At 41.7% G+C, this 288358-nt stretch overlaps 1 protein-coding gene and 1 long non-coding RNA gene across 2 annotated transcripts; both read right to left on the reverse strand.

Moving 5' to 3' along the window:
- Positions 1 to 55684: 55684 nt before the first annotated feature.
- Positions 55685 to 173503, reverse strand: LOC128471984 (uncharacterized). Its single transcript, XR_008346138.1, has 3 exons — positions 173428 to 173503; positions 172724 to 172856; positions 55685 to 55898 (listed from the first exon to the last, which is right to left on the reverse strand). It is a non-coding gene; the product is annotated as an uncharacterized LOC128471984 (long non-coding RNA).
- A 79384-nt stretch (positions 173504 to 252887) lies between these two features.
- Positions 252888 to 254699, reverse strand: MAFB (MAF bZIP transcription factor B). The gene has a single exon (XM_053453378.1). It carries the CDS (start codon positions 254266 to 254268, stop codon positions 253321 to 253323), a length of 948 nt encoding a protein of 315 aa, XP_053309353.1. The 5' UTR covers positions 254269 to 254699; the 3' UTR covers positions 252888 to 253320.
- Between the last annotated feature and the right edge of the window lie 33659 nt (positions 254700 to 288358).

Raw genomic sequence — 288358 nt, forward strand, 5'->3', positions numbered from 1 at the left:
ACGTTGTGTCGTAACTCTTTGGCACTGCTTACTCGCTTTGCTTGTTAAAATTAAGGTTTAAAAGAGTTTTTTTTATGGGTGCCAAGCAGCATCCGTTATCAGATATACCAGGAACGGACTGGCGATGTCGAGGCAGTCCCGGTATCTTAAGTCCTATGTTTTTATGCTTGTGTAGCGCGTGGCCGGGCGGCATTTTAGGGGTATGGGGTGACGGATGGGCATATGCCCGGTGTGCCAGATGGCCAGCCCAGACCTGATACATACTATAATCCTAAATGTATAATGTCGCTGACATCCAGGCTGTAGAACATTGTAATGCGCTGTCTACTCCCAGGGCATGGTACCCAAGAAAACATAGACAAGAAGTAGAATAACAATATGTTTGCGATCAAACCAAAGCTTCCAAAGGAAAGAGGCCGTTCAGGAATTTACCGATTCGAGGGTGGAGAGGCTAATGTTTAGGAACGTGCTGTCCAATGTGAGAGGGAGGAATAAAAGATAAATACTTACGAAGAGAAGTTAAAAAGCTATTTATGGTCAAAGGGAGAGAGAGAGGGAGAGAGAGAGGGGGAGAGGGAGAGAGAGAGGGGGAGAGAGAGGGGGAGAGAGAGGGGGAGAGAGAGGGGGAGAGGGAGAGAGAGAGGGGGAGAGAGAGGGGGAGAGGGAGAGAGAGAGGGGGAGAGAGAGGGGGAGAGAGAGGGGGAGAGAGAGGGGGAGAGAGAGGGTGAGAGAGAGGGGGAGAGAGAGGGGGAGAGAGTGAAAGGAAAAACGATAAAGATATTACGAGAGATAGGGAGATAGCGAGAGGGAGAGGGGGAGAGAGAGAGAGGGGTGGAGATAGAGAGTAAAAGGAAAAAGGAGAAAGATTGAGCGATAGAGAGATGTGAGAGGGAAAGGGAGAGAGAGAAAGAGAGAAGTAGGAGAGAGAGAAGAGAAAAGAGAGAAGCGCTAGGGATCGAAAAGTGAAAAACAGAGAGGAGAAAAATGGTGGGAGAAACATGTTTAGTAGATTTTGTTGAAGAGACCCTCAGGCTGCTGCTAGATGTGAGAATGAGGTCTCAAACCTAATGTTGTTAAATCAAAAGGCCAGCTACTGTTTCCTAATAGAGCTCTAATCCTAAATACAGAGAAGGCTCCTAAAGCTGAAGGCAGGGCAGTTATTAATAACCAAAACGTACTTTTTATCTGAGAAAAAGAGTGAAACGCTCTGTAGGTTACACGGCTCACCTGTTTCTGTTACGGGCCCGTTGGCGTTGCATGGGCTCCTCCAGAACATTATACAGAAGAGCTGATTTAACGTAGCGAGCAGGAGAGAGTCGCGTCCATTAATCACGGCTCTTTAATTAACAGCTCTGAGCTCGCCGGGAACCCGGTGCAGGGGCATTGGAAGAATCTAAACTCTGCCACGGCTGGCGGGGTAAGCAGCCTGGCAGGGCAGAGGGGAGCGGAGCAGCAGATGGCACGGTGGAAGCCTTAAGAAAACAGGGAAATAATTGACCTATAGACAAAATAACAAAATACCCCGCTTCACACTGCACCGCTAACTCCAAAGTATTCCATAGCTACACAGAGTCAGCAGACTTTAATTATACAGGTACATATAGCACTGCTATATTGTGTATACTGCACACAGTGCTATATATTGTGTATACACACAGTACTATATATTGTGTATACACACAGTGCTATATATTGTGTATACTGCACACAGTGCTATACATTGTGTATACTGCACACAGTGCTATACATTGTGTATACTGCACACAGTGCTATACATTGTGTATACTGCACACAGTGCTATACATTGTGTATACACACAGTGCTATATATTGTGTATACTGCACACAGTGCTATACATTGTGTATACTGCACACAGTGCTATACATTGTGTATACTGCACACAGTGCTATATATTGTGTATACTGCACACAGTGCTATATATTGTGTATACTGCACACAGTGCTATATATTGTGTATACTGCACACAGTGCTATACATTGTGTATACTGCACACAGTGCTATACATTGTGTATACTGCACACAGTGCTATACATTGTGTATACTGCACACAGTGCTATACATTGTGTATACTGCACACAGTGCTATACATTGTGTATACTGCACACAGTGCTATATATTGTGTATACACACAGTGCTATATATTGTGTAGTATTGGAACACAATACTCTAAATATCAGTACAGATACACAATACTCTGCATGCCCCTGTTCATTACATCGGTATCAGAAGTTTAAATAGTCAGAAGCCGGTCTCCAGTATTCTATAATTTTGGGTCCCAACCATTGCTCACTGTAAGGGGCTTGAATTTTCTAAGTGACTTGCTTTCTGTAAGTGACCAGTTTGTGCACCACAGCAGTTAGTGCAACACAAGAGTGCAAGAGCAAGGAGGGTAAGTGACATAAAGCAATTGTTTAAATTCTATACTCGAGTCCCTTTATAAAGAATGAGCAAGCTTGGAGATTTCACTCAGTGCACATCATGCCATATGTATGCATGCTTGGAACAGCAGTTCCTGGGTCCATATCGCTGTGGTAAGTGTGATCAATTGGTCTCTCTGGAAGCTGAGGTTGGTGCTCTGAAGAGGCACATTGAAACACTGAGAGAGATTGACAACCTTGAGAGGAGTCTGTTGCTCACTGAGCAAAGTTTAGATGGGGCCCCTAGCAATGAGGGAGGAGATCAGTCAGAAGGGAGTCAGGCACATAGCTGGGTGACAGTAAGACGTGGTTGCAGTGAGGAAGGGAAGAGGAAGAGGCAAGCCAGCCCAGAGTCTCTCCCTCCCAACAAATTTGCCCTTTTAAGTGAGCATGTTGGGGAGGCAGACTCAGAGGTAGGCTTTGCGGAAAAAGCTGTTCTCCCTAACAGCCGGGAGAGCAGCTCATCCAATGTGCAGGGGATCCGAAAGGAAGGAAAGCCCAGGCAGGTTGTGGTGGTAGGGGATTCAATAATCAGGAAAACAGACAGGGTAATCTGTAGCTCTGATCGCAGCAACCGAATGGTTTGCTGTCTCCCGGGTGCCCGGGTTCGGCATGTTGCGGACAGAGTGGATAGATTATTGGGAGGGGCTGGTGAGGATCCAGCTGTCTTGGTGCACATTGGCACCAATGACATAGTAAGAGGAAGATGGAGTGTCCTAAAAGATAATTTTAGGGACTTGGGTAGTAAGATTAAGAAAAGGACCTCCAAGGTAGTATTCTCAGAGATACTACCTGTGCCATGCGCTACACCAGAAAGGCAGCGGGAGATTAGGCAGCTAAATGCGTGGCTGAAGTCTTGGTGTAAGAAGGAGGGCTTTGGGTTCTTAGAGCACTGGGCTGATTTTGCTTTGGGGTACAATCTCTATAGTCGTGATGGATTGCACCTAAATGCAAGAGGGTCCAATGTGCTTGGGGAGAGAATGGTTAGACGGTTAGAGGAGATTTTAAACTAGGAATGGGGGGGGAGGGAATAAATACCGGGTTAGACAGTATAGAAAGGGAAGGCGATTTACTTAGTAACCAGGTGGGTGGATCTGGGGGCTTGGTCTATAAAGATAATAGGGAGAAGCATATGTTTTGCCCCCCAAAGCAAGGACAGAAAGTGATTGCAGCATCGGTGTTAAATGACGCGCTAAAGGTCATGTCTACAAATGCTCGCAGTTTAGGGAATAAGATCCATGAACTTGTAACAGTTGTGGCAACTGAGAATGTTGATATAGTGGCTGTTACTGAGACATGGTATAATGAGAAAAATGACTGGGACATATCAATACCGGGGTACTCTTTATATAGAAAAGACAGAAAGGGCAGGAAAGGGGGAGGGGTGGCCCTATATGTGAAAAATAACATCAAATCTAACTTAATACAAGTTGGTGAAGAGAACTTAGAGTCGGTTTGGGTTACAGTACAATTTGGCAAAAGTAAAGTAACTCGCATAGGTGTGATTTATAGACCCCCAGGACAAGTAGAAGAACTCGATAATCTACTAATGGAGGAAATAGCTAAAATGACAGTGAAGGGGGATGTTATAATCATGGGTGACTTTAATCTCCCTGATGTGAACTGGAAAACGAAAGTAGCTGGTTGTACCAGGAGTGCGGATATTCTAAACTCCTTATTGGGATTATCTTTAAAACAGGTGGTTGAGGAACCAACTCGTAAGGAGGCCACATTGGATTTAGTGTTCACAAATGGAGATTTGTTAACAGATATTTCTGTAGGTGAAAGTTTGGGATCTAGTGATCATCAGTCTGTGTGGTTTAATATACGAACAGTGACTGAGTCACACCACACAAAAACAAAAGTTTTAGATTTTAGAAAAGCTGACTTTTCTAAAATGAGAAAATGTATAGAGGAGTCATTGACAGACTGGCACAATTTAAATGGTGTTCAGGAGAAATGGGATTTTGTAAAAGCTGTTTTATCGAAGATAACAGAAAACTGTATTAGGTTGGTCAGTAAGAGTAAAAAATTAAGGAAACCGCTGTGGTACTCTGCAGAAGTGGCCAAAATCGTGAAAGACAAGAAGTTAGCCTTTAGTAGATACAAAAATACCCAAAGTGAGGAAGATAGACGGATCTATAAAATTAGGCAGAAAGAGGCAAAGAAAGTGATAAAAACTGCCAAATCACAGGCAGAAGAGCGAATTGCCCTATCAGTAAAAAATGGAGATAAAACATTTTTTAGATATATAAATGAGAAAAGGAAAGTTAAACAAGGATTAGTTAGACTAAAAACAAAAGGCATATATGTAGAAGAGGATAAAGGTTTAGCTGACTGCCTCAATGAATATTTCTGTTCAGTTTTTACAGATGAGAATGATGGAATGGGACCTCAGTTGGGAAAAAAGACTGATAAAAAAAAAAAGACAAATAAGTCGATGGGGCCTGATGGGATACACCCCAAGTTATTAAAAGAGCTTGGGGGTGTACTAGCAAAACCGTTAACTGATATATGTAACGAATCATTGGTAACGGGAGTTGTCCCTGGGGATTGGAAAGTAGCGAATGTTGTGCCTATACACAAAAAAGGCAGTAGGGAGGAGTCGGGCAACTACAGGCCAGTTAGTCTTACATCTGTAGTGGGAAAATTAATGGAAACCATGTTAAAGGAAAGGATTGTTGAACATCTGAAGTCACATGGCTTTCAAGATCAAAAACAACATGGGTTTTCCTCAGGAAGATCTTGCCAAACAAATCTTCTTGATTTTTTTGATTGGGTGACTAAAGTAATTGATCGCGGTGGTGCAGTAGACATTGCGTGTATCTGGATTTCAGTAAGGCCTTTGACTCTGTCCCACATAGAAGACTTATAAATAAACTGCAATCTCTGGGTTTAGATCCCAATGTTGTTGAATGGATTAAGGAGTGGCTGAGTGACAGAAAACAGAGGGTTGTAGTCAATGGCGTATATTCAGAACAAGGTCTTGTTACCAGTGGTATACCTCAGGGATCTGTACTTGGACCCATTCTCTTTAATATTTTATTAGTGATATTGCAGATGGTGTTGATGGAAAGGTATGTTTATTTGCCGACGACACAAAAATTTGCAACAGGGTTGATGTTCCTGGAGGAAGAAGCCAAATGGCAAACGATCTAGGTAAGCTGGAAAAATGGTCAGAGCTGTGGCAATTGGCATTTAACGTGGATAAATGCAAAGTAATGCACCTGGGGCATAAAAACCCAAGGGCAGAGTATAGACTATTTGGTACTGTCCTAACCTCAACGTGTGAGGAAAGGGATTTAGGGGTAATTATTTCTGAGGATTTAAAGGTAGGTAGACAATGCAGTAGAGCAGCAGGTAATGCTAGCAGAATGCTTGGTTGTATAGCGAGAGGTATTAGCAGTAGGAAGAGGGAAGTGCTCATGCCGCTGTACAGATCACTGGTGAGACCTCACTTGGAGTATTGTGTACAGCACTGTAGACCGGATCTCCAGAAGGATATAGATATGTTGGAGAAAGTGCAGAGAAGGGCTACTAAAATGGTTTATGGATTACAAAATAAACCTTACCAGGACAGGTTAAAGGATCTTAACCTCTATAGCCTGGAAAAAAGACGGGACAGGGGGGATATGATAGAAACATTTAAATACTTAAAGGGAATCAACAAAGTAAAGGAAGAGAGTTTATTTAAAAGAAGAAATAAAACCGCAACAAGAGGACACAAGCATAAACTAGAGGGGCAAAGGTTTAATGGTAACATCAGAAAATATTACTTTACGGAAAGGGTAGTGGACGCATGGAATAGCCTCCCAGTGGAAGTGGTAGATGTTAATACAGTAAAGTCATTTAAGCAAGCATGGGATAGGCATAATGCCAAGCTAGATATAGGATAAGGGCAAGTACTAAAGGAGAGTACTCAGAGGTTGGGCAGACTGGATGGGCCTTCTGGCTCTTATCTGCCGTCACTTTCTATGTTTCTATGTTTCTATCTGCCCCCCTACCTTCTACCTAACTGGGGTCGCTCTTAACTACCTCTTTCTCCAAATAGTCCATGAGCAATGCGACTTAAGGTGCTGACGTATGACATCATAGCTCACTGCTCTCAATCTGTACATGTGAAGCAGGAATAAACAAAAGTAGAGGTGTACCCTTTGCACCCTAGTAGTTAGAGACTCATTTACAGCAACGTGTCTATCACTGGGACATCTATTCTTCGGCTAATGAATTAAAGCGGGTTAAGTGTCCAGAAATTACAGATCTCAACCCGTCCATTCAAATTGCTGCTTAAAAACACATGGTTTTACATTATTCTAAAGCCATACAATAAATATCTGTACGTTAAGGTCCTCCATGATGTCACACTGGGACCCCAAAACTCAAGCAGCCAAAACCACTTCATGTTGGGTGAAGTTGGGTGAAGCACTGGCCCCCGCACAGGGTAAGGTTGGCTTCTCAGGGGCCACTGCTAGTGTGCAGAAAATGGAATGAATAGACCGTTAGGTGCGAATCATCGTTACAGCCGTAGAACTCATTTGCCGTACACTTCACATGATGATTTGCGCGGGGAAAGGACATCTACTGATCACGTGTAGTGCTTGAGGACCACAAACAAGTCGGGATTTTTTGATTCCTAGAAAATCATTCAAAATGGTTGAACTTGATTATAATTTGTTGTGACAAAACACAGATAGAGAGAATTCCCAGTCTGTTTCTGGCCATCGAGGACAGGCTTTTAAAACCTCCTAAAACCACAATACTAAGCCCAGGAAGGTCAGTAGCCAAAGAAAAGTCTCTCTTAGTCGTAGCGGGCCCACAGGTCACTTGTTGGACAGCTCTAATATATTCCTCTAAAATATGTCACAAGGTCACCCCGTGGCTTCTCTCTGTCAGTTAATAAACACTCCTCTCCGGCTAAAAGCTTCACCATACCCATAAACCGCTACTTACGATGAGTGTGTGACACCTGTCCTCGTGTCATCTCACACCCAATCCAGTAATGGGCTATAAATCCTGCGAACTACTTTAACCCCAGAGGTTAATATGTATAAATAACGGCTCTGAACAGTACAGGGAACGCGAGCGCTCAATGCCGAGCCTGTCCCGATAATGTACATCGACAGACCCAATCGATTGGCGCAGAGGAACGCGTTCTGGAGCCCTATGTAAAGCAGATCATCCGTCCATGGGAGTCCTTCTCAACCCCTGACTGTCTAAATACTGGTGAACTACAAACCCCATAATCCTCAGTCAAACCCATGAACCTGGACAGCAAGCAGGTAACCTCAGGACCCTTAAAGGTCATATTTAAGACGACTGATTGGTTATTGCCCTCACCGATAATATTGGGTTATGTATCAAACATGATGAATGAATAACATATTAAACCTGGTCATTATCACCATTGCAACTAGTGGAATGTTCCTCCTAACTGGAACATTCTATCATATCTCCCGGGCGTCTCGTCTTTTATAGGACAGTCCCAATTTGTGGGCATCAGAAGTGGATTAAGGGCCATCGCCCATGAAGCAAGTGAGCTGGAAACCAACTAGAAACTTTGTGCATTGGGATGAGGCGTGGATTAATGGGGATCTTAGTACTTTATGAACCTGTATTCAAGCAGGGATTTCAACTTATATATGTTGGTGAGCACTAATATCATTAAATCACAGTAGCGTATCAAGGAGTCGGCTCTGATTTATACGCAGTTATTATTATTTTTACTATTACATTTTTTTTTTATGTGGTTTATGCAACACTTTCTATATATTATTTTCAAATTGCTCTTGATTTTCATTTTAAAAGAAAAGGGTTTTTCTTCTATTTCAAGTAACTGTCTGGATAACTTCTCATCCACTAATAAAGTATAAAGAATGTTCTTAATTTTATATAAATCTAGAAATAAAAGGGGATTCCGGTCCTTTTAATTCTATAGCCGTGTTTGAGACACTTAGCATTATTTGTAGTATTTTATGCTCCTTTTGATTATAATTTCTTTCCAAGAAATGTTTTCATTTTGTTTTTTTGTTTAATATCCTTTTATGATTCCAGATTCTATTTTTGTTTTTTTTTAAACTTCTAGCTATTAGTCTTAATAATGTATTTGATCAAGAGAATGTATTTGATCAAGAGAATTATTCCAGAATATCTGTATGCTGCCTTTATTTATTTATTTATTAAAAACCTACATCTTGCCCATACCCTCTCCAAAAGGAGTACGAGGGGGTCCTGTTGGGGAGATTCTCAGAAGATTCCAGGTATAATGAGCGGATCTGGTAACTTCTCACTGCTGGCTGTCTGGAAGGGTCTGAGGGCATGGCTGGCCCCAGTTAGACACTGAAGGGCCAGGAAGTGGGCAGTAAATGTACAGAGTATGGGTTGGGAGTGGGTGTCATTGAGGGTACTCGCCTATTTGACTTGTAAACTCCAGATGGAACCCAGTCCATCCCCATTTCTTTTAAAGATTGACCATGAGAACGTGCCCATTCACCCAAGGCACATGATGGCCTTATGGATTTAGTGATGTCATCAAACATATAATTTATGTGTTAAGCCCAGTGGGCCAATTGGTCTAGAACAGTTTTAATTGTTCTATACATTGACCTATACATTATTAAGTGTGGCTTGGAACTTTAAATACCTGGGCCTATTTGTTGCCCCAATTAGACCCAGCAATAGCATAACTTCAATGCCGGAGCCGGTCCTCATAATCTGTAGAAAGGAGGTCCCTGTTTATTAGATACAAACCCAGCGCTGTCTGAGCCGGTCCTGATAATCTGCAGTCAGGGGGTCTCTGTACATTACATACAAACCCCGCGCTGTCTGAGCCGGTCCTGATAATCAGCAGAAAGGGGATCCCTGTTCATTAGGTTCAAGCCCTGCCCTGTCTGAGCCGGTCCTGATAATCTGAATCAGGGGGTCCGTGTTCATTAGGTTCAAGCCCTGCCCTGTCTGAGCCGGTCCTGATACCCTGCATTCAGGAATTTAATTCTCTCTTCTCTTACAGAAAACCAGACAGTCTTAAAATTAATGGGGAAAGTAGCAATTAGTAAATTAGGTTAGCACAGTGTTGCAGCGGAAGTCAGTGCTGCCAGGTGCGTGAGAATCCATGGCAGAATATATATTATTTGCTGTCAGTAAAGTGACATTTTGATAAATGGTTTGGAGCAGTAGAAACGAGATCTGACTACTTCTCCGACTAGAGACACAGAACGTGCTAAACCACATAAAGGAGCCAAATCTCGCCTGCACGGAACCTGCTAACCCCCTTCTGAATACTTCTGAGCCTGCAAGCAGCCAAAATCGCTTGCCTAATTAATCCCAATTACTCTAAATAAAGAGAAAGCGCTCACCCCTCAACCCATCCGAATAAAAAAGATTTTCTGTACTGCTGCTCGTATGGATAAAAGCTGCAATGATGTCCATGTGTTATATGAAATAATTTAAGCTACGAATGTGAAACTATATGATGCCCACTTTCGCTTTAAAACTTTACGTCTGAAGTGTGTGAGCCTCTATGTACACCCTTCTAACACGTGTGTGTCCAGAGAAGACCTAACGTTCTCATATCTCAGACCTCTAAGGTTTTGACCCAAGTCTCAGAGTTTCCAAACTGTTCTCAGGGTGAATGGGCAGATAGGGTCATTCACATTCTACTCTGATGTAATAATCATTCATATTCTGCTCTGACGTCATGGTCAGTCATATTCTGCTAGGACATCACGGTCATTCATATTCTGCTATGATGTCATGGTCATTCATATTCTGCTATGATGTCACGGTCATTCATATTCTGCTCTGACGTCATGGTCATTCAATATATTCTGCTCTGACGTCATGGGCATTCATATTCTGCTCTGATGTCATGGCCATTCATATTCTGCTCTGATGTCATGGCCATTCATATTCTGCTATGACATCATGGTCATTCATATTCTGCTCTGATGTCATGGTCATTCATATTCTGCTATGACATCATGGCCATTCATATTCTGCTCTGATGTCATGGCCATTCATATTCTGCTATGACATCATGGTCATTCATATTCTGCTATGACATCATGGTCATTCATATTCTGCTCTGATGTCATGGTATGTGGGCATCCCCAGTTTGTACTAGAACTCCCGACATGCCCTGTTAAAAAACAGAAGACCGCAATACTCTTCTGTTCTAGATCTAACATGTAAGGAGGCCATTGCAGGAGGTACCCATCAATGGCTGTCATTTAAAGACAAATCAGGGGAAATTATCTCTCAATGTAAGCCAAAAAAATATACTAAACAACTAGGTTGAATAAATGTGGTATAACAGGGCCATATCCCCTACATCACGAGTCAGGTACCTCTGCTTTGCTTTATCGTCGCATTCCTTTAGGTAAGAACATAACACGCGCTTGGGTGTCATTCTTTTTTTTCCAAAACTAAAATTCAACTCCTTTACATTTGTACTCATTAAGAAGTGTAATTTTTCTGTTTTTTTTCAAAGAGATTTTAAAAAAATTATTTGGCAAGCCTAAAAAAAATAAGAGAACATTTCCAAATCAGACAATACCCTACAAATCCATGTTTTGATCTTGAATGGTCAGCTATGTCCCGCTGTTTGCCGAGACGTGTATATACTACGTCTGTGTGTACAGAGCCATCGTGTACACCTGTTTGTCTATAGGTTTGTATGTAAGCTGCAGCCGAGGGACAAACCCCGCTCCCGGGGCAGCGACTGAGAGCATGTTTAAGAACCGGGCAGGACTCCCTCGGCATGCCGACTCCAGAAGCCTAATTACTGCTGCCGCAGACAGGCAGAGGCATCTTATTTCTTGCCAAACACGCATTCTGGCCGGCTAATTGTGATCCAGAAGCACCTGCCGGCTCCCTTCGCACGCGGCCTGAGAGACCAGGACAGGATCGGTAACTCTCAGAGTGCCAGAAATCTGAGTCAACAGAATTTGAGTTTCTATCTATCTAGGAATGGGCAAATCTATGTGGAATTTAGGAGTTTGGCAGGACGGGATTAATCGATCTATCAATCAATCACGGATCATTAGCGGTATAAACTAATTATTACTTATGTCGCATAATAACGTGAGAAGAAAGTACATGCATCACATCGAGCTATAAACACTATCCTCGCCTTTGGGATTTGGGTCCCGCATGGCCCGAGCTGACAAAACACATTCTAAGAGTGAACGCTCCTCGATGAATAATGATCCGGCGAACGCACAGAAGAAGGTGGAATTTATTTAGCGCAAGATGTTTGATGAGCAGAATTTTTAATTGTTAGACTAGTAATAGATATACCGATAGCGCGCACAAGAAGCGTATACCACTGTCCTCTGCTGGTGTCTCTCGCTACAACCACACTAGGGCCGAGTCTAGAGTCACTGCCTGGGTCACTGCCTGGGTGTAAGAATTTTTTTGGCACCCCCCCAGGTGAGTGTGACTACATTGCTTCTCTAACAAACATAACACTTTTAACCACACATATTTTCTATGGCAACCACTCCAACTCATTGGGCCCCCAACGTCAATAAGTTACATGTCACCCACTTCCCACAGTCCCATATTTTCCACCAAACAGCTTGTCAGTGCCATAATTGCGCCCAAACAGCTTGTCAGAGCCATCTTTGACTCCAATCAGCTTGTCGTTGCCACTTGTGCCTTCAAATAGCGCTTCAGAGCCATTTGTGCCTGCAGCTTGTCAGTGCCACCTTTGTCCCCAAACAGCTCATCAACTCCATCTTTGTGCCCAAACAGGTTGCTAGTGCCACCCCTCAGGCTGTGCTCCCCACCCGGTGCACCCCTGGTTTTCAGAACTCCTGGGTGCTGTGCACCCTCTGACCAACATCTTACATGAGCGCAATCATAGAACATGTGGAGTGCGGAACGTAACTACAATGTCTGTGAAGACATTTACTCTGCAGCAGTGTCAGGCACCGTTATCAACACATGCGCCTGATATGTGTTTCACCATGCACAATGTTGTGTCCCGACACTACAATGCAACAGAGGGGGCTGCCTCCCCCCGGAACTGCCACCCGGGCACTGGTCAGCCCGGACCAGAATACGCGATTTAATCTAACTATGAATTATGCAGAGTCTTCATGAAGACTTGTTTATATGTCGCAATATATGTACAATATTCAAGAACAGCGACGGCCGACGGAGTATATAAGGTATGGGATGGTTCTGCTGTTATAAAAAAAATTGTAAAAGTAGTAATTTTGCTTCTGTTTTCATAATATTTTGAAACTATGTATACTTTTATCACGTCAGGGTTTATTCATCATACACTGAATATTACGCGAGTTAATATCAAACATTTCATCTCATTGACTGAACTATGACATTTCTAATAGGCCAATTCGGCATTATGCATAGTTAGATGTTTCATTTCATTTCACAGACTTACTTATGCATTACTAAGGCGTCATTTGGCAATTTGTGTAGCAAAAGCTCCCCCTAGTAAACGCTTTCATATTCTACAATGATTCTAAAATGGGTTTTATAAGAAAAATAAGGAAAAACTGGAAGAATCAGAAAAATCCTCTGTAACCCAAGAGCGACAAACATTCATACTCGTTATATAAAGTATCAGAAAGAACTATCCAAAAGTACGAGTGTCCACGTTATAGCGACACCATTCCTTGTAGGAAATGACCCACTTTCAAAGGTATTCATGATAAGATATTTAAAGTAATGGTGGACACGTCAATGTCCTTCTCTTTCCTGCACCAGTTAGAAGACATGTTAGAGAACACAAAATATACAAAAACCACTTACTTCAGCCGCCGGTAAGGAAGGGAGAGGCCAGCGGCATGCTGGAATATGTCTTCTTCTCAGCAGAAGAGCTAGAAAGCGTATGTGTAGATCAAACAATTAAAATATGGTGTTTACCCACAACAAATGGAATTTCTTGTTCTTTTTTAAGGGGGAAAAAATCACTTACCGGTACCGAGTGGACCTTTAGAATGTAGCTCGGTTGGTGTTTATATGATGAAGAATTTACGTGTAGAACAGATACCGTTTGGATTTATAAAACACAGAAGTGATTGCGTCCTCGGCTCTCTCAAACAACTTGTTCTTGGCACTAGAAGCTCCAATAAAATCTACAAAAACAATGAATACAATATTTTTGCATATAAATATATATATAAATATATATATATACTGTTAGGGTATTTCGTTATTCTATAAATAAGCATACATCTGAATAACACAATGAATGATCACATGATGTTTACACGCATACATTTATACATAGAATTTAGGCATAAAAAATTCACTTAATTTTTAAAAAGCGAAATTAAATTAAATGGCTAAAAATCTATCTATCTATCTATCTATCTCGGGGTACTGAACACCATTCTCATTCCTCTTCATAAATCAAACACCATAGCTAAACCCACAGCCCCTCGGGCGTCTGTATCTTCTCATAACAACTTCCAAAGGGACCCCGTTCCATCACCCCACACGTCAGAGGTTCTCTGTGTATGATTAATATTTACCCTCTCACCCTCCTCCTTTATCATCCATCCATCTTCATTGCGGACCCTGCACTTCTGACAAGGAAAGGGGGGGGTTGTGGATCGTGAGTTCTGGGGAAGCGTCTCCCACCATCTGCAAAGAAAATATTGTATATTCACACTCAGGGTAAGATCCGGAAACATATACACTGAGATCACAATCAGAAATCATTGAAAACAAAAGTGCTGAGAAAGGAAATTAAAAGTGTGCCAAGGGGTTAATCAAAAATTAGGTTATGTCACCATTTTTAATAAGTAAAAATAATTCGATTCATAACAAAAATTGGAGAAAACAGGTACACACAATAATTAAATTAGCCGAAAGTGCCCGAGTACTTTCATTCTGGCTAATTAAACATGAAGGGAATTAATGTAGGAGCATTCGCAGGTTTTATGTAGTGAATTATAATTTACTTTACATAAATATATATATATATATATACACACACACACAGTATATATATACATATATATTTAACTATAACATAGAAAAATATTTTTAAAACATGAGAAAAAAAATACACAGAGATTACATGCAAGGGCCACAAACAGGCATCTCAGTTAAAAAAATAAAATGCTAAATTACTTGTTTTTGGGAAAGGTTACACAGAGTTCCTGGCCTGTTTGTGGCCCCTTAGGCTCATTGTGTGAACTATTATATTTAAAAAATATATATATATAGATATATTGTAATTTTGATGTAATGTAAGGACATTTTACTTGAATGAGAGGTTGGTAGATAAATAGTAGAACAGCTTCCCGGCATAAGTGGTAAAGGGAAATACAGTGAGGGTATTAAACATGCATGGGATAGACATACGGCTCCTGAATCTAAGGCGAGACCAATGTCTGATTAAGGTTTGAGTCTTTACAGAAGGAGAACCAGGCAGACTAGACGGGGGCCGAATGGGGCCGATCTGCCGTCAAATTCTGTGTCTAAAGACACGAACAGCTGTGATGGTTTACCTTTAATGTTTGCATCTATTTTAAGAATTTAGCTGCCAAACAATGTATTAAGCACTTGAGGATTGTGATCAGAATAGTCAGCAATTTAATAACTAATTAACATATGCCCATAATTCAATAAAAAATACATTCATCAAGTTTCTGGTAAATGTTTCTATTTAAATGTGGAAGGTTACTGGTGTGATTAGTAGCTGCATGTTACATTCATGTTACTTATATGGCTCAATAAATGCCTTTATAGAACATTTTGACACCTAATGTATTGGTTTTATGTATATTACATGCATTAAGGAACCAAACACTGAACACAGCTCATGATCTAATTATATTAAATGATGGTTATCCGAGGCAAGACGTTTTTCCCCCCAGTAGAGGGAGCTGTCATTCTGCTGTCTAAAGTAGAGCACCGTGCGGAGCTGTGCAGGATCGTCGGAACTGGGACAGGGCAGGCTGCGTTAGTCACTAATCTTCAGTGACCCTTTGTATGCAGATTATCAGGACAGGCTCAGATAATGTTGTGTTTTTGTCTCTGATGTTCACCGACCCTCTGACTGCAGATTATCAGGACAGGCTCACATAGGGTTTGTGTCTCATGTACAGGCACCCCCTGACTGCAGGTTATCAGGACAGGGTAAGACCCCCAAATTCAGATTATCAGGACAGGCTCAGACAGCACTGGAGCTGTATGTGATGGACAATGATCTATAATAACATGCTGGGTTAGAGTGTATGAATGAACGGATGCGTAGTATTCTGCACTACCGATGGTTTACCATCTACCGGCCAGAGCTCTGCTTGTTTCAGGCTGTTGTCTGCTTTCTATGTGTGTTTTTTTTCCATGCAGACGACGGACGTCCCTTTCTGCCCCCACTTCAAAGGCCCCTCACCTCTGCAAGTGCTTCTAATTTATAAGTAATTGTGCAATTAGGTTTTGATATAGTGTTCCTAATAAAGAAGCTGAAGTGCTTTTATCAAGTCATGGTCTTAAGAGAAAATAATTACTTGATTCAAGCGTTATTGACTAAATTGGAGAGCTGCTGATGCATCAGGAAGTAGTGGAGTGAGGAGAGGAATTAGTCTCTCGAGTGTGTGCGTTTCTTTGTCACCCCACAGTGCATGACAGGCTCCAAAGTTACACAGATCCCTCGTGCCTGATACCCAGCAGAGAAATAACAATACAGATGTCCCCCGCCTGTCTGCATCACTCTGTAACCCTTCCAAGGGAGGATAGGCTTTACCTGTCATAGCCCTCGTTCTCTGTGTCAGCAATCAGAATGAGATGCATACTGACTGTCTCATGCTTCTGTCTTGGGTGTCTCAACCATTTGGATGTCATTACATTCTCCTGTCTGTGCCAAGGATGAAGAAGAGGTCTCCTGACCCTAGTGGCCATCAAGGTTTGAAACACGCTCAACATCTCGTAGCTACTTTGTGACTTTTTCCCAGGGTTCTTAGAGCCCTGAACAGACTATGTCAAGTGTGTCCCCCGCCAGCTGAAGTCATCTATATGGCAGGGCCAGCCTTGTTGCCACAGAGTATGGTGAGGAGCCAAATTTCCATGCCATAGCTGCTTGGGTCTCCTGACAACAACAGACAGAATGTAAACCTAGCAACACAACGGACATTCAAAAAACTAAATCAACAGTCACTTTCTGAATTGGGACACGGCATGGTGATGAACCGAGTTCTCATGTTAGAGCTTCCCACCTTCCTATGTGACCCTGATGGCCTCTCCTACTTTGGTTACTTTGTAGAGGTGAGGATGCGCATCTACGGCAGCTAAGCCTTCTGCCTGTATAAAGATAATGGGAGACTGGAGAACCCCAGCAAACCATATAAACGTATCTACTTCTAGCCAAAGGTGAAGCCCGAGGGCGTAGCTGAGTTGCCAATTTGCTGTATGGGAGATGAGGTTAAGAGGAACAAATGGACCCTATATAAGGTGGTCCTGTCCTAGAGGCACAAAAGAGAATGTCTGGAAACAACACAAACCAAAACCAAATGAGGGTTTAGTAACAATCCATGTGCGGTTCAATCAACAGGAGTCAGAGAATCCAAAATTCTAAACAAAAAAACCCTACAATTCTAAGCAAAAGAAACCCAACCACAAAATTACTTACAAGAGAGACAAAACACTCGCTATATGGCATCACAGGACGCTATAGAAAAATACTTTGTCCATCAGCTGTGCATGCACCTAATTCAAGAATCTGCACACAATTTATTAAGTGTAATGGATCTGCGACCTTCGAAATGTGTCACACAACGGATCCCAGAATTCATAATCCTATACGTGAGAAGCTTACGTATCTACAACCCCTGAGCATTTATGTCATGGGTCAATCTGTAGGGAGGATCATCTCTGCGACGATTTATCGCCACCTATTTATGCCTATGGAACACCAAACTCCACAAACGCTTGCGCAAACCTACAGACATGGGAAAGATTCCATACTGTATGATGGCTCCGTCATCATTCCTGCACATTTCCAAAGGATTCCAAAAGTCACGAATCCCATTATTCTATCAATGCAGCGACGGCAGATGCCCTTGAAGCGGAGCTGTCACGGTATCCTTATTCCTATTATGACTAGATACAACAAAGTGAGGATTTTTTCCCCTTTTCCCCGTTATTTTCTGTGGCTGTAGTATATGCGATAAACACGTTATAAATCACCGCTCTGCCATCGCCGGGTCATTAGAGTACAAGGGATCTGAATGCTGGCAAAACTTTATGTGATAGAAGTTTTTTTTTCCTTCTAATTCAAGCTATATAATGTATAATCTGTTTATTTACATTAAAACTTTATTTTCATTATGAACACCATCCATGTTAATGTTTGCGGACCGAGACGAACAGATTCTTCATCATATAGGTTTCATTCTTATATATATATTTATGTATATATTTTTATCTCCGTTATCTACTTGTGCGTTTTTAATACATATATATATATATAAGTATATTTATAAGGATATATTTTGATATATTTTGATTTGATTTGATTTAAGTTAGAACCATGGAAACAAGTCTCATCTACGGTCAGATTTGTCTTTTAAGAAATATCTCTATATTTCAAGATATTAATAATTGAATTGCACGGCTTTTCGACATCTTTTTGAAAGCTTTCATATTTTTAACATACATATGGATTAGACGGAGAAAGAAAACATACATAAACATTCAATCAATAAACATGTAGGGCTTTAATTATTTAACGACATGCGATAGATACATGATAGGCGTTGTGTGTGTTCATTTACATACGAAATACTCAGCTGTGATCTCTGAAGCCCCCTTTCTGCACATCCTATAGGTATTAAGATCAAAGTACCCCCCTGCATTCTGCATGTACACACTGGGACGTATACCCCATACGCCTGCTTCATGTACACAAAGGCAAGTGGTTGACGGCAAAGGGACTCATCCTACAACTAGAGAAGAAAGAACATAAGGAAGCCTTTTGTTTGTATAGTACTTAATGTTTGGGAATGGCCACCCAGCCCAAATATCGAGGAGGACAATGCTTCTCTTGGGATCCAATCATGGAATCTATGTTTAAGTTAACCCATTCCTTGAACACCCGTTCCATAGCCTAACATTTCCTTCTACGTACTCCAGAAACATCCGAAGAAAGGCGTTTGACTCCTTTACAAACCTACGACAGCGACGGCAGCGGTGAGCTGGGAAGGGACATTGCTGGTGAAGCGGCGAGGCGATTGGAGGAAGTAAACTCACGCTTTCCTGCACAGCTCAGCGCTCCAGGTCACTGTAAAGGAAAAGGCTGGTTGGAAACCTTGCGGACCTATTATCCTGTCCCCGTCAAAAGCCAGCAGATTAATGGCGCAGAGCGCAGCCACAGCCAAGTCTCTGTTTATCCTGAAAATTGCTGGGGGACTTGGTTCTCAAGATCCCTGTCTGCTGAGCACCCCTCTGTTATACTTGGGGGGGGCACATATCCTATATACATTAACTCCGCTCTCAATGTATTTATTTCTATTTTATAAAGGCAAAGCTACAGTAAAGTCTCCTAAAACTTTAAATACAAGTCAACCAGCAGGTGAATGGACTTTTATACCCCCTATAATGCGAGAGACAAGAGTTGTCCGAGTATTACAGCAACATGATATATATATAGATATATAGATATATATATATATCGTTGCACGTGAATCACTTTTTTTATATAGATAACTGTGTTATATCTGTCTCCATAATCCCCGCAGGCTGCGGAATGCATATTTGCACACAGATACATACAGACACGGCGCATTACTTCGCACGGCCTGATGATCCATGCTTCCCTTGCACACACAGGATGAGACATATACTGATGTCAAAATATACATTGTATAATAATAGATAGGAACGCCATTAGTTTACTAACTGCATGAGTATTTTACTCCTTAGTACATGTTATCCATGCATCGCTGCGCTGCATCACTACAGGTGAACGTCATCTTACTGCAAGAACGTCCGTACATCACAGCATGTACCTCGCAGAAGGATCCATGCATTACTGCGTATCAATCACTGCAGGGAAACGGATTTACCGAATGCATGGGAGCAGACGTGTCTCCATGCATTACTACACAGCTATCGCTTCTCTTACTGCAAGACAATCATGGCAGAACGTATAGAATGTATGCATCAAAGCAAACGGATAACCACAGGGAGATCCATGCATCGCTGCACACTCCTCTGTGATTATCCATGCATCGCTGCACATTCCTCTATGAATATCCATGCATCGCTGCACATTCCTCTATGAATATCCATGCATCGCTGCACATTCCTCTATGAATATCCATGCATCGCCGCACACTCCTCTATGAATATCCATGCATCGCCGCACATTCCTCTATGAATATCCATGCATCACTGCGCATTCCTCTATGAATATCCATGCATCACTGCGCATTCCTCTATGAATATCCATGCATCACTGCGCATTCCTCTATGAATATCCATGCATCACTGCGCATTCCTCTATGAATATCCATGCATCACTGCACATTCCTTTATGAATATCCATGCATCGCCGCACACTCCTCTATGACTATCCATGCATCGCTGTGCATTCCTCTATGAATATCCATGCATCGCCGCACACTCCTCTATGACTATCCATGCATCACTGCGCATTCCTCTATGAATATCCATGCATCGCCGCACACTCCTCTATGAATATCCATGCATCACTGCGCATTCCTCTATGAATATCCATGCATCACTGCGCATTCCTCTATGAATATCCATGCATCACTGCACATTCCTTTATGAATATCCATGCATCGCCGCACACTCCTCTATGACTATCCATGCATCGCTGTGCATTCCTCTATGACTATCCATGCATCACTGCGCATTCCTCTATGAATATCCATGCATCACTGCACACTCCTCTATGAATATCCATGCATCACTGCGCATTCCTCTGTGAATATCCATGCATCACTGCGCATTCCTCTATGAATATCCATGCATCGCTGCACACTCCTCTATGAATATCCATGCATCGCTGCACATTCCTCTATGAATATCCATGCATCGCTGCGCATTCCTCTATGAATATCCATGCATCGCCGCACACTCCTCTATGAATATCCATGCATCGCCGCACACTCCTCTATGAATATCCATGCATCGCTGCGCATTCCTCTATGAATATCCATGCATCGCCGCACACTCCTCTATGAATATCCATGCATCGCTGCACATTCCTCTATGAATATCCATGCATCGCTGCACATTCCTCTATGAATATCCATGCATCGCTGCACATTCCTCTATGAATATCCATGCATCACTGCACATTCCTCTGTGATTATCCATGCATCGCCGCACAGTCCTCTATGATTATCCATGCATCGCCGCACAGTCCTCTATGAATATCCATGCATCGCTGCACATTCCTCTATGAATATCCAAGCAGCCGCGAGTGGTGATGCAGGATCTTCATGCAGTAATAAGGGCAGCAGATTGTTATATGAAGATACACGTGTCGATGTTTGCCTCTCCCGACAGGGAAACATCTTTTTTATTTCAACGACAGCATAATCGCACTGTGTAAGAACAATGATTGAGAACCGTGCCGCTTCGTGCTGTATAACAAAAAGTCTAAACTCACTGCAGGCAACTTGCACGCTCTTCCTACGCAAGACTCACCGCACATCACTTACTACAGGAAAATCGCAATATCCACATAAAAATAATGAATTAAAATACTCTAATTACTGCAATAAAGCACAGACCTGATCTAAGTGCTTGTTTATTCTGCTGCATTAAATGCAGAAGCCACTACATGCCACTCACTGCGTCTGGATCGTGACCCTGCTGCGTTTAGACGCTACTCCAAGCCCTTCTCTTTAAAATATAGGGACATCACAGCATGCGCTACAGAAGGGAAAAATTTTCTCAATGACGGACATCACCGCCCGCCTCACGCTTCTTAGATATATAGAGAACGGCCTCACGGCATGCAGGGAAGGTCTGTGACGTGGCTGGCGCACCGGGCAAATGATCAGCGGCCAATAGGACCAAATACTTACTGCCCCAGCAGAAGATCAGATCCCACAGCCGCATGCTCCACAAGTATAAAAACGTAACGTGTGGCCATGCGTATCCAGCCAGCGGCTACATGTACGCCATCTGGCAGCTGCTGGCCTTAAAGTGCCAAGGTCGCTTATACACCTCCTACCTTCCTCTTATATCCCTAGATACAATATGGAGCCTCATCATATTGCATGGAAATACCCCATGTTATGCACTATAGGGAAATCTTCGTAGGACATTAAGAAGCCATCTTTAGTGACTGGCTGCACATAATTACAGCTGAGAACTTCTTATTCTAAGAACACACCTGCAGCACTCCCCTTGTTAAGTTTATTAATCTAAACTACAGTCTAATTCTCTCTTAAATTCCAGCAGGGCATGAGTTAAGGGTCCTGTCTGGCTGATAATAGAAGCCCCCCCATTGTTCTCTGCTTATTTTCTCCTGATCACTATATAATGCTCCCCCGGTGGGGGGTAAATTTCTCTCCAATTTACACGCCGCTTCCACACTGAGCCCCATCTCGTTGATGAGCTAGTGAGATGGTGTCTCCCGCAGCGAGCCGTAAATCAGACCCATTAGGAATTTAATGGGCACTTCGTTAATCAGCTTCACCCGTTCTTCGCCGTCGTGTCTGTGATGCCAAATCTTGTATCGGAGAAAACCGAAGGCGTTAATTTTGCTTTAAGAACGCCATGCTGTTGGGTGAGAGTATTTGTATAATATGTAGAGTGCGGATTCTAAATGATGTCCTTATATTAATACCTAAATCCAGACTGCACACCTCCCAACATTACAAACTAGCCAATGAGGGGCACTTTTGGTTAAGGGGGCGTGGTTAGAGGTGTGCCTGGGGTGGGGTTTAAGTAACTTTGTGACCTCTTCATAGATATTAATGTAACTCAGTAAAGCTTTTAGAAAAGGATGTATTTTATTTACCCACTTCAGTTTATAAATACATTTGATTGTATTTATAAACAAAAAAACTATGAATTTTAGGGCTGTAGAGCCCTGTGTTACCTCATACCCGGAAAACATTCTGAGCTCCTAGAAAGAAAGGGCATCAGGGGAGGGAAGCGGAGCAGGGGGGTCTGGGTCCCAAAGTGGGACTGTCTCTCAAAAAGACAGACACTTGGAAGGTATAATACTGCAAATTTTCTATGCACAATAATTGAAATTTTAGAGCAACAAAACAAATCGTTAAATAGAATAAATCAGTAGTGTTCTTTATGTAAAGACGTCCACATTTTCTTGTTTCTAAGCATTGAGCAGAAAAATGACATCATAGCCGGGTACTTCCTGTGTCACCGGTTACTGGAGGTTCACGTGCAGCTGTACCTTAGGCTATAGCCTAACTACACTCATACCCACCAATTATTCTGAACTTCTAGAAAAGAAGGACAGAGGGGACTGTCCCCTGTAAGCAGTGAGAATCGGCAAGTATTGTTAAAAAGCCTGGTTAACATGAATCAGAATATCTCCTTTTAGTGTGTAAATATGCATTAATATTTGAATACATGGAACGGGGGACCTTGTGACTGTATTGCCCCAAGGATCCCCTCTAATCTTAAACCCCCCTCGGGTAAAGCAGGTGGTTAGGAGGCTCATAGCGAAACTGCCTAAAAGCAGCAATTAAAAAAAAAAAGTGAGGCCGGAGGTAAAGCAATCCCAAGGGCCCATCTTCAAAATAAATATTTAAATATTATAAAAGCCAAGAGAAGACTTTTAGATGTAAATCACTGTTGTTTTGGTATTAATATAGGTTTACAGTGGGGGAACCCAATGGTAGGAGGTGATAATACACACATCATAGCTAATAACCCACATCAATTAGGGCTACATTATCTCCTAATGTACAACCTACACAGTATATACCTCCCAAGTGTCCCAGTTTTCACAAGACAATCTTGTCAACCAGCCCATGTTTTGAGCATGGGCTGGTTGGGGAGATTCTTCGATCCGCCATGACTGGCCAAAGAAGCCGGGAAATGAAAGTCAATACAAATCCATTGGGGCTTCCACATGGCCAACTTGCGACGCTCTATGTTGAACTTTTGGGTAAAGTGGGTGGACCTACTTCCAGTCCTGCCCACTTCTGGCTTCAGCCACGCCCCTGCCAGCCTCTCACCACACCTCCCAACACAGGTGTCCTGATAAATTGGGGGGGTATGAGAATGCTAGAATATTATGATTGGAGGAAAGACCGGGACACTTGGCAGGTATGCGTAACCTAATCAGAAGCGCCGGACCCCATGACGAAAAATATATTTCGTTTTCGGTAAATTCTGTATATTATGGGTGATACTCTTGTGAGGTGTAACAGGAGACGTTCCTGAGGATATATAATAACTGGGGAAGATGGACATCTGTTTTATAGATTAAGAAAAAGCCCCATTAACATATACACAAAATTTAATAATAATATATAATCCCTATAACAAAGATCGTGCCCGTTTCACATACTTTCAAGGAGTATATTTCGCTCTCAGGTTCTCAGACCCCAGATTAATGGTTTCCTTTTCCCAATGAATCATAATCAAATAATCCACTGTTCGGGTAAAATATTATTGCCGACATATTTACAATGTCCGAGAGGTTTGATGTATCAGACAAGCAGTGTATTAATGTGCCTGCATTTATCAATTATTCGGTTACTTCCACAATCCCGTCAGATAAATGGACGGGGCTAAATTATGTATAGAAAATTCCCTGCCTGCATTGTATTCTGGTCCAGAGAAGTAAGGAGGTAAGAAAAGAAGAAGAAGGATCAAGGAAAGAGGATAGAGTGGGAGAAGTTAAACGAAGAAATACTGAAAATTAGGGATAAATCGAAAACTATTCTTCATTTCCCCCAAGCTTGTTGGAATCTTATTTAATGAAGTATTAAAAATTTTAAAAAAATCTAGTTAACAAACGTTGCTGTTGGTTTATTTTAAATACATACCTAATAACAACCACATTTTGGGTCATTAAGCCTAGCCCGTCCTCTTAGGACATATGTGATCCTATATAGCAGCAACCTATGGGCATTTAAATGAAAATTTAAATCATTGGAAAGGAGGTAAATAAATGGGGAGGGTGTAATAATTTGTCATAACGAAAGAGTGGAAGAAGGAAAATGAACGATCTTCAATGGCTTAAGGAAAACTATGAGGAGTGAAGGAATGAAGAAGAGTAAGATTAGTGTGTAAAGGAGTGAAAGAATGACACGTTTACAGGGACCATATGCAAACAAATGAAGTGGCCCTTTGCTTAAAAAGTTAATCTTTATAAGTAAAACGGGGCATGTGAGACACATATTCGATATTTTTTAATATCCAGTCTAATCATTGCATATAAAAGTGAAACATAAGGAAGATAAAAAGAAAATAGAGCTCACAGAGACAGATGCGGAAGGAACAGTTGTAGAAAGAAGGTGTGAAGACAGGGTTAGAATGTGTGAGGATATTAAATGGAATGGGGGGTGGGTAATAAAATGAAGGGGAGAATGAGGGGGCTAATATAGAGAAGGCAACGGGAGAAAGTGACATAGGAAGAATGGTGTAGACAGGACGAGTGAATGGGAGTAGGAGGAAAGGAAGGGGAAATGAGAATTTTGAGGCAGTAGGAACAGGGAAGGTAGGTAGCGGGTCAGGAAATAAAGCAGGAGAGGGATTAAGACACAGAATGAAGCTTTATCGGCTGGGAAAGCGAAAGTGGAACCAGTCCACCTGCTAACAATAATCAATGCATTTGGGAGGCATATGATTTAAAGCAGGTTACATAGAACACGCAGGCTATACCGAAGGAAAGAGCAACGGCTTCAAAATACAAGATTTTTAGGGACCCTGTGACTGACGGGTAATCAGCCTCACTAGGAGCAGACGGCGCTATATTACCCCGCCACTGACATGTTTACAAGAATGAACTTTCCAGCTCTGTCACTAGAGGGACAATCAACTATCATCCTGCCCTAGGACATGTCTCCCCTCCACAGGCCCATTAACTGATAAATAGAGCCTTAAACGTCCAATTCCCAGCCCCCCTAAACTGACGTACCTAGAATAAAAGAGCTTTCAATCTACCGAAGTACTGGACTTTTAGAAAATAATACCCTTTAACTCATTCATGGCCAGCCACAGAAGCCCGCTGACACGTCTTTCCATGGATACACAAACAGTTGGCTGTTCCTTGTTCATCTAATTACTTTCTTCCGTGTACATTATGCAAACTATACAATCGCTCATTTCCAGGAATGCTTACTTTATTGGGTTCCAATAATTGATTGCTTTACGTCTTCGCTTTAGGTATCTGTGTTGAATTAAGTCCTGCCTGTGCGAGAGTCGCGTACATAAGGCACAGTAAGTGAAGGGTTAAGCAGCATGGTACCCGTAGAAAATATCCATAAAATCATCCAATTCTTCTTCCCACCAAAAAAATCCCCGTGCGCCAATCATCCTGTCCCCTCCTTCCGTATAAATGATTCTTTAGAATGTGAGAATGGGGTGTTAGTTGCTGAGTATTTCTTTTCTGTAGCGGGGTCTATGTCATTGCCCCCCACCCAACGTTTCACGTGTCCAGGTTGGGAGTGTGGCTTATGGGCCATAAATGGGGGTAGGTTGGTTTAATGGATAACTACCACTACCTGCAAAAGCTAGACAGTGGGGCAGCTATCCAGGATAGTGCTTAAAAATCAGGACTGTCCCACGAAAACCAGGACTATTGGGAGGTATGCATTGACATAATGCCCAAAATAAGACACTGGCACCCTTTGGCGTAAATATGGCGGGGTAGTCCGGATAATGACGGTCAAGAATGATGCACAGGATCCTGGATCTATTTCTCTGCCTATGATTTAATTCAGCGCCCGAGAAACTATTTTTTAAGTATTATAACAGGAGCTTTTGTAAAAGTTCTACAGACAGCTAATAAGAATCGAGCCTCACGCTGTTTGTTCAGTGAATCCCATCTACACTTTGGGAGGCCTCATCATGTTTTGAAAGTGACAAGAAAATATATAAGTTCCTGACCTGGTGCTGGCATAGTCTGTGGCTTTGTACAAAGGCGAGGGGGAGATGATAACAGAGGGAGCACTAGGAAGGTGGCTGAGATTTTTGCCGTCTCCCTGTCCCTTTTCCTGTTTTCTTTCCCTGAATGCGAGCGGCTCAGACAATCCACTTCTATTGTTCAGCTCCTTATTGCAAAGCAATTAACCCAATGATGAACCCGCTGAGATTCCTCCACAGAATGAGTCCAACCACAGCGTAATCTGTGAATGGTGTGATTTATTGATTGTGGGTGAGAATGAGAAGAAGGGAGTGGTATATTATACGCAGAGTGGCGTGTGTCTGTATTATACGCAGAGTGGCGTGTGTCTGTATTATACGCAGAGTGGCGTGTCTGTATTATACACAGAGCGGCGTGTGTCTATTATACGCAGAGCGGCGTGTGTATGTATTATACACAGAGCGGTGTATCTGTATTATACGCGGAGCAGCGTGTATCTGTATTATACGCGGAGCGGCGTGTATCTGTATTATACGCGGAGCGGCGTGTATCTGTATTATACGCGGAGCGGTGTATCTGTATTATACGCAGAGCGGTGTATCTGTATTATACGCAGAGCGGCGTGTATCTGTATTATACGCGGAGCGGCGTGTATCTGTATTATACGTGGAGCGGCGTGTCTGTATTATACACAGAGCGGTGTATCTGTATTATACGCAGAGCGGCGTGTATCTGTATTATACGCAGAGCGGTGTATCTGTATTATACGCAGAGCGGTGTATCTGTATTATACGCAGAGCGGCGTCTATCTGTATTATACGCAGAGCGGCGTGTAAATCTATTATATGCAGAGCAGCGTGTATCTGTATTATACGCAGAGCGGCGTGTATCTGTATTATACACGGAGCGGCGTGTATCTCTATTATATGTAGAGCGGTGTATATGTGTATTATACGCGGAGCGGTGTATCTGTATTATACGCGGAGCAGCGTGTATCTGTATTATATGCAGAGCGGCGTGTATCTGTATTATACGCAGAACGGCGTGTATCTGTATTATACGCAGAGCGGAGTGTATCTGTATTATACACGGAGCGGCGTGTATCTCTATTATATGTAGAGTGGCGTGTATCTGTATTATACGCAGAGCGGCGTGTATCTGTATAATACGCAGAGTGGCGCGTATCTGTATTATACGCTGAGCGCTATGTGCTGGTCACAGATGTATAACAGCCAATTAAAGTCAGCACCAAGGACAGTGACATCATGGAGTCAGGGTCGCCCCCACACTGATTTGATCCATAACGTATCCGTTAAACATATTCTTTTTTTCCCTTCTGGTCGGGTGTAACAGTGAACACCTTTCATTCATACACATTCATTTCATTCATTGAGGTTCCTTGAATATACACGTGAAATAATCGGAAATGAATAGCAGAATCCCTTGAAATTAAATGGTTAACACCCTGTTTAAGCTGCTATTGCTGCAAACGCAAGGATTACCCTCAAACAGTGACCCCCCCAATATGTTATTCACACAAAAGTTAAATACCCAAAGCAGAGTTAGATTGTCCATATGGAATATTATTTTAACACCAAAAGCCGAAAATGGCCACTGCTTCAAGCTACCCCTGGCTGGTAAGATGCTGAGTGATACATTGTTGGTGGGAACCCAACTCCCCCTGCCCATGAGACACTTAACTCAAAACCAGGATCCTGCAGGTGGAATGAGAATTAGCATTAGTAACCACCTCTCCGAGTCACCAGCAACATCTCAAAATGAGTATGAGTGAAGCCACAGAAATGATCTGGTGCCCTCACATATGTGCTCATACGTATCCATGTTCATGTGCAACATAAATACACACATTGAGATACCCTACATAGTATCAGAATGAGAACGTCTGGCTGGTCAACACAAGGATAGGTGTTGCGTGACCTTACAGAATGTGATAAAACGGGATGTGTCAGGCAGGTAATACCTTACACAGCATCTAATTATACCCCGAAAAATGAACATAATGGGAAATAATCTAGTTCTATTCCTTTTATTATTCCTCGAGACCAAATTACAAAAATATAGGATCACAACGGCCAAGCTATTACTTATAGGACATATATCACAGCAAAAACACATTAAAAGGAGTATTAAAGCATTTTAGTATCCTTTCCTGTGAGCACAAACTTCCACTTTTATGTTCCTTACACCAGATTCAGTGATTCCTGGGCATCACTGGTGGTCAGAGGACAACAGCTTGAGAGTGACTACCTTAAAACAGTGTGTATTCCTCCTCACATTTGGGGTTCACAGTCTAGATTTGGATACACTATGGTTACTTCCAAATAATTGCTGCTGTTGTACCTACAGCAGACGTGGCCCTGAAGACATCTTCTCAGCGTATCAAAGCGCGTGACACAAATATTGGAATCCAAATCCTGAGACAGTTGCGGAAATTATACAATGTTTACTTAACTCAAAACTTTAGTCTTCCCAACTCTGCGGTGTAGGAACCCTGAAGAGCTTTGGAAACTCCCAGATCTACCACCCCCTAGGGCTACCCATAAGATCTCATTTAAAAAAATCTATGCGGCAAGGGTAAAGCATACCCAGGAATGGGAAAAGCTTTTGAACTTGGTTGTTTCTGGGGGCGATCCTCGTAGCTCTGCTTTGGGCATCCTCATCAAATCGTTAATCAAGCTAACGAAGGAGAATGGCAACATTTTAACAGGAAAAACAACATAAAGAAGAATCCTTCAGAGATTCTCCATCAGAAGAATGCGATATTTCAGAAATTACATCTGTGGACTAATGGCTGCTTATTAACAACACAAAGTACAGAGCCCCCCCCCCCCGACTGCAGATTATCAGGACCGGCTCAGACAGGGCTTAGTCTGTATCTAATGTACAGAGACCCCCCCAACTGCTGATTATCAGGACCGGCTCAGACAGCGCTGGGTTTGTGTCTAATGTACAGAGACCCCCCAACTGCAGATTATCAGGACCGGCTCGCACTGCGTTGGGTTTGTATCTAATGTACAGAGACCCCCCCCCCCGACTGCTAATTATCAGGACCGGCTCAAGAAGAAATACACAGATATCCTATTTTGTTCTCTGATGTTGAAAAGGTTAAACATAAGTCTTTAATTCCTAGGGGCCTCTGTGTCTTATCATCCACAGGCTCAGGGGTGAAATTTGGGTAAAGTGAATTGTAAATGGCCTATTGATATTAAATGATGTTTTCCCAACATTGCAATAACGTTTGCTTTCTTTGTGGGAGAGTTTATTGCTTTTTGGGATCAATAAGCGCGGTAGATTTGTAGAGGGAATTAGCATACTGAATAACAATTAGGACAAAAATCAATGACATTCAGACAAATAAGTGACTTCAGGTAATCCCAGAGGCACATTTATTTTTAAAATGTAATACAAGTCATTTAAAATTCCTGGGAGGGGTGGTGAGGGGGGGGGGGTCGGAGTAAAAAAATAAAAATAAAAAAAGGGAGGTAAAACGTACGAGGCTGGCAGGGAAAGTTATTGGGTCGGTGCTGAAGCAATAAAGAAGCCCGTAAAAAATCTGTTTGAGGAATAACATTTGGGAAAATAAAAACACACGAGCAAGATTTTTTTTGTAGGAAAATTGAAGTCTGTAAATTAGGCATAATTAAATGCACCTGTTGGAGAAACCACAATATTATTGAAAATTTGAGTAAAAGCATTCACAAGATTATTACCAAAAATCCTGTTTCATACGTTATTCCTGCCCTTGCCATAGGGGGCAGCATTGCTTGTTAGATCTCACACATGTTAAAAATGAGAACGTTTAGTCGGCCTCGTTGTTGGATGATGGGACGTGTAGTCCAACAGGGTGGCTGACCCACGCTAAAGTATTGGATGGGCAAAAACGATACTCCTAAAGCCGACTGGAATGGTTATACCATGGTATGCAGATAGAAATCCACATTCTCTATAAACAGGCAATAAAAGGATAAAGAGAATAAAGCAATAAAAGTAAAGGAACTACTTTATATTATTGGATATTATTGGAAGTGGGTGAACCAAAATGACTGGAACTCAACAATTGCCAGGGATCGTAAAGAGTGAACAAGTCTGAGTCCTTCTGGTACAAACAATGACTCTTCCTGCACACCGGGTGCGCCTGGCACGGCTTGTTGTGGCTTAATAAGGAACGCAGGAGCCTGGCTTGACCCCATTTTGGCTCGCACGGCCAGCTTTCCCACCTCTGCATATACAAGATCCAAGTTTTCATAAAGGGTTGTAGGTTCTGACATGCAAACAAGTAAATAGTACATGGTAGGTGCACCATGGGGTTACCCAACACCTTGGTGGCTTGAAAAGCATCAAGGAGGACACCTGCAGATGACCATCCAAGAGGCTCGCTTCTGGAGGACATGGATTGTGCTACAGTAATGCATCTCTGAATAACAGTATTGGACGCTGCTTGCTATTACATACTGGTTGTTTATTGACATTAAAATTTGCATCTCCATGTATATTAATCCCCTGATGTTTCGACGAGAACACTCTGGTTTCCATATCGGCTTAACTAAAGCTTATTCCGTTGTATTGACATTTCTCTCGCTAACTGATTAATCAGTAATAAGATACATAATGTTTCTTTTTACCCTCATTGCCACTGTATTCAGATGCCAATGCACATTATGAATGTAATAGCACTTTATTGCATCCACATGTTCCCCATGTAATTTCTGCCCAGGGATTAAACCCAGTGGGTCAGAGTCCATCCCACCGCCAAGGCAAGAGGCGCGTATCTCTGGAGGCCACAGGGAGGCTGAGGGGACCAAAAGATATATATTCAAATGTCACAACTGTTAGTTTAATTAGTGTAACAGAGTTAATGATCATTACGTACTGGTGTATGGTGTTCAATTTCCAGTCTATTATGTTACAAAGTTAGCTTGTAGTGAGTGATATTCCAAGGAAGTTGGGCTGCGTGCCATGACCTTAGGCTAACAGGATAATCCCGGAGAAGGTTGTAACAAAATCCTATAGGGAAAGAGATCTTGAGAGGCTTTTTGATTTTGCTCCCTGGGGTCATCCAGGCACAGAAGCCAAAATACCAGAGAGTCTCCTCCACAAATCCCACAGAGACTTCTCTCATTAACTAAAAGGCAACCAAGCCTTCTGAGCAGCCCCTGCCAAATGTAGGACACAGTCGGGAGCAACAGAGGGCAATCAAGCACCCAATCATACTGTAGCCCCCTATTCTGCCAAACTTAAGGACAGAAGTGCCCTTAAGAGATGTGTGCCCAGGAGACCTATGGAGACCCAAGAGACCATTATCATACTTAGGTATTACCTAGTGAGCAGGAGCTCTACTTCTCCATAAAAGAAGCAGGGGTTGTGTGTCTACAAGAATAAGTGGGGCTAACCTCAATAAACCTAGAAGAAGAGGAGGAGGAGGATTTTGGAGAACCTGGGGGTGAGTTTTGGAGACACTGTGTGGAATCTCTAGAGTTCGAAGGCTTTGTCATGATTCGGACAGAACAATAGGTTTCCAGAACCAAATGTCTGTCCTTGGTTTGCCTGACATACATACATTGTTTCTATACATTACGTTTGATCCAGGAGGAGTTCCAGATGAGTACTCAACAGTTTCAACAGGTGGTACAAGTATCTTAAAACCATCTTTTTCTTGTGTGACTGTCACTGCCACCTGCATACTACATACATCATAATGCCACATCGATGACAGGTGCCATCTCCTTCCTACCAGTAATAACTCTGTGGGCACCACTTTCAGTTAGGATGGTCTTCTGTAATAGAAATGGCCCTGTAAGCATTTAAATAAAGCCGCCTATTAATTAGCAGAGTGTTAATCTTATTGAGTGTGTCTGGTTTCCTGAAAGGCTTTTAACAAATTGGTCCTTCCTTCCTTCCTATAAGTGGAACTCACTTTGAGTAAGCCAGGCTTAATCATTAATGCCCAAGTCTTTCTTTCTTTCTTTCTTAACGTCATATGGACATCCACAGGAGTTTTTCCAAGGTAGGGTATTAGCCTTGTCCAAGGGGGGCAGACCAGGAGGCAGGGAAGTTCTAAGGGTGCGCTAGTCCCCCCTTTTGCCCCTTCCTGTGGCCACCGATGAATGGTAACACACTTTTAAGGACCAAGATAAGCCGGGTATTAATATTTTGGGGTCAGGTCACCTCGCCATGAGTGCTAATATTAATATATATTGACACTACAAATATGGCAACCTCTTGGGCTCCATTGTTTTTATATTTAGTGCCCTCAAAGTAGCCCCTGTTCTAGCCACGTGGGTGACTCTATAGCCCCGTGTTTATACCCTGGTAAGTGCCGCACTCACACCACAGGGCACGCTTGCCCTCCAGTGCAATTTCTTCTATCTGTAGTACAAGCCGCCTGCTTCTTTGACTGCCAGAAATCAATGTTCAACATAATGTCTATGTTTTCCTCTGTGTTGAGCTAGTTAATAACCATTGCTGGGGGAATCAATCAATTCTATGATATCTTATTACTTACGCTAATTTAATCACAAGGAACGCATCATTTCCTCAGTTCACAGGGTTATTTTGGAAGGGGAGGGGAAGAGGGCTGCTTCTTCTAGGCTGGGATTTCAGAGCAAATGTGCAACTTTTCTATTATGTCAGCTAAAGCAGCCACAGCTCTATAATATTTCAGCGTTAACTACTTTGCTGCCATCAGACATTTGAAATAGTAGACAAAATATTGAAACCCAGCGCTGTCTGAGCCGGTCCTGATAATCTGCAGTCGGGGGGTCCCTGTACATTACATACAAACCCAGCGCTGTCTGAGCCGGTCCTGATAATCAGCAGTCAGGGGGTCCCTGTACATTACATACAAACCCAGCGCTGTCTGAGCCGGTCCTGATAATCTGCAGTCAGGGGGTCTCTGTACATTAAAACACTGTTTTAGCCTGTCTCTATAATCTGCAGTCGGGGGTCCCTGTACATTAGATAAAAACCCAGCGCTGTCTGAGCCGGTCCTGATAATCTGCAGTCAGGCCAGGTCTATGGTTTATAGTTATATTAAACAACCAATATGTGTTTAATAAGTGCAGTTTGAGTGAATTTGGCGTGTGGGATAATGCTGTAAAGATGTCTCGGTCGGTCACTGTCATGACTCCCAGGAGATCTTGGTTTTCACAAAATCTTTTGGCTCTTTGGCTGCTTTTACCCATCCAACCACTTCCTTGTTTTTTTGTTTCTCTCACAATTTAGATGCGACCGTTTCCTCTGCATTTATCACAAATTACCAATGACCTAACACAGAGGTGTAACTAGAAACCCCTGTGTTAGGTAATTGGCAGCAGCCCCAGTAGCCCCTTTTCAGCTGTCCCGGCATATGGCCTCATATCCCGACGCTCTGTCTCTCAATGACAGCACAGGGTACAGCACGCTATGGCACAGTTCTCCATGGTGGAAACGATCAACAATCTCCCTCGTAAACCAACCCATTGAACAGAGGTACACCAAGGAGCCTGACCTCCCAAAATCTGCCACGTTTAACGACAAAGGTGCTGCTGTCTCCTCGACCTACACCACAATATGCCACCGACTGAGCTCAGCAAGTAGCCCCAGATAAATGCTATAACGCAATTAAGGTGCCCTTTTACAGATAAACACCAACGGATAATATTACATAAAGAATTTCAAGTATCGTCAGCGAGAGATCCTGGAAAAAAGCGTGAAGTTATAAATGCACAAAATTAAAAATGAGTCTTCATACCGGCGGTGTTCTTACTCTCTACCGATGAACGCGCCTTCCCAGTATATCAAGTAATGTCTAATACAGACAGCGTCATGCTGTCAGACTCCAAACTCCAGCAGCCGCTACATGTCAGCGTGCGGAAAAGTACTGAATAGTACTTGACAGTCAGGGATTTATAGCAGGTCTGTGGGAGCCCCTGTCACACTCAGAACGCACTATATCTCAGGCCCCCTTTAACAAGACAGGCCTCCATCATTCATATCAGAGAATACTGAAAGTGGCCTTCAATCCATCAGGAGCGGACCATGTGTGAATGATCGGCTGCTGATACATTAAGGTTTAGAAAACCAGCATGGGGTGCAGAGAAGGGGGATTTTGTTTCTTGTACCCACCATGGATGTGATGAGCATATAGAGGTATTTCAGTGCTTGGGGTGAATGGACAGATTTTTAGCATCATGCAGTCTAGAGCTGAATTCTTCATATTCTACTCCTGAACGTACGATATCTCCACGGTCTGGAGATGACTTCTTCATATTCCCCTCCAATCTAATGAGATGTGAGCACTCAGTAGATATATCACAGTTGAAGTCTCTCTTTGAATACAGGTGAATTAATTCAGAATAATTCTGACAAGTGATGGTTTTCATGAGGACCATTTGGGGCCATTAGGCTGCCATCACTAGTGAGTCTTTGTGATGGGTTTCATAGTCTTGTTATTTGGGAGTTAGAGCTTGTACTGTAAGAAACATTTGACCTCTTTGGCCAGTGCACTGGGTCCTAGTGGTGATGGTAAATCAGCAGATTGCCTCTGACACACTTCTGTCTCACAACAGTTGTGGATTATCTAAGTTCCCGCAGCTCCATTCCCAGAGTAGTAACTGCCCTTAACAAATGAAAATGTGTTATTCAGCAAAGCAATTGTGTGCAATCCAGACGAGAGCCGAGTGACAGGTGGAAACGCTGCCATTGACTGAACTTTAGCCCCAGGCACTGCAGTCAAACCAGGAGATGGACAATCCAACAAACCTTCTCCTCTACTCATTCCACCCACCTCTCTGCCATCTCCCTACCGACTGTAAAATCCCCAAATCACCTGAATAATGTATGTTCTTCTAAAATTTTGACATATATAACTTCCAAACCAGCACAGAAAAAAATAAATAAAGTCACATAACTTTCGGGACCTCAAACATCATTTCCATCAGAAGAAGAGACCTCTGATGACCCGAAAACTTATGTAACTTTTTCCATGTTGGCCCAATAAAAGGCATCAATCTCAACTAAAGACTCTTTCTCTACAAAGTTATCCCCTAATGTAAAGGTAGCAAGAGCAGCAACTGCTACTGTTGGATAACAACTCCCATGGTTGTCAGGTAGCCCTGAACAAGCCTAAACATGACTGAGAATCAACAGCAGCTACCTGATGACTGGTGAAGCACTACTGTTAAAGCTCTGCTCTTTGCCAAGACTCAAAGTAGTTCTTCATCCATAACTTTGACATTCTTATTATTCGATGTGTTAATCTTGTGCGCGAGAACAACAAGAAAAAGTGGTGAGGTGGAGGAGGACAGAGGATACGTGAGAGAATGAGATAAGAGGTGAAGACGGGGCCAAGAGCGGGGTTAATGAGAAGAAAGGATGATGGTACGATAACAAAACAAAAGGGCATAGCTAACAAGAAGCGATAGATAGAAGGGGGAGATATCAGGACAACGAGGACAACAGTTGAGGGATGCAGAAAGAAAGCAAATGGAAGTCACGGCGCAGAGGACATGGAATGTCAAGAACAAGAAAAGAGTTAAAAAAAGTGAGTGAAGCTGAGGTAGGCGCAACAAGAAAGAAGGGCTCATTCACTAAAAAGAGAGTTGATAGGAGAGTTGTGTTTCAGCTCCTTCAGTTTGCTACACATCATGAAGGTCCAACCCCAGTGAGCTTCTGCTGCAGGAAGAGCTGTATAATGTATAATGCTGTATAATTATGCATAATACAGGGCTAAAGAAGCTCTTCACATTACTAGTGGATGCCCTTCATAATGAGCAGTGAAGTAAATGTTTAGACCACAACAAAATGGATAAAACCTAAAGAATATGCAGAAAAGAAGAAGGACCAAGACAAACCATCCTACATTTCTAATGGACAAAGAGGGACACCTTTGCTTTAGAAGGTGTGTTTAAAGTTCAAAATTTTGACCGATTAATGTGACTTTGTGACCAATTGATGGCTTTGTTTGTAACAAAGAAGAAAAGAGTGAATTTCATAAACCCTATTTAATTTATAAAAACACTTCCGGTTGTTTCTTTTAACGTTATTGTGATTTTTAGGGCTGTGGAACCCTGTGAGACCCTCATACCCAGCAAACATTCTGAGCTCCTAGAAAAAGAGGGACATCAGGGGACAGAGGGATTTGGGTCCCAAAAGGGACTGTTCCTCGTAACAATGGACACATGGGAGGTATGCCAAGAGGAAAAAGGACAGTGAAAGGGAAGGACAGCATGTAACTAAAAGGAACTGAATGCTATGAAGAATGGGAAAATAAATTAGATCTGAGCCCTATAATCAATCCAGCCCCTTTGACCTCACAATAGCCTATTGATTCTTTCTACTATAATAAAAGGGACGAGCGATTAACGATAATATTACCTTTCGATTGCCTCCCTCAGGGTAGGAGGGGGGCTTTGTGAAAGTGGACATTTATGGATTCTAGCCAGTCCCTATCCTCTACCATTCACTAGTAGTATCTGTGTCAGGGGCATCATGCCAAGCTCTCCTAACACAGTGTTTAAAAAGGCGATGTGTTGCCAAAAAACGGCTGCATGTTGTGTTGACAATTTCAATAAGCGATGTGGACATGTTTGAGATATATGTAATAAAATATTTTGGTATACGTGAAAGTCATTATGTTTTGGGCATTTTGGGTATTCCTTCTAGAACCTCTAGAAATGAAGACGTTGCATCAGGATCAGCCAATAAGGAGAGGGAAGGTGAACTGCATGCTGGCATACATCTTATTCTCCGCAGAAGGGACACAAGGGGTAAGCGCAGTTATCTTATTACGGATGTATTCAGGTGTTTTAAATACGTGAACACAACATATTGTACAGTTTTATGCATTACACATTTTATACATTATGATTAATGTAAAGAATCACAGAGACTCTTTAATGAAGGACCCTCTTACTCCATACAGACAGGCACATTTCTCCGGCACATACAAGGATTTATGTGGTTGAAAGAAAAAATATCCAAAAAAAAGCCCGTGCGAAATCCACAATGTGCACCCCAATTCCACCTCCTACGCAAATCCCTCCCACCAATTTGTTTAGTTTTTCGGGTTAAATGGGGTGGAAGAAGATTATGCCACAAAGCACCTTTGTGTTCCGTAAACCCGACTTGCAGAAAAAATTAACCCATTCCCCACAGATCAGCAGGAAGGCAGCTTGGTAAAAGAACAGACGATCCAAACCCCTTATAACCCCCCGGATTAATATAGGTATGTTTTATAGATGAGTCATTAAACAAATATACACAATTCTGGGTTCTTGACCGTAAACTCTTCAGGGCTAAAATGTATTAATCCTCTGGGGATTTATTCACTAACCCAGGAGAGTTGACTCACAGACTATATATTATAAAGCTCCAACCCCAAAGCACTTCTCCTGCATGGCAGGCTGACCCCGTATAGTCAGTTAAAATCAGTGACATATATTTAATGTCGTCTCAGAGACTACCCTATACATTACAAAGAACCAACTCAGTAGGAGAAGCTTACGGCAGCTGACCATTCGTACTGCATAGTAAAGTTCAGGCCTGGACTGGCCCCCCGGCAAGCTGGGCAAATGCCGACATTGCTCCGGCCCTGCTGAAGCTGGTGAGTCAAGCTTGGTATTCGTCCGCAAAGTCCCACTTAGTGAATACACCCCTCTGTGCACTAAAGAAACGCAGGAAACATTGGATGACGTTGTCCTAAACAACTCCAACAAGACCCACCGTAGCTTTACTGACCATGTGATAGACGCAGAATAAAAAGAAATCGAGACAGCGTGATTATAGTGCAATGGATTAATGGTAACGTCTAATGATAAAAAACATAACCCTTTCATCTCCAGAGGAGACAGAGTTCCGCCAGGATACATCCCTATTATACAAAGAGGAGTATACAGAAAGTATGCAGCTTGAGGAACATGTCCATCATGTCCTTCTCCAGATGTAAAAGCTATGGGACTATACACAGAATGATTCTGGTACAAAGCGTTGCTGCTAATTGGACCATTTCGTTGGTTACTACGGCGATAAAACCACTTTTCAAACTTTGCACCACAAATCGTTCTCATGTGTAATCACACAATGATTTTTTTGGGATGGCTCATCATCTTGTGCCTTAGAGATGGCGTCCTGCAACAGCAAACACGATGGCTAACACAGTACCCAGTTACGGGTCTTCTTAACAGACAGAAATGTATGTTACGCTGGAAAGGCGCTGACAAAAACCCCCAAAATCATTAGCAAGATGAAAGCCCAGGTGACAAACAAGTCATCTGACTACACAGGGGTTAATATGATTGTTTTTGCGTTTCTTTTTGCTACTTAAATAAACCCTCTTCATGCTGTGACTGTCACACGCTGTCACCTCGAGCAGGAGTAGCCTCCTCTGGGTCGGGTGAGCTGTCATTAGGACGGATTAGCATCACAAAAGAGCATCACCCCTTGTTTCGGAAAACGCCACGCAAAAGTGACAGCCACTACAAACACAGACGAGAGCGCCCTGTCACGCGGGGAAGTGACACCAAGGTGACTCCAGCACTGTCACGCTCTGACATCTCTCCAACCCCTCAACCCACGCTGCCGGTTCTTCTCTCGTTCCTCTATTATCACCATTACAATATGTCAATAGGCACTTGTCAGGCCTGGGACGAGGTGTAGTGGGTGATTACGACCAGGGAGGGAGCGAACGTTCAGACACACAATGGGTCTATTGATAGAGGTACAATTACACTTGACGAGTTTGCGGGGAAAAAGCAAAACTTTACAGCCATTTTCCGTGCGCGCAAAACGATCCGCTCGCTCTTCAATCCCTGTCTACGCTCGTAAAGCCGGGTTTTATTTAGTAGCGGAGCAAATTTTTTTAAATTTTTTTTCTTTATTAAAAAAACCCAATTTTTTTTAATATTTATTGATAAAATATTCTTTTTTTTTTGTACACCAGAGAGACCTTAAAACCCCGGACCCACTTAATTTTTGTACCATGATAAAATGGATCAATTTTTTTTCCCAGTGCCATTAATGAATTAACTGTTTATATGTCACATGACTGTTAAGTGTGAAAGAATTAACATTTTGCATGATTAAAGAATTCATTCGCAGAAGAGTCTGGGCACTTAATAGCAAGTTTCTAATGCGCCCTAAAGGAGGGACATCAGAGGAGGAACGAGGGTCCCAAAATATGGACTTGTTCCTTCTTAAGGGGCACATAAGCCAGGTATGCGGCCATACTGGAGTTGCAGATCCAGGACCAAGTCTTCCTGTAGGAGAAACGCCTGGTTCCTCAATCTGCTTGCGTTCAGCCAGGGGAAAACCAAGTTAAAACAAGCAAGTGTTTGCCAACATGGGAGGGCTATAATGTGGCTGCCACATAGACATGTCTCTGGCAGGGCAACATCCAACAAGCAGACTATTAAAAACCTATAAGGGAAAACTGCTGTTCCCCCTTATTCCAGGAATCACTCCATCCACCCACATAATCCCATAACCCACATCAGCAGCTAAGGTTACATAACTGTCTGAAGGGGCCGGCCGCATGTCAAACCATAGAAACCTGGAAATGAACGAGTTAACGGAGTGTTTTAACCCCTAGTGGCTCATTATAAATCAGTTCATTTGAGTGTATCATGCTCACCCTTGTCGGAAGGTCGATTCACGTACACAGAATCCAAACTTTAGCCTGTTAAATCGGATTCGGATAACTGTGCAGATCCATTGGCACCAAGCGGTATATTAAGCAAAGAATACATAGTAACATGCATTACTGAAACCTAAGCGCTTCTACTAGTTGAAGCTGCAGCTCCAGTACTGCAGAATGCCTCCCCCATGCACCTACATTCATCAAGAAATCAATTCTGATTTCTTCATCATTCATTAATCGGAATACTCAGATTGAAATCAACAGGAGTGCTTTATGCCCACGGGGGCCAGCCCCAGAGCGTTGGAGATGAAAGGGGCCAAAGCATTTGATGACCAAAGTGTCCCTTTAAACACATCGCTTGTGTGATTTTATTTATATAGTTTAGTTTACAAAACACATTTTCTGATGTTTACATGATAAGTATATAGAACCCTGTGATACCCTCATACCCAGAAAACATTCTGAGCTCCTAGATGGAAAGAGAAGAGTTTTGGGGTTGGAAAGAAGGACTGTCCCTCCTATAGGGGACACTTGGGATGTATGCATGTGCATGTCTCTCTGATCCATCAAGCATGTCGCCGCTAATACACACGGCGTATATTTTAACCCATTAAACACACTGCGGTCATGGAGGATATTAAGTTGATAAACAGGATTTTTCGCAAAATGAGTACTTTGAAAGGAACTGTGTATTTAACAGCAGAATCAGATATAGTGACATATTGACTCCGGTCTCCCATGACCTCCACTCACCCTGTGGACTTTTGATGAGTTTCCAGCTTGAGGAGAGAAAAAAAATTCCCAGTCATAAAAATAATAAGTTGAAAACCCCAGTAGAATAATACATGGCACGGCCAGGGACCAGGAGAAATGTCTCTTCCCACTGGCCTTATGAGCCCTCACTTCCTCTGAGGTCTCTTTGAGTTATTTCAAACCACGCTGGCCCACACACAGCTAGGCCGCAGCCCAGGTCTGGATTACTGACAGCTCCCAAACCGAGAGGCCTTGCCCTGCATGGGAGTGGGGGCACTTGGCAGACCCTCTAACGCAACCGACAGGACTCATACCTGCTTTACGAAACCTCTAGCAGCTTCATCTATTCATCTCAAAGGGCATGTCAATATTTCTTGTGATGCCAACTCCCAGAAATAAGCCAGATTCGGGTAAATTAACCAGACTTTCTGTTTAAGGAAAAAAAAAACATAATTCTGGAGAGCGCTGACTCCGGCGCGCTACAAACCAGGCAAATTCTGGCAACGCAGGCATTGTGGATTACCATACTTATGACCTTCAGTCAGCCACAGAGTGTGCTTTTACCGATAATTATCAATTAACATTGACAATTATTATTAATAATTATAATAATATGTTGCAATACGATTCCACTAATAGTAACAAACAGCCTCTGGAACGAGGTTATTCCTTTCTCTAAGTTAATAAAGAAAAACCAGGAGGAAGGCATAAGTCCAAGTCTAACTCATACCCCAGACGGGAGGCATCCCCTACCCTGGTAGACCCTTATATGTGTGATGTCATATCATATATCAGCAATTATTGGACCACTACAACCGCAATATTACTCTCCTAGCGTTAAGTTGGAACGTGTCGTCTACTCTCAGCCCTTATTATATTGATGTGGAAGAATTATAAAACAAAGTTGAAAAAGTCCATGAAGTTCAAAATCCTTTATGTCTTCATGGACCATCACAGTTTATGAGGTCACAGCTCATAGACCGTACAATCTAAAGTTTTATTGCCCTAACCGTAGAGACTGATGTTCTTCAAACAGCTGCCCCTTTGAATTGTAACATGAAGATCCTGGCTGTATTTCTGGGAGGTGATGATGTTCACCGCTGATGTCAATATTTGGAGACCTAGAACATATTGGGAAGAAAGTGGTATAGACTGCGTTCTCGTGGTTCTTCCATGTCGATTTGTTGGCAGATGTTGGTCATACACATGGGAACCAAGAACAAATATATACAGACCTCACAAATGTTTGTTGAATTGGTTAAGATTCGCTGCATGCGTGTGTTTGAGTGAGCGAATTAATTCAGGGTGGGGGGCAGTGAGAAAAGAGGAGTGTGGACAAAAAAAACCAAAGGATGTGTGTTGAGGGCAGAAATGGGAAGTGTGGTAAGGGGACACGATTTCTCTTCCCATATACAAGAGGTTATGATGGGGACACCAGACAAGCCACCTGCAGGACATCTCATGGGAAGTGGTCACACTGAGAGTGATGCCCCCCTCTTAGGTCACTGATGCAATAAAGGATAAACATCCTTTGCCAAATGCTGGCCGGACCCAAAGTGACATGCGATTCCCCTCTTGTCTCGCCATAAAATTATGGTGACATCACAACTGTCTGTTCACCGAAAATTATAAAATTTTTTTGCAAATTCAACTGTTCTGTTATCTTCAGAGAGCATTTGATTATGTCGCAAAACTCTGATGCTCATACATGGCCTTGGCTGGGTCTCATCTGTCAATGGGCGCCATCAAGTTTGGTTGAGGAACCTGTTACTGAATACTAGAGGTGTTAATGCTCAAAGGCTCTTAGGGCCGTCTCGGGACTTTGGTTAATCGAGATCTTTACGTACAGCAGTGCCGTAAAGTGTTCCTTGCTGTAGATGAACACACAAAAAGCTGGAGAGAGGAGGCGCAGAAACTTCCCAGCATGGACAATAATACTACAACCAAAAGGTGAAATATACAGTGTTTTACGCACACTGTTTTTATGTAGGTCCATTTTTTTGCCGAAATTAGACAATAGTTTGAATTTAAAAGCACCTAAGGCAAAAATTAATGTGGCTGCTCTGTTATTTATCACCAATGATAACAATAATCGTTAGTGCATTAAAAATCACTTATACACAGCACAGTCATTTAGCAGGACGCATCATTACCATTCATATTAAGTACTAATTTAATATCAAATAATCTTATCATTAGACTTTCTTTGAGGAAAAAAAAGTCAAATGGCTACTGATTATTTTTTGGATATTTATACTGCCTTTTGAAAATGTTTTAATCAATTATTTTTTATTATTAACCATCCCTGGGGACTCATAGTTTTGCCCCCTGACTATTTTTTAACCCCTCTGGGTAAGGGGCAGATTCTGAAGGTCACACAGGCTTCTGCATAATGCCCCCATATGTATTTAACCCTTTGAACACCCGGCAGCTACTAGCCCTGCAGGGGTTCAGCTGGACATCTCCTTGCCCATGGTAGACATACCAACAAAGTATACATTCACTGTTCAGGGGGCTCCCTGGGACACTGAAGTCTCCCCTTAAAATATACTCTTTTAATCTGTACTGTACAAAACCACAGATATTACATGTACATGGCATGTACTATATTAAATATTTCACTGCCACAGCCCATGACAGAAGAGCACGGAGCAGAGCCCAGGAGCGACATCCCACGACTCCCCCGGTGAGGACTTGTTCCCACCGCCTCTCCGCCTGGCATGGAAATCTTGACTTTGTGCAGGACAAGCATGCAGACAGCTACTTATTTTTTTTAGGTCTTGCAGTCCGAAGCTGTGCCAAACACAGCTCTTGGGACTTCAAAAGGGCCAAGGATAACAATTCTCGGCTGAGGGTGTACGGTGCCAGGCAGTACCGGGCTAACCTTCACTATATATAGGAGAAAGGGCGGTCAGACATGTTCAATCGGCTTGTTATTCATGTAGCGGTGACAATATCTGCTCTGCACATGTCTCTAATTCAAGGGACACAGATAAAAACATTACATGTATTGTAGCGACATATTATATATAAATATATATAAATATTTAAATATAAATATTTTATTTTTGTTGGTAACTCTTAAGAACATTTTGTTATTGTTACATTTTCCTAAATAAAATAAAAAATCTGACAACCTACTTAGATCCTGATTTACCATCTCCGCTGGAAGTCTATCCTATTTAATAACTATGTCTTATATGTCTTTGTTAGATTACTATTTAAATTGTGCATGGTTTGGGGGAAAAAAATAAAAAAAGATGCCTGGGGCATAGTTGTTTTTAATGGGTAGACTTAGATTTTTTTTGTGCGACTGAAAATGGAGAAAATATGTCATTTCTTACTGAACTATTTATAGGGGCACCCAGGGGACACGGGACAAGAGAATACAACCTCTTTGTTATGTTAAAAAATTAAATGACAGTGTCAGCAACCGACAGATCGTGTGACGGCTGTCTGTAATTCTTAATTTCTACCTTATTTCGGTTTAAATGAGACGTTTCATGACAAATTGAGGATTTTGCTAAATAAGTCCCTATATTCCCATAGACCTTAATTAGCGAGGGGTCCCTGTGGGTGATTAAGACTGAGCCATTCTACTCTTTACCACAACACACGGGTGTCTATAGACCAAAGGAGAATTTGCATTAGAGTTGTGTTTCATCTTCTTGACTTAAAAGGTCTAACCCTATATTAGGTATATTGTGGGCCATCTTGGTCCTACCAAAGCATTAGAAAATTATGTTTTTATATGTACATAATTGGACCGATATGGATTTGGGTGCCAAAGTAAAAAATTAGAGGGTCAGAGGTTTAGATGTACGGTAATTCTTCACTGATCGGGTGCTGAAGTAGTAGAGGATATTGCACTAAAGGAATTTGAGGCAATAGGTCAAGGGTGTCCAACCTGTGGCCCTCCAGCTGCTGCAGGACTACATCTCCCATACTCCTCTGCCAGCCATTGAGCTGAATGGGAGATATAGTCCTGCAGCAGCTGGAGGGCCAGAGGTTGGACACCCCTGCAATAGGTTGTCCTAAAATTAAGAACAAGAACTTACAGCAGGTAAAAGAAAGCTGCACAAGCTGATCCTAAAGAGGTCTCATTGGGCATCAAATACTTTTTTCTTCTGTTTTAAAATGTTACAGTTGACTGTCTCTTTAAGCCAATAGATGTTTGTAAAGCCATTACAAAAACAACGCGCCGGACAAAATAGAACTGGATTCCCGCTTATGTTTCCATATGGGGGGCTGACCAAAGCTCCGTTGGCTTCTCGGCGTTCCCAGGAGCCCACATCGGGTATTCCAGGAAAGCTATAAATTGCAAGTCAGACAGGCAGCCACAGTGAGCGCAGAGGTGAGCAGCTGCCACATGTTGAGGAAACGAGGTAGGAGTCCAGCTGCGTATGAACAAACGTAGGTATGGAGGAAGGGAAGGAGACAGCGGCTACGCTAAGATCATACGGCCGACCTCATGAAGGATGCAAAATCCACTTGGGATTCCGAAGAACTCTAATAAAGTGTATGGAACACGGATGGGGAAATAAGTGACCTTGTTTCCATATCAGTAACTCAAAGAGTCCTATGTATCCAGCGGTATTAAAGGGGAATTATCACCTAATTACAAGTTATGTTCCTTAAATGCAGCGTTGGTTAAGACACATCACATTTTATGTACCAAGGATGGAAGTGACGGCTTCTCTGGTTAAACCGTTCTTTCATATGCACCTGTTTATATATTATGGGGGATTTATAAAACTAGTTGTTGGGTTTTTTTTTTTTTTATGTCTGCTTCGAAATTCTAATAAATCTTATGGTATTAATAAAATGTAATTTTACGTTAAGTTGGAGGCAAGTGTATTTCCAGAACACAGGATTCTCATGAAAGGTCACTTTGTAAGATTCAAAAGCATAAGGAAAAAATGTTTGAAGGAACTAACTAAGAAATTAACAGTTGTGAATCCAAAGTTTTGGGGGTTTATTCACTAAAGGGAGAGTTGTCAAGAGCGTTATGTTTCCACTCCTTGGGTTCCTACACATTACGAAGGACTAAGTTTCTCCAACAATAAGGGCCGAGCTGGCCCTGTATAAAAAAGTTCATATATATATATACACACACACACACAACACACAAAATACCATAGTATTATGTTTACTACTAGAGTATACTACTAGCATGTACATCTAATTTTGATTCCCAGAAGACTGGGAGATCCAGCTACTTGCTCGAAAGTCTTAAGGAGGTGACATGGAAGTCACACCAGGCTTCCCTGTGTCAGGATTAGTGTCACAGACCATTGTCATCAGCTGATTAATAGTTGGGCAAACGCGTATAAGGGAAATGTTCCTTGGTGAAGAATTGTGGATTCGTCTTTACAGACCTCGCAGGTCCCTTCCTGTCACGTAGAGAGCTTCCCGAAGGTCGGGGGTCAGCGATATTGCGTAACAATCATCCTGAACAGAAATGAGCCAGAAATGCCTGAAATTCGGAAACGCATTCAGGGACATAATAAATAAAGTGAGAACCCACCGACGCATAATTAACAGTGTGTTAATTTCCATTCTTAAGGGCACGAAAGGTGACATACGTGACATCTGCTTCACACCTTGTAATAACGAGACGCCGCTACAGGAGATGAGCTAGATGAACGGCCTTCAATCTGTGCAGAGAAGAATAGAAGGCGCAAACATCTCGGTCCTCCCCGTGTAACAGTATTTAAACTTTTTAAATGTGATCGTTGTTGGCCTTATTTACTTATAACTACCCAGAATCCCTTGCAGTGGTGGTAGCGCTACAAGGCTCATGTGTGAAAGCCAGGTCTTTTGGCGTGCCTGGAGGATGTGGATGAGTGTTTAATACCGTATTTGCTCGATTATAAGACGAGGTTTTTTCCAGAGCAAATGCTCTGAAAAATACCCCTCGTCTTATAATCGGGGTCGTCTTCTAATCAGACCCCAAAAAAATGCTGGCGCCATGCTGCTTACCGGTCGCGAGCAGCGTCTCTTCTGTTAGAAGCAGGGCAGGAAGCTTGCAGCGTCCTCACAGAACTCTATCTCCCCCCTCCCTCCTCTGAGGGCGGGGCCAGAGAAGTTGCTACAGCCGGTCCCCTGCAGAAGTCTGCGAGTGGGAGATCTGCAGTTCAGGTGAGGGGGTGGGGGAGGGTTTTTGAGTATGTGTGAAGTGTGTGTGATTAAGGGAATGAATGAGTATTTAAATGTTTGTGAATGAGTGTGAGTGTGTGTGTGATAGCATGGATGTGTAAGGGGGGTGGGGGTTGTAGCATGGCATATGGAGGCTGTAATCCCACTGCTATCATCCCCAGGTTCCAGCATGTACTGGCTGCCTTGGCTTGATAGGAGTGTGATTGCTGTTAGCAGTTTGATATATATATATATATATATATATCAAACTGCTAACAGCAATCACACTCCTATCAAGCCAAGGCAGCCAGTACATGCTGGGTTAAAAGGCATATCATGGGGCTGAGTGGCATATAGGGGGTTAAAATGCATTTCTGGACCTCCAGAAATGCATTTTAACCCCCTATATGCCACTCAGCCCCATGATATGCCTATATACCTCCAGAAATGCTTTATACCCCCCTATATGCCACTCAGCCCCATGATATGCCTTTTAACCCCCTATATGCCAGAGTGGCATACACGGGTATAAGGCATATCATGGGGCAGAGTGGCAAATAGGGGAGTATAAAGCATTTCTGGGGGCAGAGTGGCATAACTGGGGGGGGCAGGTTGGCAAATAAAAGGAAATTTAAAAAATATATTTTTCTCAATCATAGCTTTTATTAAACATGAAAATAATTTACATTAATTAATATTTACTGGTAAAACTTTTTCCCTATAGGGTAGTCTTATATTCAGGCTTTTTGTTTTTTTCCTAAATTAATATTTTGATTTTGGGGGGTCGTCTTATAATCGGGGTCGTCTTATAATCGAGCAAATACGGTAATTCCTCTGCTACCCCCTGTATGTCACAGATAAAAAAGACTCAATATCCTATAGAAAATATCTTTATATAGGTGAGGCCTGGGACCTTCTGGCCTGTGGGCCAAGTGAAGCAAAGTGGTCTCATCGGACCCCCGGTATTTCACATATGCACGGCACACATGTTTACACACACTCACATTTACACAAATTTACACACTCATGTTAACACATATAAAAAACAAAAGCTTACACATACTTACACCAAGACCAACTTCCACACTCATTCTAACACACACTCCTACTCATACACATTCATGCTCACACAAATGACATACATACATACATGAAGCCATGCTTCACAGACCAACAACAATGCTGTGTAATACATGAATATTGGATAATTATTACTCTTGACTCAGTATCATAGATTTGTTTTTACGATCTCCCTTTAAGTCACGTTAGGCCATATTATTACTACGGCAGACGCAGTAATACACAGATAGCGTATCTGCACGGTACCGCTAGCACGGCCCCTGCTGTTTGGTCTGGCGATTCATTTGAGGAACACTCTGTGTAGACGAGAAGAACAAATAGACGGGACCTGGGACCAAGTTTATAAATGATCAATGAATTATTGTGAACATCAGAGCGCTCTTTAGGTTTAATTGCCACGTTAATATTTCATACCGAGTTCCTGCCAGAGGCATAAAATATCAAGCAATACTATTATAAAAAACAAAACAGAGGCTCCCAGTGTGGCATGGGAGGTATAATCCCCACTGTCTGCCGGCCTGTGATGAGAGGTATAATCCCTACTGTCTGCCGGCCTGTGATGGGAGGTATAATCCCTACTGTCTGCCGGCCTGTGATGGGAGGTATAATCCCTACTGTCTGCCGGCCTGTGATGGGAGGTATAATCCCTACTGTCTGCCGGCCTGTGATGGGAGGTATAATCCCTGATGTCTGCCGGACTGTGATGGGACGTATAATCCCTACTGTCTGTCGGCCAGTAATGGGAGGTATAATCCCTACTGTCCGTTAGCCAGTAATGGGAGGTATAATTCCTACTGTCTGCCGGGCTGTGATGGGAGGTATAATCCCTACTGTCTGCCGGACTGTGATGGGAGGTATAATCCCTACTGTCTGTCGGCCAGTAATGGGAGGTATAATTCCTACTGTCTGACGGGCTGTGATGGGAGGTATAATCCCTACTGTCTGCCGGCCTGGGAGGTATAATCCCTACTGTCTGCCGGCCTGGGAGGTATAATCCCTACTGTCCGCCGGCCTGGGAGGTATAATTCATACTGTCTGCCGGGCTGTGATGGGAGGTATAATCCCTACTGTCTGCCGGCCTGGGATGGGAGGTATAATCCCTACTGTCTGCCGGCCTGGGATGGGAGGTATAATCCCTACTGTCTTGCTGGCCTGTGATGGTCCCTACCAATTGCCAGCCTGTTATAGGAGGTGTAGTTCCAACTGTCTGGCGGCCTGTGGCTGGAGATATAGTCCCTACTGCCTGCCGTCCTGCAATGGGAGGTATAATTCCTACTGTCTGCCGGACTGTGATGGGAGGTATAATCCCTACTGTCTGCCGGACTGTGATGGGAGGTATAATCCCTACTGTCTGCCGGACTGTGATGAGAGGTATAAACCCTAATAATTAATAGTTATACAAGTCACTGAGCAATAACACTGATACTCAGCAACCATTACTCTTCCAGCATCTGCAAAATATGGCAATGATAAGTATTCCTTGCAATGGCCAACTGATTAGCACATTTCAAATATTCCCCATATGTCACTAGATTGCAAGCTTGCAAGTCGAGCCCTCTTTCCCTAATGTATCGGTTTGTCTTAGCCTGTCAGTTCTAGTTTTGTCAGACCCTTTGAATGTATGGACTGTGAGAAGCGCTGCATTGTTGACGCCATATAAATAAATTATAATAATAATAATGTGTTTGTCAGACCATTCACCCCTCCATAATGAGAGGCAGGACCTGTCTGGCCACCAAAGGGTTACCAAACCATAGAACTGGTGTAAAATGTTAATGTGTTTTTGGGGTATGTGTACTGAAGGTAAAAGGAGTCCTTCCCTGTTAAATATTAATCCCGCATTCTGTCCTGCAAACTTTTTTATGCTTTTCAGTTTAGTTAATTTTTCATTCCACCTGCACTTAAAGAGCCCATTTCCATCTTCCGACGCGTGTTAATAAATCATTTCTCTGCTTTTCAATTTGTGTAATATTTACTTATTTATTTAAGGTTTCCGTGATTTCACACACACAGATTTAAAAAAAATATTTGTGTGCATAAATATATGGATATGCATAGTGCTATTTTTGTTATTTATTTATATATATATATATATATATATATATACACATATTCTGTTTATATAAATATATATATATAAAAAATATATATATATAAATATATATATATATATATAATGATTTGTCTATGAAATTATTTTTGTTTACAGTTTTGAGACTAATTTATAATAAAAAAAATAAAATAAAAATGAATGTTTCAATAATTACTATGTTCTCCAAATAAAAAAGACTAAAAATGAGAAAGCATTTTTTTCACGTTATTTAAATAACTGACTTGCATATATTAAACACACGCGGAATGTCGGTATATCTGGGTAAATACAATATTTTAAGAGTGTGTAAATGTGTGTCTTTGTTAAAATCGGAGTATGAATAAATATTTGACTTGTATTGATGTTGTTGCGAGGTTTTTTTTATGATTGCTTAAGGGTGCAGTTGTGGAGCATGAACGTTTCGCATGCTTTTAGTCTCGGGGGGAGATCTGTTACCCTTACACATGGCTTTATTGACGTGGTGGGGGTATGAAGGGAAGCAGAGGGAGCTTGTAAATAGGGGGTTTATTGGTTCCCAGCTTTGTGATACGAGTCTGTAAACCCACAATATGGGGGCAAATAAAGGAACCGGACGGCGTATTATCTGCCTGCTTTCTCCAGACACCATCACGCGTTCCGTAGAAAAGTCTTTTCCTGGCACGTTTATTGATATCCCTCAAATTTGAATTGGGTCACAGCTTCTATACCACTACAGTAAGGTCTGCCGGGCCCTGAGGGGGCATTTATTGCACACTATGCTGGTGCAGCTGTGAATAGTAGATGCCGATTAAACCCCTCGCAGGGCCTGAGATGCTGGGTACTGGTGCACAGATGATGGATGAGGTCCAAGGTGTGGAGGAAGCAGAGGGCAGCAGAGGTGACTCCCCGAAGATTAAGGGCAGCGAAGCCTTAAGTAGGCCTGAGCCAGGGACCCAGAGTATCCGCAGTCCCAATTACTTTGACTCACTCAGCTGTAGGTGGAAAGGAGAAGAACAGGAGGGGGGTGTTGGGAGCTGCAGAGCGAGCTTGAAAGGTGCAGCTTTAATGGTGCTGGGTTTGTACACGGAGCATGGAAGACGGTATAGAACGGAAGAGTATAATAAAAAGAAGTGGAAACAATGTGATTAAGGAAAAAAAAGTATAGAAAATAAAAATGCATCGTGGTAGTGTTTCTATGGAAATGTAGCACAAATTGGGGAGTTAGTATCCTTCTTTAGAGGGATGGTTCCTCTTTGCTACCCAAATCCTCACGTTCCTCTATTCTAGGAGCTCGGAATGTTTGCTGGGTATGGGGGTTCTACAGCCATAAAAGTAACAATAATTTGTATAGAAACAGCCATACCTCTAACCACACCACTTAAACAAACAGGGCACACGTTTGGAAATATTGAGAGCGATCTATACCCATAATACCCTGACCTAGTGGTGGCCAAATCTATGTAGGAACCTAGGAGTCCTGCTATCCAGAGTCAGTCTTAACACCAGGTAACTGTCCACAATGTCTTACATGGGAGAGCGCTCCGTAGTGGTGGTAGCCCCTACAGTACCAAGGGCAGGTTGACGTACTAAGACCAAAATCCCTGTGCCCACACTTTCCTCCTCTGATAACGCTCTTTTGTAGGAGCGTAGACTGTTAACTGAGTATGACTGTATCACAGCTTTCTACAGCCCTAAAAGTAACAATGTTTTTTTTAAAATAAAAAGTAAGGCAAAGCAGAAAACAGTTTCTAAAACTGTGTAAAAACAATTCTACCTAAAATAGCCAAAAACCGGGCAAGGAGCCGCTAAAAAATAGGGTGCAATTTGGTCTAGGACCAGCTCTGTCCATTTCCTACATCTACCGCCATTTCCCCAAGAGGAACACAAATATATTCAGCCAAAAAAATGAGCTGGTCAGTTAATGCCCTTTAATTTAGGCCGTAGCCACCTGGTTTCCTAGATTTTATCTTATTATAATTTATTTACATGGAATTTAAAAATTATACATAGACGACCCCTTGAAGACAACGCCAATTGCCAGAGGATGTAAGAGGTACATTTGAGCATCGACGGCCTTAAAGCATATGTGCGTAGCCTAAAATGACCATATTTTTAAAGCCTAATCCGGTATTTTGTAGGAAATTATACTTTCCAAAATTGCCAACATTCTATCCTGGAACACCGGCTAGATTGTGAATGCGGTGTAATTGTGTCACACTGCAGGCATAATATTTAACCTAACATTGCTTAAAAGGGTCATTTTTCTAATATTCATTATTATTAAAACATTATTTAAATGGGTAATATTCATTAAATTAAATGGTCTGATGAGGTTTTTTTATGACGCTATTATAATGATGCTGACTGTAGTAGATATACGGTATTTTAAATCATTTAAATATTATATTTTAGATACTCTTATATTATATTTAAACTTCATATTTAAATTGTCTTCAGCGGACAATCCTGGGGACAAATAGTTACTGGGGACCGAATCCTCAATCCATGGACCATACATTAAAAAACCGAGGTACCTCCTCGCCTTACTTTAACCTACATCCCACTGCCAATAGCCAGACAGATAAATTAGGAAGCATGACCTAATACTTATCACTGACTACTTATGATGTTATTAATTGATAGCAAAAATAAATAATTAATAGATCGTAAGATCTATCGTCAATGGGCTGCTGACCAGGCACGGAAGGCACTAAAATCAACGTAGCTCCACTCCAGGCCCCCTAGTAAACCCAATGATGGGTTGTAGAGTCGTTCCATGCCAATTATAATACTGAACGTCACCAGATGTTGCCCACTCCCATTATACACAATACAACCAAGAGCTGTCCAGTCTCCTAGTCTTCTAACTACTGCATGACCCGAGGGCGAGACTCACATCCCAAGAAATATAAAATGGACCAGGTGGTGTCAACTCCTTGGAAGTCATCTACTGTTGGTGACCAACGAACCCTTTGAATCGGTGTAAGGCACCTACCTGCAGTAGTAGTAGGTGGCATAGAACTGCTCCATGGCTTCTTACGACTCTTGGAGATCAGAGGCTTCTGAAGGACATCTTTGGAGAAAAAAAATAAGATTATTAAAATAGAAATAAATGTTTTTAACCCTAGCCATTAATATTCCATGAACAGCGGTCATTTGGATCGCTCCACTTTTCTGTACTTGACATACTAAAAAAAAACGACAGTGATTCTAAATAACCTGCGAATAGCAGCGATCTCTCCCCAGCTGTGTTACTCTGCAATTACAATAAGTGTGCTCATTTATAAAGATTGATTAGCAATCCCAAGTTGTTCTTACTAATTGTGCTAATTATTTGAGTGGAAGGCCTTGGAACGGCTGTCATTTTTAACATGTGCAAACAGCAAGTCAATTGTAAAGGCGTCAGGAGGAATGGGAATTTGCAGAAGCCAGAGAAGACATCATTAGTTTGAACGCATTTTCATCTAAGCCAGTGGAGGTGGCAGCAAGGAGGAGAAAGGTTAGATCATAATCTAAAACCAGTGGGTCGGAGGCTTAAATGTAACTTTACCAGCTGGGTGGTAGATCAGTGGAACAGTCTCCCAGCAGGAGTGGTAGAGGTTAACGTAGTGAGGGAATTTAAACAGGTACGGGATAGGCATACGGCTCCTGAATCTTAGACGAGGCGAACGACTGATTACAGCAGACAGACTAGATGGGCCAAATGGGTCTGATCTGCTGTAAAATTCTAGATTTCTATTTTTCTTTAATTAGATGTTTTTTGTTTTAAGGGGGCGGCTCCTGATTGAAATTTCTGTCAACGGCAATTACCCTAAACCTTCTAACGGATAAAGGAAAGTTATATTTCAAAAAGTACTGTTTTTTTCTGAATGCCGTTAGAAGGTATTTCCAATAATTAACAGGATTATTAAAATCCCAGCCAACGCTATCCTTAAAAATAACAGCGATATCGAATGTGAAAAAATATTTATGTTTATACATCAATAAAACACTTTTATTTCTCGCTACACGTCCTTTATTATTCTAAGCAGCATGTACTTGTGTGTAACTTGTTACATCATATGTGTATTTGCAAACATAACACTGATTTAACCCTTTCAACAGAGGAGCATATCTCTAGCCCGGGTGGTTATAATTTGTCCATTACATTCATGCCCAGATGTTAAGCTATAGGTCCCATGATCTCCAGCGTGCTGCTGAGCGGACACAGGCTGGAAGAGGATCTTGGGAGTTGTAGTTTTCCTGCATTGTGACAGCTACCTGTCGGCTACCTATATCTTTGCCCCATTAAACTATCTCTTACAGACACCTAGCACAAAAGGACGTATGCCAAGATACATCAAACAATAGGGTACAAGGATTGAGTTCCTGCTTTCACCGCCTTTACTGGGAAGCTGGTTCCTCTTACTACTACTCTTTTCCTCCTCTCTGTTTTTTTTCCTCTCTAAAGTATATCAGAACTTTTTCACAGATGGCTTAGACCACCTCCTGTTCTCCGGTCAGAGAAGAGTTATTAATAAGCATGGGGTACTCTATTTGGATATTCTGTGGGTTTTCTAGAATTTTTGGATAAACTTATCAAAGGACCCCCCCCCCTTTTAACCTTTCAAACCCACACCTGCCTCCGCACCGCAGGGTATGCAGCACTGATTGCAGCTTGGGGGGGGGGGGCGGACTTTTGCAAGACCTGATAGGAACTGAGTCAACATTTCCGAATGGTTATTAATAGCTTGTGAAACAGGGTTCAGAAACGCCTCCCCTGGAGAATTTTAGCATTTCTGGGATTTTTCCATTCCCGCTGTCCTTGATGTACCTTTATATCAACGGGCTGAGAGTTTTACTTTACACTCTGATTTCTCTCCTAAGGGCATGCCCTGGAATGGAAAGCTGGAGTCTAATAATAAAGGGTAACTGATAAAGTAGCAGAAGAATCGAAATTAAAAGAAAACAAAACAGGTCTATTTTGTAAAGTAATTAAAACTAATAAAATCCTTTAAAAATTAGTAAAGCTTAGATGGGTTAACTTGTCCTAAAACGACCACTTTGTGTTAATTGGAAACTAGTACAATGTGATAATCTGCAGTCAGGGGGTCTCTGTACATTAAATACAAACCCAGCGCTGTCTGAGCCGGTCCTGATAATCTGCAGTCAGAGGGTCTCTGTACATTAAGTACAAACCCAGCGCTGTCTGAGCCGGTCCTGATAATCTGCAGTCAGGGGGTCTCTGTACATTAGATACAGACCCAGCGCTGTCTGAGCCGGTCCCTGATAATCTGTAGTCAGGGGGTCCCTGATCAGGACCACCTATACTCTCCATACTGAACCCGTTTATATTTGCAATTACGTTTTATACACTTGACTCATTTTACAGCAACGACTATGAATATACATCAGAAGTAATTGTTAATACTATTAAGATCCTAAACGGAATGGTTATTCTTAAATGTTTCCAGCTAAACGAGTTACTCACTTGTTTCCTTAAAGAATTCTTCATATTTGTGAAAAGAAGTAGAGTTCTACTCCTAAATTCAAGGTGATGCCCACTATTCACTCTCAAGGCCCTTACATGGATGACAGGTGATGAGAGACGGCTCTTTATCATTGATGGATTCCACTTATGTTGGCTTGAAGATTGATTATTACTTCACTTTGTCTTTAGTGTCTGGAGAGCAAGGATCTTCACAATCTTATAACAAATTGCGGGTCACCAACTTAGGGTTCTTCTTCTCATTTCACGCCATTCTTCAAGTATTCAGCCATCTAAAAAAAAGATAAAATTAAACCATATTAAGACTTTTTATTTACCCTCGGAATCTTAGTTTTATACAAGCGGCTGGTCTCATGCCTGGGATTTTAGTTGAGATCAGGTTGGACGTCTAGCTTGGAACTCAAAGTTATGAGCATGAATATGTTTATTTGGGCCAAATTAGTTAATATATATAACATCTTCAGAATGTTTTTGAGGGTCAAACCATTTCACGTTCCTCCGAATATAAGTATGGAAGGTCACCAAATAATTACCTTTCACCAACTAAAAATGGGAACAGGTGCCCTCCCAGAAACAGAACTGAGCAAACTGGTATACAGAGCACATGCTAGGAACGCCCCGACTATTAAAACAGAAGTCGAATTAATCTTGGCTGAACTCATCTTTCCATATTGATTGTATTTAGTTAAGTTTTATTTCTCTATTTGAGCTGCTACTGGACTCCTAGACAAGAATTAGGCTAACGATTTTCCCCATCAGCCGGTATCACCGCAGTTACAGTGTCACAGACCCCAAATGTACCACTTTTGGTAAATTTGACCCCATTGTGTGTCGTTGGTTCCCTTTTAGGAGAAACTCAACCACTAAGGCCAGGACCCTCGATCTTCACTTTTGCCATTTCTTTTCCGTTTATTCAATCCAAGGCCAAGATCCATGGCGGCTCGGTGATAAACTAGCTCGTCAAATGTTGAATTAGATGTTAAATCTTTTGCCAGCACTGAGGGGTAGGGGGGAGAGGTGGCTCGGGGAGAAAGAGGGAGTGGGAGAGAGAAGGAGATGAGAGAGGATCTATTTCTTCAGGATTTATAATGTGTCATTTCCTCTCCAGATAAACCCAAAGGGGAAGATTTGTTATACTCCTTGCTTGAAACTGCTGTTTCAGACTTGCAGAGGCTGCCAAAATATGATGGATTTGGGCACTTTTTATTAACAATTTCTTTACTCTCAGCTCTGGGCACAAGCTTGGACCAAGAAGGAATTTAGAACTAGTTGGTGTCGATACACATCTTCCTAAAATGCAAAAAATCAGGGCAAGGATCAAATAGAGATTATGGCCCATTACAGGTAGAATAAACGACGGCATGCGGCTTGATACTTTCTTCCAAATAGATTGCTTAAGATTAGCAAACAAGTGATTTTTATTATTTAGTTATATATGTAAACATTTATAGCGCTAAAAAAGTTAGGCTGGTGTGTATAAGCTAGACGGGGGAAGCTATTTGAAGAAGCACCCACAGGAAGTGTCACAGAGACAGTTGATCGTTGGTGGCTGTGTCGTCAAGAAGAGCGGTGGGATGCAGGAAGTAATCCGTTAAGGTGTCTTGTGAGATGGATGAGGGAGATTTGATGGCACCACCTCTATACGTCCTCTTTGCATACTACTAGACGGAGGGTGCAATATTACAGAACTTCACACAGATAAAGCAATGACGTTTGAAAAAATCCTAAACTCCAGTTTAAGGTGATAAACCGTAGCGGGTCTACCATTTTAATATTTCCTCTGAAGGTTTAATCCGTTTAAGTTTGAGCCGCTTTTTCCGTTTTTACGGCTACAAACTAAACCTGCCTGCTTTTGTGTCACATGGCAATAATGTGTTTCTGACAAAAATGATAAATAACATTTGACGTTATTAAAGGATCGATTTCTGAGAAGGGTTTAGGCATTTTCAGTACAAGGAGTTATCTTTTTGTAACGTAACATTTAGTTATAATTGTGAAATTCTGCAGAGTTGGTGGAACTGCACCTTTAAAAAGAGAACTGATGCTGGTTTTAGTATTTTTGGAACATCACATTTTGTTTTTGTATCATGCAGAGATTTGTGGCAAAAGGTGTCCAAGCGAACATTTCTAATTAAGCCCATAATCTTGCGTTTTCACTCCACCAGCAATTTAACAAATTGGGACAGAAGCTTCAGAATTTGGATGACAGAGTCAATGCACTGATGGGTTCCTTCATCTGCCACCTATAACCCCCTCTCACCTCCCCTCCCCGTAAAGATGGGAAATCATGCCGAGAAACATGTATTTATTGGGAAAGATTTATTTGTGTTTGAGATACCTCCGAGGGTTAAGGTTTAACCTGGCTCAGGGCCCATTGACCTCAATCCCAGATGTATCCATAGGGAGCTGCTAGGCCCACCGCCAGATACCCAAGGAGGAGGAGGAAGACCCACTGGCTCTCGGTCTACAGCCTGCCTTGGGGAAGTCTCTGAGATATGAGAGCTGGCCTTGCTGCATTTCCGTAGTTAGACTTCCACTAAAACGTTAATATCCTAAATGTCCTCACAGCCGACATCTCTGCGTGAGCTTCCTTTCCACTTATCCTGTGTACGAATATGGAATTTAGTGAGGGGCAGAGAAAATAAAATGAGATCTAGCACTAAAAATGGAAGATGGGACCTCTGAAAACACAACATTAACAATGAATGAGTATCCAAGAAAAACAAAATAAAAACTACATAATACAAATCCTATTCACAATGTGTGTAGTAGATCCATGGAAGAGCTTACTGTGATATGCGACAAGCATAAGAATTCCAAATTGCATACAACAAGTGGAGGTGCCATGGAGATATATTAGAAGAATGAATAAAGTGACGGGGGGGGCTAAGATGGGGTGGTGGGAGAATGAAATGGAGGGGACAACCTACTTGTTTTAGTTTGAGATCTAATAGAACCCATACGCCCTTCTAGATATTAGAACACCTGATGCTCTACTGTATGAGTTAACATTTAGTTAATATCTATATTACTTTTATACATATAGTAAACACAAAGCAGGGGATTATTAGTCGGGTAGTTCCAATACATAACATATCAGCAATAAAATTAAGTTTTGCCTGGAGCCACGAAGGATTAACAGTAGAGGACTATCTGCAACATGGCCAGCAAGCTCTAAACACTTTTTATGAGCGGAAGCTCACTGTCGTAGAAGAATCAGGTATAAACCCAGAAACTCCCCATTCTGACAATACGAATGGTAGACACATGGGGACCACCAGGACAGCCAAAGAAGACCCACATCAGAGGCTATTGTAGAAGGCATAAGTAGGGCCATATTGTTGATGGCATTGTAGAGCAGCAAGGCACAGTCTACGGCAAGCAAAGAGCATCTAGCTCGTGGCCTCCTGGTCTTTGTCTGCCCGTCCATGTTCAGCAGATAAATCTCTTGAGTTCTAAGAGATACATCTATATTTTAGAAATAATTAAGTGAACCTCTCTCTATATACCGTGTGTTTATAAACTATATAGACATGTCATTTGTCACTCGGCTGCTTTTTTCGTGCTGGGGAAATTGGCCAAGATCCATTGTGAAACCATCCATGAGGTCACCGAGCCAAAGCAGAAGAAGTCAGTGGCTGTAGGCCAGATCCTGGGGAAAAAGAAGACTTTCTTTCCGTGTAAAAAAAAATAAATAAAAAAATTAAAAAAAGATTTGGGGTAGTTGAATGGACAGCTGCTGTGTTTGAAACAAATATGTGACATGTTATTTAGCTAAGCGCTGGTTACAAGGAGCTCCCTCTGTATGCGATCCCCGACTATCACGGGACGTGAAAAGATACAGAGAAGACTCCGCAGGCTGCCAGAGATTGGCTGGCTCTATCTGATGCTTTTTGTGTAATCCTGATGTCTTGCAAGTCAAACTCTGCCAGAATGAGAAGGAAAACATATCTTAGTGTTTGTTGGCAGACAGCACAGAGTCTATCTTCCACTTAACTCTTTCCCACTACAGATGGAAGAGCATTTAAAGGATTCACCCTGGAATTCATTTACCAAACAATTCCGTCAGTCAGAGCCTGGCAAGACCGTTCCTCTGTATTTTTATTGTCAATTTCTTTGTTCTACAATGGAAATATTTATTAAACAAATAATATATATATATATTTTTTTTTTTTCTTGGCAGGAGGGCTTCACCGTAGTCCAAGATGCAGGATTTTTTTTTGTACCCTAGCCATGCCAAATGCAAAAGGAATCTTAATGCGTAATATGGGCAGCAATATTCACAGGGTTGACTCTGCTAGATTGTTAAATTTTAAAGCCCTTCCTCTTGCACCTTCTCCTTAAGACCTAAAACACTGGCATGAGGCACGTGCATGGTCACCATTAACGGGAATAAGGCTTTGGTGAACAAAGACCAACACAAAATAGATTAAGATAGCGCTGTGTTTAAATAACATGTTGTCTCCTGTAATTTTATATTTTTTATACTATACAACAATTATATTCCATAATTCGAGTTTTCGGTGATAAGAATCGTTAAGGTAACCGAAAGCCAAGCCTTCTGCCGGGTAGTTGTGAATAGTAAGTATATTCCACTCAATGTTCTCACCACTGCCCAAGCCAACTAACCACGAAGACCTATAAAAGAGCACATACATTAATCCTGTATGTGTCATAGTGGGGTATGGGATGGAACATGCCATTGCTTTAGGATGGTTGGCTAGATTAGACCATAGTTCCCATGTACTGGGTTAACCTCTGTAATGTCATTGGAGGTAAACCATGTCTGTTGGAACCCAAGATGATGTCATTGACCATGGCTAACCACCTAAGGCTAAAATGATGAAAACGTGTTGGCAAGGGAATTGGGAGACTCTAATATTCCACAGTCCTCAGCTATCACTGACACCAGGAGCAGAAAGTCGCTCTGCAGTACAGGAGGGATTCAGGGTGGATTAAGGATCTTCGAATGACTTCATTTTCTCCACTTGACGACATAACAGTCTCCATGGCAGACACGATAGACATCAGACCCCAGATATCCCTCACTGGGCCAACTTCAGTTCTTAAGAGGTATATTTAGATTGTAGGATATCCATATATTCAAGGCAGAGATAAGAAAGTCATGGAAACAAGCCAAGACCAAGACAAATACAACCGTCATGGGATACTCTAATGATTTATCTAAAGGGTTTAAACTATTATGGGTTTAAACTATTAGGAGGCTCAAGGATTTGGCTGATTTGGGTATATTTCCCCCTCTACCTAGGACTGAACGTTAGTAGGAGAATATACTTTCTTATCATGGCTTTGTTGAAGTTAGCCGTAGCCAGCAAGCCATGGTCTCTCAGTTTCACAAATCCCATTACATATTACATATTTACAGCTCAGTATACTGGGCAAACCCATGTAATGGGCTTTACAGATCAATGTAACCTCTTTATTTACTAGAAACCCACCTTAAGTGTACACTGTGGGGGCGGCCATTTACACACATCTACAGTCATCTTAGGGTAACTGTTCTTGTCCCGTTTCTTTTCACAGAAGGTGTTTGGCTTCTTTACACCCCGTAACCACAACACCGCACCCACGTGTGGGAACTGAGGTCGGTGAAGTCACTTCTGGCATCAGGTTAGGTTTGTGCCAGGCTTTGATCTTCAAAAGCTTGGCATCTTCAGAAGATACATTGACACCCGAGCGACACTTCTTGTGGCCACTTTGTACTGTCAGTTATTTTTATTAATCACTGTTTTGATAATAACTAAAGCCTTTGACAGAGAGTCACTTACATTATGATTACCAGTATTCCTAACAAGATGGCATCTGACAAGACCCTCGTGGGCCTGCCAGTCAGCCCTTTTTCTCCCCTGCTTTAAAACCACAGTATTAGAGACTTGGACATGTTCTTCGGTCGGGGCAGCCCGGTGTCTGTCCCGAACATTTTCAGGTTTCTTTGCTGAATTAGTCTGCGGTTAAATTTTAACGTAACCCAAAGCTGGCATCACCCAGGCTGATGGTGGTAAAGTGCAGCTGCTGGCACTGCCAGTGATTAGCATTCACCAGTGGAAATATGTAGCTTCAGTAGTGGGTAAGTCAGGCGGATAATTTATTTGGCCCACCTAGTTTGCCTATTAGTTTATGGTTAGTCTGGGCATCAGCTCTTACATTTCTACTGTGCTCAGCCATCTATCGGGAATAATAGTTATAATATGCAATCAGGGGGTTGTGGATGCACAGCTATACTCTAAGACACGTTAGACGTCAAGGAGACGTCGGAAAGGAGTTTGGACAATATGTGGCTCTCTAACTGTCGATAGATCTTGGGAGTTTATATATATATATAAAAATATTTATTATATACTGTATATATAGGCACAGTTTGTCTATAACAGGAGGGTCAATTCACTAAACTGTGAGTTAGTAAGTTGGCTACGGTGAACTGAAACATTTGAAGGCTCCAAATTAACGAAGGGTAATGAAATACATGCTGCTCTGCATATAATACAGATCCATGCCGCTCCGCGTATGATACAGATACACGCCGCTCCACGTATAACACAGATACACGCCGCTCTGCGTATAATACAGATACACACCGCTCTGCGTATAATACAGATACACGCCGCTCTGCATATAATACAGATACACGCCGCTCTGCGTATAATACAGATACACACCGCTCTGCGTATAATACAGATACACGCCGCTCTGCGTATAATACAGATACACGCCGCTCTGCATATAATACAGATACACGCCGCTCTGCGTATAATACAGATACACGCCGCTCTGCATATAATACAGATACACGCCACTCTGCATATAATACAGATACACGCCGCTCTGCATATAATACAGATACACGCCGCTCTGCATATAATACAGATACACGCCGCTCTGCATATAATACAGATACACGCCGCTCCGCGTATAATACAGATACACGCCACTCTGCCTATAATACAGATACACGCCGCTCTGCGTATAATACAGATACACGCCGCTCTGCGTATAATACAGATACACCGCTCTGCATATAATACAGATACACGCCGCTCCGCATATAATACAGATACACGCCGCTCCGCATATAATACAGATACACGCTGCTCTGCATATAATACAGATACACCGCTCCGCGTATAATACAGATACACGCCGCTCCGCGTATAATACAGATACACGCCGCTCCGCGTATAATACAGATACACAGAGCAGCGTGTATCTGTATTATACGCAGAGCAGCATGTATTTCGTTATTTGACGTGTGTGTTATCGGTCACAATCGTGGTACAAGCACTTCTAGTGTTCTTTGCAGTAAAGGCTTCCTGTTATTTGCACAGTTGTGTAGTCAGCAGGAGATCACTTTTGCCTCTCTCCTTATTTAGTATTCTTGGTACCCTCTCCGTAACCCCTTTGGCCACCTCACCTGGGATGAAAGGCCTGACTCACAGCTCTGGATGGTCTCTCAAGGGCAGGTCTAAACCCACAACTTTGGCAAAGGAAGTAAAGCCACAAGAAAGTTGGGAATGAAGATCTTACGAAGTGTTCTGGGAGTTGGTGACCTCTCATTAGCAGCTGCCTGAGCCTCCTGCTGGTGCCAAGTACATGCCTGGCAGGGGTATTAATCAATTTAACCTTTCCAAGTAGAGAAGCAGAAGGTAGAGGGGTCAAGATATAGACTTCATAGAAATAACTCAAAATTCACGTGCAGGTATGGAATCATGGCACGGCCAACTAGAAAGGCACTAGCTGGGAACGTTCGTTCAGGATAATGGACCATGTGTATGGATGCAGGACAATGCTGCAGGGGGTTGCTTCATTAATGATCATTTTTGTTCTGTCTTAATTTAATATATAATTTTCATTTTCTAAGTTTATTGTGTTGAGTTAAAAGAAAATTAAGACAATTCTAAAACAATGCTATTTTTAATGGTATACGCAAGCCTCTGTCCTATTTGTTCACCTTTTAATGTAGAAGGGCATATGATAATTGAGCTCCTATAGCAATAAGCCCCGTCTGGATCATATGGAAGAAACTCAAACTGGCATCTTCAAGATCAGTGAAAAGTATTCAGTTTGTGATCTCAAAATCAAGAAATTTTCTTCAAGGCTGAAGCGGGTTAGTCTGTGTACCGTGGAAGCATCCAGGTTACAAGGAGCAAGACATTCAAAACAGCTGTTCTTCTGCTAGGCCACCAAGGAGAAGGGTTCAGGAGGTGCTTAGGGCCCCGGAAGCAGCTGCTTTCTGTAAAGTTATACCGCCGCGTGCCTGAAACAATGTTCTACAAAGGACAATATTGTTTGTAAGGCACGTGAACTCTGAGGTGGGCATCACTGTACCCGATGTAAGTTGAACGTAAATCCGGCGCTGCTAATTGACCTCAATCCTATAATTATTATTTTTTCTATCTCATGTAACAAAAGTAGAACTCTGGGCAGATCAAAAGGTTCTGATCTGATGTTTTTCTTTGTTCGCTATACTGTCCTTTAGAAGTTAAAATGGTTACAAGTAAGATCTCCAAGCTCATTCCTTTCAAACGCTCTACTGTCTACAAGGTGCTCTGTGTTGCTTCAGGGAAAACACACAGCGGTCTGGGAGTAGTAATTATTATCTCTCCTTCATGAGCCACATCAAAGTTGTGAAAGGCCCTCCAGGGATGTGTACATGAGCAGAGCAAACAAGCCGTGCTTTCTCAGGATACTGTCATCCATGTGCACCTGACCCAGCACCGTCCAATAACAATGACCTCTCACCACTGTACCGGCATGGAATCCACTGTTCATCTAAATATACCTTAAGGGTGTGTAGGCTGAATGCTAGGAAGAGAAAATGGTTTCTGTATAAGGATTCTGTGGTCTGCAAAGCAGTTCTCTCCGGTTCTTGGGTTTGATAGAAGTCTACCTGGTCCAGCAGCATGAAGACGGGAATCTGGACCCAGGAATAGCTTCTAACCGCGGAGTGACATAGATCAGGGGTTAGGACACAGGCCAAAGTCTGATATCTATAATAAGCACTGCAGTCAAATAGTCCCAAAATAGGCCAATGGTTATCCAAAAACTTCAGGAGGTCAGGAGCAGGGCATGGGGTGCAAAGGGTTGGGCAGAAGGAACAGGATTCATGGAGACAGAGTAAATAGTCTAAAAACTGATTTTGTGGGAATATTTATGAATGAACTGAGCTCACAAGGCAAACAACCGCCATCAGCCGCATTGGTCGGCAATAACTGATCGGAATGGTTAGGATATAAAGTGGTTGGCAGTAACTAATTGAAATGATTATGATTTAAAGAGGTTAGCATTGTCCGACTTTTCCGATCAGCAGTAGTAGAAGAAGCAGATATGTTGTTGAGGTGAATGCATTTTCTTGGTGTATGTGTATGAATTTTTGTTATGTTCCCAATGATTGTGGGGCACCTGAGCTCAGCGATGTCGCTGTAACTGGATCCAGGAATGTGTCCCCCACACATATAGATGGTGTTATTTTTCTCCGACTTAGCTAGAAATATATTGCTTTTTTTGCCAAGTGCTTGTGGATTTTATCTGATTTTCTCAAAGGTAAGGGAGAGAGCTGGGCTGTGACGTGGGAGCACTCTGGGACACAATGTGATTGCATGGGAAATATATACTATTCCAGTCATGGGAGAGAGAAAAGATACCATGTTCCACCCTGTTTGCCCTTATCCTACCTGTTGTTTGAGCTTTTGCATACTGTTGTCCCGTACAGCTAGTGTTACCGTCTAGTGGTGCAATGAACATGCAACACAAATTGCTTACACTTTAGTTTTGTAATGGTGCACAATAGATGGAGGGGCTCACGGCGTATAAGAAGACACCTTGCGGCAAAGCATACATGGTCCGAGGCATCGGAGCGGATTTTCAGTAGGATCATCTCAGGCTTACAGCCATTCTTTCTGTTAGTGACAACTTGGCAAGGGCTGCGTGGCAAGGGAGTCAGCACAGAACAAGCAAGGAACCGAGGCCTACACAATGCTTCACAGCCCCATTCCTTACTAAGACTCTAGTGAGAACGTCCTAAGACATCTAGGGGTCTAATTGGAGAACCTGCTCTGAGGCGCTTTCAAGCTAGCGATATAATAAAATTCCCTGCCTTGACGAACCTAGTAGTGCAATAGAACACCATGTCCTGAAGAGCTTACAATCAAATTGTAAAATGGAAGACTGGGAAGCTAATGCTGGATGTATTGCCCTATCCCAAGAAGCTTACAAAGTACTAGTATAAGGGGCAGAATCGGTCAATTTCATGATCTAGCGGTATAATTCTTGCTACTTGTCCAAAAATCTGATAATCATGTGGTGTAATGCAGTGTCTGGGCACCTAAAACGTTAATAAAGTTTGTAATAATTTCAGACATATTATTCCACGCGCTCACACAAAAGCCCTTTCTCTATCCGTTTCTGGATGACTGACCCTATAAACCACGGAACATCCGACATGTTCTAATGGAAGCCTTTTATATCTACTTAAGTCATATTCTGTTCTACAGGAAAAAGCTGCAAGTTGCATTCTTGAAACATGAAATAACAGTTTTTGTCCGAAACTTAATATTTTATAGAGTCGTTAACAACAGCCTCGTGGCTCCAATTAGACCACGGTGTTGAAATAAATGTTAGGCTTTGGCACCGTTTTATTTTATTTTTTTAAACTGCTTTCTAAATTAAAGGGAATTTTAATAAGGAAGCTTAGCGGGCATATATCCTGTTAACTCTTTGCAAGGAAGGACTTGGCTGCCAACATGATGATATCTTCTCTGGCAGGATGTAATGGTGTTAACCCTTTCTGTGCTAGGAGGTGTATTGCAAAGTGACATCATGTCAATGTTCCGGATAACCTTTTTTTTTAAACCTCCTGTAAAAATGCGAGACTTTACCGAACCAAAGTGACCTAACGTAGGTTGGCACCGCACCGCTGCCAAGGAATTTGTCGCCTATGTTTTAAAAGGTGGCAGACAGGGTTGCCACCTTACCAATATCCATTTTTGGGATTTAAACTCCCCTGTTGTACCATATTATATACATGCCAAGTATACGTTCTTATTAGGAACAGTCTCTTTTTCCTCTCCTAATACCCCTCTTTTCTAGGACTGTTTGCTGGATATGAGGGGATCACAGTGTTCTACAGCCCTAAAAGTCATAAGAATCAGTACAGAATAAAAAGTGAACACAACACATGATGATAATCGGTGGAGGTTGACATTTTTCACCATTTTTTTTTTATTTTTTTTTTAGATATTTTTAAAATAGATTTTAATCTATCTGTCCTGAAGCTCTATATAATTGGAGATGATATCAGAAGCATTCCAAATTCACAATACTTGAATAAATGTTCAAATGTTTTATTAAAAAATATAAAAAAATACTTAGTGGATGCTATTATAATAATATATTAACCAAGCTTTTTAATTACCGTCGTAAACGTTAAGGTTTATATACAAGCGTTAAGTCTGCTTTGCATCAAATAAACAGCCAACGAGCTTTTGAAACATGAAACGGTTTAATTTCTTAATGGTTTGCTGTCCATGCCGCATGGAGGATCTCTGAAGCACTATGCGCTTACGATAAGTACGTCAACGCAAAATGTGCAGAAAGAAAATCTAAAAGTTTTCCCATAACTGGAAAGCCTTAGGGTTCGGTTTTTACATCGATACCATGATGCCGGGACAGGGTCTGATGCTGACTTCAAACTACTCTACTCTAACTTAATGATATATATATATATATATATTGTAGGGAACAGCTCACGCATGGGGCGGCAATGACAGTCTTCACACCGGTTTCAAACGTAAAGCGGGTTTATTTAGATGCTGTAGGCACAGAGCACCTTATAAACAAAACAAACTATAAGCCTGTCCGGCTCTAACTAAACAGCAGGATACCTCTCTAGCAGCCTAAGGTCTGACGCAAAGCAAAGTAACCAGTTTTGTATGGGGTAAAGCTTCATACCTGGTGGGCTGCAGCGCTGGCTGTAGCTGCTCCTTCATTCAGGTTCTCCCTTTTCTCTGCAAACCTAACAGCCCTCTCTTTTAAGGCTTCCTCCCCAGTAACGAGCTTAGGAAGCCTCAACTGAGAGCACCTGGGTTTGCTACCATGCCTGGCTGAGGTAACCAGGTGAGATATATATCCCATCAACCACTCTCCCATACACTTTACCACATATCCCCCCCGTCGACTCCAGACCAGAGGTCTGGACAGCGTCAGCAACCATACAGTACACCCTGGACAACGCATCCGCATTCCCATGTAACTTCCCTGGTCTATGCTCCACTGTAAATCTAAAATTTTGCAAGGAGAGAAACCATCTGGTCACTCTTGCATTTCTCTCCTTATTCTGTTTCATCCATGCCAGAGGAGCATGGTCAGTCACCAACACGAATTCCCGGCCCAGCAGGTAATATCTCAGGGACTCCAACGCCCACTTGATGGCGAGACACTCCCTTTCCACTATGGCATAATTTGCCTCTGCTGGGGTCAGTTTCCTACTCAGGTACAGCACTGGGTGTTCTTCCCCATTAACCACTTGCGACAAAACTGCTCCCAAACCTCTAGCAGACGCGTCTGTCTGAACCAGAAATGGTTTCCTAAAATCTGGAGAAACGAGCACTGGCTGGTCACATAGGGCAGACTTCAGACTCTGAAAAGCCTTCTCTGCCTCGGGGTTCCACTTTACCATCACTGACTTATCACCCTTCGTTAAGTCTGTCAATGGTGTTGCCATTGAGGCAAAGTTGGGCACGAACCGACGGTAGTACCCGGTTATGCCAAGGAAAGCCCTCACTTGTTTCTTTGTTACTGGCCTAGGCCAGTTCTGTATCGCCTCAATCTTATTGATCTGGGGTTTAACCAGCCCCCTACCAATGATATAACCCAGGTATCTTGCTTCCTCCAGACCCACTGCACATTTTTCAGGGTTTATGGTTAGGCCTGCATCACTAATGGAGTCTAACACGCCCTGTACCTTACAGAGGTGACTTTTCCAGTCAGACGAAAAAATTACCACATCGTCCAGGTAAGCAGCGGCATAATCACGATGCGGTCTCAAAATCAGATCCATCAGCCTCTGGAAGGTAGCAGGGGCCCCATGTAACCCAAATGGCATTACAACATACTGGAACAGGCCCTCTGGAGTGGAAAAGGCAGTCTTCTCTTTAGCCTCCTCAGTCAACGGTATCTGCCAATAGCCCTTTGTAAGGTCAAGTGTTGTGATGTACCTTGCCTTCCCAAGCCTCTCAACCAGTTCATCCACTCGGGGCATGGGGTACGCATCAAACTTTGAGACCTCATTTAATCTCCTGAAGTCATTACAGAACCTCCACGTCCCATTGGGCTTTGGGATTAGCACAATGGGGCTTGACCATTCACTAGTGGATTCCTCAATCACACCTAATTCAAGCATGCGCCTGACCTCAGAGGATACCGCCTCCCTACGTGCTTCTGGTATCCTGTATGGCTTCAGGTTCACTTTACTGTGAGGCTCAGTTTTAATATGGTGTTTTATGAGGTGGGTACGGCCAGGTAGGTCCGAAAACTTGCGTCTGTTTTCCTGCAGGAACTCCCTCACCTCCTGCTTCTGGGGCACTGACAGTGCCTCTCCTATTGTTACTGGGGGAACGGGTTGCCCCACTTCTTTGACCCCTGCCTGGGTTGCCCCCAAAGACTCCCGATCTTTCCACGGCTTGATCAGGTTTACGTGGTAAACCTGGAAGGGTTTTCTCCTGCCTGGTTGATGGACCTTGTAGTTCACCTCACTCACCTTCTCTACAACCTCATAGGGACCCTGCCACTTGGCTAAAAACTTACTTTCAACGGTGGGCACTAAAACCAGGACCCTGTCCCCAGGATTAAAGGCCCTCAACCTGGCAGATCTGTTATAAATTCTGCTCTGGGCCTCCTGTGCTCTTTGCAGATGCGTTTTAACTATAGGCATCACTGTCGCTATTCGGTCCTGCATCTGAGCCACATGTTCAATAACACTTTTATATGGGGTGGCCTCGGTCTCCCAAGTTTCTTTGGCAATATCTAACAAACCCCTTGGATGTCGGCCATAGACTAACTCAAAGGGGGAAAACCCTGTAGACGCTTGGGGCACCTCCCGGATAGAGAACATGAGGTAGGGTAATAGACAGTCCCAATCCCGACCATCCCTTTCTACCACCTTTTTTAGCATATGCTTGAGGGTTTTGTTAAACCTCTCAACTAACCCGTCTGTTTGAGGGTGGTACACTGAGGTACGGAGGTGAGTGATTTTAAACAACTTACACAGGTCTTTCATGACCCGTGACATAAAGGGCGTACCCTGGTCAGTAAGAATTTCTTTAGGGATCCCCGTGCGAGAGAACATGTAAAACAACTCCCTAGCAATATTTTTGGAGGCCATGTTTCTTAAGGGTACCGCCTCTGGGTACCGGGTAGCATAATCCAATACAACCAAAATGTATTGGTGTCCCCTAGCAGATTTGACAATGGGCCCTACCAAATCCATGGCAACTCTCTCAAATGGTACTTCGATGATGGGAAGTGGCACCAAGGGGCTACGGAAGTGTGGTGTTGGGGCACTTTTCTGGCATGTGGGGCATGACTCACAATACCTTTTTACTTCTTCATACACCCCAGGCCAATAAAACCTTTGGAGGACCCTCTCTTGCGTTTTATTAGTCCCCAAGTGCCCCCCAAACACATGGTTATGAGCTATGTCCAGCACCAGGTGTCGGTATGGTTTCGGCACCAGAAGCTGTTCCACAATTTCCGTGTTAACTTTGGTGACCCGGTACACTAGATCCCCATTCATGGCAAAATGTGGAAATTTCTGGTCAGCTTCGGGTTCCTGTGGTACCCCATTTACTACGGTGACATTTGCCCGTGCAGTTCCCAGAGTGGGGTCTCTCACTTGCTCGGTCCCGAAGTTACCCCGAGACATTTCTAAATCTAAGACCTGTTGGCCGGGTAGGGAAGTTTCTTCTTCTTCCTCCCCAGCTAACACCTGCAAGGGGAAAGAATCTTCACTATACATTTCAGGTGGGCCTACCTCCTTTTCATCATGCCCCTTACTGGTATCATTGTTTCCAATGGCCATCTCACATGACCCATTATTTACAGGGAAGGGTACAGACTCTGCCGGAGTTTGTTCCCCCGCTGCAGAAACGTTCCCCCTTTTCCACAACTCCCAGAACAATGGGAAATCGCGGCCTAATATAACCGGATGCATAAGTCTTTTTACAACTCCGACTTCGTAGGTCACAGTTCCAGATGGGGTCACCAACTTAATGGGGGCCACAGGGTAAGCGACAATATCCCCGTGGATGCATAGCACTCTTATGTGCTTGTTCGGCACGTAGTCCATAGCCACAAGGCCGGCCCGAACCAAAGTCACCAGGCTACCCGAGTCCAAAAGTGCCTTCACGGAGCAGTCATTTATTGTCACCATACAAAAATGTGGCTCAGTCTCTGACTCTGGAATGGCTGCACAAACAGGTTCTGCAAATAGGGACTGACGCCGACTAGCGTCACACACCATGGGTTCGGAGTTAAGAGGGCAATAGGCGGCTATGTGTCCCCACTCGTGGCACCTCCAGCACTGGGGGGTCCCTGGCCTCTTTAGTAGGGAGCCCTTTCTAGGACTGTGGGGCCCCAGGGGTTCAGGATCAGTCTTTTGCCCTCGCCCAAACTCTAGAGCCCTGCTCTCGCTCACATTTTTCCATACACCTCCAGCTGGAACTCTCTTACCCAAAGATGTCGCGGGTCTGACGGTCTTGGAAGGTGTTGGTGCTGCAGGGACCTCACGGAGGAAGTCCTCGGTTGCTATGAACCTTTCCACCATGTTGACAAGCTGCTCAGCAGTTCTGGGGTCTCCATGCCCAACCCACCGTTGTAGCTCCGCCGGGAGGGCGCGGAAGTAGTGGTCCACTACCACCTTTTCCACCATCTGGGCTGGTGTAGTGGATTCTGGTTCCAGCCACTTACGTACAAGATGAATAAGATCATACATTTGGGACCTGGCAGGCTTGTCCATGGTGTATTTCCAACAGTGGACTCTCTTGGCCCGAACAGCGGGCGTAACACCCAGGCGAGCAAGGATCTCCATTTTTAGTTTTGTAAAGTCCCGGACATCCTGCTCCCCGAGGTCATAGTAGGCCTTTTGCGGTTCACCAGTCAGAAAGGGTGCAATCACTTCTGCCCACTCTGCAACTGGCAGTCTCTCTCTCTCCGCCACTCTCTCAAATACGGTGAGGTAGGCCTCAACGTCATCGTCGGGCGTCATTTTTTGTAAGCCCCGCTGAACGGCCCTCCTCACATCAACAGTCTCAAGGGGGGCTTGCCTCCACTCGTTGGGGCTGAGCCACAACAGTCTCTCTGAGCGCAGCAATCTGCTCCATTAACAGGCGATTCGTTTCCTGTTGTTGGGCCATAGTCTGCTGTTGCGCATGTTGCAGGGATTCAAAAGCCTGCTCATGTCTCAGGTTAGCCTGTATCAGCTGTTTTATCACCTCCTCCATTGTGCCGGATGGGCCGTACAGTGCTGCAGCTTTCACTCAGGACATATGCTTCCGGCCCTTTAAATGTCCACAAATTTCAGATGCAGTGTTTTGTCATGCCGTTGCTCCTAGCACCACTTTGCCCGCATTCTCCACCAATTGTAGGGAACAGCACACGCATGGGGCGGCAATGACAGTCTTCACACCGGTTTCAAACGTAAAGCGGGTTTATTTAGATGCTGTAGGCACAGAGCACCTTATAAACAAAACAAACTATAAGCCTGTCCGGCTCTAACTAAACAGCAGGATACCTCTCTAGCAGCCTAAGGTCTGACGCAAAGCAAAGTAACCAGTTTTGTATGGGGTAAAGCTTCATACCTGGTGGGCTGCAGCGCTGGCTGTAGCTGCTCCTTCATTCAGGTTCTCCCTTTTCTCTGCAAACCTAACAGCCCTCTCTTTTAAGGCTTCCTCCCCAGTAACGAGCTTAGGAAGCCTCAACTGAGAGCACCTGGGTTTGCTACCATGCCTGGCTGAGGTAACCAGGTGAGATATATATCCCATCAACCACTCTCCCATACACTTTACCACAATATATATATATATATATGTGTGTATATATATATATCAAGTCATTACAATATCATTTTTATGGAGGGTTGCTATTTAAAAAGTTCCAAAGTCAGGTCAATTAAAAAGTTTCTCATACAGCATTTGAAAATCGGCAACAATTGTGCCCCTCACAGGCCTCCTTAAAATCTGCGGCAATATATATTCTCAGTCTCAGAAGATAAATGAATTATGTCTCATACAATACATCCGACACGTCTTTTGGTACAGGGCTTATGTGTTATAAGGCCTTTCTGTTCCTATGATGGAAAGCAGGTCTTAAAGTAAATTGAATATAAAGAGTCAATTTTATTTTATTGTTGAATACTTGCCATAATTTCACAATTTGGCAAGTATTTGGATATTTTATGGAATATCTTTATAGGCGTACAGAGGCCCTTTATCACTCCTATCACTCCTGTGTTCCAATGGCCCTTTATCACTCCCATGACTCCTGTGTTCCAATGGCCCTTTATCACTCCCATCACTCCTGTGTTCCAATGGCCCTTTATCACTCCCATCACTCCTGTGTTCCAATGGCCCTTTATCACTCCCATCACTCCTGTGTCCCAATGCCCCTTTATCACTCCCATCACTCCCATGTTCCAATGGCCCTTTATCACTCCCATCACTCCCGTGTTCCAATGGCCCTTTATCACTCCCATCACTCCCGTGTTCCAATGGCCCTTTATCACTCCCATCACTCCTGTGCTCCAATGGCCCTTTATCACTCCCATCACTCCTGTGTTCCAATGGCCCTTTATCACTCCCATCACTCCTGTGCTCCAATGGCACGCTGTGTTCACTGATCCAAGTTTAAGTTTAAAGAGCTAATTGATCATTAGAAACCCCTTTCACAGTTATGTTTTCCATAAACAGCTGGGATTTTTAGATTTATGAAAAAAATATCTAGCGTTCTCACAATTGTTCCAAGCGATCTTTTCAATATTCTTTTTTATTTTTTGTATAATTCTATACATAAATTGTGTCCTCAATTCTTGTATCACATTATCAGAACAACAATTAGCGCAACATATCATGTACACGTTAAAAAAAAAAAAAAAAAACTATATTATAAAATATTATAATATATTTATATCAAATATCTAAAAATATTATATAAATAACACAGTGGTGGAGATATGGAAAGCCATCCATACAGAGACATTCAATAATATTAATTCAAACAAAAAATTTAATTAATAATTAGGCAATTAGCCGGGAATGGTTTATAATGATTATATATCTTGTTTTATTTTTCACCTCCTTTTTTCAGTGAGCTTTATTCGTTTCACCATATGGCAGCGGAATGAGTTAAAACGTAACGGTTCCTGTCTGCCATGTGTACAGCTTAGCTCCAGCCATGCCAGCGGCGAAGACCTCAAGGCTGCGGTGTTGGAAAAATCAAATACCCTTCTTGTCTGTTCCCCTCTTCCATGCGCGAGAAGATGTTGCACATTATCGGCCAAACTTCGGAATGTCCTGCGGTTTCTCAGCGCATCCCAGTTCCTTGAAACTTTCCAGAGACAAGCGTGTGTCTGTGTCTATCTACCACAAGGGAGCAGACTGATTCGCCAAACATTGGTTGGAGAAAAAAAAAATGGAAACGCAAACCGACTCCCAGCAGGGGAGGTAAAGCTGAACACGGCTAGTGAATTTCAAACTGCTTGGAACCGACGCGCACGTCCGACCTGAATTTAAATGGAGACCAAGACTTTTGTTGGGGAACGGGTCTGAGTATACTGTCAGTCTTCGATCGCGTAGTATTTCGTCACTTAAACTTTACAAAGTGATTAATTTGCAGAACGACTGAGCAGCCGGCCCATAAGAATTCTCCGTTCCAGGCTCCGTCTCTAGACAGACACCGGCGGATGGAGTGAATTCTAGCGAGCGAGTAATTAATTATAAGACATAAACCCCAATTAAACAAGACGGCCGCGACGCAGAGATAATGCATGTTTGGTATTAAAAATTTGATGGCGTACATAATTTTTATAGCCAAGGCAAATGTTACAGGTTTATCCTTCTCTGCAAAGTTAAGTGTGTGCTTGGGCCTCCCGTAATAAATCTGAGGCTGAGTGGGAGAGTTTTTCTTGGCTGGGGACGTGTGATCTAACACAATTATCTGAGTGTGTTATATGTCACAGAGCTCGCAGTATGCGTGCAGGGACCAAACTATTTATTTGTAAGGAAATTCTAGCTCTTTCGTGTTTTTTTTTATTTTTTTTTTTGGGGGGGGGGCGCTAGAACTTTTAAATTTGCTGTAAAAAAAAAATTAACCATAAGGAATTTTCGATCAAATGTGCGTCAGCAGCGTTAAACCAAAACAAAACCCTTCGTACGTTTAGGGCGATTTTAAGTTCAGCTGATTCGAAGAAAGTTGTCTATTTCAACAGAAGAAAGAGAGGGTAAGACGGAAACAATGTTACCAAATTATTGAGATGTTATTCTATGTTATTAAAATGTTTATTATTGAGATAAACAGCGTTAATATACATTTGTTAATTATTTCCAACGTATCTTTCTTTAAGAGGGGCAGTCTCTCGCTCTTCGGGACCCAAATTCCAAGCCCTCGATGTCCCGGTTATTATAAAATGATTTTTATACAATGAAATCCGGGGACTTTTTTTTTACGTCTTATTTATTTAAATCCAACAAGTTCAGAACACAAAGTATTTGGAGAAAGAAATCCATAATTAAGTGTAATCAGAATAAAACTTGTTATCGTTAAAATATAAATATATCTTCGTTATTTTTTTTTACCACTTTCGATCAATAATGTTAGTTTTATTTTATTTTTTTTTATATTTTTTTAAATAAATTATGTGGTATGGGGTTTTTAAATAATTCCATGGTAATGGGATTTGAGGCAAAAAAATAGAAATCGCTGTAGATATAATTAATCTTTAGACTTATAAGGGTTTCAAGGAACAATATGAAGGCCAAATGGGGTGTAGAAGTCTCGATCAGAGGACTATCCTGTGAAAATGGGATCTCTGGTCACCATGCGCTGCGATGGGACAGAAATCAGATCTGTAAAATGTTTGGTTCTATTTTTTATTTTATTTTACTTTACGTTAACAATATTTTATCCATGTAACCATAAGAAAGTCAATCCAAGTTATGACAGAGAAAAAAATACAATTAATACTCAAGAGCTTCTGGAGATAGATAGATGATAGATAGATAGATAGATAGATAGATGGATAGATGGATAGATGATAGATAGATAGATAGATGGATAGATGGATAGATGGATAGATGGATAGATGGATAGATAGATAGATAGATAGATAGATAGATAGATAGATAGATGGATGGATAGATAGATGGATAGATAGATGTAGTACTTGTAGATAATATTCTAGAAGTCTCCTAATATCTTTCCAAACTTCTAATGAAATCGTCTCACTTCACAGTTGGAAATGAACATTTTTCAAAAAGGCCCCACTTTGGGATTCTGTTATGCTCATAAACATGGGTTAATCACCCATGAAATTGAATTTAAAAGGTTGGTGTTTGAGCAATATGCTTTTAAATTCAGCAGAAAAAAAAATCCATTATTTTCATTGATTTCAATAATCTGTTCTAATAATCATCAGGACTCGAAAACAGCACGGTGTGAAACACAAGGCCACAACGCAGATAAGACGCCGTCCTGCATCCTCCTGAAATATCGCAAATACTCTCTGATTATCTTTCCGTCATTTATAGGCAAGAATAACGGACATATCCAGCCTTTTCTTAGAGAGCGCCGCGGGAGAAAAGTTAGATCTTCGCTCCCATTTACATTTCTCATCTAGAGAGACCCAATCAGCCATTTACCTTATTGCTGACGGACCGGTCTATTTCCTTATATATATATATATATATATATATATATATATATATATATATAAATATCAGTTGGGGTTTAACAAATATTGGAAACATGAAGTTGCTTTAGGGCTAATGTTCTAATTAATACTTCCTACCTGTTATCCTGTTATGAATTCTTTTTAGGTAACTTGTGAGCCCCAAAATCCCACAAAATAAGAATAAAATCTGCCTTATAGCCTATAGTTCCCAGTATTCTATATGATTAATGAACTATTTTCTTTGGGTCCAATTAGTGGTCATGGGGGGAGGGATTGAGATAGAGAAGGCTTTTAGTGAAATTATATATATATATGCACACATAAAAGTATAAGACCCATTGTTAGGTGTAGTCCTCCCAATCTTCCCCAAATCTTTATCCATTACTGTTAGTTATTGGACTACTGCCCCAAATAAAGATCTCAAAGACCCAGCCATGGTGGGGTAGGGGGAAACAGTCTTCTAATGGATTAAACCCACCGAGAGATATGAGAGCTGACGGGCTTTGGTGCCATCTGGAAAACCTCAGGTTTGTAGTTTTTGACATGTTAAATTGTTTGGTGATGCTGGTTCATGTCAGTTAAACAAAGCTGTGGCCATCACCCGTCACCACAATAACGTGTCTGTGTTCTATGGCGGTGGTGGGGATACGCCATGGCTTTTGGGGGTGGTTACGCTCATGTCAGGGCCACGGGCCATGGTTTTTTATTGCTATGGAGAAGAGCAGTACGTAGAAAACATTCTTAGACGCCAAATAAGAGGAACACCACTCATGGTGGCCACATTGGTAATTATTTTCCCTATGCAAATAAAACGCTTAATCTTTCTTTTTAGAAGAAAAAAAAAAAACCTACTCAGTTGCTAGCAAAGTGGCGCACAGTATTGGTGATTTTATTTTAATTTTTTCTATTAAGTGACGTTTTGTCATTTTTTTAATGCACTTTGATTCAGAAAATGATTTTTCCACCTCTGCGCTGGCAGCTGAACGAGGCAGTGCCGGTATAAATGAATTCATAAGAAGCCCAGGCGTGATAGCTCGGGGTAGTAAGGAGTGTCTGCGAGCTTCCTTTATATCACCGCGGCTTCCCTGGGGAATGTTAATTCACAAAAGAGTAAACATTTTTAAACAGCAAGTAAATCATCCACCGTCGGCTGCTGCGCCAGCAAATATGGAACCTGCCTCGGCAGCCAGCCTTCAAACCCGTCGGAGGTGCAACACCCAGAGGGAACATCGGCCAACGTAGTGGAGGTGGCCAAAAAGTGACGTTTCCTCCCGTGGGAATATCCGTGAATACCTTGTGCCACTCATGATTTATTCACAGAGCCCACAGAAGCAGTATGGAAACGTACCACTATTAACGTCATACAAGACATGGCGTCGACCACCGCGGAAACACGGCTTTTGTGAATATGGGCGAAGGTTTGCGCCCAATTTTTAATGGCGGCGCTTCCTTTTTGATGGCTCTAAATCCAAAAGCTCCTATAAATTGTATGTATCTCCGGCAAACGGGTTTGTGTGATGACTGCGACAAGTTCGACATGTTGTTTTTTTTTTTTTTTTCTTTCTTTTAACCGCAACGGACGGTGTTTTGCATTCTCAGATTTGCCAAAGTCATCAGAACTTCACACACACGATCAAAAAAAACTAAAAAAATCCAACAGAAAGTACCAAAATAAACAAGAAATGACTGAATCCAAGAAAAACCATGACTAATCCTGTTTTTCTTTGTTAACTGGCATTGTGTCCAACGCAACGTCAGAGTTCTACTGGATTTTCGTTATCGTCGTTCTGGTTACGATCTTTTTCAGCGGCTTTGTTATGGTTCGCTATTTGCACCCAGGACGTGTTTTTGTGGTTAGGGATAGAGCGTTCAGATTTCTTTCTTCCACCAGTTTTTAAAACTTTAGCTTCTCTGGGATTTTCTGATACGGTATAGATGTCAATATAAGCCTCGTTCCTCTTCCAGGTTAACGATCATAAAACATAAGTGTGGCCTGAAACTTTACAAAGTGCATTGTAACGATGTCATATAATAATATATTGTTGTACTTTAGTAATTAAAAATATGTTTAGGGTGTGGGTTTTTAAAAGGTAGGTTTTCGGTATATCCAAATATATAAATTAAAATATTTTATATTTTATAAAAAAAAATAGTTATTGTACAAAAAAAGGCTCCAGGTCATGTGTTTTAGTAAAACCAGACTTTAAATATCCAGAACCGTCACCGTTTTTCTATAAACAAGTATCTAACTGTGCTCCGTTAGTATCTCGTATTGACTTCTAACAAATGGCTTTGCCCCTTTCTGTATTGGCCTCGTTTCATAGGGGTTTATTCGCTAAGGGGAGAGTTGTCAGGAGAGTTTTGGTTTAAGCTTCTTGAACTTCACTATACTTTACGAAGCAGCGGCCCATGTGAGCTCCTGCAGCAGGAAGAACTTAAATGGCCCTGTATAATGTATAGTTGAATCAGTGAGATTTCTTTAAAATCTCCTCACCCACTGAATAAAGCATTATGCAGGGCGAGCTCAGACCTTCTTGCCGAAGGGGAGTTGAAACCACAACTCCCCTCCAAACTCTCCCGACAACTCTCGGCTTTGTTTTGCTGGATGGAGAATGGACAGATCTCCCCAACGGCTCGGTTGGGGAGATCTGAGATCACCTGGCCCATTGAGAAATAAGAGAAGTTATAAAGAGGGGTTATATGGAGTAATAGAAGGAGTTATAGGGAGGGTCATATGGAGCAATAGAGAAAGCTATATAGAGAGTCCGTCTTGTACCATCCAGACCTTAAGTATATATAAAAAATCTTCAGTGTTTATTACATCGTGATCGTGTCTGGGAATCCGGTGCCAACCATTTGTTACACGTGCACACACACATCCATCCACTTTCCCCTTAAACGCTCTAGATCTCTGCTCTGGAGGAAAACTGACTTCTCAAAGAAGAGGTCGCCGTCAGAGGTCTCCACAGTATTTTATTTTTCCACCATTAAAGAGGCTCCAGATTTCCTGAGCAAACATGTAAAAGGAAAATGCAGCACGGGGCCTGTCATGTATGATCCCGTGTCAGAGGCTGTCTCTGCTGAACGTATTAGTCTGAAACCTAATGGCTTTCACTGGAGAGGAGGGAGGCACAGAAATGGCTTTAACCCGCATGGCTCTTCTGGTAGAACCACAGCTTTCTGCAACTATAGCCGGGTTCTTCAAACTTCCCCGTGAAACCAAAGCGGTAACATCACATACACTCACAACCCTGTGTGCCTAGCGGGGAAGATAGATAACTTTTGTCCTTAGAACACAATTCTGCGCATGTGCAGTATACATTCATATACAATGAAATGGGGTGGGGGGTCCCAATACAGTTTGAAGACCCTTGTTCTTCTTTGCCTGCTAAAAAACTCAAGCCTTAAAGTTATATGTGACACACCGCTGTGACATCTTCCGAGGAGAATAAGGAGGTTTTACTTTCTACCAAAGGCTGTACGTTCATAGAACCGTCTAACAATAAAGGTCATTAAGATGACTTCTTAGAACAACCTAGAACTTTAACCCCTTAATGACAAAGCCCATACATGTACGGGCTCAAAATGCATCGTTTTCAATGGGTTTTGGGACCGCCCATTGTCCTTAAGGGGTTAAAACGTTGGCATTGATGAGAGTTGCTTGTAAAGACACAGCATTCTAACATATAGGTAACATCTAATACATCTAATACAACATGTGCAGCTAAACACGGGCGGGTGCCTCAAGGGTATACGTGTGTGTTGATGTGTGGAGACCCCACATTTCAAGGGGGTGACCTAAAGGTCTGTTTTAGGAGATGGCTAAACACAGCATATCACACGATAAAATCCATATTCCGCCAACAGACACAGACGCCAACCCTTCGCATGATCACCATAACAGCACTGAAAAGTTTATCACATGGATGAGAGCCTTCAAAAAAACAAAAACCTTTGCAAAAATACATTTAACCCTCTGCATGCCTGACTAGAGAGCAATGCAATACAGCGCGCAATAGATCGCCCGGCACTCTGGTCCTCATAGGCGAACTCTCCTTCGAGTACCCTTGCAAATGAAAGGGTTAATTGGAAAAACCAACAAACCATATCACCCCCTGCCCAAGAAAAAAAAAGACTTGCTATATGGACTGGCAAGGCAAAGGTTAAGAAGCTGAACAAACTCAGATTACATTAACGGAAAAAAAAAACCTAACCCTCCCGCGCTGTGTCGAAATCCACGTAGGACAGATATCCTTGGAGCAAAATAGTAAATAATCCGACCGTAATTGGGAGATCTTTATCCGTTTTTTCCCCTTAGTTAATGGGTATTCTGTTGTGTTGTTCTCAGACCGACTGTCTCGAAGTTCCACTAATGAATGGGACATCTTATTTCTTTTTTTTGTTTAAATTGTTGTCTCCTGGCCTCTAAAGAAGGACCCCTGCCAGCTGCTGTCTCCACGCTATTATCACATAATCATCAGTCGGCTGCATTTTATATACAGCACTGGTATTTATCAAGACGCTATACACAGTTATCTCTCATAACGATCCCACCACAATAATGTACACAGCTATGTCTCATGCTGATCCCGTCTCTAGGCCGTACACATATCTCTCAGCTGGATCCTTTCTCTGCGGGTTTTAAGTAGATAAGCGGAACAGACTCCCAGCAGAAGTGGTAGGGGCTAAGACAGTGAGAAACAATTTAAGATGCATAGGATAGGCATATGTTTATCCTGAATCTCAGATGAGACCAACAACTGATTGAGGTTGGAGTCTCTACATCAGGGAAATGGGCAGCCTAAATGGGTTCATATTTTGGACATTTTGGAGTCAAGAAGGAATTCATAATCGGAACTTTTTGGCCATCTTCTAGGTCAACTGGAGGGACAGGGATGAATAAAAGGCAGAACTTCATGGACTTGAGTCTTTTTTTAAAACTAAATTACTTTGTTATCTTCTTAATAAAAAACACATGTAACTGTACATTGTACGTGGCCAGAGAAGAGAAGTTTCCACGGATGGCCCTTTATAATGGACAGTGAAGCTGGTTGGATGAAATATTTATTTCACCCCAACTCCGGGTCAAGTAAATAAATGCCGTTGAGCTTCACAGTTGTATCTCCTGATCCTACTGCTACAAAGTACAGATTTCTCTATTGTTCTGATTCCTTTGCCCTCCAATACCCAGCTGTCTAGCGGTCGAGCTATAGCACTGCACGGGTTTGTATCCTATATGCCGGAGTGCCCTCTGAAGTGGATTTCCTCCGGATGAAGGTGGAGTGCGACCTTTCAGTGCCCGCAGACTGTGGCAGTGGGTCCAGTCAGCTGAGAAGTGGCTTCCATGGCCAAGAATAACACCTGTCCGTCCTTCCTCTAAAGCCCTGCCAAAAAGATCACAGCTGAACGTCCAGAGAGCAGCCAAACATATGTCCAAAACCACATTACAGCCGAAGAGCCATCACACACAGCAGGTAAAACAAGTGCAATGCGATCCTTCTACCAGACCAAGCTCACCCCCTTCAGCTATCGTTAGGATGATGGGTTCCCTGAACGACCTGTCAGCAGTGGTTTCTGAAATGTAATACATGGCTGATATGCTCATGTTATAAAGATAAATAAATTCCTGCTTTCATTTATATTTTCTTTCGCTCTTCCATTTCTATGTATATATAGGTTGGTTTACCCGGAGTTGGGAAGAGTTCCAAATCACTATTACAGTTAAATCGCTGATTTGACGTTCAAGAAATCTCTCATATTAACTACATATTATGGAGGACAAACTCGTCCATCAAGCCGGAGAAGCTCCTCCAGTAGCTAGGAGAATTTATTGATTAGTGTAGAAACCTAGCACTCCTTAAAGGAATAGTAAAGTTTTAAGCACATTGATGGACAAAAGACCGCTGATCAGTTGTGTCTCTGGTACTTAATCTTCAGGTGACTATTAATCAAGAAAGCTTGCACTGAGCTCCTAGGAAATAGTTCCAATTCCATAAGTTCCATGAAAATGAGCATATTTTAGCTCAACCTAATGTAGAACTTTCCCCACTTAGGTCCTCGCTTTCTCAAACTTCAGTAGCTTTATAAAAGAATTAGTGGATTTTATCCACTTTCCATTTTGTAATTTCAGCGATCAACACAAGCTAGCAAAGAGAAGGCCCTCACTGCAACAAAGCTGGGAAGCATGTAAATTAAGGTGTTAGAATGTGATCCAGACATTAGGAGAAACACAAAATGATTTATACACATGTGAACGGAATGATGGGATGGGAGGTATATGAACACGGCAGGCCAAGGGTGGATGTTCTCCCTTTTCCTTTCGCTATTTTCTTTGTTCTCCTTCCCATGGGGTTGGATCTCACCCAGTGGCACCTTTCTCGTTGGCCAACTCCTCTGGCTTGAACCTCTTCCCCACGTCAGCAGGTTACTCCTCAAGACAGGAGCCAATGCTGGCAAGAGGATATTCACGTCCTCCAAAATAATTTACAATCGGAGGTGCGAGGAGTATGGAGCTCAATCCCTCATGTGTCAAAACATTTCTTGCCCTCACATGTGGACAAGGAAAAGAAGGGCCCAGAAAACTTAAAGTTAAGCTTTGAGAGGCCCTACAAGAAACTTTCTCCTATTAACGCATCATTATCAAAGTACAAACTATATTTTAGCTGGACAAAATACCTCCAAAGTAAACAACAGACATTAATGCCCATGTGACCCATTACAGATACAGGGTCAGTCCCACTCGGATGGGCAAAATAACTGAGCAGAAAAAGTTGATTAAAAGTGACTGGTAGCTGAAGGGGACATACCAAAATATTTTGGACAATGCTATGCTTCCAACTTTGTGGGAACAGTTTGGGGAAGGACCTTCTCTATTCCAGCATGACTGCACAAAGCAAGGTCCATAAAGACATGGTTGGATGGGTTTGGGGTGGAAGAACTTGACCGGCCTGACCTCAACCCCATCGAACGCCTTTGCAAGGAAATGGAATGGAGATTGTGAGCTGAGCCTTGTAGTCCAACATCAGTGCCTGACCTCACAAATACTCTACTGGATAAACGGGCAAAAATTCCCACAGAAACTCCCCAAAATCTTGCAGAAAGCCTTCCCAGGAGAGTGGAAGCTGTTATAGCTGCAAAGGGGGACCAACTACATATTAATATCTATGTATTTAGAATGGGAAGTCATAAGAGTCCCTGTTGGTGTAATGGTCAGCTGTCCCAATACCTTTGTCCATATAGTGTATAACGTTCTGGCTTTCAGCTCCAGTACTTACTGATATATTTATATTTTTTAATGTTTTAATAAAGGACAACCCTGCCAGAGTTATAGATGGAACCGAGCAAGCAACTCACATGAGGTCATCAGCATGCATCATGCCACAACACGCGATATCTGTGAGTGATGGCCCAAACTTAAGGGATTTGGCTACCTTTTATTTTAGAAATCAGCCCCGTGTTGCTTAACATTTTGCGCTTTATTGATTTCTATAGGCATTTCCGTTCCTGGTCTTTATTATTTTATTGTTTTTTGCCAAAAAAATCAATTTGGCTCCTAACTTTTACTGCCTGGCACTTACGTTCCGCAAAGCGCCAATAAGAATCTCTACGGAAAGCTGCAACATTCCACATATCTTTGGAAAACTAGCGGAGAGTTTTGCTCCACCAGCTGTGCCATCATCTGAAGACATGCAACCTGCTACTATTTCTGGTAAAACCATCCTCTGCTGGGTAGAGCCCAGCACGAAGCCTCGTTCAGAGCCAAGACAACCCAATAAATCTCATTACACTCCTGTAACTCGATACAGTTAAGATTTCCTGCCATGAAAAAAAAAAGCCTAAAAAAGAAACTAATAACAGCTACTTATTCCTGTCACATAAAGGAGGCCGATCGCAGCCGCTGGCACCGCTCGCCGCACACATCGCTCCCGTTCCTGGAGCTGGCGCGAGACACACGCTCATGCAGATGTTTTCTCGTAACTGATCTTGTCACCGGAATATTACCCTCTCCGAGGCCACTTATAAAACTGCTTCATGCTGTATATTTTTAATAGGCGTTCTTTATAATGATTCCGTTATTAACCCTTAGAGAAGGGCCGGCAAAGAGCCATTTTGTTATGGAATCACAACTCCCGTAATTCCCAGCCAGTTTTTATTCAGTCAGACTGAGGGTTGTGGGAGTTGCATCTTAGCTGGGGCGCTATGGCACAGAATGGGTTAAAATAAGAATAAGCAAGAATACACATGCATAGTTTGAGACTAATGGCGTGATACTGATAATATGATAACAGAAAAGCTGACCCGTGGAGCTTACACTCTAATGAGGTTACAGTATAACATACAATTAGAGCTTTCAGTAAGTCAAAAGGTAACCACGGACATAAGGAATGCACAGCTATATGATATATATTCCCCTAGGAGCTTATAACCTAGTAGTACAATAAAAAAACACTTTCCTAGAAAAATATATAATTAGATATTATTATATATATATTATGATGAAAAGTAATTCCAGTACAAAAGTGGAGTGTTCAACAGGAACATTTTATTGGTTGCTATCACTATTTTCACCACCAGCATCAGTCCTTATAACCTCCGTCGTGTGGACAGCCGGCAGCCACACACTACATGAGCTGCTGGCGAGGCAGTATCGGTAGGCTGCCCTATCGACCACTGGGCATTTGCCCCTTGTCACAGGTGGCCAATCTAGGCCTTATGCCTCCTTCACATACTAGCTCAGTGCCCTACCTAGGACTTGGCTATAAGGATTGGCCAGCCCAAAAATCAGAACCAGATTTGTATTCCCAGCAGCCCTGGCCACAAAGGGAAGGGGGGTCCTCATACAGGATGGGAATAGACATTACAACGGTGAAGGGAAATGGGAGAAGAGGAGGGGGCAAAGCCATACCTGCCAACAGATCCAAATTTCCCAGGACCGTTTTACTTTTTGGGGGGGTCCTGTCAAATGTAACTGTGTATGTTTAAGACACACACGGTCTAAACGGTCATTAATGAGCTCTAAACTACCTAGTATCTGTACCGGGTAGCCTAGAGCTCTTGGCCAATATCAACAAATATATATATATTTAATTAAAATAAATAAATAAATAAAATAAAAATGACTATTTCTTTCATATAATGGGCTGCACGTTTTACTGACTACATAAGTTCATACCACTAAACGAATTAAGGAAGACATTTATCTACCCCAATGAGTCATCGTTAGGGGTCAGGACAAATTGATTTCAGGGAGAGGAAAAAAAAGTGTCCTAAAAACTGAATTTTTGAGTCATACCTGTGACATACGTTGGCGAGGAAGAGCGGTGAGGCTCGTCACACAGAGTAAGGGGACTTGAAAGGTTTCACCATTGAGCAATTAATCCTTAGTCCCGACGCGACCTCTCTCTACTGATAAGTGGCCTCCTTCCAGATGCATATTCGACAGTAACTTCCATTTTGTTTTAAGTGGCAATCCATGTCTAGTGTCTCGTTGGACCATCCATCATTCCTCCTTAACTTTGCTAATGTCCTTCATTGCGTCTCAGTCTGAAACCTAACGGAGTCCTGATGATAGGACATTCTGGCTGCTCTCCCTAAATCAATAGGTTCTATGCAAAGTTCTCTTTTAAATCCTGGCATAAATTATCCCCGGAGTATGCAAATGAAAATGGTTAACGTTAATTGCAAGGTCCATGCCGTAATTATTATTTCTTTTTTGTCTTTGATAATTACCAACCCGGCAAGAATCTTTAAAAAAGACGCCATCTACAAAGAGCTTCCAACAAAATATTGGAAGTGAGGTGCCCAGCGTACAGACACGGATCTTTAGAGATATCATATTTACGATCGACATGTGTGTCCTCATTCGGGGGCAAATAGGGTAATAGGAGGTGTTATAAGGAGGGTGTGCATTACTACATCTAAACTCCTTCTCTTCTGCTTACGGGGCTGATATAATAGTCACACTAGTGATTGTAGGTGACAACCTCCAGGAAAGCGCCCCCTCCAAATAAATCATATTTCTATTTAAGACCCTCGGTGTGTGAGGGACCTGCTAAATACAGGAGCTGTCGGATCATGTCTCTGCACATTCTGTAAGTGTTTTATTGTTTATGTTTCTTAGCGATCGCTAGTGATGTCATCTAGTGATGTCATCTTAGTTGCAAAGTGTTGATATGAACCAAGAGTAACTACGAGGTGAAAATTCTTAAGAATTATCCTGTTGGTGGATTAGTGTGGCCTCAACCCAGTAGATATGTGGAGGAATCTCTCAAAGATCTTCTGCAATGAGGGAATTATCACAGACTTACGCCTTGTGGATTTACGGAGAGTCGTGTTGAGGTTTAACATAAAAAAAACCCGGAATCCAAGATAAATGTGTGTCCCCCAGTGCTGCGATAATCCCACGACCGCTGTGTTTTTGTGCCGTATAAGAGAAAATTAAATAAATCTATTAAATTCGAGATTAATAAACCCATTTTTAATATTGTAAGTGACACGGAGAGGGAGAATTGGCCTTTCTCAAGTGGCTGTTGGTCGCACAGGAACCACTCATCTAAACTACCACTATATTCAATCCCAAAACGTAACGGAGGGGTAACACAGGAATTTCCAGACACAAATTCTAGTGGGAAAGACAAACACACAATCATTAAGGGCCTAATGTCTTGTCCTTACATCTTCCCAAAATATTGTAGAATCAACAGCCAAAGCAAACACACTCCCCCAAATCAGCTACTAATTGCAAGCAGACGCAGCCAAGGGCTTGTGGGAGTCCTTGGTTCCCGTGTGTAATTAGCACACATAATTAAAAGACATAACGATGCTAAGATCCCAAAAGACATGCTTGAAGGAATTCACTGACGACAAAGAGACGCAAATTAAAAAAAAAAAGAGCCTTGTTGTTGCTAATGGTTAAGAAATTGAGTTAGCCAACAAGTTCATCCGGACACAAGATGCTCATTTTGCAAAAAAAAACCCCCAACAAAACAGATTTATTAAGTACTAAAAATTATACTTGTAGGATTGGATTAAACTGAGCTGACCGAGACGGCGTTGATCTAAGTCAGGCTCATCAGTAGGTAGAAGCCCAAGCATGAGCTGAACCGGCTAATGCAACTTCCAGAAGAACGGTCGCCCGCACCTGCGACTCTGGTGGTGAGCCGGCTCTGTACACGTGCCTAATTGGAAAGTTGGGCTGGGGTCCGTGTTGGTTGCCTCCGCTCCCTTTGATTTCAAGTACAGTTCCAGGTCTCAATAGAGGAAGCCGGTGGTAAAATTCTCCAATAACTAAAGGACATGCGACAATTTGCATGCAGTAAAATGCATTGGGGTCCGGGCAAAATGGGCTTCTACAGGCATTTCACATAAAACTAGCGTCGGAAAGTAGTCCTTTAACAGCCTCTTTTCATGGTTTGCATGACACTAATCCCCTTCAGCTTATCATTCTCTTTTGAAGAAGTGAGAAGAAGGAAAGGGATGTCAGGACAGAGAATGATGAATAATGAAGTCAGGAAAGATTTTACCAGTTATCTTTCATCTACTGCTAAATTTAACACTTTCGTAACTTAATGCCCCACTAGAACACCATTCTTGGTTCAGTTGAATACCCTAACCTTTCTTTAAACAAGTTTAACTAGTTTAATTTTTTTTTCCTGGGAGCACTTAATTGTCATGTGACACAAAAGCAGGTACTGAAAAAGAATAACTTCTTAAAATATTTTGCGCTGTTTTTTTAGGTGATTAACCCTTCAAAGACTAAAATGCTCTAAGGTTTATTTTGCTTAACAAGTTAAAAAAAAATAAACAATTTTTTTGATCAATTGGAACAGCCTATTTAAAAAAAAAAATATTTACACAAATATCCAATCCAACAATGTATTCTCATAGCTGTAATATTTATTTACTTTTTCCCCCAATATTTTAGTCCATCCCTTCGGTAGCTGATTAATGCTGGTTGGATCGTATGAAGCCTTATTTCGACTTGACCTTGAAGTACATGGCCTTCCTAGAACACCCTTCATTACATAACTCTGGAAAACAAGTTTTTTTTTTTATTTTTTTGTTCTTCTTATTTTTCAGAAAGCTAGATGAGATGTCCATATCGTCAATTAATCTTTTTTTTAAACCATATTTACTTGAGGTTGCTCTACATGTTTAGAGGAAGAAGAAAAAGAAGGGCGTGAAAAGGAAGAAGGTGCAGCCTTGTCTGGTGACCCGGCTCTCCTCCCGAGGGCCTCCACAAACAGCTGCGCAGGGCTAAATGAAAAAAAAAGAAACCTACAGGCAATTTAAGTACCCCGATCCAGATGTGCTGTGGATACACACCCTGAATGTCTTGCGCATGGTTTATTTTGTTTTCTGAAACAATTTTTCACCAGCCTGTTTTCTCAGCTGGAAAACTTCTGGGGTAATGTTTTCAAAAAAATATTACATTTGGCATTACAAGAAAACAGAGTCTTTAAGACACTGAAAGGACAATATCCTTGTTGCTTTTGGCAAAGCGAAGCAGGTCTGTAGGAATTTCAGAATTCTGTACCACCCAAAGAATAGGTAAGAGAAATTTTCCACTCTTAAACCCAGTTTACATGGGAATCTGAGAAGTGGTTTACTTGGAAATATAAAAACACGAGCACATTTCTCTGTTTCCGGGCTATGTGAGCAGGAAAAGTGAAAGTGTCCCATTTCTGACCTAGCTTTACACAGCTTTTTCTTCAGGGACTAATGATCTCAAAATCAAAGATTGATGGGAGGCCTCATACGACATGTAATAATAATCCAAGGCTATATTATACCACAGATGCCCCTGACTTGAGGTTGTAGCCCCTCTGTTATACCACAAAGGCACTCAACCACTCCTAGGGGTAGGGCAGAACTTTGCCCAGACCTTTTCTGTGACTTTGTGGCCTTTTGAAAACCCCATCATTAATGAAGGCATTGAGAAGAAGAACTTCATTTACACAATTCCATTTATAAACATATTATTCGATTTCTGTATACATTTTTGGTACTTTTATGGCTGTAGAACCCTCATAACCAGCAAACATTCTGAGCTCCTATAAATTGGGGAGGATGGGAAGGAAGGGACAAAGGCATCCGGGTATCCAAGAGGGACATCCGACTTGGTCAGCTGCCATTGCTGTAAAAGTGAACAAGACTCATACACATTAACAACACTGACTCCAGTTGAACTTAAAACAACATATTCTTACTAAGCCCATCATTTTCTGTCACTAACTGATCAGATAAGGTGCACCTACTCACATCTCTTTAACATACCATCCCCAAAGAGTGTCCTCCTTATATCCACCAAACCAGAAGTTGTAGGTAGAGCACAGAGGTTCCCATTCCTGACATCATGATGCACTATGAAGGGCCAGCCCTTGTGATGTTCCCCTGCAAGAAGATCTGAGCAGACCCTGCACAATGTATAGTTCAATCAGTGAGATGACCTTTCAAGAACCCTTCACTGGCTAACTATGCCCAATGTAGGATCATCTCAGCCCTTCTCGAAGGAGAAGATCACCTGATCAGCCCATCATAATGCATAGTGAGCTCAACAAGTTGAAATGTTGAAATCTTCCAATCTTCTCAAGGTTTAGTGAAGCCACCATGTCCACTCCTTATTTACCTCACTCATACATTTTACTTGAGTGAAGATTCCATCTCCAAATACCTAAGTGAATTATCTTCTGTATTTCTTCAAACCTCTAAAATCTCCAACAAAAATACAACGGAGCCAAGAAAAAACTACAGAATTTGAATTATAGAAAAGTGGGACGTTTCTCCTAAACTGTGACATCTTTTTCTACTTGTCTTAAAGCCTCTTTTGAGATCTTCCATAACTTGTCAGTCTACATCTCTCTCTCGCGTAGCCTCCCGAACATCAACATTGCATCTCTATCACGCTTTTATAAGCAGGGAGCGCTGCAATTTTGCATGAGCGTTAAATGAGCGCACGGATAAGCCTTGCAACTAAATATGTGTCTTCTCTGCTAGTGGGAGTGCTGTAGTAATAAGAGTAATGAAGGATTAATGCACATTACACAGGCCATTAAGCTGCCGAAGGGACAAGATAAGATAAGTAAGAGTCTCAGCTGGAGGCTGACACAGCTCTGCGTGAAGCTCTCTCACCCCAGCCTTGAGCAAAGAGCTTCATCTGGGCGTGAAGGAGGGGTCCCGCCATGCATATAATTGTTATTATTATTGATACCCAGTGATTTCAATCACATGCATCATGGGGAAAACAGAGGGCCGGTAATCTTGGGACATTAACCCTTTGATGGGTAGCGCAAGGCACCGGCTGAGTTTCCACTGGTACAAATAAAAGTCTGTTTTAGCCGAGAAGACCCAGAATTACGGTGGGAAACATTTCATTGAAACATTCCGTTGCACGTGGTCAGGAGGGCAAAACGTCTTTACTTGAACTGTTAGCAAATGCACGCGGTAAAGTTGCGGTTCCACCTACTCTGCTAAATTTTAAACTTTTTCTAACTAAATGAAGCATTACAAACATTGCTTGCTCCTAGTAGCACCGTATGCCTGAAGCCTCGTCAGAAATAACGATTTTATCATGGAAAAATTTTGCTATATTCAATGTTTTGGAAGACATAATTGTCAAGTAGCACAAAAACACCGATAGGTTATTGCCATAGAAACTGAAAATGCTTTTTTAAGTTTTCATGCTCTTTTTATATGATGAAGCCTTTAAATCAAAAAATGGCATATCGAGTTTTACATGCTTGAGAATATAATTCACGTTTAGTCCTAAGTGGATCAGCACCTTTAAGCAGAATTTTTGTGCGTCGAGGAGCGAGGAGCGCACTCAGACTCCTCTTCCACTTTAGCATTTTGCTACTTGAGTGTCAGAGGGCTTTCATTATGCATTAAATGAGTACACTTGGGACTTAGTCGAGTTTGGGTTGTCCACCTTTGTATGTAAAAGAGTTTAAAATAAAGGGCAGCGTGTGAGATGTGATACAAAATGAGACAGTACCGAATCCCAACGTTATAAAAAGAAAAGCATCAGTGCTCCTGGAAAAACAAATTGAGGGACTCGCTAACTAAAATAGGAGTATGACTTTACTCACCATGCATTATGGATGGCCAGTCCACGACTTCTCTGCAGGAATCTGTGTAATTGCCCCAGAGATTTTTGGTTCATGGAAGCTGAGATGGTGGCAGTAAGTGGCAAAGCCAGCATTATCTACTACTTCCAATCAACTTCCAATCAACAACAATCAGCAACTCAAAAGGTGAGAAATGGGCCGAATAACCACAAAGATCTGGAGAACAGGAATTTAAAATGTATATTGCTTTTTTTAATTGGTAAAAAGTATTGCAGGTGACTGATTTTATTCAGGGTACAGAACTATAAAAGGCAGGATTTGGGAAAAGTGACAGATCCTCTTTAATGTTCATCTCTTCTGCAGATTCTTGGTTTAGTGAATAAGCAAAGATCAGAAGAAGTCGGACTTAAAGGAGACTCAGCGTGTCTCCTTTAAGTCCGCTTAAAAGGAAATCTCTCTCCTCCACAGTGTAAATGTATACACCCACGTAATTTCAGGGATCATTTTCCCATTTCTAAATAATCTTAAAAGAAATAATACATTTTCCAAGAAAAGAAAACACAAATCTGTGCAAGAAAAACTTTAGCTAATCTCACTTCGGCAGGATTTTCTTTTCCCAACAGTGGAAGTAACAGATATAAATCTGTGAAACGTCAATTTAATTCTTACAAGAAGAAAAAGAGCAGCATAAAAAAAGAAAAGAAATATCAAAGGGAAAGTGTGTGATACATGAAACATTTGCATAAGATATTATACGCAGAGCAGCGTGTATCTGTATTATTCCCAGAGCAGCGTGTATCTTTAATACATGCAGAGTGGCGCATACATACATACTTATACACATACCCACTTATACTTCACACACACATTCATACACACACGCATACAATGACTCATACATTCACACACCTCCTCCAACACCATACATTTCAACATACATACACATAGCCACTCTAACACCATGCACTTACACATATAAACATACATGCATAAACACATGCACTCATACTCTAACACCATACACTTAAATAAACATTCAGTAAAACCATTCACTTACATACACACGGCCACTCTGACACTATACACTTACACATATCTACAAACACACATTCACTCTGATAATCCTGCCTTTTCCTCCCTCTTACATTTTACGTCTATATTTTTTAGGAGAGCTACATGTTTAATAGTACTGTTTATTACCTACTGTGAAAGTAATATCTTTGCTTTAAATATCTTTGTTTTCAATAATTGTTTTTAAATACATTTGGAAACGGTTCATTTCTTACTTAAGAGTTTTTTTGCGCATAATACGAACTATACCAGTGATCTCTCAGTTGGTCCCAGGCCATTACATGATGTCATGGGCCATATTGATATTAGGAATAGGAACTAGGTGTTTATATATGCATCTTATTTATGAACCGTGTTTTTTAAACACGTGCCGTGTGCCCAAAAACGGCACCACGAAATATCAGGTTGGTATTCAATTATTTCCAGGGCTGATAGAGCAATGAGTGTATCTGTATTATACACAGTGCGGTCTGTATTTTTATTATACACAGCGCTGTATGCTTTGCTCCTGTGATACACACATTAAATCCAGTGTTTGTGTATAGAGGAGGTTCAAGAAAAAGACATAATTTTCTGTCTTTTGATTTAATCTGCTTGAAAGAAATGTAGCGATTGGCACCAGTTCAACAATAACAGTGTGTAAAAGTACAATTAACTTCTGCTCTCACCCCATTCTGTCTGTCTTTCAGAGGAAAATTCTCAGCCCGATACACAGAATCCATCACTGCAAGAAATTAATTCTCATCGGATCTTTCCATGGGACCCCGTCTGTGCACAAACTATTTGCATATAAATGTTCCAATAGGGAAATGGATTGGTCGAAGGAAAGATGAAGTTGAATATCATGTGATTATTGCTTGAAATTTAATACCGTACCGTACTGTATCTGTAGATGTTCCCCAATTCAAACATGAGTTCATGTTAAAGCTTTTGCATAAATGATGTAGACGATTCTTCTAATAGAACTAGCTTATGTTCACGTCATTGAACTGACATACATGGGTATTGATTCTTGTCCTTCCTCTTCAACCCTCTCTATTCTTCCTCCTTCTCTTGCCTGTCTTTTGGTCTCCACACAACACTATCCGACAGCCCCTTCTGCCACACACAACACTATCTGACAGCCCCTTCTGCCACACACAACACTATCCGACAGCCCCTTCTGCCACACACAACACTATCCGACAGCCCCTTCTGCCACACACAACACTATCCAACAACTCTCTAACTATACACACCATTAAACCACACATCCCATGCATGCAGCACTGGAAGCCCCCCCAAGCACTATATAACCCTACCCCCCCCCCAAAATTATCTTTTGGCACCTCAACTCCCTCCCATGCACAACACTCTTTGGCAGTACCTCCAACATTAAGCAGCACAGCATGCAATTAAATCAATGGCAGATGACAGTGGCAGTTGTTGGTCACATGGCATACATTTTTCACAGGAAGCCAAAGAGATTTTTAGCATCCCACCCTTCGCAATTTCTTTACATTGCATAAATCTCCCCATAAATCTGGTATAAGCAAATGTGAAATAGGCCACTGGTACTGCATCCAGATCTATATTGTGCAGCCAGCAGGAATAGCATTAGCTATTTGGGAACTACAACGATTCCCTGCCAGCATGCATAAATTCTGTTACTGTAGCGCAGCAGCTAATGGATATATGAGATCTCTCTCCGCCAACAATTAGCGCTTGGTTAAGACAAGGAACATATAAGATCACAAGTTACCAACAAGTAACTCTTAAATGGTTGTAAAACTACACAAGCGATTTTTACATATATCATATATACTGCACCATGCATTTATACATATACACATACAGTACATACATTTAGCCACGCTAACACCATGCACTTACACATAGATGCACATACAGACTAAAAACATTTACTTACATACACACAGCCACTCTAACAATATAGACAGTTCCTGGGCAAAATGGTAGCCACATCAATGTGATCCAGAGGAACACGCTAACATGCGAAATTTGTGACTTTACATAGGATTTGCAGAGGAACACAAATGTAAGTATCCAGTATCCTAAGTATGGTGATCATTGGGGATGATGGTTCTGTGTCGCTGGCCGTCCACCAGTTTTATTGATTTTAAGTTTCGTGGGTCAACTTTGCTCTAACTGAGGAATCATGTTTATTTTCTAGAGTTAGAACCTCTTTTAAACTAGACAACTGACAATGTTTTACTTTACTTTTTACACTTCACTATGACAGTTATGTTCCGTTGACTTATAATGCCATCATGTTGGCAGTCGAATACACAAATTGTTCCATATCAGTCAACTGATCCCAACTAGATTGTGAAGTAAAAACAGAGGTTGCCCAACTCTGGTCAAGAATCTGGGAGACTTGGAGGTGGCAAGATAGGACATGGTGGATGTACAGCTACACCAATGCCTTTACAATGCAGCTGCAGTATCAGGTAAATGTAAAACAGAAGCCCATTTGCCACAAAAAAAGTTGTATAGCGATTAGCAACTTGCTTAGCCTGCTTTGTGTTTGGGTATGTGGTTACTTGGAATTGTTTGAGTAATAATACACTCCTTTGTTAAGAATATCATGCCTGTGTCTGCTTCGTTACGTGACTCATATTCCCCTTCAAGTACTGATGTGTCAACTGTAGTCTTGGGATCCACATAGAAATCCATTTGCCTGTGGGATTATCCCTCTAAATCTTAAGGGTTATTGTATGACATATATACGCCAGAATGAATTACGGGAGTTAATTATTGGAATTAGTTCATGGTTTGTCTTTGAAATTAAATGTACTTTTGACTTAACAACACACACAGTGTGTGTGTGTGTGTGTGTGTGTATATATATATATATATATATATATATATATATATATAAACCCCACCCTGACCTGCAAAAGACAAGAATTACGGTAATCACGTTTAAGACACCCCTCTTTGGCGTAAAGAGGCAGAAAATCCTCTTTTCGCCAATAACCATTTTGCCTCATATGGGTATAAAAAATAATTCATGACTCCAATTGGTGGTAGGATTTCTCCGATGAATGTTCTTCCTTCTCAAGCTCTTTCTTAAAAGACTCCAACATTACCTGCATCCACCACCTCGTTAGGGAGTTAATTCCTGGCCTCCGTGCATGCAGCGCCAGTCACTGTTCCCTCTTCATGCCTTTACCTCTCGAAGAGTTACTTTTTCAATATGTCTTTCTGCCCTCCCATTCATTTTATCGATCTCGGGTTTTCTTCGCTTCCTATACCATATACCTGGAATTCTCATCTCTTAGCTGCCCCTTCTCTCTCCTACCTATTGACCCATTTAATCGTCCCAGTGTTCATTTTATAATCACCAATTGTCCATACTGCCCCACCCTTTTGCCCAGGCTTCCATTTTACTGTCTCATCTGCTCTTTCCTTCTTAATAAAAAAGATTCTATGTAGTGGTTCTCCAAATGTGTTAACCAAGTGGCTCTAATGGAAACCTTGACTTGTCACTGTTTAAAGATACACATCCATGCAGGTATTTCAACCATAAGATAATGGAAGCAAAAGTACCATCTGGGAGTCTTATATGGGATCACAACATATAGAATAGGAAGGAGTCAGTTCCAGCTTGTGTGACCTGAGAATGTGCCGTTTCACCCTAAGATTGGCGCAAGAACCCTGAGACTCGGGGGGCAAACCCTGAGAGTTCCTAGGTATGCTTATTACCCTTCCTCCTCCTCTCTTTCTGCCACATCGCTCAGCTCTTCTCTCCTAAATAACACACATTTCCGTCATCCTTTCTCCCTGTCCTCTATCAAGGGGCTTTTATTTCTACTTGACTGTCCCTATATAATTTGATACCATTTACAACTGTTTAATATGTTTAATACGGATCTCCTGTACAATAAACGGTATTACATATACATTGCACACGGGGTAAATAACTTTTTCCCAAGTGATATTTGAATCAGAAAATACCCTTACTCACACTGTCCAGAAACGGTAGCACAAACAGTAAATATTTACTGCAACCTGGACATATATCTAATGCCTTCAAGGTAAAAACATTTAGATTTTCCTGAAGGCCTCTGTATTATGGAGTCTTTAAGCATCACGGTGCATTCCCACGGTAAAATATGGATGCGCTCACACACTTAATACCGTAAATTATCCAACATGTGTTCCTTAGAAATAATCTTTTGCCGAATCAGCCGTTACAAACCATTTCTTTCCTCCATAAACGTTCTCACGTAAAGATACATTTATTACAGATCTCTCATCCAAGAAGTGGTTTGTTGACCTTATACAGCCGAGATATCCTAGGTCAGACCTTTCTGTTATCCTTTTAGCATCAGCTCTACAGAGCAGACATTTGCAGAAGACACAATTGTGTATGAGATTTCTCAGGGTACTTCATTAAAACCCAGACAGCGGTTGTCCCGCTTTGATCGGATGTAAAGTGGAATTAACTCCAGGCTGGAGGGGACACGGAAACTCCTTATCATCTTTCCAATTACACAATTAAACGTGACAGGGGCGTTCTGTGCGTGTTTGTATATGTCACCTCCTCTTGTACAAGTGACAGAATCTGGTTTTTGGCGTCTGTTGACGAGTCCACACTCTTCAATTCACACAAGCATCCTAAAGCCATTGATGGTCTGGTTAATTTCTGACATTATTTATAGAGAGATGTATCTAGATTTATCGTGAAACAGATAGAAAATACAATATAACTGAAGGAAGTATGTCTAAAATGCATGATCGACTTATTTAATATATTTATTCATACGGATGGGAACAATATTCCTTTGCTCTTGTTCTTAAGCGCACTTCCTGTGCAGTCAGTGTACAGCAGGAAATCTAAAGTGCGCAAGCTAATTGCTTCCCCCTGACCATCTTAACATAGCATTCTAATTTCAAATTTGTTTGTTTCTGTCAATATACACTATTACATATATATTTGTGAACTAAAACTAAATCAGTTAATGTTGGTCTGTCGACAAGCCAGCATCATCACAGGCCATGAGGAAACGGGACCAATATAAAACGTCACAGAATGGATTACAAAAAAAGGTGAGATGAGTGATTAAAGGGTAGATGGATGGATTCCATCTGAAGAAAAGACCCCTGAGGTCCGGAAGCATGTCCTCTAAATGGGTGCCCCTGTTTTTGGGAAGGGGTAGCAAGATGCGACAAGGGGTTGTCCCTCCCCACTGTCGGCAAAGTAGGACAGTGGGACAGCAACCCAGGAACGTCATCTCACTGTCTCAGTAAGAGACCTACCACTGCAAGAAGACTTTTTCATGAATCAGCTGCATTTAGCATTATAATATATTCTTACATCTGCGAAGCCGCCAGCATCAGAATGTAACTAAATAATACAATTTGCTTCTGTCGTCAAGTTTAAATATATATATCGGTATCGGGTTTGAGTGCACTTATCTCTGTTTTATTTCACAGCACAGAACCCGTTCCTCAGATAAAAAAATTAGCTCCTCTAAAGTCTCTTCTCTCCAAATTCTCCCTTCTAAATCTACCCAATCAGAACGCTCTAAAATAGAAAAAAAGTCCACAATATATATAGCTCAAGAATATCTGTCCTGCCCCTTTAATCAGAAAGCCTGCACCGTCGTGTCTGCTAAAGGGTTAACCTGTCTCCACGCAGAAAAAAAAAGGCATTGGTTTTCAAATTGAAATATTGCAGAAGCCTCTGATAAGATATTATGTGTAAAAAGTTGCGCATAAATTCCTCCTTGTCATCTCGCGCTGTGGGATTTCACCCAGCGGTGGCGGCCGGAGGGGAAACTGATCACTTTAGTATAGATTGTGAGAGTCTCGCTAATAAATGCCTCCGGCTTCTGGCTCAGGGCAGACTCTCTGCCAACATCAGCTTTAAGGAATTAGCTCTGTTAATATCAGGCAGAGCTGAATTGTTCTAGGAGGAAAATGCATTATTATTGCAAACGCTGGGAAAGGAACAATGAGGCAAGTTCTTTTTTTTTTTTTACTTTTCTTTTTAACGCACTTTTGTCAGACCTATGTCTTCATTTTTTGCGTTATAATTCTCTTTATTGTTCTTCAATCTCTTTATCGTAGGGTTCTCTCCATCGTTCTCCGCTCTCCCTCCTCCTATCTCTGTGAAAAAGTATTGAAGAACTTGGCTGAAAGACGTGGCTCTGTGCGTGGTGCACTTTTCTTTTACCTTGGACTTTGGTTCCCAATTCCTAGAACGCATCACAAAACCACTTTGTACATAATTACCCCGTCCCTTTGATGACATCATTACAGTCATTACATCAGTTTGTGCTGCATATCCATAAAACCATTCTAAATGTAACACAGAGTTCGTCCGGGTATCCCTATAACTCTTTTTATTGCTTCATGGAGCGTTTAGTTAAAGTTGATACCTTTTGCTTCATATAACTTCTTTCTATAACTCATTACACTGCTTCCTATAACCCCCCTCTGTAAATTGCCTCCTACTGCTTTACACCTCACTATAATTCTATTGTTCTTACTATAATACCCAGTAAGTGGCCCATTGACTTAAGGCTGCAGAATACCAGCGAGGCCCCATACCAACTATCTTGGACCATAGGATTCTGGGTAATTAGCCACACAAGTTAATTTGTCTCTACATATCCAGTTAGTTGGGGAAACCAACCTTCTGACCCAGTCCTCCATGCCAGGTCCGTCTCTAGTCCAGTGAGACAGAGTATTTCTCCTTGGGAATGCCCTGGATCCAGTAAATATTTTCTATGGAGGCCCGTATTTAGATGGATTTTTCACGTAGGTTATCCAAATCTTCTCAAGTCTCACCTACAGCACGTACTTGAAGTGCCTGCACAAGAAGACTGTTTAACCTTCAACCTTACATTAAATAGCAGAAGGTAAAGCCACGTTAGAGCATGACAGGCCATCAGGTACACCATGCAAATACCTGGTGGGCCATAGCCGCGTGATGCTTCCCACGTACTATTGCTGTATATGTGGCCTACCCAGTCCTTTATTGCGCGGTCATTGGCCTTAAAGTGATAGAACTCATTTTAATGCCAAGTCCATGCCTGACCTTGAGGAACAGCAGAAACATAGTATTTTAATATATGTTTTCAGTATAGGAGGTCACTTTAGAAAAACCTCAATACTTTAACATGCAAATACTTGTTTTCCCATGGCCAGTGTTCTGCTCGGGATGATGTGCTGAATTCATGTAACTACGCAAAACAAAAGGATCTTCACAAAAGTGAAAACTCACGCTGAGATGTCACTTCTAGCCAACCAAGCTTAGCATCTCCAATTTCTCCAAATAATCCTTTTTATGTTCAGGTACGGGTGTATTTCGTTACAAAAACAAAATCAAAATCACTTCTGTAACCATCTGGGCTTCAATGACTACTGATCACAGAAACAATTGGGGAGGTACGAACGGAGTCTGTCCCTTCCCCCTTTCAGTGCAGTTTAATAACACAAGCAATATCAGAATTTATTATGCATGCAGCTCCGTGCAATCATTCTGCAGGAGAAAATGAGATGAAAGCCCAAGGCGACAGATGAACTCTGAGAGGCGTCGCAAGAGAAGGAACAAGAGAGTGGCAGAGGGGATAAGAATGAGAAAGAGAAGAAAAGAAAAAGTGCAAGAGACGACAAAAGAAAGAGAAGGAATAGCAAAATGTGAGAAAGAGAGAGAATAAAAGAGAGAAAATGGGAAAGGGCAAGAAGGGTAGAAGAGAAAGAAGGGAGAGTGCTGATAAAAGAGTAGGAGAGTGAGAAAGAGAAGAGAGGAAGTGAAAGTTGGAAGGGATCAGGATAGTGGCAAGAGTTGGAAAGAGAGTATGGGGAAATACTAAAGTGATAAATAATAAAAAAAAAAAAAAAAAAGAGGCTTAAGACAAGGCTTAAAGGAATAGGAGAGTAAATGCATTAATAATGGTAAATATTGATACAAGAAACAGAGCAGCGAGAAAAGATAGAACTCAAAAAAGAGAAAAGGATAGGAGAGAGAGCTAAGAGAAGAACATGAGGACATGCATAGACCCTAAACTGGGGAGGGAGATGGTTGTGAGGGCCGGTGAGAAGGGAGAGGGAAAGAGGAAAAAAAAGGAAAACAGAGAAAAGGGAGTGAAAACATAGAGGAGGGATGGGGTCTGTGCAGGAGAATGTGGACCAGTAACACAAAAATAACTACCAAAGAGGAAGTCTTATCGTGCCGTCACTAAACACAGCTAGAACTGGAGTCAAGATCTCTGTACTTTTAGCTACTCTGAGACTTACTAGTGATTTGTCAGTGATAAATTCCCGAGATATTCTACAAAGGCTTGTCTTCTGCATGGTGGGGGTTAGAATACTGGTGGAGGTTGAGGTTACACAGAGAGAAACAAAAGTAGTTATATTGAGGAGTTATCTGGAGCAATAGGAAGAGTCATCCGGAGGGGTAGTATGCGGCAATAGGGGGAAGTTACTGGGATATGAAACAGGAGGCTATAGAGAGTGGCTATGGGGAGAATTGTTCAGCAGAAAAGATAAATGAAGGTTTTCGTGGTGGGGTTAGTGTTAAATAAATATAATAAACTTTCAAATACACATTATGTCCCCCAAGTCACATTCTGTAACGTGACACGTTGTCTTAGTACGGTCTTGGTTGCAAAAGCTGTGACGTGGTCCCTGCTTTGTTCCTAGAAGCCTATGGCCCAATGCCAGCTGTGCGGCTTGGAAGCAAAGCCAGCCACCTATCTGCTGTGTATTAGAAACACCACTGTGACCAATGTGGGAGTGACAGACGGTGCACAGGCTGCGTTCATGTGGCCTGTCTGGCTTCTCACAAACCGCTCCGTGATCATGTACAGCATGGAGCACGGATGCTTCCAAACACAGAACATATGACTGTGCTCGCAGTTTGGTTCCTCTTTGCTCTTCAAACTATAGGAATATATTTCCAACAGTTCTGACATCCAGAAATCGTATGCAATCGTTATTATTCCCAGAGTACATCATCAGTAGCTTTTTAAAGGTTTTTCATAGAGTAAAACTCCATATTTCCTCTTTTACATGCCCTTCATTGACCAGTTCCAGGTGGCCAACAGGTCCATCCCGAGGACACATTATGTTTTAAGAAAACGTAAAAAGTAACTAAACTGCAAACTTGCCATTAAGTAAGATTTTTTTTTCCTTCTTCTGAAATTACTGACTGTTATTCTCATGCACTTGTAGTTTCTGATGGGCATTCCTCCTGTGGTTAAAGAGATCCCAACAATTCCAAGGCCGAGAGTCAAAATACCTGGGAACTCTCTAGGTTCGCCATAGAGGTTTGGGGCATCACAGCTGATTACTGGGCATCTAGGACCTCTAGGAAAATTATTTATTCCCAAGGTGGATGGAGAGGTATGAAATCTGTCCACTCCTCACCTCTACCTGCCCCATTCTGCACCAGTGCAAAAGTAGTATAGTCTCCCAAATCCAGTCCCAACTCTCAAATGGCGCAGGAGATCTTAGTATCGGCCAGCCTAAGAAACACCAAAGTATGAAGGCCACACTTTTTGGAAAACAAAGGTTCAGACAACCAGACACCATTGGACTGATTATATAATAGAATAAAACCTACACAGACTACAAAGAAATCCTTTTCTGTGCTTCCAACAAAGGAGAAGTTGAGGATCTGGTTCAATATATTGCTTCTATTTCTATCCAAGACAGATGAACGTCCATAAAGCATTATCCAACTCGGTGGTACCTCTCAACGATCCCTTCTACTTGGAATTAACTTAAACAGTGAAGGTTTCCATTATTTAGGAAATAGAGGCCCCAAAAAGATTTATCTCCCAAACTTTGGCAGGTTGAACTGTCAGAAAGCGTTCATGAAACAGCAAAACCATTTAGTCCAGAAAGAGAACAAAGACTTCTTCAAATACGCCAGAAAGCGTTTAAAATATTAACACGGAGAAGGTTGTTACCCCCTGATTGGCGTGTTTTCAGGTGACAGGTGCATATACCCGACTAGCACCGTCTTGTTTCCAGAGTCAGTCATAGGAGGACGCGTTCAATAACCAGAAGGCAGCCTCAAACACTATTATAAACACACAATATCAGTCATACAGCTTTTAAAGAACAAACTATGGAAATCGTTACTCCTCCAGCCTATGGAGAAGATTTTGTTATTAATTAAACTAAAGCGAAAGGGATTTGTCCCGACACGAAGATGTAAAACAATCTAGATTCTCACGGGGATGCACCAAGCCACAAAGAGATCGGTTCCAGGAAGAAAAACACACTAAGTGCACTTGAAAAGACCTGAGTGATTACTTAACAGCAATGTAACACTTTTAAATAAACATCTCACTTAATTCTTGGGGCGAGATGTTTTATTTAACAATCAATTAGAATCCTGTGATATTGAAACAAATTATTTACATTGATCCCTTTCATTTTTATAATGGTAATTGGACAAATCTGGTTCCAACGCAACGGAGAGTCACAACAACCCACTAATAACTCTAAACGAAGTGCTTTGGCGAGTAAAGCCCAATAATCTTCAAGGCGTAACAAACTGAATTGAGCTGACTTGCTCATCAGGTAAAGGTAGCACCCAAGGTGTAAGGAAGGGTTATCAGACTATGGTGGTCTTGATGTTATCCCCAATGGAGACGCAGAAGCCTTATAGAATAGCCTTGCGTGCGCACTGGAAAACAAATGAATCACTCATGATGACTGAGCCACATCTGTGCACGTCGAGGTCTTCTCCAAACACGGTCTATTTACGGCACTAATGCTAAACTAAATATACGCCGTGCAAAACAATTATATAAATAACATTTTAGAGAAGTGAAAAGGACATTTTTTTTAATTGATGATGTAATATGCATGTTAATTTGCAGAAAGAATGCACAGCTGGCAAATAAAAAGAATTCTATTTCAGATCTAATGTGAATTGGGGTTGTACAACGCCACCCCCCTATACATCTTTACGGTATTTCAGTGTTTCTTCTGGATACCCAGCCCCAGGGGGGAAATATACAACACAAAAAAAGACGGGAAATGGTAAAAAAGGTATATTTTGTTCCCAACCAGATTTTTGGTCCATTAAAATGTAGTTATTGAGAAACACGGTTATTGTAAAGCCGCTGACCTGGGAGTGCAACAGGGCAAGGAGCGGTAATGTGATTTTACAACGGGGAGGAAAAAAGACAGAGTGGGTGGGCTAAGCAGGCCGCTCGTGGATGAGTTCTGTGTTTCTGCATTTATTTGGACACATGTTTTTACGATTACCGTCAGAGAAGCTGGTTCCCCTTGTTACACGTCTAAACACAGCAAAGGGATGGGGCAGCCGGCCGACATTCTAGTGACGCGCTCACGACTCTGACCCCCTGCCGTTGTAATCTGAAAATAATTGACTGATCTCCCCAGGAGGGAGAGGAGAGAACTTTATTTGTGAGTCTAGACTGATGCCTCTTCCCAGAACAGGGTCATTTGGCTGCTGTTTTAATGATCTCCAGCCAGATCCTTACCCTTGAGTTCAGGCTATGCCCCCCCTGTCATAAAATCTAGTAGAAAAAAAATATCTTAAAGGGCCACAAACCTATAGAACACATCCATGCTCGCACACAGGCATACACGTCCATGCTCACACACAGGCATACACATCCATGCTCACACACGCATACACATCCAAGCTCACACACATGCATACACATCCATGCTCTCACACAGGCATACACATCCATGCTCACACACAGGCATACACATCCATGCTCACACACAGGCATACACATCCATGCTCACACACAGGCATACACATCCATGCTCACACACAGGCATACACATCCATGCTCACACACAGGCATACACATCCATGCTCACACACAGGCATACACATCCATGCTCACACACAGGCATACACATCCATGCTCACACACAGATATACACATCCATGCTCACACACAGGCATACACATCCATGCTCACACATCCATGCTCACACACAGGCATACACGTCCATGCTCACACACATGCATACACATCCATGCTCACACACAGGCATACACGTCCATGCTCACACACAGGCATACACGTCCATGCTCACACACATGCGTACACATCCATGCTCACACACAGATATACACATCCATGCTAACACACATGCATACACATCCGTGCTCACACACAGATATACACATCCATGCTCACACACAGGCATACACATCCATGCTCACACACAGATATACACATCCATGCTCACACACAGGCATACACATCCATGTTCACACACAGATATACACATCCATGCTCACATACGCATTCAGATCCATGCTCAAAAAGTGGTCAGATTAGCACTTTGTGAACAATTTTGGACTGGCCAAGGTGCAACCTGCCTCTGTGTAACAATAGGGCAGACCACCTGGGGAAGACCATATTTCATCAACCAGGGTCAATACAACATGCATACAATTACACTGTTATCATGAAGGGCTTATACTTTCATGGATCTGGCACAGAAAACAATGTATTGGGTGTTTTATTACTTTAATTCTTAACTCTGCCAGTACCTACATATATCATTGGTCATAGGCTAATGGACCATAAGGGTGGAGCGAGTGGGGCCAAGTTAACCTGTGGCTTGTATTGCATATTATTATGGGGCAACTCAGTATAACTGTCCCTGGCTAACAGAAATTATCCTTTATAGAAACAGACGGGAACAACATGCTTATATGCCTTACATGCATCTGGCACTCACATGGTTAACACCCCAGATGAATGTAACGTTACAGAAATATTCCAGCTTTTCAAATATCTTGTCAGTTTCCTTATTCTGCTGCTAAAAAAGATCCACTGGTTCCAGAAAACAGACTGTCCGAGACTAATGGGAGTCGGGGTCCTGCTGGATCTACTGAAGCAGCCAGGGTTTCATGGAAACTCATAAGACATTTTACGTATTGTTTTTTATTCTGTGTGTCATGTGCCCTCAGATGATCAGCCATTTCCATGTCCAGTAAATGAATATCTAACTGGAATTGATTCTCATTTTTAGTAGCAGGAAATAATAAATCCATGGATGAAGGATTCCCCTCCAAGTCCCGTCGGTGTCCAAGCTAAACAGCTGGCCCCATGCCTGGTCCCTTTCTCTGCTTGCTTGGCCTGGCCTCTCCCCTACAGGAGAGGGCATAATGAATTCACCAGACACGGGGTGAACAAGTCCTCCCCGCCATCAGCTGATCCGCTGATCTCTTGTGACCCTGTGTACAGTGTGAAATACAGCGCAATCCTTCCCTGGAGTGAAACAGTTAAGTACAGAACATGTCATTTTTTTTTTCTTTCCAGGATCCGCAGAAAAAAAAAAATGCCATCAAAAAGTTTAAAGCAGCCGCACAAGCTTAACAGGTCATTCCTGGGTCTATAATCACCCGGAGATTGGACATTGTATCGCTCTAGAATGGTCATCATGGTAGCTGGAAAACTTTTAAACCACGTAAAGGGTTAATAAGGGGTATTTATCCCCTCCTCGATCTATTCTATTACTTACACCAGAGTTTCTTCCACTTCTTTGTCTTTGCTGAACAAAGATCTACATCGGTACTATCCATTGTTTGCAAAATAGTTACCCAATTACCAGTAGTCAAAATACGAACCACAAGCGGTTGATCTGCAGTGGGTGGCAGAACGCGCTCCCCGCCACCTCCGCCTTCCCTGAACATTTCCTTGATGAAGCTCTGGCATAGTCTCTCTTAACAATTCTCTCTCTGCCACATTATCTTAGCAAGTTCAAGCAGAAGTCATTCTTCACACCTAGCTGTGCTCTGTCACCTTGACTGCCTCGGGTCCCTCGTTAGAGGTGGCATGCAGTGCCGTTAATGACACCCCACTCCTGGACCCACGCTCTCCCTCTGTCTAATTGGGCGGCTTGGGTGATCCGTGATGCCCCCTCTCCGTTCCGGACGGATTCACCCACTCTGTAATGTGTCTGATGGACACTGAGAGTTGATGAGTTTTACTGCCAGCCGCTGCGGTAAGGTGCAGTAAAGGTGCTGGGGAGGGGGAGCTGCGTTGAAAATATTTACTGCACCTCTACAACCTTTCAAGGTTAACCCGTGCCAGAACCACAGCTCCTCTCTGTATAGTATATATTACTGTACATCACACTGACGTGTACACCGATATTGGATGGATCCGAACAATCCAAGTACCCAAAGGACACAAACCCACAAGCTTTTGCAATGGTGCATATGGCATGACTGAGCAATGCAACGTTAAATGTTTGATTACGCCTTTCGATCTGAAGAAGAGACCTCTGAAGTCCTAAAGCCTCATGTCTCTTGTCTTGTGTTAATATAGCTATATCCATATTTCTTGGTGATAAGAGGAACCTTGAAATTTTGGTAGGCTTGCACTTGGACACTATTCTAAACGACAATAAAATCCATAGCGATGGTCTACGTCATATGCTATTGAGGACATGACTTAAGATATACAAGGGTCCTGAACAAGTTGCATCTCCTGTGACTGGCTAATATTATTCCAAAACCCTTTGTCCTCAATCCCTCACAAGCTGTGGACCAAACACACATCAAGCAGGGATATTCCCAGAAAGTACCAGAGCCTTTTGTTCTATGTCTCCCTTCCTTCGAGGATGCATCAGGCATCCATCGTCTCACGTGTGGTGGCTTTGGCAACCTCTAGGCTTCTTGAGAGCTGTGCAAGAACTACTAAATGGATAAATGTTCTTATTGATCGACAACAGCACTTGAGAGAACAGAGCCACAAAACAATAAAGCCATATATCATTGGGGATCAAGAACGCGGCACCTATGGTCTTTGGACGGCAACCCAGGTCTTTCTCAGCAAGCAGGTGGATACAAATTGTAATGGTTCTGCTACTAATGATTTAAAAGAATGATGGCCATTGAAGATGGTTCTTTAAAAGTAAGTGCCAATGTATTTCTAGAACAAGATAAAGAGTGGTGCGTGGTTTCGAAGCCTGAGAAAATCATTGATCAAGCGTAAAGTTATTCCTTCTGCTTATAAAGTTTTTGTAAGGCCCCTGGGGTCAGTATAGCATAGTATTCCAAGATAAAAATAAAATTATTAACCCAACAGATGGCTCGGAGTATGTTTCATGTGTATTGACTGTGTTTTCAACCAAATAATTAAAAGCAGGTGTGTTAGATCGGTAGACTCCAGTAATGATGACACCACACCTTGGTTCTACAAGTGTCAGAACTTGTCTTGGTGTCTCCAGTGCTCTTCAGTCCATGCTTTCAGATTGTTGGACTTTAAAAAGTGCCTTTTACAGCTCTATACCATGCATATCCATCTACTTTTGCCCTATTGATACACAAAGAACCTGGCTTAGAGGAGGATTCAGGGACCTTCAGAAGTTTGTACTAAGGTTCTGGCCGTACACGCTAAAACGCGAAGATGATTGAGGCAAACATTCCAGGTCGGTATGACATGACAGCACCTGTAACGGTCTATGGCACAACCAGGAAAACATATGTGGAACTCTGGCCAAAGAAGTTGTCATGGGATTTTTCATGTTAGGAAACATTTTACTTTGAATATATGGGCAAAGATTGTTACAGTGTTTATTTTTTTGTTATGATGCTACATTTGGAATTTACCCAAAGGACAAAGCCAACCGAGGGAAATTCTACTCACATTTCCGTTCTTAGTTTAATAGATCATCCTTTGAGCTACAAAGGCAAGGCATGAAAATCAACCCATACCTCCTTAATAAGCAAGTGCGCTTTCCTTTATATGGATTAAATGGCTTAAATGAATAGAGCGTGGAAACATTAACTCTTGTACCCTCTATTAAGTGCTTTCATTCTTTGGCCTTTTGAGTGTGGCGCTACAGCCACAGGAGGTGGGGGGTGGCTGCGTCTTATACAGCAGTGTAATGAGAAGTTTCACACTGCACATAAATAGATTCACTTCATTAACGTGAGACCTACACCTCTCAATCTCACATCCTTTCCAAGTTATTTCTATCCTGGGTCACCACCCGTTTTCCTCTATATGTAGTCTGTTACTCCCTCCCGGTTCCTGCAAGATTTAGAGACCAAGAAGCAAAAATAACGCGCACTACAACAAGCTTGGACCCCGAAGTACGTCAACAGCAAGCTCTAAGAAGTTCACATCTCCTCTGACGCAAGTTCAGCTTTTCAAACACACCGAGAGATGAGCATCCGATATTTCTGCAACGCAGGCTCTATCTCATACAAAACATCAACTGTCTGTCATTACGATAGAGGGCTTCATGTCCAAAGGGAGGGCTGGACAAACTATAACACCCAGGCCCCTAAAAGCTTACCTAGAGAAGCCAAGTTTTGTATGGCTTTTATGTGATATGCATGGAGGCATCTTTTGCCAGCATGGGGGGGGGAGGTTACCCCCAAACTGTAAGTCAATTTGACCAGCCTGATCTGGGAGCCGCAGTTATCTACCCGAATCGTACAGCATCTTGACAAGTGGACCAGGTGCCAACAGGACCTCCACCTCTTGGTTGCTTCCTTGTCTTCACTCCTATTGCTATATAGTTGTATACACAACTTTTAGTAAGTAATCCCCAAAATGCTGTCTTCCCCATGTGCTTCCGCAGGCCACGGTATTGATTTGCTTTATGTTTGGAGAAAACATTCTTGCAAGATACAGACTGCGACAGTTTAAGGAGGTTTTAATTCCACAATCAAATAAATATCTGTTTCTGGGATTAATGTGTAATTGTTTTCCGGGTACGTGGAAACCTTTAGATAAAATCAGTATGCACAGCGTGGGAAGCCAGAAGGAATAAGAAGAAATACCTTCTTCTACACAACCCTCCACGTCACAATCACTCTGTTACAGAGATTGCCCCTGGCTGTCCCTGCCGGGCTAATCTAATCGCCTGCAGTTCGTAGAAGCAGAGAGCTTTCAACCGGCAGTAGAGAGGACACTTGTAGTGTAGAGCGCGGAGGTGACAGATTAGCAGGCGACATCTCGCTCAGGCACATTAGGGAAGACCTGTCAACTGAATGGCGCATACTGGGAGATATTATTCGAGTTGAAAGGCCTGTCTGTCTTCTGCTAAAAGAAAGTCGAATAAGGAACAGGGTCCTCAGCAGTGTCTGGCATTTATTCCGAACAAACAGCAGGTCGATTTACAAACGAAACGGTAACCTGCCAGAGATCCGCAGAGTACAAAAGAAATCTCAGTGCGTTATTCCTGCTAATCAAACGGCAATAGAAACAGTCAATACGCATTACAAGCCTAGCTCTGTGTTATACGCGGAGCGACGCGTATCTGTATTATACGCGGATCAGCATGTATCTGTATTATACGCAGAGCGGCGTCTATCTGTATTATACGCAGAGCGGCGTGTATCTGTATTATACGCAGAGCGGTGTATCTGTATTATACACAGAGCGGCATGTATCTGTATTATACGCAGAGCGGCGTGTATCTGTATTATACGCAGAGCGGCGTGTATCTGTATTATACGCGGAGCGGCGTGTATCTGTATTATACGCACAGCGGCGTATCTGTATTATACGCACAGCGGTGTGTATCTGTATTATACGCAGAGCAGTGTCTCTGTATTATACGCACAGCGGCGTGTATCTGTATTATACGCGGAGCGGCGTGTATCTGTATTATACGCAGAGCGGCGTGTATCTGTATTATACGCAGAGCGGCGTGTATCTGTATTATACGCGGAGCGGCGTGTATCTGTATTATACGCAGAGTGGCGCGTATCTGTGTTATATGCAGATCAGCATGTATCTGTATTATACGCAGAGCGGCGTGTATCTGTATTATACACAGAGCTGCGTGTATCTGTATTATACGCGGAGCGGCATGTATCTGTATTATACGCAGAGTGGCGCGTATCTGTGTTATATGCAGATCAGCATGTATCTGTATTATACGCAGAGCGGCATGTATCGAGCGGCGTGTATCTGTATTATACGCAGAGCGGTGTATCTGCATTATACGTGGAGCAGCGTGTATCTGTATTATACGCAGAGCGGCGTGTATCTGTATTATACGCAGAGCGCCGTGTATCTGTATTATACGCAGAGCGGCGTGTATCTGTATTATACGCGGAGCGGCGTGTATCTGTATTATACGCGGAGCTGTTGATACCTGTACGGTATAAGTCACACAGAGCACATTGTGTGCGTACTTTAGACACAGTATTCATTCCTGCCTCTGGCATTGCTTCAGTTTCCAGTTCTCAAAACCAACTGCAATTTCTGCACATTCTCAGGTTCTCAGAAGTAAAATGGAATAATTGCACTGGCTGGCGTAGGACTGTACCCACCACATCTGGGCACGCTTGCACAGACTCTCACATCTTCCAGCCAGATAAGATCCCCATCAGGACGGCGTCCCAGTCATCTGGAAGAGGCAGCAGTCAACGTACTGAGCAGTTGGCTCGCTGGTCGGCTGGATGATTTCGCTCTTATTAGGTCCAACACCACCAAAGAATAACTTGAGAACTGATCTTCTATGGTGGTCTCCAATGCTTCTATTCTATAGTTTTCTGGCTGGAAAATACCATAGGATGCTTTGCCCCTTAAATCCCATTAAAGAGAAGACCACGAAGAATATTTAAAGGGTTCTCTTCTCTAAAAAGGGTAGTTGAGTCTGCTGTGAACCCAGAGTCTTCTAATGAGACCCAACATCTGGTCAAAGTACAATCAAACGTCAATTGGCCCAGAAGAGCAGAGTTCCCAACCAAAGCCAAGTCAACAAGGCGCTTCACCCTTGGAAACAGTGGAAGAAGGACCAGGAGAAGCGCATGGATTTGACAGCATGGACTGCCACTGATATACGGTCATTAATACCCTGCACATGGCAGATGAAGGTGCCCTCATCGAGTGGGGGCCATAAGTGGCTGCTTAATCCTGCCATTGAAAAGTAGAATGTTTATGAGAATATCTTAAATATCTTAATATGTACCAGTTTGTTTGGAAACTTCTACCGGTGATATAACCCATTTAATGCATGCCGTATGTGCACTTTACATATCTTTACACGTACAATATGTTCTCTAGACCAACTTAAAATACGTGCAAATCCAATGTTCCCTCTGTTTGTTTTTACGGGTGTATCACTCACCATATTCGGTGTCCAAATGAATAATCCCCTAATGGGAGACGGGGTGACTCACAGCTTTGGGATGCCTAATTTCCGAACTCCCACTGCAGGGGGTTTCATCGCCTACCAGCCGAGCCGTGCACCCTGGCAGAAGGTAAACTCTGACTCCTTCCTTTGGTTATGATGTCATGGTCTGGTAGGGTAACGTGACAGATTGAATGTGTTACTCTGCGCACTGGGAGACGGGGAGAAGTCCCGGCAGATTAAGATGTCTATGTATTAGGGGGTATTAGGTGTCCTGAAGTCTGTGTATTAGGAGGAGGGGAGAGGTCGGTGTACTGATGTCTGTGTATTAGGAGGAGGGGAGAGGTAGGTGTTCTGATGTCTGTGTATTAGGAGGTGGGGAGAGGTAGGTGTCCTGATGTCTGTGTATTAGGAGGAGGGGAGAGGTAGGTGTCCTCATGTCTGTCTATTAGGAGGAGGTGAGAGGTAGGTGTCCTGATGTCTGTGTATTAGAAGGAGGGGAGAGGTAGGGTCCTGATGTCTGTGTATTAGGAGGAGGGGAGAGGTAGGTGTCCTGATGTCTGTGTATTAGGAGGAGGGGAGAGGTAGGTGTCCTGATGTCTGTGTATTAGGAGGAGGGGAGAGGTCGGTGTCCTGATGTCTGTGTATTAGGAGGGGGGAGAGGTGGGTGTTCTGATGTCTGTGTATTAGGAGGGGTGAGAGGTAGGTGTCCTGATGTCTGTGTATTAGGAGGAGGGGAGAGGTAGGTGTCCTGATGTCTGTGTATTAGGAGGAGAGGTAGGTGTCCTGATGTCTGTGTATTAGTAGGAGGGGAGAGGTCGGTGTTCTGATGTCTGTGTATTAGGAGGAGGGGAGAGGTCGGTGTTCTGATGTCTGTGTATTAGGAGGAGGGGAGAGGTAGGTGTCCTGATGTCTGTGTATTAGGAGGAGGGGAGAGGTGGGTGTTCTGATGTCTGTGTATTAGGAGGAGGGGAGAGGTAGGTGTTCTGATGTCTGTGTATTAGGAGGAGGGGAGAGGTAGGTGTTCTGATGTCTGTGTATTAGGAGGAGGGGAGAGGTAGGTGTCCTGATGTCTGTGTATTAGGAGGAGGGGAGAGGTAGGTGTTCTGATGTCTGTGTATTAGGTGGAGGGGAGAGGTAGGTGTCCTGATGTCTGTGTATTAGGTGGAGTGGAGAGGTAGGTGTCCTGATGTCTGTGTATTAGGAGGAGGGGAGAGGTAGGTGTCCTGATGTCTGTATATTTGGAGGAGGGAGAGGTGGGTGTTCTGATGTCTGTGTATTAGGAGGAGGGGAGAGGTAGGTGTCCTGATGTCTGTGTATTAGGAGGAGAGGTAGGTGTTCTGATGTCTGTGTATTAGGAGGAGGGGAGGGGTAGGTGTCCTGATGTCTGTGTATTAGGAGGAGGGGAGGGGTAGGTGTCCCGATGTCTGTGTATTAGGAGGAGGGGAGAGGTAGGTGTCCTGATGTCTGTGTATTAGGAGGAGGGGAGAGGTAGGTGTCCTGGTGTCTGTGTATTAGGAGGAGGGGAGACTATTATTTAGAATAATTGGTATTATTAGAAGAGGGGATCACAAAGCCCTGCGAGTTTTAGGCCTCTCTGATAAAAGGAAAGATGAACTTGCCTCTGATACGTTTTAATTAATCCACGAGCCGATGGTTTCCAGATGTGAGCCGGCCGTGCACCCCCCTTTCTCCCCCTTGACCCCAGACGCAGTCACAGGAGACAGAGAGACTCCTGCGGTGGGCTCATCGTTGAACTTGGCTGAGAGCCCCCCATCCATCAGCATGGCAAGACACCAGCAGAGTAACCCCTGCAGTGCCAGAAAGGTCATTTAGTTTATCTGTGCTATCACTGTTCTGGATTGCAAGCTCACTTGGTCAGCGCAGCGTCTTTGGGCTTTGGGGGTCAAACTCTCTGTGATGGTGCGGAAAACCTTAATACACAATCCCAGTATTATTAATTAACAGATTCCACACATTTCTCCAAAATATCCCCAGATGACATAATACAGTTTTATACATAGTAAGTATATATATATATATATATATATATGTAAAATAACTTTATTTGCACCATGGCCTTTACATATCCTGTTGGATAATGTTCTATCATTTTTGCTGGAGTTTCATTACATTAGCTGAGTCTTTATGATAGCCCTGCTATGAAGAGAAAAATGTGGTCATCGATGCCCCATAACTGTCTCTTTATTCAACATCTTCAGTGTTTTGAGAAAGAGAAATGTGCACTAGTGACGCTGTATGATGTCATACTTGGTTCTATCAGGAGTAACCCAGTGTGATGGGGGGTAGAGCTCTCATACCCCCTCCTTCAAGTCGCCGATGGCAGAGGTCACCTTGAGACGACAATTAGACTATCCTACATCTCTTACATCTCTCAAGAGGAGAGTCGGCCCCAAGTTTAGCGGTTATGGCCATCATCCTCGCGCCAGCATCTGTTACTCACTGTGTTCATTGTGTTGTTATAGTAACACGATGGACTATGACATATAAAAAGTATTCTTACCCGATTTTTAAAGGTTCTGTTCCACCTGCCCTGCTGAACGTAGCACTTTTGTAACTAAACGCAGCGTTAGAAACGTTCTTTCTATTACTGCTGAATCCTCAAAGTCTGCCCGAAAATAATTCTTTAATAAGGAGCTGTTGCCGACATCATAAAAAAAAACGTGACACAAAAAAAGACATGAACACCAACTTCACAAATAATCAAGCCCTTAATTATCTTTTCCTTAAACATCAGCTCTTAACTTTTCTTGGCAGCTGATTAACGGATCGTAGTCTTCTGCGGTGAGTTTGCAGCTGACTACGCCAGGAACATGCAACCAACGGGGGGGCATAAAAAATGCATGCGCAGTGCCTACCTTAATTCACATTGGCGAAAACAAGAGCATCAAGGAGGAAACCCGATCTAGCCTACTGCTTAACGTCAACATCATTACCTACCTAACCAAGCTTTCGGGCTCTCGGAGGTCTCTTCTTCACATATTCAGGCATCTGAATTCCCTATGAAGAAGAGATGTCCGAGGTCCCAAAAACTTACGTTTACCTTCACATCTTCTTCTATGTTGTCCCAATAAAAGACATCAACTCCGACTAAAGACTCCATCAAAAAAAAAAGGACGACAGATAACAAGGGATCACAACAAGGAATAGAAGGCAAATGAAATCCCGTAAGTAATTTTGGCCGAGAGGATCAAGAAAACAAGAAAAACTTTAAATAATAATGGAAGCAACATGTGGCCTGCAAGTTCTCAGCCTTTACCTTATTTGAACCATCATTAAAGTTGTTTGAAGACTTTAAAGTTTGTTTTGATATGTTCCTCATCCCCTGGCGATCGGGGCCGGACTGCTCCAGCAATCTGATTTACACATTGTCGTCATCTGTTTGCAGTTATCATGTTGTGTGTATACTTGAGTTATGTGTCACAACCTTTTTGTTATCTTCTTTTTTTTTTTTTTTCGGAGACTTGAGCTGACCGCCCAGTAAATTGGTCTGCGAAGTGTGGTCAAGTGACGGAGCAGGCTTCCAGAAGAGCTGGTAGAAACCAGACTTTAATGACAAAAATACAATACGCTTGTATTTTTGTATTTCTTTAATAATGGAGTGGGAGGACAGACAGAGATATGGAAGGGAGTTATTTTTTGGACTACTACTAGAGTCATCGCAGAAGGAACTTGGGGTAAGACTGCTGATGTTACTGGAATATATTTTATTAGGTTGTTCCACGCAATTAGGAATTATCTCAACAGCTGAAAGCTTAAAGAGGGACCAAACGACATATTCCATCCCTATATAAAATTGCTTGTGTTTTGCGCTCTCCAAACAGTGGTCAAACTACATGCGTCCCTCATCCTGATGGTCTCCATCTCAATGTCCAAAACATGGGAAAGAAAACCGTACCATTAAAGCCTGAGATCCATTTATACTTTCATCCGCATAATAGCCAAAAAACCAGGGTTGTGGGTACAGCTGATCACAACCCAGTTGTAGCTTGGTCATCGATATTGTATCATGAGAAGTGGAAGATGTATAGGGGGATGGAGCAACTTATCGAGAGATGTTCTTCTACTCTAATATCGAGGGAGCAGTAGTGGTGATGGAACCTTTAGTTCTTCTAACACGCTGTCCCTCACCTTTGTGTCACTATCATTATAGCGCACCATAACACAAAGACATGTCAGGAGGACACGAGGAATAGACCACCACAGGATTATTATTACTACTTTCCCTTTGTGAATTACTAAAAACCATTTTAATTTCTAAACAAAACTTCCACAACATCCGGGGTGATTTGAGGCGGTTTGCTTTGTACAGTTCTTCCTAAACAAGCTTGTTGGCCGAGAAGACACTGCTAACAGTAGGTTGACTTTGGCACGAGACTGAAGAGGCCTTAGTGGCCGCCAAGTGGCCGGTTGGATATGGACTTTAGTTTTTGTTTTTTTATACACAGCATGTGGCCGCGTATATCCACAATATCGCTAAGTATGTGGCTCTATCGGCCACTGGCCCACCTTTCCCATCACAGCATTCAATAGAATCTGAGGACACCGATCGCAATGTCTGCTCGGATAAAAGAAAACGAATGGAACTCTAACCAAAAGGAGTTTTATCTCTTGGAGCAACACCAATTGTTTAAAAAAAATATTAATTTTCTAATAATAATTCTTTTGAAATATCGAATCGGTGGGAAGTAAAGTGTTATTTCTGCACCTGCTGCATATCTCCAGATCATGTACGCTCGGGCCTTTTACGGTCCTCCTGAAACATTTACCTCTACCAGGCAATTTGGGACAAAGCGAACAAATCTCACGCCGATGACATTAATAGTCATAAAAAAGCGCTTGGCACGTTCAGTTTGAGAAACGCTACAAGTTATTCCAGAAACTGATAGTTTTGGCTGCTTCGCGGACACTGCAGGAAGCCAGCGCATAAGCAGAAGTTCGGGAATCAGGAGCACGGCGAAAATATAGCTTCTTGGCATATCTCCCATGTGTCCCTATTTAGGAGGGACAGTCCCTCTTTGGGATCTAAGTCCCCCTTTCCTCCCGTGATGTCTATCTTTTCTTGAGCGTAAATCGGTGTCATACTAATGTGTATAGAAAAAGTTAATTGTGTAAATAAAATGGGTTATTTAGTTGCAGAAATGGCTGTGAAAGGGGCCACAAAGTCGAGGTACTTTGTATCATCTCGCTCACATGACATGTAAACAATGACATTAACAACCCGCTTAACCCGAGACCATCTGCTGATAAAGTGAAAGTTACAAAGAAGTCAATATGTATAGCTTGGAGGAAAGAAGATGAGAAGCGACAGGAGACATGTTAGGACAAGAGGTCATCTTCTAACGCTAGGGGGTCAGAGGCTAAGATGTAACGTAAGCATGTTTTACGTTACTGAGAGGGTGGTAGGTAAGTGGAACAGTCTCCCAGCAATAGTGGTAGATGTTAATACAGTAAGGGAATTTAAACCTGCATGGTATAGACATATGGCTCCTGAACCTGAGACGAGATTGAGGACTGATTAAGGTCTTTACATCAGGGGCCAAATGGGCCTGATCTGATGTCAAATTCTGTTCCTTGCTATTTCTATTCGATAATTATTCCCCCGAGTAGTTAAAGAACAGTAAAGTAAAGAGAAGCGGACGAGCTATTTGACTGCTGGGGATAAAATGGTGTTTTTTTGTAAAGAGTAATCAGGACTGGAAGCGAAGCCATTTCTCACCCACACACATTCCCGAACTAACCCTCAGTGTTTATATGGGGGCGATTACCGGTGCGAGCCGAGGAAGGAGACACAAGGGGGAACATCAGCGTTCCCAAAAGTTACAGTAAACTTAATTTTAGAATATTCGGCAACGGAACTGTGTTATCAATTAGAAGCAGAGAATAATCAGTTGTCCCATCTAATCTGAATATTTTACTATTTAATTAAACAGCTGAGAGCTATGTAAAGTTGCGGAACCATGGAAAAAAAATAATATTTTCTGAGCATTAAACACAGTGTGGAGAACAGTAACGTATGAAGGGCCGGAGGAAAGAGATTATTTTTTATTGCTATATTAACCTTACTTAAAGGTGAAGTCCAGTGGAAGAAACCATTCTTCTCCTTGAGTATTCTATAATGTAGATCAGGACTGATAATATTGAATATCTTTCCCTGGCAACCTGGAGGATGCCATTGTTGTGAGTCATGTAATATTTTTTCCCTTCTTAGAACACCACACTGAGATGATGCTTTATGGCAATGCTAATGAAGTCCGTTCATTCATAGACATTTATTAGTCAACCTATCAGTGTCTGGTTTTGTGTCACATGACAATCAAGCATTCCCTGAAGGTAACATGTTACATGATTTAGAAAGGGTTTAGACACTCGGAAGCATAGGATTCTATAGTAAAATTGTTAAATTCAGAAGCGTAGATGGAACTGCATCTTCAGGAACTTTTGGGGTGTTTTTTTTCTGTTCTGTTTTCTTCCATTATATTTTAATAAAAATTACTAAGCCACCATCCAATGTTACCTTAGGTCTTCTCACACCCGGACAAATGTCCTCCACACTCCAAAAAAATATTATTCCAACAATGGACGAGGATGCGAGATATCAGAGCTGATGGAGAATTGGAGATAAATCGCTCCCTGCATTGCTCCTAAGCCATGTGCCAGGGCATGCCATGTGCCAGCCCTACCGTATAGGCAACCTAGAATGCCGTCATGTTCCATCCTATATTACAAGCAAGAAGCAGCAGGAAGGGGACACAAGAGGCATGGTTCACCTACAGTGCTACTAGGGATGATCCCACTCCTCTGCAGATGGGAAAAGATAAGGCATGGTTAATATTAACTATACATTATACAGGGCCAGTTTAGAACTTCTTGCAGAAGCAGCTCACCGGGGTGGCCCTTCACCATGGATTAGTGAATACACCACTACAACTCTGCTTTAAGCTCACAGTTTAACTAATAGACTCTATATACTTATTTTAATTGCTTTTTAGTTAATTGTTTTTTAATTGAAAAGCTAAGAGGGAGCACGACAGACAGTATGTTTACGTCTCGGAACCGACACTCCATACCCAGACATAACATTTGACCAAAAAAAAAAAGGCACCGTAGCAAAATCCTGGCAGGGATTTCCAATCCACTAACCGTCCTGGAAGAAAGGAGCCGGTGCCAGCAGCTGTTTTCCACTGTCGGGTTAAGGGTGGATTTCCAGTCCTGGCAGGGATCTCGGGAAGACGGTAGGGGGATTGTGAGATCCAGGAATTTGTGCTGACACTTCTCACCCCAGCCCTATAATTTCACGAGAGGCGATGTTGGTAAAACGTATCTCCCACCAACTAAAGTGCTGGGGGGGGGTTTAGGAACATGATGGCACCCAAAGCATGGAGTGGTTAAAGGAGCCTGCAGGTGGCTGGCAGCTGATGATATGAAAATATTAAAGGAACGTCTTATTTATGTTTTGAATATAATTCTAATATATAGCCCACGTCAGGAGGCAGCCACGTGGCAAATTCTGGAGCATTAAATGTAATGGTGATTTGGGACAGTGAAACAAACCAAGTTTCTTCAAGAAAATGCTATCAACAGTCTGAATTGTATTCAATTCCCAGCATGCACTTGCCCACCTCTCCATGGCTGGATCCTCAGTTTGTATCTCTTCAGCTTTTGTCTGATAACTGGTGCAGGAATCAAGAGGTAGGAGACAAGTCATATGTGTGCCAAACCGGTCTAAGAAATGGTTAATCTAACATATCAAACGCTCTGTTTTGTTAATGAACGTATTTATTTTTAGTGGTTTCATTTATATTGTCCACCCATATAATGACGCATGATTGACATCTCTTTTTCTTTCTTACATGCTCTACAGGATCTCAAAAGTATTGCTCATAATTTATTTTGGGGGGTGATGGCTTCATTAACCCAGAATGACAGTCAGAGCAGTTTTCTTCTTCAAGTTGGTTCATACAGCGAGTGCTAGTGTCCCAAACAATCAATATTAATTGAATAATTGAACAGAAGCAAATAAATCACTATTGTGTCTATATCAATAACCTCAGTTTATTTAGCAACTTAAAGCCATTGTTGCGCGGAGATGAGGACCCGACAAATGTCTGTGTTAAGGGGCTGAAGAACTGTATTGTAATGGGATTTCTTTTTCTTGGAGGCAACACAGCACAAAGAATGGGACAGCAGACAAGTTTTATATCAGCCACGGGTCACCTGCTATAAGAATATAGAGTCTCCATGCAGTGCTTGTCCTAAAAAAATCCTTTCTATGATGGTGGTAGCCCTTGGGCATCGCTGGATTGGTTTTGGAATGGTAAGGCCTTCAGTACCATGGACAAGGGTCATTTAGTAGTGTTGGCATCAAGCAACCTCAAAAACAAAGGAGTGTATTCACTAAACTGATGGATGAAAACTCAGATGTTCACTAAACTGATGATACCTGCTTAGGGTCTTGATATGGCCCACTGGAAGCATAGACCTTGTTAAGCTCATTGTCAAGTCGTGAAGGACCTACATGGTTCAGGCACTCAGTGAGAAACTAGAGTTTGTTGCCATATTCAGCTGCATGAACTCATTAATTAACTAGAACTTGGGTTAATGAGGATAGTCTAAGTGTCTTTGCCCTTGGGTAGGGTTGGGACTTGTTCTACTTGTATTCTCATAACTGGGGCCAATTAATTTCTAAAGCACAGGTATAGTAGAAGAAACAGCCACCCCTTTTTGCATCAAAGACAGCCCAGCTTACCAAATCACATTACCTATTTAATTACCCCTCCTGTCCCTAATTTACCAGCTCTACACCTCAAATACCTCCAAACGCCCGGTATCATAAGTTCTGTATTTATAGTACATGATCATCCATACCCAACGTCACCGTTTCTTTGCATCTACACCATAAAGTGCCAAGATCATCTCATGCGGTGCACGGAATCTTATGATTTGGCCACATTTTCAAAAGACATACCAGCCCTAGAACGAAGTTAAACGAGGTTCTCATTCCATTATTGCACCTGGTGGTGTCCGTTCCCTGGCTTCATTATGCGTTACGATGGGCCAATGCCCTCAAAATCCTTCTGGACGATTATATTATTTTTAATCAGAACCGTATGCCATATTTTTTTTTCTAGAACTAGGACCCAAAACTAATTATTTGAGAGCTGGGTCCCCACTACACCAAAATGTAATTCCTTAACGCACCGCATCCCTGTATGCCTGAACCTAGTCAATGAAACATTGTATCACTCAATACCGATATAGCTAATATAGCCGCTGTCACAGCGTATCCGTAGTCCTTGTAGCAGTCATGTTATATTCAGCAATTTAGTCCTTTCGGTAGCGAAAGTCAATATTTCATCCCAGAATTCCACAGGGCAAATTACGCAAAACTCAGCCTTCTGTGTATCGTGGAAGGACAACTCCAATCAGCCCTAGCCGTTATACCGTCTTTTAAGAGTCAAATAACTAGGAATGTAATTGGTCCCATTTATGATATTAGACTATACCCTGCAGCGGTAGGATTTGCTTAAAAAGATCTCCTAATTGCATGTTCTCCATTAAGAAACCGGCGGCTATAATGGGCCATAAACCGTCTCTTTGTAGAGCCACCACCTTGTGCACTAAAGCTCTTGGGTACCAGGTTATAAATCGGGGGCTCCCTGACATCTAATCATTGAGAAGCTCATTGAGCATGAAGTGTTTTCGAACTCAGCTAAAGTATCCGATCACTTTGCAGATACCACGTTATGGACTTGGCAGTGTCAGCCCTGACCCCTGCATGCCTTATTGGAAATCCCACCAATCATGGTTTCCTGTCGCTCCGCTCCGGAGAGGATGCACCGGAAGTGGCGGTATCTCGAGTTTCCTTAAAGAAATATTTTCTTAGTATATATGTATTGAGGGTTTGAAGCGTGGTCATCTGTCAGCAGGATAAACCTCTTAGTCTTAAGGAGAAAGCCTTGTCAGGAAATACTCAGTACGCCGCCTAATATACATCAGATACATACTGTATATAACATAAAGCCATCGAGACACGCAGCGCTGACCGACTCCAAATACAGAGGCATCAGGACACATACTTCAAATACACAGAAATCTAGAACTTCATGGCAGAGAAGACCACGCAGCCCATAAGGGGCACCTTCTCTGCGTTCCTCCTAATACGCAGACATCAGGACCCTTTCCCCTTAACACACAGACCTTCAGGACACATCTCTTTCACTGCTTCCTAATACACAGACCGCAGGACAGCCTTCTCCTCCTGCTCAATAAACAGATACACGACTTCCTGATGCAGACACGAGGGACTAATTAATATCAGTTTGGATCCATGGATCGCACTTCAGTTACTATAAAAATCATAGCGTTCTCGTCAGATTGTGCCACGTAGGAGAGGCAAAGACCCATCTGCTGGGAGGAAACAGACCAGGGAGGGAATCTCCTTGAGCGGCATGAAACAATCCAACCTCACCTCTTCCTCCCCGACTTCCTCAGGAATTCCACATGGAACCAAAGGGAAGGAAAGTGGTGCAGATCCAGATCCCTCCTCTCATTACTCATCCTACACAACTTATAGACACCTATATATGTCTGATACACAAAGCACAACTCATACCTGGTTTCTTCCTACTAACACCTATCTCTCACCCCCTACTAATACAGACACCAGGACACCTACCTCTCCCCTCCTCCTAATACACAGACACCAGGACACCTACCGCTCCCCTCCTCCTAATACACAGACACCAGGACACCTACCTCTCCCCTCCTCCTAATACACAGACATCAGAACACCTACCTCTCCCCTCCTCCTAATACACAGACATCAGGACACCTACCTCTCCCCTCCTCCTAATACACAGACATCAGGACACCCACATCTCCGCTCCTTCTAATACACAGACATCAGAACACCCACCTCTCCCCTCCTCCTAATACACAGACATCAGGACACCTACCTCTCCCTTCCTCCTAATACACAGACATCAGGACACCTACCTCTCCCTTCCTCCTAATACACAGACATCAGGACACCTACCTCTCCCCTCCTCCTGATACACAGACATCAGGACACCTACCTCTCCCCCTCCTCCTAATACACAGACAGCAGAACACCTACCTCTCCCCTCCTCCTAATACACAGACATCAGGACACCTACCTCTCCCCTCCTCCTAATACACAGACATCAGGACACCTACCTCTCCCCTCCTCCTAATACACAGACATCCGGACACCTACCCCTCCCCTCCTCCTAATACACAGACATCCGGACACCTACCTCTCCCCTCCTCCTAATACACAGACATCAGGCCACCTACCTCTTCTCTCCTCCTAATACACAGACATCAGGACACCTACCTCTCTCCTCCTCGTCCTAATACAAAGACATCAGGACGCCTACCTCTCCCCTCCTCCTAATACACAGATATCAGGACACCTACCTCTCCCCTCCTCCTAATACACAGACATCAGGACACCTACCTCTCCCCCTCCTCCTAATACACAGACATCAGAACACCTACCTCTCCCTTCCTCCTAATACGCAGACATCAGGCCACCTACCTCTTCTCTCCTCCTAATACACAGACATCAGGACACCTACCTCTCTCCTCCTCGTCCTAATACAAAGACATCAGGACGCCTACCTCTCCCCTCCTCCTAATACACAGATATCAGGACACCTACCTCTCCCCTCCTCCTAATACACAGACATCAGGACACCCACCTCTCCCCTCCAAATACATGGACTTTTCTCCAATGTTTTTGATACCTAACATGAAGACAAACGCTATAAGGAGGGCTAATGTTGGCCCCGCATGGCACGTAGTTAAAGAGACAATCCTGTAGACTTAACTAAGCATTATGCAGGGTGAACCCTTGTCCAGTATTGAATAGGTTAATAGAATTCCTCCCATTTTCCTGGCAGATCCAGTCCCCCCCCCCTCGACTGGCAAGCTGAAGTTTACACAGATGGAACAGCCAGTGAAACCCGCAGCAGGATTCCCAGCTACTATCCTGGTTCACACCTCGAAGGAAGAATGGAACAGCGCGCCCGGGCCAAAGAAAACCGAGTGCGGAAAACTGCTCCTGTGCTCCATTCACTCCCAAGACATGGCAGGAGCGGCCGGTCTATGACTCCGTCTCTCACAAGCACGCAAAAAGCGGAGGGTTTCATACGGAGCGGCTTTCCCCGACGCACAGGCCAGAGACTCGAGGTAGCCTGCTGTGTCCAGAAGCCTGTAGACCCAAACAAAAAGGATGCCGAGCCGCTGAACACCATCACTGTGCGCAAACTAAATAAAAAAGACGTCGGGGAGAGCCTGGGGGACTGCTACAACTGAGTGGCCCCAAGGTCCCTTGCACCCCCCCCAGTAACTACTTACACGCTAGCATACAAACACACACACTTACTATGACACAGGCTTACACACGCACACTCCTTCTCGCACACATGCACTAAAACATAGTTACTCCATCATACCCTACTTTACCAATCACGTCACACTCTTACTTGTCCCACAGTGTTTCCTTATCGCTGCTGGCACACTGTGCATGCAGTCGCGCTATAATTGCGGGGTCACGTAATGTTGTGTTATGTGACCGCAGTGGGCGCTTGTCTCTGAGCGTGGCAATTGACAGCCAGCCCCGAAACATGTGGGGTGGCTCAGTTTAGTACATATGAACATGGAGTCACCAGTTCACCCCTAACCCTAATCAAGGTGTCCTGATGTCTGTGTATTAGGAGGAGGGGAGAGGTGGGTGTTCTGATGTCTGTGTATTAGGAGGAGGGGAGAGGTAGGTGTTCCGATGTCTGTGTATTAGGAGGAGGGGACAGGTAGGTGTCCTGATGTCTGTGTATTAGGAGGAGGGGAGAGGTGGGTGTCCCGATGTCTGTGTATTAGGAGGAGGGAACAGGTAGGTGTCCTGATGTCTGTGTATTAGGAGGAGGGGAGAGGTAGGCGTCCTGATGTCTGTGTATTAGGAGGAGGGGAGAGGTAGGCGTCCTGATGTCTGTGTATTAGGAGGAGGGGAGAGGTAGGCGTCCTGATGTCTGTGTATTAGGAGGAGGGGAGTGGTAGGTGTCCTGATTTCTGTGTATTAGGAGGAGGGGAGTGGTAGGTGTCCTGATGTCTGTGTATTAGGAGGAGGGGAGAGGTAGGTGTCCTGATGTCTGTGTATTAGGAGGAGGGGAGAGGTAGGTGTCCTGATGTCTGTGTATTAAGAGGAGGGGAGAGGTAGGTGTCCTGGTGTCTGTGTATTAGGAGGAGGGGAGGGGTAGGTGTCCTGATGTCTGTGTATTATGAGGAGCGGAGAGGTAGGTGTTCTGATGTCTGTGTATTATGAGGAGCGGAGAGGTAGGTGTTCTGATGTCTGTGTATTAGGAGGAGGGTTCTGATATGGTTACAGCCCGTTAGTCTCTGTATGGCGGTGCGCTCTGGCCCTGCTGTCTCTGGGATTGTTCCAGCTCAGTCCTTTGCTGCGTGACCCTCGGCTAATCCAGCGCTGCCCTCGGTCACAGTCCCTGCCCAGCAATGAGTAGTGAGGGCTGTGCGTTTGCTTCGCTGGGAAACCATCTGTCTCTGTCAGCTTCACTCTGTCTCCACACATTCCTCCTACAGCCAACCGTGTGTCAAGGCTGCCCACCAGAATCCCGACTCCTTTCTGCCTCATTTCATAGAACATCAGCATTGGGTTCCTTACTGCATCCAGCCCCGGGGGACCTCTTCATTTCTAAGCTTGTACTAGAAAAAGTAGGGGATTTAGGCTTTATACCCCACCTTGTGACTTTGTCTCGTACGGAATTATCAGGGGTACGAAACCCCCCAAAACATTTTATTGCATATTTCCAGTGTAATTGAGAAGGAAACATAATCCAAAGAGCAGAAATAGCCCCCCCCACGTCCAGCGGGAGGCTCCCCCAATGCTATTGCATTGAGGACCCCGATACACTGTGCAGCGAGCCGCAGATACCTGCCGAGGGTCATCACCCGCTCCGCACATCCTATTCCATTTGGGAAACGCATTATCCTGACAAGGATTCGATTGTACATTCTGTCTGTTTAGCGATGATGAAGTCCCCATTCCGGGGATTTCTGCTTCGCTGGAAACCTGGGGAGCGATCAAAGCCGCTAACCCATTTACTGGCAAAAACCTGTTGAAATTTAACCCGTCAACTGCCGCAGATGCGTGAAAACTTCAGCCGTTTTATGTCGGTCGCTAATGCAGTTTTACCGGCATCGCTTTAAAGTTTACTGCGCTATAAGTGTCTGCGGAGATTAACGAGGTCATAGTGACATGGAACTGGAGGTAAGAAATCATATCGGGGTGGCGTGTTCTGGGCTATCCCGATATTTCAGATGTTTAACCCATCAAGTGCCAGATGGAAACCCAGGGGCGGGGGTTCTCATAAGGTCTTCTGTTTGGCTATGGCGTTCCTGGAGACAAGTAGACATGGATTCTGTCCATTTCAGCTCATCTTACTGATGCCGGTGGCACCCGTGCAAATGAACACCATTACGCTATTGAAAGAATTTGGATAGAGTCCTGCACCAGTTAAAAATAAAATAGAAACTCCTTGAGGAAACTAAAGGAGTAGTATATCAGGTCGTTTGCAAATCGTACTATGGGATGGAAAATGTACTATACCCTGTGGAACAATGAACGCCGAACCAGAAGTGAGTTATATTAAAAATATATCCGCCGAGCTGGTCTAAGCACTTTTAACACAGCGGTACTTTATGCTCGATTGATTCGTGGCAGGCTGTTTTTAGGTGACAGGTCTGCTTTAAGACGCGTCTACATGAAGTCCAGCACTGGTTATTTGGACAAATATGTAATTGTTTAATTCCTTAAGTAACAGGATTAAACATCCAGATTCGCTCAGACAGATTTTCCACAGTTATGCGCCTAGAAAAATATTTTTGGTGGTCCACACACATGCTCATCCCGCTTTACCCAGCAGCGCTCTCTTTCAATAATTTATTATCTCTTATGTCCTGTGTACAACGCACATTTCTTTTTTTATGGATTATTGATATAAGGGGAGTGTGACATCAGCATATAGCTGTCTTTAAAAAACAAAAACCCCTCCATCAGTGACATCACATCAGCCGTTATGCTTTTAGGTAGCAAGTCTGCGCATGCCGGTGCTTCAAAGGCAATGCCTCTTAACATATTGTCTTCAGGCTTTAAAATCACACAATACAGAGGTGTCATGCTCAGCTGCCGAGGACCTCATTCTCCTACTGAATTAAAGCCCGAATTATCGTACAATCAAACAATTAGCACAGAGAAAAATGTGCAATGAACATATTTTCCCCAGGCTATCGTAATTTAGATCACCAGTTAACTCCGGAAATCCAAACCCAACCGGTTAGATGCAGAGAGACACCGGTGATCGGCATACCTGGGAGCTCTGGGCCTGAAGTTCTACTTCTCTGGGACTCTGGGTCATTTTCTTCTTTCTCCATGTTTGGCCATGCCCCTCCCCACTCACATCCTTTACAAACCACACCCACTAAAGGCCATCTGGGATTAACCATGTCCCTTCACAAAGCCCCACCCCCAGAAGTGGAAGCGCTCCAGGAGCCTACCGCAGAGAGTTCACAGATATGGTGATCAGAATTTACAGGTTGGAATATAACTATTTCCAAGGGTTCTAAAGCCTTGATGATAAACAATGTGGTAAATTCCATTACATGGACTTTGGCGAATGATGGTAAACTTACTGAATGACAGCCAAGAACCTCCAAGTATGAATGTAGAACAGTCACCTCGGCAAATTCCTTATCTCACTGGAACCATCTATCTTGACCATTTTATTATTATTCCCTACTATTTTTTTCCGAACCTTGATTCCCGTCTGAGCCTTCGGCTCATTCATGTATTTGTGGCCAAGGCCGGCACCGCAGTTACTATCCATAGACATTTACTGCTGGCCAACGTGGCCATTGTGATCCCCACCCATAATGCCACAGGCTCAAGGAACCAGATTATAACACTTTATGGTAGCCGCACATTCCTTTCAACTACATGACATTTATAATGGTAAATTTAATACGTAAATGCAATTATTTAAGTGTTTTATTTTAGAACAGGAATCGCAAGACAGGTTGCGGCTTCTCTTGATTGAACTAATTGAACAATTAGTTGTAACTAGGACAGCAGACAGGATTGCGAGTGTCTGGTCTTGGACCCAACCTAGAAAGATGCGTCGATCAGACCAGAGCACTCGTCATTTTAAAGCTTTCACTAGCAATCTCCAGGCTTTTCCCAAATACAACATTAGCCAGGCTTGGTGTTATTTGTCCAGCTGAGCCCCCTTCTGTACAAAGAACTGTAAGGAACGGGAACATCAGAAACAGGTCCAAACTGACGTTTCCCCCCCAAAACACGGGTACACAGTGTACATATTAAAGCACAAAGCACCATTGCTCCGATAGTCTCTGTGTAGCTGTCAATGCTTTCTCAAGTGCTCCCCCATTAGATGGTTTATGGCTGAAGAGAGGGGGGTTAATCTACCTCTGCCCCGCGCACACGGAAACGCTAGACTGGCTAATGCTCCAGAGAGGAAGAATAATGTGCCATTTGACTTAAACCATTTCAGTCACAGAAGGTAGAAAGTGATGGATGCCAGTGGTTGGACCGAGAATTGTTTGCAAAAGTCAATGTGGCATGACCTTAACTTCTCGACTGCACGAGGGGCTGTCACCGCCATGTCATCTGTGCTCGAGTGGCCCTAATACCACTCCAGAGACTTATAGTGTCAGAGAACTGCTCGGCTGACATCAATCTGATTAAATCACTCTTTTCACCAGGTCACCAGCGCTCTATAAAAACACGCGAGTCTGAATGCAGAAGAGGCCAGCTCCTCTCAGTCCGTTGTTCTAAAGGAAATAGGTTTTGAAGACAACGATAATTTGTAATAAATTCACACCTCATCGTAAGGTCTTCAAACCTCTCGTACCGGTCGACTCTGCAGGAACAACACATTGGTCCAATTTGTGGCTTCCTCTCTAGCTTGCATGGTTGACAGCCAAGATCTTTCTAACTCTATATATTACAGAAACATGACCTTTTACTTGGACCATCTCATTCAGGGTCACATATTCTGCTTGATTATGCTTATTCCGAAATGTCAACCTCTACCACACCTGTTGGAGGGTTCTCCTGAACATCCATGACCTCCTCAGTAGAATGAAACGGCCACATAGTACTACGTTGATTACCCTTATGTATTCTATTGTTTCTACCACATCTTTAAACCTTCCTTATGAGTGAACAGGTTTACAATAACTCACAAGAACTCTGGCATCATTCTAGAGCATGCGTTTCTGGATTATTTCACTACAGTTTCATGGTGTTAAAGTGTGGTCCCCTAAAAGGGTAGTTACTTCCAGGAACACCACAAACTAAAAACGTTCTTAAGCAGTACATCCTCATTCTTTAGTCAAGCTCTTCCAAATTAGTTAGGGTACTTCCTAAAACATTTCTTTATGGGACATTTTTTTTTATTTGTTGCTTAAACTTTTTCAGACCCTGACCTGTAGGTGAGGTTTTACACGCGGTCTCGCTCACGAGATAGCCCTCTGCTGCACTTAATCCATTTAATACTCTCATGACGTATTAAGCAGAGGCATTAATTTACCCCACGTAATAGATTTTTTTTTTAGGTGACAGAGAGCTGCTCAGAGATGGAGCAACAACATATATATATATATATATATATATATATATATATATATATATATACACACACACACACACATAAGCTATGAAGGAGTATTTTAGTGTAATGCAATTATTACAGCCGTATAATTGAATGGGGAAACCATTGATCTGTCGTAGGGAGGAAATTGCTCTTTTCATTGTGCGGCTATGAATATGGGAGTATTAATCTGCACAATCACCGTTTATTTTAGATGTGGCTCCGTGAAGTTAAATGCTCATATCTGTGCGAACATTATGTTAATACGGTTCAACGTCGCTTCTTCCAGCGCTGCCAACGGAGATATTTCTCCTACCTAATCAATAGTCATTGTGTCGGTCTGTGCTTGTACAGAGGTGGAGCGTGCTTTGCATTTAAACAGTGCCGTGTCATCCCTTCTCGTCTGATAAAAAGGAGATACGGTGGGCTTGTCGCTAAAAGAAAAGGGTGGTGTCCCTTTGTATGGGACGCCACTTTACCTATACATTCTGCTAACCAATTTTCAAGCCAAAGTATGGTTAAAAAGATACTTCATCTGTTATGTCTATATCTCAACAAAACACACACGCAGCCCGCCCGGAACATTGATAATTTAAAGAAAAGCTGTCCTTCTTTCACTCAAATACATAAATAAATAAATAATGTCACCAAGAAATGTCCCACGCTGTGGCTCCAGGTACAGCTAAGCTTCAATGCTACCTCTCAGGTGACTCTGTGTTCTACTTGTAAGCTTTTTATGGAATATAAGTCTAGAACTCTGCCCAAAGCCAAATTAATCAATATGTTTTCGACACGGTAAACGTAATGAGATACGTTGGCCCGCATCAAAAACAATGAGCTCCTAGTCAACCGCAACATCAGACAGGACAGCCAGATCTTGGCCCTGAAGAAGGACACTCTCCAAATGAAAGACACTTTGGAGTAGGTGTTATTCTTTCCTGTTGACACATTTGCCTGTAATTTTTCTGTTTCAAACACGGGCTGTCAGGATAGTTTCACATAAATGAAGGTGGATCATTTTGTGACTCAGCTAAATTAAAAGATCCACCTGTCCCACAGTCTGATTTCCTTATTAAATGCGAAAACACGAGGTGCAACTGAAGCAGTGAAGGCCAATGAATCACCTTGTTAGCCATAAGCGGGCAGGATATATAAGAAACAGTAAAGAGTCATTTGTAACGAATGCTATCGCTACACTGAAGCAAGCAGGCCATAGGTTAATGTTACGGTCTACGGAGCATGGAGACTTTGAGTCACATTTCATGATATTATGTTTTTTTCATAAATGCGGGGACGGAATGATGGGATTGGATGTGTAGGTTCTGTACAGGTCGCATTTTGCAGGATTGGCACCCAATCAGTAGGTTTGGTAACAGGGAGTGATACTTGTCGAGGATGCCCCTTAGCACCAATCTGTTAGCATTAGACAATAGACATAAAACTGTGCACGTGAATGAGAAATCTATGAACCGGTCTGTTACGCCAAGGGAAACGATGTCCTTATTTAAAGATTACTCATTTCTGCCATTAGGTGGACTGGATACCCCTAAATAAGATCAGGAGTATCATGGGAGCCATGTGGTTGTGTTTTTTTAGGCAGCTTATACCTTTTTGCTCTGGACCACCTACTTCACATATATGATTTTCAACACCCCCAGTGGCAGTTGTTTCCATATCTTTTGAAGTTTCTATGATATATGTTCCTGACCAAAATATTTGCCAGTTGTGAAAATAATATTTGCCAGCATGCACCAGGGTGCATTTTTCTGATTGGTTGGTACTAATATCAAGAGAGGAGAAGGAGCGTAAGATGAGTTTCCAATGGAAATGTCACGGCATGGAGTTTTAAAACTATTAAAAACTATTTGCTAAAGCAATATAAACCATTGTTATTATTTTTCAATCTCCGCATTTACCTTTATGTTTTTTCCTGCTACAATTTCAGATTTTTTTTACGACAAAAAAAAAAAACACCACCAAAAAAAATGTCTAAAAAATATTTAACCACTGGCACAATTACAAAACACAAAGAGATCTGAATATTTTACTCCAGGTCAGCAATGATGGGTGATGGGCCCACCTGCTTTTTAACATTACAAAACTAAAAAGTTTTTTTAAAAAAGACCTAAAATGGACAGGGAAGGCAAGCTGTGCTACTGCGGTTGGCCAGGGCCACAAAATCATCACAAACCTGAGAATGGTACAAAAGAGAGAGAGATATTCCTCAAATATTAACCCTTTAATGGTCCATTACAGAGATTCTAATAGTGGCTCACTAATCGGGGCAACCAAGGGTTTTCAACCAATCAGGAACTGAGAAAATCTAACGTGCATTTTAATGGCCCAAGCAATAGTAGACGGCTTACTGTATTTTCACCTGAGATCTTTCTGAATCACGTTTACATTTTCATACAAATTAGATTCAAAATTAAATTTCATACAAATTAGACATCTGAAATACATGTATTTAAACATTTTAATTTGTGAATATAGTATAAAAAATATATAACTGCCTCTAGAATAGGGTTGTTTACTTTTAAAAATCTTCTCAATTAATACGGGTTCCCGAAATAGGAAATTCTTTTACAGCACAGGCTTAACGTATGGTAACATTCATTAGTCATATAAAATGTTGTCCTTTGAGATGACTTGAACAGAACGTAGGAAAGATTGCCATTTAGTAATAAAAACACATAGCTGCAGTCATTTTTAATTCGAGTTCTAGACGTTTTTAAAAAGCTCATTTTCCAGAACTGAACGCTGAATTAATTAACCGTGGGTTTGCGACAAGATAAGAAAATAGGAAGTAGATGTAATCTTTCGGTAATGCTTTTCATCACTGGTTTCATTTCACCGTCACTTTAATTCTGTCATACAATATACGCACATCTTTTCAGAAGGTCGGATTGAAACCACTGAAGTGTAGCTTGTTTCCCTTCCTACCTTTCATGGGAATGGTCTCGGAACCCTGCGTTATAAGGGTAGCGATAAGCAAAATTACAGGCTAATCTTTTCCTTGTTGGTTATCGAGAAGGTTGTTGACCTACACTTGTAGGACTTCGCGAGGAGAATACAATCAATGGGTCACCTAATCCCAGTAAACCCTTCACATAACCATGGCGAGTAGTTGTATTCATCAACCAAATATCAGTAAAATAACATTAATCCTGAAAGAAGAAGTCAGCCGCAATACTGAAGGAATGTTGACCAGGACCAACATCAGGAATATCTACTACAATGTATTTTCTGAGGGTTAGAAGGCGATCAAGTTATAGTTTCCACCTGAAGGTTAAGTTAATTCCATATTTTGCTCAAAATGTCTCTTATCCTAAGATTTTGTCACATAATGAATATTATAACGTCACTGTTTTTACTGTAAAGCCAAAATATTCTCGCTAAACTGGACCCTCTTCTTTTTGGGTGGGGTGAACAGATCCATGAGAAATCCGTAGCTAGCTCATGAACATTCTAGTGTATGTTAATGAGACTTCTTTTGTACGTAAAAATGAGTATAGCTCTCCAGTGAAGTTATTCAAATCTTTACAGAGGGCAGATAGATATAAAATGTTACACAAGGCCAGATGGGGCAGAGGAAGGAACAGCTTTTACTGAGCCAAGTGGCAGAGACCATATGTTATCGAGAGACCCGCAGAGCCTCCGTTAGTAGACCCAGCAGTTCGGAGTCTGTGCATTGGCTTGAGCTGCCATGCTTTGCTAGTCTCCTTTCCTAAGGGCAAACTATATTTTAAGAGACGCCCAAGAGAGATGCCAGCTTCCCCTGGGAGTGCGGTTCCTGCTGAATAACCTCTCAAAGACACAGCTGTTGAGCAAAGACCTTGCAGCAGAACATCTGGGCTCCATACAGCAGGTTAGAGTACGAAGAGAGGTCACCTTCGGATCCCCACCAGGCCTAACGTCTCTCGAAGTTAAGTTCGAATCGGTCACCCTAATCAGCTCACATAGTCTTCTTTCAACTGGGTCAGTATAAGGCAGTGTATGGGGATAAGTCATTGCATGAGGGATTCCAGGTGTGGGACAATGATGACGAATCAAGCGTTGGGGCAAAAACAAAATGCAGGAAAACTCTACAAATGATTGTAGGGAAGATAATTGGGCCCAATGAGGGGTAAATGTGATTCATAATACATTATTGATAGACCTATAAAAGTAGCCCCTGAACTATGCATAAGCATTGATCTGCCGCAGTGCTGAAAGTAGGGTAACCAACATCTGGGAACTTCCCAGAGACGGCTACCCAAGGCCTCGGGGCTAGCAAAGAGATGGGCATGGTCAGATGGATTGGCAGTGGCTGGGGATTAAGCAGGTAGTGGATCCAGTGATAGAAGAAAGTTACCCGGAGGCCCAGGGAAGCAGCACTATATCTGGAGACTGTGGGTCAAACCCAAAGAATTCCCTGGTAATTGGTTAGTATGCATGCGCGGGAGTACAAATGCACTGGGAGAGTAGTTCATGCATCTACTACTTCTTTATTGGAGCCCAGCAGTACTTAGTCTATGACTCTGGCACATTTCAAGTGACAATTATTTATTCTACGTAATAAAAACTGTTAGCGTTCAATTAAACAGACCTGCGCCAGGTAGACATTTTTCATGAAAATCATTTACCACCTGCCGAGGAAAACCCAGAGGCGCTCAAGACCGAGGAATATCGTACGGTTTGAAGATTCAATATTAATCAAACCGAGTTGCGTCAGGAATAAAGTTGTTTTAAGCAAACACAACATAATGTTTATGTATCGTATAAAGAGTTATACGGTGTGTAATTTGGGGATATATTTGGTAAAATTAGTGCTTGCAGCTTTCGGCTTTTAAGTAATAATTCAATAAATGTATCCTGAGTAATTGCTGTTTGGGTGTTTGTCCCAGCAAAACGCAGACACAGATTTGTTCACCTAGCAGACGGCGAGCTCCAGCATGTCAGGGCAGGCGCGTTTTTATCCTCCCCTTTCGCCTGCTCCCTGCCCAGTGCATTTATAGGAGAAAATTAACCCCTGCTGGGTGATTTGGCACATAAGAACATAACCAAGCAGGAAAAAAAAAGAGTTTAATGGCGGCGTGGGTGTTGATTTCCTTCACCTATCCTGCCTTTATTCTACCTGCTGACCTACTTCGAGGTTTTGGTATTTTATATGCCGAGGTGTTCTCAAATCTCTGCGTGTTGGCATGAAGCCGTGGCCAGCACTTAGGGTGTGTGACCTCATGTAGGGTGTTACTGGCATTATTATTATTAATTATTATTATAATTATTATCTTATATTCTGATAGGGCCAGCAGCGCTTCTTACACTCCATACATTCAGAGTGTCTGACAAAACTAGAACTGACAATCAAGGCTCGCCTCGTAAGCTTACAATCTAGAGCATACTGTATTCTCACTGAACACTTTAGCTGGTAAGGGGTTAATCTATATAGTTTTGGAGCTTCCATACCATTCATCCCAGTTATTGTTACGGCTGGATTAAATCCCCATGAAGCGTACGACTCGTGTAACAATAGGACACTGGAGAGAATGCTCGGAGATAACAGGATCCTGTCCGGCTGAGGGCACAAAACCATTATTATGATTTGCCGACAGGTATTGCATTACTGCATAGGGGAAGTATGGGCTCCGAGTATTATAACGCGCAGAAACCCAATACTGTGCAATGCTTACATTAAGATGCTCCTTTTAATGCAGGACGACAACACGGGTTCTTGCCAATGAGATATAAACAAGAGCACTGCGGTGGCTGCGGACTACAACACCCAACACGTTCAGTCAGCCGGCTGGTTGGGAAGCGGGGCCCCAGTAACACCAAACGGGTGATACACCGGCGAAAGACAAGCGTACTCAAAAAATATACACAGTCACTGTGGCTTAGTAGAAGGGGTATTTGTAAGTCGAGGTTCAACATTGGGGTAAAATGTGAAGGCGATGAGTCATAGTATTTTCCCAAATGTATAGTGTTTATACAAATAAGTGCATAATATATATATTAGTTGCTCGTTCAGTCTTTTTTTTCGCTGTTTAGCGAAGTCAGCATGGCCACCGATCTCAGCGTCTCCACTTTTAATGGTATCCCCCTTCTATTCCTGGAAACTCTCTGACTCCGGCTACCTGGATCCCCCCCTTTGCAGGAAGCAGATAGGAGGTCCCGCTGATGTCAGTGGGCGGTCCCACCGATGTCATGGGACACACACCACTTTTAGAGGGGGAGCGGGCGGGGAGTGGATGGAGCATGCACTCCGCGACCCAGAGTTTCCCCAGGTATGCACCTTTCTATAAAACTGGTTGCTCTGCTCGAAGCGGTAAAAGTGAAGCAAACGGCTTCACATTCCAATGGTTGCCATGGCAACTGCACCACTTTTAGCACAGAACTGCCGTTTCTATATACGTGAATTCACTTTATGTGGCACAAAAGGCACAGTTCACTTATTGACCTATTTTAATCTTCTTTATTATTTATTCACTGAACTGTGGGCTGCAGGAAAACATCCTTCCATCATTTACTATGCATTTTCCAGGGTCAACGTGGCAGCTCGGGTTTGCCTTATTGCATTTCCATGAGATTTTCCGTCCCACGCATTTAGTCTTCGGAGTATTTTATACGTACTAAAGGTAACCGCACACCAATCGCACACTTGTTTTTATGCGGCCCCGAGCTTTTCTTTAGGGGTCCATCAGACGTTTCGGTCTGTGGGGTACCTCAGATCACCTGTGTCAACAAAGGATTGGAGTCTGGATATTAGCAGCTTGCAGTCATGTATATTAAATACATCATATATCATCATTTGAAATGTAACGTCAGTCTCGTCAATGTAGTGTATAAAGAGCGAGGGGCCTCCAAATTCCATTCATACCTCTGTGTTTTGGGGTAACCACAAGAGACAGAGATCAGAAAAGTTTTTTTAGTGCTCCGGACCTCGGGACCCCAACGCTTACCCTTTGCAACCCATTTGCCATAGGAGACATATTTATTAATTAGGGTTGGTTGCCATGACAATGTCTGGTAATTCCAACTTAATAAGGTTCCTGCAACTTGCAGCGGCACCAGAGAGGTTTATTGCAGCCGCGATTATTATATCTGCCGGTTTGGAAAAAAAGGGCGTTTCGGATCTGCTGGAGAGGAAACAAACTCATATTTAACCGTTTCTTACCCGTTTCTTAAACAGAAGAGTAAAAGATTTATTTACTTATTTATTTACGCGGAGCTATAATATTCCGCATTCTGGTTGCATTCTTTTCCCGACTACACAGTAAGCTCATAAGAGCAGGGCCCTCTTCTCCTGTTGTCCCAGTTCATCGTTGATAGCGATTCTCATTTATTTAACTGCGCTACGGAATCTGCTGGTGCTATATAAATAAGGAACGCTTATACTGTTTGTTCTCAGAAGGGCTTCAACAGCCTAATGCACCATTGGTATGGATAAGCCCTGGGATTCAGTCCCTAAGGAGAAACGCATTGGGAGAACAAAAATGCACCCCCCAATACCTGCGCAACCCCCCAGGACACATGCAGCTGCCCCAGCAGTGCTACGTCCAGCAGATGGACACACACAAGCATTATTATACATTACGAAGGGCCAATTCTGGCAGGTTTCTGCTTTACTAAGGGCACAGCACACCCCGCACAATGTATAGTTCAACCAGAGAAGTGACTTTCAAGATATCTGGGATTTCATAGTGCACAGTATAGTTTTTAACCACTCTTTTCTCGTAGGAGATCCTCAGCGGCTTGTACCTTTAGAAAGCACAGTGAAGTTGATGAGCTGAAACTGCAACTTCCCTGCAAACTCTTTTGTGAATAAACCCTCATGAGTTTGTATGAGAAACTCTTCTAGCTCCTAGCCTGAAATGAAGCAGAAAAGCCCCGGCAGCAAGAGAACAGCATATGTCCCAATTAGTTTGTATTTCACTGAAGCAGACATTAATTAATTAATCAACGATCCTTGGGGGGGGGTGACTACTGGCCCTTTAAAAGTAGAATGAGCACTAAAATGTACTTCGAATGATCACGTGACAGGCATCTCTCTGTTGTACAAAATGTATCAGATCTGTTCGCTAAATGTTTGATATACAGCAAGATTCTCCCAGTTGCAGCAAAATCTCCATATCAGGGTTTGAATAACCCCCGCAGAGACTTGCGAGTGCCGTCTAATTAGCGGGATCACACTTCCAGCTAAATACGGCTGTTTCTGCTTGCCCTCCATTGATCTGTTCATCAAAGGACGCGTTTCCTTGCATCAGTTGAACGCTGGTGATTTAGGATTTATCAAGTAATTTGTAGACTTCAAATTCAATCAGCGGTAAGAAAAAAAAATATTAAATATAAAGATCGCCGAGTCGGGTATTAACGTGGTCTTCGTGGCTCTCCAACAGCGGCCACCAAACACCAGGTTACAAAGGAGCGTTAAAGCCCCGCTATTATTAAGTTGGGTTTAATGGTTGTGTCTTGAGATGGATCTTGAGCCCCGTATTAGCCATGAGAATTTTTCTCTTAGCCCCGTTCCTTCCTCTTTCACTGCTTCCCGCTGTCACTATTACAATCCAGGCCTTGCCGGGAGGGGGATGGGTCAACTTCTTTCTTATTACTAGAATTAAATTTGGTGGCTATAACCAAGAGTACGTTTCCCAGTGCAAGCAAGGTGAGGCCAAGTGTGATAGAGTGAGGATGTTTTAGTGTGACTGTGTATGTGTTAGTGTAAGTGTGGGCTAGTATATGTGTTAGTGTGTGTATGTATTATAGTGAATTTGTGTGTGTGTAAGTGTGTGTGTGTATACAGTACTATCGTGTTAGCACGAGCGTTAGCAGGATTACGCTATTGCATAAGATTATAGATTGCAAGGCCATACAGAATAATGCTTTAAACCTAATTTATAGGTCAAATCATGCCTATTCTGTCCAATTCCCAGCAATGGAGATTCTCCTCCTTGCACCATACAGCGCCGCGGAACATGTTTGCACCTTACACATTTTATGTTACAGTAATCCTTTCTGCCAACTGAAAATAAAAAAATCCATATTATTTTATTATTTTAGGTGAAAAAAAAATACTTTCGAATCCCAACGTGCTTCCGTTTTTTTTTAATCATATACATTTTTTCAAATGATGACATTCATATATAGTATTATTTCCTGATGAATCCCGGGGAGGAAATAAGGATATCCGAGTTGTTTGATTGCGTCCAAATTTACTTAGGTTTTGATGGCTGATACATTTATACGATTTGTTGCGGAGAAAGCCTATAAAATATTTCGTGTTGCTGGCTCCCATAGCAGCAGAAGGTTCAAAATGGTATAAATGTATGAAAAAATGTATTTTGTTAAAATGTATGTTTCCTCCCCTCCAGACACCAGCGCTAGAAATGACACATCTAAGTATTGTGCAACATCCTGAGGTTTGAAGGACAGGAGAACAGAAAATGGGAAGAGGGACACATGTTAGGGTGTAAAAGGGTATCCATGACAAGAGCACAGAGCCATGATCAGCAGTTATGTAAAAACAATCATAACCAGAACAAACAGGCTGATGTCCAAGGTTATTTACGGTTACCGGCCACCAAATCTCACCCTACGATGTCATACAGGTCAAAGATTAGGGTTTAGGGATAACAGTTCACTTTTTGTAGAAATGACAAATTGTGAAAGGAAATGTAGAAGTTATTAAAGAGAGTAAAAGTCGACATAAGGGTCTTAGCAGCCCTAATCATATTTGAGAGTCATTCTGTGGGTCTCCACCTCATCTTCCTGCTCATCAGTGTCTACCTCAAAGTGACAGAATTAGGACTTTGTGGGACCCAATCTGGTAATCAAATACCTGAAACATACCCGGGATACATGCCTGCTGCACTAAGGTCTAATATGTATGAAGTGAAGAACGGCTTGAGAACGTTGTATTGCTTGGGTCATTGCTGCACTGGACGGTGGCCAGAGGTGGACCTCTTTTGTGTGAGATGAGGCCTCATGATGTCCTTCTGGACACAGAAAGAGATCACTGTTCAGCGTGGATTCTACTCTGGTCATAATTCCGAGTGCTTTGCCCCTGGAAGCCATATCTAACCCACCTCTAGTAATATCTGTACTAAGAAGGAACTTTGTGAGTGAGTCCCGGGACCGCTCAACAAAAGAGCTCATGGTCACCTGCAGTCAATAAGATTAGCATTCCACTGGATCCCAAAATAAAAAATAACGGACGTTCCTGGTGCTTTTTGTACTCTCTCACTTTCAGACGTAAAGCAATGAGCTGCCCTAATTTTTTTTTATGTAAATCCTGAGCATATATTTCCGGATCTGCTGGAAGGCAAATGAATCTACTACCTTCTCAACTCGGCCTGATTCTTTTACTTCGGGGACAGAGAAGCTACTCGCAGCTCTATTAGAACTGAGGGCAATTTAACGTTTAACACGCTTGTCTTATGCCTCTGCAAATTTAACAGCTCGTGAAATGTATGATGCTTCTCTACTAATGAGCCTCAAACTGCTCTTTTTATAAAAAAAAATACATCGCTCACACGAGGGGCAATTCCACTCATGATTTGGAGAATATGAATGCACAGCACTGAAGGGGGGGGGTGGACAGGGGGAAGAGGGGTAGCAATCTTGGAATTACCTGCAGGTGATTTTGTAGTTTGGGGTAAATTTAGTCTAACGTCAAGAAAATGCGTAAATTCCCCTTAACGCTCAATATGTTCTCAAGGTAACTCAAGGCATTATTGTCCACGTTGTCAGCATTCTATATGGCAGGAGAAGCGCACCCAAAGTTATAAAGGCAAAGTGCTGCCATCGCTATACATTATTCAGAAGAGAGGATGGGTATTAAAGGGTGAAAACTTGGACGGTTGCATGTTCACAGATCCGTGCTGTAACCAATTCAGAGTTAAAGGGCCTGATCATGGCCCAGTCTGTCTGATTAACGGTAAGAGTTCAGGTTGGGATATTAGGATCCCCTAGCCAGCCCTCTCTTATATCTGGTGCAGTTCTCCAGCTTCTGAAGGCCAGGGTTTGCTTGGGTGAAATTTGGGCCCAAGGGGGGAAGAGAGAATAATATTCTTAATTGAAGCTGACGTGTGATTTTGGGATTAAAGGGCTGTCTGGCAGGGAAAAGAGCTGAGTTTATCCTTCAGAGCAGCACTAATACAGAAAGATGACTTTTTAATCCTTCTTTGGAAGAGGGTACGACCTTCGGGGATTCCAGCTGGGGCAAAGAGGGGTGCAGCGGAGAACACAACAAGGGTATAGAGACGTGGATCTGGGGTAAATAAAGGTTCCAAAAGGGGTATATTAAGGAAGAGGACGGGTTTTCTTAAAAAGGAGCAATCTGAAGCAAATAAGAGAGGCAGGGGGAACACTGTTTAGGCATGTGAATATTTCAAAGAATCCAGCGAAAAGGTCTGCTGGAAAGAATCCAATCGCTTCAAAGGAGAAACCTGGGATGTAAAAAGGCAGGTGCAGAATTATTTAATTATGGGCAGAAAAAAAACAGCCTTACACAGAAAGCTACAGAAAAAGTAGTGTTTTAAACACGGAGCACCTACATAATTCTTCCTAAAACGGAGAAGGTGGGAAAGCTTTAATACAAGCATCCGTCCTCTAGGCTAAGCTCTAGGTTTTGGTGGCACAATCCAGGTAACTGTATATATTACAAGTGTTTTGAAATGTACATAATTTCCAATACACACATTATTTTCCATCTCTCCGAACTCAGTAGAGTGAATCCCTTAAAAACTCTAAAATTAATTAATTTACCCCAGGGTCAGGACATCAAACGAGGGTTCAGTAAGTGTGTCCTGCACAAGGTCATCACAGCATCGGTGACTACATTGTGGGAAACTTTTCACAGGTACTTCTTACAGACAAACAACGTACGTTGAAATGATATAAAGATAAAATGTAACATTTATGGATGAAACTGATAAAGTAACCACTCGGTAGGTCTGGTAAAGTGAATTTGTGAAGGCTTTGGTAAGTCAACTACTAAACCCTAAAGAGCAGGCAGTAGGTGTTGGTCATACTGAGTGTCCCGTGCAACATACTAACAATAATCTACGCTCCTACATGCCTGCCTCATCCACAACACCACAGCTAATCCCTCTTCACAGCTACACAATAGTAACATAAAAACTTCAGCAGTGAAATCTGGATCCTCTTCATTAGGACACGAAGCAGAATTAAACGAAGAGCAGAGATCAGACGAAGCGATAACAGAAGCTGGCCCATGTCATCCCCTGACCGTCCGTTCCTGGAGGCGTTGATATGAAGGCAGAGGATAATAACTGCACTGTCGGCTTCACTAATTCAGACGGTATCCCATCTTCACTCGGGTATCTGCGTAATGCACTCATGGATTATCCACCTCTTATGTACAAATCCTACCCGGCCAATACCTTCCTCATGAAAGGGGTGGTGTTTCTGAATTCGGTGAGGGGCAGAGGTCATTCCTCTGCGTCTTCTCAAGGGTCAGGAGAATGAATGGGGCTGAAATTGAAAATGTGTATCAGGAAAGGGAAGTAAAGGCTGAATAGACGGATAATGTTAAGTGAAAGGGTGAGACCTTCTGCCATGTGCAGAGATAAGGACTGACATCTCGCAGCTACAGAGGTGCAGGTTAATACAGGCTGGTTCAAGTGTTCAGAAGATAAGTGAAGGTTCTGAAATGCGATGAGGAGGAGTGTTGTTACATGTTACAATAATATTGGTTTTATGGCGTGATTATGTAGAGCTATGAAAGGAGATAGGAGGTAGGATATATGGAGCTGTTGTAAAGGTTTATTAAGCGCAATAATAGAAAAGTGCGAGATATAGAGCTCGACAGCCCCCCGGAATAAAAGAGAAGGTGACGGGTATCCAAACATGACAAGTTGTGAGGGGTCATATGGGGCAATAGAAGGTGTTATGGGGTGTACATGGGGCAATAAGATGAATTATAGAGAGGGGTATATGAGAAATTGCCCTGTCACGCACAATTAGATTCAGGACTAGGGAGAGATATGAGGTTCTTCAGCTAGGTTGACATTCAGAAAACCAGTGAAGATTTTTGGCCCAATCCTTAAATTAACAGGCAGCGGCAGGGGGCGAAAAATCTCATGAAAGACCTGGAGAGCCAGCTTGCCAGTACTGTTTCTTTCTCAATCAAAATGGGCGGATTTGGTGCGTTGGCCAAAATGTATTCTTAAAGATTCAGAGTTATTTTTATTGTATAATATCTGCTTGGTTTTGCCTCAGATTACAGGCTGCAGACTCACACCAGGCTATATTCGGAAACAAAAATCTCATTAGTGGAAAGATTGTTGAGGTTCCTGTTATAAGTCACATGCGAATATATGATATGATAAATACATTTTTAGGGGAAAAAATGAAAGCTATTCAGGTACTGATATTTACATCGCGCAGTCTTATGAACAAGGCTCAGCTCGCCATACCTTCTGTATATATCTGACTTCTCTGTACGGATTTATTATACAGATCTCCAGAATCAGTTGGTGCAACACAAATAAAATATAATAATATTAATTAGTGCCGCATATACTTTCAACGAGATTACATTGCAGAGAGAAAGAGATGGTCAAAGCCCAACATTAGAACATTCTAAATGCTGGTGGATTCCGCGCAAGGCAAGTTCTCTTCCCTTTCCCATGGAACACATAGGTGATTCTTGCTTACACTGTATCCGAGCATATCTCAATATATCAAGCGGTGTCATGACAGTTTGGGTCCTCTGTGCCGCTTGGATTTCCTGGGTCAGCAGAACGTGTGATGGGAGCGCACGCCAGGGTCACCTGATGGGTGCTGTAATTTGGCAGAGGAGCTGGGCTGCTTTGATTTTTGACTGGCTGTCAGCATATGATTCCTGTTTTATGGTTTAATGGGTGCGTGAAGGGCACAGGAAAGGTTTATTGTGTGAAATCCCTAAATGCCTGCAAACTTTTACTTGTCTTCCAGGGCCTATAAATATTTTCTCAATCCTTCTCTCCGAGGCAATAAAAAACAAGACTGAGGTTAGCTATGGGCCACTTGACATCATTTTGGCTCCTTCTTCTGGCTGATATTTGAAGAGAAACACAAAAGGGAGCTCATGTCCTACAGGTGAAGGTGACGAAAAAATGGTTCAAATAGAAGATTTTCCCTAGAGCAGATAAATATATAAGAATTACATTTTACAAGGAGAGATTTAATAAAGATGAATGTAGGGGTGTTTGGAGGGTGAGGAGCGTGTTCGAGAAAGTGAAGGAAAGAAGTATGTGGAAAAATGTTCAAAGGAAAGAAAGGAGGGCTGTCAGGGTGAGCGTTAAACGATGGGCGAGAGAGAGACGGCGGGGAAAGAGAGCAAAGTAGTGTGTCTGAGTGAGCGAATGTAACGATGAATCAGAGGAAGAGGAAAAAAGAGGAAACCTGGCTCGAATAGAAAGGAGGACATATAATGAGATTAATAAGGGCACAGAAGCTGAGAAAGAACAAATTCAGAGTTAGGGCAAGGAAGAATGGGAGAGGGAAGTGGACAGCATGCGAGGGGAAATTGTGGAAAATGAAAGAGGAGCAAGGAGATAATGAGAGGGAAGGAGGAAATATGAGATAACTGGAGAGAACATGAGGGAAATCCACGAGAAGGTAACAGAATGCGAGAGCGTTATTGTGATAGGAAAGTGGATATATGAAAAGCTCAAAGAATATTAATGTGGTGACATGAGTATGGTAGAGGTGAATGTGACCACGAAAGTCAACTCAGGCCACGTCAGAGGAAAAGAATAGAATGATGCGTGAAAGCAGAAGAGAGGGAAAACATGGGTGTTAAGGAATCATAACTGGGAAAGTTATTGGGGACGCAATATATGATGATAGGGACACGTATGTAAGAAAAGAAAAAAAAGAGGACAGGTAGGGGTGATAACAAGAAGGTATTACAGAGCAAGAGACACAAGCATGATAACATGCGGGAGGAAACGTGTTAAGTGTGATGACAAGGTGTCTGTTACAGAGGAACCCGATAAGAGGGACGGTACGAGCGGTCAGTTGGTTCTCAATAAATAAGAGGTGATTTGAAGTACTATAGGTAACATAGGAGGGTTGTTAGCCCCATACTGGGCATCCATCATACCAGGAATGGGTATAAAGAAGTAGCTTGAGGCCTCATAGCCAGCCACACCTACATCATAAGGTGGCCACTGGCCTTAAAGTGCTAAGGCAGCTTCATGGTCCCAACATGGGATATGTGGAAAGGTCTAGGGGAAACATGAGGTATTGATGAAATGATCAACAGGGAGAGGATGGAGCAAGAGTGAGAAACTGAAGAATGATATATAAGAGGGGCAGATAGTCAGAAATGTATGAGATGGTACTGGTACTTATACAGAAGTCTAGAAGGTAATCTTCATGGATAGATACAAAGGGAATCTTCTTAGAACCTTTTCTATAGATCTAAATCGCATATGATCATTTTTGAAGGGTGTCATTTTAAAAAATGCTAATGGGCTTTTCATTTCTTTTTAATATTCCTACGGAAACCCTAAAATCTCACAGCAAAGGAAATATTCTAATTTGGAACAGATAACAAAAAATATTATTGTTTTTCTGTTTAAATTAGTCTTTCAGCTACAGAGGAGGAATTAGTATTCACCTCCGGAATGGCAGATGTCTCATATTTATTACATATTACTCGATGAAGGAAAGATACTCCCTACGTGTAGGATTTCCTGGAAGTGAAGCGTGAACTGGGGCCTCGAACGGTAATAAAGTATTTCAGCTCTCAACAGGAAAGCGCAGGTGCTGTAGGCAACAGTAAAAGCGTTCCCTGACAATTGGAACATCGGGCTATCAACAGGGTCTTCACACCACCCAGGTCAACTCTCCATGGACATCTAAAGAACAAATGTGCCTCTCCCCACCACCCACTTCCTGGAAATGAATTGAAGAGGAAGTAGAGAAGTACAGGTCCCTAAGCGAGAGGAAAGCCAACTGGACACAAATGCTTTAGTAATCTCCTATTTATCTGAAAAACAAGTATTAGTGTGAATTTCACTGGTGTTACCATACTTTGAGAATATCAAAAACACAGAATTCAGGAACCAACGACTAGCCCTTAACGTCTTCCATTCACATAATTATTAAAGCCAGTTCTCCATAAGTAAGAACTTTAGGAGACCATGAATGAGCACAAAATTCTTCTCCTATAGAATTCTAATTATTTTATTGCTTTACAGATAAAAGCCCCTTAGCCAGAAAATAGTGCTTCCGCTTATTGTGTTTCCAGTGTTTTAATATAAATTATCAGAGTTAGAGGTTCTTCCGCCTTCCGAATGGAGTCAATTAGTAGGGCAGCAGAGGCTATTACTTTTATCATAAGTTTAAAGCAGAAACAGCACTCAAACTAAGGTCCTTGGACTGTGCGGTTCTAAGGATGGAGACAAGGAGTGCGAAAGAGAGTGTGTCGTGATAAAAATGTGTATATGCATAAGGGATAAAATATGGGAACAGGGAGAATTCTGAACTAAAACGAAAAACAAGCCTCTGTTATATCTCTTTTTCATTCATCGATTATTGTAAGCGACACATAGCATAGGAATAGTTCTCGGCTTGCAATGGCTTTTAGGCAGTGTCCAAAACACTGGAGGATCTCAAGATCAGCCACGCAGGTCAAATTCTAATCTCCATGCCATTCCTCTATTAGAAGACTGTTTTATCCTCTACGGCTAAGGGGCAGGAGCCTTCTTTGATTTGTCCCAAAGAACGCATAAAATTTGTATCCAACCCTTATCACCACCACTCCAAGTCTCCAGCGAGGAGACTGATTCTCTAACAGATCACCTTCAGCTTGCCTCACTGGTGTTGAGTGTTATACGAATCACAGAGCGACAAAAGGGGACCTGAAAAGATCTGAGACTATGCTGTTCGTTCTCGTATCTGAACGTTTGCACCATTTTAGCTCTCATTCTCAATCCAATCCATGGATATTTATTTCACTCCAACCTGATGGAGTTTTATAATACAGATCATGTAGTATTTTTTAGCATAGTGACTCTGATTAATCTCTTTCATCTCTATCTCCAGACCTATGCACCATATATTAGGCGAGACCTGACTCATGATGGGTAAAGTGTTATAACCTCTCTCTGTCTTTGTAATAACCGTCTCTCTCTCTCTCTCTCTCTCGTCCACGGTGGTGCAGTGTGTGTGAAGCACCGTTTCCAGCTGCACGCTTAATTACCTGTTGTATTCTTAGACAAATCTCTTCCCAAGGACCAATATCGTAAAGTGCTCTGATATGACAGCGCAGGGTAATAATGACAATTGGAGAAATTACACCAGGCGTAGCTTATGAGTTCAATTAGTAGATACAGTGTCTCTGCATTCGATGTTACCGAGAAGAGCCAGGCTCACATTTTCAAAACGAGTTGTCTCATTGAGTTGATATTAGAAATATTAGTCTGTGGGGATCTTATTCAATCAGATCACCCATCTAATTTTATCAAGGAGTGGGAGGGATTTAAAAGTACAAACCTATTAAATTAAAGATAAAAGTTAGAGATTTTAGGTAGAAAGGGGTAAGAAAACATTCTATTTTTGGAGTGTTGCAGTGTCTCTAGAACACCTAGCAATGCCAGTGGGACTGCCGCCTTACATCTAGACATTGAAATTAGGGTTACCGAAAAACCAAGAAGCTCACGCCAGGGTCCATGGGACCGGCTGGCTCAACAAAGAAACCGTAAATGCAAATAATAGTAAGAGATCTGCAGCTGCCTCGATAATGATTATTTTCATTATACATACAAAATATGGTAAATATGGTCACACGTAGAGAAACAGAATGTTGATAGAAGGTGAAGTTATTCTAGGAATCAAATGTGAGCCCAAATTTTGCTCTAGTTGGGAAACGGGCTAATTAATCTTCTTCTGCCACCGATACTATATTTCTTGCTCTGTGTGCAATAGGAAACACATAATTTAGGAGACAACCCCAGCACAGGGACAAGATATGGGCTGCCTAAGGCACTGACTCCAAGGAATGCTATCATGGGGGTTCACCTGAAGTGGCTTTACCTGTCCAAAAAATGACCGTGGAGGCCCAACTTGACCCAGCTAGGCTAACGAGCTGAGCAAAATAAGGTCACCTAGATGGTGTTTTACCTAGCCCAAAATGTCACTTCCCTGAAATCAGAACCTGCAAAGAACAAAGGCGGGCGAGCTAAACTTATCCAGTTGTAAACTACAATTTACATGATCCTCTCGAAGTCATGAGAGTTGTGGTCTATTAATGCTGTGCAGCCACCGTCTGCCACCTCCTGTTGTTGAACGCGATGACAATACCCCGGGCTATGAGGCGAGGAGGAACCCTTGACGAGTAAATGACAGCATCAAACCGTTGGCTTGCATTAGTTTGCATCGATTATAACTTTGGCTGTTAATTTGGCGGGGCGTTACAAGGTACACCGAGTGCTTTGTTTACATTATTATTCCTAATGAGGGTGTGCACAGGATTAACATCTACTCCTCTCCAACCCCCATTCCCTGTGACCCAGATCTTAGAACCTCAGGTTACCCTGGAACATCTCCTGCGCTCAGAGCTGGCTTTGCTGGCCGCTCTACTGACGCGCTTCTCCTCCCCTCCTTATTGTTGCTGGATAAGTTCGGAGCGTGAATAGGACCTTGCCTGTGCCAATCGGTGGCACCCAGATGACGCCCAGCTTTCTCTCTTGCCTCGGCTGCATCCTGGCACACCCAGGAGCGTCATCTTACACTCAGTTAACCCCTGTGCCCCCTTGGCACGTTATACATTCCCTTTAAACAAAGACCCATCTCAGTGGAAGCATCTTCCCTGCGTCCAAAAAATTAACCCTAAAAATAAAATTTAAAAAAAATCACAAACTGAAACAAGCATTTAGTTTGCAGGAGAACGGCCAGACTCGACCTGCTTAACGCGCAGTTCAATAAATCTGCCCCACATTACGCAGGTTCAGCTTCCTTCAAGGAAAAATCATCAGGGTGTGTAGTCTATTTTTCTTAGTGAAATTATGAGTTAAATTCCAATAAAATAAAAAAATCAGGTCAGTACACCAGAAGAATTTACGAGTGTGTTACACAGAATGAGTTAAAGAAAACATAGAATAACATGCTTATTTCCCAACGACAATAAATGTTTGCATCAAATTTTTTGGGTACTAAAAAAAATAGCATGTCTTATGAACATCTTGTCTTGGAATTCTCTCTTTTCTCTTTATTTCACCCGTACAAAGGCAATTGAAACCAATAAACAATTAGTTAAAAAAAAGAATGGAGAGCATTAACTCAATGAGGAGGAATAATCATGCAGATCCTGAGAGGAGAACGTTTAGTTGGCTGTTCCCATAATATACAGAAAATCTGCCTAAAATATAGTTTATCCTAATCTGTAAATACCAGTAGGATTTGAGAAAAGCGACAGACCTGCTTCAAAGAGTGTCATAAAGACAGACGCAGAGCAGAATGAGCGCATTGCTTCCCTAATAGTTTCCTGGCCGCTGACCAATTAGTGGGAAGGGGTAGAGCCTACGCCTCTTACAAGCCATTATGTGACGTTGATTTCAGGATAAAAACTGGAGATCTAGTAAAAATCCCCACGTTCGTAACTTAATCCTAACTTGTATTGTGCATTCTGAGATAGGTAGGAGTGTCTCCAACGTCTGGTGTTGGGGGTCTCGGTGGTATGTCTGCTAGGATTCCGATCGGCCGCAGACCCTTTTTATTAACTCAGCTGGAGACAGCTGGACATTGTGCTAATTACATTCCTTAACTACACTATAATTCAACCTTTTTATTGAAATTCTGCAGGAAGACTGATAGAGAAATTCATTTCTGGTCTCCTTTGCTCCCCGCTCCTGACGCCGCGTCAGACTGTGAGAAAGATGAATAATCTATCATCTCCGTGGCTGGGTCGGGGACAATTTATCTTCCTATTACACAGTCTGTCTGACACCACAATGGCTGGTGACAGCCACCCCTAACGGATCATGCCCGGCCAAAGCAAGAGGACATATTCCCGAAACAGATATTAACCCCATCTCTGCCACTGGAGCAAAATACGGCACGCATGTCCTAAGGACGTTAGGTAAATTATTTTCCACACTGGGGTCAGACAAACCCCTAAAGCCAAGTAACCATGACCCCAAGCATTTTATGGTTGGCACCTAACTTTTTAAACTATTTTACACCAATCTATGAGTTTCTCCCTTCTTGGCTCCTAAATTAATGGAGTTGGCTACTATAACCGTCTTCCTGGCTACTAATTCCTATATGAATTTCTCTTGACCTTTTCTATGTAACATATAGAAACACAGCCTGCAGTGGGGTAAGCACAAAAAACTTCAGGGCCAACAGGAACCCTTTAAAAGCCACGGCCCTGGTCTATTAGATCACATACACAGTAGACTTGTGCATTTGTTTTGTACGAACTTGTGTTTTTTGTTGTTTTGTTTTTTTAACGAAAATTACGTTTTGTGCGTTCCTACGAATCACCAAAAATGAGAGTGATCCCTGACGAAACAAAAATGAATTGCGAAAGTGCCAAAAATTTATCTCGATTTGATTCACAACTCTAATGCCCAGCGTCCCTCCGCTACTATTTATTAATAGTTTTCCTTAAAGTTCTGATGCTTTCACAAGGGGTAAGCTATAAAAATGTACAACATATACATAACAATAATGATAATATAGCGGTCATGAAAAGAGTTGATAGTGTTGTGTAAAAGAGCTTATAGATTCTGTGTAATTGGTCTTTCTGTTCTGTCTAATAAAATCTATAATCTTTCTTAAGCAGTTTATTGGCCTTTTCTTCCTCTGCTGAGAGGCAGATTCTAAATTATGCATCGCGCCTGCCCACCCTAATTCACACGCAGCTAAGGACACATTATTTATGGCAGTAACCCAGCCGTACATTAAAGCAGGTATCACAGGGGCGAAGTCTGCATGAAACGGAGAAATATCACAACCATGGGTCATTTCTGAAATTAGTCGGTAGCAGGGAGAAAAAGAAATCCGAGTTGTTCATTTACACTTAAAGAGATAATTGGGGGCTACATAAACACCAAGTCAGGGAAAAGCCCATAAGCCCTCATGAATATATTTACTGGAAGGACGTAGCAGAGTGGTGGGTACCAAACCAGCGTGGAAGAGCTACGTCTTCAGCGCGGAAGAGCTACGTCTTCAGCGCGGGAGAGCTACGTCTTCAGCGTGGAAGAGCTACGTCTTCAGCGTGGAAGAGCTACGTCTTCAGCGTGGAAGAGCTACGTCTTCAGCGTGGAAGCTCTTGGAGTGTTGGGAAATAACACTTTTAAGGTCGTGAGGTTGTGTGTTTGCTTTATCAGGATTTTGTGACCAACTATCGATTTCCTTCTACCACCACCATCCCAGGTCATTTATGGCATTGAGAGTTGAACCTGGTGGCTTATTTTAAGACAATGCACATTGTTACGTTGGAGAGGACATCTTCATGATCACCACACTTGACATTAAGGCATACATGTAAGGTTAAGGAGAGCTCCTGTATGGTGGCTTGCTGAACCTGCCTTGACATAAAGTTCCTGGTGGATAGAATCCCAGAAGAGCCTTAACTCTCTTCACAAAACCATCTCACACATAGAGAAAATGAAACAAAAGGTTTAAATGTCCATGGATTTAGGTCACATTATCATATACCTAACCTACAGTAATAAGGCCCATCGCACATCATACTACCACAAAACTCTTATCACAGGCGATGTTGAGGGCCATGCCAATCGGCTTGACTCTGCAGAGATCGGTATCCCCCAAATAGACATAAATAGAATAATCAAGGGACATCTCCCATAAATCACAAATGGGGGTATCTGGGGGGTCTCCAGGAAAACCCTCTCTAGGTATATATTTTTTTCCTAGCATTTATGTCGTTGGTTCAGTATGTCACATTAGTTGCAGTTTTATAAAACATAGCAATTAAATGGTGACTGGATCAAGGACCATGGTTAGTTGTACAATCCTATTTTTAGGATTATTTCTTCATTAGAGACACAAACTTTGCGTCTCCTCAGATCCATTCATTTTCTAGCATTGTATTTTATTAATAACGAAAAATGTTGCCTTTCAGGGACCTTCAGCATGCTATTAACACACATATCAAGGATATATATATCTCACCGCTACAAAATAAACACCGTAACGTATCCTTCTCGCCTCCTTCTACTACATCCTCAACGCATGCTTTGCGTAGTCTATAAGAGAAAGACATCACCTTAAATTATGTAGGCGCTCGACGCTTTTAAAGCCGGAGGAGGAATCCGGTGGAGTGTGAGAAGCATTATCAGCATTAACAGCCATTCACCTGATTGTCTATTAAGGATCAATAGGAGTCTCTGCAGGACATGAGTGAGATGTTCTATGAGCTGTCATCACAAATAAACAGGAGAGCCCTGGAGAAAAACGGACGCAGGAGAATAAATATAGAAAGACAGAAAAGCCCAGGAGATAAGGAACACCCACCCCCTCAAGTCCATAACTTTTATGCTCGCTTTAATACCCCAGGCCTTTTTTGAACATCGGCCTTCTTACATAGGGTATTATATTTTATCCTCCCTTTCTAGCAACTTCTTAACTCTTACTCCTTTGTCATTTGAGATCTGGAAGGTTTTGCAGTCTGGCTCTGAAGCCACCACGGGGACCACCGACCGAGACAGATACATTATCCGAAGGTATAATTGTGAAATGTATCCACGAGTCTCATCAGCTTCCTCATACTCCAAATCTTGCAGGAAAACATATTCCGGCTGATTCTTGAAGTGAGACACTGATTTAGTGCATAAAACCCTGGTGTTACACACAAAGGCACGTGATTATCACATTGGGATAACTTTGGACCACCATACGTTCAAAGCAAACCAAACAGAAAGCTTCTGCGACTGGGGTTTGGCCGTTTACATCCCAACAACATGAATTCCTGTATCAAACCGTCCATAACATCCCTGCTGACATTGGTAATGTCCTTTTTTCTCATACGCTCTAACGTAAGGGTCAATGTCGTTTTTAACAGGTTTGTACCTAAAACATAAAAACAATGTGTTTTCAGGTTATTAGGTCCAGACTCAACTTGAAGGTGAGTTTAACGATCCAACACCCGGACCTAAAGATATATTCCTCAAACCATTTCATTCCCAATGGTGTCAAACATCCTTGGAACAAGAGATGAACACCAACATTCCACTGGACACTATATGCTCAAGCAAGACCCAGGAGATACTCTCAAGTCAAGGCTCAGTTGAGTTACTAGTTTGACAACAAATCATATGTCCGTCTGGATGACTATTCCAGACGTTGGGAGCCAGTTGGTAACACAGCAGGTTTTTTATGCAAACTGTTAAATGATATGGTAAATGTTGTCATGAACATCTAGAACATCAACAAGGTTCCAGGAGGACTCTGTAAAGCACAGTCACTGCTATAATCCTACTTCATTTGTGGTGGACTGAAAACCAAGCTCTCATTATCTTCTAAGTGGGAAAAACAATTGTGGTTATGGAGAACGCAAATAAAAATGTTCCTTTACGGTGTTGACGAGTGTCAGAGTTAATACATAGTGTGTAATACTATGCAATAATATTAAAATGACTTCCTGCTTGGGCTGACGAAGGAAAATGTCCTAGGGCAGTCCATGTCTTTGGTCATTGTCAGGCATGGAAATTGAGAAATAGATTGTAAGCTCTAGGGGCAGGACCCTCCTCACCTGTTGTTTCTCTAAGTCAAATTGTTATGTCCTGTCTACCCATTGTACAGCGCTATGGAATATGATGGTGCTGTATAAAACAATAAATAACTTTCTAATAGAATATTAAAGAAAAATGATAACCACACAAGTGATAGTTATCAGCGCTGGGTTCAATCTCACATGCAATAGACCCCTCTTTAAAATAAAATAAATAAATGCGTAATTTAATTACGAACAGAGACAGATATATCAGTAACCGCTCCAGCGCCATATCTCATCCATAAGAGTTTTATTTATTGGGAGAGAAAGTGTTTTCCAAAATGTTCCCATGTGTTTATAATTCCCGGCTCTCTGTAAATGATGAGCCATTTTTCCACTTCACAGCGGGTTTTTTGGCAAAACCTAGACAACCATTTATCCTGTTTTTAGCTGCCAGGTTTAACTCATTTGTTGCCAAAGGTTTCCGTGTAATCGCGCAAACCGAAACCATTGTAGCGTTGAGCGCACGTTTGAATAAAAGGTATTCACGAACACCAATACATATGGTTATCATAAATCAAGTGACAAATTAAGCCAGATCCTTTAAACATGCCTACTGTTTGTTACCAAAACTCTCTGACAGAATAGCTGCCAGATATTTATTAAAAACAGATATTTTATGACACGGTCTTATAAAAAGGGGTTTTTTTTTTATTGGGAGGTTTTAAAGGCTTGATTGTGTTTAATGTGGTTTTAATGTTTGCCAAGCAATATTTCCCTGTTATATCCCCAATGTTCTTGATTTTTTTTTATTGGTATAATTTAAAGCCGGAATGCAATAAGGGTTATTGGATTGTGTTCGAGGTGGGGGGAAGGCAATGTAATGTATTAAAGAAAATGACCTAAAGATGGTGACAACTTGTGTTTTTAATGTTGCGTTCTTACAAGAAGAATGGCGCTCTCGAGACCCGGAGTTTTCAGGACTGGCAATGGCCAAGGGGCCCTGGCACTTTAAGGTGGTGGCCGTCTGATGATGTCTGCTCACTTTACCGAATTAAAAGCATTACTCGGGTCAGATGTTTTGAAGATTTTGGTAAACACATTTGGGCCAGTCCTTAGCAATGTTCCAAGGCCAATCCATGCCAAGTTCAAAAGACATCACTGAACAAGGACACAGTTGTTGATGCTCGTCAGTTTGGTAAGAAATGCTCAGCCATTTCTAAACCACTGGGGTTTCATCCATCAGAGTCATATCGTCCAAGAGAAGGTTTGAGGCAACAATGAATCTTCTCAAAAGTGGTCGTTCTGCTGAATTTCCTTAAAAGCAAGGTGTAAAAATCATCCAGGAAGTAACAAAGGAGCCTACAACAACATCTAGGGATCCACTGGTCTATCGCCTGTCAGTGAAGGTCACGGTTCATGACTCAACCATTAGAAAGACACAGGGTAAGAGTAGCAAGATGGAAACCTTCATGACAGTCAACAGTCAAGAATGGTGGTGGCCTAGCATGGAGATGATTTGCTGCACTAGGACCTCTATGCTGAAGGGAATATAAATACTGCTTTGCAACAGAGGTGTTTTGGCAGGCGTTGAGAAAAGCATACTCGAAAGCCCAAAACATCAGGCAGGGGACATATATATGGATAACTGTAACTGTGCAATGATAACGGCAAAGCCTGCTGAGCTGATCTTGCAAGAAACACAAGTTGGCTATGCACGAGACACCATTATATCAGTAAGACGTCTTAAGGTGCAATGAGTGATTTAACTTTAGCTGCTAAGTATGCAGCAAATGTACTTTTAACATTACAAAAGCTCAATTATCTCACGTTTTGCTGGATTTAAAGGGTTTCGCTCGTTTTGCTTTCGAGTCTCTGTTGACCCCAACAGGTGCTTTCATGCTCAGGTAAGAGTGCTCCTTCTGCATTTATCCACCAGTTCCACCAATGACTTCTGGTGGTTCTTGATCATGGTAGATCTAATTGGACATTCTATAGAATAGGACTATCTGATAACAAAGCTTCTCCGACCACATAAGTTATGTGGCTAGTAACGAGAAACAAGGAGGGTAGAAAAGAAGGACGTAGGGGCTGGAATTAAGTGGGGGGGGGAAATCACTTTAGATAGGGTGCCAAAAATGCAGAGGCCATCCTGCTACGATGACATCTTCAGCGTTGAAAGAATTCTTGGCAGCGATAGTTGCATATGCAACCTATTGTTGGAATAACTATTTTGTGACTCCATCAAGCCCATATTCCAATTTCAGCATTTCTTTTGTAATAAATTAAAATGGGCGAGTTTACTGATTTATAATGTTGGTTGTGATATCCTAAACATATGTGTGTTTAGTCAAAAAAAGAGCATCACAAATAACATTCTGCTTTTATGGAGCGGATGATAAAATGTTCAGATGTAGGTTCTCGTTGACAATTCTTATTTTCAGCCACAAGTCATGCCGAATATAACATTTTAATGATTGCAACAGATCATTCGTAAAAGGTGGTAAACATTTTACATGCCACCAACCCTGGAAGGAAGCATTTGAAGAGTTGCACAACTACAGCTTCTAGCACTGAGTCATAGCCGTCTCATTTGCAACTCATGAAGCATTAACGTCTGGCGTAATCCATTATTATGGGCTCCACTTGTATACCCCAAGTTGCCGAATATAATGCAATCTGGCCACAGATTCCCTATCCCTGCTGTAGCAAACGCTTCACATAACCATCCATATATTGCCCATTATGCCATCTAACGCTCCCTATAACGTCTCCTATTGCTCGATATAACCTGTCCCTATGACACCTCCTAATGACCAATCAACTCTGCTCCATATAACACGTTCTTACACAGTAGGTCTTCATAACACCCCATATGACCCTTAATTATCTTTCTGGCCATAAAAACCCTATCACCCCAAGGATTTCCCATATAATGCTCCCTATAACACCTCCTATTATCCCATAGCCAACATCCTATAACCCAACATTGCTCAATATCTTCTACTCATAGCTCGTTTATTTCATATAACCCCTATTTCATATATATATATATATATATATATATATATATATATATATATATATATATATATATATATATATATATATATATGATATAACTACAGCTCCCCATGTATATGTTTCACCTTAACCTCTCCATCCAGGCAATATGACCCCTTCCTATATGTTCCTTTAATGTCTCATATAGCTCTACCTATAAGCTACCCCAATCTAAAGGATCTGCGACATTAGAAATCCATTTCAGTATCTCTTACTTATCAGTTGTCTGCTGCTAATTAGGTGTAAGACATTTACTGACACACAGGTGTAAAAAGGATGACCGGGGCGTCCTACACGTCATGTCACTTACTGAACGACACTGCTGGGGCTACCAACTGGTCTCCCTTTGTAACTGCTCGGCCGTCACCCGAGTCAAACCGAAAGAGAGGAAGAGGAAGGGTCAGTAAAGAGATACGGGAAGCATTGCCTGAACAGCAGGGAGTGTACGAAGACTGCTTTACAGCCGGCGCGACTGATTAATTAAACTGTGTGTGGGACACGGGGATGCTGTTTACCGTCTCACTTTAAGTTTCTGGAACGGGACCCGGCAAAAACCACTAAAAGACAAATATAAATGAGTTTACACAATTTGGAGGCAAGAACCTTCAAGGACCAAGTCTTCTACTTTTCTTAAAGTGAAGATATCAGCAAATTATTACATGCTGAAAAACCATGGCCATGTATACTACAACCCCCCCCCCAAAAAAAACCGGAATCCTAACAGAAATATATGCGGGAAACATATAGCAGAAAAATGGCGGTCGTCCAGATGTAACATAGGCTGAGCCCCCTACCCAGTTTAACATCCACCGTCATAATACACAAGATGGTTAAAGGCTTACATCACGACGCACAGTACCCCAACGCTCCCAAAGGGCTTATGGATGTCCTAGGGGTTCAATGGGTTCCTTTTTTTCATTTTAGAGAACAGGGGTGTTTTTGGCACGGAGTAGGACGGTCTTCGTTGGGGTTTTGCATCCATGTGATGGATTTGGAAGAGTATTTAACAGCAATTTTGCTGCCATGTGTTAATTATGTTCATACCTATGGTTCCCGTCCTGAAGACTGCAGGCTGCATTCTTTCGAAATGAAATACATTCTTCACATGCATCGCAAGCATGGAGATAGAAACCGGATAGTGTAACTTTAAATTCACGTGAAGCCCCCTTGTAACTGCAGAATCCCCCCTACACATTGTAACCGCCTCGCAGCCATTTGCACTGAAAATGTAGAGAAAGCAGCTCGCCGCTTTAAAGTTACACGGTGCTTCCTCGGAGCCATCTTCGCTATCGAGACAAGAGGACAGTCAGCAATGGCATGTTTTTGATTTGTCTACTTTTAACTAGATCCCGTCCAGTGATCCGGTATAAAAACAAGACCTTATTGCAGTTTACCGAGAAGAAGTTTCTTCTGCTAGAAGTGACTAGAAGAAGGCAGTCAGGGGGAACGTAACGAATCTCAGAGGGAACAGCGGCTGAATTTGAATAACCCTTCTTTGAGAAAAGCCAAAAGTTCTCTTTAACCAGAAACAACTCTTTAGTAGCACACGGTCTACGTGGATAGTCCTCTAACCTATTAGGATTTATTTATTAATGAAAGAGTTAGCTGCAGAGTTTGCTGGAGAGTTGCCCTGAATGGCTATTGACAAGAAGGGTTGATCCGACTCGGCAAAGTGAATTAAATCATGTGCGGTGACTTCGGCAAGTAGAAACTATCTTTCTAAATTCTCTACGAAAACAAAATCCAAGGTGTCGTTATCCAATAAGATACAGCGGGGCATACGAGACCTTCGTCAAGCAGTCACTAGTTGCTAATTGGAGTCATGCGCCTCTCTACAAAAAGCCTTGTGTGATTTTACCATGTATTACACATCGCTCGGCCGTTGCGCAACGAGGGGAGTCATCATGCTGCTATCACCAGAAGTTTCATAGACCACAGCTTTTTGGGGAAGGTTATTTTCATTATAAGAAGTAACTAGACAGAGAGTTGTGGTCTGAAACACACGTGATGGACCTCCGTCTTACGTGCGTTGGTGTCACACTCGTATAGAAAACTTTCACCGCAAACCAGTTGTGAAATAAGTGTTACACGGCAGGTTAAGAGACCTGATTTTTACATTATAATGCAACAATTTAAATCTTTATTTTAACTAAAGAAGGCTTTTTTTTATCCATTCTTACGTAACATGGAGACACGTTACAACAAACCATTGTACTCTTTAAATATATTTACTTCCAAGATAGGGTTTCCATGGCTACTTAGCACCCATTTTTCCATATTTCTACTAGAAAAAGATGTAAAGAGCCACTGGTCAGGTCGGCCGGCGTACAACATCACCCATATACCATGGTCATAAATCAGCAGAATGGCTTGAAATGACCGGGGACTCCGGTTCTCTACTTTAGACAGAAGCCTGCGATATCATGTTTACTTTGCTTACATTTCATACCCCAATCTGCAGTCTACAGAAAAGGCTATACGTATAGCGAGTCTCCGAAGTTTAACAGACGCCGTGTCAGCTCCTTCTAGCTGCGGCTACGTAACTTTATCCGCGTCTCCTGTAAAGGTAACAGAGAGGGCCAAGGAACTGCTGCTAATTGAACCTTTTTGTGTTTTATCTAAACGTATCACATAATAATGGAGAATTAACAGCTTTAGGCTAGGTTTTATTAATGGTATCGTGATATACATAGACAACCAGATCCCGCCAACACTCTAAGCAGCACATGAAGCTAATAGCAATCTGTCTACAAAACGCAACTGCTCGCCATGGCTGTATAGATGGAGATATGCATCAAGAGGGGCTTTTAAGGACCATTAAAGCTAAGGAATAACAGAACTAAATCTGTTATATGGATCAAGGTGAGGAAGTATAGGGATAGCTTTGAAGGACATTTTTGGGGGATCTAACCACACATGTATTCCTTCTCCATGAAGCCTATTTCAATGTTTGCTTGGGCTATCATGGCGGGAAGCACAAAGCCGTTATCACGGTGCGGTGCTGAATTTGATTAGACATTCAGTCAAGACATTCAAGCAATGCCTGAAAACATGTCCAAAGCCCAAAACATGTCCAAAGCCCGCAAGGTCCTCGTAAGTCCGGCTTGAGCTGCAGATGCACCCGTTTCAACATCTATTGTTACCAGACTGGTGGTAATACTTAACGTATAGCACGTAAGCCGTTTATGAACTACACTATCCAGTATTCCTCCACCAGTCTCCATATTTTCAGATGGACTGCTAAGAAATGTCAGTTCACCACCAAACCAGCCTCAGAAAGCAAATGATTAGCGGACGTACGCTGCCTGGTAAATACATGGAATGTAAATGGAGAATTACCGAGTATAAATAGAACGTTACTCGATGCATGGAATGCGTTCATACTTACGCTCAGCTTAACACCGATACACACAGCCGGCTTGTGAAAACCCTTCATTAACAGATCAGATGTGGGTTTTCTGGGCCCTTAATACAATAAGTGGATTTTAATAACGTGTAAAAAAATAAAAAAAAAATAAAAAAAGGCTCACATTCCATGCCAACATGATTTTCTTTAACAAATGCAGCCTTTTTATACGCCGTATGGATATAGATTGGAAAGAAAAGCACCTATTCATGGCAATGATGTCCGAACGGCAGGTAGTACTATGTTCATTGGAACTCATCAAACTGACAGCTATCTCTGTATCCAGCCCAAACCCCTGAACCGGATCTCTAATACCCTCTAGCTGTTGTTGAACTACAATTCCCACCACCCATGGTCCACATAACAGATGTTGCCCAATCCTAGTTGGATAATTGCCCTGGTCCCTGTATTGCTTTCAAGCTCTCACCCTGAGGTCCTGCCGCACATGATAATACTGATAAAATACAGCTGGAATAAAAGGGCATAGTATCCATACATAGCCCTGAACAGGTTAACTCGCCGGTAGTGGCTGTCTGGGTGGACACGCTGCAGCTGCCTTCAGCAGATAATGGAAGGCAAGACTATCCTGCTGCAGATCAATACCATTAAAGTCCTCAACTTCCAAAAATAGTTATAAAATATCAATTACATACATTTTCATTAGCTAAATGTAATTATTAGGGATGATTCATTGATCGCGATCGTCTCTCAGTTCCTTGGCGGGCTACAACTGGCACCGAGCCAGGATCGGGGGGGGGGTTGATGGATGGCGCACTGGACAGGCTAAACCAAAACTGGCCAGAAAGTCTACGACTCGCCCATTACTGAGGAGGAGGGGGTTTAGTGTCGGAGATTAAACAACTTTCCATAAGCCTGCCTAGGAAATGATGAGATGGAGTATTCCAATCACAGCCTAATCGAAAGCATGGGCTTTGCTCTCTAGCCTTTCATTCAAAAACTGAGCTTAATGAGAAAATAATCAATTTATTTATAATTATTATTTATTATTATCAATAGATCTCACGCTAAATACAAACAGAAAGGTTATTAAAACATAAATATAATGCGCATTATAAATCCAGCCTATTTTACACTTTTCGGGATATGCAAGATTATCCCCCCCCCAATAAAACTACACCCCCTCCCCATTCTCTCTATTAAAGTTTATGTGAAGAATAATTAAGCCGGTTGCATTAAATATTAATCTCGGGTATTTGAGGTTATTTTGGAATTTTTACATTATTTCAATTATTAAGGAATGTTACGTAACTTAGAGGGTAGTCGAGCAGTGCCGGTATCCCCCCGGCTTTACTCACATGCGTACATCGGTACTGTTCTACAGGGTGGTGTTGTATTTTTTATGACACTTGTCCCTAAAAATAATCAAAAGGTTATTTCAGGAGACTTTGGAATTTTGCACCTGTGCACAATAAATTGGTGGGTTTAAGCGTGTGGACGGCGTCCCCCAGGAAGGAGGTGGACAGAAGAAATGTTTAATTTTAATCCAGAAGTAAAATTATACTTTTTAGAAGAAAAAAAACATATAAAAATAAGTTTGCAGATGTAGCAGATCCTATCCTGTGTAAAAAAAAAAATAGAAAAAATATATGATTAAAACTAAATAATTATCCTTTTTTGTAATTTTGTCAGCACAGATTATAACAACCACATAATATGCACATTAAAGTGGTAGTTAATTTTTACACATTTTGAGCCTGATGACATCAGAGGAAGAACAGTGATGCAATAGGAGGACTGGGGGAGGGGCTAAGCTTTGCCAGCCAGCTAAAGTCCCTATTTTCTATAACTGGACATGCAGTTTCTGCACTGCTTGATAGGAACGAGCCCGTAAACATGGTAGAAGCAAATTTCGACTGTTAAACACTTTGGAATGAACTCAGCAGGGTCCAACCAACAGGTTCCGAGGAGCTGCACTTAAGTTCATGTTAGTAAGCAGCAGCATGGTAGGAAAGGCTGGCTTGGCCGAAAGAGTAAAATTCCATGAAGATCTTCTATCCTTGGAAGCAAATGTTTTAAAATGTTCCCCGCCCCTGAATATGCGGGCACCCATTAGTAGCCATTTGGCTAGATTTGCTTACCTAATTCATGTCATTGCTTTGAGATGCGTTTCATTCTTATCTCCCATTAATCAGTTGACCTCAATTACTCCATACGCTACACTTGCCATTCATGAAAAGCGCAGGTATGCTAGCGTGGCAAGCATGTTTACGTGTACATAGCAACATTACCCTGTTACTTTAAAATGCTCACATTTTGCCCCATTTCATCATTTTCTTTACTCTAATTAATTCAGCAGTCATGTTCCCCAATCAGAGGGCACCGCTAGGTTATAAAATTTGTGCCAAACCTTTAAAGACATGTCCCAATGATTTCTGTGTTGCTGTTATAAATTTAAAACTATGAAATAAAGAACGCATTCATACATTCCTAATGATTTCTATGTGTTTACGATTCCGGAGCACCCACTTGCCATATTGTCTAGTTCACCGATCCATCAAAATCTGTATTTAGGGACCTCTACTAAAGGGCTCTGGACCTCAAGTCCTACCCCATATCATTTGCAGGCATCAAAAAACTAAATATCTAAGCAAAAAAAACCGTGTGAATGCAATGCAAAGCCTAAGGCTCTATTTGAGAAATTAAATGGTTCTTTCCTGCTCCCACGTCCTATTTCAGCCCAAAGAGTTTATTGATAAATGTTAGACCACAATTCAGTTAGATGCATAAGCATTCAAGACCTCAAAAAGTACCCTTTTCAGGTCTATTTTACTTATACATTGGGTCAAGCCCCATGCCCTCTCTTCTTCACTTTTGTGTCATCTCATGGATCATCGTGAAGCGTCCTGAAGACCACCGGTTTTCTACAGACCGCAGCGTAATTCACAATGTTCTAGGTGGATCAGTGCCTTCTACATCAGCAAAATTGTAGGTGGAGGTACAAAAAGTATCACTTTGACATTAAAAAAAAGCAACTGTTTCTTTGCATGGGTATCGAAAGAAAGAAAAGGAAAGTCCAGTGGACAGCTGGTGGCCTTTGTAAAGCTATATTATCAGCTAAAAAACAGAACTGGCTTACTTAATAATTGTGCTGTACACGGCATATAGAAAATAAAAAAAGTGAAACACTTAACACCATGTCTCTTTTTCACAAATTTCCCACAAAAATAATTTTCTCGAATCCCATTTAGAGGACTTGATGTCTGCACGCAAGCTGACATCATAGCAACAGGCAGTATTTATGTTTGGTAATAGTGATGTCAGCCCCAGAGATGCATATACTTGCAGGGCCCCTGGCACTTGAAGTGTTAAGGGCATATGATCTGTTTTCTGTTTGGGTGTGAACGTCTCTTTTAGCAGACTGTTGATGTCTTGGTTAGTGGCATACAGTAGCTATGAGTCTAGCGTTGTCTGCATCAGATAACAATATGTCTCCTGAGTCCAGCCCTCCCGGTGACTGAAGTCTGGGCTGATATGGCGATAACCCCAAGAAATGCCGCACTAAGAACATCAGCCAAGTGCATTATCAGTCTGACCCCAATGCAAACATCTCCTGATAACCCTCTCAGCACAGAATGATAAGGACCCTTAGAGCTTCACGAAGTTCTCAGATATCTGCTGCCAATGTAAGTCCAGGTTAAATCAAGCACCAACCTCTAGACATTCTATATGACAAAGTTAAATCAGCCAACATAAGCATGCAATCATTCCAACAATTCTACATAGAACCGAGTTGATGTTAAACGTATATATGAATAATTAAAACATGGATATTTTTCACATTTTACAGTTTGCGCAGTCCGTGTCACAGACACAGTAGAGTCTAGATCTTGATTTACTTCTATTACTTACTGTTTGTATATAAGCCATGAAATGTAAACAATAGGCCGTCATATATTGCGGTCCAGCTTTGGAAAGTTGATTGAATGAGTGCGGTATTCATGGAACAGCAAAAGAAAACGTATGTTCAAGTTGGGGTACCCATCAAAAACTCCAATAGAGGAGGCCGAATACAAATGAGGCCAATGATCGTAGGGATGCCCCTGCTCCATAACCTATCCATTGATCTGTTTCCCATGTACTGGAAAGTTGGTCATAATAGATTGCTGATCATCTAATTTGGTTTTATTTGTCCTTATAGTCACAGGAACCTAAAACGAAGAGGTCACCATACCAACATCAGAAGACATGTGTCCTTTCAGCCAGAGGGTTCAACAGCCACGTATTCTAATCCACGTCTTCCTACGCCAAGATGGTCACGAGCCAACAAGACCATAAAAACCCTTAAAAGACCTCATTTATATTGTTAGGTCAACAGCACCAGGAACGATTGCTTAGTTTCTAACGCTACTTACGTTTCAAAGTGTGAAACGGCATCGCATATCTCCTACAACCGTATGGCCGTTATTACACGATATTCATTAATTGCAATTTTCCGAAACTGCTATATTTAATCGCAGGGCAAACTCATATCAGCCAGCTGCGTATTATTTCAAGTTTTATTATAAGTGGAGCAAAGCAAATGAACAAAAGGTCCCCAGTCATTATTTCCCCTTTATCTCCTCAAGATGGAAACAGCATTGATTTTTATTTTAAGACAAATACAGTTATCATTGGACACAAACTAGGCATGAACTATTTATGATCTCAGCGTTCTTTCTGCAAAATTGCCGCTCTAAAGCTAGCTATTGATTTTCTATTTGGGAGGAATTTTGCAAAATTAGGTTACGCTTTTTTCGTCGTGAAAGGCTTTTTATTTTTTTTTATTATATGGGGAGGGCTGAGAGGGGAAACAAAGTTTCAGTTTGATTTTGCAGTAAAAGTTAATGAAGAGAAGCCTGGGGCCATGTTGTTATATACTGCGAGCGACCTAATACTGATATTGACTTAGTGTCTGCCCCAAGAGACACACAGCTTTCATCTCCTCATAGTACATAGGGACCTATTTTTCTTTCTCCTTCTAATACCCAACATAATTTACAGGCACATGCAAATATACATAATTATATAGTCCGCTTCTTCTAATACATGTAACTCTCTAAGCCTCCTGATACACAGACACATCAAGAATATAAACATGAACCGCTTCTAATACATGAGGAATAAACACCACACACCGCCTAATGCACGCATGCTCAGATGTCTATTTGGGCCCATTGGGGAACGAGGGTTGATGAGGTTGCAGGAACTTCAAGACAAATGGGGCTATCCTCAACTAATGATGAGTAACACTCGCCGCATCAAAGGTCCAAGACAGCGAGGGATACCCTAAGAGTACGGGTTTTCTGCATATAGCAGCCTTCAGATGAGCCACAAGGTACCATTGCTGCCACACTGCTGCACTCAGAAATCCAAAGTACTAAGGGCAAAACTAAACTCAAATTCAAACATCAGGGTCAGGGCAGGCAAGCCGCCTCAACAGTTATGGTCAGATACCGAGAGGACAATAATTGTAAGGAGAGCACCCTAAAGATCACCAGAGTGGTTCAACGCACGCGGGAAGAGGAAGGGTCAGGTTTAGGATTACATGAACACCTAACAAAGAGTCAATTACGGAGAATATGGTGCCGTGAAAAGCGCGAAGGAGAAGAAAAGACAACACATAGGTCTCAAAAACGATTAGGCACAACCACGCTTCAGGGAGAACACCAAGGGTGCATCAAAAGTGTGGGGCAGAATTCAGTTGCATTGACCACCTAGAGGTCAGTCAAAGGATCTTCACATGTAAACTCTCTCCCTCATCAAAAAACAAATTATCAGACTATGTCCCCTTCCCACTTCTCCAGTCACCCTTATCTCTAATCTTAAAGCACACTGCCACTGAAACAGAAGCAGGGGAGGACTCATAAATGAGGCACTCAGTGTTTTATTACGCTACTCAACCAGCAGATAAAAGTACAAAGAGATGTGATCACTGGTGGGACACCCAGCAGACATGAAGGAGCACCACCCTGGGGTCGGCTACAGATTAGGGACAGGCTATGTACTGGTATCAGTTTAATGCAAAACTCTGTATCGGATCTAGAGCAAAGCAACCGGAATTCCAGATAAACAAACAGAATAATATATATAGAGGCAAGCTGGTAAACACTCCACGACACATGTACAGATTACAGGCATGTTCCACACTCTAAATCCACCCTGTGATATGATGAGAGGGTCCACAAAAATAATGGGTGTCTGGCTGATGACCCGACTGCGGCATGGCACAGATCACGCCTGGGATAAGCTACCCTATGGCCTGGGTGCACGATGAAGTGGACTCGTCCTCCAGACACCCATGACCTTGTTAGCGTCCAGAGAACCCAAAGATGGAAGGGGAGGAGGCATTTCAGTGGTTTGGCGCCATTTCCTTGTCTCTTGATCCAACTGGCTTACTGCCCACTACTAAAAAACATTAGCCCCTCTGGGTCCTGATGTTTGCCAGACCTAGAATATGAATAATATACCGGGGAATATGACAATGCTTTGTATATTAACTAACAAAGTTGAAACAAATCAACCTTGGCAATTAATATACAAATAATATAGTAGAGGGAACTGACAATTCCCTCTACTCCAGATTTGCATAAGGATGCCCCAGCCCTGCGCTCTTCTGTAAATATGTTGTTTTTTTCATACAAATATGCCATGTAAAGCCGGGATAGAAAGTAGCTGACTCATTCGTCAACCAGCATTTCCCATAAAGACCCCAACCAAGTCTTCCAGCGCAGACACCCGGCTCTGCTGACTAAAGGCTTGCGAAAAACTATAACGTGACCAGAGAATCAGATTGCGTAACGTCACCAGCGATGATACAGAGAAATATTGGGTTGGATGGCAAGCCTCTTCACAAGGGGAAATTAATCATGACTGGCTGGAATTGCTATAATACCAGGCCCTTCAGACAGAATTCTGGGGTTATTACAGGGTATCTATGGGACTCGGTTCAACCTCCATCCTACCCTGTTGTGGACACAAAGTCCAGTTCTCTAGATGATGCATCAGCTGTAATCAAGAATGATGCCCACTAGACAATGCAGCACTAGAATGCGCGTTATTACGCAATCCAGTATTACCGTAAAGTGAGGAATGTTTGTTTTTATCACATTCTCTAAGTGAGAATCACAATCCGTGAAGCCTTAGAGTCAATTCATATTACAGGGGATCATGGTGTGTACCCGTATAATACCACTCATAGGTATGGAGAGTCTAAATCCTCCAGATTTGGTCTTCAATGTATTTCTCACACCGGCTAGGCAGAGATATCACAAATTTTTCTCCCACGTGCAGCTCAAGGTCCAACAAACTATGGCATGTTCTTCCTTTCAGATTTTCCATGTTGCACGCGTACAATTTAATAGCATATTCTATGTCCAGGCAATTCAGGGATCCCTTACAGTCTTTTTAGACTGATATCAAGTGATTTTAGCCCGGGGCATAAGATCAGAGAGCATCTTATAGCAATAAGTAATTCTTTACCGTGACGCGGGAAGCCCACCCTTTGTCCATCTTTGCCGCTGTTTTCTAGTTTACATTTAAAACGTTCAGTACAAAGATTGCCTTTGCTCTAAACATAGAAATAATTGCAATAAATTATTAGCGTTACATTAAAATTGGTTTCATCTGTAGGAATTATCACAACTGTGTCAATAACCATCATTAACGCTTTCGTAGACGCATCTATTCTATCGACGGCAGTCAGAAGAGCTCATACGATGCTTCTAAGTCCGTTCTGGCAAAATGGTTAAAAACTGAATACAACCAAGACTGCAGGTTTCAGCCCAAATAGGGAGGTCTCGATATACTTTAATATATTATACACATGGTCAGCTCCTTTCAGGACTAAAATGCTTTTAAAAAATCCACTGTTCTAGAAAAGGTTTCTGGACGGAGTGGGGGTGCAGGGGCGGCGTGCGTGCATTATTGTTTCACAAATTCAATCATATCCAAGCTTTTAACTTTAAAAGCTTCAGAGTGCTGCCTTCCCATCCAGTGGACTGACCGCCCTGATTGCTTGTGACAGGGCACAGTAACCATTTAGTGGTCCGTAATAGCACGAGATGAAGCGGCGCGGCGGACGCCGGCCCGGCGTTAAATAGCAGTTCTGTTCTCCTGGGTACGGGGAGATCGGTAGGACTCTGCCTGCTTAACGCAGCTGATTTCCGTGTTAATTGTAGTGGTGGGTTCAGGGAGCCCTGTGATCAGATCACGCGGCGGGACCTCGGCAGACAGACGGGTATACAGAGGAAGAGCCAGGAATAGGAAAGCTTTGGCGCACGCGCGGTGACTTTATGTTCACTGATCCCAGGACACGGCGCTGCGATACTAACGTACTTTTCCAATTGGCTCAATAAACCCGACAGAAAACTATTTCACAGACATTTAGCACGTTCAACATTCAAGCACCAGAATAGTTTTTTGTTTTTTTTTTATATATATAACATCCCCATTCTGGGTGGGAACAAAGAAAATTAACCCACTGAAAAAAGAGTACATTGTGTGTGTCATAGATATATTATATATACACACACACACACACACACACACATACATACACACACACAAACATACATATACATATATATAAAAAATATATATATATTTTTTTTACAAGATTATTGTTTTATTGATGAGATCCATCCTTATTTTTTTTTAGGTCAACAGCTATGTTTGTTCTGAGTATAGTAACTTTCGTTGAGTTCTAAAATATAAGATTCTTGGTAATGGTGTAGTATATTATTACATTAAAAAGTTGTTTTTTTCTTTTTTACGCATAACTTACATGTATATAACCATCTCCCAAGTAAAAACCCTTTAGGATGTCCGTGGATATCATGACCTCTGAATTAAAGAGCCTGATCACTTAACTCATATGACCCCCCCAGTGACCCAAACACATTTTTTTATGGACAAACAAAATGCATTACTTGGATGAGGTCAATGAAAGAACCAAAATCTACCCCAAAACGGGGAGGCTTCCCATTTGTAATTAAACATGAATATGGTAGCGGATGGACCTTTTACAGCAGGGAGAGCGTTATGTTATTAAGAAACTTTCTCCTATGGTCATAAAATGCCACCCCACAAACTCAGTAGATTTACTGGAGTAAAACCCATAGGCGAGAAAGTTCCTAAATCGGACCTTGTTCCAGTTAGCTTTGGTTAAAGGGGTTTAAATAAAACGAAACACAGAGGGGACTTCTGTTTAGCTCTGTCATCCTACGAACACCGATCCAGTAACAAGGGAGGGCAAGCCCGTTTCATAAACATATATTTTGGTTTCATTTCACGATGAAGTTCCTTTATCCCAGAAGTCGTTTTGTGAGAGTGCTATCAATAGACATTGGTCATAATGAAAGCGATATCGGGTGCGAAGAAAGGGAGAACAGAGAAAAGGGGACATGGGGGGGGTATAAGCAGGACGATGAAAGGGGGAAAACACTTTACAAAGAAGGCTGGAATCACTACAAATTGTTCAGCGCTACAATATTAAAACAAGAAACACGCGCGTTCCTTGAAAAAAGTTTCTCTTTATCCAAGTCATCAGTGAGAGTAGCTGGTATAAAAAAAAAAAAAAAAAATACTCCCAGAAAGAAAAAAAAAAAACCTTCAAGATAAATAAAACCTAAGAAGAAAAAACTAGTAAAACCTAACTTTTTATAACTATTGTTAGCAACAGAATCGTAAGGGAAAAATTCAGATTATAGTGGGATGTTGAAGACAATGGATAGGTTTCGGTGAGAAACCAGAAAAATCAGATTTTCACCGTGAGGTTTGCTGAAACGTTAGGAAACGCAAGCCCTTGTAGCGCTGCGGCAGTTTAAGGGTCAGTTATGCAATGTGGTCGGTTTGTAACCATGGTTTGGAAGAACACTTCCCGCTATGGCCACGTAGCTCAGCAGCATCGTCCGACGAGTCACCCAATGCCTTGGTGTCCTTAAGAACAAGTCAGAATGGCGGCCGGCCGATTAGCAACTGCCAATGATTACTGTTTATTGTTTAATATAGCGCCGTCATATTCCATAGCGCTGTACAGTGGGTAGACAGGATATAACTATAAATACTTATATCGATTTTCCCAAATCCAGCGTTTTTATAGCACAGTACACTAAATAAACCCATTTAGCAGTGTTTACGGGGCAAAACGAGCAATATACGGTGTTTGAAACGTATATACGTACCGAGGGGACATCCGGTCCTATACACGGTTATTCTAAATATATATTAAATATATATTTATTAATAAAGGGATTTCGTAATGTAAGAAGCTGTGACAGTTCCTCTTTAACCCTACTGAAGATATAAGGAACTAGCGAGGAGTGCGGGAACCCGGCACCCCTCTAAACCGATTTCCTTACCCGGGGAAATCATCTGTTATACTTCTTTAGGGAGCACTCAGTACGGTTATGGAATATTATATGCCATGGATATTTAAGGGTGGACCTCTTTGTGGCCAGACAGGTGAAAATTCACATTATCCTGAGTTCTGGCCTTTGCTGAAATTTGCACGTACCAAGAGGAGCGCTCGGATAATCCTATTTTCCCCTGAGGAACTTCAAGATTCCGATTTCTCCGGAACTGAGTGGCCATCGATCTAACTGAGAGGGGATCGCAAGAGCTACCAAGGTCCTACAAGATCTTCTGTCATGCAAGTTGTGATGGTAATGGACCCAAGTTACTCCAATTTGGGCTAAGAGGGGTAAGCATGCTGAAATAGGTAATCTTAAAGTGAAGCTCAAACCAAGATGGTCCTTATTAAGTAGACCCTAAGTGATTTGAAAACATCAAAGGCAAATAATATTTTCAACACTTGATTTTAATACAAACTTTGGTTCCTTTCTCCTGTTCTATCAGTAAGACTTTTGGCATGATTTCGGGACAGCTTGTTAAAGCCAGCTCGGAGGGCGATATCAATGCATTGTTAGACATGGTGCTGTTACCACACTAACCCTTCCTCTTCTGTGAACTTCATGGTCAGCGTAATCCTTGCATTCGGCTAATTATCTGCCCCAAGACTTGCGCAACCAAAAGAAGAATGTATTCAGTCTCTGCCTGGCTCCGTGTCTGCACGCTGAACACTTTCAGCAAATAGAGGAACCAAAAGGAGAACATGTTTCATCCCCTAATCATTTCTCAAAACACAAAACATGGTTTCCAAAGAAAATCAGAGTAAACAACACAAGAAAAACAAGCTGGTAACTTTATAGTTACATTTATAGAGGCAACCACTTGGACACCATAATGTACTACTCAACAGTTACACGTTAGATTAAGCATTTCTCATAATACACATTCTTGAAAGTTCCCAAACTAAAGCAGACAAGAAATAGGAGACTCCATTACGAGCACATTATATATACATATATATCTATATATATCTATATATATATATACACCGATCAGCCATAACCTTATGACCACCTGCCTAATATTGTGTAGGTCCCCCTTTTGCCACCAAAACAGCCCTGACCCGTTGAGGCACGGACTCCGCTAGACCTCTGAATGTGCTGTGCTGTGGTATCTGAACCAAGACGTTATCAGCAGATTCTATAAGTCCTGTAAATTGCGAGGTGCGGCCTCCATGGATCGGACTTGTTTGTCCAGCACACCCTACAGATGCTCGGTTGGATCTGGGAATTTGGAGGCCAAGTCAACACCTTGAACTCGTTTTTGTGTTCCTCATCCCTGAACCATTTTTGCTTTGTGGTAGGGCTCATTATTCTGCTGAAATATGCCAATGCCATCAGGGAATACCGTGTCCATGAAAGGGTGTACATGGTCTACAGAAATGCTTAGGTAGGTGGTAAATAACATCCATATGAATGGCAGGACCCAAGGTTTCCCAGCAGAACATCGCCCAAAGTATCACACTGCCTCCGTCGGCTCGCCTTCTTCCCATCCTGGTGCCATGTGTTCTCCAGGTAAGCGACACACGCCGGCCATCTACGTCATGCAAACAAAAACGTAATTCATTAGACCAGCCACTTTTCTTCCATCGCCCCGTGGTCCAGTTCTTAAGCTCATGTGCCCATCGTAGGCACTTTTGGCCGTGGACCGGGGTCTTTCCTGATGTTCTGACACCTTTCTATCAGAATCAGCATTAACCACTTTTGATAGGTACTGCAGGCACTGCTGCAGAAGAGCTGCAGTTTTGGAGATGCTCTGGCCCAGTCCTGCTTCTAATACATAAACTCTGAGTTTGAAATGTTTACTTGCGGCCTAATATATCCGACCCACTTACTTAGTAAGTTACTTACTTCACCTGTCACTGGTCATAATGGTATGGCTGGTCGACATATATATAATTATATGTATATATATCTGGCAGATAGATGCTGGGTACATAGGATGGTATGGCACCCAGGTACACAGAAGGGCACGGTAGCCGGCAGCCGGGTGCCTAGCAGGCTACAGCAGCTGGATGTTGGGTGCATAGGAGGGTACGGCAGCTGGGTATACAGGAGTTTACATTATTCATCCATCACATGATGCAATAGACAATATATGTACAAAACACCTTAAATGCCATATTCTGCCCATAGGCCACAAAATTCTGACCTAATAAATAATAATATACTATCTGACCTCCAGTTCTATCTTTTCACACCAAACATGGCAGTGGCTCCCCAGAGTGCAGAACAAGAAGTATTAGGGTGCTGGTGACCCCGCTGTACCCCGGCCGCCGTGGTACTTTTAGCACAGCACTCAGGAAACCTTGCTGAAAACCAGTTTTAGGGGCAAAAGTGCAAAGAGTCACAGGAAACATTTTTTGCAAGCAGTAGAGAGCAATCCGGAGCGAGCTGGGTGTGCAGCAGAGGGGAAGCGTGAGCAACGCATGTTTTAGGGATATAAATACAGCTTTTGCAATAGATGGAGCAGCAGGCAGTGCGGTTTCTCGACACGTGATTCAGGGAGGAAACCGAGGATGTTATAGTAAAGGTGAACAAGAGGCTATTCTGACCAGGGATGGTTGCTGACCACTGCTGGAAAACGTCCTTATGCGGAAAAGGGTTAATTCTGAGTTGTAGCCAATGCAATAACAGGAAGGGTTTTCCATACCTGCCAACAGTCCTGGTTTTCATGGGACAGTCCTGCGGGTCAAGTCGCTGCCTTGCCGTCCTGCTTTCTGTTTCATGGGGTGTGATAAGAAGTGTGGCCGGGGGGGCATGGCTTTACCAATACTTTTAATGTCCTAAAGAAGAAAGAAAAGAAGGGGATTGGGGACTATATAAATATTATTGGTATTATTAATAAATATCGGGCAGGGTGACGTTAATCGCAGGCTGGGATCATCTTCCCGACAACAGGAAAAGTTAAGCAAAGGCTCCTTTAATGCAAATACCTTAAAAATGCTATATAAGCCATTAAAATATGGGCTGCTTTTTATTGCTTTTTTTAAAAAATAAATGTTGGCAGGTTTATTTTTTTGGTGACAGAGCAACGGCATGAAAAACAGGGAGCTCCTCCGCGGCTCTAATCCGTATTATGGCTACGAGTTACAAAGCAAGCTCTGTAAAGCAGCAAAATACGCTGATTCAACCAGAGGTGATGAATTAAAATAATTCCTGTAAAAAGATTTTATATATATTTAAGTGTGTGTGCGTTTCAATAGAGACCTGTGTGTATAGCCCACATTAAATTATAAGGGATTATAACTCAATTAGCGACTCAAACACATAATAGCATATTAGGAATATTAATCCAAGACATCTAGGTCTTAAAGCAAATTTATACCTCCAAAAAAATACATTAGGCATAATTACCTTTGTAAAATGTGGAGTGTCTTCTGACACCGAGCCTTTTTTATACGTCTGCAGCTGCAATTTCCTATTAAATAGAAAGATAATGAGAAAAGTGAGGCCGTGGATAACAGAATAGCGGAATTTCCCATAAGCAGATAGCGAGGGGTTTAACATGTTAGCTCCACCCAGTTCCAACTAGCCACGCCCATTTTTCTTTACCCCCTACACCATGCCAAGGTCAGTCTGTATCTCCTAAGCAGGACCGGGCCGCAATGTAACATTTTCCCCGACATCATAGAGCTAAGGGCCCGTTGACCATACCTCTGAACATATGAGGGGCAATTTTTGTTTTAGGGGTGTGGTTGGAGGCGTGGCTAAGGATGGGGCTATTTATCTAATCCAATAAGATGTTTAGAAGAAAATGTTTTTATTGCCATACTTTTATACGTAAATACATTTGTTGTTAGGTAAATATACGTTTTGATAACACATACGGCTCCATAGCAAACGTTCTGAGATCATTTTTGCCGTTTTTCTTTAAAACATTTAAAAAAACAGGCATTGATAAAAAGAACCACGTTTAGTTAATATGGCCCTCTCCAGGCTCGCTTTCCTTGTTTGCATTAGCAGCATATGGAACGGGTTAGGATTCTATGCTGTGTGTTAGTATGTCTTTCCTAACTCTGTATATGTATATAGGGTCTGGAAGGGCACACCGCTGGGTGTATACTTAATGTAAACGCAGTTTTATGTTGATGGAGAACATCGCACGGTTATCGTTAGCAGGAGGAGTAGGGCGCGGAATGGGGTTTTCCTGGTTGTAGCATATTTTTACCCATAGGTGTCTTATAACTCCCAACACTTAGTGTTGGGCTTCTGCAACTCTCATCATCCAAAGCCAAGCTGCATAAACAATATGATCCACAAGCAAAGACTACATCGTCAAACCACATTGTTCATCAAAGCCTAGGTACTCTCCAGCTGATATCTGTGGCATGAAAATGTGACGGTCACAAACCCATATTCACTAATGCGGGTTGAGAACCAGAGCTGGGGCTCTTGGCACCTGGGGCAGGGCCAAGGGTCCCAACCTGCTCTGAGGTCTACTTCTGAAAGAGCAAGGTGGAGCAGGGCACTGCGGCCAAGGGGCCCCAGCACACGTATCTCACCTTGCCCGTCTTGCCCCGTAGACATTACGGACCCGAGTGGGCTAGTCTAATGGAAACATCTGCTCTATGATAAGGTAGTAGAGCTAAAACCCATTTCCGAGGCTCCTGGGTGCATCCAACCCATAGGACAAGCTGTGTCCATGTTCAGTTAACCCCCTTCTGCACGCTTCCACCGCTAAATATCGCATCTCTTAGCCTTTAACAAGAACTGACATGTTTAGCTCAACTGTAGCTGAACTTTTAGGTTTTAGTAAATAAACTCTATAGAAACGGAAACAAACTACTAAAAGGAAAGGGTAAAATAATAATGTTTCAAGGGATTTCTCTCCACCGCCCAACCACACAGAGGTATGGAGTGTTCTGGATCGAACTAGCCGCTTGTCCTCAAATGATGTGGCCTCCAAATACCAGCCTCTAACACCTGCAAAGCTTTGGTTTGGTGGGTTTTTTTTTGTGAAGTTTTGCAATCCCAAATACTTGAATGATTCACCTCTTAGAGAGCGCATTGAAACCATATCGTTACCCCCGTGTCCGGCTCGCCAATGCTAACATGGTGTACATAGACCCCTTCGGCTTCATCTACTCTGTCTGCCTTTCCTGATGTAATCGGCCAATCGCTGTTCATGAATAAACATGACAGCATTGTGACATCGTGTTACACTTCTGAATTGGGGATTGTGATGTTATACATATAAATGTTAAATTATTTGTTTTATAAGAAACATAAAAACTAAATAACTCTTTGGTAACTAAAGAGAGCTGCCACCAGCACAGTTAACTACATTTTCAATTCCGCGTATATTTTTTTGGTAATTATTTGGGATAAGCTGATATCAGACAAGCTGTTTGGGGGAACACATGGCACAGACAAGGTGTTTGGGGGGGACACATGGCACAGACAAGCTGTTTGGGGGGGACACATGGCACAGACAAGCTGTTTGGGGGGACACATGGTACAGACAAGCTGTTTGGGGGGGCACATGGCACAGACAAGCTGTTTGGGGGGGGCACATGGCACAGACAAGCTTGCACTGTGGGACATTTTGCTTGTGAAGCTATGGTGCCCGGGGCAATTTTCACACAGGGGCTTTGTGGTTTCTAGTTACACCTCCCATGTGGCCACATGAGCTTAACCATGCAATAACACGGGGCTGGTGTCCGAATATTTCCAGGGCTGCTTTTTATTCCCACTCTGCCCACCAAAGCAGAAAGCAACCCAGAGACTCTGTGAAGCGTCTTTCCACCCAGAGACTCCGGGTCAAACCCAGAGAGCCTTCATGTTGACTGCACCCAAAGTTTAACCAAATACCTATTAATGCATCACTTTAATATTAAAATACGTTCTTCAAGAAGTTCCTTATAAAGGGTGTGCTGTTTCTGAAACTTTCATTTATTAATACTGCCTGTAGTTTGTTTTATATATATATATATATATATATATATATACATACATTGAACATGACAGACCCACTTTAAAGCTGATGTATGTTAATTATGTACTTTTGCATTAATTATTTTTTTTTACAGTCAGGGTCCTGAAGAATGACAGGCCTGCGTCAGATTACGTAAAGCGCCCTTGGACGTGGCATAAAAACACACGGATTAAACATGACAACTTTAATTTGCTGTCACGGTAAACATGATAGAACAATCATGTCCAACAGCCCATACGTCAAGTTAATAACACCGTGTAACAAAACAATATTGAGATTAAATCAGAAATCCTGCTGTCTTATTTGTCTTTTGTTTAGAAAGAAATTTACGGCGCAACAATAATTTAAATCTTTTAATAACTATAATTTTTAAATAATGATTTTCTGATTAAAAAAAAAAAAAAAAAGAAACTTCACTCATCTATTAAATGTTCTCGTCCTTAAAGTATTTGGTGACACTGCTGTCCGACAACATCAATCACTACTACTTATAGCTGGAAATATTCTTTAATTGTTATAGGACCCAGGGCAATAATCTGGTCATTTGCCCCATACATTATATTATATTATATGGACAAATTAAGGCAATTTGCCCTAACTCATCCTAAACAGACAAAATGATATTTATCATATTTTGTTTGTGTTTATCATATGTATATATATTATATTATATATATTAGATAATGATTTATCCATGGACCTGCCTGCTTAGCGCTTATACCAGCAGTTGGGGTCCTAGGAGCCATAATCCATGTGGCCCCCTACACCCAAAAAATAAAATAAATACAAAACACAATATCACCAATATTAATGGCAGCTATCAGTAAAAATATATATATATGTGATGTACGATATATAAACCTTAAGGTTTATTATTATTTATCTTGGGTCAGAACTGTTTTGGGGTGGAGAAACGCAAAATAATTGGCGTTTCGTTCACCTAATAAGCATAGAATGCATAAAGAAAAACAAACAAATAAAAAAACAATATATTTTAATCCTCAAACCTATAACTAGCCATTCTATGACTTAGAGGGGGTTAAACAAAAATAAATAAGACGTTTTAAGGCTAAAGGCAGGATGTACTATGGAATTCTTCAGCCTTAGATCTCTCCTAATAATTGGGACCATCCTAAACCACAAGACCACATAAAAAGACGCTATTTTTGTGCATGCCAGCAGTGGAAAGTGACCAGATAAAATAAAAGTACGATGAGGTAAGCAGGTCACAGGACCCGGGCTGGGATTAGCTTCTCCCGATGCATCATTTCTTCCACAGACTACGCACAACAGTCCTTACTTTTGCAACGGGGCATTCTGGGAATAAAATACGTCTAACCCTCAAAACTCACTATCTAATTGGATAACTAATCTGCTGACTACGGCTCTACTGAACCTTCAGGCCACATCAAAATAGAATTTCACAGCATATGAATGTATTTGTCCCCCTACGCCTTCCATAAAACCGTATTTGATTACGGACATTCTTTTTGTAAGATAAAATTTGTTCTAATTTTTAATTAATTTTATCTATTAAAAAAAATCCATATTTTTTTTTTTATTATTTATTTTTTAAATATTTTTTTTTTTTTTTTTTTTTAAGACTGACCGTTTGGTTCGTCTCTGTGAACGTTTATTAGTTCACATACGATAAATGCTTTTTTTTTTTTCCTGTCTCCCATATTCATGGTCCATGCGGTCGTCTGGTCACTTGGTGTTATGGTGTTGTATGGGTGAGTGCTTTCATCTTAGTGCAAACTCCGTGCAAGCTGTTGAACACAACTTAGGTCACCAGAGGTAACACGATCCAAGCCGAGACATGGAAAAGCCACATAGGAATTGCGAAATCTCTCCCTCTTAAATGGAATCTTTCATCTCTCCTCTTTATGAGGGTATGTGGGGTGAGGTTAAGGAAGAAAAGAACAGACCATCGTTTTTATGTTATTTACTCATTTTTTCTTATTTTTAGTCATTATTTCCAAACGATTGAAAATAGAAAAAAAAAACTCCTAGACTTAACTGTTCTCAGCTGACCCCCAGGGGAGAAGGGCAAAGGGTCGGTATGGGTATAAAAAAAAAATGGAGGTTTTGCCTCCATGCCCCAGGGGAAAAACACAGCTGGAGCTGTGGTGAAACATCACCTCGAGATCTCAGCAAGTTTTCTCCCTAAAAATAGCTGAAAAAAGGAAAACAAAGTTACGTTTTTTGTTTTTCTTTTTTTGTTTTGTTTTAGATTCGGCATGACTTAGCAGGACGCTATTTTAACCGATTCGCCTGTGCCAAGTGGAAAGGCTTTATTCTCTAATCAGTGACGCTGACGTAAAATGGAACGTCTCTTCTCACCAACTTTTGAACACTGTTTTACGAAGAACCAACCCCGGGGAGTTTTTTTTTTCTTGCAAGAGGGGCCAAATGGCCCCTCCATAATTTACTGTCTAATCAGAAAGATAAAGTTCAAGAAATCTCAATTATTTCATGACTTTTTTTTTTATGCATGGCCACCATAGTCCTTCCAGAAGTGGGTTGGCCTTTCATAACACATTGAGAGGCTGTTGATATTGGCCAATCAAAGATTCGGAGAACAGAAGATTAAAGGGATGGGGCATTCAACCGTTATAAAGGCACATTTTTAGACCCATTTGATATACGTGGTCTCAAGTAAGGGCATCATCAGCTGCACAAGATCGGGTTCTGAAAAAGTGGCCCCTGTTCTCCTATATAATTTCAAAAGTGCCAGCGGCCCAAAAAGTTCGGGAGCCCCCATGATAGACATAGTCTGGATAAAGGGAGGCTGGGTTCCAAATTTGGTCTATACCTCTAAAATAGGTAGTTATCACAAAGGTTCTAATAATCAGCTGTTTCTGAGTTTTTGCACGAACCCTCTGATGTATAAAGCCTATGACCTATAACTATGGAACAAAAATTCTAAATTAAAAAGATGGGGGTTTTTATACTTTTTTTCAGAGCTTTTATCATATGTCTTTCATCGCCTTCTCCTCCAAGAACAGTTTGTTTTATGAAAGCGGAAGGTGCTTTCTAGATATTTTACCTCTTGAGAAAGGTAGTGAAACCAGCAAGGCGAGACATACCGTAGTTTCATAAAACTTCCAGGAATGAGACCTGGCGGTTACCGAGCACAAGCTGTTTTGGTGAAAGAATAGCCAATATCGGTAGTCATTCTAAATTCGCCGCTGCCGAACTGTCATCCTCACCTGACCCAAACAGTCCCCATCCATATTTATGAATGCAAGTGAGGGTAAGTATGTGTGCATGTATGTCCGTGTAAAAGAGAGTCTGTGTACATGTACAGCCACTAGAACAGGGCTGTGGCCAGCAGAAAAATAGTGTGGCCACATGTCCTGAGATCCTCTGTTTTCTACAATACTTTAGGTAAAGCAATACTAACCTTCTATTAAATATTTGTTTCTTTGTTTGAATTCCTGCAGGGAATGCTTAAATGTCACGTGATACCTAAGCAGGTCCTGATATGTTGTAACCATAGAAACAACCATTAAATTCTATATGGTTTTTATGTGATAGAACCTTTGGAGGAAAGGATAAAATTGCAGATCTGTTACGGTGTCTATATTTAATATGCTGAAAAAGCATCAAAGTGGAACAGCACCTTTAACGGCCAGAAAAATGGATCTATACAGCGTTGCAAAAAAAAGAACATTGCGGGTCTGTATCCGACTAACTGGAATTAAAAAAAAAAAAAAAAAAAAAGCTCTTTTTTGGGAGGTACGGACGTTCTATAACATATTGCCTATTCCTCTCTCTATTCAAAGCATAATTATAATCATGACCATTTTTGGCAAGTTTCTTCTAGCCAGCTTTTACGCAGTTAACTTAACCACATCTGCACTAGGTCACACGAGGGTGTGTACCCCCGCAGAACATGTTACACAAACACCTCGGTGTTACCAACGTCCCCTTCACGGGATCGCACAAACGGGTCGCCATGGAGATTGTGAGTCCTGAACCTCAGCGCCTTTCTCCCTCCTTACACCCGGAGTAATAGGGAAGTTTAATGTATCTGAGAATCGCTGCTACTTCCTCAAATCTAAAAAAAGGGAAGATGGTCAAAGATTCAAATAGGTTTTGGTTCTTTTTCAGCTTTTGCTGGTAATTCTTACATTTTTAACTTCTTCTTAGGAAGAAAACAGACACATTTGCCGACAATTGCCCAAAAACCTGTTTTCTACATTGTGGAATTATTTTAACCATTAGTGGCGCTATCCTATTAAGATTTTTAAGCGGAAAACCTATAATCTGGAGATCATGATAAATCTCTATAATGCATGTTTTTTTTTAGGAGCATAGATACAGTTTTACTTTGGTAATTATTGATACTTCAGAGCAAGTATAAAATATATTAGGTCCCAAAGACCTTATATAGATCTTGAAGAACCCACCATAAAGGTCTCAGAATGTGGCTGATGGTGGGTTCTTCCCTGGTGTCCAACCGAGGATGGTGAGTGCTGTAGTTATAAAAAGAAAACACCTGAATAGACAAATGTTGAATTTATGAATATATGGAATTTAGGTACAGTATATGTTCCTGGAACGAACGCACTAAACTGACCGGAAACTGACGACAGAAGGAAGACATCATTTATGGGGCAAGACCAGATCAGGGGGTCAAAGCGGACATTGAAGAACCGACCAGACATAAATAAGCAAAGAGTCAAGGTAACAGAACCCTGATTCTCAATGTCTACTTGAGACATGATGGTCCTTAGTGGGGGAGCACTAAGCTATCACATTAAAATAGGTCTACTGCTCTTCAGCCATACTTACTACTCTGCCACAAGCAGCCCAGTACCACCAAGGTCCAACAGAGAAATGTCCAAGAGCAGCACAAAAAACACCTCTTTTCAGAGATTGCTGCTTCTTCGTGTTTTGGTCAGCTACAATCTTCCGCGCTTAATGACACAGGGCTTCGGGTGGTCAAGAACAGCAAAGTAGGAGCAATCTATGGTACCTGCCTCATACCACCCCGTCTCGGTTTCCTGATACTTTTTGGTATTTTTTAGACTTCCCCTTTCACTTATATCTTGAATTTATTACATTTTTGAACAAAATCCAAACATTTGTTTGCCCATACCATTCTCATCACGGATATTTACACGGGTTGGGTATCTAACTACACGTGTTCTGTAATAGAGGTTGGGTTCTCACGCGCGTCGGCCAAAACACTAGGCCAAAGCCTCAAAATGATTTACTTAATAATCTCTATTTCTATATACTGTCCTGTCCATCTGAAACCCCATGATTTTTATCCATTGATACCTAAACGGAGAGCTAAAGATTTACTTTATGTACGGAACCAACCTATAGCTGGTGATGGATCATGGGACTTGTTGAAGAGATGAGGGGTAACGTGTCCAATTCCTGAACTAAAGAGGAGCCTGCAATGGATGGTGGGTTTTGAGCTTGGAAGCCACCGGTTTCTATACCTGACTACAATACACACAGTCATATTTGTCTTGGAAGATATTCTGACATCTAAGGGTCTCTTCTCTTCACCAAAAACATCTTTATTACATGATCCGTGTTGTTGCCCCCAAACCAAGCTTAATATGATGCACTTGGGTTGGAGCTGGGGGGGACTTAGACTTACGCCGAGACAAACAAACAAGTTAGTTAATGTTAACCAGACCTGAGATCAGTCCGAAACAGAGACATCTGCCACGTTCGAAGGATGGAAATGTAATGCACATGCCTGGTCTGACGTCCATGAGACAGACGCGGCTCGTGAGGATCTGTTTCCAATGCGCTTCATGTCAAGAGGAGATGAAAGTTTTTGCATTTTCGGGATTTTCAAAGACCCGTCAGACATGTTTGTGGTACAAACTATGTGTGCCACATAAACAAGCTTTGGGCCTGTCCTCTTATTACCCTACATGTGTAAGGATGATTAACCCTGTCATTGCTGCCTTAAGTCTACATCTGACAAACAGGAATCATTTAACTCCTTCAGTTTGAATGCCAAGGAGAGCAGTTATATATATATATATATATATATATATATATATATATATTTACACACACACCTATAAACTCTTGACCCGAGCCTTGATTAAAAGCATTGGGGCTCATTTAATCATTTAATGCTTGCATGTAAGAAATGTTTATTTTTCCCTATTCTGTTCTTTATATGTAAGGAAGATGCTGTTCTCCATTAATGAAACGAGTGGCGTAGGGATAAACGGCAGGGCAGCGGTATTTCAAATGCATGGGCTCACATTATCCATATGCTAATAAAGCTTTAGTCACAGATCGCTCACGCTCATGGTATAGGACCCTCCATAGGGGTTAAATAGTTCATAAAGTAAGCAACAGTGTTAAATGTATTGATTATATATAGCTGGATATCATGTTTGTTTACAATATATGTGTATGATGGCGGGTTCCTCTTGTGCCTTTGGGAATGTTACCAATGAAATAAATAAAACAAAGTGGAAATAATTACAATTTGTTTGTTTACGGTCGCCTCATAAAATGTTACTTTCCGTACCCATATTGTTAAGGTCTCAGGGAGGGTCCAAATTTTGACATGAATTAGAAAGTGTACATAACATAAAGCTATATATATATATATGGCAGCAGTAATTCTTACCACGTAAACACATACATTTCTGAGGAGGACTGCTCCTCATTCACCGATAAGCGCTGTGTGACATACATTAAATTGCATTACATTACAAAGGGTGCTCTTTCATAGAGAAGGGACTTACATACCTTCCTGCATGATATCCTGCCATTAGAAGCCACAGGTGAGAAGGCTCGCTCCCAGTGCATTGTGGGACGTGTAGTTCTGAAGCCTGCACTCAGGCTGGGACAGCTCAAACTGCAACTCCCACAATCCACTGCAGCCAATGACCCCGGTGCACCCCGGGGGTACCTGGGAGTACCCAATAGATGTCAATAATATGAGACTCTCTGGGCATTCCCATTGATGATGTCAATTATAGTTAATAAAAAACTTTTATATATATATATATATATTTTATGAAAGAGGGATGATTTTAGGATGACTGGGGCTTTTATCAATCTCTGAAACCTTTGTGACCCATTGGTGGCTTTTTAGAAAATATTTCTAAATAAAAAGGATTCTTAACTTTACTTTTACAATTTAATATATAAGCAACTTTTTCTGCTGTTTCTATACACATTATCGGGGCTTTTAGGGCTGTAGAACGCTGCGATCCCCTCACACCCAGCAAACACTCCGAGCTTCTAGAAAAGAGGGGCATCAGGGGTGGGAATGGGGTGACTAAGGGACAACTCACACCTGAGTGTATAAAAGACGTCACGCTGGGGTCCATCGGCAATATGTAATATTGTGTCTCCCCCATTAATGCCCCCAGAGATGGGTTTTGGGCAATGCACGGACATAGCTGCCAACAGTCCCAAGGACATGCAAAGCCTTTGCCTCATGTATAATGCCATCTATTGGGACTGCCTAATCAAATCGAGACAGTCGGCAGCTATAACCGCTCTATTATTCCACGTATTTTATTTTGTCTCGTGCCTATAGCACCTGCCATGAGCCGGAAATCTTCTTGAATGACAAAAAAAAGTGCGACCGAAAGCTATTTCTAGCGGTCTTGAAAAAAAGTAAATTAAGTTTTGGGAATGAAACAAAAATATTTGCATGAGCCAAGTGGGCACGCTGTTGTTTTTTAATTAGTAGAGAAGAGGCATCGACCACCGACCGAGGGGGTCTGAGAGATAAACACATCCCGGCAGCGGAGGGTGAGCCGCGGTCAGTGTCCAGAAAAGCACCAATTTTTTGGTTGTTGACTTTAGAGCTGCTTTCTAAGTGCTCGGCGAAAGCGCAACGTCTCCGAGAACACAAACACGTGGCTTGCTTGTTTTTTTGCCTCCCTCCTCTTGCTTTTGCAACCTCTGCCCTTAACCCTTTCAGGTATCCGCTTCCCGAGAGGCATCGTGTGATTCAGTTGTAATAAGTGGCCGTTACTTCTGTGGCGCGACGTGAGTGATTTGCGAAAAATAAACACGTTTAATGAGTCCCGGAGAACGTAAAACCACATTAACGTTCTTGTGTTTTTTTTTTTTTAAGTTGATTTATCCGTTAAACAAGTGCTTTAAGGACATAAAAAAAAAATGCATCCGAGTCCAAAGCCAAGAGTATCGTGGTGGCCGGTGGGCACGCGATAAAATATTATATATTATGGCTTTAATATGCGTAATTTGTTTAAATCAACTAATTTCAATGCCATAACTGTGCCCAGAAAGGGTTAATCACAAACCCACATGAGTCTCTGTGTTTAAAATCATTTTATAGGCCAGCAAGATATTGAAGATATTGAAAGGTACATATAGATTGTATAATATTTATTTTAGAAAATCCCCAAAAAACACACTTTGCCGTAGGCATCAACATTCCGGGCACAGAACAAAATGTAGCAGTGACATCACAAGGTGATGTCATAGTATGATTCTTTATCATCTCATTTCAAAACCATGACATCATGCTTGTATTACATGGTAAGCCCATTATTGCGCATGCACAGTACCCGTTTTTTTTTGGTCTGTTGGCCTTTCGGGTGTCATATCGTGTAAATACACACTACCAGTGTGGAGTCACATGTTATGTTAAGCTTTTAACCCATTAATGACAAAGCCCGTACATGTACAGACTCAAAATGCATTGTTTTCAATGGGTTAAGGGACCGCCCATTGTCCTTAAGGGGTTAATATATGTGTATCTGTCAAGTTGATGTTGTTGTTCTCACCTTCCAATGCCGCGGAAAACTGGAACCTACGCGTTTCGCATTACTATTACAGGGCCTGATGAAGAATATGGGGCTTTGCGGTCATCGCCTGTCTGAAATTTGGAACGAAACTTACTGCCACCTAGGTCACGGGCTTCAGTCACTCCTCGGATCATCGAAAAACTACCCGGAATATTAGAAAACCAGAAATCCCATCTGTGTGTAGGACGCAGACATTAATATATTTAATCCTCTGACAGCAGAACACATGGAAATCGTTAGAATCCCGCGCTCGCTTGTGTACTGACCGGCACCGGGTGTAAATCACGGGGCGTTGATGGAGTGTGTATTCCAGCAGAGAGAGACTCCCTTCGCTGGATTATTGATATTATTTGTAACATTCTCGCTGGAACGGCATTAAATTTTATAAGAATTTCAGTAATGATGTTTAGACGTCCGAATTCCCCTAGCAAACTGATACTTCTTGTTATGTTTTTGTATGGGCCTTAATCCGAGCCCAAAATTAAACATAATCCCTCTTCTTCTCGTATGCTTTATCTCGCCAAAACCCCATCTATTTCCCCCAAAAACTAGTACAAACGCAACTTTGGCAACCCTCCTCCTATAGATCTATATAGGGATTTCCTATAACCCCCCCCTTTTCTCTTCTCTTTCTTCCGTCTATAGCCCCCCAATAATCACACCTGGGAACTTTCTAAATAAGATGACCCCTAAAAATATTAACCCTCTAATAGTCCGTTGTGAAGGTTCTATGTAGTTACTCGTCAAATGTGTGAACCGAGTGGCTCTAATACCGGTCGTCACGATAACCTTGACTTGTCATTATTTAAAGAAAACCCTTAATTGAGTCACCTGCATTCAAGCAGGAATATCAGCCATAACATACTTGGTCACAGCGGGGTAGAATAGGAAGGAGCAGCTCTTGGCTGTGTGACTAGGGCTAGGATTTGATAGCAGCTGGTATTAGACAATACCGGTTTCAGTCCTAGCTAGAACTTATTGGTCTTTGGACTTTTTCTGAGTATGAATGGGTTAAATGCCTTAATAACTACAATAAGAGGCTGTGTCTTCATAAGGCTAATTGCCAAAAAAACAGCATAGCAGGAACATGACAGAATCAGTTGTCTAGTAACATGGCAGGATAATAAATACTGCAGGAGATACAGATCTTATCTCGCTAAAAACAATTGCTCCCAGGGCTACTGGCAGACTAGTGATGGTGGGGAGGGCAGAAAAACGGTGGGTAGGAAGAGGAGGAAAGGACAAGAGAAAACAAAGACGTGGGGAGAGAGCGAAGAGGGAAAGGGGCAAAATAGAGAGGAAAGGGAAGACGGAGTGGGTTGGAAAAGAAAAGGAGGAAAGTGGAAGATGAATGGATTGAATCAGACAAAGACATCTTCTTTAGATCTTCGATTAAGGAAACGTGGAGTGAATTTTAGGCCGTGCCAAGTTTCCTTGTTAAACATGTTCCGTAATTTATGTGTGTTTTTTTTTCTTCTTTTTTTTCCCCACACACAACCTCTGAAATCCAGATGTTGAATACTTGTAATAAAATGAACAGAATTGCAGTGGTGGATGGGAGAGAAGCTCATATGCTAAGTGTCTCCTACCTGGGTGCCCCACTTGGGTTACAGCTCAACCTAAAAAGCTATCTAGGTAGCCGGGATAGTGAAAGGGCATAAACTTATAATAAACTAAGCCTTATCTTCCAAGGAGCATATGAAACTCATCTATGAATGAAGCTCATCTATGAATGAAACTCATCTATGAATGAAGCTCATCTATGAATGAAGCTCATCTATGAATATCCAGCATCTAGAAGTCCAGGTGCCATGGACTACTACCGCAGAGTAGTGGTCCATGGCACCTGGACTGTAGTAACCCTACACACTTATGATCCCACCCATTACATGGTTCCATTACTTTATGATGTCAGTAGTGTAGCAGTCATGCTGCCATCTTGGAAATCCTACCATGGCTCTCACATTGACTGTCTTTATCAGAGATAATAAAGGTAGAAGCTGGAGATGACAAGACCATTCTTTGTTTCCAGAGCTTGCTATAAAGCATCAACATGTCACAGCGACCCACCATAGTCTTACCTTCAGTGTACTTATGAACCAGCGTATGCATTTCTTTCAGAATCTGACTACAATACTTGATATATTTATCATGGACGTTGTCCTTTTAGATCTATCTTGGTGAGGGTGACCTCCTCTAGGTTCTCTTTCTCATACTGTGCATGCCCAGAGTGCCAGTACATCACAGTGCGAAGGAACGCAACTGCGCAAGTTCAGGATTCCACAGGCGTGTGGATAATGCATGTCGTGACAGTCTTATATGTAAGATTTGTATATGTAGATATCTGCACCCTAAAAAAACATTTAACTCTATCATACCTCCAGAGTGCCCCTCCTCAATAGGGAAAGTCAGCCTTTTAGAGCCAAATCCATCTGTTCCTGGTTCCTATGTCGGAATTACAACTGGTTTATAAATGACTAAATATCTGTTTGAGTTTATTATATTTATTTATATTTAGGTTTATTTATTATTTTGGTTCTAATATTACTGTATTGAGGATTTTTTTGTCTCTTTTTATGGCCAGTTTTCCCAAATCATACTATTGTCCATTTAAATTTGCGTAAAACCATCATATTCATGATCAGAATATTTTTTTATACCAATAAAATAATCTGTTTATAGAATATTGTGGATGTATACACTAAATCGCTGGGGGTACTAGATAATTATGTCTAATATAATTTATATTTTACAATTTGCTAGCCAGTTTGCCAACAAGGTAGTCCTCCAGCGTCCCTTTATTTTCAAGCTTATCTCAGACTGCAATTTCTAATCGTATTTATTAAAACTCCTGTTTACTCGACAGCTGATCATGAAAGGTGCCAAAGGCATATTTAGTTTCAACTAGTTTAAAATTAAAGGTTGGCTGACCCAGCCCTCATATGGAACAAGATGAGCTCATCAAGAAACACGGGAGTTCATCTGGGCCAGATTACAAGCAGGCTCTTCATGTATCAATACGGGTCCAATGGAGGTGGCATTGAGCCAATTGGGCTACACTGGTTTGCTTTTGACGTGCCGAGTCGTGCCAAACGTTGGGCTCAAGACTCTTTCCCTGGCTATATGTAGGATTGGATACTGGTTGGATACCCCATGTTGGATGACAGCAATCCCAGTTTTCATCATGTCCTCTTTCTTTGCGTCAAACAAGGGATCATTCTATTGTCCTATTAGATACGGTAACACGATATTGTCAAATTAGAGACCCAATAACTGTTGCTTTTTCTAGCATTTGTAGCATTTTCATTAAATGGCAGCGGGCACCAGCTTTATTCCCAATATTACCCTTTCTCGAAAATGAGAGGCCCTTTCATAAACTACCTTTCATCATAGCGTCCATCAAATTCTGTGAAACTGAAGCAATAGGTCGGAATGTATTTCCTTCCTTTTCCGAAATCCGTGACTTTCAAGCACACGTGTCTTCTGGATTGACACGGCATCCTTTTCTATGGGGATTTAAAGATGAGGGAAATATGATGACATATTTAAGAGTGAGGTCGCAAGAGTAATATTCCCAGCACTGACCTTTAACCCCAGTGCTATGCAGCCCCACCTGCCAGGACCAGGGTCAGCTTTGACAAATCAAATTTAATCAATGTATCTAAAGAGAGTCAATTATTTGTTAAGCATGGCCACCAAATCTTAAAGCAACTAAAGTAGGGTACTTTGGGATTGGAGAATAGATAATCCATAATAGCCAATCAGTGGCGTATTCTGGTTTAGGCGGACCCGGCTACGAATTGCTGGTCCAGGGGGTGGTGGCCTCTCTGCATCATAACAGGGAGCCATTTGTCCTATTGGGCTACCTGGCTCCCTGTAGCATTTGGACCATCACAGCCTCTATAGATTACTTCACCCAGGCGCCATGCGTCCTTAAGAGGTGGTGCTCGGGGATATGACATCATATGCCGGCGCTCAGGACATAAGGACAGTGGCGCGGAGGAGGCAGCTGGTGTTGGCTAGGCCTAGGGCAGGCCCCGAAGATAAATACGGCAATGCAGCCAATCAGGGGAAGCGGCACAAGATGTTTTAAAAGTTCTTAAATTCTTGGGTACAGGACTTCAACTCTATCTCGTGTAGAGACAAAACACATATAACGCTAACTTTTAACCCAAATCAACAAAATTCTGCAACAATCACAGGGATTGGTAGATATGGAAGGGCCATCTTATATATAGATAATGTATATTTTATAATAGTAGAGTTGCCTGTGGTTCTTAGTCGTGAGGCATTGAAGAGACCCCAATATGGCGCTCAGCGTGAAGAAGCTGTCATCCCATCCACCCCATTAAGGTTATTCCCGAAATATATTTCAGTTTTATCATTATTCCCTGGATTTATACACCAGCTTTCCTATTCTTTATTGGATCTAAATGATTTTATAACAGCATTTTCCCCCCCAAAAAAATCTATTAAAGATACATTTAAAATAATATATAAAAATAATTCTCTTGTATAAAAGTTGAGATAAAGTTCTCTTGTATCCGCTCTTTTGTCCGCTTGTACTAAGTAATGTTTACCACAAACCGGAGCAACTTCAAATCCTTCACATTTTTTCAACTTTTTTGAGAGAAGGCTAAAAAGTGGCTGAAATCTATATTTGCCGTGAAAATATTTACCTTTTAAACTGTTGCGACAGAGTTTTGTCTCCGGTGCCTTTCAGCGTATTTCCCCCAAATATTTTGGCTTCCAACGAGGTATGCAATGTACCCTTCTCGTGATCGATGACATGCGCGCCCCTCTGGCATTCGAAAGGTTAATGTCAGACGTACGCTGGCCGTGCAGGGTGATTCGCGTGAATCTCATTGCCCTGTAGTGTATCCCAGATGCTCAGGAAATTACTGAGATTTGCGGAAATGGTTGACACGCACCTACTTTCCCCAGTGTTCCCCCGAAAAGGTGTTTCCTCTACGTTTCAGCATATAAAAGAAATGTGTGAATTTGTCATGGTCCTCCGTGCTAAACCAGAAAGGAGCTGGACGGCCGACGGCCGACGGGTGCTCTTTTTTTAATACGAAAAATAATAAAAAAATAAAAATTGATCAGGTCCAAAATTAAAACTTGGAAGCAGAAAGGACCGGACCTGGACCAGCAGCAGATCAGGCAGCCGCTGGCCTTAAAGTGACAGAGTTGTTTCGTCAACACCAGTCCGGCCCTGAAAAGGACCGATTAGATATGGGCCATGTTTGGTAGAAGCCCCGGAGTCATTAAGATGTCTTTTTTTCCCAGTCCTTGTTTCTTTCATGGTGTTGAAAGAAAAAAGTGGATCGATAAGTCTAATATTTATTGAAATAATAAATATTTATTGAGTTTATTAGATCATATTTATGGAATGTAAAAAAAAATTAATAATTTGGTAGAACCTTGTTTTCAAGAAGAGAAACAGAGTCTATTATTTCACATAAATATAAATATTCATATAAATATTTTCAATATGGACAAATAGATAAATATATAGACAGACAGATAGATAAATAGATAGATAGATAGATAGATAGATAGATAGATAGACAGACAGACAGACAGACAGACAGACAGATAGATAGATAGATAGATAGATGGATAGATAGATAGATAGATAGATAGATAGACGGATTTAATATTTTATTATTTTTAGGTTGTTTTCTTATATACTAATTATCTACGTCCCCAAAGCAAAATGGCTGAGTGTTGTGAGATTTGTACGGTAATGTCGTATCCCTACTCCTAGTTCACTTCTCCTCTGTGAAAGTAAGGCGCTTAACCCCGTGGTTGCAGAAAGAGAAAAATCTACATTTGGTCATAAATAAACATCGCACTCATATTAAAAAATAACTCATGAGTTCCCCCCGAGGCAGAGTGACAGTTTCTGTGGGCTTATTACAAGTAACGTGTACTCACGACCGTCCCATATTAACTGGAATTTCTACTTTTCAGAAATCTGAGCCGCTTCGCACACTCTGAAGATTTTCCTCCAGCTAAATTGCAGAGATCTGTAGAGTCCGTCAAAATTCATATGTGTTTAGTGACACCTAACAATCAGACACTTAAAAACAAGAGAAAGTGAAAAAAAACAGCCTGTCCTGATAATCTGCAGTCATTGGATCCCCTTACATTAGACACAAACCCTGTCTGAGCCGGTCCTGATAATCTACAATCTGGGGGTCCCTGTACATTGGATACAAACCCTGTCTGAGCCGGTCCTGATAATCTGCAGTCATTGGATCCCCTTACAGCGCTGTCTGAGCCGGTCCCGCTAATCTGCAGTCTGGGGGTCTCTGTACATTACATACAAACCCAGAAAATGTGTAAATGCTGTATTATTGGTAAAAAAAATAGAATTTAACCCATCATGATGGTTGCCACTGAACATCGATCAGGTGTTGCTTTACTCGCTTTATCCCCGTTATACAGAAGGGCAAATTCACTTTAAATATATTTTTTCTGAGAATCCATTTAATTTTCACCGACCTCCTCCGTCTTTACACGCCAATTGTCTTTTCTTGTGTTTTTTTTAAATTAAATGACTGTTCATTAAACTGATGTTTTTCTCTTTCTCCCACCCCATGGGTGCCTCCAAAACATATAATAAGCCACAGCCTGCCTCCTTGATTGTTATTTTGACGTTGTCAGACGGCATATTAACGAGAGAGAGGGAAAATGACGGCTTATTGTTCGGCCTGTCATACCCGCATGATGTCACCTGTCTGGGATAGAAGTGTCCTGGCCAGTTTACTTTGAGGTTTCCAGATAGAAGGTCAACCTGGCAATTTCAGGATCTGCCGGCACCAAGGGGGTTAATGCCAGATGGGGGAGGTAGTGGGCTAGTTGCCCTCCTGTAGTGTCATTGCTTTTATGTTTACTTTAATTAAAACAGAATTAACGCCTCTTGGCTGCTAGTAATTACAACCCCTTACTGTGGGTGTTATGAAGACCTCTCATTAACCCTGCAGAAGTCTAACTGGGGTATTTGGCAATCCATAAATCAACAGCAATACACTGACTGTGTCAACGACTTCCCTTCTGACATTTTTTAGACTGTTTTAATGTTTCTGATTTTTTTTCAATACAAACGATAGAGGCCATCCACATATCCCACCGAATAAAACATGCAACCAACTCAACATGTAACTCAACATGTGAGCAGGTTACTCAAGGCTTGTGATGGTCATAGATTGGCCAATCACCAACATCGATGGCTCCAGATCCAACTGCCGAGGTCTAGAACATCGTGTAGTAGGAGAACCCATTAGCAGAGAGACTATTTGGCGCCTATAATGTCACTGGGGCCGTCTGATCGGTCTTCCTTGGGGCACTTTTGGTTACCCTGGACACTTTAAAACCTCAAAAAGTTGATTGCGTTTAAACAGAAAGAGTTATAAGAACAGGTACTTACTAAAGGAACGTGACACATTTGGGTAAGTGGTTGCAGGTATCCGGTGGTTGCATTGGCATTGGAATTAGTGACCGGCACCCTCAGCTCGGAGTAGGGAACAATCAACTTGATGCTTTATTGTTTAGATGATAGAAGGTTACCATATCTTTCCTTTGCCTCCTTCTCGAAGCTGTGAAGGATTTGGTAAATATTATGTAAAAAATGTCTATTCTTTAATTCATTGATACATTTTAATATCTGAAGACCCTTAACATCCGGTAACCAAGAGGCCCAAACCTCTGTATAAAATATTGCAGAACATGATGTCCCCCATGTCCTTAGTCTAGTCTAGAAAGGAAAGTTCAACTCATTCTAAGTGCCTGTCTTGCACATAAGAAGGGTGTGCTTCAAAGAGCAGGCGATTTGATCTATACATCATGCTAACCACGTCTTGCTGATTCCCATATCAACAGATACTAAGTTACAACTAAGATTATACCTCTGCTCCCAAACCACACATTTTTTTTTATTCTGTCAGTTTCCGTGTTCTCTCTCTCACTCTCTCTTTTTTTTTTATTTAGTTCAAAATTTCAGAGATCGCTTTAGGTGCCGACACCGAGCGCCTGGGAGGTTCTCTCACAGAGGAGGTATGGCGTGGTCCTTTCACACACCCTTTTCTCGGCATCAGTATTAAGGCAGGTGTTCATTGACCTTTGTTGGAATGTACACGCTGTAATTATATAATATCCATTTTATCTGCACTCTTAATGTAAAAGATCAGCTCTAGTCTCTTGGACTCTTTACTTTCATAAATATCTCTCTTGAGAGGAATTAGAGGCTATGTGAAAACGAGCTTGGGGAGTGTGATCTGTAACTGTTATCGCTCTTGCTAACATTTCTGGGTAAGCAGTGGGATTGTCAGGTTACTGCACTCTTCTGGATGATCTGCAGCTGCCAGCAAGACGATTCCGATGAGGACAGAGGTTCTTCACGGTTCCTTTTATATAAAGATTAGGTTTAGGACGTAAATTAGAACTCCTGTTTTCATTCTTTCAATATTTTTAAAGGTGTAATGCTCATCGAGGGCCACATTCATTCTAAGAACTGGCCCCGATTCCTGTTTATTACATTCTGGGTGCAGTTGAGAAATAGACAACCTAGAATCATATGGGATCATGTATTGAAAGTCCTTCTGATGCAGGTTTCCAAAAGTGGTGTTATCACCATAGCAACTAATGGAATGACAACTATTGTTGTAGTTACAGTGATAAGACTGCTTTACAAACTTTGGATACTTCAGGATACCTGCAAAACTACAATATCCATTAGATTTTACAAAGACGCCTACTATAGCTGAGAAGCAAAAAATGGTTATCTTGTGTTATTTGGTTCAATCATACGATCACACTGCTTTGCAAAGTAAAGCTGCAGATAAATTTATCACTCTGCATATCTATACATTGGAATTAACAAAAAAACTCTTGCTTGACCACAAACAACCTAAAAAAATCCATATTAAGCAAACTCAAGGTAGTGGGGGGGCACCTTCATGATGTACAATTTTAGTAGGGTTAACAAAAACGCTTTATTTAGCCTAATTAATCACTCCGTACACAGAGATCGAGAAACAAAAAAAAGCATTAAATATTTTTCATAACTGGCCTAACTTGGCCTTTTCTGATTCTACTAATTGCTCTCGTATTTTGTAAACGCTTCATATGGTAATCATTTACAGACCATCTTCTAGTAAAGCACTTTGGGTGAACTGAAATAAACGGCAAAACAAAGATAATTATTAGCGAGGAAGCTGCGTGCCGCCAGTTGGGACCAAGTTGTTTTCAAAGTTTTTTTCGGGTCGGTATGTGAAGCTGATGTAATTTTCAAGAATGTTTACTAGGACAGGATCATTTATCCACCACTGTTAAAAACGTTCTGTGATAAACACTCCCAAGGGTTCATTAAAATCTGTATCTTGGGGGGGGTAGAAGACAAAGTACTATTTGAAGAAGATAAAACATGCTTCTAATCGGGGTAGAAAATCTGCATTTAGTAAAAGACGTTATAAACAGAAAATGACTTCCTTGCTGCTGGCAAGCTCCGAGGGTCGTAAACAAGCCGGGATTTCTGGATATCCTTGAGCACGGGTGGTTGAATCAAAAAGATTGAAACTGATTCATTCACCTGTGCTCAAGCAGGACAATACCCAAGGCTATGACTTAAGTGAGTCAGATAGGTGATGAATTAGTTGGAAAAGGATTAGTGGTCATTCATATTGTTCCCCAATCATCTCCTTAAGAAGAACACAAACTACGGCTCCAAGCTAGTGGACATCTTTTCTCTATGATATCAACCGGCTGAGCTCTGGATAAAGAAACCATTGGAAGAACAGCATAAGCACCAGTATTAAATGGCTAATATGGACAACCTCTGCCAATGATAGGAACCATAATACCATCCACTGGCTGTTGGATCGATACTTTTCAGATGGAAAATGATGCCTCCCATTCCCCTTCCTACCGGAACAGGCAAGGATCTGGCAGAGGTGTCTCCAGATCAGCCTAGGTCTCGAATATGGTGAGACTGGCCATATGCTTTGCCACAAAGTACCCCTTCTTGGATTTAATCGGTAGTTGAAAGGGAATCACTGTTATCGCTTTGAGGGTAACTAAATGCCAACCAAGAAGCCTGGTCAGCAGCAGAAACGTCAATGTAAGTCTTCTCCAAAACCTTAGACCTTCAACATGAGGACACAACCATGGGGTGTACACAATAGCTATCTCCATAGGTGTAGCAGGTCCCAGTAAAGACCACCGGTACTGGAGACCCTCCGTACCCAAAGACAGGACCTTTATTTGACTTTTCTCCTGCTCCTTTTTCTCAGTAAAGGCCTCTGAACCATTGATTTTAAGAACATTCCCTGTCGAGTTTCTGGATCGATATAATGTATGGTTGGGTACTTAAAACATCTCCGTTCTAAAAGGCCAAAGAGCGTGTTACGAGTTGGGAAACAGATGTTATTAGTCCCCACAATGCCGGGAATGCTTCTGCTTATCTCCTATTTTCTCTTCATCGTTACAGGAGACTCAACTTGAAACCTTGCGTACAAATGATGTTTCAACAGCATTCAGAGGCGTCAGACTTTCTCTAAAAATCAGCTTCATGTAAAAGTATAAACAGAAACCCTAAACTCAGGAACTGATACCAAGAACGAACCAGTGCTCATCGGTGCATGTGTTCTGGAGTAACCTAGAAGAGGAGAAGTGATAATGCCACACTCAGCAAGGAGTGAATAAAGATTACTAAATCGCTGTCACAATAATGCTTAAAAACGACAGCAACTGTGCTTAGAAATAAAATATATTCAACTTCTAAATGCCTTAATTGATCCTAATATCACAAAAAAAAATGCTTAAAAACAGCCCCGTCTGTGGCTTTGAGCCATCTTTGGCCATCTGAAATACCGGGGCTAACATTTAACTTCACCCACTAAGCCCCTGCAGCTCGCGCTGAAAACTGCCGTCCAAGATAAGTGATAAGTATATAAAGTGATAAGAAAATAAAGATTTAGTAGCACTGCAGTACAAAATATATTAAAAATAGCAATTCCATTAAAAAAAAAACAAAAAAACAATATTCTGCTGCACAACAAGGAAAAGCGATAATAAAACAGTTTCCTCCGGCTTTCTAGGGGAAAAAAAGAAAATGCATAAGATATTTTAACCCAAATATTTTAGGGTTAATTATCTTAGGAATGGTTGCCCTTTAAGTGGCGATATAAATAGCATAGGGGTTTTTTTTAAATATGAAAAAAAAGGAGCGGAGGTCATTCCTGAAGACTCACATTTCATATATTCACATTTAATACGAACTTCTTTAAAAACGTAGTGAGAATAAAGAGTCCGTTAACGGGAATGACTATTTCTGTGAGACCCACGGACCCACCTCCGAGCGGCTTGTGATTGTGTATTAGAGTGTTTGTGCTTATATATAATACAAACTAACAGGATCGCCGGGACTTGTTTGCATTTGATTCAACGTCTCGATGACTTACTTTCGGAATCTTTTGTTTTTCGTGTTTACCTATAATTTCGCAGTCTGCTGCCTCACTATTCAGTGTCAATGGAGATAAAGAGAGTCTTCATTCGTCTGGGGCTGTCTGTCGTAGGATACGCTTCTCACGTTTTCTCGCGCATAAAAAAGTAAATAGTTTGTGTTTTTGTTCCTGCTTGTTTATATATATATATATTTTTTTTTTTAGGTTATTTCGCAATAAAAGTTTTCGTTGGACTTCAGATGCTATGAGACTGGGGTAGAGTCTGCATATAAAAATGGCATTTGAGGTTTAAAAAAGAAAAAGATTCAGGTCTATCAAGTTCAGCTCGTGAAACTCATGGAAAAGTTTACAGGTTTCATCAGAATACGGCCACAAAGTAGTACTGGAGAATACAGATTTTTTTCCCATTTGTGGACATAATCAGATGAATCTTGGAAACGCTAGCTCTCCTTGGAGTCCTGCACCAGTTACATAGCCAGTTATTTAGACTTAAAAAAAAGAAACAGCCAATCAGAATGAAGTCAGGTGCATTATGAAATAAAAAGTGGCCACCATCAGAAACCGTTGGGCCCAGTACAAGCCCCCTTGCCCCATCACATCCAGTGCTCTGCAAACCACCGTGCCCCACGCTCCTCCTGCCACCCTTCCCTATGCTCTTCCCACTGTTCTGCCCCTTGCTCTCAATGGGGCCACAGGCCTCAAAGTCTGGAAATGGACCACTAGGCCCTAAAGTCCAAAAACTGGCCTCCAGCCTCCGATTCATGGAAAGAGGCCAATGGGCCACAGAGCCCAGGTAAGAGGTTCTACCAATAGTGGTCCTAAGTAAAAGAGCCTACAGCCTCCAAGAAAAAAAAACTTTTTTGTAAAATTTTTATTTAAAACCATCATAAAACTTGAAATCATCATTTAGACCGCTGCCTGATGGTAATTTGCGTTTCTAGGCGGCAGGTTCCCTTTAAGCGTTCTAGGTGTGACCTCGTATGTGCCATTCTCTTTGTGTGACTACCTGAACCAATAAAAAACATTAAATCCCTGGCCATGTTACAGACGTGCAGACATTTGGAAGGATTTGCTGTATGACTGATGTTTCCTTCGTTTGGCTGGCTGCAGTGAGAGCGCCGGGCCGCGATCTGCACAGGAGTGGTGTCTGTTCCACCTCGCCACACCTTAGGGTGTGCGTCTGCAAGGGTAGCCAAGTCCTGTAATTACTTCTGTACAGTATTTCTGGGTATTCTAATCATACCACACCCCGAACGCATTCTAACCGACGTACCCAGCCTCTGTTCTTCATCAATCCGTGCCAGAAGCTACTGGATACATATACAAACACACCGTCCGCGGGGTCCATCCTGCTGCTTGTCAAGAAGAGTGAAATTATTATAAACACGCTCTAAAAAGGGTCGTACCAGGAACATGCTCTCCTGCTTGATACAATTCAGCAGCACTTTACTATGTATGTGTGTATATATATATATATATATATATATATATATATATATATATAGGTACGTTGTAGGTTGAGACCCTATGGAATTTATAGGCCTCCACACTTTAAAGCTGTTGCCTTTAATTTTGAGAGTCAGATGTAAATTGCAGGCTGGACCAACGTGTGATTAGCGAGTATATATTTATTGCCAATTAAGTCCTTAAGTTTTCATTAGGTATATATACATTACAGGGTGTGCCCTATGGATTTAGTCCGTATGTGGCCGTTGCAGGTATATATATATATATATATTTATATAGATATAATGTGGGCTGCTCCCCTTTGGATGGGTAGGTGTATAGAAAAAAGTGCATGTTATTTTTACTGAAACTGTTGTTTCAGCAATAACATTGAATCCCACTCTTTCTGCTTGTGACAATTCTCACCCTCTGAGACCTAATATTAAACACCCAGCGCGCCCCTATTATTAGTAGTAAATCTGGTGATGTCAGCAGCCAACCTTGAACTGCACCTGAACTGCTGACATGAACAGAGAAAAGCCCTTTGGATGCCATTTTAGTAAATGGCGACCAAAGTGTAATTAGTCGACATCCACCCCTGCCTGAATAGCAGTCCCCATTTAGTATAAAATATATATATATTATAAAAATGTAAGGAGAAGACAGACCCACTGTGATAATTTCAGTCCTGTTCACAAGCAGACCATGTTCTAGATCTGTGGAACGTAAACTCCTATAAGTAACGCTCTTCATTCTTAGAACCCCATGAATATTTCCCGAATATTTCCCGCAGTGCTGCGGTTGCCCATCATCTGGGCATCTCCGGAGAGTTTGTAACACGTACTTAACATGGGGAGACCGGATTCTCCTGAGATCACAAACCCCCCGTCTTGGGGATAAACCAAAATGTGACACTGACCATCCCAGTGGCCCACTGGCCCCAACATACTTATTTTATGTAAACATTACTAGAACTAGAACAAAACTCTGAATGAGCATAAATCCTTGTATTATGTAAATATAATATACTCATATAGCTCAACACACGTCTGCTACTTATTCTGTAAAGATAGAAGCTCAGTTAAGTAGATATTCATTTGGTGGATCTGTCCATGCGCTACAACTGAGTAAGTGAAACCCTAGGGGTGAGGCGAGGTTATAGTAAAATCATACTTTTAAGAAAAACTAACAACGAAGCTGACAGGTTAAAGCGGTATTTCAATAATTTCCGTTAATGAGTTTGCCGGCATTCCAGTGAAGAACACTCTACGAAGCCCTTCAGTAACGTACAATCTGCCGGGGACTCACCGCATCTGAATAACGTGAATTACTGTATTTGCTTGGTTATAAGACTAGTTTTTTTGTCTTAAGGTTAAATGAGCATCATGAGACATGTCGTCCCTAAAGATGTGCTCATCTCTGGTCTACTGATCACGTGAAACATGGATTAACTTACCACCCCACCCCTTACCACCCCACATTTTCCCTGATAGGGTAGTCTTATATTCAGGCATTTTTCTTTTTTTTTCTTCTTTTGATAAGATCCCAAGTTTGAGGGGTCGTCTTATAAAAAAGCTCTCTATCCTAGAATAGGGTAAAGGGGTCCAGGTTCAGCAGCCGCCTTCCCGACTCCCTCCAGACAAAGAATTCAAAGCATATAATCAGATATAAATACTACATAATTCATGGGCCAAATCATGTAACACACAAAAAAAGGCTGTCAGGAGACACTAGCGGAATTACATGGCAGAGGTTCCATGTGTTATACTTTCGGGGGTACCTCCATTAAATCGACCACAAGCAAACCAAGCGTTTCCCTTACCTGTCTTACCTTACCCACCCTGGGATCTCACCAGGGGGATCCGTGCCTCCATAAGTAACCCCATCAGGAAAGGATATAATGTTGCTGTCCGGTGTCAGGGGTCGCGGAGGTGCTGAGTTAGTGCGTTTCGGCACCTAACTCGTGACGCACCACAGCTGGACTTTGTTTAGAGAGCGGCAGCAGCACTTTATGGAAAACACCGTGACCCCTGCTAATTGTCTGATTATTACACTTGGAAGGAGTGAGGACAGGATTATGAACGATGGAGATCCCGTGTCACTGACACCCAACCTGTGCCGCTCCCTACCCCGAACAGAAATACTGAGCTCAGCAGAGCTCAGCAACCCGCGGCCCTCCAGCCGTTGATTAGATACATCTCCTATCATCCTCAGCCAGACATAGGGAAGATAAGACATGAGACTGTCACCCATCAACTACATTATACTGCTGCAAAGCCTGCATATACGTGTATTTTTAAGTAATAACAAGTCAAGGTTTCCATCAGCCAATTGGTTAACACATTTGGCGAGTCACCACATAGAAGCTTCACAATGGGCTATTGAAGGGTTAATGTTTCAGGAGTTCCCCGGTATAATTATAAAGTGGGGTAATAAGACATCTAGGCCTGGATATGTACAGTATATTAGGACTTATGTACAAAGATTCATTCTGGAGCAAAGTGTGCAATCACCATAGCAACGGAATACCCCACTTTATAAGACACTGCGTTATTAACTCTTTCTGCCTCAACCTTATTATTACCCGAAATGAACATATTAACTGGATAAAAGCAATTATTTATGATAGGCCTTTTACCCTTTATAGCGCTTTTGGCTTTGGAAACCTAGGAGTTAACCTAGCCAACCGAAGCTGGATTTTTTATATGTTTTTTTAGTTTATAGAGAACATTCAAGTTTTTTTGTTTAAATGTTTCTTTCAAACAATCCCTTGTAGCTCATAATCAGGGGCTCGGATAAAGGGAAACACTTAACCTCTCTGATATGTTTCCTGCGACCGCCGCGTATATCGCCAAAATGTTCTGAATTTATTGGCAAGGACGATAAACAAAAAAGGAATCTCCCTGGAGATCGGAGCGTATAAAAATCCAGATGTTTCCAGATTGTGCGCTGGACTGACACCGTGCATCATACTGTGTATTGCCAAGCTGCAGGAAGACACACACACACACACTAATACATATATACAATCCTGTCCAAGGCCAATACTTCCACAAACAAACACACAATCCGTCTCCTTTCCTCTGTCATCTGAAGACCTTTAGTTGCCAAAGACAATCGTGCCACAAGCAATACATTTCCTGAGTCCGACTTGGGCTCTTGCGAGTCACCTTTGAACTATGAGCAGTAAGATGAAGATTGTCTTCCTGCAAGATGTTCAGCTGATGAATGAGCCCTCACTTGGACGTACATGTGGAAAAGAGAGATAACTGACTTGCTTGTGTGGCCTGAGGGACCAGGAATGAGTCTTATCCCAATGCAGGACGTCAAGACTCTGGCCCTTCCTCCATCTGGGAGATTTAATCTGTAGGACCTACTTCCACCACCTTCCCTTCTCTTTCATTGTATACAATCTGGATGTCCGTCGGATACTGTTATTTGCCCATTGTTCGTGAACAACATTCCAAAAAACATTCATTTTCCTTTTCTTAAATTTTGCCGGGCTGCCAATTTCATTCCTTCATTTTTTTTCCATTTTTTTTTTTTAGTTTTTACCTCTTATTCATAATAAATCAAGTAGATATCAAGGGACTTCCGAGTCTCGGGTTCGTAATTTAAGGTATCATTAAATATTCCTCATTTAGAATAAGATAAGTTTGTTTTTTAGGCCTAGGGTCTCATATCATTAAAATAATAAGGCCCTCAGTGGATCATCAGGGACGACTGATGTCAGCGGGACCTCCTACCCTCATCCCATAAAGGGGGCTCCAGGTAGCCAGGTATGATGCCCATACCCCCAGGTTTATTAGGGGTGTGGTAAGGTGTTGCCACCCACCATTTCTAAATAGCCACCTAGCGTTGCAAGCGGGCTTCATCATTGTTTTTTCACCTCCCTGAGCCAGGGGAGGTAAGAGGATCTCACTCACCAGCCCATTGTGGGGCAGCTATCCGGGACCATGCCAGAAAATTGTCCCGCAAAAAAATCCAAGGAGAACGCTTTTTACCTCTATGTCAGGCTTCACTTTAGGCAGACTAGCACTTGCTTAAGACATCTTTAAGGGTTGAATGCAAAATGTTTGCGGCCTACTGATATTTCTACCATCTGCCACGGCACGGAGCAATAAAAATGGCAAGAATGTCTGCACATGTATTAAGGGTAATTATACTTATTTTGGGGGTATAATTCCATTTAAATTATGTGCTCAGGAATTTGTTGCTGTTTAAGCTCCTTGACCTTACATTAAGAGTTTTATGTACGTGACAACTTCATTGTGGCCCACGAGAAGCCATATACGGTGGTAATAGACATATTTATTTGCACCAATGTACTTGTATTAACACAGAACATAGTGAAAAAATGTGAAAAAAAGAGACACAGAGGCGTCTGGAAGAGTTTTTACTTTCGTCCTGCTGCCTTTCTTACCACTAATGCCGTAATACATATCTCCATTTTGCAAAATGTTGCCATCAGGGACATGGTGATGAAATGAAAATGTAGCTTTTGCCATTAGGAAATTTTATAACTATATAATGTACCAAAAATGTCTTCTAAATGCGGTATATTTCACCATACTTCTTATTACATACCAAGGTTTAGAAGTCCCTCCTTATTATATTGGATAATTAGAATGAATGCGGTGGGGGTTTGGATGCTTGGTGATTCTTTGGACCTTTGATGCCAGAAGGGTTCTGGTTTTACAGTAAATCCAGTCCGGTGATGGATCTTGTTACTAGTTGTACGTACCTCTGGATTTGGCGGTGAGACCCATCTAATTCCAGGGCAAAGTCCAGGGCATTTTCTGTAAATGGTGAGTTTTCTGTAAATCTTGAAACACCTAATCAATCCCATCTTTTCTGGAGCCCTTAATGATGCTGGGAGTCGGTGATTCTGATCTTCTGCACCAGCAGTGGTCCACTTGCAGAAGCAGAGGTTCCTTCACCTCCTTCTTTGCCTTTCTAAGAAATGTGAAATGACTTAGTGCCTAAATTCAACAATGGATATCATTAAAAGGCACCTAAGTGCCGTCTATCCATTGTAAAAATACACATATTCAAGATGTAATACATGTAAATATTAACAATAATTTGGAAATCAATAAAACATGATTATTTATACCAAAATTTAACACGATACCACATTTTTTGAAGTCCAGAGTATAAAAGCCTATTTTTCTAGCCTGACTCTCTTCTGTCCATGGTCAATAGCTTGGGAAACTCTAGCGAAAAATACCACATAATGGGTAGAATATTACCGGATAATTAATATGTAGCCGTTACTGTAACTTTAGATGCAAACAAAGCAGCTTTTGTGGAACGTGAAGCATTGGTTTCTAGTTCGTGATAAAGGCAAATCTCTGTTGCACACTGACCTCAATATTCCCAAGCCGAGGGAAATAGGTCAAAAAGACTTGGCGTGGTCGAAGCCAACAGCTCCACGCTTTCCGGATTCCAGAACCTTTGTTTCGTTTTCAGCTGCTTGGAACGACCAATACATGCGGGTCCAGAAGCTATTGCGTAAAAGGCAAGAGAATGAAGAAGAGGGGGCCCTGCTGGGACAATGGGGCTGATGGATAAATAAAATATTTTTTTGTCAAATCTGGAGACAACTTGAGTTTCTTCAATGACTAATCAGCGGTGGGAATGGATTTTCCATAATCATGCTGATGGAATGATCCCGACATTCCTGTCCTCGGGGCAGTTTTCATGAAAATCCTACAAGACACGGTGGGGTCGGTAAGGTGCGCCACCAGCTTCAGCTCCTGAGTCTGGTTCCATAAATGTAAAGAAATACATGATATGATCTATAGAACAAGTTTAGAGTAAAAAGAGAACAATAAGAAACATCTGATGTATTCTGAAGAGCACTCTAGCTGGCTTGAAGGATTCACCATTGAGGTTTGAGACCTAATTCTTATAATCCCCTTACAAGTGGCTATTTAACTGACTTCGTTATTCGCTTTTATTGATATTTGTTAAATAAACCTAACATGACATTATCTGCCTGGCAGCAGGACCATGTACTCATGAGCACGTGGAGGGCATTGACCGGATAATCTCAGGCATAAAAGACAAGAAGAACAAGGTAATTTATAGATATGATAAACAAAAGGTTTACGATAATCTACAGAAGGAAAGATTCATGTTAGGAAACAACAAAGAGCAATAATCACATTATTATCCAACTCAACAGTACTGTGTACCATAGATGCACATTTAATGCACAAAGCAAACTTGTTTTTTTATCTTTGGTACTTTCTCTTTAATTTAAAAATTTAAATAAAAAAAAAAAATCCACGCCAATCATGTTTAACAAGGGTATTTATGTACTCGGAACCCTAATAAAAAGGAACAAAACTTTCAAATCAAGGAGTCCTTTTCTTTTGGTAGTTAATGTTTCACGGAGGAGACATCTCTTGAAAATGCCAATCAGTTTGACAAGCAATTACCTGCTGCGATTAATTGAAGGACCTTCGGAGATAACAAAAGGGGGGGGTGGAGGATATTCAGTTTATTGTCTACATGCATTTCCTTGTCAGAGAAGAGATTATGGAAGCTGGTGTTGAATCATTCTATGAATTCCCAATAGAATATCATGTCAGAACCAGGGACTTTATCAGCAGTAGTTGGACAGCGTGTGAATCACATTGTATATTTGGCCGTAGATCGCAAGGTTTTTATTTTTACGCCAGTCTCAAGGTCAACAGTGTAATTAGGAAGATTCTCAAGGTCACACAAGGTCTGGAGATGACTTGTTCCAAGAGGACATTCAAGGAACATTTGGTACTATAATATACCTCCTTACATATAGATAATTAAGTTTAAAAGTTTGGTTTCCATGAGAACCTGTATAAGAACCACATGGCTAGCATAATCAACGAGTCTCATTATAGGTTTTTTATAAAATAGATAAATATTCTCAAAAATTAGTTAAAGGGACTTTCTTCAAGTGTTCAGGAGGCGGTTGAAATGTGTAAGCCAGCTTGATGGAAGTGGTTGGAACTGAGCAATTCTTCTATTCACCAAACTGAAGTCAACTGCCAAGCTCACCACCGAAGGCTGACTTGAGTAAGGTCCAAAAAAAGTCTTTATAAAACCAACTCCATCTAGATATGTTCACATGGCCGGGCTAACGGGCTACTGACCAACTCAACAGCTGTCAAGGACAACGACGTCAGTTACCAGCAGACAGAAGGAACCCAATGGGAGACTCATAATGTCCAACTTGACTCAACTTTGACACCTTGATGACGAGACCTGTCCAAGTGAGTATTCTATGAAATTGTTTTTCCGCGTAACTATCCCTTTAAAACTGATCTCTCATCACCTTGAGGTACAGAGATTTTCCCAAAACGATGTGCAAATATCATATCTAAATCATGTATTATTTTGCGAGACATTAATGTGACACTAAGTAGAGATTTATTAAAGTAGTCTGGGGAGAATTGTATTGCAAATGTATCCACAAGGAAAATTTTAGTCCAAAAATACTAAACATAATGAGATTTGGCACTTTTTAAGCAGAAAAAAAACACCCCACTATAATTGAGTACTGAGTGAAAGAAAATTTTAAATACATTTTTAATAGGTGTTAAATATACCTTTAAATGATGTAGTGTTTACATAGAGCCACAATAATAAATAGAAGGGGTTCTATGGAGGAATGGGAAGAGTTAAATAAAGTATTATATGGGGCAATAGGTGGATAGAACCTACCGTAAACCAGGAAACTATAGGAAATGGTTAAATGGTGCAATTTGAGGCCGTATAGAGAGATACATTTCATGGGAAATTAGTTTATATTGGCTAAAAATAAGATCTATAGCATTGTCCTGGGTGTAGCTACCAGAAAACAAAAATATGTAAAATAAAATAAAAATCCCAAGCGTGAACCTTTCCAGGATTCATGTACTTTTGGTATCTATTTTGGGAAAAAAAAACATAAAAAAATAAAAGTTAATGTTTTAAAAAATAAAAGAAATGAACTCGCAGTGTTATAAAATCTTTCGAAATTTGCCAAGTTTATGTCAGCTCTTATCTGGAGATCTCGCGGTAATCCTATAAGTGACATATTTTAAGCATAAAGCCTAGAATGTAAATCCCCCCAGGTTTGGGTTAAAAATAAACTGGAACAGGATTCTGGTGAGAAAACTTGGAATGTACTGGGAAAGATACATTAACCAAAGTGAACTATTAGAATCGCAAATAACGGTCGGTCTCAGTGGGCAAATGTTTACATTGCTGCCAGAAACTGTAAGAGACAGCTTCAATCCCAAGGTGGCACTACTGATGTCTCCCCCGAGACCCGCCTGGCTAGGACTGGCCATCTGGCACACCAGGCGGGCTCCTGGCATAGAGGTACCAGCCGGATATGACCGCTGAACGCTGTGTACAGAAACGTAATGTGAGGCCGCATGTATCTAACACTTATGTTGTTTGGTGGCCGCTGGCCTTAAAGTGCTAGTCACCCATTTTCCGGCATATATATATTATGCCTGATATTTTAAATGGACAAAGAGAGAGGCATTTGTTTTAGTGGGTGTGGTTAGAGGCGTGGCTAGGGGCAGGGCCTCTTACATGACTTTACAGCCTACCGATAGATATTTACATGACAATGGAGTTTAGAGGACAAATGTATTTTATCTACGCAATTTAATTTATAGACACATTCCCCGCTGTTTATAAACACATTATTGCTGGTTTTAGGGCTGTAGAGTCCTGTGATGCGCTCATATCCAGCAAACATTTATACTACTTATGTCTACCCATTGTACAGCGCTACGGAATTTGATGGCGCTATATAAAACCATAAATAATAATAATAATTTCCCAAGAGGGACTGTCTCTCATAAACGGGGATGCTTGGGACGTATGCATTTAATAGGCATGCTCAACTTGCATTACTGGTAATGTATGTACTATATAATTACTGGTATGTATGTACCATATATATCTATATATGAAAATATTATATAGTACATATATACTTACAATGCCTCAATATATATATATATATATATATATATATATACACACAGTATATTTATATAAATATATAAATATATATACACACTTACAATATATATATATATATATATAATTTGCATACATTGCATGTGTGTGTATATAGATAGAGAGAGATAGATAATATATACATACACAACAGTCGCTGTTTTATCCACTTATTTATAACTTTTTTATACAACTAATATCTCAGATATCTTTAAAAAATAAACATATATATATATACATACATAAGTATAAAATTGTTTTTCCAACGGATGTGTTGCCAACAGGGAGGGACTTTTGACCTTTATTTGCTTAAATGAGTGATAAGTATAATACAGGCAATAATTGTAATTCATGGGCAAATACGAGATAAGAGTCTCAGCGGAAAACGGGGAATTTCAGTCTCTGAACGATTACGTACTTTAAGTTTTATCAGCCTTTAATAAGATTGATCTGTTCACGTGGCAACTCACTGCTACTTGATTTGTTCACGCATACCTCCCAAGTGTCCCTGTTGAGGGGGGGCAGTCCCAAATCCCTGTGTCTCTCTTTCTTCCCCTGATGCCCGCTTTATCTAGGGGCTCAGAATGTTTGCCTTAAATGTCACGGGTACAACATACAGAAACAACATAGACAGATGGTCTCAGCAGCTTATGAGTTAATTCATACCCCAAAAAAGGCAATTTCATCTCACAATAACGACTATTACTGAAAAAACACCTTCTTAATGGATCGTGATAAAAGGATATAAATAACATTGTGGTTTCACTATATTTCTATATTTTAATGTGAGATATGTAGTGTTATTTTGGTATAACCAGTCACTATGGCCTCTGCTCTAAAGCGTAAACTCTTCACAGTAGCCAGAGTGCAAATTCACAGATTAAAACCCCGGTGCTGTGTAATTAGCCTTTGATCTTCCATAAAACAAACACCTCTTTTAATGAGATAATAACTATGTTTGTGTGAACGCTGTACGTTCTAAGAATGGAACATGTCCAAATCAGTGTTATTCAAGCCGTGGCAAAAGAAGAAGAAAAAAAAAACCGGTAAACATGTCTGACTAGTCATAGATCTCAAAGGTTGGGAAATATAAAGATTAATCGCCTGGAGAAGATAAGACAGTAGGAGAGTAGAGTACAGCCTGCGAGAGGACTCGGTCTAAGGAGGTCAAGGATCAAGTAGGGTCAGAGTTCTTCCAGCAAGAGACTGGGTGTAGTAGCAAGCATAGCACACCTTGCCTTTCAGAAGATGCTATATATATATATAAAATATATATATGTGTGTGTATATATATATATATATATATATATAGGCAAATATTAATTTAAAGCAGGAAACACAGATTCCGCTCTCCCTCTCTAAGACCAGCTGTTGCTTTTGAGATCAATCAGTAATTGAATCCAGCTATGAGAGCCATCCATCACGTTTTCTTTTTACCTAATATTACACTTTGAGTTATTTAGACTCAGTTTTTATCATTCGTGACATCCGCGTATGTACACATGGCATATAATGCAAATTTGCCTTCATTTCCCATGATCCCTGGAGGAAGATTGTAATAGAGTCCTACTTTTAGCTTAAGTACAATGCTAGAACATGGTTTCTGAATTCTATCTCCATTGTCTTTGGGAGGCAATGCATACGCATCTATTGGTGTATCTGTAGAGTTATTATCACTAATATCAGCCTGGAATAACAAGAGTTTCTATTGGCAATCACTGATCAATTTACTCTGAAAAAATCACCGCTCGCCAAAATAGTGACTCCGCTAACTGGGTTGATTAAACTGAACCTTTCCAGGTATTTATATTTGTTATAGAAAAATAAAAATGTAAATAGACTTCATATTTTTGTCCCAAATTATGTGAATCAAACACCTAATATTGACATTTTTTTGTAAATTTGACTCAGAAAAGGACCGGCAGACATCAGCGAAGCAGGAGTTTGCTGATAAACAAGTGCAAACTCAACAAAATACTTCTGGAACAGTGCAGATGGAAGGTGGTTTTCCAAAAGTGCTGTTGACTGGTGCCTTCTGCTATCAGATGACATGCGGTCCTGCTGTGATACAAAGTGTCTCTAATCTTTGTCTGATTGGGTGCCACTCCAGGAAGCCATAGGCCTTGTCAATAATGGTCATTTGGCTGGACATAATCTTTCTGTCCCAATGGAGACACCCAGCCACAAGTCCTATCCACCCCTGGTCTGAACGAAAGATGGCTGGTGCTCCACTATCAATGCTGATATGACATGATCATCAAAGTAGGGGGGAGATAGACAGTACTTGGTGTTTGTGTCTGCAGTCTCCAAGAGGCAACGTGTAGGGTTGATCTTTTTTGCCTTGTTGCCTTTTGGCTTTGAAACTTTTCTGCATTCCTTTTCCTATCAGACTTTGCCAGTCCTAAGGCGATGCTATCACTCAAGTCATAATCAGCCTATCTGTCCCCTACTGAGAGTCTCTACCGTGTACTACTGAAGACCACGTTCCTTCAACAACAGACACAAGGAGCGAGAACAAGGTGCATTCCATAACACATACCATGTTTTATTGTTTTAAGTATATAGGGGAAAGATGGATATCATACACATATATAGGTATGACCAGTGGTCCTGTATTGTGATAGCCAAACATTCTAATTTAAAGTGACAGTAGGTTCTGATTTAAAAGCACAGTAAGTTCACCATACTGTTTTCTTACAATAATGAGAGAGACCCTTAAGGGTTCAAGTGTCCCAAATGAAATGTTAGCTTTTTGATTCATTCTATAATAAAGACAGGTAGGCAATCATAGTTTTGCCTCTCCTCCAGTGCAGCTGGAATATAACATTTACCCATATCGGCCTAACCCTACTATAAATTAAAAATAGGTAGATGTATTCCCAGGTGTCCATCAGTCCTAGTGGAAAGTGTTCATTACTGGTGTTCAGTTTATGTTGGAATCGATCGGCACTGTCCCCCCTTGCACACTATGCAAGCTTCTGCCACGAAGGGTACATTGGTATGATGTCATATGGCGGCACCCAGGCTATACCACCCCATGTTTAGGAGAGATATTCCTCTGTTACCCAAATCCCCTGATGCCCATTACCAAAATGTTTGGTGGGTAATTTAACTTTTCATTCAGTTCTAAAAACTAGTCATAACTGACAGCCCTATAGATTACTGTATATACCTGTACATAGACACATGTTAGATACTTAGGGCTTATCCTCAATTGATGTTCTTCTTGGACTGATGCCATTTGAGACAGCTGTCTGCTTGCCTAATGGTTACACTGGATCCTGGTAGATGTTTATGAGGTTCCATGCCTCTCAGCTTCTTTGTGATACAGAATGTGAATTAAATTATTGGTCATCAAGTACAATTGGTTTTTGCCACCATCATGTCTTATGAAAGCAATCGTTTAGAAACGTCCAATAATTAGGTGAGACTTTCCCTTATCTGATGATTGAAACCCCAGATGATTGTCACTATAAGATGCGACCCATCAGATGTCTATACACAATTCCTCTCGAGGCTGGAAATACGTGGCACAAGAATGTCTTTGAGCAGTGGGGCAGGTACCCTGTATAGTGGCAATATTTTGGGGATGATTGAAACTGGTCTCTTTGTGGAAAGTTTTCGAAGCTGATTTGTGCGGAGCCCAACTGCTTTTACAAAGAAGTTAGAGTTGATACATATAAGCCTAATTGTTATCATATCTAGATCAACAACTCCTTCCCATGTGGTCCATCAAGAGATTAGAGAGGTCTGAGACACTCATCTTCTGTTCTCCTTCTTATTTTGAATAGAAGGAACCAAGGCACCAGTTAATGGCATCACACCCATACAGTAATGTGACCCCACACACATGGAACTGTAGGGTGTAGGGAACGTCCTCGGTGTGCTGGCCCAGATGTCTCCTCTTTCTTCTCCATATGACCCCTAGGCTTATGGAGATGAGGGCTACCTAAGTGGTGGTGTGGCTAACCATGTGAATGTATGGCTGGCCATAAGCAAAAGTTTAACCAGCCAGCTAATGGGCAGAACTGGATAGGGGTAGAAGATTAATGGTGGTCAGACATGGATGAAGCATCACTGGAAGGCATAGCAGGCATCTGGGATTAACACTGACCAGTTCTACATCATCCAGTTAAATTTAATTGCAATATTTCTTTATAACAAATGCTCATTGCTTCTTCCTTTAATAAATTAATTGATTATATGAGCAACAAAGAAAGATCCTCTGAAACTTATCAAATTCAACTCTTTGGTGACCTTCCATACCATACTGATGTGTGTGAATACCCGTTATAAGACAAAAATACATCGGCTAAGCAAAAATAATGTACATGGCGTTTTTTTCCCCGAGTTGCTAAAAACAATTGTTTAAAACGAGAAACAAAAAATCGAAGTAATAAAGCATATTTATCACACTCCATTTACCAAGCTAAAAAAGACTAATGCCAGAGAGAGCATTACAGCAACAAATACCATAATTAACTGTCTCGCTCGCTGGCACTAAATGAGATGCTTTTTTTAAAGTTATGTTCTATTTATTACAATGTACAACTAGGCTCAGAGGAAGGGTGATGCTGAATGTTATAAAAATAGAATTTACATTAATCTATTTAAAGAGGCCCTTCCTTAATGAAAGTCGTTTTGAAGCAATTTCAAGAGGATTTGTCATAAAAAGTGCATTGTAAAGTGTGCCTGTCAGCCAGAAACGGAATAACAATACGATGTGAGAATAGACAGGAGTCAATGCACTTCTGTGATAAAGAATAACCCTAGGTGTCCAAATTGGGGCGAGTGTGTTGGGGCTGCGGTAGGGAAGGGGTATGGCTGAGGAGCGCTGATGGATCCAACAAGGGACATGGTCAGGGGCCACCTGCCCACCATGCTCCAAGAACCACCTTGTGACGCTCAGCTGCAGAGCTTCTCAAAGTGGCCACAACTTGGCTCAAGCCCAAAACCTTCTCACCCATCTATAGACCCAAACACCAAGCCATGTTTCCTACTACATCTATCACATTAATTGAATTTTTGCACATGAACATTTTCGTATGAAACAGTAAGCATTTACTCAACACTCAAAGAAGACACACAGAAAAATTGTGTATTTTAGATACCGCGTTTAATTGTTATTAAGACGCAGGGGGTAACAAAAAATGACACCCGGGCCTGAATCCTTTTTTTTAACATGACAACGCACCATGTGATTGCATGCAGTAGAGGAATTAGCTGTGTGTGTGAATGACACTTTTTCCCACAAGTTGAAGGTCAGGAAGAAGCAGAATGTAAGACAAATGTGCGAGAGCAGGTGTGGAGCGAAACCAGTGCGTTTAATCACCTCCACAGATTCCAGTATACACAGAGTAACAGGTCACTGGCAACCGGGGGGGTCTACAATACCAATAAAAGAGAATGGAGCGGAATGGAATGAGATTGACTGATGGCACCAATGTGGTCGAGATATCCCATATCCCAGGAAAGAAATCCCATATCCCAGGAAAGAAATCCCATATCCCAGGAAAGAAATCCCATATCCCAGGAAAGAAATCCCATATCCCAGGAAAGAAATCCCATATCCCAGGAAAGAAATCCCATATCCCAGGAAAGAAATCCCATATCCCAGGAAAGAAATCCCATATCCCAGGAAAGAAATAGACCGCGGCAACTCTGGTCCTGCTCAGTACATTTTTATTTTATCACCACCATACAAGGGTGGTGGCTGGGAAGGCATCAAATTATATATATATATATATACAGCTTGTCTACAGATGTAGATTTATTGAATACTGTATTTTTTATAGAGTGCCACCCAAATTTATAGCCCTGTTACAATAGAGGAGCGTGAAAACGAACAATTAAAATTGACACAATTAATACTGAAGAATATTACATCATATCACATTCTATTACATCAAAGTTTGTCGGATTCCAGCTCTACCAGCTACCAAAAAACCCTCTATCAACGAAATCTAATCATAAAAATGCTAACAATGCTTTTGTTCACAGCTGTTGAAGTCTCGTTTTTATATCGGTTTCAGCGACTTGGGGGTAAATGGTCACTCTTGGGGTCAAAAAGTCTGGAGGTGACCCCATCATATTCTCGGCATCCCAATTCTCGTGGCCTCATAAGGGCTGTTTTTAGACGCATTTAGTGGTCGCCATTAGTGGTCATTGCACCAAAATATTTGCGATGGGCTTTTAAAGAGTAAACATCAGAAAAAATATTCTTTAGAAAGTCCCCATATCAATCGCGCGTTATAATGAAAGCTGCAGCCCAGGAACTTCTGCAACAATAACACCTATGCTGCAGCTGACCTGACTTTGAAACTTGCCCTTCAAGAAACAGTAGAAATATGTAGCCAAACGAGAACCTCAAGACCTCTTTTAGCCTAATTAATTTCCAGTTTATTTTCTGAAATGTAAACATAACATAAAAGGGTTTCTTGTGACAAGTGCTACATAAATTATCACACTTGAGAAAACTGTCTGAAGTTTAACTGTTTGATGACCTCCCATATTAGTAATACATTTTTGGGTAACATCAAGTGAGTACCTGAGTCGGGGGAAAGCTTGGTCCTTTGGCCTTAAGGTTTATTGGCACAATTTTTTTTGTTTCACGACGCACTTTGTTTTTGTGCACTGGGCACGTGCGAAGTTTGACTTTTAATTACCGAAAATGGCTACGGTGCAATTTTTTATTTTGTTGGTGCAGCAGGTATCATACGACAGTTCTTTGCGGGGAAGGGCCAAGAAGATCTGGACCACTCACCTACCCCTCCAGGCACCCTGTAATATATTTTAGCAGTGGAGAGCCCCATCATTATTAAATGCTCACCTGTCAATCAAAAGAAGCAACTGTTGCTATGGTGTTGCTGATTGTAATGTGAAAGCAGCTATTTAGATGACGAGTAAGCCAATTAGAAGAAGAATGTGTTTTATTTACACATTTACACATACATTTAACTGTTTGTATACACATGATTGGGGCTTTTAGGGCTGTAGAACCCCGTGATGCCCTCATACCCAGGAAACATTCTGAGCTTCTAGAAAAGAGGGATATTGGGGGAGGAAAAGAGGGAAAGGGGACTTGGTCCCAAAGAGGGACTGTCATTTCTAAAGATAGACACTTGGGAGGTATGCTGGAGGTTCTCTGCTGGAAAAAAGTTTGAGAAGCATTGCTCTGCTGAAATAGTCAGCCATCCACATGAGGAGCCGTGCTCCCTACTGATAAGGAGAACCCAGGAGGAGCAGTTTTCCAGGTGACTGCCTACAACCAGGTGAAAGTGGGTGGGGTTATGTGGTACAGTGTGACTCCTCCCACTTTAGGTCCCACCTCTTCTGTCTCGGGGTGTCTCTCATTCATACACAGCTTAAACGCAATTCTGCATTGTGCATAGGTAGTATTTGTATGCTGGGACTGTTGGCAGGTATGCTATTGTAGGTACCCCTGCCCCCTGCAGCACCTGAGTTATCCCCCTCCCGATAAACTCCTTGTCTGCTCCAGACAGGTGTGGGTGACACGATGAGACAGACGGTGAATCAGCAGAGTTCAGACAGGGCTCTCGGTAATTAGCCAGCCTGTGAAATAAGGAACAATTACTAGAAAAAAAAATACCTGTAAGGAGGACCCAGCCCCTGACAGGCTTCTTATTTTACGAGACTCCGAGCCAATGTCTGGGTATGTTCTGAGGACACGGACCATCCCCTCCTTAACGGCACAAGGATAGACCCTACGAGCCCATCCATCCTTCTAAATGAGCTGACCCCGCAACTTTACAAATATTAACCCTTTAATAGCCCATGGTTAAGATTTTAAGGGGTTACTCGCCAAATGTGTTCACCGAGTGGTTCTAATATGAAAACCTTGACCTTAAGGATCATTTAAAGAGCCACCTGCATTCAAGCAGGAATATCAGCCATAACATACTGGTAGCAAAAGCACAAATTGGAAGTCTTATATACGGTCACCGCGGGGTAGAATACGAAGGAGTCAGCTCCAGACTGTGTGACCCTGAGAATCTGCCCCTTCACCCTGAGATTGGGGCAAAAACCCTGCGATTGGGGGGCAGCCCCTGCGAGTTCCCAGGTATGGTCGTAATGTAGACATGTTTTTTTTGGCCACGCTGTCATTTCAAGTGTTAAGACTTAGAAGGAAAACTACAGACACCCCAGGGATGAATGTGTCTGCAAGATTAGCATGGCCCCTTGCCGAGTCGGCCTTTAAGGTGTTAACCCTTAATTTCTGGAGAGAGTTGTGTTACAATAAGTAGGAGCCTGGCTGCGGCAGAGGCAGGGTTAATGACTCAGTAACATTCACTGCCGTAGGCATGCCCGAGGACGTGTGACAGGTTGGGGCCTAACGCTCTCTCATCACTCGGCACCCCGCTCTGTTTACTGTCATATGACTCGTTAGACCGGCTCTGGGATGCGCTGCCGCTGTAACCCCTGCTATGCCATGGGGGAGGTAGGCAGACTGTAGGGGGGAGGTGATGATCCAAAAACTATGCTCAGGGTACAAGGTCAGGTCTCTTCTGTATCACTTCAGAGCTCTTCAAAAGAAACAAGAAGTAGATAAACAATTTATTTTATGGATTACAACTCCAGTCATGCTGAACCAAAGTGTTACCAGAGGACGGTTCCACGGAAGACCGCTGACTGTTCCTCCAAGAGACGCAAAGATAGTTTTCTAAAGCTAAGGGTACCAGGTCGCCTGATTTGGGGCCGTCCATTGGTGTAGCATGGGTTCCAGATCCCCTCTCGCTCACTGACATCCTATGTTCGGTTAGGTGGAATACATGGCAACCAGTGTGTCCTAAAAGGTCAACCTGCTGGAGGTCCATGTCGTGTGGGGTTATAGACTAGTCAAACTGACATAACCATGGTCTAAATACCAGAATTGGGCAAGTTGTTATTATCCCGAGGTGGCTCACACTCCTCCACTCTTTTCTGCCCATTTGGACGCCTACGACAACTTTTCCTCTGCAGGTGAGCCCGGCTCCACTCACCAAGCCCGTGGTCTTATATTGGAGACCGTTATTGGAGACCTTATATTGGAGGTCTTATATTGGAGACCTGTGGGTCGCGACCCCTTTGGGGGTCGAACGACCCTTTCACAGGGGTCGCCTAAGACCATCGGAAAACACATATTTCACAATATATATATAATTACATAATTTCATGGTTGGGGGTCACAACTACATGAGGAACTGTATTAAAGGGTCACGGCATTAGGAAGGTTGAGAACCACTGGTCTAGGGTCTAGCTGACCAACCTCTACAAAGTAGACAGGATTTCATGGGCCCAAACAACCTGCTGGTGTGCCCAAAATCCCACACTAGTGCATCGATACCTGGGGTATAGAACATTGGGCTCGATTAGACCCTGTGCCACGCAGAGCACGGGGGTATCTTCACGTATACATAGGTTAGGCTGCGTTTTACTTTGGCGATCAGTTCTTCTCGTTATAGCCAACATGCAGTTAAAAAAGATGTTAACTTTCAACTTAAGTTAAAAAAAATAAATAAAGTGAAAAAGAACCCAAGGGAATAATAACAATATATAATAAAAAATATATTCTCCCATCAATTACCTGTGTCAGGATGCCTTTCAGCAGGGCCGGCCACAACACCTGCAATTTACTGAAGAATCACACGAGTGACAGGGTTCTCCCCGCGGCACATCGAGAAGGTTCTGCCTCTCGATTCTGCACATGCATTTATCTAACGCTACAAAGAGGCGAGCGCCTAAAGGCAGCTACCCCTGCAAACCTTGACATCGAACAACGGCGTATGTTATGCGGACGTTCCTACGTCTTAACAATTGTTTACAAGGTATTAAGCGGCGCTAATCAATGCGATAATGTATTGACCCCGATGGGGGGGTTGTAACGGTGGATCAAATACAAAGTTGACCTAAGGGGGGGTCCTCTGCAGAATAACAAACAAGAAGTGCGAAATTCCCCAAATAAAAAGTAAAGCAGCAATTCTATTTTGTTATCGGCACGAAAATGAAGGCGAAGAATGAAATTTGCTCTCATGTTTTGTGTTACTAAGTAACTCTTTTTAAACATGGAACTTGGAATGTGATTCTACGCCTTCTACGCTATAGCTTTTTCTGATCCTCATTTTACGAACCCAAAACATCAGATCTGATTTATTTATTTTTTTATTCTGTATTATGCACATAAGAGTCAATAGTATAATATAGCGCTTGTGCTCGGATTCGCGGTACAGTGGGGTAAATACCTACGACGTGTGCAGCTATATATAAATATATAAATACACATACGCATCAAGTACAGTTTAAATCAACTAAGAAGCTGAGAGACATTCATCCCGAGACATTTGCCTGAGGGGTGTGAATACTCACTCAGAGGCACACATTATATCGAGTGTTTTTCAGGTTTAATGTTTATTTTACTTTTTTTATTTCTAAGATGCACACACACATACATGCACACGAATCATGTATATGTCATTAATGTGCGATTATGTATATGTTATTATGTATATAATTTGAATGTAAATGTGACGTTTAATAAACGAACGTCCAAGGAGATGACTTGGTTCCTTGAAAGGAGTAAAAGCTATAGAACATGTGTGTCCTTCTCGTGGATTGCTGGCACTTTGTGACCTTAGAATATATTGGATATCAGCGACATCTATCTTGTTGAATAACACAGCAGGAAGTCAGAGACGTTAGTAAGATGTCTACAGGGTGGTTTGTGTATATTGTTCTCTCTTAATGTTGAGAGATGTATAAGCTGGCCATTGTGCGGCTCCAGCCAAGACCCAAGGCCTGTTTGGCTCACCGAGTCATGTGCAAGTCTAGCAAGACACGGCCTCAAGAGAAGCGAAGACAAAAAAATCTTGCAAGAAGAGGACTTTGAGCCAGCTCGGCTTGGGTTTGCGCTTCTCCTTTCTTCATATCGTTTTTCTTTCCTCTTCGTTTCCTACTGTAGTGATTTGTGTTATATTTTGCTGATTGGCCTGAACATCTGCTGAGGAACAGATGAGAACCTCAGCCCCACGGGATGCTGGGATACATTTCTGCCATGTCCACTGAGGATGCCAAGAAAATGTATTGAAATTATACATGTCCCTACCTTGCTTGTGCTTGTTATAAACCACTTAGCGCTTTGGAATAATGAGAGATATAATTTTTAAGTCCCAGGCCACCAGGGTCAGATTTATGGTCCAGATGGCCATAGACAAAAAGACCCGTGGTTCTCTCATGTTCTAAACAAAATGTGAAGGCTTTTAGGCAGCATTGATTAAAACTATATAGGGCGTAAGTGGGAGTTAGCACAGGACAGTAGTAAGCCATCTCCTCTAACATTGCTGATGGTCTATGAGCCACCTGTCTGGAGACACTTTAACAAACCCTTCAACTGATCAAGAAGCCAAAAAAAAGGGTTAATGATACATTTGGACAAATAAAACGATTGCACAATCATTAAGGCAAGGTCTGCATAGGCTTAGAAGAGCGACTTGCTTGCTGACCCTAATGATATGCGTGTTCTTCAAGTACAACATTTGTCAGGTTCTCCATAAATGCTCCAACTCCACTGTAACATTTCTTGCCTCCTGGGTACGGTGCCTCAAGCCGTCCTATTGATCAAAAAAAGATTTGTTATTTAAGTAACATCTGTAGGGGATGGGTGTGTATCTATGACTAAGTCCAGCAAAATGGACTAAACGCATCAGATTCGACCACTATCTATTTTTGCTTTTTTTTTGTCCTGTGCTATAAAGTAAGCTTTTATTTTTTAGGATTAAAAGTTACGTTTTATTAGAACGGATGGTCCCACTCACTGTCTTTTAGGTGGTATAGGTAATACTACTTGTATTGGATTTTCTGTGGGTTTTCCAGGTTTTCCATAAAGCAATCCTATTGATGTGAGCATTATACAAGATGGGCTTCTCCAGCAGATGTCCACACTTCATTTTCACATGATCCTGAATCTTTTCGGCTTGCATATATCCCGACGGGCTGATGGTGACCATGCAGGTGCACGTTCAGAATCTCAGAAGATCAATTTTTTTCAATGGAGGCTGCTATACGTCAAGGGTGGGGTATTACAAAATAAAAAAAGAAACTTTCAAGAAGACGCTTCGGAATCAAAACCCACTTAGCACAATAACAAAAGTAATACCTTAAGCTGCTATAAATGTTATCACGATATTTAACAGATCTAACAGAGTGCTGTAAATCTTTTCAGATCTGGTACGGACAGTTCTGGTCATGTCATCCAGGTAATCCCCACCATTATCCCATACAACGAAAAAACCAGCCGAACTAGCCTGGCACAGACACAGTCACCAAACCGCCCGCCCTTCTAGGAATCAGGCTCGTCTCTCCAACGTTTTGTAGAGGAGAAAAGTAATGTCTTGTAACAGCTATAATTTCACATTGCTGGAGCAGAAGATTTGGGTGTCTTTCATTAGAAGAATAAATGTAGACGATTAAAGTCTGGAGAGCTTTTTTTTTTTTCCGAGCAGTAACCACAAGCCGATGATAAATAACTTAGCTATGCGAGCAGAGGCTGAGTGAGATACAGAATGGAGGCTTCTGACAGCCACTCCTGTCCTCGTCTGATCTGTGTCTGAGGATAGAGTTTGTGAAACAGGGGTGGAACAAACGACCCTTCATGTTTTACTGTACAACAGAAAGAAGTAACACCGTATGAGGGATGATATAATAGTAGTAAGCATTGCTGCCCTTGTGGTGATACCAGGCTCAGCCCTGGTCGGGGGAGGACTGAGAACTGGATGAAGAACTTCTGGCCAAAGCCCTAGATACAACCACCAAGGGGGGAATCGGTACACATACTAGCCCCACGATCTGGAGAAGGGGTTGGCTCGGCTCATCTGCTTTTGATTGACAGTTGTGATGTTTACTGTGTAGTGTAGTGTCCCTCACTATTATATCACACTCTGCAGACACAACTATTGGTGTGAGATATATACAGAATGAACAAAAGACATTAAAGCATGCCCTCGGAGAAACTACTCATGTCCAATAATTGTGCATACTATGGAGATGACAGGTGGACTATCACAAGAAAGGTACAATGCATCCCCTAACAAATTGATTCATTTGTAACTTGTCAGTAATGCAATTAGGTAACAAGTAGGTTAATTGCTATATCTATGGAAGACCTCCTTTTTTAAACTGACCTTGATAGAACTTTGGGACTACCAAGTTCAACTTTGAAACCAAGTCCCATCAATACTGCAGCGCGCCTTATCCACTCTAGCAGATGGTGGTGGCTCCAACGTTCTCTCCTTCCTGAAATGTTTGGTCCTATCTTAGTTATAACTGAACCAAAGTGATTCCAAGTAAGTATGACAAATTATACCATAAGGGCAGCGATCATGTGGTCCACAATATCCTGATAGCAGAGGACCTCCTAAAGTTCATGTTTAGATATGAAACCTCAAGAAAGAAAGAGTTTCCAGCTCAAGCAGTCCTTATGATCTCTTTAAAGGCAGAAGACCCTCATGGATAAGCGTACGGGGTACACTGGAGAGGAAGGCTTTTAAGAGCCAAGAGGAGGCCAACACTGTTTACAAGTTCAGAGATAAATTTCTGATCAAAGTCAAGGCCAGTCTCCCACAGCTTCCTGCTTTTCCTGAACGATGGCTTACCCCTCCCGCATCCAAGGTGTTAACTTTGAATCTCTGCTCCAGGCATCGAGTCAGTCTCAGGTGATCCCTGGCTTCAGAAGTACTTATTACATCAGAAGGCTTCATTTTTTTCTAAGTCCTGCCTAATTAATGAGAGTCCTATCAATATTCATGCTCATAGACGTTTAGAGCCTACAAGGTATGTCAATATATCCATTTTCTTGTTGGAATTAATTGCCCGTAGCTATATCAAAAGATAAATCTATTAATTAAAGTGTACTTTGAAAAGATTTGAGTGCTCGGAATTGGGTCTTTTGGGAAAACGCTTCATGGAAACACATACTGATATTGGGGGGGGGGATTAAATGATATATATATATACAGGGGAACTTGCAAAACTTGATAAATGAGAATCAAAGACAGAAGGAAAAAGGACGCACGGCAGCAAACGGGGCCTGAGAGTTTGTTGGAACAGAAACAAATTAATCATACTTTGTGCTTTTGATAGTTTGATAAGAAATTAGGTACTTCTGCGTTTTTATTTTGGGGGAAAAAAATGTGACTAACTGGAATTTTACTTTTAAGAGTCAAATTTCCGTTAAAGTTTTCAGCACATAGGTGCTATAAAAGTGGCGAAATTACCCCAGAAATGGAACAGGCAGTAGACTAGGGGTTTACAACATGTAGATTTAGAACCTCTGGGGGCCACAGATTACCAAGTGTTCTGTAAAAGAGCTTCCTAGTATTCATTTTTATACTGTATGTGCCTTGGGTTGACCAAAACTGTGTAGGGGTCCCTAAAGGTTATTGGTATTATAGAGAGGGTCTACACGCGTCAAAGAGATGGAGACCTCTGTCATAGACAACTTGATATAATAGATACTCAAGTGAAGCAAGTAAAGAATCATTCGCTGGTGTGGCATAGGCAAGTATTTCAACAACCAACACACCTGGGTGTTTTTCTAGTCCCAAAATCAAAGAATGAACCCAGACTTGTATATAAAAAGTGGTAGACCGAATCAACAAGAACGCATGGGACCACAAGCTACATTTAAGAAAGACTATCTGCTCCATTCTCACCACTCCAAGTCGACCTGTTCTTACAATTAACTCATTGGTGTCCTCTAGGAGAAGTCACTCTTAACCCCCAAACTGCTGGGTACAGCTGGCTCCTCTGTCTTCTACATAAGCTTCCAGTAGTTGGAGGCGCTCAGTGGTGTCCCAGGCAATGACATCTCTGATATGGTTGGGTTCCACACAGACTTTCTTTCTTTTTGCTTATATCATAGGGTTAAAAGAAGCTGCAACTTATCACCCAGAACCCTCGGGTCATAAGCAGCCGTTCAGGTCAACTTTCATTCTCAGCACGTTCTAAATGTCATTATGTCGTTGGTGTTGTATCGGCCCTCTGCCTAAAGAAATTATTGATCTATGAACGTATCTCTTATCATGTACAATTGACACTTAGACATGCTGCTGGCCAAATTAAATAAGAGCCATTTGGCCGGGGTAATATCAGATTTCCATTATCATGGTGAGACATCTCACAAAGTTTACTTTTACTGTTACTACAGGATTTTGACCCATTTTCTGTTTCAGCTAACAGGAGGAAATTTCTTGCAGTTTAAACGCCCCCCCCCCCCCCCACTGTGCAGGGAGCTGTGTGTTAAAAAATATATATTTCATCTTCACGTGTGCTGTTTAACCTTTTCTCAGCAGAAATGCGGACACCTTGTGGATGTTGAAATGCCAGGTGCTATCGAGGCACCTCTGCAAAAAAAAAAGTAAATCGGTCAGCTCTTTTCTACCCTACGACATTACCTCCTCTGCAGATAACTCCCACGCTCTGCTCCCGTGGCAATGAGGAGGATTATTTTGGTGGCACGGCCTGTGCTTGTCATAACTTCCAACACAACCAGGGAGCAGGCATTCCCTGCGAGACACCAGGGGAGTCGTAGACATGAGACAGTGACTGGTAACATCTGCTGGTTCTATTCCTGGTACCCAGCTGTTCTCAGGCAAGGTGAAAAGACCTCCAAGCCTCTGTTTGTAAATGGGAGCGTGAGGACCTATTTCTTCTGTACACAGTCAGAAGCGACAGCAAACTCTCCTTGTCTTCAGAGTTTCTCTAATGGAACTACTGCCCAGCACTGGTGATAGAATATAGTACGTAGGTGGGTTTGGGAAGAGATTTATCCAGGTTTTACACAAAAGGCTGCTTCAGAGATATGGTTAGCAGTAGGTAAGATGACAAATCCCAGGGACTTGAATGTCTGCCAACATTCTATGGGCAGAACGTTCAGATCCTCGTAACATTATGTCATATCCTGTTCTATGTTCAAAAACCACTTACAGCCGATTCCAACAGTGCGAAACTGACAGCCGAATCTGACACAAACAGAACTTATCTCTCCAACCCAACTGTTGGGTCAATTGTTTTGTCAGGCCCCAAGGCTCGCTCCTGCTCGGAGCTGGGCTCTCCTACTTGCTCCTGGCCACGATGGCGGCTCATGAGGTAAGGTAGGTATGGCCGTAGTGATGAGGCTTCATCGTCTGACCCTATATAACCCATGCTTTTGCTTCAGTCGGTGCTTACGTGTTCCAAGCCGTGGTGTCTGTCTTGGTACAGGCACCATTCATCCCTATACTAGTGCGTTTGCTTGCTGAACCCGCTGGTCCCTGTTTGACCTCCTGGATTCTGACTTTGGCTCTAGACTTTCCCGGCTATCTCCTGTCCTACAACCTCAGCTTGTTGACCTTAGTGAACCTCCGCTACACGCCCCGACCACTGGACTGTTCGATCATGTGTTTGTGCTCCTTCTCCTGGCCCCAAGGCCCCACGCTCTTGCCTCATGCTCGTCCCATGGTATAACTCTTCACTTAGATGGAGTTCATCATTGACCAGTCCCTAAATCACAAATCATCTTGGGATTTAGAGGCAACACATTACCAGGGACAGACTAGTCATAAACAGCCAAGGAGCAGGACCATGAAACACAGCAGCCCAGTATTAAGTAGAAATTAATACTATAAAACATATGACCAACTTCTTTACTGTCTCGTGGTCCACGGATGAAGTTCCTGAGCTCCAAAAAGCGTTATGTGGTTTTATAGTAGCGGTCTAATCAGGCAAACAACGGCGGGTGAGGGGGTAGGAAACTAAAGGTATCAATGATGGTCTTGAAACATGGAGGCATCACCAGCAGCCAGGGGCATATAAGAGGAATGATTTCCATGTATCCTTACACAGCCTGTTTGCTAAGTAGCCTGATGCAGGAGGATCAGATAACATCGCAGGCCATAAACAGAGACTCATTGAGTAACACAATACACAGCTGCCGGGGTCTGGAGTACATTAGGGTTTGGCTGCTGTACGACGTGAAGACTTTCACACTTAGCTGCTGGATATAACAAGTGGCTGAGGAGTGGGGAGGCAGGGATTTTACTCCATTATCTTCGAACTTCCACCAAACAAGAGATCCAGAAATGGAAAGAGAGCGTATGTCATTATTACACAGAACAGAAGCAATGCTTTTTTTTTGGAGGCTGGGTGAGATATTAACCTCTGCCTTGCTGGAGAGAGATCAAGGGAATTCCCAAAAACTGTCAGATTTTTAGAAAAAAATCATATTCTGGAAAAGAAACGGGACTCGCTAAGGCCACGTAATAATAATTTTATCTGAAAAAGGGTTCTAGGCTGTTAGGCTTTCCGTGCGTTAACCCTTTCAGTGTCTATAGTAATGCATCTCTGGAGTGTTCTGAGTAAAGGTGCAGTTCCACCTACACTGCTGAATTTAACACTTTTATACCAAAACGCATCAGTAGAAACATCATGCCTACGAGGGCTAAATCCCCCAAACCTTCAAGAAAAAAATAATAACCACTAATAATTCTTCAAGGAATGATTAAATGTCACAAACTGAATCCAAAAGTGATGCCTCGGGAACCTAAAAATGCATCTAACAAGTGAATGTGTCTTGATGTGATTAAAGGTGCTGTTCCACTAACCATTAATTGCACTCTTCTTTAGTATTTTGAGGAAATACACTGCATGTCAATTTCATTCTGTCCTGTGAAGCGCATAAGAAAACAAAGGAACCTTTAAGAAACTTTTTCTTCTTAAAAGAATAAATGACAGATCTGCACAAGTTTAAAAAAAAATAATTTCAAGAAACAGATTTCACTAAAATAACAAATTGAAGCTGCACTTGGCAAGAACTAAACAGAAGCAAACCTCAAGCTATGATCACCTTCTTCTTGATTCTGAGTGTGATGTTGATATGGATTTAGTAATCCCACCCCGGTGTGGAACAGGTTAATGTATAATAAAATGTATTTGTCAACAATGTTTGTTCTGTGTCTTTTATTTTTTTAAACAATGTAATCGTTCTAGAGGTATTTGGATGAAAAGGGCAGTTTGATTCATCGTCCCTGACATATCCCAGCAGCTTTACAGTCGGAAACGCTGCTCAGATACTTAGCTGGCAGCAGCCTCCTAAGGCTCCTTGTGCCATTGAGACGTCTGCAAGGATACCTCCTGAGCATGCCTAGTAACTGTCCAGAGGGCCTAGGGACACTGATCTACCTTAATCAGCTCTTGGTCTTCTCTTAGATTAAGGAATGCCATATGCCCATCCCATGCATGCTTAAATTCCCTCATTGTATTAGCATCTACCATTTCTGTTGGAGGGTCGTTCCACATATCCACTACCTCCTCAGTAAAGTAAAACTTAATTACGTTACATGTGTGTGTGTGTATCTTTTTGCAAATGCCTGAAGAAGGGAACCACGTCGTTGTGAGGATTAACCCATAAAATCCTGGGGGGAGGGGAGTATAACTAGCCACGCAAAGGGTACTTGAGTGGATTTAATTATAAAGGAGGTGATAAGAAGAAACAATGTCTACTCAGAGAAGGTGTAGGTCCTGCGGCCGCGGCCCCTGGATATCCCGCCCCCCACCGCAAGCAAGTACCCGATAATCTCATGTTGAAAGTGTTTCCTATGTGGAATGTGGATGGGTACAGATAAAGAGCCAAGCTGGGCAGGGTGCCAGCGACCACAGGCTGGAGGGCGAGCGAGAGGAACGGAGAGATTTGCTGACCTGAGGGTTTGTGGCGGACAGATCTAGCAGCGTGACCGTGCGACATCTCCGTTACAAAACATCTGGTTGGTGTTCCGCGCGGTCATCTGCAAGACACAAGGGCTACCAGACACACGGATGACCATGAATATATTTAGAATGACCTAGGCGAGGTTCATTAACGGAACGCGCTCGTATTAACCTCCCCAATCCAGATTTATCTGGAAAAAAAATATGTCTCCTGGTGGGGTTTAGAGTCAGGAAAGTGTGAAGTTTTACAAGGAAATATTTTTGCAGAACTGCGTTCGACATTTGACATGATTTATCATATTTGGAGTGCTCGTGATCCAGATGTGCTAATGCCAGATCTGATATGCAAGTTTCATTCACTGTTGTACGATACAAATTATTACCGTCAACCTTTTTTTTGGAACAGGCCCATTTTAGAGAGCAGTAAATTGTGGAACAAAACATGCGCGAGAGACTCACGATGTAAAAGCAGGACCCCCTTATATTGCATGGCGGTGTTCAGCTGCAAAGTAACCGTATGGATTGCAGCTGTGATGTGTCCCAAGGGGCCCATTGGCTCCGTAACTCTGTATCGAAAGTATGAGGAGTAGGGCTGTAATAACCACGGGGCTAAAAATGGGGTCCTTCCAGAGACCAGGGCCCTGGATGATAAGTGGCCCCTAGTTGTGATATTTCCTGTTTCTGCGGAGTGTGCAAGCTGAACACTTTATTGTTTGGAGGACAAGAGAATATTGACCCAACTTCCACCGGGATAGATCCTTCACACAGCTCCCTCAATCCCCACCGACAGAGATCTCCCCCGGACTACAGCACCGTGCAAATGTTTAGGCAGGCGTGAAAAAAATGCTGTAAAGTAAGAATTAGTTAAAAAATAGACATTTTATGTTTTTTTATCATTTAACAAAATGCAATCATGAACGGAACGGAAACAGAAACAGCTGGGTATGAGGGATAAAACTGGGTGAGAAACAGCCAAATGGTGAGGCTGCTAAAGTTTAATGCCAAAAGTCATACATATGACTTTTGACATTAAACTGTCTTTTGGTCGGCCAAGGAAACAGTGCATCATGCTTGCTTCCCGTCGGAAGATGTCCACCAGTGCCATCCGCTCAGCACTGGCATAAAACAGTAGTGGGATCCTGGTACACCCACCTACTGTTCAGAGAGGTCTGGTCAGAAGTGGTCTTCATGGAAGACCTACAGCCAAAAAGCCATACCTTCACCATGGAGACAAGGCCAAGCAACTCAACTACTCAGGAAAACTCAGGGACTGGGGTGCAGAAACATGGCAGCAGCTGCTCTGGACTGAAGAGCCAAAATTTGAAACATTTGATTGTAGCAGAATACAGTTTGTTTGCCAAATGGCTGGGGGGGGGGTTGCCTTAAAAATCTTGACACCAGAGATGGGCTCTCTGCTATCCCCAATTGTTCTTTCCCAAGGCCCATCGGTTCCTCACATCCTCCTCGTACCTATTATTCTCACCCTTATCATAAAAGGAGGGTGGAGGTATTTTATAGCTTTATTCATAGGTGGGTGTCGATGGAATCTTGACAGCTGGTAACCATATGATGTCATACCTTCATATGTCATGTCAGTATCACATTAGAGAAGATGTTTGTGTGCCATCAGATCACCGGATCTCACGCAAGATCACCGGGACCTGCTGGTGGAATCCACCTCCCTTTGCTCCGCTTGTCTTTATTAAGGGGAACTTATATTTTCATAACATAAAGAGGCTATTGTTAAGGAAAACATAATCACAGATGTAAGAGTTGATTTAATGATGCGGTACCTGGACTGTTCTACACATGTTATTATGTAGAACGATACAGAGTATAACCCCAGACGTGAGTGTTTGGTAACACAGCTGTACAGGTAATAATACTTCCCATAAATCTACTGAACTGCATTTAACACCTTTCCAGAAGATAAGTCTCCACGCAGCCTCTCGCCAGCGCCTTGGCTTGCCCGTACATGCCCTTGTGAGCTTTGTGAGTCTGAAGCCTATTTTTACATTCTTAAGTTCGCTGGTTTCTTCTTTACATTTCACAGGCCGAGCAAAGTCCCCCTTTAACTATTTCCAGACTGGAAAAGCCTAAGGTTGCGAACGTGAAGCTCGGATTTGGGTGGAAAATGTTGTTTTCAGCTGTTTGCCATCATGGTGGTCCTGCCAAACAGCTGGGATTTCCCTCAAACTCCTGGTGGATTCAGGAGAACTTCAGCCCTACAAGAGGCTACTTCTCACGGTCTATACAGGTTGCAACAGGTACTGGCAAGTGACACACTAAGTGTTACTTCTACATGATACACTTTAAAGTACTTTCGATACAACTGTGGGGGAGAACATTCTTCCCGGCTCTTAAAAAAATCATATCGGCAATCGAATAGGTGTATGTGGCTCCTAAATTTTTCATAAATGACAACCGTCTCCCTTTTGGCCAGGACAGCGGTGACAGCAGGATTCACTGCTGACAGCCTGGCCCTCCGTGTGCCGCGCATGCTCAATGCCTGGATTTGTGTGAAGCAGGCTTGTGCATGCACGGCGCTGGAGCAGGATTAACCCTTTAGACCAGCTGGGGTGTCGGTGCAAGGGAAGGGGGGAAGGATTAAGACACAAAGCATGGCGTTTCTCGTAGAATTCTTTGGTGGGCTTCAATATTCTACTTAAATAAAGAGAACGATATTCCTACGGCTTGTAACAAGGCTATCAATGTACAGCTTAGCGCCGAGGCGGCCATATTGCCTATATATATATACATTAGGTTTACAGAAGTCCATGACCAAGCCTGATTACTTACCCCAGGCACACTCAGCTATACCCCAAATTTCAAGCCCCCCCCCAAATTCTCTACATTTATATTTATAAATTCTGCACCGCAAATATATCATTTTTTTTTTAAATTAGTATAATAAATTTCGGGATTTAATAACGTACGGCTCCAAGAACCCCTCTCGTTGTACGTGCTTGAGTTCCGTCTACTTCACCGTCACCGGTTCCTCTGCCGGTGGGAGGACGGGGGGGGGGTAAGTATGCATTAGTAATTAGTATTTTCACCTTTTGCACTGCCATGAAATCTGTCTGGCTTGTGAAATATTATGAGCGCTGTTCTGTTGTAACATTATTTTTTCTGTCAATCAAGTCCCCCTGTTGATATACGCATTCCTTTATCCTGAAAGATTTTCCAAGTGGAAAGGCAGCGTCTGACATCCCACATAAAGGATTTTTCCAAATGAGCAGGGTAATAGAATCAAAATGCATGACTGCCTCTAGACTTGTTTGTTTATTTTGGGTTAAGAGGTTAATCCTTTGGGGTTTTTTGGAACCGGAGGAGATATGGAGGATTTTTTTTTCTCCCCTTGCAGAGAAACGCAACAATTCAAAGTTAGGAAGAAGCAGCCTCCGGACTGTCAAACCCCTTCTCTATACGATTGCGGACTACAAATCTGATGACTCTCAGCCAGCCACCCCAGCATCGCTGGAACCATAGACTATTTATCTGAGGGCCAAACATTTCTGACTATAACAGGTTGCAGATCATAGCTGCCAACATGCTGTCCTGGAATAAAATGCGTTGTTAACGCAACTGTTGGCCCAAACTATGATGTCATTCCACTGCCAAGTCCGGGCTATACGGCGCATGCACAAAAAGCCTATTTTACCGCAAAATCACAGGTGATGTCACCAATTCAAGGATGACACAGCCGCATAACACATCATGACGAGTTCCATGGCAGTTGGCAACTATGATAATGATCACAATGATGGCTTCATGGAATGTAGTAGCCAGGACAGACACCTATGGGGACGTAAATCTATGGGGGGCCCCCGAGATAAGTCAACGATAATAAAAAGGGAAAGCTACGTCTTTAACCCTATCAGCAGATAAACTTCTCCAATATGCATTCTTGTTCCTCAATATTCCGTAACAAAAAGTTTCTACGGGGTTAAAAGAAATCAAACCATTTGGGACGTATTATGTCACGTCTCAGCTTTCCCAGTAATCTATTAACTTTTTCTGTGCCAGGTTGGCTTGTAATATATTAATGTACTAACATTAACACCGCATAGCGATACATCATGTAAGGCCTTAATTTTCACTATTGTAGAACTGGCACGTCTCGAGCGAGTTATAAATTCCCATTTGCTCAATCTCTCTCTCTACCTCGCAAGCACAATGCTTAATGCGAGCGAGAGCGCGTGCCAAATACACGGATCTTAAATCCTTTGGCACCCGCTCCGTACTGCATCTCTGTGCTTACTGTATAAAGGTGCACATACATTTAACCCTTATCGTGACAGATGGATTTAACGTATATGTTGCTTAGTGATCGGAGTTTAAAGGGACACTCCATTGTCCCAGGGAGCCCCCTAAACAATTAATGAATATGAAAGAACTCTAGATATGCTTGAAGCAGCCAATCGGTGGCAGGAAAGCATAACCACTGAAATCAATGGAAGTGTATATATACAGGATATGCACAGGGGCAGCAACGTATGCTGGCCTAGGCCGGCGGGTCCAGGAGCCACTGCAAAAGCGTGGGGCAGATCACCCTCTTGGGTGATCAGGGCCCTTGGTGTGGTGCTGTCCAATGGGCCGTAACAGGAGAGATCTCTGTTCTATCCAACGGCCCATTTATACTATGGAGGTCTGTGCTGATTTGATGACAAAGAACGCTAGTTTATGATGTCACATCCCAGCAATCCATTAGAAGATGGAAACCAGTCCACTGGCCAGACCTAGGGCAACAAGAGAGTTAAATACGTCTCTGTACACGGGGTTCTCATTGGACCCCCCCCGCCCCGACCATTAAAGAAGCCATTGCTGGAGCTGACCGTATATTACATGCGAGGACATGAGTTTGGCCGAACGCATGTCCTCCTCTCGGCTATCATATACATTCGTACAATCAACTGCATATGATAGCTGGAATGTCCCTTTAACTTAATATTATTTCATATATTTAATCATTAATCATCTTAATGCTTCCCTGTTAGTGGTTTTGTTAATTCTCAGTGAAGACCGGCCTGGGAACTTGGGTTATACTGATTATTAACTTCCCTGATCTATAGCAGTGAGGATTAGAGTGATATTAACCCTTTAGAGTTCCAATTGCATTACAAAACCCATATGAAACTCCATGGATTATGAAACTGTATGTCTATACAAGCATTGCCCCAAAATATGCCAATCGAAAGGGCCTAAAATCTATATTGGATGCTGAAAAAAATGACTTTTTGGGCCATTAATGCAAAATTAGAGCTTGGTATAGAATGCATGACATGAAGATGTAAGTAATAATTTCTCCGTGTTACGTATAAATGGAGAGATCTCCTGAATTTCTCAAATTATTTTAATCCCATGAGTACCAAGAAGAAAATGATTCTTCCAACCTTGAATTCAGGACTTGTGATTGATGTGTTAATTCGATGCAATTTAATGATTTAAATGTATTGTAGTTGCGTATTTGGTAAAATGACTCTTTAACGTTATTCTAAAGAGTAACAAAAATGAAGAATACGGAGAATGAAGAGTAGGATGTTTTCTTGTGTTCTTCATAATGTAGAAAAATGCTAAATTAATGTTATTTGAATTTATGGTCTGGCTCAACATGGCGAGCAAAATAAACAATGCTGGGAGATATCTAATTTCTTCCAGATTATGCTTAATCATTTTTGTAATTGTTAGTGAACTTCTGTGTCACTATGTTTACACAAATGGTTAAATTATTCTAGGATTCCCCCCCTTTATACATAGTACGCAAAGCCAAACTGCTAACAGCTCCACCTACTGGTCAGAATAAGCGTTACCGCTTATGAGACTAAACTGTCAGCTCCTGTAAATTTCCTACAAACGTAAAGACGCAGAATTTGACAGCGGATAAGAACCATTTGGTCTCTCTAGCCTGACCTGTAAAAACCTTAAACCTTATTCGCTCATTGGTCTTGTCTTATATTCAGCATTGCCTTATTCATTTTCATTCATTTCATTCATTCACAGCCTTATTCTTTTGCTGTGTGATCCTAGAATCTCATTCTGCATAGAGGAACTTGGTTACAATGTTCTTATTAGCTGAGAACAGCAGATCTTAAATCGGCCATACATCCAGCCTCTATCAGCAGATAACGACTGAGACATCTTTTCCAGCTCCTTTAAGCGTACGGCGAGGCTGGACTCCATGATCTAAAGATCTAAATCAGCAGAAAGCAATTGCAGATTCCCGTGGGACTAATAGCACCAGCAACAAGGATAAAGAAGGGGTATTAAGGGAAGCCACTCATATATTTCCTCTAAAAATCATGATGGAGCATGAATACCAAAAATAAAATTAAAACCCAGCGCTGTCTGAGCCGGTCCTGATAATCTGCAGTCGGGGGTCCCTGTACATTACATACAAACCCTGCGCTGTCTGAGCCGGTCCTGATAATCTGCAGTCAGGGGGTCTCTGTACATTACATACAAACCCAGCGCTGTCTGAGCCGGTCCTGATAATCTGCAGTCAGGGGGTCCCTGTACATTAGGTAGAAACCCTGCGCCGTCTGAGCCGGTCCTGATAATCTGCAGTCTGGGGGTCTCTGTACATTAAATACAAACCCAGCGCTGTCTGAGCCGGTCCTGATAATCTGCAGTCGGGGGTCCCTGTACATTACATACAAACCCTGCGCTGTCTGAGCCGGTCCTGATAATCTGCAGTCAGGGGGTCCCTGTACATTAGGTAGAAACCCTGCGCCGTCTGAGCCGGTCCTGATAATCTGCAGTCTGGGGGTCTCTGTACATTAAATACAAACCCAGCGCTGTCTGAGCCGGTCCTGATAATCTGCAGTCTGGGGGTCTCTGTACATTACATACAAACCCAGCGCTGTCTGAGCCGGTGCTGATAACCTGTGGTTATTTGACCAAACTATATTCACAATGGAAATTTAGCCCAGTTTCGCGTTCTCTTATCGCCCGCTCCTAGCAGACTTTGCCGTTTAAACACGTGCCAGATAACCCTGTGAGTTGTGAAATCGGTTCGCTGCCACTTCTGCCGCCAGACCGTGCCTGCGGAACATTTACCGGTAAAACGAGGACTGGAATGCAGGACCTGCTCAGTTTTCTGACAGATCCGATAAACGAAGCTGATTTGTTGCATCTGTGGATGAATCTGCTCCATTCTGCGTGCAAACTCAGTAACCGGGCGCCAGTGTATTTCTATACAAGCCTCGGGTCAAAGGTTCACGAAAAATGATTTATAATTCTATATGTTTGCCTGGAGGGGCAATTTGAATGTACATAGCTTTCCCCCGCCTGCAGTGAAATCATTGGTCCGATAGAGAGTTCTGTACATGCAAAAAACTGCATGTTCCTCCAAGAGCTAACAACTAACACTCTTGATATTGTCAGTGTATGCCACCTCTTCTGGGCAGTATTTCCATGCATCTACTTCTGGTTCTTTAAAATAGTGATTTATTAAACTGTGCCTCGCTGCCTTCTTGGGAAGCGTTACCTTGTAAAACATTCTCTCCCATAACCAAACTCTTCCGCCCCGATGTTGCTCTGTATTATGTAATACAATATGTAATGTTATATCCAGCACCCTAACGGGGATACATGGGAGATACTGCTCGCCCTGTTTAGTACTCCTCAGCTTTTAAGTTGCATACCTCCCAAGTGTCCTTTTGTAGGAGCGACAGTCCCTCTTTGCACTCCCCCGATGTCTCACTTCTAATAGATCAAAATGTTTGCGGGGTATGAATTAGGAGGTGAATTAAATATTAGCGCGCATTACAGAGGGTAGAGATACAAAAAGGACCAGCCTTGAGCCCAATATGCAGAATAAAGCCCTAACTTATATATCAGCTTATAACTATTATTATTATTATTATTATTACTATTATTTATTGTTTTATATAGTGCGCAAATAAACATAACATGCTGGCAGGGACTCCTGTGGCCCCAGGTGCTGAATATGTAGCAGGCCCACCTTAAAAATTATCAAAGCATCTCAGAAGGGCCTTGGGGTTTATTCACTAAAGAGGGAGTTGGCAGGGCAGTTGCAGTTTCATCTCATTGACTTCACTTTATGATATGTAGGTCCAACCTCGTTGAGCTTCAGCATCAAGAACAGCTTGGATGGCCCTGTGTAAAGCATACGCAAGAACTGATTTAAATACGCATTATGCAGGGTCTGCTCAGCCCCTTTTGCAGAAAAAATTGTTCACTTCTACCAACTTCAGATTAAGTGAATAAAGCCCCAGGTATGACCTACCCACCCAAATCTTCCTTATATTCAATAATTCATTTCCATTTAATTACGTTGTTCCGTATTCACATTTTTAACATGATTGACTTGAATTTAACACTAAACATTTTTGATGTGTATTTGAATATTACGTGTATTTGGCTCTTAAACCTGGCACACCTAATCAGTTTCAGGAATAAAGCAGACGATTCACAGAGCAGATTTCAGGTTGTATTCTGTCCGTGTGCCAAATAAAACACAACGCTAGCATTAGCCTGTTTGTTTAACACTGATCCAAAGTCTTCATTAATTATTGAGCAGAAACTGAAAAAGACAGCCTTCCTGCGATATATATGTAGCCCGATAATCCCTCCAATCATAGGAAGGACCCATTATTATTTTAACATTTTGGATTTCCCTGCATAAACGTAAAAATAATATTACAATAATATTATAATAGAGAAAGGTTGGATTCCATTACCTCTAAGAGAACGTGTTCTTTAATGATTTATACCGATGTAGGTTAAATATATTATTATTATAAATATATAACATATACCGTATATATATAATTATAATTACCGTATATATATATATATATATATATATATATATATACGGTAATTATAATAATATATACGGTATATAACTATATATGTTATTATAATTTATTGTCTTATATAGCGGCATCGTATTCTGTAGCGCTGTACATACATACAAAGCACTTTCAAAAGATGGTCAGCACTCCAGGTCTTTAAATTACATACATATGTATATTAACCCCCTAATGACAAAATACATTGTTTTCAATGGGTTTAGGGACCGCCCATTGTCCTTAAGGGGTTAAAAAAGTACAGTGTATATATATATATATATATATATATATATATATACACACTCATATCTTCTTCTTATTTAATATATATTTATTATTATTTATATATTTTATATTTATATATTCTGTAGCACTGTACATATCTATATAAATAATACAGTGTATATTTATATGTATATATATATATATATATGTATATATTTATATATATATATATATATATATATATAAAACGGTATATACAGGAATCAATGATTCTGTATATTTCAACCATGGTGTTAACCTTAAAGAGAAATAACAATAGCCTAATTATTATTATTATTATTATTAAACCAAATTGTGATGCAGGCACAGGGTTTGGGTATTCGGAATAAAATTATTTTACCTTTTTTTTACGTTGGTGATTTTTTCCCAACAATAATTTCCTTCTCCCGTCAGGTGGAGGCTGGGCTGAATGCTCCGTGTTGACCTTGTCGGGCACATTAACAGTAGCGCATCATGTCACGTCACTCATACGTCTGTAACTCGAATAACCACTTTACCCGTAATTAGCGTTCTGACCCGAAATGTCGCTGAGGATGTACGCTGCATGGGAATTCACACCCATCTGGCAGTCAAACGGTTAAGTGGATTTAGCGAATACAAAGCTTGCAAAATACTGCATAAGCAGGCGGCCGCCTGATATCGTTTCTTCCACTTTAATATTTCACAGCAGAGGTAACGCTGACTGCGGCTCTGCTTTATTTTAATAACTTTGCTCTTAAATATAAGAGGGTTTCGGCAGAGCACGCAAATAAGAATTGTGTTAGAGGCCATTCAGCGCTTAAAGGCAAATAAATGTAATGTATTTTTAGAGTGTAGGAAGCGGAGCAGCACAAATGGACATTTACTGAATGCCGTGTGTGTCGCGGCTGTAGGGGCAATGCAGCATAGGTGCCAACTGTCCTGTATCCGTCAGAACGAAGGAAGCTGCAGTTAAATTATTGCTGTCTTGAATTAAGCATTTTTATAATTTATTTATAATGGTTTCAAGTGCACATCTGCTCACCTTGGGCTCCCTGAGCTACCATGGGCCCCCTCATTGGCCCTTGCAGTCCGCCAGCCATGTTTAGGCTTTGGGGCCCAGATGACCACTTTTTGGGGATTTGGACCTGGTGGCCTCTTTCCAGACTTTGGACGCAGCCCGATCTGTCACTGGGCTTATCTAGACGCCAGTCTCGGCTCACCAAGCCCCGCGTGTGTTAAACCAGGGCTACCTGCAACATAATGAATATTTTTCAAGCGCTTCAGTATGGATGTACTTTTTATCTACTGTCCGAAAACTCCAAAGTTCTTGGTTGTCATGCCACCCATGTACTCATAAAACCATAAACTCTTTAAACGTTTAGCTTAGACACAGCCTATACAAGGCGGATCGGCCTTTCCCCCCACCACCGGAGTTCATTATGCTGCAAAAAACACAAATAAATGAAAAACAAATATCAATAATATCTATGGCAGATACACCGTGGCCAATGGGCCCCACTCCATTGACTCGCCGACCTCTGCGGAAAACATCTGCTGAAGCAAAACCATAAAATGGGATTTAAGTGTAGTTCTCAGCGGCGAGGTAGTGGACACGGACCGCGTGTTTTATGTGAAACAGGAAAATAGTAAAGAGGATATAAATAAAAAAACACGATTTCCCCAAAACGAAATATTACGCAACCTTTAAACAGGCAGAGACAGGTTTTTCATGCTGGTTTCCCTTTAAACGTCCCACTTTAGGACGGACTGGGTGGGAGTTTGGCGTCTGATTGACTTAATGGCAATAACAGGAATACCAGAGAATTTATCAGTTACTGGATAGAGCGGCATTAGCGCGGGGCTTTTCTAGGAAGGTGACGAACTTACTGGTATAGGTGTCAATTAAACGCATTCGCTGCCGACTCAATAACAGGAGAGATGGTTTTTTTTTACTGTGCGGAGGGAATTTTATTTTCTGGGCTGACAGATATTTCCTTTTGTCATAAAAAGCGCTTGTTTGTTTTTCGGCAACCGCGCTGTATTACAATAAATACATGAAAAGACAATGTTTCTGCGAGGTGGAAACAATGAGTTCTTCCTGACGCGTGTTGTGTAGAACAAAGTGTGAATTCTAGAAGATCTACTAGAACAAGGGTGTCCAACCTGCGGCCCTCCAGCTGCTGCAGGACTACATATCCCATAATGCTCTTTCAGCTAAGGGGCTGGCTGAGGAGTATGGGAGATGTAGTCCTGCAGCAGCTGGAGGGCCGCAGGTTGGACTACAATCTAGAGAACTAGAAGATCCAGTTTTTTTCTAAAGGGTTAATATATTGCACAAAGCCGTACGCCAGGAGGACGCATCGCACCATTATGTGATCACAGATGGAATAGGGGGCCAGGAAAGCTCTTCTTGCAGAAGAAGGTCACCGGGATTGAACCTCTAAAATCATTGAGTTGAAACCCATCGCTCTTACCAACTCACGCTTTAGGGAATAAAGAAAGAGTATTAAGAAAATACTTTCTTAATTTCCCATCAGTTTCTCAATAGGATGTAAATGAAGAAGGAGTCTTCCAGAAACGGCGACTCTGCCAGGACCAATTAAAGCCTCCAGCTTAAATACCTTAATTATTATTAAGATGCTTAGCATCTCCTGCCACCGGTTTACATAATATTTGCAGCTGGAAATTTCTGCTGAGATAGCGTACGTTTCCGAAATAAAACCAATTATTGTTTTTTTTCATCCTTTTTTTTTTTATTTTTTTTTTTCTGTGTGTTATATAAACAGGAATTTAACCCTAAGTGATCCTATTTATCTCCTCGGTTACACGTCGGGGTTTGTGGAATTTCCTGCTCCTAATGGTACCAACTTGACTAATGTATTTTTTTTATTATTATTATTTTATTTTTTTTTATAATTTTTAACTAATATATAGATGTAGCGATTTTGCATCTTGCTGTGTGCGCGATTCATGAGCGAGAACTGTGCGACATAAAATATATTTTGGGGCAGTTCTGGCTACCAAGACTCACGCTTTTATGTAAAGGGGTTTTTTATAATAATTATTGTATGTTTTTGACCTAAGCTAAGCGAACCTAAGTTATCACTGTTTATACTCCCGTGGCTTTATTGCATGACTTATTTCTGTTAGTCCTAACAGCCATAGGTGGACAAGGTTAATTATCAGCAATACACGTACAGGATTATTGCTGGGCCAGCTCTCAGCCGAAGCAGCTGGAATATATCTTAAACAACCACTTAACTTTGTTTTTATTTGAAATGTAGCTGACAAGGAGCAGGGAGCCATAAAAAGGCAGGTTGGAGACAAATCTGCATTATGCACGTTGAGCTTTGGGGTATTTGTAGGGTATTTTGGATAAATAGGGGAGCACAAGACGCGGTTGGATGCCCACCTGCAACAGAAAAGGAGCAACGTACACCTAATATCATCGGTCACCATTTATAATTGGAAGTCCCAGTCAAAACGGTGCCCAACGCCAGAGATGCCATCACGGGGGTACAACCTGTGTATGTGGTCCAGGCAAGCAGGGAGGCAAATCAGACCTCATTGGCCCCTGTGGCCCACTATATGGGACTAGGCCCTCAGAGACCCAAGATTTTTTGATGGCGGCCTTGGAGGTTGGGAGCTTGGGTTTCTCCACTAGAGTAGAAGTATGTTCTTCGGTAAAAGCGAAATGCATCTCCCTGCCGTTTCACAAAACTACAAGCGACTCTGACCTCAGTACACCCTCTCTATGCAAGTAAAAAAAAAACAGGGTGCGGGGGTAGCAGGCAGACCCAATTTTTGGAGATATGGGCCCCTGACTCAATGATAACCATCATTTTCCCAATGAAGAACATCAAAGCTTGGCCAATTGCTTATAAGTTCTTATTTCTTCTTGTTTTTATAATTAATTTTATATTCCTTATGTAACTCCCATTCCTGGAAATAGATTTCCATTCCGTACCTGTAAATAACAACAACAAAAAAAAGACGACATAAAATTTAGTTAACACAAACAAAACTCTGAGGTGGCCTGCGTGTGAATCCATTGTGTCCTTCTAAGACCCTCATTTCTTATTAACCCCTTAAGGACAATGGGCGGTCCCTAAACCCATTGAAAACAATGCATTTTGAGCCTGTACGTGTGCGGGCGTTGTCGTTAAGGGGTTAAATTCCTGCACTTTGCGATATTCCGGAGAATAATCAATAGAATATTCTCCAGTAGCTAAAGATCAATGGGAAAAAAATAAATTTACAACTTTATAGTGAAATCTCTACCCTTCTGTTCAATGAAACCACAAATGTACGAGATAAATATGAATGAAAAAGATAAGAAAGAACGGTAAAACTCAATAATGCGATGTTATTCCGATAATTCAACATTAATGGAGAAAAATGTTTGTGAATTAGTCCCGGTGTGATGCACAATGTTACAACGCAACAGCAACGTAAATATTATTATAGAAAATGTTGCCGTTGGACCTCATTCAAATTTAACCCTTTAATTCTGCATGATTTCCCCATGCATTTTCAAGAGGGACGCCATTAAAGTTTAAAGGGACCTCTCAGCCATCATATGCATTAACGCGCGTCTGTCGTCCGTAGCGTCCCTTTAAATGATCATCCCGGCATGTACTCTGGGCAGCCAAGCCAGCCGCTCTTGCAGTTGTAAGTACATAATCCCCAATTTGTGGCTGTAAGGAGCTCGTAGAGCTGAGATAGCAACTACGCGCTATAACGCTGACTTTCCCCCATTGTCCCCCACCCGGGATGTCATGCATATTTAAACGCAATAAAGCTGAATACTTGATGAGGTTGTCTTTACATGGAAGCAGATTTCATTGAAATGACTGCAGCAAATGTAGCCTGGGAACCCGTTCCTGTTACCAATGTAAACATGTCCTTACAATGGTGCGTTAAATAAACCGGGGGAAGCCGCCTAAGGTTGTACAGCTCATGAACTACAACTCCCATGATGCCCCCCAATTCCAAGGTGGCTATACCTCTGTACCAAAGCATGGGAAGGGAGTCTATTGTAAAAAGAGTAGACTGCCATTCACAATGTGCTACGGTTCTATGCATGATAGGGTTTGTAGTCCAAGGGATTTTTTTACCAACATGTCTCGTAATAACTGCAGGACTTAATTCACTACTTGTTAGCATCGTCTTTGAAGTAGGCAATGCTTGTGTACCCCCACCCTCCAAAATTGTGCTTCAATGCCTGAAGAAGAAGATTAGATTATAATTAGTCTCAACAGCTTGCAATCTATTATACTCCAGTTAGCCAATACTGTTATCATCTCTACTAAAATTTGCTCTTAGTCTCAACAGCTTGCAATCTATTATACTCCAGTTAGCCAATAATGTTATCGTCTTTACTAAATGTGCTCTTTATAATTTAAGTAGCTGTTTTGGGCTCCCTATTGATCCCTATCACAGGACGGAGGGGAGAGACCTGCCGGAATAAAAACCTTTTCGGCTCACTTTGGTGCAAACATTGATAATAACGACGTAATAATAAATAAATGTTGATTTTAAGAAAGAGCACTTAGTAATTACCCTCTTTTACATATTGTTTAAAGAAGCAGAGATAGTGGAGTCACACAAATGAGCTAATAAAAAACCTAGCGTGCGACTCATCAACAAGTGATCATTTGGGATATACTAATGAAACCCGAACGGCATCCAACTCTGTCCTTCCAATGAATAATGTATATTAGGGTATTTTCTGAGTAGTTTAATCTGCATTATTTACATTTAAAAAAAAATAATAATTAGTGACTTACATTTGGGAGAAGCTGCAGCTCCTTGCCTCCCCTGTGGATATGGAGGGGTTCTGCAGAATCTACCCATGCATTCGCAAGGCAGGCATCAGAAAAAGGTAAAGGAATGCCTCAGTTATCGTATGCATTAATCTATGGCCGATCTAAAACCATATTCTTAGCAATACGGGCAAGAAATTAAAAAAAAAACGGTGCTTATTTGTTTGCTGCTTTGTTGCTGGATCTGTCGGTAATAAATTGTGTTTTGGGGAATAAAGGCAAATCCAAAGCACAGAGCAAAGTTTATTTTCTTGTTTGTATAAATTTTACAAGCTATAATCTGCTTAAGTTTAAAGCAAACAGTGATAGCCTTGCGGCAAAGTTTCATCATTGCAGTTCCAGCGGCGGCACACAGCTAGGGTGACCTCTGTTCTGTATTTTATCCACAGACCTGTAGAAGGGTTGTAGGGGTTCCAGTATGGAGTCACAATGGATCCGGTACTGGGAGTATTTCCAGCAAGCATATATCCAGTATGTTTTTTTTAATGGATTATAAATAAGGCCAATCACAGCACTGGGGACTCCATGGTCCTATACGTTCTCTGTGGATTTTAAGGATTTCCTAATATACGATTGTCAGAGATAGGAGATTGCCCATGTAAAAGCATTGAGAGCACAAGAGTTGTACCGTGTTAGACATAGAAAGAGAGAAAGCAAATCTGGTAAATATGATACCTTTATTGGCTAACTGACATATAATGGATTGCAAGCTTAGGTATCATATACCTGAAGAAGATACCTAGATAGTCTCTAAAGCTTGCAATCCATTATACGTCCGTTGTCATCTTTACCAAATATGCCTTTCCCCCATGTAGACGCAAACACACAGGATAGGGAGTGATTGGGTTACCATCCCTGCTACAAGATGCAGGTCACAATTCAAAAGGTCCCTGATGAAGACTCAGGGCCACCCCATTAAGCTTCTTGGCTGAGGTGCCAGTTGGTCTATAAAGAGCCCCGAAGATGACAATTATGTTCAAAACCTACAGGAGCGGTGCACAGCAATATAAAACAATTACACTTTGATCTTCCTGGCCAGAGATCCCTCTAAATGACTTCTCGATCAGGTTCCTTAATAGGATAAGTTTGAGACCTTGTATCCTATTAGCTGCCAACTAACTCATATCAAAACTCATTGACCTTTTGGCATTAAGATACAAGCTTTATACTCCACGCAGTGCAGGTGTCCATGTTTAGCTCTCAAAAATATTCGGGACCAGAAGAAGACTCACATAGTGATAATCCAGAAATGGATGGCTCTTTTACTGGCCAAAACTTAACAGCCTGGGTCCTTCTCATGTATATTTCTCATTGGTGAGGGAAATATGGGGATGAGGTGTATGAATACACAGTGTTGTAAAGGTGTAGTGATTGATGGATTTGTCATTTTATTACCCAGTAAAATTATCTTTATTACAAGTAAAAATAATCTCTGAGTCTGGAACTGAGTCTGAAAAACAAGGTAATCAGAAGCAGCATAAACAAGAATTTAACTTGTCGAGGTGACAGATTAAACTCCCGGCCCTAGCAGACAGGAGACATGGAAGCTGCATAGGGTGCTCTGCTGGTTTGGGTGCCCCAATGAAGTCCTCTTGTAGCATCAGAAACCAAATGCATGGGGGCATCAGAGACACAGGCCCTGTCCATAAGCATCCCTGGTTAAACACAACCATACCTAGGAACCTTTTGGTTTTGCGCTGGAGGATGAGAGTATGGGAGCTATTTGCAAGCACCAGGTTAAAGTCTCTAAATCTCCTGTTCCACCCCATAATTTCAATTTCCTGCCACCTTCTCTCTACCATACCTAGACAAAGTGGTGGTCTTCAGGACAGGGGTTGTTGGAGTAGTAATGGTTCCCCTGACTGAATCCTGAATTGTGTACCAGGCCTGTTCTCGGCCTTGACCTTCATTCCTGTCTTATCCCTGTGTACTGAGGTCTCGAGTCCTGCTCCGGTATACCCGGCATCGGTCTGCCTTGATTACAATTCTTCCATGCTCTTCTGCACTACGTTCCTGCTGTTCCTGTGCCGTGTTTATCAAGGGATACCAGCTCTGCATTGTGGATCCTGACGCCTATACCTGGCATGACCATCAAAAGTACAATACTTACATCTAATAAGTGAACAATGGAGCGGCTCATATAAAAAAATAAAATGTTACAGCTAACGTCTGTTAACTCAGTGCAGTTGTAACCGGTTTTCAGATTATTCAGCACGTTGTCATTGTCAGCTGGATGTTTCCAGAGGAATTCATGATCTTCCTGGTGATTCATGATAGACGCGTTGAGCAGAAAGTTGGGTCAAAAGGAAAGCGAAGTGAAAACTCAAGCATCTTCTAAATAAAGATTCCACGGAACATTAAAAAGAAACATGTAAAGGTTACCACGTCTTGATAGAACCTTAAGGAAATAGTCAACACTCATTTGCCCAACATTACCGTATCTATCAATGCTTTTGCAGAAAGGGATTGCTGATACTATAACTGCTGAACCTGGAATGTCAGGATGAGATATCGGTGTGTTTGCACGGTCCTAGTTAACACCTCGTGCTCAGGCATTGCTTGCGTTAGGGAACCGGACTGGATTATTTCATGTATATCATAGATTATATCACCGGAGTCTAACGAATGTAGCAGACACACAACATTAAACTCAACGGGGTCCAAGCTGAGAAGACATCCTACCACTATCAGTTGGAGATGTGGCCAAAATCACTTTAATGACTTCTTGAGCTGATCGTTGTTAAATTCTCACCCTCGTGAATGCGATCTATTAGAGGTCAATCTCTTTTCAGACAGCATCCTCGCCGTTGCTTTACTGTTGAACTTTATTAAGCTCTGTGATATAGTGAAACCTTTATATCAATGTCTCCTTTTCTTTCCCCGCAGTAATATCATCAATCAATCACTCGGTTTTCTCTTGGTTGTATGTATCGGCAAATGCCTGAGATGCTCCATTATTTCTCGGACAAGAAGTCAAAAGGAGAAGATCTTGAACAGGAGGAGAACAGATGGTTTTCTTTCCAGAATGCAGGTTGTGGGGTATTAATAGGATTGTACGCGTCTCGGAACAGGTGGGGTTCTAGTGAGTGTTTAAAGATAGAAGTAGGGGAGAGTCTGAAAGGAACGAGGTAGGGAATTCGAGAGAAGATGAGCAGCATGGGAAAAATCCTGGAGACATAAGGGGGGAGATATGATTGCAGTTGAGGAGAGATGTGGGAGGAATGAAGGGTTGGTTGAGGACCGTATTCGGGGATAAGAGCAGAGAGCCGATGGAGGGACTGGCACAGTAGGACCTAACAGTAATTAATTCAGCCTCTACTTTACATCATCTTTTCTTTAAAACTATACACCATATTCAAGCATTTTTCACCCAATCTTTGTTTATAACCCACCCGCATCCCACCCATGTTCTTCCCACAACACTTTCCAGGCAAGGAGCACATCTGCAATGGCTCTCCATGGCTCTTTCCATGGGCGCCATTTTGGTCATGACGCTGGAAGAGGTCCACCTGTGCTAGCAGGCAGCCCTAGCGGCGATTTATGTATTAACCCGGCATTCCGTCCAGTGTGTTCCAGAAGTCATAGCCACCGTGACTCACGTCTCCGAACATATCATACGCTTAGAAATGTACAGCACAAAGTACAGAGGTTCCAAAGGGGTTATGCCACCCGGATTATATTTCCCTACGCAGATAACAGATAAGTAGGTTGCTCCGTGCAATGCTTTTAAAATCCCTCCAACGTTATCATGGTTAAAAAAAAGCACTCCTGTTTGAAAGCAGGAGGTTTTTTCCCCCCCAGTAGGAAGCAGTTAATGCGTTCTTGCTTGGCTCCTGGTGGAAATGAATTAGCACTTCATCATTTTGGTCCTATCAGCGATTATTTGAAACTCACTAGCACAGAAATCTCTGGAGGAACCGCAGTGGATTCACTAATTACACATAAGTTGCGCACCTGGCGAGGCAAAGACAGCGTGGAAACCAGAAGCGCTCAGACGAGAGGCGGCCACGGCGTTCACGAGAGAAGAAGAGTTCAAGTTCAGCACAAGAACCAAACCCAAACGATGTAATACTGCTTACAGATTCAAATAAGCAACGCGTTAGAAACCCACCTGATGTGTTGGCCATGGCAGCAGCCACCATAACGTCCCGTTCTTGGGATTTGCGCGATTATTCCTCCCCATTGGTTATTCTCTCCCCTGTCATTAAGTTGCTGATGGTTGTTGATTGGGTGAAGCAGCTTTTTGAAAAGAAAAAGATTAGTTTATTAGTATTCACTGATCATAGTCCGGAAAACAGTTTTGTTATTATGTCTTAGAGAACTTGACACTTGTGGCAAGCTCCGAATTTGTCCCCCGGTCTCGGGTCCCGTGGCTCAAGGAGGCGCAGGGGAGAGCTCAAGTGTGCCCCTTATCTTGCAGTACCTGGGGCAGCTGTCCGTCTTGCCCCATAGAAGTTATAACCCTGCGGGCAATAACATGAAGAAAGGACATAATGTTCTCCTTGGTGTAATGCAGGCCAAGGGGGGCCACTGGCCATGATGAGCAGAAGACAGGATATAATGAAGTGACCCTGGCTCTGTGAATTAGCACTGGCTATTGGTAAAGTCTTGTCATGTAAAGGAAAAAAATGGTGAAGTGTTGAGGGACATGATGGGAGAACCAACCCAAAGAGCTTGCGATCTAACAGTATAATGTACCGTAATATCCAATTTAAAACAGTTTGACGTATACATTTTAAATAGGGGTTAACACAGCTGCAGCCCAATCCAAGACACGCAACGGGAGAAATATATAGATTCCCGTAAATACTGCAGTTTTAATACACTCCATTCTTCACTCGCTGCCATCTGTACGCGGCGACGAAAGTGACAGATTCTCCTGTGTTTCCCTTTGTGGTTTGGCAAACCGCGGAGCAACACTTTTTGATGTTACTATCCGGGCAAAACAACAAGACTTGTGTTACAGAAATGTTTATAGGCGCACTTCAACGCGATGGAACCCGGAAAACACGCCGCTGTGTTCCCAAAGCTGCAGGTGTAGCCGATTCACAATAGATCTGAGGAGCGCATGATATATTAATCTCTTGGGTGCCACGGCGTGATCAGCTCATTTCATTCCATCGCTGGTCACCCCTCCGGCACCCAAGGGCCAGGAAACGGTCCCCACCAGTGGCGGCGTATCAGAAGACTAAGCAGCTGCTACATATATGTATATATATATATATATATATAATATATATATATATATATATATATATATATATATATAATATAATATATATATATATTATATATATATATTTATATATTTAGATACATTTATTTATATATATATTTATACATATTTTTTAATAAAAAAAATTATCATAAGTATTGTGTCTTTTTGTGTATAATTATTCTTTTAATCATTCTAATTTGTTTATTATTATTTGTCTTCTCCACCCATTGTATAGCGCTGCGGAATATAACGCCACTATATATATATATATATATAAATAACAATATAAATTGAATTTATATTTGAGATGAGGCCCCCTTTTAAATCTGCTTGCTGGGGGGCCCTAAAACGCTAGAGGCAACTTGGAATAGAGCTTTAAAGTCAATGTCGTATATGAATATGAATTCTTCCACAGACTGCGATGGGGGGGGATAAATGCAGAGGTGTATTAGCCCAGATTCATTAATTGAGATACGCTGTATCATTGTTTTATGTTTTTTCCATTGTAATCTATGGGAGAATTGCTATTTAATTACTTGTGATAGATTTATCTCCGGCGTTTGCGTCTGGTGCGTACGAGAACAACACATCTCATGTTTATGTGCATTGGATTTGCAGCGAGCATGCGCTGTTTGCTTGGTGTAAATAGGATAGACGGATCTGAAGCCAAACAGGCTGCGTTATCAATAGTTTCGAGGTCACTTAAAAACGAGTGAGGCAGGCAGGATCTATGTATTCCTGTATCTGGCATTGCCCTTCCTCCTCCCTTCTCTTCGGTATCTGTCCTAGTGGTTTACGTGGAAGGATCAGGGGACTCGGACTTAGATCACTCATTACGGATGAGCTGCTTCGCCCTGCCGCCGCCGCCGGAATTCGACTGATATTCAGACATGCGTCTGCCCCAAAATCTCACTTTTTAACCCCAATGCATGGCGTCGTATGGGTAGATTCTCTGGGTCACACAGCCCGGAGCTTGACTTCTTCACATTCTTGCCAAATCCCAGATGGTGCTCTTCTCGATGAAATCCCTGATTGTAAACAGGTGATTAACCTCATATCACCCATCATTTTAACCGTTAGGTTGCCACCGTCGGCAAGTACCCGCATCATAATCTTTGCGGGTTAGCGCTTTAGAAAGTTCCCAGTTATGTCAATGTTGTCTTCTACTTATGAGGCCCTCCTCGCCTGTTCTTTCTCTATATCAAATGGTTATGTTATATACTACACTCTATGTCCTGTCTACCCATTGTACAGCGCTACGGACTATGATGGCGCTATATAAGACAATAAATAATGATAATAATGCAACCTTCCATGCCAGACGAGCTGGGGGCCGAAAGCATGTAACAAGAGGCTTCTGCTGCTTACGGTGCCACTACCTGGAGCCTCACAATAAGAAATAATCCACAAGGGCTCCATATAACCGGATTCTGCAATAGGACCCTGATCTACCCATGGGCAGCACCCTTACAGACGCCCAATTAACCCGCGTGGCCGGAAAATTCTAAAACACTAAATCTCCGCAGGTTCGGTAAGTGAGGATATAGAATATCCATACGCAGAAACGTGATGTTTTTTTTAGGGAAGAAAACCTGATCTCCGGCAAGCTGATGTGCTTATTTGGGGACGCAGCGTAATTCAACCTTTGAACCCTGTTTTAACTTATTATCAGAAAGACCAAATTATGGGATCGTCGTTCCAAGAAAGAGACTTGCAGGAAGACAATCATCCAAACGTACGTCATCGCTGCCTGTTTGATGTACGAGCTGCTTATATATGCATCACCGGGGGGGAAAAAACAGCGCGGCGGAGAAAGTGTCTCTGCAAATAACCAGGTGAGGGATGGGTTTTATAAAAAAGGGGTTTCCAAAGGCAGCATAACCCCCAAAAATGTAGGGCTCTGGTTAAAAAGAGGTTAAATTGGTTACAGAATCAGGAACTAGAAAGACGGCTCCTGATTTGATTCTGTATAATGTGTGCGTTATCATTACTTTACAGCTCTTCTCCAGCAGAAAACTGCCATAGAGCCAGTTTAACCTGTTTTTTTTTTTTGCCCCATGGTGTTATTTTGTTACAACACGCAAAAATAACAGTGTCAAGTTCAACGCAAAGTATGATTAAAAGACGCTAAGTGTGCAAATCCCCACCGCAGACCGCGAAATGAGTGGAATCCATGCGCGGCTCTGGTGTCATTTGTCAAGAGGAAGGTACAAATTTGGAAAAATGAAAAAAAAAATAATGGAATTTCTATTCATAAATTCAATTCCATTTTTTTCCAACATTTTTTTTTTTTTAAACGGTGTACATTTGGTTAGAAATCCGTTAAAAAAAAAATTAAAAAAAAAATACTTATAGAATTTCTATTTCCAGCTCTTTCCGCTGAGTTTTTGGATATATTCCTTTTTCCACTGGGTATAAATGCCAGTTTGTACTTTTTTTTCTATGGAAAATTGAAAACACATCTTTAGACTGATTATTAAATACTGATAAATGAGCGTCTTTTCTGAAGGAGCCGTTTTTGCAAAAAAATAACAATGCGCTGATTTTGGAAAATGTGTGAAATGTGAAGAAGAAGCATCAGGAAATAATCGATAAGCATATTTTAGTGTAGAAATATTAAGAGACTAAATATTTTGCATGGTTACACAAATGTATACAGGTTTCACGCGGGAGAACGTAATATGAACTATAATCCTATAATTAAGGGACTAATGCTTCCTGCACAATGATAAAGTGCATTAACTGTTTATATATACATATATACATGTATATATATACCGTATATATCTGTACGTCTATGTGTGTGTGTGTATATATATATGTATATGCGTCCGTGTGTGTATATATATATATATATATATATATATGTGTGCATCTATGTGTGTATATATATATATGTACGTATATGTCTATATATATATATATGTACGTATATGTGTATGTATATATATATATGTATATGCATCTGTGTGTATATATATATATATATATATATATATGTGCGTCTATATATATACATTCTTGTGGATTTACCTGCAGCTTGTAAAAAGCTTCACTTCATACTATGGTTTTTTCCATTCTGTTTCTATATAATTACACTCCTGCAAGGATGGAATTTGAATTAACTCTGCTTACTTTCAGACGTAGGGAGGGATAAAACATTTACCCAAGGAACAAAGATCACACTAGGGTAATTTTTTAACACACCCGCACACATGTACGCAAGCTGCTCTACCGCCGCCGGAGGAAAACGCACCCTTTGCATTTAAGGGGGGAAATATAGATATATATATATATATATATATATAGTGAATCTCTGGGGGCTGACACAGTACGTAAAGAAGGTAGTTAAGGGGGAACGTAAAGTTTCAGCTGAGCGCGAAACCCATGGTGCAGCTGAACACGCAAAACGGAAAAGTCCCGGTATGCATGTTTGTGGAGAGGTTTCCCAATGGCATTTCGATCGTAAGCACATATTTATCGATTTATATAGCGCCGTCATATTCTGCGGCGTAGTGCGGCGGACAAAATATACTGAACCCTTTGCCATCTCCAGGTTCGGGTTAAGCTCGCGTTGTAAGTTAGATTGTAAGCTCACGTTAACAAACAGAGACACGCGTCGCAGAAATAATGAAACACTCGGAAACGATCGGATGCTGAGTGTTAAGGAAAAGGTTAAAGAGGGCTGAAAATGATTGATCTTATTAACTCTTTGGCAGATACCTGGATTAAGAAATGAATGTCTCGAGCTGCAGGAAGTGCCCTTTACTTCCTGTCAGCGAGTCGTCGGCGTTCTATCCGCACTTTGACGATGAATTAAACCCTAAAGTTTGCATCGACAGGCGGGGGGGAAGCTTCTCGTTCTTGCTTCTCAAAGCCGTGAATGTTTTGTGTGTCTTTTCTTGTTGTTCAATTAGAGCAGAGATGCACTCAATGCATGCGTGAGAGGACAGTAATATGTTGTGGCAGTTCCCACAATATTCCATTCCAGCATTCACCATCAGCCATTGCCAAATAAAACACATTAACCCATTAGTGGCCGCCGGAACCTGCAACGTATGGTTTTCCGTGCAAACGGTACAAACGATGGCCCGAGATTTTAAAATAGCGTCTATGAGTTTTTCTTTATTCCCCCTCCGCTTATATAAAGGTACAGACTCCAATGGTCAGGTACCTGGTAAAGTTTCACAACCCAGGAGATCATAAAAAGCAGAAAGTAAAAATTACACACGTGTAAAAAGACTGCATACGTGCGATTTACGAGCACGGGCTGGAGACTGACAGTTTCTCTCTACAAATTGCAGAATTTGGGAAAATGCAGACAATATTCACACTTGCGCTCCATCAACTTCACTCTTTACCAGTTGGCTGTTATTTTAATCCTACACATCCAAGTATAATATATTTTATTATTTTCTACGCAGATTAGAATATATATATATATATATAAATATATGTGTGTGTGTGTGTATATATATATATAAATATATATATATATATATATGTATATACACATATATATATCCACCATCATGGGTCTTGTATTGTTGGTGGATATTTTGTTGCACTGGGGCACTGAACATTTATTAGTCCCGTGATATATATATATATATATATATATATATATATTTGAATTTGGATATATATATATATATATATATATATATACATATACATACACAATACAATTTGAATCATTACGGTTTCATTAAAATACTAAGGGCATACTACATTAGATGCAGTACTATAAATGTAATAATTTAAGATATGCTATTAGAATGAATGGAAGACATAAATGTATAATTACTTCTTACGGGAAATTGCTATATTGTGAAATGTTTTAAAACTTTCAGCTAAATAGGATACATAGCATATCATACATATAATCACAAAAAGATTAAAAAGAATCTTTATAATATTAACCCTTTACATTCTAGAGAGCACTCAGCCAGCTACAGAATAACTGTTTTTTTTTGTTTTTTTGTAAAAGGCCAGAATTTTGCTCGGCTCAGTGAATGGGGACCCGGCTTCCCTTTTACTCATTCATTTCATTCATTAGGCAAAGCGTTAAATATATATATATATATATATATATATATATATTTAACCGCCAGGAATGTCATACTTAATAAAAAAATAAACAACAACCCTGTATAAGGTGTGATTAGATGACCGGAGACCAAGCTCACACTGCGTTTGCAACAGACCAAAATGCGAAATGCGTTTCCAAAGGGTCGCAAGAGCAGCGAAAGGAGCTTCCAAAGCAGACCCGCAAAGTTGTTGGTTTTTTTTTTTTTAACATTTTGTTCTATTAAGTCCGGTATTGAGGCCAAAGAGCAAAAAAACGGTTAACGACTTCCGTATTAATTACTAAAACCAGATTACTACAGCGTTCCGAGTGTGCATTTTCAAACGTGTATTGTGTGAAGACGCGTGTAAATGATTGTTTAAATTCTGTCCAAAGTCCGGGAGATTAGTTTATGGCAGAACACGCTGGACCCTGGACCTACATAATGTACAGTTATCCCGTAAAGTGTTTTAAAAATATTACTTGACAGATGCGGGGTCGGGAGTTTAGATTCCAAAAATTCTCCCTAATTAGATTTAAGAAATTAATTTTTTTTTATTAGTGAAAAGTTTTTGGTTTCCCCCCAAATTTCCCACAGGAACGGGATGGAATTTTTTTTTTTTTTTTATTTATTTTTTTAATTTAAAATAATTTACATTTATTTTACCAAAAAAAAAGGACCAGTCCAAACAAGGAAAGCCATTTCAATGATTTTAATAAGCAAAATAGGAAACAATTTTATTAACAAAAAACAGAAACCAGTCTGAATAAAACTATAATAGACTAGGTATGAACAATTTTTTATATCTTATCAGAAGCAGGGTATGAAATATTTCCCTTCAGAAGTTTACGTGAAATAAAAACAGGTCGCAGCTGCAAAATATGTGATTTCAACCCAGTTGAATCAGGAACAAAAAAAAAAAAAAACCCCACAGAACATTGCTGATGCATTGACAGAAATTCACAATATTTAAAGACTCCACGCATCATGCTGCCCGAACAATCCTGTTTTATTACAATTAATTTATAAACAAAAAAAAAAATATGAAAAAAAAAAATAAACAGCATCTGCACCAGCAGTGCCAGGATCAGAAAAAAAAAAGAAAAAAAAGAAAAAATAACAGAAAAATGCAAACCATATGCATAAAATTGACTATTTTCATTTTGATAGGCTATGAGCAGATATTATAACTTCTTTTTTTACTGACCAGCAGGAAAAAAAATGGACCTTGTTCAAGAACCAGCTGCACCTCACTGCTACATATATATAAATAAATTGAGCGTAACAGAAATAAAAAATAAATTCCGTGCTAGCTGGCGGTATTAGCAAATAAACAGGATAACGCAGCTATAAAAGCAGAGTTGATAGAAAAGCATTTAGTATCTATATAAGTCACAATTTAAGCTGTCAAAACACGGCTCTGCTTGTGTCCTCAGAGAGTATGTTATCGCAGTTATTCGCTATTCGAGTGTCAGCAAAAATTAAACTCAATTGCCAGTGTTTTGTGTAAAGGGGAAATAATTCAGTCTCTATACATTCCTCTGGGAATTTTAACTATGCAGCCCACCAGAAAAAAAAAAAAAAAACCTGTACGTGGGTTTATAATACTATGCCGGACCCTCTCTGGGAATTAAAAAAAAATTAATAAAATAATCCTAATTTTTTATTATTATTATTATTATTTTTTTTAATATTATATGAAGTCACCTCCTATCATATGAGGTCACTGTGACTTATGCATAGAAGAGGGTCAATTTCTCAAGGGGTATAACTATGAAACTAACTGAGACTGCAAAACACTATCAACTTTTAAAAAAAAAAAAGAAATTATGATTAAAATGATCTAAAAGTGCACTAAATGCCCAAAGGAATAATCATACCAGACATGAAATGTTGGAGAAAATGTCAAGATGTCTTAATATTTACAGGTTAACACTTAAAAAAAAAAAAAAAAGAGGGGGGTTTTGTTTTAAGTAACCCCCTCTGGAGATCAAAGAGTTAAGTATGTTAGAGAACAGGGCATTTCAACTGAAGAACCAAACAGCTAGCAATCTGGACACCTCCAAAGAAACATAACCGAGGTAAAAGCCAGGGTAATAGCATGCTGAGATTAAACAACAAAATGGTACAAAATAGAGCATATTACCATACATGTCCAGCATGCAGGATTAATATTTTTAATGTAGTTTTTTTTATATTTTTTTTAGATAATCAAGCAGGCAATAAAACCCAATGGAAATGGGGTGCACTCTGTGTCCCACCTGTTTGTCTTTTTTTTGTAGCTTACCTACAACCAAAGCTGCAGTAAGTGAAACAACTTTACATATACTGTCCATTGCTTCCTGATTTCAATGTGGCAGTGTCACAGTTCATGGAAGATACTGGTGGCATTCTGAAGAAAAAAAAACAATGCCAAAATCTTCTTCCCCTCCCTTATGCCCCCAAATCCCCCAACAGGTTTTGTAGCCACAGTAACGTGAACTGCATAAGTAGGATGGTGTTTAAATTCTCCTTGTGTGCACCTTAGCCCCCCACACACACATAAAGTCTAGTCTACAAAAAAGATGTTGAGTTCTTATGACAATGAAGTCCCCCCAACTTGGTTCCCTGAACCCCCACCCCTAGTCAAAGCAGGCAGTTTGGGATGGAGATGTGCAGATGACAACCACACTGAGTTCTCTTCTGCCTTAAGTAGACTCACATGAAGAATTCTGGGGACGATGGGTTGTCACTGGTGGAACCAGCCTCTCTGAAGCTGCTGTTGGCCAGTTTCTCACACTTCATCTTGTAAGCATCTCTCTCCCTGGCCAGCCGGTTCACCTCTTGCTTTAGCTGTTCCACCTGCTGGATGAGTTGGGTCTTCTCGTTCTCCAGGTGATGCTTCTGCTGAACTCTCTTGAACCTGCAGGACTGGGCGTACCCCCTATTTTTCAGGGTCCTCCTTTTCTGTTTCAGACGGATCACATCGTCCTTGGTGAAGCCTCTCAGGTGCCTGTTGAGTTCCCGAACTGACATGGAGACGAGCTGCTCATCTGAGAACCTGTCTTCTACCTGGCTTGAGGACTGGTGTTGCTGGTGACCACCCTGAAGCTGCTGAGAAGAAGTAGAGGAGGCAGAGTGGCTTGGGGAAGCTTGGTGATGGTGGTGGTGATGGTGTGGGTGCTGGTGTCCAAGCTCCTCGTGGGGGACGCCCTGGTACTGGTGGTGATTTTGGTGATGGTGGTTGTGATGGTGGTGGTGGGGGTGATGGTGACCTCTGAAGCCCTCAAATCCTTGCAGCTGCGGAGGCATCTGTTGTGGAGCTATGAGAGCCTCCACCGCGTCCTCTGGAGTTAGGTTCAAAGCCTCGGGGTTCATCTGCTGATAGCTGTTCGCCATCCAATACAGATCTTCCAGGTGTGTCTTCTGCTCGGTGGGGCTGAAGCTGGGCGAGGAGGGCACGGAGCTGCAAGGGGTGCTGATTGGGGTGGAGGACACCGAGCCGGTAGGTTGCAAACGGTTGCAGTGGCGGACAGTACTACGGTCTAGCCTGCCACCCAAGGGTTCTTTCTTGACGTCAAACTTCATCAGGTCAAAGTCATTGACATACTCCATGGCCAGTGGGCTTGTAGGCAATTCTGGGGCAATGGACAGCTCTCCGGCCATGTCAAGCCTCTTCACTCCAGTCCTGCACCCTCAGTGTGCCTCCAGCGCACACACAACGATCCAGATGCAGAGAAACTTCTTCTGCTCTAGAATGGAACGTGCGGGGTCTGTAGAATTCTGCTGATCCTTCTGTTCTTTTCTTCTTGTGCTGAGTTTAGCAAAAAACCCAAAATGCAGGAAAGCAGCAGCTTCTCCCCTGCAGCAGAACGTCGGGGATCGTCAGTGGCCCCTCCTGCTTCGTTTTGTAAGCTCCAGCAGATTTGGAAACTGGATCAAAGTAACTTTTTTTTGTTGAGTGGATAGAGCAGGCAACTGAGCCTCTCCCTATCTGCTGCCTGCATACAGCGCGAGTGTAGCTTTCTACTGTGCTTCCTTAAGCTAAACTGCTGCTTATATCCCCATCCACACATCACGAGGAGGGAGGAGGAGGGCTCAAGTCCTGCTGGCCAATGGCTAAGGAGTGGATGGCAGTGGGGCAGGGAAAGGGAGAGGGGGCAACGAAATGTGAGGAGTGACAGATAAGTCAGCTGACGAGCTTCTGCTCAACAAGACCGGGCAATTCTAGAGCTCAGCCTCTAAGTAGAAGCCTCCAAAGAAAGGGGAGGCTGCGCTGGGTGCTCCATCTCCTCTCCAAATCCAGATCACAATGACAATACCTTAATCATTATAATACCCCTTGGACTAATTGCATAGACTCTTTGTTTGCTGGTGCAAAATACTCAATAAAAGATCATATGTATAATATACATATATCATGCATGTTGTGTATTAATGTATATGTGTGTGTGCATGCAACCCAGGGATCGCACAGGGTTTCAAGACACGCTAACAAATGGTTATATTTGAATTGTGTTACTGTATCGTGTAACATAATAATGTGGTTCTATTCGTTTATATTCGTTTATACACTTTGATTTTAGAAGGGACACGAATCCCACGTACACATCTCTTTATCTACGGCAGCAGAATAGGGGGTGTTAACCCTTTAACTGCCAAATGGCATTGTGTGTGTGTGTGTGTGTGACACTGGCACTCAAATAGTAAACACGGTAGGGGGAATTGTGTTATGTTTTATTTTTTTCATTTTTTTTGCATGACACCTTTCTTGATACGAATGGGTTAACAGAACGCTTTCGTTGTTGATCTAACTGTATAATATACATTAGCTACAGAATCCACTGTGTGTTTTAAAACATGAAACATTTTAATCTAACAAACTATTAAAGTCTTAAAGAGAATGCCTCATGTATGTAATATAAACCGGCGTGATGCAGTGCTACCAAAATCATGAGAATTTAACAAAAAAAACTAAATATTTAGGAAATTGCATTTAAAAAAATAAAAAAAATAAAATTCCACAAAAAAAGCTATGAGATCCCCACTGAAGCCCCTGCCCCGGAGTGGATCTCATTTAGGTTTTAAGAAGCCTTTTTGTTTTCTTTTTTTTAAAGTATTTCGCAATTTGGGGAAAAAACTTTCACGAAGCTCAAATGGCGCCCCCAAGTGGCCGTAACTGGTACTTTGGATTAATTTGCGACTCTAGTGGAATGTACCCGATTCTGTAGAAACAAAGCTCATCCCGAACACAAAAAGCCAGAGGATCACAGCTATCTAAAGATTCGATGCATCTCTCTATGAAATGCTCTTCAGAATGTTTTTTTGCTATTTCAGTAGAACAAAAATATTTCACATATCAAGAAAACAATAACAGAATAATATACATGTTTATATACAGTTTCCATTTAATGGTAAACACACACATTCCTGTTTTATATACATGCTCACCCCAAAAGAACCCTAATAACCCAAGACCCCTGTACATGTATGATCCTGAAACAGACATGTTAACCAAGCAGGTGCTGGGAGACATGTACATAAATGTATATAAATGGAACATATAGATATATATACACTCTGATACAAAGTATCACAAGCCAGGCTGGGTACACAGCAGCACACACCGACATAAGACCCCCTTTCTATAACACACAAAACACACACAATTATGCACATCCAAATGAGTGCTCTTTAAAAAAGGTGCAATATCCTTCTCCATCTCTTTATTCCCAACTAGTGCCAATAAAATCTCCAATCGATACCTATTTGAATGAGTGCAGGGGTAAGAACTTTAACCCTCTGCATTCCCAGACAATGAAAAAATGGTCCTCAGCATTTTTCCATACAAAGTGGTCTTCCAAATTCACAGCCTTTTCTTATTGTCTAACCCAGAATTCTGGGTTCAAAATTGTGAAATGAAACAAAATTCTTCTTTCTTCAAAATTTAAAGGGCGGGGGGTGTATCAAATGCAAATTAAATGTACCATATTTAAATGTCAAGAAATAATAATTTAAAAAAAAAACAGTGATCTCTTGCTGTTGCTTTTAGACCCTCAGTGTGTAGAATTAACCCTTCATACACCGCACATGTCCCTACACCATACCATTGCCTCTGCCAGCATGCACCGTGAATATTTGTGGGTTTTTAATAATAAAAAAAAATGCATGCATCACATTTTTTTCAAATGGAATATTTACCGAGGTTGCTGCATAAATGAATTATGCTATATCTCATCTCTAATGGAGCAGAAACAATAGTGTGGATGGGGCAAAATTAATTTTAAAGCACTGTTTTAAATAAGCATACACGTGTAAGTGGTGAATTCCCATCCAGAACAAACGAAGGTTTTATGCCTAATGCATATTACCTTCTGAAAATACCTCTATTCTAATGTATGAGGACTACTCCTGTGAAATGGTTTATTGATTATTAAATACCATTTAAAAGAGAATACTATTACTGTAATAAAGTCTTAAGGTAATTTTAAATGTATTTTTTTTTTCTTCTCTGCAATTTAATAATGGACTCATTTTTTTTCAAGTAGCAATTTAAAATGGAAGAGTATTCTCAAATATATTTGTTCTTGCATATTGCATATTTTAAAGTGTGGTGTGGGATTGTATCCAGAATTTGAACTATATATATATATATATATATATATATATATATATATATATATATATATATATATATATATGTGTGTGTGTGTGTGTGTATTTACATAGCATTCAATGCTAGTATTTATTAATGTATGTGTTCCTGGAGTAGTCCCGAGAATATAAAGGGTTAAAAGGGAGCAGAAGACAAGATTGCATAAAATGTAAATATCTAGTGGAAAGGAATCCAATGAAAAACATAACAAATATATAAAAACATACATATTTTTTAAAATATAAATACTGTATAATTAGGCATTTTGTATATTACCTCCTATTCAAAAGGTTTAAAAATATGTAAAAATATAAATACAATAAAACAAAGTATAATCAAAACTCTAATAAATATATACGTTAATCATAAATGCTGCATGATTAGGCGTCTCACTTTTCTATTACCCCCATCCCCAAATGACAGGGGTTCCTCTGTGTGGAGTGGAAGGCAATCTCAGTCTGGTTAATGATTATCAGCTTTGCAGGGGCTTCAGAATGAAAACTGTTGATGTTTGCTAGTTTAAAATAATGGGAAAACAGCCCACGATTTCTGAAATTACCAAAGAAAATCTCAGCACCTTGCAGTTTTTCCAGGTTTTTTTTTTTTTTACAAAAAAGTGTCTTAAATGTAAAAATATGCAGGTCTCATCCACAAAAAAAAATCAGATCACTTTGCCCTTAGCTAGAAGACTTACTCTGTCTTCAGGAGCTTGGATAATGTATATAAAAAAAGTAGACTTTTGGTTTTATGAAGATTGTTATTAAATGGATGAAAACTTCACTGGTAGGTGGTGGTTATTTTTTTCTGTTGTTTACATTAATTTTATTGGATTTAGTATTTATTTTGTTCTGTTATTTTTTTTAAATATATTTGATTATTGTGTTTGGTCTTCTGTTGAGATATTGAAATATGTGTGCAAATAATAGTCATGAATTCCCAGTACTCGGTATGGTTATAGGAACGACTTGTAGGTTTGATGGGTCCTTTAAATGATTTTTTTGGTTGAGATGGTTACTAAGGTGTTAACCCGTTTACTGCCTCTAAAGCCCCCATAGGGTAATAATACGGTTTGCATGCATGCCTTGATAATGGAATGTATTTTATGTATTAGACCATATAGGCACCCTGATCGCTAATGCCCCTGCACTGGATGACGCAGATCTCGCACCTATCGACTATTAACTCGCCGAGTTACTAAAAGCAGGGAGCGCTCTGTGCTGCCATCTCGCCTGCATAGCGCTGTCTGCGAGCCAACATTGTACAGAGCAGGGGCTATGCTATGGGGTCTTACCGGGCTCCACATCCAAAGGCACACCAGGGGTTAATTTAAGAAAAAGTACGGGAGCTGGAGAATATAACAATGTCTGTTATCAGATTTAGACTTCTTTATAATATATCGGGGAACCTGTGCTTAAAAACACAGGTGCTTAATAGAACTGCATGTATACTGATGTACTGGATGAGACAGACAGACAGACAGACAGACAGACAGACAGATAGATAGATAGATAGATAGATAGATAGATAGATAGATAGATAGATAGATAGATAGATAGATAGATAGATAGATACTAATATTCTGCATTACATATAATGATAGATAGATAGATAGATAGATAGATAGATAGATAGATAGATAGATAGATAGATAGATAGATAGATAGATAGATAGATAGATATCAATATAGATAGATACTAATATACTGCATTACATATAATAAATAGATGATATCTATATAGACAGATAGAAATAGGTAGATAGATAGATAGATAGATAGATAGATACTAATATGCTGAATTACATATAATGATAGATAGATAGATAGATAGATAGATAGATAGATAGATAGATGATTGATAGATAGATAGATAGATAGATAGATAGATAGATAGATAGATAGATAGATAGATAGATGATTGATAGATAGATAGATAGATAGATAGATAGATAGATAGATAGTAAGAGAGAGATGAATGTTTGTTTCATATAGATTCATGTAGAAGAAATGTTTACAAACACAGAGGTGAGAAGGGTAAACAGATATACAGAGAAGACACTTTGTGTAAAAGTCACCAAGATAGGAGCCTCAGGGCAGACACAATGATATGCATCCAGTGATCAGTTAGTATTGGGGTTTGTGACATTAAACCCCCGCATGTTAACTGCAGGGTAACTAACCAGCTGCAGAGACCCCATTATTTTGGGGTAATTCATTAGCCCCCCCTTGGGTAATAGCAGGCACTCGGTGTTTCAGCCAGCTGCCTTTGCTCAGACTGGAGCAGATCGAGTCCCCAAGGAATAGCAGACAGAGATCCCTGGGGCAGAAAGAGTTACTGAACTCTGTAATACCAGGGAACGAGCATTCACATTTGCAGAGTTCTGCCCCCATAACAGAAACAACTGTGTGTATATATTTATACATATATTATATATATATATATTATATATATATATATATCACTAACCATGTATGTAGTATTGCTTTGAATAGGTGGCCTTAAAAGCAACATCATTTGAACACTTTTGTGCCCTCCACTGAGGAAAAAAATAAAAGCCTAACATTTGCGTAATTATGATTCAAATATAAATTGTGCGACGTCACTAAAATAACGCTTGACTTAATATATCAGCAATCATTTCAAAGTAAGCTATCCTTTTAAGTTTTTAAATGTCGTTTTAAATGCATGGTATTATAATTAGAGCCATTTGACATTGTAGGCTGAGTGCCTTCTAACAATAACTGCCTTAACGGGACTATCCGGCACAATGAAGCTTAATAGTATTGTCATATCTTTAAGAGGTTTTGTTGCACATGGTAAGTCAAGATTCCAGAGAGGTTTATTAAGGAGGTGTTAAGTCATAAGATGTTTAGAGGTGATGTTCCCCATTCGCTGCTGAAACACTTTCAGAACTAAATGCAGAATTAGAAACATTTTTATTTAACTATGTCAAATGTTGATTCACTTTATTTGTTTTGCCGGGATCATTTAATTAAGCAAGGAAAAAAGTCTTTCACGTTTCTCTTGTTTTTGTGACTTAATTTTCTAAGGAAATGACAGATCTGCTAAGGTTTATTCTCTCTACATGCTACAGAGAGCAATTGGCATTTTGTCTAAGTGGGACAGCACCTTTAAAATGATCAGGAAAGCCTTGCAGAAGAGGCTTAATGGTAATCTCGTAATTGTTGTGGGCCACATCCTGCCTGTGGGTCTTCGAGGTCCCTATTAACGACACGCTGAGATGTGACTCTGCTTTAAGGATGTCATTTGTAGAGACAGTAAGACGTGCGTAGACAAGACACGCAATAAAAAAAATATTAAGCAGGTTGAGAAAATTGGTAGAAAAGTGGAAGAGCCTCCAAACAGAAGTGGTAGAGGTTAACACAATAAGACAATGTAAAAATGTATGGGGTAGACATAAGGCTAAGTTGAGGCCAAGGTCTGAAACTTTAAACCAGGTCACAATGGGCGGACTAGATGGCCCAAATGGTTCTTATTTGCCTGCCCCCTGTTTCGTTATGTTTCATTGTCTGGAGAAGGCTTTGTAGTGTGAAGGATTGGTGTTGGTGTCTTCGGGTCACCTTTTTTTGATGGTTTATGATGGAGAAACCTACTGATGTGGGATCAGAGGCCAGAAGAAGCAGGTTCTGATCGGCTACTGGAATGGAAACCAGCTTCCTAGACCGTGGCCTTGAATATACCACAGCTATCAATCTAATTTATGTATTAGGTGCTCCACAATGTAGACATACCTGGGAACTTTCAAGGTTTGACTGATTTGCAAGGGTTTTACCTCGATCTCTTGGCCTCTGGGTGAATGGGCAGGTTTTTATGGGCATACAGTATGAAGCTGATCCCTTCATATTCTATTATGACGGAATGGTATCTAAGCATCCCAAGTGGTCCTTTTCTCACTGGCGTATCATAGTTAAAATTCCTGCTTGAATACAGGTGACCGTGATAAGAATACCCTGACCTCCTGATGGTGATGGTTTCCATAATGGCCGTTGTCACTTCAATCTGGCTCTACCCCAAACAGGGGGAACAGGTGTCCGTTCAGCTACAAGGGGCTTCTCTCTCATCTCACGAGCTTCTGTGCCCCAACCTTACATTATGGAGGATCACACGTGCTACGGAGGAACGTAATGCGTACAGGAAATGGATCTCTATGAAGATAGATGGATATACAGGCAGCCGTAACGATTGATGACATGAATAAACATTTGTGGGGATTTTTGGAAAGACTGCCTCAACGTTATTGTATGAATAATGACCCTCATGCTGGCAAATATTATAATTCTTCCATTTTTCTTTGTACGGTTAACGTCGGCTTCGGCCAAATATTGTGACCCTAATTTGCTTGGCTATCTCTCTGACAAGCAAGATGCACAGGTTACCCTCACCCCCGTTCATGCACATTCGGGAATACACGCAGGCCAAACCAAGTACTTGAATTTTAATGCGGGCTTAGGCTGGAAATTAATGTCCCGTGCACTGGATGGAGAAGCAGAAAATACACAATGGGGAGGGGAAAAAAATTAGCCTTAAGGATGCTATTTAATTTATTACACGAATTAAATGCACGGAAAGCCATACATGAAATTCTATGTACATATTACCCGATCACCTCCCTCAAACCCAAAGATTTTAAAGAAACAGTAAATAACGCTCAAGATATAGAATCTATATGCTAATGAAGTCCGTTGCTCCGTAGACTTTAATTAGTCGGAGGGTCCGACTGGATGATTAAGACTGAGCAATTCTATTGTTTAACACAAGGCAGTATGAAAATGAGTCAATGTGTTAGACATGCTCAACAAAGACCTTTCATAGTCCTTTATAATGGCATGGTTGACATTTTTTTATACATAGCCGGCAATGCCAAAAAATATGTAAAAATCTGTTAATTTTTCTATCTTGGCCCAACTGGTGGAAAACTAATTTTTTCAGGCACTAATAATTTTATGAATGAGCCCACACAACGACGGGGGTACAGTTGAGTAAGGGAAAGACTCATAACCATGGAAGTCTCCCCCTGTATCTCCATCCGTGTCCGCTTTTGATGAGCATGCGGCTTTAGACTTTGATCAAACCTGGCGGCAAGCGTACGTTAAGTGTCCATAGAAGGACTCCAATGTCTGTAGCAAGGGTTGTCCAAGTCATCGGTGCCCGGCAGCATTTTGGGAAATACCCGCCACGCAGCCAGTAGCTGCCAAGCCTGCTTATCAGAAATGTACAAATTCCGGTTTCCAGAATATAATCTCAGTAGGACAGAGAGGCCTCCGGGTAGCTGACAATTCGACAAAATAGTGTAATAGCTCATGGAGTGTCCTGTTCCTCCGGCTCTTCTCTTACTCCTTTGTATTCCATGGTTGTAAATCAGCAGAGGTGACGATAATTATCTGTGTCCCTATTCAAGGACCTCGCTGACAAGTGATTATTCCATTGTCTTGGATGCGTCCACAAGAAAAATGTACACCAAAAAAATGATTCCTTTTCTGGGACTGGCATCCAAAATAACTTTTAACTGACAGTAAGTTATACTATTTATTGGCCAATGGATCACTGTGAGCTTTTAATACAAGGTTCCCAATATCTCAGGAGGCTTTGTTGGCTTATGTGAAGATCCAGCGGCTTCCTATAACAAGATCCTGTGTTGAACACAGAAGGCTAAATGATAAAGGTCACGGGAACAGAAGATCGGACCCCACATTGTACCCTGATCAGACGCCTCGTTATACTATGATCAGACCAAAGATGAGACAGAAGATCGGACCCCACATTGTACCCTGATCAGACTCCTTGTTATACTATGATCAGACCAAAGATGAGACAGAAGATCGGACCCCACATTGTACTCTGATCGTACTGAGCATGAACTCAGATTTTGTGTTAATAAATAGCATTGATTTAAGAAAAGAAGCAAACCCTATATTAATCAGCGGAAAAGGTGACCCCAAATGGTACTATACAGAGCATGTAAGGAGATCTGGGACTCTTAGGGTTAACCTGAGAGTCCCCTGTCTTTTAAATTTACCCTTTGAGTCCCAACACAATGAGTAATGATGTGATCTGCTGCTAAAAGGGTTAACGCAGGCAAAGCTAAGCATTATGGGAAAAAAGACAATGGTCTTCCCTCCCCCGACCCCCTGTGCTCTCTCTCCCCTTCTTTCCCATTTGTTCGTAACCTGCAGCATTAACGCTTTTAATGTCAAAAAATTACCGCCACTAGGAAAAATTTCAGAAGCCAGGCGGTTTCTGATCTCAGTTAAATATCTTCTCCTTGGGGACATGTTATTGGGTCTTTTTTTTGACAAGGAGAGAGCCGTTCTCTTTGCAAACTGCAGAAAAGCATGTTTATGACAGGGCTGGCAGCTAATTAGAGCCTCTCGCTCCCCCTCCTAACTAAGGCTCCATTATAGATAGGGAGTGGGTATAAAATTGCCAGGCTGCAAGCTTACTCAGCGTCTTCATCCTAGAGAAAGATGTTCCTTTCCTGGCTTTGATTAGATTAGTACCCGCTGGTCACCTGAGAAGAGAGCAGAGCGTTTGTGGACTAATGGGTTGAGGTTTGGCCGCTGTTCATCTACAAGTTGGGTAAGGGCACATTATGATGGATGAGGAAATACAAAGGGTTAAGGCCACTACCCCTTAAACACAGAGAACTCGGTGGCAGTAAAGAGTAATGAGAGGGAAGAGCTACATGAACCAATGGGGGGGACTTATGGGAAGAGTATATGGAGAAAGCAAATGAGTTCTAGGTTTTTATGGAGCAATAGGAGTAGTTTTTGGGATGGGAAGCGTTACACAGAGAAAGGTGTTATATGGATGGGTTATCTGCATGCTGGGGAACTTCCTTGTCCCCAAAAAGGTGTGAATTGCCATTTTGGAGCATAGCTAGTTCCAGGGTACAAGAAAGTAATAGAAATGGGAAGATCAAAGCTTCTCCTGAGGCCCACTAATCACCCTATAACTTCTAGGGCAAATCCTGAGAATTACCAACCATTATTTCATTTTGCAACCTTAAAGAGCAACGTTACTGTGTTTTATCAAACCTGATGGTATGGGATGAAGGGCCTAGATAGAACGAGACAATGGAGCCAGCGTAATAAGTGAATGGGGGTCAGTGACTCTCTAGAGACCTGACATTCCTCTATGAACTCCAGAGTCTCCAGCAGAAACCCAGTGAATCCAGGAGCTCGTCTGTGTTGTGTAAAGGAGACGTTCAAACAACGAGCCATTCATACACCCTCCAATGGCAACTAATGGCAAAATAAATGAACGGGGAGGAATAATCATGCCAATAGGGGGTGGTAAATGCTCCCAACAACAGGAGAATTAGCAAAAGTTTCATTTGCATTTTTAATGTTTCTGTTGGTCCAACTTGAGATGTCCTCTGCCTTAGAGTCTCACAAAACACAGAGGACATGTCTCCAACCACCCTCCAACAGAATTCTCCCATTCCATGGTAGTGAGTAGCGAGTCATTTCCCTAAATGTTCTGTCCTGGTTGAATTAGGGCTAAGTTGACATCCAAGGAGCCCCTAGGACCACTTGTCCCTCTCAAAATATAATCTTTTTAGAAGGGGCACTGGGATACGGATAGAACGAGCAACATATTTTGCCCTAGGATAAATAGGTCTGGGGTGCCAGTTGTCCCGATGACAAACCAGGGGTCAGATCATCCTCTTGAGTGCTCAACTGTGGAGGGCATATCCTGGCGCCCCACAGTGAGCACCCTGGTTAGGGGTCCTGCCATGGGTGAGGCCTATACGAGCCTCCTAGGTAACAAAGGACATGAGTGAAATGGGTGTTGGTAAAGTTGGTTGGGCAATGGCTTGGTGAGGCTACTGTTAAAGCCATCCCTTTTGCCCCGAAAAGCATAAAAGATCCAGACTTCTGTTCTAGTCCACACTGGTCCATATTTTATATTAATAATAGGAATTCATAATATTACAATAATAATATATTTATATTAAAATATTAAAACAGTTAGATGCTATCTGTCTTCCCCACAATACCCGATCTAAACCTAGTTTCTAGGTATCGCATCATGTCCCGAATTCTAAAACTGTAATAAATTCTCCCCCTTCGGAATGTAGAACTTAACAGCAACAACAAGAACGATATAAAAAGAAAAATTCTTTGACAACAGACATATTTAAATCATAATCAGTCACCCCTGTTCCAGTTCACCCTTCTTAACCCCCCCACCCCAACCGTGCTACAAAAAAAAATCTAATTTTATAAATACAAAATAAAATAAAAAGACAGAGCAGATAGAAAAAAAAAATCTTAATCTGGCAATGCAGGAGCTGTAGATTGCAGCACGGTGGTGGCATCATTAATCTCTGCCTCTCGCCCCAACTGGTAAGTCTTGTAAAGAAGATAATACAGTAGTGGAATCAGTGACCCAATGCCAATTGGTCTTGAAAGGTCCACCAACCAAAATAGACTTTTGCTGATCAAACACTTGTTAGAAATGGCAACAAAGGAGACTATTGGCTGGTCTTGTGAGTGTCTTCGCAGCAGGCTATGAGCAGGCCTGGGTGATGGATGACCATTCTCCCTTTGAGGGGGATGTTACCAGGCCTGGTATGGGGCCTTTTCTCATCTTAAATTTGTACTCAATAAATCACAGGTAGACGAGGAGACAACAGAGGTTTCATTACACCTACACCCTCCAGTATCAATCATGCCGCAACAAGAGGCTGCGTACAGCTCATTTTCACTTGTGAGCTTCAGCCATTTCCGACGTTGGAGGAGGAAGCCACGCGTTGGGCAAAAAGGAGTCGAGGGAGATTAACCTATTCGCTGCCAAGCAGGATGCTATGATTGGATGCGCGGGTTTTGTCACCTTTTGCCACAGATGTCAGATCTCTTGACAAATAACGCAAGCTTCAGGCAGTTGCGAAAAATGAATTTGGTTACGATAAAGCCAAATGACAGCTTCCCTTTAAGCAAGTCCCTCAGTCATTGATGGCCACAATCATAGTGATAAATCTGCTCTGATACATAGTGTACAGTACTGAGCGTCTGTATACTACCGACACGGCGCCCTGTCTTATGAGGAGCCTCTGTAGTCTGAGTGGGTATAATGCGTCATATAAAGACAGTACACCCACCTAAAGGTGCCGTTCCAATTATTCTGCTGAATTTAACGCTTTCGTAACTAAATGCAACATTAACAACATCGTCCCGATTACTGTTGAATGTCGAAACCCTTCTCGGAAGTAATCCTTTGATCAAGTCAAAATTTCCATTACTCATCATTTTTTTTCGGGAATACTTCTCATGTGACGCAAAAGCATGTGTTGATAGACTGTTGCCATGGTAACCAAAAGAAGCTTCTTAAAGGTTTTTTTTTTTTTTTGCTGGTTAAAACTTCAAAAGAACGAAAATGACAAATCTGCTGAGTTTTCTTTATCTGATATAATAGATAGCGCAATTAATGTTTTGTCTAGGTGGAACAGTACCTTTAATTCGCAATGACCGCATTGGTGTGTCCATTAAAGGGACTAAGTGGGAAAAGAGTGAATGTTTCTCCCTGGATAGATAAGCATCATGTACACACTATTGGTCACGCTTACTATAAAGCTATGATTCCTTCTATATGTCACTGATCCATCGTAATGCTTTCTTGATAGACTGTCAGCACTTGGTAGAAACAAGATTCCTCCAGGTCCTTATCAGAAAGCAGTGAATAGGTATGATCCAATAATATTTTCTATGCATCCATGCAGGGGCGCACGCTTCACCTACGGCTCTTTTTAGTAGTATAACTGGAATTTTGGTTAATTGCCCAATGTCTTAGACAGGTGATATCTAAGCATTATGCGTGTCTCACAGCTATATCACACTCAAAATCCCTGCTTCAATACAGGTGACTAAAGGACCTGCCACCACTAGCAAATCAACACCGGCGAACAGAGGCATTCTGAACAGCCCCCCGAAGAGGGTCGTTTTCAGTGCCTGAACCCCCCCCCGATGGCATACAGAATTCACATTAAAAGTTTAAACAATGCGGCTCTACATAAAACATTTTTATAACTGCGAGCTCGCGGTATAAATTATCTAAAGGCAACCGAACACCGTCCATTTTTAACCTCATTTGCCAACACAAATGGAAGGCAGTCAAAAGGTTAAATTAACCTCCAGTCCCGTAATCTCCAATTAGGATTCAATTTGCAGTCTGCGATTGTATTTTAGGAAATTAAGTGATCCTAAGACGCTGCCACCGAGCTAATTTTTAACCAGGCGAAAAGGCCATGTCAGCAGAAAGTTAGCTGTTTAAAACCCAAGAAATACAGACGCTTCACTCAAACTCCAACCCTTTCCAGACCCTGTCGCTCATTGAGAAGAGACCCACGAGGTTTTCAGTGGGAAAGAGACCCTCATTTATGGCGGAGTGTCTGTCTACAATGGGAGTTACGCATCAAAAGTGACTCTGGCGCAAAGTTTTAGATGTGGTCTTATCACCATAGGAACCAATCAAAGATCAAATCAGTGGAACATTCTATTGGTTGCTATGGTGATAAGACTTTGATAGCTAACCCCCAAAGTGTGGTTGGTTTCACGGAGGTCTTTCTGATTTCCTCAAACGGGTACAATGTAACGGTCCTATAACTGTGAGGACTAAGACACGTTTCACTCTGTTTCCTTTTCTACCTATCAATGATTGCAGACGGTTGACGGCCAAAGATGGGCCTTTGATGTCAACTGGAGGGTCTATTAAGGTTTCATCGAGCTTTGTCAGGATAGCCTAAGACCTTCCATTCCCATACAAAAAAAAAATGCTTCCTAGGTAAAGACATCACAAATGATTCAGAGCACCAGAGTATGACATCATATTCCGATCCTCTGAATGACATCATATTCCGGCATTTCCTGTTCACATGCAGAACCATGAGATCCGTGCACTGCACTCAATGGGTCAACTCAGGGGAGATCTTCCGATATAAAATCCCTTTAAAACGACACGTCACATGAGTACATTATTGATCCGTTAAAGTGAGACAGACATGCGTTCAAACTGACCTTTGGTGGAGGTCCTACATGCCAGGTGGGGTGCCGCCATGAAGTTAATTCTAAGCTCCCGACCAGCCCCTCGCTCTGCGTCTGCGTCTCTGGAGCATGCATTCCTTATGATCCCCTCTACAGCCATTTAAAGGAACATGTCGGGCTGCCGTCTGTGATTGCTGTTAATGAAAGTAACCCTACAAATTCATTTTAAATAGATGGGAGTTGTTAGAAGCCCAGCCTGCAATTTATGGCCTTCATTACAATCCTGCTGAAGTAGGTAATGTAATGGACTATTACTTTTACCGTCCTCTTAATCCTTCAGAATTATTGAAAGCTGCTAGTTGGCTTAATTTCATATTTGGGACACAGACACACACACACGGCATTATCAAGTAAAACTGAGCACACGTGCTGATCATCCCTGATTTTATTGCACAGTCCCTAGTTTTTGTTCCCTTCTACATTAACCCTAAAAATGTTAAGTAAATGCTTTCATTGGAAGTAAATCTTATTGCTTTTATAGGTTTATTGCTTTTAATATTAGATTGAACCTCCCTGCTCCACCTGTTCTTCTGCATAGCCTTTCCATACTATTCATTATTATTACTCTATATTGTTATATTGTTGCCATAGCCTTTTTTGACAGGCTTTCACGTCAATGGCACAGATGGACTAGCCCCGGGATCAGTGCTGAATGCAGCACTCAAAGGAAGCGCTCTTGGGGTATGTCTCAGCATGCGCGTACACTAAACTGGGACAAATGTCTCCGAAAAGTTGCATGGATCTTCCAGACATTTGGAATGTAATGTAGTGAGAATGGCTTGTTCAAGAAAGAATACATGTGTCAACTCAGAGTATCTTTACCTCCTGATAAGCCATGGTTCTCACAAGTATTCTTTATCATATGGTTTCCAATAATGAAAAGTCACTACCGTTAATTCTTAGTAAAGAGTCTCAAGATCAACCCATTTAAAAGGTTCTTAGCCGGCGCTGTTATGTTCAAGCCGTACACCATCTTTGAGCCGACCCTGACTTGCCTGCCAACTACCAGAAGTCCCCCATATACAGAACCCCAAACAGAAGCCTACAAGGTCAAAAGATACAGAAGGGGGTGTTCGACTTGGCACCACTCCAGCTTTTCTCCTCCCTTTTGGAAAAGCCTGGCTAAGCTGAGCCCATTGGCCTCACTGTTGCCCTGACTGGCCCCATATAACAAGGGCTAACAAGGAAAAGGGGAATAATCAGTGCCACTTGGGGACAGACCACTCCGATCACTTTGACTAGCCCACTAGCTGGAGTGATCAAGGGATCCCTGTTGTCTTTTTTTTACATTCCTCATTATTTTTGATATCTGTCCCCTTAGCATCAGGTATAGGCAACCTCCTGTACAGTTATAGTTTACAAAGTCCCTCAAAATACCGACCATGCTTGAGCTTTACAAAGCTGGGGCTTCTGATCCTAACATTCTCATTTTCCAAATTCAGAGAAGATCCAACCCCTCGCTGGAGTCTCGTAATGTTCTCCATATCTCCAGCCCTAGTCAGCCTCAAATAAGGTAACATAATACTAATGATTTATCCTTAATTGGACCTCTTAGTGATTAAACTGACAGTAATGAATGAATAACATCCTCCTAATCTACCTTGTCCATTTGGCTCCATCCTTGAAATTCTCCCCCCCCACCCACCTTTTCTTACTTACAGGGGTGAGTGCCAGACTTTTTAGCTTAGCCATACAATATAACTAAAGGCTGATATATAATGCATCCTGTTTACAATAAATTGTGGACGGACGCTCATTGATTCCATCTCCAACCTCGGCCACATTAGGTGGCTGTAAGGTTAATGCAAGTCCATTTGATAGGGGAAGTCTACGTTGCCCAAATCCGCGTGGGACGCGTCAGTGTTTAAGTAAACATGAGTAAATATCAGCGTTTGTCAAAATATTGATCCGCCTTAAAAATAACAGCGTTGATTTATCCTTTCACTGACCAAGATGGACACGAGCGCGTGCATTCAACAAATCACCTCTGCTTACGTTTCTAATACAATTCCCACCCATTAGGACTCGGGATCATGGCTTCCAGTGGGTTTTATTTTTAAGATTCAGTGCACAACCTTAACTATTACAGAACTTCTATGGTAAAACTGAATGTTCCCTTTATACTTGGACATAAATTTCAACATCTGACACAATTACTTCATTTAAAAGAATACAGCCATGATTTCCTATCATTTAATAATAATCATTTAATAATAATAAGTATGATTATATTATATTATAAGTACTTGGACTTACCCAAAGTTACTCGGAGAGCCCATACTTCCTTCTGTGAAGGGTCTCAAGGGCAGACAACCAATGTATAGATCTACATGCGGCTGGGGTGGAATTAGGAAGATCATTTAAATATTCTGAAGTCGGAACCAGATTCTTTGCTTAGCTAAGGACTCGAAGGCCTTTCGCGGAAGTAGAACTAGAAAGAGAAGATATTAAAAGCACGATGAAGACAAACCCAACCTTTAGGACACACCTCGCCACGAACACATAAAGATCCATATCTGTTTTATAAGGTTTCTATTTCGGCCGGGCTTGAAAGTAAAGCTATTATTGTAAGAGTGGCAAAAAAACAACCGAGAAAGCAGCGTGCACATTAGACATTAGAGGCTGCTTTCTTAGGAAACCATGGGAAGCCACTAAAGTTGTCCTGCATGTAAGACAACTCCACGGAGCGACCATGGTATGAGTCTCTACATCAGGAAAAATGGGCAGGCTTGATGCCCATCAAATTCTATGTTTCAATGTTAAAATGTTCTGATCTGTGTTTAACCCTTCCAGCAACTAATGGAAACTAATGGCTACATTGTTGCTGTGACACAGGTCAATTTGTGCAGCAACCGCCAAGCTTCCCTATGGACTTGATTCAGCGTAAAATTCAACAAATACAATTAGACTAGGCCAGAACTTCCTTCAGCAATAAGTCAGGTGCTTGGACATCATAAACAGACCCCGTCGGGGTTTGTTATTTTTAGCTTTAGTTTTTAGCACAAATACGTTAACCTTTTTATGAAATAAGCCCTAACGGTTGAGGTGTGGAGAAGGAACCCAATACGCAGATAATGTTGCTGACCACAAGGATTGATCACGTGTCTGATTGAAATAGACATCAGGAAGCAGAAAGGAGGTCTAATTAAACCATAAACAATTGATCAGATCTGCTTTTTTACAAATTTGGGGCAAAACACTGATATCGATCTCCAAAGCGATGCAACGCTGACCCTGATTCAATTTTCCTTGTGGTTGAGGGACTCGCTACAGAGTAACATCTCTCATGAGATTGCAATCTTTTGTGGCCCTTACAATGAGATACGTTCGAGTAGCGGGGAACAACCGTTTGACATATTTGTAATATTTTCCTAAGCGTCAGCAGAATTAAGATCACCCGCAGATAATAAAGAGGTGATGGTTTTTCTACCGTGCTGACGTGTTTCAAAACCGAATTCTCGATTTATGTGAAGAAACGCTCTCTATCTCTGTCTTTCTATCTCTTCTTTACCAGATTCCGGGGGGGGGTATTGGGGGTATTGGGGGTGTATTAACACTATTGATGGGTGCAAAACACATTGAAAACTATACAAGGTTTTATACGACGGTTTCCAAATAACTCATCTAGAAACTCCAGACTGACTTGTGTCAATCGATTGGGAGCTACTTTTCTAGATAAGAATGGAAATCCTGGTGGTCTGTTCTCAGGCCACATAGGGAGTTCTAAACTAGTATTTAGTGAAAACATAGAATTCAGGAAAAAAAATTTATGTTGTTTGCTTAAATATAACTAAGACCTCTGCTCCATTGATTCTAAGCAAGGCAATAGTATGTTAGTAGAATTTTTAGGCGTCTCATCCTGGTGGCTTGAACGTTAAACTCAACTGTTGGATGACCTGGGTTGGAACTAACCTTCTAACCTAAGGCTTATCGCAGAATGCAAAGAAAAAGCCTGATAGTGTCAATGTTAAACTCACTGATCAGCTGTGTCAGAGCCTAACTTGTGACCTATCACAGCATCCAGAGAACGTGACCGTCATGTAACATGAATGAATTCTCACTTGGAACCTCAACATTCTGAAGGACACCTACTTGAAGACCTCACAATCTAAACCCAGTGCTATCTTCACAAAACACACTTCATTGGCACACATACGCAAAGAAATACGTACGTTTTACAATCTCAATAATCCCCACACCTCCTCCCCATCCGACTGAGCCATATTAAGACGGGGAATATCAGTGTCTCCTTGAACTATTCTCAAAGCACAAGGGTAATAATAGGGGATTCGCACCTCAGCCTGGCCCTTACATGTGCGTTTCCCATTCAAATACCACAACCATCCATTTCATTTATTTTCCTTCTAAACAAGTTCTTTTATCATGAAGCAATAAATTTGTCTCTGACTCTGGCAAATTTGTTGCGGGTGACAGAACACCGGCAAATTGATTAATCGCCCCTGTACACTGCAAAATGAGAAAAGCAAGGGATTATTATGAATTGCGTCCTTCATATGCAGTGGGGAGTCATTAGTCATTGGGCATATGCTTCCTGTACCCTCTCCGTGCAGTGGATACCATCTATTTGCAGCAATGCTTACACAAGTCAACAAACATGCATTTATTAAGATGCAAGGAAGATGTTATTAAAAGCATGAAAAATAGCTCCGAGTCCGATGTTTGCTATTCAGGATCTGTTATTATTTTCTACAGCCTCCAAATCACCGTAGACAATCAAACTATACATTTTACCATATATTTAAATGTACTTTGGTTTTTTTTTGGAGGAAAGGATGGAAGATTGGTGGAACAGTCTACTGACAGAGACATTAAAGGTGCAGTTCCACCTACTCTTCTGAATTGAGTTACACATTGTTGGTATTATGGACATTCTTCTATTTGACTTATTCATATTTTGGCCGGGAACGGTTATTTCTCATGTGACAAGGAGAAGGCACTCATAGATTGCTGCTGTGGAAATGTTTTCTTAAAATGTTACTTGTGTTTTTTTTATGTGCTAAAGCTTTTAGAAGAAAGAATAAAATGACAGAGCTCTTAAGGTTTATTTATTTAACATAGTAGAGAGTTGGGTTAATGTTTTATCTAAGTGGAACAGCAGCGTTAAAGGCTTGGCCAGTTAGGGAGTTCCGGTTGCATGGCGGCTAGGAAGGGATCCCTTAAGAAGCAGGACAACACCTGGATCGGATGTGCTACTTTTTTTTACTTATTATGTCTGCCGTTTAGATCTTCTTTGGTTACATATTCTATTTGCGAGTGGGGCATGAATAGGACCAGACTGGAGATAACTGGGGACTGGGGATAACAAGACACTTTAAGGCTGACAGCCGCTCAAATGACCTAAGTGGCTGTTGGAGCTGGAGTGGCAAGTAAGTATGGGGTGCTGTTGGCCAGTGGCCCACGGGGCATTTTCCCTGTGTACTAGATGGCAAGTCCGAGCCTGGGGATGAATCTGAGGCTTCTAACACTTTGAAGGCTCAAGTTGGCAGAACACGCTGTAAACTGTCTTCTTCTGCTCCTTTATTGCAAAGCAACTGACAAGAAAACACATAATTAGCATACATAAACTATTTAGAAATATGTCGTAATATGCATTAAATAAAAATAATTTAAACAGGGAGCTATCAGAATGTCTAACATTTTAATTAGGTAGGGGTTTGGGGTTACCTTGGCAGGGAAATGGGTTTTAACATGTAATAGTCCCATGCAGTTATGCCCTTGCTTTGTCCTGATTTGGCCTCAAAATACCTACATCATCATACAGTTGATGCCTAGGGATGACTGAGATGTAAATAAGAAGAAAATAAATGCATAGGCCACCGAATGACCATTGCTATTCACCAAATGTTAGAAGCTGTTAAGTTCTCAAATAACTCAATGGGGGGTCTTGTGACCAAGACTGCCAGGAGTTCTTCTAGGCTTGAGTTTAAGACAACACATTTACGGCTGATGTCTATTTGTACATATGCTCTAGCTGTAGAAGCTGCTCTCCTCCAGGTGTTTTTGGTGGTACATCTCCTATCACCTTAAACACCTCTGAGGATTCTGCGAGCCGTTGTTCACCAAGAGCTGAAACGTCTCATGTGGCCCAACCCTGACTATAGAAACCCAACAGATTAGAAGTGTTGGCACAGAATTACGTCCTCGTCATAGGTGGACAACTAGTATCTGGGTGAAGGTGGTCACCAATGAGCCAATATCTGTCCCATGTCCCCCCTTTAAATGAGGAACAAGTCTCTCGCCTACTATCATCCTCTCAGCCCACTCTCCCCCCTCTCTATGGAGCCATTGATTAGTAAGTGCATTACTGGGATAAAAAAGGACCATTCACAGTACAATCAATTCTTCTCGACCAGGCCAAACTGCTGGATCAATTAAATAATAAGTTATTCATGCTGTGAGAAGCAGATTATTCATTTATTTGCTGGTGAATAACTCATCAGCAGAAGGGAGAAATGTAAAGTACTCTGTCTGTAACCCCTTCACTTCCCATATATTGTGATGGAGTAATATGCAAGTTCTAGACCACGCAGAGTAATAGGAAGAGATACATGGGGGGGGGTCCTATGGAGTAATGGGATTGGGGTCTACGGAGCAATAGGAGGCGACATAAAGAGGTTTTTTATGGGCAATAGGGCAAGTTATGAGAAACGGTATTACGGAGCAATAGTAAGAGTTGCAGCAGGGCCGGACCGGGATAACAAGCCCTGATACTTGAAGGCCGTCGGCCACTTAATGGCTGGATATGACAGGCCGCACACTATAGCACCTGGCCTGGAGCAGGCAACGGCCCACCTGGCCATTTATTTAGGCCCCCCCTTTATCTACATCAGATGTGGCTGCAATACAACTTATATAGAGGACTCTAGAGAAGAATCGCTATGTCAACAGCAGACATTTTTCCTAAAAGCGGCTGGACCTACTGCTGACAGCAGCCCTGCCCCCAGAATCTCGCATACATCCCCCACCCCCCCAATACCAAAAAATAAGAATAAAATTCTCTTTGATATGCATTCTTTTGTAAGTAAGCCTTGCGATGCCTGCAGTACACAGGACGCCTGGAATAAGCCAAGCGGAATTTAATTAGTACTTCTGATGTGGGGCTGCTGTCTGAACTTGGCATATATTTATAGGAAGCCTCTCATCCCAGTAAATTCGCTCACCTTTGAGGTTTTATCTGAAGGGACGGAAGCCTCGTTGCCCAGGGAAGACTATCTCGTGCCAGTGGGTTTACTCTGGAAGTTTTTTTTTAGAGAATGGTTTTGAAAATGTGTGTGTTCAGCTAATAAGTTGGGAGTTTTGATCGCTGTTCTGGGAATAAGAGATCGGAACTAACAGAAAAACAGAATATTCCAGCAGATCGTTCTCCTCTTTAACAGTCGGCTATAAAAACCTCAAATCTCGTTGATCCATGGCTGGTTTTTGTAATTTTTGTAATATTTGTGATATTTATTATTTTTTTAATACGGTATTAATTGTATTTAGAGCCCTAACATTTACACATCACATGTTAAACTGTTTAAATGGATATCACTGATCTCCCAACCGACTAACAAACATTATGGCGGGTCAGAGTCCTCCATAGTTTACTTCCTCATCGTCCTTCCTTTAAAAGTGGAGTGTCGGGATATGACATCATATTACAGCGACTGAATTAAAAGATGACTCTTTCAGTAGATCAGTAGATACAATAAGTAGATGAATGAATTCCCCATAATTCAGGTAAATAATAAACCAATCACTTTAACGTGACAAAAGATAACTTTCACGCTACCACGCATGTGAAGGTCCGCAACAAATGTATTTGTGACAAATGATGACTGCCCTCAAGCAAACACAGGGATGATGGAGCTGTCCAGAATTTTAGGTTCCGTGACATATAACCCTTTGTAGCTCTGAATAACTACTGTAAATCATAGCTTTAGTGGACCGCTGGATAAGTCATTTAACCCCTATTTGTCAAATGGATTTATTGCCCTAAAGTGACACTTGCAAATACATCTGTCTCACGGTGTAGACCAGCGTATAAACAGGGGAAGCAGTTGGAGGTGTCACTAATCCCTGAGCTTCTTCAAGGTTAAAATTCAGGGGACTTGCAGTTGCTGCCGGTGGGAACACCCTGGGCGCCGGTAAAGCGATCTTCGGTGAAGCATCACCCCCAATTTGGCTTGCTTTGTGAATGAATGTGTCCAAGTGTCTCCAATGCCAGAGGAGTAAGCATAGCACAAAAATGCAGTAATTAAGGTAATTTAAGTCATTTTCGGAACCTCTTCTCCAACATTCTCCATAAATATCAGGAAGTGGAGCAGGAATAGTAATTCTCTTTTTGTAATCAGAGTTTGCTTCACTGATTGCTAATGGAAAGAAACCAAAACTCTTCCCCAGTAGCTGCCAGGTGACATCTCATGAACCTGCCATTATATCGAGCAATGGTTCCCTTAAACTAGGCGTCTATAAATAGCTTTATTCTTGGCCAGATGTCCTGGGGAGGAAAAAAAAATCTGCCCTGACCCCAGGCACTCAAAAGACTCATGAAAAATAATAAATAATTTGTCCCTTAGCGCTTCAGATGGTTACTGTTTCCTTAAACTGGAGATGTTGGCTGTTGGCTTGGTTGGCTGTTGCCCTGGTTAGCCGGCTCCCTGGTGGGGCAGTTGTCTCTATTGACACGAAAATCTTATTAAGTCATAAAAAGTATCAAGTAATTCTGAAATCAAATACAGACGGTAAATCAAGTCAGATTGAGGCATCACTAAAATAGATCAGCTACAGCGTGTATCATGTCAAATAAACCCAGCGTATCAAGTTAGGCATTGAATCCAGCCTGGTGTATATATAAATATACACACGCGAGTATCCAGTGCCTATCTTTAGTAATGAACTATTTGCATGGACTCCACTGCGTTTTAGGACACGCGTATATAGGAATCCCCCGCCTTATGCCACTTCGCTTTTAAGAAAGACCTACATAAAACCTGTTTTGGTAACCACAGGAAATCCAAAGCGAAAATAGCGTTCATTCCTTCGCTTTACGCCATTTCAACTCACGAAACGTTTCATAGGAACTATCTACTTTCGACCTTCTGGCCTACATAAAGGAGCGTGGAAATTCCTTTCTCTGTCAGCACAGGCACATTAATACTTCACTGAAAAGGAGTGGACGCATGGAATAACAATCCCGTAGAAGTGGTAGGGATTAATACTGTAAAGGAATTTTAATGTGCATTTGGTAGACTAAAAAAAGATTGGAGATTTAATATCGGATACAAACTTGCTGATTGTACGAACCAAAATGGGATGTATATCAGGCTGATATTCAGTAGACTTGATTTTCATTTACCATTCACTAATTTTAACAATGCAGTTTAATTGTCCCATAAGACAGTTAAATACCCGACGTGAGTTGGAGATATCCCTAAGATGTCTTAGGACAGATGAGCTTGTCCTCCTACACAGGGACATGGGACTGATTGATATCCGAGGAGGTGGATGCAGCAAAATGAATACTGTGCCTGCTCTGGTTAACGATTAACTCCATATCCTGAACATCTCTTTCCCCAGAAAGACTGCAGGACATATTGATGTCTTCTCCTTGTGTGTATCAGGCCGGTGTCCTGCTGAGGGAGGACAGAGCCATTGACCAGGCGAGAGATCTGCCCCCTTGTCAGTCGCAGAATAGGGCAGTAGTCCGAAACAGCTTGTCAGCAAAATGAAGACAAGAACGCAAACATAATAACAAAGAATGCCTAGCATTCCACGCTGTATCTACAGTGACCGGGCCTGCGTTTAATAGTAATTAATACATGGAAGTGACTAATAGATTCTGAAGCAAAATAGGTACTTTATAGGGACATCGTTTTAAATCTCATTTACTCAGCGTGTGATAATCAATGTAAATATCTCAGCACATTCTTTAGTGAAACATCAGTGGTTTCACATTACATTAATAAGCTGCTTCTGTAAAACACACAATGTCTCCTGGTGTTCCATAGGAGGGGTTACAAGAAACTAAAAGTTATAGGGAGTTATATATACATTATGCTCCATATGCCTAGAGGTGGGAGAGCCAACTTTGATCCCTCCTGATGAGCCAGACCAAGATTGGGTTTGAGATCAACCCTATATAAGCCCTCGATACAACTCATCGTATCGCCTCGTACTACACCATACTATAACCCTCCCTAATGCTCCATATTATTCAATATAACGTCTCCTATTGCCCCCTATAACCCATCCTACCGCTTCTTCTGAACCTTTATATTGCTCATTCCTTTAACACATAGTTCTTCGCATTAACCATATTCACATTTGGTCATTATTGTAGCTCCTGGTTGTTCATATAAACCATTTTTACTCGTATCCAATACCAGCGTCCTCTACTCTGCACTTCGTCGATTAGCTCACCAGAGGCAACATAATAATTCTGTGAAATTTACCTTGAAATGAAAGGATCATGATTATATGATATCAGTACATGGAGAATTAGGTTCTCCTGATCCTGTTACTAGACTTATTGAGGAAAGGACACGTTTTACCTATACGCAAAAATATTTGGCAGTAGGAGGATGAGGCTTTTTTCCTTATCCAAAAATGACGGAGAGCCGTACTTTAGAGGGAGACTGGCTTTTAATACTCCTACATGAATAAAACATTGTTAAACATGGGGTTGTTTCTTTCAACGTAACTTTTAAATGTATTCCATGATAGTTTGGCACCCACTGATTCTAGAACGCCCAAAACATTGTGCCTTCCTCTTGGACAGAAAAGATAGTATTCCTTTACAGCCATCATATATCCTTCCATGTTTTCTTTTTACTACTAATGCTCTTTCTTGCTAATTTAATAGGAAAAACATCCCTTCAATTGGATTTTCAATGAGAAACTTTGAATTCAGCTTTGACCATGTACATGGCACAAGTAAAAATGTCCCGGGCCAGGTCACCAGGTCTCAGCTTCCAAAATCCTTCCCCGTATAGAATCCACATTTACATAAAGATTTCCTTCAGCTGTGTTTTTGTATAGCATTTCGCTTGTGAAATCTTCTGATTTCCATACCATGGTGGCACATTATGACTTACAATCTTACATGGAAAGACCACTCTTCTACACTAGACTTCTGGCCTTTTTAACACTGGGATATGACATTGACTTTGCTTCAAATCTGCTTCCTTGACCTTGTATTGTAACAGTGACCTTGTTTAAACTCAGATGCTTTGACCACAGATCGGAAAGCTGACCTTCTGTGGACACTTCTTCCCCTCACTGATGTCTACTTATATCTGCAAATCTCATGAGGAATGCTAATTCCATTAGCTGGGGTCAGGGTCATTCAATAGATCATGGTTGGATTTGCAAACTCGCCAGGTCTAGTACAATGATTCTTCTTGTTTCTTTAGTTGGGACCAAAAAAGTTTTGGAATCTGAATTCAACAGAGAATTACGCTCTTCTTCTTCGTAAGCAATCCAAATGTCAAAAACAATATTAACAGCTTTAATTTAATACAAGATCTAACATAACTCTCGTTATAGATACCATTTAGTGCATCCTACTGAGGAGAAACTTGAAAGGTTCTCCTGAACCACCAGTGATCGAGGAACCACAATCTGAGGCACACTGAACATACATGCTCTGACCTTTAGTGATGCCAGTGAGGTGTAGACGGTGTGGATGGCAGACGTAGGAGGCCTCTTCTCACCATCAGATACCACCTTCAATAGGGCATAGTAAGGATTAATGCTCTTACATTTTGGAGGGACCATTATGCTCAACGTGGCAAAGCTTCCTATTGTGCTGAAAGCGTTAATAACCGAGGATGGCCGTCGGATGTGTTTCCACGAGCCGTGGCTGGCTCTCCTCTTGTTAATATGGTGTCATTAGGAGGCAGTCCCACACAGGTTAATATAATTGGGTCTGTGTAAGATCGCTGATCCGCAGCCAGTTACTGCACAGAACAAATGACATTTAAGTGTAAGATGTAGATGGTGGCTTGTTATCTGCTGGCGGAGAGACGAGGACAGGGACGTCATTTCAGCAGAGGCAACAAGGATAAATTGGCCGCGAACTGGAGAGGACAGCACGCATTTATTAGAAAGAAGAACACAGCAGAGAATGGTGTGAAATCCTCCACTTGTTTTACACATAAACACAATATGCATATGCGACACACACACACACACTCTTACAAATGTATCGAGAAACACATTTATAGCTGTGTCACAAAACAAGATAAACGGGCAAAAATATTCTCCACCTTCAGCTATCACTTTGGCGTTTATACACCATACTTAGTTTTTTTCCACCTACCCAAAATGCTTTTTTTTTTTTACCCCCACCCCCTGACGATTTCAAATTCTCCTTTATGATCTAATAACTGCAGTTCCACATATGGCCACTGGGAGTATCTGGAAAAATACAATAAGTTCTCTAAGCAACTTTTCCTCCATAACTGGGTTCTTTCTGTGCAAAAGTCACCCACTGCTGCTCTGTTCTCTCCTACCCCTTGCTAATGTGATTTACCTCTGCCATTAAAGCCTTGTATTCTTGTCCATGCACATTGGAGGTGCAGAGGGTCGGGCTAAGCTGGGAGCCTTCATCCATCCCCAAGATAAACCCACAATGGTCGGGAATTCAAACTATTTAGGGCATGGGGCCCGCAGTGACAAAGTTGTGAACGCACAACTAATTCGGAGACAAAGACAGAGTATCATTCAAAGATCGTACATAAAACAGTGAAGAACTGGACAAAAATAAATTTAAAGTTTATGTTATTTTTGAGTTTTTTATGTTATTAATATCTTTAAAGTAAAGTTTAGGGAACATCCCACAATGTTCTGAAGTCTATGAAGGAATATTTTTCCCGGTGCAGAATCTGATAATTTCCAAATGGTTTTCATTCCGAATTCACTTGCTAAGTGATGAGTAATGATAATTGTAGATAAGTGATGCAGACCCAGATGATAAATAGTTTGTTTGTGCCTGTTAAAATATTGATTGTTGGAGGCTGTTCTTAACTAATTACTCTAAGGACTGGCAAAGAAAACCTACTGGGAGTAAAAGAAAAATGTTAATTTTGTGTTAAAAAAAAACTTGGATACTTAAAATGAATATATTGTATTTCAGGCATTGATCAAAATAAACAACTTATAATTCCCATTTAATTATAAATATGCTGATGAGCAGAACTCTACAACTAACATTATATCTGAAATATAGAGTGGCTTCATGAGAGGGCAGGGCTAGTCATGCATGGGGGTGGGGCTAGCATACAAGAGGTGGGGTTTGATGTGGGAGGGGTGTGGCTAGTTGGAAGAAGGGCAGGGCTAGCCCCAAAAAACATTACATGGGTTGAAAGTGGGAGGAGAATAGCCCAGGAGAAAGAGAAGGGTGAATCGGAGACTCGGGGAAGCAGAGTCCGGGTCAAACCCAGAGAGTTCCCAGGAATGCATCCATGATAACCACTCAACGACACCATCTCAGCATGATACTAAACCACAGAAAGTGAGTCGGTGCTGCTGAGGAATAGTGTCATATCTTATAAACTCCATACTTCCCAAGAGTGTAATGATAATGATGATAATTGAACCCTCTAGTATGATAAAGAAAGAAACCTTAGCAGATCTGTCATATTATTCCACAAAAACAACGCAGCTTCTATGGCAACAACCAACCAACCAATTTGGTGGCGATTGTTCCCTGCTAGGTTACGAACAGGCAAAATTTCACAAAAAGCAACCAACAGTGCTGGGAATGATGTTACAAAAAGAGTTAAATTCAGCAGAGTAAGTGGAACAGTGCCTTTAAATAACTCCCGTTTTGGGCAGAATTGAATCTGGGCTGTATATAAAGTCATGGAGGGAACCCGGGAGAATTGTACTCATGACTAGGTTCGATACACTGATGCTAAACAAGCAAAATACACGCTAAAAAAAAAGAAAAAAAAAAAAGGCAAATGAGAGAAATATAGAGGCAGCAGAATCCTTTTCCAGGGATTTATTGGTAATGTTTGAAGTGAGAGATCAATCCAATCCTTTAACATATGTTATGTTTGACATGCCCCATTTAAGAGCCAGAGAAACTCTGTTAATATTAATGTGCCCCCAAAACAGGAAACGTTCTTCAAGACATCGGCAGAAAATATTCTTTGAAAAGGAATAGAGATGTGTTTGAAGAATTAACCCTGCAGGACAAACGCACCCCTCTGTTTAAGGAGGCAGGTTATCTTTTGGCAGCAAATGCATGTCTGTTCATCATAACTATCCTAAAGTAACTTTCCCTTACAAACACCAGCACCTGAAATCCAACATTTTTTACAAAAACCTGACCTGCTGATCAAACGGGCAAGCGGCAACCACGCTCCGGGGCGATCCTATACCAAGTAGCACCCTAGGCAAATTGCCTACACAATTAAATGCCAAAGTAGGCATAGACCTCTTCCGTTCCAACCCTGGCAAACGCCAGATCTACTTTGTAGGGTAACAAGTAGTGACCCTCTCCCCGGTCCAGGTACTTTGGGGTTTCCAAGTGTTACCATGGTTGGATTTCTCCAGCAAAACCCATACCATTTCCTTAATTATTACATTTTATTAGACATACCCGGTTATTAACAATGGCAGAGTAGAAATAAGACGCACTCATAACCTAAGATGATAAACATGGCCGTGTTACTGAATCGTTCTCCTACAGCATCTTCTGACACCAGAAAAAAAATGTATAGAATGAATATGTTATAAAACACAGAAATACCTATAGCTCCCAGTATGGTACGCTGACACCTAGTCTCAGCTAATGATGAATAAGACTTAATTAGGAATACACATGCTTGTGTCAGTGATCCCAGCAAGACTCCCATTGCCGTGCATTAAAGAACAGCTCACATCCCTCTCCCCAGTCCATTATTTACATGTGATTAACGTGACCTTTTTCTCCCATTAGCCGGATCCTCTTTACTCTCGGAATGCACAGCGCACGCTCTGGCGTAGAGCAATTAACTGGAATCGCGATATTCTGTCTGGTTACAACGCGCAGGACTAGGTGAGCGGCTGCTATAATACTCCAGATCTCTGTGGGGTACGTGGATCAGACGTCTCCTGCCCCAGGAGACACAAATGTTAAAGTCACCCAGTGGGGGAGCAGACATTTGAACGCTCCATGCCATATAGAACTGATGTGGAAATACCCAATTAGATATGAAGTCTGGTCTCAATAAAGAGAGATAGCAAAGGGCTTAAGTGGGTAACTCCACCATGCGATGGCAGTAACGGAATTGACTATGGCTGGGTTTTCGGGGGCTTTTTTGTAAGACTTGATCATTCTAACGGTGGTAAAGTGTATAGGGAAGAAGTGGCTAGTATTCAACTGGCTTGTTGGAGTAAGCTTGGTGTTCCGAAATGCATTCTTCATTCTATATCTCACTGATGATTTAGTAGGGTGGTGAAGCCTCTGAGACTGCCTCTGTGGATGCTTTTATTCTACGGGGCTTTCTAAATTAGCATACCCGGGTATATTAGAGATCCTGAGTGCTCACTTGTCCCGGTGATAAAATCATTATAGAAAATGGGCAAAGATGTGGTCAAGGATGGTTGGATGAAGATGCAGATCTGAAGGTGGACTGGGTAGACTTAGATGTATTTGGAAAGATGCATAAAGAGCTAAGTCCATTCATAACCCTTCTGCCACTAACATCACCAGTATATTGATATTGTGAGCGGATATTCATGGAAATATGAAAATGGCAGCACGATGCACCATTCAGGAGATGTTCTCCCTGCACCCACGTACGTCTAAAACTGGCCTATTTCCACATTTCAACAAAAGCAATTTACTCGGCAATTAATAGGTGCACCATGCAAGGAAATTGTCTTAATTAGGGGACGGTTCTGCAGTAATTTGCTCGATTCTGCTGTCTGTTAATTGGGGCAACGTCTCATTTCCAATACTCATTACTCTACAAATGTTATTGTTTTATAGGCAATAAGAAAAGAGAGAGCCCTTTTTGGTGCATCTTCATTTCCCTGCTTTCCTGTATTCGCAACGGCCTTATGAATTATCACACATCTGCCTCTCCCCCATCTATCATTCCATTTTATTTGCCCCCCCCCAATAGTTATATGCGTCCCTTCTAAATTTTCAGCACTAGATCTGTCTCTTTTCTAAATACACCTTTTATTGTTCTTTTCTCCTCAAAGCTTATTCATGTCATGTCCCCTCTATATTCACGTCCTCTGTGCCACCTCTAAGTCCCATTTTATCTTGATATTAACATTTCTTTCTTAATTTTCTCCCTTTTCTCAGTACTAATTTCCCTGTATCCACCTTTTTTTATTTATTTCAGCCCAGCATTATAGGGACAGCCATTATTCCCGTTGTAAAAACCCCCAACGTTCACTTTTCTTAGGTTAACGTCATATACTTACTTCAGGATTTTACACCAAATACAAATCTACAAAATCTCCTACATTCCTGACATTTTGGAGTAATCCATCTGTGAGATTACCATCAGTATTCGAGAAGGATTTTTTTCCCGTTGTGGCATGATTGGTAATTGCCCAAAGTAGGGTTTTTTTGCCTTCTTTTGGATCAACTTTAGAACTTTAGAAGTGGGTATGTATGAAAGGTTGAACTTGATGGACTTTATTCAACCTACTATGCTATACTATACTATACTATGCTATACTATACTATTGCTCCCCATTAATTTACTGCACCCCCTAGACAGCAGGTGGCTTAATATTAAGAAAAAATGAGAGAAATTGCAGCATTTGCCACAAAAGTCAGATAAAGGCAACGAGGCTGAGTTTTGAAAAGATACCCTTAACTAACATTTCCTATATTATTATACTTTATTGGGGGGGGGGATTTAAATAAATTGAAATTAAATATATATATATACATTTTTTATTTTTTTTATTTTTTTTCTTCTTCACAGACTGACCAATGGGAATCTTCAATGCAAGAACACTTTTACAATTATCCTGACCCCAAAACGATATATCTATTCCCTCTCCCCCCCCCCGTTGAGATGAGACGCCTGAATCGTAAGGTCCTTTAGAGCGTTCGGAAGCATTATTTTCCAGTAACATTGTTTATAATCTGTCTTTTATATCCATTGTTTCTTTTATGAACTGTTGCTAATGACCAATGTTACACTGTGTGCTAGCGTTTTACACTCGCATATTCGTGTTGGCTTTTAATCTCTACAATATTCTCTTTAATAACAGTGCCTAATTAAAACATCTGTGTTAAAAGGCAGCCGCATTAACTTAGCAGGCACGACGGAACAGAATTATCGTCAAACTGACGGCTCTTAACAGTTTTTTTTTTTTATTTTTAATTAGCCTCCTTTCTCTCCCTCCCTCCGTAAAGAAACATTACGGAAATTAAAATGCGGGACCCCTCTCTCGTCTGTAGATCGGAGCGTGGTCAAAAAATTGATTGTTGGTATGAGATGGAGTGTGGAAAATGTGCTGTAAGGTTTGGAGAGATGTCATATTTCAAGTTGTGGTTCCTGCAGTGGCTCGGAAATACTTGTTGGCGATGAAAAAGAGAGTTATGGGAGAAATTAAGTGGGGGTTGGGCAATGTGATTTTTGTTAAACCTCTGGGTTTTTTTTGCCTCGGTTTAGGCATTAGTTTGATTTTATACCTTTATTTTCGCATTCGTTTTAATACAATTTTAACAACAGTACAGATGTGGTGGAAGAGGCCAGATCTACGGTAAAAGCTAGCCACTGTCCACGTTAGTGCGGCGATACTCGTTCTTCTGCCATGTTTACTTAGGCAATGTTGGGAAGGGTCACGTATTTAAGCCCCTTCTCTCCACTGTCTTCCATATTCAGATGCCTCCAAGCCTGGGTCCAAAGGCCAACATGGGAGTCCATAAGGTAATAAGTCCACATCAGGCTCACTTACAACTGATACTCATAAAGTTGTCCCTCATTACGCCTTAATATTAAGTTAAGGTTTAGGATGAACCATGAATAAATTATAACAAGAACTACAAAAGAGAAAACCACCCAGTAAACTCTGTTGTTTTCCAGATGACCTAAGTTTTTTCACATGACCTTGGAGGTCTCTTCATGGACAGCTGACAGGAGAGTTTGCGGGAGACTTGTGGTTTCAACTTCACTATACATTCATGGTCCAGGAAGAGTTTGGCTGGCCCTGGATGATGTACAGTTAAATCAATGAGATTTCTTGAAAGTCTCCTTACCAATTGAATTGCGCATTACACGGGGCCCTCGGTAATGAATAGTGAAGAGTGGGAGCTGATGTGAGAAACCTGTACCTTGAGCCATTTCTTCCGACGTTGTGTTACTACGCACTGGACAGATAACCAAGCCGCCGTCCGGAATGACAAACTCCGGGCCATACGCATCTCATCAAGCTCCATGAACTCATCAGGAAAGATTATGGCGGCAAAGCCCCGTTCGGCTCTGCTCCCTGTAGAGTTCAGGTCCAGTGCAATGATTTCCAGGTAGTTAAAAGATAAGAGACTTATACATTAGTTTTTATTCCAAGGGAATGCTTAGCTAGCATTGGCCTCTCCGTAAGGTTAAGTGTTGCCTTTAAGCATTATACACTAAAGTTAATGCATTTACACTCAGGGTAATGTGTAATAATAGGGACACTGCTTGCTGCAGAGAAGTTTAGTATTTGGGCAAACCTTTCCCGGCTTTTATTGTTACCATGTAATGCCATGCAGTGTATGTTAACCCTTATTCTTCTGCAGCATACGAAACACAATGGTAGAAGATATTCTGGCTTACTGGAAATAAAAGAGTTAATGAAGCCCCTTACTCGTAGGTTCCTGACTTATCCAGAGATCCCTTTCCTATAATTCTCGTAAGACCCTTATATACACCCCCCTTGTCTCCAAGACAAATATTAGCCCATTTTTAGATGGTTTTATATGGACCAGCTCAACCATCAAAGATTAACGACCACAGCATCTCCGCAGAGAGATGGATTCCACACCGTCCCTAATCCCTATTGTTTTCCATATTTCACCTGCTGATTATTAATGCTTCACACTTGTAAAGATCTTCGCATTAAATGAGCAGTAATTCCCTGTTTTATCTTTTATTCTGGATACATTGCAACCTTAGCCATGGGTGAAAGAAGGGGGTAACAGGAAAAAGGCCAGGAGGGAAAGAAGGGCTAAGTAAGAAAGAAGTGCTCAGAGAGGGCTAAGAGGGAAGACAAATAATTGGGTTCAGAGAGAACAACTAGCGTTGAAATAAAGAAGGGCTAATTGGGCTAAGAGGAAGGAAGGTAGGGATGGGTAAAGGAAGGAAGGAATGAGTGAATGAAGGGTAGGAAGCAAGGGAGGGAGGAAAGAAGAAGGAAAGGGAAGGAATGATGGAAGGAAAGAAGGGAGGGAGGAAGAGAGGAAGGAAGGAAGGGAGAGAGGAAGGAAGGGAGAGAGGAGGGGAGGGAGTGAGGGAGGGATGAAGGAAGGAAGAAGGAAGGAAATAAGGAATGAAAAAATGAAAGGAGAGGAAGGAATAAATGGAAGACAATATTGGAAGAAAATAAATTCAGGGCAGCTTTAGATGAAGGGTGAATGAATTATGACTTAATAAAGGCCATGAACTGTTCCATCACACGCATGATATTTCTGTGAACATCTAGATCACTTGATAGACAGTCAGTAATTAGCAGTTTCAGATCGTTAGACATATTTAAAACAACCCTGACTTGAAAATTAGAGAAGAAAATGAAGCACGGCATTAGACACATCCTAATTTATTCAAAGTATCCATCTGTAAATGTAATGGGAATGAATAGATTGGATTGATAACAATGAAGCCCTTGGTGCTTATAGTACACAGTGGCGGGGCTGGGGCAGATAGGGAATAACACAGTAACCCACAGCTACAACGCAGGTGTTTCTTATTTTTTTTAAATCCCTATAACCACAGTAAAAGCCACATGTAACCCCTCCCGTAACTCCTCCCTTGTGAAATAACTCCTCCCTGTAACTCCCGCTATGCAACATATAACTCCTCCCCGTAACTCCTCC

Source organism: Spea bombifrons, chromosome 13 (assembly GCF_027358695.1).
Source record: "Spea bombifrons isolate aSpeBom1 chromosome 13, aSpeBom1.2.pri, whole genome shotgun sequence".
NCBI lineage: Eukaryota > Metazoa > Chordata > Amphibia > Anura > Pelobatidae > Spea > Spea bombifrons.

Coding starts and splice junctions, on each gene's coding strand:
- MAFB (XM_053453378.1), bottom strand. CDS start 254,268: ATGGCCGGAGAGCTGTCCATTGCCCCAGAATTGCCTACAAGCCCACTG.